Source organism: Strigops habroptila, chromosome 3, assembly GCF_004027225.2.
Source record: "Strigops habroptila isolate Jane chromosome 3, bStrHab1.2.pri, whole genome shotgun sequence".
NCBI classification, from domain to species: domain Eukaryota; kingdom Metazoa; phylum Chordata; class Aves; order Psittaciformes; family Psittacidae; genus Strigops; species Strigops habroptila.
Window position 1 is genome coordinate 35,465,077 of NC_044279.2, and position 268,508 is coordinate 35,733,584.

The following is a 268,508-nucleotide window of genomic DNA, read 5'->3' on the forward strand; positions in this document are numbered from 1 at the left end:
GTGCTGTGTTTAATAATGTATATGTTCATATTCATTGTAAGTTTTGCACATCTCATACATTTTATAAACTTAGGTGAGGACTCCATACACATAGAAGAGGAAAAAAAAGAAAATGCACAATATGAAATTAGTTCAAAATTCTGAGTAAGAAGCAACAGTGCCTGAGAAAGTTTGGCCTTTGCTCTCATTTCACCATACCACAAGAAAGTTGAGTATGATATGAGGGGGTACTATTAATGCCATCCTCTCTTAGATGATCTCCCAGGGCTATTTTCTTAGAAGGAGCAATCTAGCACTCAGTTATTTCTTAAATGTTCCTTAATAGGCAAACACCAAAAGAGCACAATCTCAATGGGGACTTTGGCCCATATATAAAAATAAATAAATAAAAAAGAAGAAATGGACTACAATTTTGATAAAATACTGAAATAAGTTAGAACTGAATACCTGTGTCTCAGAATTCAATTCAAAAAGAACTCTGCAGCAGTTGGTTAATAGTGCTGGAGGCATCTTACCTCACTAGAAACTTGCCCATGCAACTTGAAAATTCTTGTTTGGTATAGTTCATTTTCCACATGTGTCTGGGATTTCTTACCTATGAGCAACAATGCATCTCCTTAAGTCTTTTCAAAGGTCCAATCCAAAAGGCTGTCTCAAAGTTTATTTAAGACTTTCAAATATGCAGGAGTCCACAAAACAGAGATGTGAAATCATGACACCCTTTCTATTACCCACCTTCTGGTTAGAGTATTTACCCTAAAACAGGAGATCTACTCCTAATTCACACCATCAAAGTGGGCTTGAATAGAGGGTTGACTGCCACACTGCAGCGTGTCCCAGACAATGTGCTTCAGGGAAATGTTGACAACTTTCCTGCTGACACTGGCTCTGCAAAGATTCATGAGATTTACAATTTCTTCTCTACGTAAGTTCTTCACAGAGGCTAGTGCACTGAAGGCTATGGATTAGACTGTGCATCAGAGCTGTGATTTTTAAAAGCGGTTTACTAATGTGTTTCGCTCTCAGTCTTTTTAAGATACAGTGCAGTAGTTACAGTTTACAGAAACCCAGGAATATAGTATACATTGGATCTAATTTGTCAGGTGTACTTAGCTTACCTAAATGTAGATGAAGTATGTTGTAAACTGCTGATATGTGCCAAGATGGTCCACATATTATTGGCTTTCCTTACACAAGGTAGAGGTCCAAGCCATAAGAGTGAAAAATAACACCAGTTTCTTGTGGGTGTGAGTACAGAGGTGTAAGCACAAACTGACAGAGAAAAAAGAAGGAGCAGCATCCCCTGACTACATGAAGGATGCTTTAGAAATCCTAGAAATCCTGAAATATTCAAGGAAAAGAGAAAAGCTTCTGCATAATTATCCTGGAACTGCAGTACTGTAACGTGTGCTTAGGAACAACACCAGAAGCACAGTCTGCTTGGTTAAGGCAAGGCATATTGATGATTGGGAAAAGGAGCTTTATTTTGTTTTAAATGTCATTTTTAAAGCGAACAGGCAGAGTCAATGTTCTTAATTCTATGGTCATGCAGTATTACAGGGACATAATTTAAGACACTTTCTTGCCAAGCTGGGAGACATGCAGTTGCCAGGCAACATCTTAGGTACCTTGAGAACAGATAACAGTGCACATGGTTTGTGTAGTGCTGCTGCTGTGTCTCCAGATGCTGATACCATTGAATCTAACGCAGATTCTCATAGGCTGAGCCACCACCTAGCTATAACCATCACGATGAGTCTGTTCCTTAGTTTGCCAGCACCATCCATCAGCCACAAGCCCATTTTTAAACCTACGGTTTCAATCACTACTTAATATAGACAGTAACATAAGCAGAAGCTGGTTGGAAAGGTGCAGCAATGAACTGCATTAAACCCCATTAATTACTTTTCTTCTCATATCAAATTATCAATCTAGTAATATTACATTATTCATCTAAAATTATTAATATAGGTGGTGGTTTAAGTTGTATTTGGGAAAATTAAGATATTTATAAAATGCATATATCACACGGCATCGTCTCCCCAGAAGCTATGATGATTTCTGGGATAAGGAAGTCATACAAAAAATGACACCCAATATTAGAATATTGGAGGTCTTCAAAAATAATTGTTCTGTGTTTTCAAGTTCTTGGAAAGAAAGAACCTATTCCCACTCTGGATCTGTTACTTAGCCTGGCTTTGTCATTCACATGGACATGGCTTCATTCATTGTCATACTTGAAAATCCATAAAAGGAGGAATCAGCTCCTGTCGAGGTTCAAAAATACCAGTAATCTGTGTTATGAAAGCAAACCTACACCAACTCACATATGTTCAAATTAATTGACATGCATTTTGTGTTGCATTTGTTTCAGTTATTTGATATTGGAGAATGATATTTACAGGATGTTAATATAGGAAACCTTCCTTCTAGTGTATTGCAGATGCTGTGGTTTCATAAGCCATGCCACCCTACCCAACACAAACAACTATATTTACATGGTAGTCAACAGGAAATACCTGGATGGAGTCTGTATGAAAATGTAGGTTCATTTTCTCAGATTTTATACAAATCTTTGGTTCAAATATTATTATGTTTTGTGGAGAGAAGGAAGAACCAGCTGCTGCATTCGGGGGGAGGGGGAGGAAGGGGGTTTTAATACTCTCTTTTTGAGATTTGGAATCTTTGGGGTGGTGCCTTGCAGAAACCTCCTCCTGGCACTAGTCCACTGCCTGCATCTTCCCACTGGAGGGAGCTGTGACATCTGAAATATATTCCAGCCTCGCTGGAAACCACCCTGGTGGCCCCAGGAAGATTTTCTACACATCTTTTTGTCCTCTGCACTTTTGAAAACTATGGATCGTATTAAACACATATTGTCAGTTACATTAAGACTTTGGTCAAAACAAATTTTTGAAGCAATTGGTGTTAACAGAAAGCTTTTGGTTATATGTGTGTATGTGAGAAACAGATGACTATCAAGAACATTATTCACTTGGAGACAAGTATTTATATGTAGTTTGCAATATTTGCAAACCCAATTATTGTGACATTGGGCTGATGAACAAAAATAATAAAGAGAATATAACAGCAAGAAAAGTGCAAACAAATGTCAAATGAACAAATTAAACGAAAAGTTGCTCTTGAGCTCCTTACTGATTTTATTCCATGTGGGACATGTCTTCTTGGATACTAGAACAAAAGCTTAAAAGATTTACTTTGAAGCCACAGTTGTGAGAGTAAGACCATTATATTTCACCCTTGAACTACCGTGTCTCTCCTGTTGATGAGAGCCAGCAGCCCAAGCGTGCAGAGAGGGTCAGCTGCCACCTGAGGATAGGAGAGAAGCCTGGTCCAATAAAGGACGCGGGCACCCAGAGCATCTCCTGCCTCCAGCCGCCACTGAGTCCACACCTCTGCAGCAGGCACTTGGCATCGCCTGAGGAATCACAGGCACCTCAAAATTCACCCCAAACCCTGCAGGCTACATGAAGAGGCTCTCACAACCAGACAATAAGAAAAGCCAAGGACAGGAAAATGCCTGAAGTCTCTCCCTCCTGCCCAGGGATAGGTGTTTAGCGCAGAGTTTTGAGAGGGAGACTGCAGCAAGGAGTTTCCCTTTAGAAAGTCCCACCTTCCATTTAGAGAGTCACACAAGTATCAAATCTTTAAAAGAACAGCGCTGGGGTTAATCCTTGTCTTTTAAAACCCGATGGCAGGAGAAGGAAATTGTGATGCCTTTTAATACAGGGGAGCATCAGCCTGAGAAGCAGAAGGTCTGGATTCTGGTGGCAGCCTGAAATCGTTCCAGCTGCCACCACCCAGCTCACTCTGGAGTGCTCTTGGGTCATTCTAGCTGCTGGGAGTTTGAGTGATGTTAAACTGGTGTTAAGCAAAATATAGAAATACTAGGTCTCCCCAGGCACAGCTTGGTGTCTGTATCCCTTCCTACCTTCATTTGCCCAGATATCACCACCTTCAGCCATCTGACTGCTGTAAATCAGCATCTAAATGCTCCATTCCTGGCATAAATGCTCAAGGCCTGGTAGGACAGAGCCTTGGGTGACATGGTCTAGGGTGAGGTGTCCCTGCCCATGGCAGGAGGGTTGGAAGTAGATGATATTAAGGTCCTTTCCAACTCAAACCATTCTACGATTCTATGACACCCCTCCTGCATGATTCTGGTTTGTCTTTTTGCAACAGTGAAGGCAAAAGTAGCTGAGGGATAAAAGAAATGGGGGAAGCAGCACATTGCTGCTATCAATAATCAAAAGAGAAAATACTACAGAAAGAGCTTTTCTTTTTCCACTCGTTTCTCTCCACGTATGCCTTTCTCTTGGGCAAGGGTTCAGCCAGAGGGTGGGCTGAGGGGCTGAATCAGAGAAATGGCAGCGTGCTGGGTAGACCATTAATAGCAAGGCACTTTTTGAGCCTGATAGGCTGCAGCTGTTCCCACCCCTCTAGCCCACACTAATGAATAAGCAGCCTAGCTAGATGTTTCTGTGAAAATGAACAAGGCTGACATTTGAAATGTCATTGCTGGGCTTCAAAATTAATGCCCTTTTGAGATAAATGAGGGTGATTCACAACCTTTAAACTACTGGCTTAGACTGAAGCAGCAAGATGAGATTCTGTAAAATCTGGATGGCCTATGAAGGCCATATAAGGATAGCAAGACCAGGAGTTGCGTTCCCCCATTTAAGTTCTGTGGGTACAATCCAGCGGCCTTATTCATATAAGCATTCTAGTTAAAGTCAGCTAACAGCAGCATGATGAAGTACATAGGACTGATTTTTAAAAATAGAATGTTCTTAATTCTCTGCTGCTGCTTCAAGAAGTTTCTTCTCCTTTTCAACTTAACCCAATTTCTAATGTTCTCCACTCAAAACCATTAGTGTGAGAAGGTCAGGAGCAATGAAATAGCAAGCGTATTTCACTTTTAGCTGGGAACCGACAGAACAAACATAAACCATGCAAACAGAAAATTTAAAACCAAAAGCTCATTATCAGAGTTACAATTATCTGCTGATCAAAGACTTGAATTACCACTAACATAACCCCTTAAGCTCACTTGGAAGAGTTCTCTCAAATACACCAGTGTTCCCTCACCAGACTTGGAAAGAAAAGCTAAACCAAAAACCATCTTAGTGCTTCTCTGGATAAAATAGCTGTTAAATTTCAGAAGTAAGATAAACATCCAGAATAATGCTAGTGCGCGTTAGCTGGCAGGTGTAAGGAAGGCACATACTATTGTCTAAATTTAGGTGTGTGAAGCTTACAAATTGGACATTCAGCTCATTATGTTGAGAAGTGGAAAACCAGAGCCTCAAAGGCTACCAAGAGGACAAAAGTAGCCCCAGAGAGAATACAAACCCTGCAGTGAGGATGCAATTACTTCTATATTTCTTCGAAGTGGCAAGACTGCCTCAGTCTCTTCTCATTAAGTGAGAAAGTTACTACTAGGAATTCATTCCTCCTTGTACTTACTAATTGGGACGTGAATAGTAACACCATATTGAAAAAGGATAATATTCTTAGCAACAGTAAGAGGCATAAAGTAGCCTCATCGCTTTATATTAGTTATGTCATTAGACCTATTAGCACTGCTCAAAATGAACAAGTTAACAAGGAAACATTAACATGCACTTCATGACTGTAAAGCCAAAGGACTAAATATTGACATACCAATTACTGCTTTAAGTTTCATTAATTTCTTCAAACAAAATAACAATGAAACTAACCTAGGGAGGTTTGGGTTTGTGCTTTTCTTCTAGCTTCAGAAGAAATACAATGCTTGTTCATGTCCCAGACTGCATCAATCCTCCAGGGCTGGAATCTTACCATATTGAGACAGAAGGATCTCTTTCATTTTAAATCAGTGATTTCACCAGGAAGATTTTTTTTTCCTGTGATGTGAACAATTCTCCACTGGATTCATATGTATTTCATGCTGTGAGCGCTATCGCATGCATTTGAACATGGTAGATTGGCTGTATACACACACAAATTTATGTAGAAGGTACCTAATACCTAATGGTCATTTTCCCTGAATCCTCCTTCAGATGACACGCCAACATGATTACTTCCCAATGTGACCGCAAATAGCAAATGAACAAATGCAGTCTGCATATGCTTAGCCGTGCATTTTATTCAGGAGCAAGGGACTATAAATAATAACCATATTCCTAATAGACTGGTGTTAACATTCAGCATATTACACTTGGGTTTTATGAAGAGGATGTCGCTCCTGTCTTATATGACCCCTGGTTATGATAGCAATGAAAAACAGAACAAAATCCATATTAAATGAAATGTCTAAAATAGTAGTGATCACTACCAAGGACGTGCTCACCTCTCTTGCTGACTTTTGAGGGAGGTTAAATGACTTGGTTACATGACTTGTTTAGATTAGGCATACGACTTTAGTTGCCTAAATTTAGGTGTGTGAAGCTCACAAAACGGACACTCAGGTCATTATATCCAAAAGAAACCCAAAAATTGCTCAACAGACAAGAACAGTAATATGAAGTACATAGTAAACTCTTAGGGCTTGAAAATTGTTATGGGCCCATGTATGGCATGAATTTAAAGCACATTACCAATTCTACATACTCCACCTTGTAGATACTCTTATGGTGAAATAAGAATTCCTTTTCTTCCTTTACCCTATTTCTGGAAGAGATCGTGTCCACAGACCCTTACAATCAATACACCCATATCAGTGGCCAGAGTACTGTTCCTGGAAATGAAGGGTTAGTGACTGCTTAGGCTCACAGAGAATCTCAGGTGAGGGAAACATCTTTTCTGAGCTACTGAAGTTTGGGCAGCTCGTGATCCTTATTTCATTGCTGTGAAGGTCCAGCTGAATGCTTCAGAGCAACTCACTTTCCCATCAGCCAGGGCAAAGCTCCGGCTCTTCTGAAGCCTGTGACAAACCCATAAGCCCAGATTTTGTCTCCATGTCTCCAGAGTTTATAAGCACAGGGCAGCATTAAGTGCTGCACTGGTTGGGGACAGGGGAGAGAAAAAAAGCCTTGCTGGTTTTATATCTTAGGTAAGCAACTGTATTTACTAAAATAATCTCATTCCCAAGCAAATAGATTTGATTGTATAGAAATGTGCATCTTATCAGTGGCAAACATTTGATCAAGCTCTTTGAATGGTGCCTCTTACAGATTTTTCAATAACAATCAAATGTTTCATTGTTTCAATTAAAGCTCGGTCTTTCATTTAGAGACTTACTGTCCAACTGTAAAATGACTGATTGCCTGCAATTATAAAGCAAGATTAATGATTTCCGTCTTCTTTTCAGCCTAAAGAAAATTAGTGTAGGGTTTTGTTATTTAAGGGGCTCGATGTGTTTCATTATGTGCTCACAGAGAACAGCTCAGTGATATTCCAGCGATCAGTTATATAGTCTATTTTTATTATCAGCACAAGAAAGCAAATTCTGCACAGCTCATCAGGCTGCGTAAATGAAATGCAATAATGAAGTTCTCAAGCAAGCAGAATCCAGCATGCCCAGGTTATTCCCTTTTTGCACTGAGTGCATGAAGTATTGCAGGAACTGCTCTCTGCATAAACACATCTCTGTTTTATCATACATAATTCAAGACTTCCAATTCCCTGATGGAGTAGATTATCTAACCCCATACACTGAGGTACAGTCCACAACCCTGCACCAGTATTGTACCACTGTATTACCCTGCTACACTGCATTATTGACACAACTCTGCCTCTTGCAATAACGTATGTGCTCTCAATAAGCTTTTTCCTAATACTTTTTAGATGTCTATAACATCCTCCCTGCCAAGACCTGGATATATTCTACATGCAATAATTCGGAGTTCACAGAACAACACTGTGGATAAACAAGTTTTCAAGCATCATTCGCAGGTGCACAGGGCTTCACATAACAAGCCCGTTTCACAGCTCCAGCCTTGCTGCTCTTGAAATCATTGGGAAGTCTGTGGGGACCTCTTTGGGAACAGGTTTCAAAAGACAGGCATTTCTGCAATAATCTTCTGTGTCCTGTAAGTCACCTCAAAACTGGCATTGCAGAGCCCAGCCATGGTCTGTTCGTATGCAATCACCATCCTCACGATGGGATTGCAGGCTGTATAAATCAGTGCAGAATTGAGTCCGGAGGCTTGAGCTGCCAGGAACATCTTAAAAGAAGATTACGCCCATGTAATAATGCACAATCCTTTGCCAATCCCTATAGAAGAGCTGGGGGGAGGGGGGGGGGGAGGTTAAGGGAAATCAGATTTCTCAGCCAGCTCAATTGTGGTTTTCCTGGAGGCCAACCCTAACTCAGGGATCCAGAATCTGTGCAGCTCTGAGCCTGGCATGCTCAAGCCTGCTGGGACACAGGTCCGCCCTCGGTTGGTGGTCCTGCCACAGACACACAGCCCTGAGATGCAGGGAGATCAATGTCCCGAGCCAGAAGATGGCTTCTGCATCTTCACAGGCAATTACCTTTGCAGAGGAACAGAATGCTCTATCTGCAGCCTTTGGTTCGGCTCTGAGGACCCAGGCCTATCCTTTGGCTGCAGCATCTTAACACAGAGGGAAGGGAAGGTGTAGGCATGGGCATTCAGCCCTACTCTGCACCCTTCTCCAGGGGAGAAAGATCTGGAGAGTATTTCCCAGCATAGGCTCAGTGGCAAGAGGGCTGTGTTCTTCAGTCCCCAGGAGAGGAGATAGGTAACTTCAGGTCTACAGCTCCAACCACACCTTGTGCATGGTTCACATGCCCAGCTCCTGGGCAAGGGAGACAGGGACTGGCCTGGCTGGAGATGCCAGCCTGCATAGCCTCATGCAAGGCATGAGGTGACTTCACCACCCTTCTTTGTCCTCACTGTTTGCAAAAGCACTGCTGTGCAAGACCAGGCAAGACCCAGCTAATCTCCAGCTAGCGCCCCATGTCCCCTGGGAACACAGTCCAATGTCTTGTAAATCAGCCTGTCCCCAGTTTAACAGATGGACTGGAACAGCCAGGAGGCAAGACAGTGAGCATCAAAGACAGAGATGAAAATCAGAGTTGGGTGGGATTACAGAGGTGACTGCTCTTTTGAGGCTGGCTTCTTATTCAAGGGATGTAATTTGACCATCCAGCTTGGAGTTGAATTGTCTTCAGACAATAACCTCCTGTACTAAGATTGCTTTAGGTGATCTGAATTGGGATCAGCACTGGAAAGAGATTGTGCTGGGAGGGCAAAAGGAAGAAACATAATAAAACCACAGGGAACAATACATGTAGAGGAAAAGGGGAGCAGGAATCCTCTTACCATGATCCTGTAGCAGGGGAGAACACGGTATCTAAAGAAACTGAAGGATGAACTGCAAGGCACAGATGTACACTTACTGCTGAAATGCAGAGGTGTGGAAGTGAGGGACTGCAACACTAAGGCAGAGTGTTTATAAGAATCAAATATAAATACAGGCATGAATGTCTGCATAAGTACAGTTAACTGTGCCACTACTCTCCAGGGGCAAGGTCCCCATAGCACAAAAGCTCAAATCCAGTCAAATTACTGGGTAGCCTGCTTGAACTTTCCCAGCAGCAGATGGTCCCACTGTTCACTCCTGTTTGTGCTGAAGGCTCAGGTCCTGGAAGTGTCAGGACTCCATGACAGGATCTCTGGGCACTTTCACCAGAGGAATCATACAGCAGCCAGCTTTAGAAACTCCTTGTGAATAGTTTGCAACTTTGCCTAATCACTCCTGGATATATGTGACACCAGCAAAGCCCTCTCTGCCTCTACAAAGTCCCCTGCTTGCCTTTAACCTCAGCAGAGCTGACATCCTTGCAGCCCAAAGTTTGTAACTGTGGCCTTGAGGTTCGGCTTTTGGCTTTGACCCATGAATGATGGCCACATTCTTTGCCCATCGCAAGGCAGCAGCGTCCACTGCTCTTTGCTCTTTCCGTGTTTGGGCTTTTTTTAATACGCTTTTCCCGGGTAAAGGCTGAGTTTCAGGGCAGTCAGAGAAAATGGGTTGTGCAACCTGAATCACACCTGGCTCCTTTTGAATGTGATTCCCAAACTTACAGCCCAGGACCTACAAGTGTGGCTACTGGATCTGTGAAAAACTGTGCTCAACTCCTGGCACACACACAGAGCCTCATCTCTGCCTGCAGAGCTGGCACCAAGCTCATCCTGTGCAGCCCCGAAGGGCTGAGCCAGGTGCCAGCTCTGCAGGCAGAGAAGGAGGCTGTGTCCATCGCTGCTGGAGTCACCCAGGAGCAAGGGCTCGCCTGGGCTACCTCTCCCCTTTGGTGACTTGCCAACTCCAGCTCTTCCTGTCCCTCTGGACCATTTTCGTCCTTCTCACAGCCCCAATTTCACAGGGAGGGCTGTGCACCATCGCTCGCAGGCTGGGGTCCGTCCTTCTAACGCTGACACTGAACATGACCATCTGACAGGGTCAGCCCCATGCACGCCACACACAGCAATTCAAGCGAGCAGCGTTTTGGATGGCCTCCCACCCCGTTTTGTTTGTTTCTCCCATGAGGCCCGGGGAGCACCCTGCACAAGGGTGCTGGCAGTCCTGCCCTCGAGAACAAGCCGCGGCCGAAGGGGAGTACAGTGCAGGCGAAGACAGAAGCAAGACCCGCTGTCCTGAGGACCGCAGCTCTCCTCTTCGTACTGCCCTACCCTGGCCCCTCAAGGACCTGGTCCCTAGGCACGCCGGTGCAGCCGTGGTCCCGCTCAGCACAGCCGTGCCCTGTGAAAACAGGTAAAGAAACAGGTAAGGAAAACGGGGTCCCCCGAGAGCACATCTCCCCTCCAGCCTGCATCCTCCCCGTGCGGCTCGGCGGTGGCGGCACACGGGACTTTAACTTTCCTCGCAGACCGAGGGCTTGCTGTCACCGTATCGCCGCCTCGCACCGCCGTCCCGAGGGCACCCGGCCACCATATACTCGCTGCGGGCAGCGGGCGGCGGCCCCTTCCCTCCCCGCCGGGCCTCCTGGGCCTCCCGCCGCGGGGCAGCCGGGGAAGGCGGGCGTCGAGGCCTGCGGGCCCGGCGGTGGGCGGCTGCCGGCAGGGGGGAGGCGGAGCGGGCGCCACCGGGGACAAGGCGGGCGAGAAGGCAGGAAGGGAGGAGAGAGCGGCGGGAGGGCGGGGAGAAGTTTATTCCCGGAGACACCTCTCTAGGGTGCGGCGGGGGCGTCGCCCCGAGCCGGCCGCTGCTCGGGTGCGGGGCTGGGACATGCGCCTCCGCGCAGCTGCCGCCCGGGGTTAGTCACGGCGGGGCGCCGGCCGCGAGTCCCCACCCAGCCGAGCGCGGCGACAGGAGTAACTAGTGCCTCCGGCGTGCGGACCGAGCGCGGTCGCTTGCCTGCCTGCCTCCCTCCTTCCCTTCCCCTCTCCCGGGTGCGTGAGGAGCGATAACAATGGTGGGGCGCAGCCGCCGGGCCCCCGCCCTCGCCTAGTGGAAGCGGGTGCCCCGCGGCAGCCCCGCCACCGCCCCGCCCTGTGGCGGCCCTGGGCCGCGGATCGCGTTGCTGCTGGCGGCGGTGCCTGGAGGCGATGGTGCCCGCGCCGGGGTTAGCCTGATCGCCGCCTCCACGCCTCGCCGCCTCCGGTGCCGGCGGCGCTCCCCGGGGCCAGCCGCCCGCCGCCGCCCCGGCCGCCGCGCTCGCTCGGGCTTGTGGCCATCTCATACAACTTGAGAGCCCTTCCAGAACAATAATAGTAATTCGTAATAATAATTTAAAACAAGGAGAAGAAGGGGGAGAAGCGGAAGAAGCAAGTGGATAATGTCAACCCCGAGCAGATTCAAAAAGGACAAAGAGATTATAGCGGAGTATGAAAGTCAAGTGAAAGGTAAGCGCGGGGCGCGGGGACCCCTCCCGGGTGCGGGTCGGCAGCGGGGAGGGCCCCAGCGGAGGGACGGCACCCGCTGGCCCTTTCCCCCGGGCTGCGGGCCGCGGCCGGCCCCTCCGCCATCGCCGGCCGGGTGGTCGGTCCCTGTTGCCTGAACTTCGGGGCGGCGCCGGTTTGTGCGAGGGGCCGGCGGGGGCCGGGGCCGGGCGGCAGCTCGGCGGTGTCCCGGCGGAGCGCCTTCCCTTCCTCCGCCCGCTCCGGAGACTCGAGGGAGGGGGATGAAAAATGGACTTGAAAAGGGCTTGGCAGTTCAGCTGAGTCGGGAGACAATAGTGAGCCATGCTCCCTTCTTAAAGCACATGGCTGTGTCCCCCACCCTCCCCTCAGGGTTGTAGTTTCTGTGTTGGGCTGTAGAAGATGGCTAATAAAGAATTACCCTTGACTATTGAATGAGCCCTTTCAGCCATCCCAGGAAGTATTTCAGCCTCGCATCGCCCCGTTGTATCGCATCCAACTATTGTGCCAAGGGCAGCGGTGGCAGACCCTGGACTGAGCCACCAGCGCTTCCAGACCCTTGAGTTTCCTCCCGTTGCCTAGCGTTTTGCTCTCTGCCAGCGTCTTGGGTGGAACAGAGGATGGGAAAGTAGCGGCATGGGCGGTGGGGTGCGGGTCTCTTGGTGCACACCCTTTTCTTCTGGGTGCTGTCGGGGAATATATTGCATAATACACAGATTGCAATAAACTCAGGCTTTGAGGATGGATGCGAACCTGAAATGCAGCATTTAAAAAGCTATGCGATGTCTGAACACTATTAAAATGACGTGGGTGTGCACACACATTTGTCTTTATATGCATGGGGTGGACCCTCTTTGATGCTGCCCGCGGTCTGCGATGTGCAGGAGTGTGTCCCCACACAGGTCCAAGGGGTCCAGGAGCCCTCCTGTCCTATGTAGGCAAGGGCTGGGGACCTTCAGACTGAGGTGTCTGAAACAGGGTGGGAGGAATGTTTGTTGTCTTTCTGTAATTGCACAGTAATTTGCCTCTTGATCCTGCAAGATCAAATTTTCAAGACAATTCTTGGAGTTTCATTGCTTTTTTTTAATTTCCTCTTAAAAGGAAAGAGGTAGTTTTTGAGTTTTCTTCTTTCTCAGCTTAACTTTTTGTGAAAAATACATCTCACCAATGAAAGTGTTTCTGGGTCCAGGAAGGGACTTATGCTTAAAATAAGAGACCTGCCGGGTAGGTGGGCAGTGAGGGATCTTTTCTAAGCTGGCAGGTAGGCCATGTTTCAAGTGTCTGTTTGACATGGGCAGGGCTGAGACAGCTCTCATGTAGCTGGTGGATTCACTGCCATCGAGCCCTCGGAGGATTGGTGCTTCTGCCTCTTTGTGGAGATGGTGCAGATTTGTCTTGATCACTGAGCAGAAAAACTGTTCAAGATCTTAAGCTCTCTGCAGAGTGTGCAGACTGTTCTTTGCCTCCTCCTAACATAATTGTTACAGGCTCAGCCTTTATTAGCTGCAGCCAGTTGCTCTATAAGCTGTTCTTTTGAGTAATGAAGGAAAAATGCCATACCCTTCAGCTACGTGTATTGGATCATTTCACAAACAACGAAGATTAAGGTAGAAAGCACCTCTGATAACTCGGCTCTCCTTTGGTGCCATGGTCCCCCATCATAATTGCAGAGGGAAGTAGCATTTGTAAACATAGCTTAGTAGGAATTTTGACTTGCTTTGCTCCTTTGTGGTGGTCTGGGGTGTGTACAGTCTGGTCTCAACTGTCTTGCCTGAATTGTTGATCAGCAGCTGTTTGAAAAAGTATGCTGGGCTGGAAATTGTAGCCAGAGATTGCCTTTGCTTTAACCAGCATCACTACAATTGTATTTCAGGTGGCAAGAGCTGTCTGTACTAAGATGTAATTCTGCTTGGTGATAGCTCAGTGGTATTAAAACAGTACCGATACCACTGTGCGATACCTTGAAAATCCTTTTGATATTGGGGGCGGTTCAAGGGCTAAGAAAGCAGTCCTGATTAGCCAGCAGGGTAACTTCAAGGCAATGCAGGAAAGGCAGGTCCCTGTATAGTACTTGGAATTTCATATATTAGGATAGGAGAAAGGGTGTGGCCAAAAAGCTTTTGCTGCTTATGATTTCTGGTGTTTGCAATGGCTAGCTGATTTCTCACTCCTGAGAGTTTAGTAGCCTGAAGAATGTGGGCAATTTGGCACCAAACTGGCCATTTGAGGTGCTTTGGACAGGCGTGTGCAAATGCGTGTTAATACCACATATATCCTTTACCTTATTATGAAACTGCGTTGAGACCAGCATTCTGAATATCAGCATTAGCAATTCAGAAACCGTACCACTGATGTTTGCGTTTGTAAATCCTATTGTAAGATGTCTGAATATTGATACTGGAGAAAGAGGGGCCTCTAATGTACATGTCCTGTGGGGTATGTATATGGTGCTGTATTTGGAAATGAGGATTTAACAGTGCCATTCTTCACATAGCTTTTCTGCTCTTAACTCCTCAAATAGGAAGCAGTAACAGATGTTAATTGTTCTGCCTGGTTCCTGGGTAGTGTAGACTGACATCTTCTCCTTGGGCTTTTTGCAGTATCAGTAGGTTGGCTGTTCTGTTAGTGGAGCTCATACAGAAACAGTAGAAAGGCTGCAAATGTCACCTGTTTGTCAAGCTGAAGTGGACAAGGTACTTCTGGCTTTGCTGGCCAGAACATCTTATTGCACATGTTTTTTGCAACATCCCTGTTATTCAGACTAACTTCTGTAAAGAACTGTCCCAGTTGTAGAGGAAGGGAACAAACAGCATATGGAAAGCAGAAGGATATTTCTTAAGGATGTCTAAATGCTGAAGTTAGATCTGACTGGAGAGTTACCTATACCCCTTGTTTTGGGTGATGTAAGGATATTATGATGACATAGGTACCTTAGTTTATAGACATGAAGGCACATTGGAAATACTGCCTGGTTCTGTAACTCTTACTCATTGGAAATGAGCTATCTTGGTACACTTCAGTTCCAGTATGAACTTGTTACTTGATAATTTTGCTGAAGCACCTACTTCTCAGCAGTGTTTCACTTTGTAAATCAAAAGCTTTAGGGAAGGCATCATGAGGTTTTTTTATTCAAGAACATTTTGACAATTCTGAGGAACACCTTATATTATTGTTAAAATGGCTTGGGCAATGTGTCTTGTAGACTTTTGGCAGACGGTACTGAATTACTGGGTAAAATGGCTTCTTAAAATATCCTGGTTCATCCAGATGATCAGTTGTATGTGGGTTTTTTTTAAAGACTGTGATAATTTTATAGGCCCTCTGAAGTCATTAGAGAAGTAGGTTTCCTACCAAACTTGAAACTGGGGTGGAGGATACAACTAGAGCTAGGAAGTAAGGGAATCCTGTTTAAATGAGCAGCAGACTGGTGGTATAGTTGGGAGCTGAGTATTAGCTTTCTGATACATGACCCTACTTGGATTTATTTGCAGCATTCCTTAACTCAAAGCGCAATTGACTATAATAGCCTATTATCTTACCTTTTGTATGCTGATGACCAGCTGCTCCTTGGTGCTGCTGCTAACATCAACTAGTGTTTGTTGATAAAGTTACTGAGCAATCCACAGCAGTGAACAAATACTGGAGCATCCTCTGATGGCCATGTGGGTGTCTCAGGTATGGTGAAAGGTGAGCTAGTGAGATCTTGAATACCGTCTCTCTCTGGAGAAGAAGCGTGTGGTAGTAGCAGAGGATGGCGGATGTTGCTCAATAGCTTTCATCATTCAAGTGTTAAACTGGCATGTTTACCTTCTTAAGACTTGTAATTGGCCTTCTGTGCACAAGGGAAATGTGCTTTGGATAGGTAAGCATTGTGCTGACTGATTATCTGGGTGTGACTATTCAGTGAGTTCCTCTGTATGGTTTAAAGTGTTGAGGATCCTTGAAGCTCAACAGTGTGTTGGCCTTCCTAGCAACTGCATCTCCAACTGAAAAGGACTGAGGGAAGAGCTATTTAAATGCTTCCTTTTTCCACCTTCATTTTCCAATTGGAAGTGACTGAGTGGAAATATAAGCCCAAAAGCAGCTTTGTGAAGGGAGGTGCTTCCCTAAGATCACTATTTGCATGGTCTTCAGAACGAAATACTTGTATTTTCCACCAGAAAAACTTGTTAACACTCTGTATTACACTGCTGAATTAATTTTTATGGAAAATGAAAACTCTAATTTGTGAAACTGAATTTCAACTTCAGATTAAAACGACCTAGAATTAAACCACCACCACTAACAGAAACCTCTCTAAGGAAAGGCCAAGTTCTGAAATACAAATTGGGTTGATGTTATAGTAAATTTACAACTATTTTGGAAAAAATCTTCACAGTGAGAACTTTGGTGCCTTGTATGATGCCAGAATTGTGGAGGTTTATTTCAAAAAATCCTGATGGAACAAATGCCAGTATCCAAAGTTCAAGTTTATCAAGTGTGGTTCAGTAGAAATTTTTCTGATCAAAGAGCTTGACCACAATGAGTTTTGTCTTAAACAGAAAGGGTATTGTTTTCTGTGCTGCTTTTCAGCTGGAGTTACATGTTGTTTGAGAGACAGGCTAATGAAGGATGGTTCCTTACCTTTTTCCCCTGCTACTTTATTCCTGCTCTCTGATCCTTCCCTGCAGAGCACAAACTTCAATTGTGTGGGTAAATGTTAATGAGTTTGTGGTTGGCTATGCAGCGGGAAGGGGTATCTGCAGTTTCAGATAGTTTAGTCATAAACCGAACAATGTTCTTTCTTATCATCATTATTATTTATTTATTTATTTATTTTTGTAATTACATATTCAGTACTCTTGCTCTTATCACAGCTTTCTTGGAACAAAAACCGAGGAACTTGTTTTAGTTCAGTACTGTGTGCACCAAATTATTTGGGGGGTGAGGGGTGCTCTACAAAAAGCCTGCTTCCCAAAGGTTGGCATTGAGGAACTAAAGAGCTTTTGGCCTCTGTATTGCTGTACAGTTAAAGAAAAAAAAATGCCTTTTCTTGGTACCATTTTGAAAATGGGGCCAACAGTCAGGAAAGTAGACTTTTTGTCTTGGTTCGGCCACATACTGCAGCTGGTGTCTCCCAGCACTGCAGTAAAAAATACATTTTATTATTTTACTTGAATTTAAAGGCGAATAAAGGCATAATTGGTATAGCACACATGAAAAGGTGAGCAATGAATGGATTATCTGACCAGGGTTTCTTTCTGGCAGTATGTCATTCATAAAGCTTACTCAGTGTGTAAGTATTGTGCATACCTGGACTTTTTTTGTTAGTTTCTAAGAAAGCTTTAACTCTCTGAAGCAGTTTGGATCCTTTTATGATCAGTTCTTTGGGGCTTTTTTTCTTTTCCAAGCATACTTTCTGTGCAGTTTTGCTATTGCAGAGCAAAGCCCTAAATCATGCTAAGGTTCATTTAATTTCCTGCCATTATCTTTTATTGGTCACATTTTTATGAACTGAAGTCCTTGTTGCTAATAAAATTAAACTTATAGCTTTGAAATGGCTTCGGTAAGACAGAGTGGCATCTGAATTTCATCTAATTCTCTGCCTCAAACTTTTGCTTATTGTGAAAACTGGTCTCCTTGTCAGTCAGAGGTGATGGATGGTAGCAGTGGAAAAAAGTGGGTCAGTGCTGTTGAGACTGGATAAGAAATCCCCTGCTGACCGTTACACAGCCTATTAGAAATCACTGACCATAACTTGACAGTGCAGCAAATCTAATCTCTTTTGGACAGGGCTGGACATAGGGGAGATCATAAATGGAGCTAGGCAGGTGTCAATGGAAGCTCCTGTGGTATTTGTTCTTCCCTTAACCTTTTTTCCAAGCCCCTGCTGCATCCAGCTGTCACGCTATCCCATGCCAAAGCTTTCTGGTCTCCCTAGTGGAAAGCAGTGCTATCTTAACTTGTATTAATCCCTATTAGAGTCTAATCTACTCTTACTGCTCGGCTTTCACAGAGCAAAATAGGCTTTGGAGTGTGGGGGTTTGTTTCTGTGTGTGAGCGATTAGTCTAAATGTGTACCAGGGCTCCTTGCGCCACACATGCTGCTCCCTCTGCTTCCTGCAGGTTTTAGTCTCATGGCAGCATTTCCTCTGTGACTGGCTTCTTCCACCTTGCCAGTTACCGACCCAACCTCCCTGGGACCCCCCTGTGCTGTCTGCTCTGAGCTGTTTGCGCTGATGCCATTAAGTGCTGGCCATCTCCAAGGCAAGGCTGGCTGACCTTGCTCTCTGCTGGCAGTCTGGGAACTGTGAGTCATGAATAGCCTGTTCTGCTTGAAGTCACTCTGTGTCTTTTCCTTTCCCGCTTCTTGTCTCTCGGGCACTGTGCCTAACACCCTGAGTTCAAGAGATGGTGGGGGTATGTGTGCATGTATACGTGTTTGCATGCCTGCGTGCAGAGAACGAGCAACAGCTGAAAACTGCAGGCAGTGGTTGAAGGTGCAACGGCTGGCATCGCTGCTCATATAACCACTAACAGGCATGAGCCTGGTAGGCTCTGCAGCAGCAGATACTTGGGCTGAAGCACAGAGAGCCATTTCTGAGAGCATGGGATCATCTCCTGGGTAAGAGGCAGAGCTGTCTGCACAGGAAGACTGCTTGCTGTGTGCGTTTTACATTACCAAGACTATATCTGGCACCAAAACCAAAGGAGTTGGTTGTCGCTGCTCTTTTTCCTTTGTTTCCAAGCCTTAAGCACTGCAGGCTGTTAGGGTAGTTTGTGTGGTGGCTTGGTCCTGTGAGAGTGCTCTAAGACAAACAATTCACTTTGATCTGTTTTAATGGGAGCAGTAATCCTGAGGCACCACTTCCTGAGAAACCTACTGTTTTCTGCAGCTTGTGGAAGTTGTCTTCTGGTAGACACAAAAGTGTGTCACGAGTCGCTTATAGCCACCTGGTAGGCTAAAGGTGGTGTATTATGTTTTACTTCTGCTCTGCCTACTAATCTGTCTTGTCCAGGCAAAACTACAGCTTAGTAACTGAACAAGCAAAATGTCTTCAATATGCCCTCCGTTCTCCTCTGTTCATGTCACTGTTTATCAGGCACATACACATATGAATTTCAAGATGCAGTATTCAATCTTGCATTATACAACCCACTGGAAACCTGGGTTTTACCTGGAGGTGACCGTTTGCTAAATCCTGAGATTGAGGTGAAATCCCTTTATGGAAAATGAAGAATGTTTTGGAAATAACCCCAAGCAAATCTAATGTTCTGTTTCCAAGAACTGGATTGTATATGGGCATGGCCATGGCCATGCCTTTCTGTTGCTCTTGGCTAGTCAGTGAGTGCAAACATTATAATGAACAGTTTGTCTTCTCTAGAAGGAGAAAACAGTTTATGGTTGGCACAATAAAATAATCATCATGCATCAATTTAGGTGCATGTTAATGTGGTAGATGTTGCAGGTAGGAAGAGAAGGTGCTCTTCATAGTCTTCCACTTGAAACATTCGGTCAAGAAAAGGGGCGAGCCTCCTATATCAGAAAAATGTATAGGAAACAAGCATCAGCAAAACCACCAAATGCCCTTAGAAAATGCCGTGGAGGAAGCTTATGATTTATGATGTGGTTCTGTAATAATCATGCCTCTGAAATGAGTTAAGGATGACCTATGTCATTAACTTCTAACTCTGTCCAGTGCAGGGCAGTGCAGTTGATCTGATTTTAATGAAGTCCTTCCAAAGGTATGTTGGTACTTGATCTGCATTTACCTTGATCATAGCATCTGGGGGGTTGCTTTTAATTACAGAGTGGCAAGAAGGGAAAAAAGTGTGAGGCATCTCTGCCAATGGCAGAGGGGTTGAAACTGGATGATCTTAAGGTCATTTCCAACTCAAACTATTCTATGATACTATGAACTTGCTTAGAAGTGTGATTGTGGATTCATCAGTTAGAATACCCTCGTTAACTTTGTTATGTATTATTGACCAATAAAACCTGTTCGCGTTTCAGTTGCAACCTCCTGAGACTTCCCATAACATATGTAGAAGTGCTGACAAGCAGGCAAGAGAGCTGTGTTAGCATATTAACCAAAACATTCTCAATACAGTAGACATAAAATCATTTTTTATTGTGAAACAGAAGTTACAAAAAATATAATTAAAGCACTTATGGTATAGTATTTCTTGTTAATTTTACCGGGAATAAAAAGCAAATGCAGCTGGCTTACTGGATGATGACTTCCAGGAAGTAATGATTGTAACCCTTTACATAATTAGCTGTTGTGGGAAAGATAACTGACTACTTCAGATTCATGTGAATGGATTGTCCAGACTCCTTAACTGAGTCAGTGCTTACTCATCTGAATTACTTCACGTGTAGGATCTGCTAGCAGTGTGTTGGTGCTGTCTTGTGTTGGGAGTCTTCAAGATGCTGCTTTGACTTATTTCTTCCAAGGTATCAGAAGTGGAGTGGTGCACACTTTTGGCTTTGTTCTGGCTGTGTGTTAAACTAAATAAGGAGATGTGCTGATGATCCCCTTTCACTTTCCAGTGTACATTCTTTCATAAGGAAGAAGAAACCAGTCTTTACTGTTCTAGCCAGTTCTAGAGTATCTGCTTCCTGAAAATCGGAGGAATCTGCTCATGTTTACAAAGTAGAGAGTACAGCAGAAGTCTAATAAGATTCAGTGATAGTTCTTGTACAGCTCTGTTCTTTCAACAGCCTGTCGTCTTTCAAGACTTGCTGTTCTCTACTTTTCCCCTCTGACTCTTTTTTTTAACAGGACAGGATAAACAATCTGAAGTGCTAGGTCAGAAGCAAGATAAAGTAAGTATTCATTCAGTACCAATGCGAGTATGCATCTGAAGCGAAACTTTCGAACTCAACAGTTAAGTTACTGTTTTAGAAAGTAATAGAGAAATTGAAAGGATTATAAGCCACTGATTTTTTTTTTTAATCTATTATAGAACAAGATCTACTATTATTCTGGGGTTTTTTGTTTTTGTTTTTGTTTTGTTATAAGATGCCAACTGTCCAGTATAGGAAGGATTATAAGGTAGGATTTCCTGTGGTAACATGAGACTGGACTTGATGATCCACACAGTCCTTTTCCTTAAAAGTTTTATATTCATGGTAGTTCAAGGCACTGCGTCAGACAGCTGTCTAGTGCCTCTAGTCATTGTTCTCGCTTCCTAGATACGCTGCAATACAAGCCTCTGTACCAAAACACGCTGTGACTGAGGTGATAGGCATAAAGTTACTCTTACTCCGTTGGCAGTATTTATGCAGGTGTTCAAAAGATATACTAAAAAGAAAAAAAGTTCTCACCCTTCTTATAGAATACTTAGCACACCAAAGTTGTTAGAAGTGTTTAGATGGCACAGCATGCTCTTCCTCTTGCAAAGCACTAATTTGATGATTATTAGAAACAAAAGTATATAGACTTTTGTTCATAGGTGCCTTGTGCAAATTGGCATCTCTGCATTCTTGGCATAAATAATATCAGCTCCATGAAGAACCACCCATGTAATGGAAAGGCAGCTTGTTTGTTTTGTGTTGCAAAGGGATAACTGGTGTGTTTAAGAACTTGATTTAGGTGAAGAACCTTATTTAAGTTTAAGAGCTTGATGATTATGCTGCCTTTGCTGCCCAACAGGCTACCTGAGGTTAAGACCCAATGTAATAGGGTTGTGTGCAATATGTACCTTTCTTTAAGGCTGCCTTCATGTATTTGTGCCTTCATGTAATTTCCAGGTAACTGCATAAAGTTAGTGAGATTCTTAATGTTATGTTAGAAAATAAAACAAAACATTATCTCCTCAGATACTGTTGCATTGAAGTCACAACCATGTGCAGAGCGGAAGGTCCTCTGTGCAGAAGAGGTGAGGGAGCCCAGCACAGGTAGCATGTCCCCACCTACTAGGAGCTCCTCTCCTCCAAGGTGCTGTGGAGGAGCCTGGCAGCACTGAGTGCCATCGTGCACGCCCAGCTTCATGTCTTCCCCAGCAGCCTGCTGTGAGCCGTCTGTGTGCATCTGCAGCTGAGCTCATCAGATTATCATCGACTGTATTGTAATCCTTTAATTGACAGCCACTTCTGATGCCATGATATTGTAGTTGTGGGTCAAATCCCAGCTGCTTAAGCAGTACACCCACTGCTGTCTTTAGCTTTACCTGTGGGTTGGTGGAATACACTATCTTTCACAAACTTGACCATATGGTCTTATTGAGAAACAAGCAGCCAGAAGCACCTCTAACCATCCTGTTCTTCTTAGCTAACTGAAGTTACTGACCTTCACTGGAGTCTAGACAGACAGTTCTCTATCAACAAACATGTTTAAGCCAGAACCTATAAAATGGAACTATGGCATAAAATGCTCATTTTTAACATTTCTGCTAGGCCTGAGAGGTTATGGGGTGTGAGAGTTGGGGGTTTATTGTTTTTCCTCCAACCCTCCTTTGAGACTTCTTCCTGCTTCAGGTGTCTTCTGTCAAGGTTTTAATGCATTATTGTGGTAACTATTCTGAATAAAGTCATCTTAGGGAGGCATGGTATCTGGTCTTGTGGAGATGTCTCTGGTACTTCAAGTAAAGAAAAATATTAAAATGTTAATGGCAAAACTGTGGACAAGAAGAATAGTCTGTATTTGAGCAGGGCTGTAGCGCTGCTTCTGCCTGCTAACATGGCAGAGCAAGGGGAAGCGCATACGTAATTGTGTGGCTTTGGCTGACTGTACCTACATACGGAAAACTGGATCACCTTTTCCTTATGAGACTGCTTTTATGTTTGTAAAAACATCTGGTGAAGTATATGTATGTTGCACTAGACTGCAGTGAGGCATGCAGTACTGAGAGGCTGGTGAAAGAGCAAGGATAACTCTGACTACCAAAAACCAAGTAGCTAATGGGCGTAAAATTTGCTTAGCAGCTTTTGCCTGATTATCAGAACATCTGTCAGAAACCTTTCTGGACAATCCCTGACAACTGGTTTGATAATGCAAGAAAACCTTCTTTTTCATATCAAAAAGGCAAGATAAATGAAAATAAGAGCCAATGTGTAATTCCTCCAGTATGTACCACCCTGACTAGCAAAGTAGTGGGTTACTGGAGAGAGTGGTGGGTTTGCAGAGGGACTGTTGAAGAAGATACCAAGCACATGTCTTGCTGGTGGCCCTCCAGCTGGTTCAGTGTAGCTCTGTCTTTCTGTGGTGGTTGCTGGATGGCCTCTGTGTAATGGGGAGGTCTCTGCTCAGGTCTCACTAGCTTTCAGGCTACACCAGCAGTTTTCACACTCTTTCGTATGGGCTCAAAGAGGCTTAGGGTGAAAAATATCCCATGCGATTAAATCCATAAAAGAACTCTTAACTCCTGTGTTTGCCTTTCAGATGCCATGTTTAGCTCTTTGGCTGCTGCCTCACTTCAGAGGTGTCTGTGAGTATGTTCATGTGACTGCATATACTGGCCTACATGTTTATTCTGCAGACTGTTTGCAGGAGTTATAATTTGAAACACAGCATCTCATTAACATAGTTCCCTTATTTATAGACCAGAATCTGCCTTGCCTTCAGCTGGCAGAGGCAAGAGAGAAGTGTTGGCCCCATCCGTGCTGATGTCATCTGAGTTGCCGCCAGAGAAGACCTGAAAATGTTAGCTTCTTTTGCTGAGCCATGTAGAAATATGTACGAAATTGCAGCGTTAGGAATCTGATCAGTGCATCCTTCCAAGTGATCAGAGCATTTGCAGGAGGAGTCTGGTTTCACACCTAGCTACCTTTATCTTACTAAAAACAGAGTCTTGAATCCAGCTCTCCCACCTTGCAAGTGATTGCTCTGAGAACTAGGGATTAGAGTATTCTAGGATGAGACTCCCTATTTTCTTGTTTGTTGAAGCTCTCCTGCTTTTTCCCAGACTTCATGAATATTTAATTATTTACAGAGTGATTATGAATCCATTGCCTGGTAGGTAAAGCAGTCACCTGAGAGATACGGTTCTCACTATGTATTCCAGCAAGCATGTGTTCCTGCTCTACTTCTTTTTGAAAGAAATGGAGAAGGGGGAGGGCTGTAGGATTGAGATATTTGTGTGACCATTCCAAATTAATACTTACTGTATTGATCTGGAGGGGGAAGTAGTTGGAGGATACCTTATTTATTCATTGTATGTGGTCATACAGTATACAGAAAAAACCCTCAACGCTTTACTTTGTATTGATTTTTAATCTTAACACTCTGCCAGTGTTTAAGGCAATTTTTGGCAGATTGTCTCTGGTTTTGCAGAAAAATCTATGAAAAAAGAAAAAAGTCTGCTCAGAGTTATTTGAAAGGCTCACCACTGAATGTTTGTTTGCACGAACCTTTGCTCTGGCGACTCTTCCTGCAGCAGCACTCCCTTCATAGAGCATATTCAGTCCTCTGTCCCATGGCAGTTCTGCTCCCCAGTTACCAGATTGCAGATTCCCAAACAGCTTTCATTGCAGCCACCAGAATCTTAGTCTGCAAATATTCCTGACTTATTTCGTATCTGTGGAGAGCAGGATTGGGGTTTTTTTTGAAGATGGAAAAATTATCTCAGCTAATGTTTAAGGAGGAAGGGAGAGTGGGTCTGCAAATATTACTGAGGCAAGCCTGTAGTTGTTAGTTAAATAACAGTGAATGTTTGGGGGTTTAGTGGCTAGAGGGGAATGATTACAGTGTATTAATATAGCTGTAAGAAAAAGGAAACCTGAAGAACATGGCAGTTGGTCAGGTTATTTCCTTGCAGAACTGTTTTAGAGTGCAGCAGACAGTACTTCAAGAAGCCAAGGTACTTACAGATATTGGGCTTACTTGGGTGTATTAACATGCATATTTACTTGTACTACTTCAGCTGCGTGTGGTGAAGTCAGGTTGTTTGAACAGCTGTATGCAAAGTACTGTAGCTCAGAATCAGGCAAGAAGATGGAAATGATGGAAATGTCCAAATCCTTTTCAATTTAATTTAAAAAGGGGATTTAAGACGACCCTTCAGGTATGTTTCTGAATTTGTGCGCTGGCATATTTTGTGTTTACAAGAACAATTTGTTCTTAGTTCTGTTCTTTGCTCCACTCAGTTACCCAGTAATTTATCTGGCTATTCATTTGATGACCTTTTTTTTTTTTTTTTTTTTTTTTTTTTAAATTATAGTGACTGTTGTATTAAATGAATAGCTATTACATCCTGAATCAGTAGCAGTTCCTACTGGATAAGAGGATGTTTATAAGCTTATTAAAAATACTGTAAATAAGGAGATAGAATATATGTGAAGGCTTACTAGAAACTTCATTTCCCTAACTAAGTATTTACATGTAATCTGTTCTCTTCACAGTTGTAAAATCTGACTTGCAGAGCACATGCTGTTTACATTATGTGGCTTTGTTTTTCCTTAGCATTGCTCATGTTAGGATATTTGAAAGTAAAAATTTAACTGCAAATACTTTTTTGTTGTTATTTTAGAAAACATCACTACAATTACTTTTTTCCTCAGTTCATAAGATATCAGTAGTATGGGAGATCATGGGATTCACTATGACTACCTCTAGTTAGGGAACCTCTGCCTTGCTTGTAGGTCTATTTGCAAGATGCTATGAAAGAGATTTTTAGGTTACAACTCGCATATTGCATAGTGCAGTGGAGGTTCACACCTGTTATTAGGATCATGTGGGTCACTGTTTCTACTGCGGTGTGTTTATAACCTTGGACTTACCCCTTTGAATCTCATCTCAAGAGTCTGTGATTTTGGGAAGGCATACCTATGCTGTAGTTCTTGTGCAAATAGACCAAACTTACTGAGAAAAACACTTGGTCTCTCCTCCAAGTCTGGTACAAAACTCTGCTCTAACTTCGGCAACAGCACTTAATTTAAAGTGAAGTGAGATCTTAATTTCAGGTGACTGAATGCACTGACAAGAGTCTCCGGAAGTTGACTGAAGATAGGCTTTTCAAATCAAAAACCAGGTACCAAGTTCCTTGTAACTTGATGCAGACTGGTGTTTCTCTGTGTGAATTTCATTTTTCCTGTAATGGCTAAGATTTTTGCCAACATCTGGTAATTAGTCAGGTCTCCTTTCCTTTAGTTTGTGGTTTTGCAAGCGGTGAGGTGGGCCTTGCTGAAGCAGTGCCCCATAGGGATGGGGTGCTGTCAGAGCTGGTAAGTGCTGCTGAAACTTCTCAGTTGTCTATAGGCATGTCAGTTCTCTCAAGTGAGCCTTGGCTACAGGAAAAGCTTGAGACCCACTGCTGTAAAATTTCAGTCAGTTAAAGCATTAGCCTTTGTTATGTAGTCAGTGCTCTGAATAGTTGCTAATGAATGCAGAGCTTGAGGCATGAATGAAGTGGTATTGCTTTTATAAGCAGTATAGTAGCTGCTGTGTGTCCTGTTATGCACAGCCTTGTTTACTTTACACACATGAATTTGTTGACCTCACCAGAGCTCTTAAACTTCCTAGGGCTACTAATCTCCATAAGCGTCTGCAGGATTGGGCTTAATTTTGGCATGGAAATATGCAAAATGAATGAATCAAACTGTTAGTCATCGGTTTTTACAGTAAAACATTATGACCTGGTCCCACAGTCCACGTGCCTCGCCGATGCTTGCCTGAGAGCTTGTATGATCTGACCCATGCTTTGGGAATTGTGATTTCTTAAGTGTAGCAGAGACTGTTCTGAAACAAGGGAAATGTAATGCAGAATATACTGGAGCAAAACAAGAACTGTTACTTGATTCAGGTGCAAGTCTTGAGATAAAATTAATGTTGGTTGTGGAAAGGATTATGCACACATTACAGAATGTTTCAGTAGTACTCAAGATGCCTTGTGAAAACTGTAGTGGAGATGTTTTGAATTTACTGAGCATTTTCCTTTTTTGCATATAGCTTAACTAAAGTATGGTACAATAAAGTAAACTCACTTTTAAGTTTTATTTAAGGCACTAAGTTGGGTAGCTAATGGAGAGAAATGATGTGAATGTCACTTTCACGTCTGCACTATAAAATGCAAAAGCACAAACACAGTAACCACAAGGCTCTGTTGATATTTTAATCTTTTAAACCTTTGGAATGTTGGTGCGCTTGAAAGGGTTTCTAAATCCATTGGTTAGTCTGGGCTGTCTCATATTGTGCTCAAAATCATAGCAGATAAAGGAAGAGTGATCAGAAAGCTTAATGCAGTCAGAGCGTCACGACCTGTTATGTAAAGCAACATTTGGCAGGGCCTTCCCAGCTGCTGTAAATGAATGTTAACAGCACTTTATCGTCTGCTTTCACTGTCTTTATTACATAATCTGAATATTTATGACCCTATTAATATGTTTAGCTGTGAAATTGCAATAGTGATGGAATGAAGGTTCCATAGAAGATTGAACAAGGAGAATGACTTTTACCTCATGAACAGAAGTTGTGTTAATATTAAATAGCTTTGAGTTCATATTTCAAAGAAGTTTCCTGAATTGCTTCACAGATGTGGCATGCTATTTCCCTAAACATTGTAATAGAAAAAGTATTTTGGTGACAGGATAGTGTTGCTAAGCATCACGTGTGTATAAAATACAGAGCATTAACCGGAAAGTGATGTTTTGTTTTGTTTTGTTTTTTAATGCAAGTCTCTGAATCCATACTGATGATACTCTATAGCCTTGAACAAAGATAGCCAGCCTGTGGACCATAGACCAGACATTGGGGAGGGGGAATACCAACATCTTGCTTTCTGCCCCCCCAGCTTCCAAACACTCTCCTTCTGTTGTGACTAGATATACTGTTGTCTTGTGTGTCTTGAAATGCATGTCACATAAATAGGGTATGTGTGCACCACATTATATGGCTGGAGGCTAGTTGCAGATGCTGTCCCGTTACTGATGCACACTTGCCTGTATTGTGATTGTACTTGGAATGTGTGGGAAGGTAATATAAGTGGTCAAGAGATGAATGAGGAGCTGTAAGGTATTTCCCTTGGGAGCCTCTTAGATTATATTCTGTCCCCAAACACAACTGAATACTAGCATTTCAACAGACATCTGCAAAATTCTAACAAGATGTTCAGAGGTTTGACACTGTTGTGTTCAGTCGCTCCCACCTATGGAATTTACAAGTGATGTTGGTATCATGCTTCGTTATCATTCTGCAGGATAAACAGCTCAGTTAGCTACAGGCATGTGTCTGCAGGTTGCCTACAAAAAGCTGAGCTGGAAAAGTTAGTTTTGCATTTGTTTTGAGTGGGGTGAGGTTGTTGGTCACTCAAGTGCAAAATCTATAGCTTGTCTGAAAGCTGCTGTCCTGTGTGTCTTGCCATTGATTACAACTGTCTGAGAAATGCAGGTGTTTGTGGAGAACCCTTTTGTTTGCAAAAGTCTCATGGGAGGTAGTGCCAAGTCCTGTGGTGTGTTCTGACACAATACCTAATTCTGAGTAACAATGTTTGTCTCTTAATGGTCCCTACTTCCACCCTCTCCACAGTTCAGACCTCATGAGCTGGTATAGGAGGCAGCTGCACATGACTGTAAGTGTACAAAATGTTAGAAATGTAAATATAAGTGGGTACGGGATGTAGAGTGTTGGAGTCAGGAGGAAAGTTTAGATTTATACTTATTTTTTTATAGTATTTTGTCCCCAAGCCAGTTTGTTATAGTGACTGCAGAGCTCCAAAGGACTCTCTTCCCTTGTGGGGATTAGAGATTTAAATATGTATTGTTTTTGTGGGCAATAGAATTGAACAGTCAAGTAAAGTCCTTAACAGAACAAGGAAACCTTTAATTAGGACGTGAGTTGCAATTGCATTCTTTTTTGCTTTGTGTAAGAGAAACTTGCATTAAATCAGATAAATAAATAAAACAATGGATGGGGTGGAGGAAGTTTGGAAGAAACACATCTGTTTACAAAGTTAAGTGCTGAGTTTACAATAAACCAGTAATTTTTACTTGGGAAGCTCATAAAATAAGATTCCCCTTCTCCACATCCCTGAGCATCTGAGTCAAGATATTTTAAGGACATATTTTTCAACTTATTCAGTGGTTTGGTTTTGGGTTTTCTTGCTCACTTTAATTTTTCATACAGGAAATACCTTTATTGGAATGTAAAATTAATAGCAATGCTTACACTGTTGTATTTTGGGTTTAGGTCTGTACATGCATTGTAATGGCATTCTTTCCTTACTCATCTTTGTACTTAAATTTGTGTGATCTAAATAAAATGTGGTATTTCCTTTAAACATGAAGAATGACAAAGATATTTTCTGGTCTGTTCTGGGGTGTACATTGCTCTGTGTTGCCAAGCTCTTGAAGTCAGTAACCTCCTGCGCAGCCTCAGCAAATTGCAAGTGTGCAATAAATTATACAGCTGGGACCTTTAAGAAATAATATGTACTACCTTCAAGGGTTTCTTAATTTATCTTTGGCAGAATCATAAAATATAGTCTTCTCTTCCCAACAGACATTGGTAAGAGGAAGCCTGGCAGATTTGAAGCTGGTTTTCTTTTGCACTGGCTTATTACGTGTGATGAGACAGTGGAATAATCTCCTGTCTTAAATGATTTTTTCTTAAAGGAACACCTTAAAAAGATGGTCGTGATGAAGTTTTGGCCATCTGTCCTACACCTGTCTTCTGCAGTTTAAATGCCAAATCCAACAATGATAAAAGGCTGCTGTTGTCTGGGAAACGATTGATTCTACTCCTTGTTTGGGTTGAAGAGCTCTAGGGCATGACTCACGATAGCCCATTTCCCTAGTTACCTATCTCTTTGGGTATTTTACATCCTCCTCCTCTTGTCTTATCGAGAGAGTGCTTTCCAGAGCAAAATCCATAATGTCTCTTTAAAGGACCTAATCAAAACTCACTAAATTCAGAAGAAAGCTACTATTGACTTAGTGGGCTTTTGGTCAGGCTTTTGGAGCTGAAATGCACAGCCCTTTGCATGAAGTAACTGATGTGATTTTCATTGGTCAGAATCTCATTTTGTGGACAGTTCTATAAACATAATACTCCAGTTTTATTGGGTGAACATTAAACTCCATGTAAGTGCAGAACACTGCATCTTTCTTGTGGAGGTGCAAAGGATACTTCACGGTAACAATATTCTTGGAACTTGTTTGAATCTCTTGTCCTGACCCACATCTTGCATCCCCTTTGCTGCATCCCATATGAGTAACTAATTTGCAGAATAAAGCTATTGTCCTCTATCTCCCTGGAACAGCCTCAACTGGCATGTGGGATTCTTTACCAGGAAGGAGAGGCAGGGACGTTGTGTTGCATTTATAGAATGTGCTACTAAGTGACTCTTCCCGTTGCCTGACTTGATCATGACTGGTTCTTGTTTGTCACAAAGATCAGTATGGTAACCTCACATAAGGGGGATACTAATAACTTGACAGTGGATATTTAAAAAGGTCTTTTTTTACCCCTATATATCAATTAGGGCCCACTGCCTCTTGTCCTTTTGCTGGCCATCACTGAGAAGAGTTTGTTTCCCATCTTCCCTCTTCCTCTCCCCTCTCACCCATAAGATATTTTTAAACATTGTTAAGATCCTCTTTGAGTCTTCTTCAGGATGAACAATCTCAACACTCTTGGCTTTTTGTTGTATTTCAGATGCTCCAGTGCTTTAGTGATCTCTGTGGCCCTTTGCTGGACTCGCTCTAGTATGCCCATTGTACTGGGTAGCCCAGAACTGGGCACAGGACTGCCCGGGAGGAGATCTCAGCAGTGTTGAGTAGAGACAAAAAAATTGCCTCCTTTGACCTGCTGGCAACATCTTCCTGGTGCAACCCAAGAGGCTGTTGGGCCTTCTTCGCCACAAGGGCACACCGTTCTTGAGCTTGAAGGAGGTGATCCCTGAAAACCAAGTAGCTGTCCTAGACCCTCTTCTGTCCAGGACAGTATCCCATGGGCTGGTATTAGTCCCTGAGCAGACTAAAGTCTGTTCTTCTAAGGTCCAGGGCTGTGATCCTGCTATTTGTTTTGTTCCCTTATACAATCCTGAAATGAAATGCAAATATGTTTCCATGATCCCAACCAGTTATAGATTGCCTGAATTATAGATTGTCTTGAAGCTTGCCTTCAGCCTGGAAGAGGTTTCTGTGCAAAATTGCACCACTCACTCTATTTACAGGAGAAAGAGGAAGACCCAGGAAGCTTTTCTGTTGTCATTTTTGTATCTCCTGATTTAAGGTCTGCCAACTTTTCCCCTGATCGCTCCCAAGAAACACAAGGTGGTACAGAGAAAGGGGGTGGCCTACAAATTCAGAGTATCTTAGGAATTGATTGCTGTCATGTCTTGATGGCTTTTTGTGTTGCTCTTCTGGAGACATTTTGTTATACTAGGACAGCTCTAACATGAGCTGGCCCTGCTCCCATTGAGTAATTCCTGAAACTGCTCTGTCCAGGAAGAACAGAGAAGAATGTGTTACTTGTAAAACTCCCCATGACTACTCTTCAGGTCATCTGTGTGGATTAGGAGATTTTGTTTGTTTGTTTGTTTTTCCCTAGCTCCAATTTCGAATTGGTTCTTCACCTTAATCCAAATAGGATGGAACACACAGTAAGGATGTACTGGCAGTGAATGTGTGTTTATGATGGATGGATTTATTGAGCTAATTAACTAAGTTTAATACAACTTAGATTTCATAATAAAAACAGTAAGGAAAATACTGGTATATAGCTATTAAAGTCTGGATTGATACTAAAGATTTTGTGAATTAATGCCTCTGGTTAAAGAGTAATATCCCTCTATAATAATTTTAAACCAGTCTTATACTGAATTATTCTAGAATAACTTCTGCGGGGTAGATTTAGGACAAGAATGTCCCTAGGTCAGTGATATAGGCTGACTCTAGTCTTTGCAAGAATTTTCTCTGTGAACAATAACAATAACAAAAAAAAGTGTATCTGCCATCTTAATTGAACTCTTGAAATTTGTGCCTACAAACCAAATGAAAATGGAAACTTTATACGTTTTGTCAGCAAACTGCAAGCCATCAGTCACAGCTACAGATGAAAGCTAGCACGACCTACATCTGTTGTGTTGCTACAATGGTGCAGGCATTACAGTTCCATTGTTTAGGCTTAGGGTCAAGCCTGTTGAGACCTCTTTTTATTCAGCTTTGAATGTATCCATTTTCATTAAGTTTTTCAAAGCCATATGAAAGACTCAGCAGGGCAAGGTGTAGCAATGTCGGACCCAAGTTAGTTTTGCAGCTAACTGTCTCGTAGTCACAGATGGTCACTGCGATTGTCCACACCAGTCTACCACCGGAGCGGCTATTGAAAGGGCACAAAACTGGTGGTACAAAGGGACGCCTTTTTTCCCACCAATAAATGAGGCTACCGTTGCTCCGAGCTGGCATTGTCAGAGGTTTTGTGAAGGAGAAGAATGCCTGTTGACAAACCAGTTTCCATGCTGAAAAATGCTACTCTTATTCCTAAACTTAGAGATCTTTTCTTGGGTGAATAACTCTGTCTGACTAATACCAGAGTGGCATTTTGCAAACTATTTTCATTGATTATGTGGATGATGGCTGTACTGGGAGGTCTAATGCTGACAGCAGTAAATGCAAGCCTGTTAACGTGCTAAACAAGGCATGCTTCTGTTTCGTAATTCCATTAGAGGAAAATCTCTTCGGCTGTACACTGTTAAAAACATCGGGGGCATTAATTGCTGTGTTTCGGTGTTTAGTCCTCAAATGTTAAAGTGTCCTTACATGGATTGAAGGAGCTCGATGAGTTGCCTCTCCAAGTTATGTAACTTGGCTAACTAAGTACCAAATGTCTTACTTTTCACGCTATGAAATGTAAGGTGTTAGAGCTAGTAAGTAAATCTTCCACATCTTCTTTATTGTCAATGTGAATGTGCTTTTTGTTTTGTCTTTAAACAGAACTGTTTTTTCCAAGTGTTAACTACTGTTTTCCTCCTTTTTTGGTATGGTGGGGTGAAAGCCTCTGCACAAATGACCTGCCTGTTTGTTAGCAGCCTGGCAAAGGTTCTGGTAAGATTAAAATAGTTCTTGCCTGAAAGAACAATAAAAAGCAATAAAGCTGATTCCTGTTGTATGGGATCCTTTGTGGCCTCTGACAGATCAGTTTACCACTGGCAAGCCTTAAAATTCAAGTGACTGCAGTGATGAAACGGATGCTTGTTGCTGAATGGGATATATCAATCCTCTATAGAGACCAGTTGAATTATTCACCCCATAAGGTTTAGAATTCATACTTTAATAATTAGGGTGTGCATTTTTTTTGTTGGTTTTTTTTTTTTTTGCTACCCTTATGCTACTGAAGCTGTCCATTGGTTAGCCTGCTATGCTGTAGTGGAATTTTTCAGCTCCCCAAGGCCCTCCATAATTTCCACGTGGCCCCTTGCCTCAGGAATTTCATAGCTCTCTGACTACATGAGTGTCAGTTTGTTGTGTCCCTTCCTCTGGCCTGGGAGTCTGTTGCTACATGAAATGTCTTGGCTAGACAGGTGTAAGTTACAGAAAAGTATATTTCTACATGTGAAAGGTAATGAACCTGCTAAGGTACTTTGGCTTGCAGTCACTAGAATTAAATATTTCTGTGCCAAAGATGGAACTGAAAAAGAGTAATATTTTTCCCATAAGATGAAAATAATTTGCAGAGGGATTGGTCTCACTGTTCCAGAGAGAAATTTCCAACTTTCTTCTGCCTGGATTATTCTGTTAACAAGAGAATCTAAAGAATGAGACTTCTTGCTGGGAAAGACATGAATATTGATGATTTTTATGATTCTGAAAGGAATTTGACACTGACCTAAAGCTGAGTCGCTTCTGCAACTAGTCCTCCTTAACAACTTCAGTCAATGCCCCCTTGCTTCTATGGTCATGCTTTCTGCTGCCTTGCATGGGCTCAGCTCTGGTATTATTTTCCCATTTCTGCCTTACTACATGCAAATAATCCCTAAACAAACATGATGTAAATTATTAGAATTTGTCAGTAGTGACTTCCTGGAAGCTGTGTCCTGTTTGGGGGTGGTTTCTGGGCTTGCGGTTTCCTTTCTCATAGCTAGCCTGTGTTTATCATGATGTCAGCATAGCTTACACTGTATATTTCAGGCAGAAGCCTTTCCCCATTGTTTCTGATGTAACAGGTGCTGGTAGACTCAGTAATAAACGCAGTTGAGCCGAGCAGTACAGATTTCACAAATTGGAAGCCTTATGCAAACCCGGTCAGCCTCTGCAGGCCATGGGCCGCAGAGCTCCAAGGCCTGGGGGTGACACTCCGGATGTGACCAGAGCCTGGTCCCTCCACTGCCAGGTGTAACTGGCCTGGGCAAGCGCTGGGGACAGCCATAGCTGCTTTCAGCAGCGTCTGTGCCAGGATCCTCCTGCACCTACCTGGTATGTGGAAGGCTCTTCTGACTCCATTGTTTGTGTTCTGGGAGCCTACCACCAACAGATAAACAACCCATCAGTGAACTGGTCAGGCACTGGTTTAATTTCTAGTTTGAGTAATACTGAGAAAGAACTGCTTTGGGTTTTCCATAATCACTGTCAGAACGGAAATACCATTTCAGCCCCACATTTCAGCTTCAGTTCAACTTCACGTCCAGAAAGAAATCAGGGTCTTGTCCTGTCAAATGCACTAAGTCAAGCAGAAGATCTTATTGACACATCAATGGGTTGTACCAACAGAACAAGTACTTGCTGAGTTTCATTTTAAGATGTTGCTTTCTGGCTTTGCACATGGACTGAAATTTCTAAGGATCAATAAATCTAACGCGAAAACTTTTGAGTCTACTATGCTCTGCCTAGGGAGTAGTTCCTGATCTGTTTAGACCAATTGTACCTTCTTTGTCTGGTTTCAGATATGGCTGTAAGTCAGATGGAACAGCAAATTCAAAAACAGTTAAAAGAGCTAAGGGGTAGTTTGTGTGGTGTTGGTTTCGATTTGTTTTTTTGTGGGTGTTTTTTTTGTTTGGTTTTTTTTTGTTTGTTTGTTTTTAGATTTACTTTATAATTAAAGGAAAATCTATGCTATTATTTATCGCACAGGAGTTATTAAATAAAATGTGCTGGCTGCATAAATTATATTGAGGTTTGAGCTTGCAGATAACAGCAGCATCCTTAAAAAAATGGACAGGCGTAAGGTTTGGATGCCTGAAGAGAAACCTTCCTTCTTTGTGAGGAGTTACTACTCTGCACACTGCACTTGCTGTTGACATTGCAAAATTAACATCGACATCCCAGTGTCATAAGAATATTCTGCCAATTACATACTTAAATGTCCCAAGTGATTCTGTATGCATTTCCTTACTATTCTAGTGGTTTAAAATGATATTTTTTTATCCTATGCCACTTCTTTAGAAGATACTTGTAAAAGCAAGTTTGCAATTAAACACACAGCAGGCTATTGTAACTTCTTTGCAGGTTGTAAAATGGCTTCTGGATGTTCACGAAACCCAGAACAGTATAGGATTTTTTTACCTTACCTGGCGATATAGCTGAAAGCATCTTCATCACCTTTAGAGAGGTACCATGTTCTATGACAGAATTAAAATGTCTGGCAAGTGTTCTGTATTCTGATTATTACCATTGTCGTTTCCCTCATGACACCTATTTCCAATGACCTAGCCTGCATTATGGCTTTTCTTCAGAAGAAAAGGAGAGGTTCTGCCTAGGCTTATTACATTCACCCAGACCCTTTTTCATACTGTCTGGGAGCCTGAGGGATGTTTTAGCATTCCAGCCTGGCAGGAGGATACAGGATCCTAGAATCTGTCAGCTTGGGGCTGTTGCTACGTTGGAGCTTTCAGTGTGAAAACACTTGGGAGTTAATGAACTACTTCTAACGAGCTCTGCAGCCAGAAAACTAGGAAGACAGACCTGTTAATAATAGGCTTACACTGGCTGTGTATGTACCTCTTCTGCAAAATACTTGTGCTGTTACTCAACTCAAATGGGATTGAAATGCAGTGCAGTCCGGTACTGCATTGCTGTATGCCTCAGCCTACAGTGTGATTTAATTGTTAGGACCATTTTTCAGTGCTCTGGGATGCTTGCTTTCTTTTATGTTCACTTATTTTGCATCCCATTTCTCAAAGGTAATACCCCTTTTGCCTGAGGAGTGCTGGCATAGTCACCTCAGAGCTCTTCCACCTAAATTCTTGATCAGCCTACACTGTGCTGCCTCTGCCCTCTAGCCTACCAAAAGCACTAAGTTGATGTGTTAGTCTTTCTGAGGTGGCTGGACCTTGCCCACTCTGTGCCTGTGGTGGGGATCAAGCATCTTAATTTTAAAAGCCTTCCTGTGTTTTCAGGGCATTTGCTATTGGTTATCAGTTAGATAGTTCTGTGTGACAAACTGCTGGTACTTTTAGAGCTCCTTTCCCTCCATCCCTTGAATTCCTTTCAAAAGTGTGCAAAAAAATAAATGCAGATATTTCAGGTACTGCTGTTATTATCAGTGTAAACCTTTCATGGCATTCTCCCAAGGGAAATTAACAACACCTTATTCATCAGCGTACTTGACAGTAGTCTCACTGGATTGGGTTGCTGTTGTCATTTAGTTACTTTGTGTTCTGGTACAAGGTATAGGGAAAACTGCATGATTTATGAGTGGTTTATATCAGGAAGAACTGGAATTTACTTTCAGTCTTAAGTGTATAATTCCTTCATAAGTTGCTTATTAAGTTAAAGACTAATTACAGCTAGAGCTTTCCATAAAACTGAGGAGTGGCAGAGAGCAAGAGACTTCCAGTAATACCTTGAAAGTTGTACATTGCAACAGGGGCTGGAATTGGGCCCCATACTTCCCGAAAAGGTGGCCAGACCTCCATGCTTTAAGTTCGTCATTCATCACCTTGACTCAAGAAGGAACTAATTTCTTTCTCCACCTTGCTGTGTGGTGCTGCCTGTTTAAAACTAGCCGAAGTTTGATTTTTTTATTTTTATTTTTTTAGGTAGAGTTTAACCTTAAAGCTACTCAATAGCTACTCAGTACATTTTTAAAAGAAATATTTTTGTGTGATATAAAGTGTGTGATATAAAAATCTCAAAATGAAAAAGCACAAAGGAACTTCTAACTGCTTGAGCTGCATATGCTTAAAGTTTATGAAAAGAGGTATTCAGGGACAGGGTGCAGTGTTGTGTCTTGCATCCTCAACGCAGCTGCTTAGCAGCGATAAGGAAGCAATGCTCTATTCATGCTGACCTTGCTTCCAAAGAAGCCTTGTCCTATGAACTACTGAAAATAAGGAAGAATTTCCTGTGACATGCTGCTCGTGTTGGCTTTTAAAGGGGAGTAGAATGAAATCTCTGAGCACGACACATACTGTATCTAACCACACAGGATTTCCTGTGCTGGAATGGAAGCTTAGTGGAAGCCACGTTTTTTTCTCTTAATTCATTCAGAAAAATAGAGGTCAGCATCATGAATTGATATGGCTGTAGTCACTGTTAAAAGCTAAAATCAGCAATTGCTAATGGATACATTGTGATGCCAAGAGGACTGCAAGGCAGAATGGCTTCCCTTCAGCACAATGAAGCCTACACGTGCCCCTGATTACACTTTTAAACTATCATGAAAAGATCTGTGCAATTAAAAATTCCATCTCACTGAAGGTGAGAAAAATAATGCGTATGTTACATTAGATTTCAGTGTCTTTTGATGTATGCTTTTACCTCTCATCAGAATGAATTAAGCTATTGATAAAGTGCATGTATTTTTAATCCTGTTTTAAAAAATAATCACCCTGTTTGCAGTAGATCTTCAGAGAGTGAGCTAACAGCCTGTGCCTTTTCCTTATATCCTACCTGTGCTTAATGGCAAGTCATCTGGACACACACTGTGTAGTGGGACTATGCAAGCTCACTTTGCTCCAGAGCCAAGCCGACCAAACAGCCTCTTGACTATGCTATCTTGATGGGAAATCCAGAGCCTCCTTGGTACTTCTTGACTTGGGTTCAGTGCTTTTAAGTTGCTAATACATTTTTATTCTTCCTTAGTTCAAACTGTGGTCTGATGTCTTCCTGGAATATGCATAAAAGCGTATTTACTGACTCAAGTTGCTGTGTGTACACTGTGCAAGTCTACTTCCCACCTGCAGCATTCACAGTGGAGAGTGATTAGTTTATCTACAGTTTTCACTTTTACTCAAGTGACATGATTTATTAATTTAATGTCATCTATATTTGCTTGAGCTCATGCCCAAGCACGTGGGGTTTTTTTTGTCCAAGTAGTAAGTTTTCTTACACCTGGAATGGTTCTGCTTCTCTAGCAATTCTGAGACATCTGTCTTAAAGAGCTCTTTCTCAAAGGGGAAAAGTCATCTGGTGGCACACCTACAGTGCTTCTGCTTGGTAGAGTTTCTTCGTTTTCTCTCACAGTATTCATAGCCTGGTCCTGCAGTCTCTCAAGCGTTGTGAGAGCCAATGAACGGTATATGCAGAAAGCCTATTTGGACAGACTCGACCTGCTTTCTAGCACAGTCCCACTTGACATGTTTTCATGTTACACATACCAACACAGCACATAAGCTGTTTCTATACGATGTCTTTGCAGTTCAATTTTTACTTAAGTCAGGATTTCCATTTTTGTGTTACTGAGGGGATACTTGGATCTTGTATGTCCCATTTGATTGATTAAATATTTTAATCTCAAAACAAAATCATAGGAGGCAAACTATTAAGGAATTTTTGTGTATGTTTTACATGAGGACTTCCTTCTGTGCCACTTTACATATATTTTGATTGTGTATTTATCTTGAAAGAACAGAACAGTACCCTGGAGCCACTACAGACAGATGGGTATGTAAACAGTTTGCAGAAGCAAATAGAACTTGTAGATCAGAACATTTCCACTCAATTGGATGATCTGTTAAATAAAGCAGAATTTAAAGGCACTTCTAAACAAAATGCGGTGGGTTTTTTCTTCTCTTTCTCTTCCCGCACCCCCCAGCTCCTCCATGGATAATTGTCTGAACAAGCATTCTACTTATTACTGGAATTGGACAGTTAAAGAGGGAATTCAATTTTCTTTTTTATTTTGATTTCGCTATAAAACATTTTGAGTTGCACAGAGAAGAAGTAGTGTAGCTTTTAAAAGTGTGTTTTACTCGGACCGCAAAGTATCGCAGGTTTTAAAAGTGACAGCAATTTAAAAATACTGTATATCTTGTAGCATATTTGACAGCTGAGGTAATAATGTCTTTTATCTTTTTACCCCAAAGGAAGTATTGTTCATCTTTGGTTTATGTATCGTATTGCATGTTGTACTCTGTGTGAGAATAGTAGTAGATGCTGTTCAGTCTGAGCAAGGCTGTAGTTGTATTGGCCCAGTAGGAATAGTTTGGCAACTCAAGGTAAGTTCTAGAAGTACTTCACTGAGAGGAATAAAGTTTTCTCAACTCCTCCGAGGGTCTTACTAGTTTTGACACCATTTTCATGCTTCCTATTTGTTTGGTCCCCAAAGGAACCACACTTCCTCAGGTGAATTTCCTCTTCTGAACAATATTTATGGATTTGCACAGCACAACCAAAACTAAAATCCAATATACATGAGTCTGCTGCTCACTGCTTATCTCGGCCTACAGTTTCTTTTACTTGCGAATCACCTATAATGATGCAGCTGAATTCCAGTAACAGATTTTACCTGGTCTCTAGGAAAGCACCGAGTGCATTTATGCTGTATTTTCTGAACCTTCCTGTTTGACTAAAACTTAGCTGTGCTAAGAGGACACAAGCAGCCTGCATTTCAATTTATGGCTCTGAGGCTTCTGCCTGGCAATTCTTTTGAAATTCTGCAAGCAATGGCTGGCACAGCTTGGCACATACCCTTATCTGAATTATAGCTTGACTTTAGTGCAAAGTTTTGCAGCTACGTACTAAGATAGTGTGATAATTATGCTCTGTGCCTGCCTTTAAGGAAGTAAAAGTAGTTTTAAGGTGACAATTTGCTGTTAGCAACAACCAGATAAGGTCCCAAAGTTGATAAAACGAAAAGGGAGATACCTAAAACTGCATATGTAAAAGCCTGTGTGTCCCCTACTGGCTTAGAGGGAAATTCTGCTATATATTGCTTACCACACGTGCTAAATTTACAGAAGACAGACATCAGTGCTCATTACTCTGGTTGTTGGCCTTTTTTTCAATGCTGCTTAATGAATGAGTTGGAAAGAACAGCTTTGCATCTGTAGGCTGGGAATGAAACACTGAATTGCATATTAACGTGATGGGCTCCCTGTGTGGCATTTTGGTTGCTCAGAGACACTAACCACACTTCCTTTTGATACCTAATTTAAATACACACATACTCGTGTATGTATGTATAAATATGAGATATATAGTATGAGGATGGCATTTTAAACATATGGTCTTCTCTTACTATGTGGTAACCCAGAAAACCAGTTAAAAAGAAAATAATCTAGTGTACTTGAGAATCATATTGTAAGCTTGCTGTATCAGCACTTTCCTAACATTATTTATGTGGGTGCCTGCTGAAGGCTGCATGTCCAAAGGCTGTCAAGGGGAAGGTGGGACACGTGTTGACCTTTCTGGGTATCAGACAGACATTACTGGGCAATAATGTTTAATGCTTAATGTGAAGATGCTGAAGGGCAGGTACTGAAGATTATTCCTGCTCACCTTTCTTTGTATTTTTTCCCCCTCTTTTGCCCAAAGACAAAAGAAATTTTGGTGGAAGCCCAAGAAGCCAGTCTGACAGTGACTTGTCTGCATGCCCATCTGGGAAAAGTACGCTAGCACAGTTACCTGCAAAGGAAAGAAACACTTATCAATAGAAGAGGCAGAGTGGAAGAAGAAGTAAATATTTTAAATTTCATTTTTAGGCCTTTTCAGTTTGAAAGTACAAAATCATTGCTTTTACTTAATATGGCAATGATTGTTTCATGCTGCCTGTAAACAGAAAGATTCATCAATAATCATGTAGGTCTACTAGCAACTGCATTTGTGTTTTGTGCAGGTACTTACATATGATAAATGGAAGACAAGAAAATATCCCTGAATAGGCGTATAGGGATTAGTAAGGACATATTGCCAGAATTAAAAGAGGGGAGTATTTTGGTGAATAATAGATGAAGCGAGGAAAGAGGAATCTTTTTGTGTATCCACTATAATGTCGGTGTTGTGCACATGCACAATAGGAAAAGCTGTACTACTGAATAAGAAGTCTTTGATGTGGAAGCAGCTGATAAGAATTCCAGGACTTTGCATTAATACTTTCTGTTTCCATTTCTACTGAGTCTTTATTGCTACTGCCAATGAAAGCACACACACGCTCTGATAAATAGCAAACAGCAGGTGCAGCTGGTCACAGATGTTACCAGATTTGGCTGTCTGGTCAGATTGATGTTATTTTGAAGCCGTGACATGAAGTGGTCCCTGTGCCTCTTCAGAAGGCTGATGTCTCTCAGGTGCCAGAGCATCTTTGGCAAGCTGGAGTCACAAAGTAAACATGGGCTCCCTGGAGAAGAGAAAATCATAATTACATTGAGGGAGGACTGCAGCTTCTGGTGGATTGCTTATTTAAAAGAGATGCAAAACCTTCTTCTACAAGTGCTCTGGTTTAGGAGTAGTCATTTTACCAAAGTAATTCTCAGAGTCAACAGCCTGCATCTTTCACCTTCTGTTTTGGACTGGGAGGGAGCTGTTTCTGAGTCTCAAGATAGAGCCTGTGAAGTCCCTTCTGTGTCACAGTAAAAGGCAGAAATCTTCATCCTGGGATCTGGGAGCAGCAGAACTCCATTTGCATGAACCTGTGTTGGGAGCGAGTAACTCTTGCTTCTCTACCCAGTCGTCTCCCAGCCTAAAGACTTGGAAAATGAATGAATGCAAACAAATGTGCATTTGGGATGATGTCTCTTCTACAGTAGAAAATATAAAAATACTCTGTGGAGAACAGGTTGAAGCATTATCAGGTTATATCAAGAAATAAACTGCAAAGATCCCTTCTACCTGACAGTCTCATTTAACCAGAGCACACAAAACCAGGTAATAAAAGCAAGACCCAGTCTGCAAGTGCTTCTGTACAAATATCAAAACCCTTACGAGCAAATACAGGTGGATTGGAGTGTCTTGAGTTCAGTTAAGGTACTTTCACGGTGAATGTCCCAGAAGTTGTGATACTGGGTTATAAGCCAGAATAAGAGTTGGTTACAGTTAGGATCATGGCTTTGTGCTTTAAGGAAAGTGAAACTGGATAGCATTAATGAGCCAAATGTATCAATGAGTGACTCAGTGCATGTGGATATATATAGAAATGATCCTGGAAATATACCGGCAGTTATAACACAGAGTGGAGTTAATGATGCAGAATACAGAGGAGGATGAGGATTGCTGTGATGTTAGAAAACAATAATGACCAGAGGCTCAGTTACCTCTACATACACAAGGGAGAAGTCACAAAAGGTATGATGTGGAAATAATGGCCAAGTATAAATGACTTCGTTGGAGGACCCACAAGAAAAATTCTCATTTTGTCCTGGGACTTCATTCACAATTTATATGCTGAAGACTTGTAACAGACAACGTAATCTGTTTTAATTCAGTTTTCTCGTTAAAAATGAAAAGGCCTCCAAGAAAAACCCTGCTTCCCACTCTAACGTTCCAGAAAGGAAGTAGATAAAAATGAGGAAACAATCAAAGGCATATTAAAAGGGCGAGAGCTGAAAGGGTGAAATACATAATAGACTATGGATTAAGCCATGGATGAAGCTCTTAAACCATGGCTGTGGTTTAATGTTTTGTCTGTCAGTCTTCCAGGTTAATATATGCTACCTATCAGAAAGTCTGATATATAAATCCATGGTGCAGAACTTCTTGAACGCTGAATATGATTGTAGTCACTCCATCTCAGAAAGAAGGTAGCCTAACTAAAATGTATAGAAGACAATCAGAAGCATGGAACCACTGTGGTGCAAAGGTGATTACAGATGGCCTGGGAAGAAATGGCTGGGAAGTAAAGGGGAAGTTGTGTGTAGCTGAAGTCAGCAAAATAATGGCCTTGGAGAAGACAACTAGGAATGACTGAAGTGGTGAGGAACACATTATTCCTGGAGATGGTGAGTACAGAGCATGCATAGGATTGAGAAGGAATTATACAATTATTAGCCCTCATTAGATGTGTCTGGTGTGAAAGGTGGTCTCTAACCTGGGAAGCAGCTGCCAACTTGCAAGTTCTTCAGCCACCAGCAGTCACAGATTGGAATAATATAGGACCAGTCTGCACTTAATGTTTCTTTGCTTACCCTGGCTTTGTTAGCAATAATGTACAGGGCTGCATGGACTTTCAGACGGAATTGTTAATGGCTGTTCTTCTATTCTTCTGTAGTGTTTATAACACTAAGTTTCATGTAGACAACCCTGGTTCCTGCAGCCTGTGGACATGAAGCATTCATGGGTAAAAATGACTGGCTGATGGAATTTTCTTTCTCAAAAACCTTTTAATTAGGTCTGATGTAGGTGAGAAGATCTGCTGACTGACAATTGGAAAAATGCTTCAGTGCCCTACAATAGGATATAGTTCTGGCTTACTGTGTTTAATTCTTTACCAAGAAGGGACTGTTCAGTTCAACAATGTAAACAAGTATTTGGGATCCTGGAAAGTCTTGTACTACGAAAAATGTTACCAATGCAAAGGAGAGCAGGTTTTCTCAGTCTTTCAGTACTTTGGGAAGGTCATTTGCTTGATGCATTGCTTAGAATGACGTTTCTTTGGTAGTTGTTAGCATTTCATCAAATTGTCTGAAAATGTTGCTTTATAATAGAAACGTGAAGGATCTGGTTCTGGACCTCTGAAGATAGATCTTCAGGGAGCTGTTGGGCTTTCTTTTTAACTGTTCTTTTAAAAAATTGGCCTCCATTAAGCAATTTTGCTGGTATTTCCAGTATGTTGATTATATATTGGAATAGTACAACTTAGAATATATGTCACTTAAACATGAATACATTGACATTTTTATTCCTGAAGAATTTTTCTTCCTGTATCCTGAAACTGTCCTACATTTCTGCGCAGACATTAAATTAGATGAAAGGAGGCAGAGATTTTTTTCCCGGAGTGTTGTTAGGTTGATAGGATCATGCTTATATATTTGGATGACACTTCTTCTAAAAGGTAATGCACATAGCATTACCAGTGCTATTGGCGTTGTCATAATAAAAATGTTTGAAAGAGCTTTTAATCTACCCTGGTGCATGTCAGGTAAGTGTAGTTAACAGTCACTGTCTTTACAGAACTCTTTGTATTCTCTCAAGGAACTCTAGATGTCTTCCTGGTCCAGGCAAATTGTGTGCACAGCAATAGTGAGTATTTTTATTTTGAGAATTATTTTTCTTGTTTCCAAATGAGTTTAGCATATGACTTTGTTCATTTGAACAAAAAGCCTTACTTGTCTAGGGCACTGTCTACAATGCAAGGAAGAGTTCAGTCCAGTTAAGTTTTCTTTAACCGTAACTGTGTAGCAAAGTTTCTTGTTGAGAGGTAGATGTACATGAAGAAGAATATATACATTCACTTTGCTGGTGAACATGCAAATAATCTTTTCAGTGCCTGTGTAGAATTGAGCTATAATTTAGGTTGAAGGCACATCTGGAGGCCATCTTATCCAGCCTGCTTCAAGCAGCCCTTTCGATGAGGTTGCCCAGGGCCATTTCCACTTGAGCTTTGGAGATGTCCAAGGATGAAGATTTCAGTACTTCTCTAGGCAACCCATTCCCTTGTTTGACCACCATCACAGAGAAGACTTCTTCCTTACAGCTAATCAGGATTTCCTGTCATGCAGTTTGTGTCTACTGGCTCTCCTCCTGTCACTCCGCACCTCTGAGAATAGCATAGTCTGTCTTCTGTATGACTTCCCTTTAGGTAGTTGAGGATGGCGCTAATATCTTCCCTTGTATTTTAGTCAATGATTAAAAGTGGAAAAACATCCAAGCTGCCGTTTTGTTTTCCTGTGGGAATTGTAAAATTGAAGTATTTTGCCTCAAAAGTTCCCTATCAGCTGATTTTTCTAATTATAAGAATTTTTTCCCTCCCTTTTTAAAGGTCCGGAGTCCACTTGAAGTTGTCCATTAGATGGTAGTGGAAGGTATAAAGCACTCGAATTGCATCTCTCTGAGAATTACAATTCCATTTTTGACTGTAGATATTTTCGGCTCGAAGTGTTTTGTTCTTTCAGGCTCTCTTCCAGCAAAATATCAAAATCTTGTGTAAAGCAATCTTTTATAGGAAAAACTTGAGATTCTCTATTCAATATAAAATTCGCTTTTGACTTAGTTTTGCCAGAAAGCTTTTAACCAGATGTTTAATACATCTAATACATCTGGATCTCTTTCTGCTGCTGCCAGAGGAATTGTACCCTAGTGTTTTCTGAAAATGATGGCCTTAATCGTGTTTTCCGAGGCCTCTGAAAGTTCATCTTTGGTGTGTTCTAAGTTGTGGTGGTTTCTGATGTTCCAACCAATTTTGTTGTGTTTGGAATTATTGACTCTTTTTGATAACCAACTAATTTTTCTTTATTACTACACTAAGAAGCATAAAATAAGTGTAGTTCTTGTGTGCTTCTCAAATATTCAATTTGAACTTGCTTTGGAGTGTTACGAAAACAAAAAGGCAAGAGGAGTGGCTATATTGAACCGTGGTAATAGTTCTATCATATCTATTCAAACAGGTTGAACTGCTCAAAACATACCATGCATAGGCAGGCACACCACAGTACTTTGACATCAGGACCTTACTGCCTCAGTGTTATGGAACAAACATCAAATCATAGAATCATAGAATCATAGAATCGTTAGGGTTGGAAAGGACCTTAAGATCATCTAGTTCCAACCCCCCTGCCATGGGCAGGGACACCTCACAGTAAACCATGTCCAACCTGGCCTTGAACACCACCAGGGATGGAGCATTCATAACTTCCTTGGGCAACCCATTCCAGTGCCTCACCACCCTCACAGTAAAGAACTTCTTCCTTATATCCAACCTGAACTTCCCCTGTTTAAGTTTGAAGCCATTACCCCTTGTCCTACCACTACAGTCCCTAAGAAAGAGTCCCTCCCCAACATCCTTACAGGCCCCCTTCAGATGCCGGAAGGCTGCTATGAGGTCTCCACGCAGCCTTCTCTTCTCCAGTCTGAACAGCCCCAACTCTCTCAGCCTGTCTTCATACGGGAGATGCTCCAGCCCCCTTATCGTCCTCGTGGCCCTCCTCTGGACTCACTCCAACAGCTCCATGTCCTTTTTATGTTGAGGACATCAGAACTGCACACAGTACTCCAAGTGAGGTCTCACAAGAGCAGAGTAGAGGGGCAAGATCACCTCCTTTGACCTGCTGGTCACACTTCTTTTGATGCAGCCCAGGATACGGTTGGCTTTCTGGGCTGCAAGCGCACACTGCCGGCTCATGTTAAGCTTCTCATCAACCAACACCCCCAAGTCCTTCTCCTCAGGCTGCTCTGAATCTCTTCTCTGCCCAACCTGTAGCTGTGCCTGGGATTGTCCCGACCCAGGTGTAGGACCTTGCACTTGGCTTGGTTAAACTTCATGAGGTTGGCATTGGCCCACCTCTCAAGCGTGTCAAGGTCCCTCTGGATGGCAATGAGATGATTTTATTTTCTAAGGTTTATAAAGAAGCATTTTGTTGGTTAGAGGCTTATATGATTTAAAATATGCAAAATGCTGGTATTTTCAAATTAGTAAAAAGAAAAGAGAATCTAATCTGATTTATTGTGGCCTCTCAAACTGTAACTCATTTTGTTCAGATGCATAAAATTCAGTGAGATTCTTAAAGCCCAATGTTTGAAGCTGATGAACATAGCTCCATGGCTTTAATTTAGTTTGCATCACATCTCAATGTGTTTGACAAGGACAAGACACCTTCACCTTATCAAGTTCATTCCTTGGAGGGCAAGTTTTGAAAGTCTTTTCATCTTTGAAGGTTTTAAATGGCTCATTGTGGCAGGCAGAGGCAAACCCCATCCAATGCTCAGCCTTGGGTTCCCAAGGGAGTTAGAAGAAAAATGAGAAGAATTTTTACAACTGATTTTTTAGGGGTAACAACATTGGTGAAAGTTAATACAGCTGAGATTAAAAGGACTGTGTGAAAGTACTGACGATTTCTTTTCAAGTATTTCTCATGACACACATTGAAAGTGCTCGTAGCAACTATCACCAGGGAGACCAGCGAAATCCCGAAAAATCGTAAGGTCAGATGTGAGCACCAGGAGACATTCCATCTCTGTTAACTGGGCTTTGGACTGAGCAATCCCTTTTCCCCCCATTTAAACGTTTTTCAGGTGGCTGAAGAACACCATGCTTTAGAATAAAGTTAATTCTTCATTTCTGAAAAAAGTTACATGGGCACAGACAGTATTACATAAGGCTAGCATGGGGCTGGCATCGTAATGATCTCAAACCTCAGAGTAAGCTGTCAGAATACCAAATGGCTGTGAAAAGTAGTTGTGATGGACACGCTTAATGCATGTTAGGCATGAGTCCACAGTCCAACTGTTTGTAGCTTCTTTACTTTTGTGAATATAAATGTATAAATGGCCACCTCCTGCAGACACTGCCTTTTTTTTTTTTTTTCTTTTTACAACTTGATGGAAAATTCTAGGTAACATTGACCGATTTCTGGTTTGGGTACCATGACACAGAGTATGCAAAGCTTGGAGATATACCGAAGGATGTGTTGTTTGGATTTGTTTTATTCTCAGCTCATAGATTAGAAGGATGTATTTCACAATTCTTTTATAAATGTTAAAAAAGGATTTTGGAAATTCACATGGTGTGATCGGCAAGTCCTTGGACATTTTTTCCATGATTTTTGAAAGGGTGACTGCTGGATCCAAATGTCCCATTTCTCTAGAAGAGCTTAAATAGTGGGTATGACATCCTTGGTGGCACTATCAGAGGTTTTCCAATTGCTTTTATTTTCTTACAGTGCTTTCTTGAAAGGGAGTATCTTTGCATCTTCATACATCTTAGTTGCCTCCTTTTTTTTCAAGTTTATTTTGCTGTGTCCAGGGCTCCACTCTATTGCACTGTAATAAGTATATTTCTGGCTTGAGGTTTATCTGTAACTTGCCAATTTTATACTTGGGTTCTGGGAATTGCTCACAGACAGACGTCACACCCTGGTTCACTCTCCACTGTCCACCACTCATCTGACACATTTTCTGTTTTGTGGCCTTTTTACTGCTGCTTTCTAAATGAGACCGATAAATAGGCCAACCAGCATAAGAAGTGGGTATAGCTGTTCTCTGCTATTGATTGCCTTCTGCATGAGCACACTTCTTAATTTGTGTGGATAAACAAAAGCAAAGCAGCCAGGCCAGCAGCTGATTTCTTACGTAACATTTCCAAATGAGTCTCTTTGGGCCGCAGACTGGATCGGTTGGTCTGGCCCATATTGGTAAACTTAGTGGTAGTGGAAAGGTGCAGCAGCTATTGGCATTGTAACTGGCTTCACTGGCCTGTGGCCTGATAAGCTCTGTGTAGAACAAATGGGTAGAAAAGTCATTAGGGTTTGGTTTGGGGTGGGTGCATCCTTTACATTCTGGAACAAATCAGATCTCACTGATGTGAGTGCTATTATTTAAATTTTTTGTTAAGAGGGTCTTCAAGGTGACCTGTGCTGCTGTTTGCAAGCAGGGTGTGAGGTTGCAGACCACACTATTTGAATGCTGATGCATTTCTGCTGCCTTCCTGAGCCTCCCATACATGCCCGAGTGAGCTGACAAGGTTTTGCAGATGCCAAGGAGCAGTTGCTGAGTGGTTCTGATGACTGCAGCCCAGCCAAACCCATGGAAGTCACGTGGAGAGCATGGGTTCAGTGGAAACATGGTGCTTTCTGCAGGGTGACCTGGCCAGCCCACGCTGGAGCAGTGGCAAGGTTGCAAAGAAGATGTCAGAGGGGGTGAATATCTGTGGCTGCCCCTGCTGTATTCCTAGAGGGCGGGAATAGGTCTGCTTTCCTTGGGATGCTGATTGTAAGAAGAAGAAAACAAAGGAAAGCAGAATGCATGCTTATAGAATGGATCAGATCAGATGTCTTAGTGTTGTATCAGTTGCCCACTGCCAGGATAAGGTGTAACACTAGAGAGAAAGAAGTACCTGTTTTAGGAACTATGCATGGTGATGCCTATGGTTGCAGGGAAAACACCAAAGGATTTGTGGCACTTTCCACTGGATTTCATGCTTATACTTCTAAATTAATCTTTGGTATACAAAAAAGTCTAATTCAGAGCAATCAATATTTACAAGGGATGTCTTAATTTTAAATTAGCAAACTATCCCTAATAATTTAAGTTCTGCCTTAAAACTCATAATTCTGTAGCTTTCAGATGCTGCTGGCACCATCCTAGTTTTGTTATATATCTCCAGCTGCCTTTGTGCTGATCTTAGTTTCAGTTTAGACGAGGCTGAAATTAATGATGCTGTTACATATACACCACGCATTAAATCAAGCTTAATAAAGGGTTGGAAAGTTCTCAGGGGAAGAATTGATTTTGTTCTGGAAATTAGAATGTTTTTAATACTGAACTTTCATACTATATGAAAGAACAAATTGATTTGACCTTCAATTTTGATGTATATAAAACAGAAAAAAAAAATTAATTTCCAATAACTTTTATGTAATTTGCAGAGCTTTGGGGCTTGGATGAGGGGGGTGGATTTTTTGGTTCGCCTTGGGTATTCATAGTAGAATTGCAAAACACAAGCGTAGGAAATAACTTTTTATGAGACTTCTATAAATGCCCATAATATGCCTTTAATAATGGTATCCCTGCCCATTCTGAGCAAATAAATATCACTGCATTCACAGAGAAACACATCCTGTACCATTTAATATTTTAGCTTCATAACAAAACACTCATGAAAAGAATGCAGAATTGCATAAGAATATGCTGTTTGCCCTCAATAATAGGAGGAAATGCTTGTGACTTCAGAGATATTTTTATTTTTACTGATGTTGATGGCGGAAGTATGTTCTGTGAGATGGCAGTCTTCTCATAGAATGTAGAAAAACAAATCTTTCATTTCACTAATTTGCCATCAGTTTGTTTGCCAGGGTTATAAGTTTCAGGGAATCTCAAGATGGAAAGAATTGGGTTGGTTTGTTAACTTCGCCTTATAAGTATTGGATTCTTTACTGCCTCTATTCTTAATGGTTAGAACATGGTAATTCTGCCTTTAAGAAGGACTGGGCTGGTGGTGTCACCTTATTGGATCATTTATAAATTACTTAACTGTATTAATTACATAGGTGATTTATATGTTCCCACTTCTGATGACAGCAGGGATGGTTTTGACTTTGGAAGATTGCTTTCATTTGGACTTCCAAGCTGTATCTCAAGCGCTTTTCTTCATGTGGGCTTGCACTGAGATCTCGTTAGGCAGTTCAACTCCACACGTATTTATAGAAGGCTTCATTCAGTTCGTATGCTCATTTTGCTTGCTTCAGATGGTGGTGTACAGTGCAGTGGCTGCCACAGAATGCACATCCCAAAAAACTTTGCTGCAGCCAGTGTGTTGATTGCTGGGTGGGCAGCAGCCAGCCCATGCCTTCCTGGCATCTCCAGTTCTGTCCTGTCTGAGTGGGAGACCTTGAACCCTCCTATGTGGTGGAGGAAGCCTGCAACTCTCCCACTCTTAGGCGGTACCCGGAGTTTCATTCCTCCAGTTACAGGCTGTGGTTTCCTCACCAAGCCTATTTTATTCCCTAGACTGTGTAATTTTGTTCTTTTTGGAGCAAGGACACACTGGATTTAGAACAAAACTGGTACAAAATAAGCTTTAGCTTTGAAAACATTAAAATGGTTTAAATGCAGTGCATGTTTACTAAATGTTAGTAGCCAGCACTGAATGAGCTCAGATCTGTCTTTGGAGCTTCCCTCTTTGCTCCCTTGTTGCGGGGAGCACTGATGCTTTGGGGAACCCCTGGCAACTCATCCAGCCTTTGCAGCAAAGGTGCTGTTTATCCTGTCCAGTAAGTCTTTGGTCTGGTTTTGCCAGCTTTTGCAAAGCAAGATTCTCACCTAATTGGAGACAGAGGAAATCAATTCATTGGAGCTAACAGCTTGGCCCATTGTATTTCAGGAGTGCGCTTAAATGTTCTTATCTGAGAACCTATTGTGTTGCTTCCATGTTTGCTCTTCCCACAGCCCTATTGAATTTCAGCATTAAGACATACAATAACTGCTGTATTAGACAATGCTGAGTTATGGAGTCTCAATAACTGGCTTATGCTACAATGCCTTAACTATTTTTTTCTTTTTTTGCATAGCAGCTTTCTTAGTATTCATAGTTCTATTGTGTATTATTTCTATTTCGCAGCGTATATCATCCGTCTTTTGAATCATGGCTGACATATTTATATGTTTGCTATTCCAGGGGCAGAATATGGTCTTATCATGGCATTTCTGATAAGTGTGCTGGACTCAGACCACACAGTGTGGGTTTTTTCATAGCTTCTTTGCAAAATGTGATACTTCTGTCTTTGAAAAATCAGAGAGTGGTCTCTGTACATCTACTGGAATTTTTTTAAGACCCACCTCCACAGGTAAACTGCTTCCATCATCTCCAAATAAGCCACTCAGAACAAAAGCTTAAACACTTGCAGCTAGAACAGAACATGACAAAGTCACAGTGAAATGTATGATATGTTAATGGTAAGTAGGGAAGAATTTAATGAGGCTCTTCGCCACTTTGAGTTCAACTGCTGGTGACTCCAAAATGGCAAATGACTCATTAGTGGGCTACAATTTTAAAAAAGGAGCAGGGGAAAGGTGGCCTGGCAATAGAAGGGGAAAAGGGATGAAGGAGAGTTGCATCTTGTGAACCTTGTGAGTCCGTTGTATCAAGTCTCTGCAGATTTGTAATCCTTTCTCAGCTTTCCACATGGCTCGAACAATGTAAAGCAGGGATGGTACTTGCTTTGCCATCCTGCTGATAGTAAACTTTGGGAGAAAGTTGTGTATTATTCTGTATTTGCACATCATTTAGCACAGTGGGGTTCCTTCACAGCTGGGGGTTCTGGGAGTTTTTATGCTTAAGGAATAAAATAATTTTATCTACTTCAGTTATTAAACCACGCACATCTTCAAAAAATTGAAGATGACAGCTAACTTTTTTTGTGCCAGGGAAATAAACTTAATACGCTTAATACACTTAGCTTTCTTATTTAAATATACACTTGATACTGAAGAACACTAACCTTGGACAGAAATATCCCACCAAATCTTCTACACTCAAAACCTGCTTTGAAAGAAAAAGAGTTTGTAGTCCTCCAATGTTGAAAGAGCTGGTCTGTTAAATAATATCACAACCCTCATTGAAAAAATAAACTTGAGATTCTGTCAGTATCAGCGCACTCCCCAAGTGCTCCCATTGAAGATGTTCTTAGCAGGGAGCAATGGCAATTCAGTCATTTTTTCTAATTGACAGAACTAGGCAAAAACTTCTATCACAGCATATTTTGAGTCGGAAGGGACCCTTTTTCTGAACTTAAAATTTTCATCTAATAATAATTCATAGAGCACTTAAAAAGACATCAAAAAACAGCAAGCACTGTAACCATCCTTGAAATATTGAAGAAATTGTGCTTTGGATTTGTAGTGAACTGTTGGTGGTGCCTTTTGCAAGACTGTTGTGTCTCTGATTTGCTTGTTTTGGATCTTACAAGTGTTTCTGCTTACATGAAAACTGAGAGGCTTAGGTGATCTACCGAGATTAACTAAATCCCAGCGCATGGAAAAGTTTCCTATTCCTGAAGGTAAACTTTCAACAAAAGAAACCATTACTCTTTTAATTATTCTTGTTTTATTTACTTAATTTTTTGTATAAGAAAATGTAAACGTAGTGCTGCCTTGGGCACTTGGCTGTCTAGCTGTTTTTGCTCTCATTGCATCATATTGACACATGGTTCTGTTAAAACCCAAATTTTCCTGTTTGCAGCCTAGAGCACCCTCCTGCATTGGACTTGGGGAGCATTGTCTTCTCAGTTTTATGGGGCTCAGGCTTTTCTGAGTCATTGACTGTCTGAAGAGTGAGCTTACATTTCACTGTACAGCCTGTGCCCTGCTCGTGCCAATGTGATTGCTTGTGTTATTCATGCCGGAAATGTATGACTCTTCACAGGGTCATGGCTGTGTAAAAGATGTTTATATTATGCATGGAATTTTTTGTTCTGGTAACTGCCAGTGGGTTTTGGTGACATTAGTGGTATGAACATCAGAAATAAATTATAGTTTACGAAATGTATATCACTTCAGAGATTAAGTTCATGCTTGCTTTTCTGACTTCCTCAGTATATTGGGATTTCACTAACACAGTTATGCTGGCATTTTGAGAAGCTGTCTTGAGTTCTAAAATACTCAAAGCTACTCATCATCATTCCAGTTTGCCTGTCTTTTCTGGCCAATTACGATTTCCTTCTTAAAAGCCTCAGAAGATAATTTGTTTTCTATCAGTATAAGAAGAACGTGCTTGTTTGTATTGCTTTATCCTTCAGATTTTTAACCTGTTTTCCCAGGGAAACGTACTACGAGATCCTGCTGTGTCTGTCCGCTCGGCTGCCTGCCCTCCTCTCTCCAGCGCCTTTTGAACTGGTGGACAGACCTCAGCCACACGGGTCAGAGGGTCAGCAGTCTGAAAGACAGGATACTCCTGCGAGCTTTTACAATATGCATAGCTGTCTGTAGGAGGGAGGTTTAATTCCTGTTCCAGCTGAGGGATGTGCTAATTAGCTCATCTTTCATTAGCTATCAGGAGACAGAAGCAAACAGGTTTCATCGCTTCCGCTTTTATTTTTTCCTTTCCTCTGCCCTTGCCTATGCTTTTTGCCGTTTGCTTCCCCTCTCCAAACAATGCCACTCTCTTGGGAGATCCTGTTGTTTGTCATCCTGTTATTTTGACCAATACTCTTGTCTTTGCTCCACAGCTGCTTATCTTTTGAACTTTGCTTGCCTAAAAACTATTGGAGGTGCTGCAGGGAGGCCAGCTGCGAGTCAGAAAAGCCACCGGAGCTCCGAGGTCTGTCAGGAAACAGGAAACCCGAGTTGTATGGCGGCGGGGGGGGGGTGTCTCTGCTGCAAGGGTGCAACCAGCAGAAAGTCTAATCCTGCCATCCTTTGCTCAAGTGACTAGTCCTAGTTTGTGTGCTCAGGCTCTGGGACGTCAGCAGAGGTTATCTGTGTGTGTAAGGAGTTGCTGGACCAAGTCCTTATTTTGAGTGCCACGTAAATTGTTTCTTGCCTTTGAAATCGGTGCCAGCAGGAGCAGCCTGCATGCACTGAAAAACGATGTGCTTCGGTAAGCTAATCACTTGAATGTTCAACAAATGGCTGAGTGGTAAACTTTAAGCAGATTATGTTACACTGAATTGTTTTCCCTGTTTGTTTTTTTAAATGTCATACATATCATAATGTAATTTATGAAGACATGCCTTCAAGTAGAACCACAAACACTTATAGGGACACTTACTTCAGACAACATATGGCACATCCTATGAATTATTCACAGCCGACATACAGAGAATGGAGACAGCCTAAGGAAATGATTAGACCTGTTATCATAGCAGTGACTGTACATTATTTTCACTTGGCTGGAAAAAATGGAATTTTACTCTAGATTGGGGCTGAGATTGTTGCTTCCAGGTGCAATGTATTAACAGTGCACATGAATATTTAATGATTGCTAGGAAATGTGGTGGTTTAGTTTTGGCTACGCCGTTAGTTCATTGAAAAGCTCGTTCTCTCCTGGGCTGAACCCTGTGTTTCTGGTGTAGCTGTTACAGTCCCGTTGCAAGAGTAGCAGCATAAAAATAGATCTCAATTTTTGTAAGTGTATTATTGTAAAACATGAGTTACACACCAGCAAATATCACACTCCAGATGGGCAGCTTTCAGCAAGTTTGCTCTTACCGGTTCCTGCTTTTCTTGATCTGAAATGTAGATTTTATGTTTTTACACTCAGGTTAATTGCATTGTTCAGACAACAGGATTTGCTCATCCTCCAGTGGAAATGCTATTAGTAGAATGCTGATAATGCAGAGTTTGGACTCTTCTGGGGTGAAAGGTGCAAAGGTTTTTAATTTAAATCCTGGCTTTGCTTCTGATGGTTGTCAGATGACTTCAGTAGCATTTACTTCCTAGAAAAATGCCTAAAACTGGCTTGTTCCAATGCAGCCTAGCCCACAGCACTTCTGTGCAGCTGCACAAGTGCCCACGGGTGACGGGGCATCCAGGACATTTGGGCTGCTGGCTGTAGCAGTCAGTATTGGGTGGCCTTGCTGCTCCCATAATTTCTACTGCAGTTAAAAAGGAAATCTGGAGGTAGCATTTCAGTTTAGATGGTTCCAGTTTGTGTTGCAGAACTGAAAAGCTTCTGGAACTTCATTTATGTGATTTGAGTATTGCAAAACTAAGGAAACAGAAGTCATGGAAAAGAATGAGCTGCTTTTGCACCTAAGGATTTCCAGCCAGACCTGCTCTACACTGGGAACCTGACAGAAGCTTAAGCACCAGACCACCACTCTCAAGCCTATCTGAAAAGCACTTGTACCACCCATTCTCTCCTCTTTTGTGATAGCACTAGCCATTTAATTCTTCCCAGCTGACTGATAGTTAAATAGGTGTTCTTCAGCCTCTTAATTAGGTATGTTTCCTGTCACACCTAAGAGCCAGCCTCCTAGGAAGTGCTATGTGCTGATAATGAGTTAAATCAGAATCCTTACTCCATGTTAACAGTCTTACTTCTGCCACTGTCACTTTCAGCACCCTGTATATTACGTATGTGAAAGCGTGTTGGCTAAAGATATTAAAGCATCTAGGTAGTACACACTGTAAATCCATAAAACTGAACTGTCAATGATGTTTTCTGGCTCTACCTTTCCTGAAGGCATCTGTCAGAGCACTATATAATAGCTTTCACCATAGAGAATTCACAGATGCTTCGCAACATTTGTATGTGGAGGGAGAAGAGAGAGCAGGAGTGTCTTGAATGATGAACAACATTATTAGTTTCGGAAGGGAAAATTTATAGGTAAATCTTCATGTCCTTTTGTCTAGGCTATATGGTAAAAGGTATTTATCTGATTGATTATCTTTCTGGAAATCCAGGGCACCTTCCTTTAAGAAAAGCTGGAGGGAACGTGACTCTTCTCCTTTGGAAATTATCAAGACTTAGAGCAGTGCTGCCTTGCTCTGCATAAGTGCAGGTTAAGGCAAGTGTGCCTATAATGATGTGCAAGACTGATAGATTTGGATGTCACATACGCAGCTGGAGATGATGTAACTCTTAAAAGACATTGAATTTATTCAGCTTGATGCCTCTAAAAATTTTGGTCAGGGCTTGATCCTAGTTTTACTACAAAGGAGTCCAGAGTCCCCCATGTTTTCTCTTTCTTATTCATCACATCAGCATCTGTAGAAATGAATATCCACACTGCAGGAAGATCAGGCAATTATGCCTTGTAGTATATTGAACAAGATCCTTGTGCAGTTGGTCAAAATTCAGCATAAAATTTGAAAGATGTAAAATCTGAACAGAATATTTTGGTAATGTCTTTTAAAAAGCTCTGACTGAATCAGCCTTCTCCTATGTTTAGTGAGGTCAAGATTTTCTAAGAGAAAATGTATTCATGTCTTTTCGTCCACCTTGGCTTTTGTCTGTTGCTCTGACACTCCTGCTAAGCTTTGACTAGCCTGAAGTTGTGGATCTCATGAAGTTCCCTGATCTCTGAAAAAATAGAGATGAGTTTTAGTATGTAAAGATGCAATGGACTTGGAAGTAAGTGAACAGGAAGCTTATTTGTCCAACGGCAATCTCATTAAGAGGCACAGTGACCTAGGAGCTAACTCTGCAGCTCTGCTGCCTGCTATAGCACAGGTCATCAGGCAAGCTTGTAATCAGAAAATGTCCTTTTACTTTTGAAGCAAATACGGTTTTCCCTTTTGGGAGGCAGTGAGAGTGTTGCCCTAGATTTTAGAGACACTTTTTACTCAAGATTCACAAAAGGCTTGATTTCTTTGAGTCTGAGGATTTGAACTTTAACGTAGGGATTTCCTCCAATCCTTTCTCCACTCTGTAAAATGCAGTCACTGTGCTGAATTTCTTCAAACAAGGGAAGAATTTCAGGAGGACAGTTTAATAATAAATTTTAATTTTAAACCAGAGTTGGCTTTAACTGCTGCTTTTCATCTCACTAATGTGTGCATCACTACTTTCCTGACCAGATAGCTTTTTTCAGACAGGAAGCAGAAAATGATAAAGCAACTTCTTCTTATTCAAAAGTACCATTTAAATTCTAGAGTTAGAATTTTAGACTTTCAGCCAAGATAATACACAATAGCTAGAACTTCACTTTGGAGCCTTTGGATTTGAGTAGTTATGAATTATGAGCAAATAAATTTGAAGTTATAAATTATGAGCAAATACTGTAAATGTAGATTGGTTGAAATGTTGCCAGGTAATTTACAGCAGCTTTTTGTACTTCAGGTATTTTTACATGACTATGGTCTAGTTGTGTATTTCCTTTTTTCTTTTTTTTTTCTTCTTTCTTTCCTGTTTTTAGGCATTTTGTCTTCTGTAATGGAACCTCCTTGCACTCTCCTCAACGGTAGTACTTATTTCCTCTTGTAGCCCCAGCTGCTGGAAGTAGATTTAGACAGCTGTAGGGCTCTCCTGCTTTTGAACTTGAACAATAAACTGCTTGTGACTACACAGATGTTTGTTTTGCACACTGAAGGCAGCATTGCACACAATTTCCTCTCTTCATCCTACAGATGTCTGTATATTTGAATTGTTGAAACAGGCTTCTTGATACCTAGAACAAAATGTTTTCCTTAGGAAGCAGGAGGAAGTTATTAGTATGCAAACCTGCAGCAGAGCTTTCAAATGAGTATTTGAAAGCCACTAGTATTTGGGTGAATGTGTCTCATATTGTCTCTATACTCAAATTGCTTGCTCCTCCTGGATTTCCTTTACCATCAATGCCAGGTGTTGCATCTGGCAGTGTGCTATGGGGTAAAGCATATAGCTGGTAGGAGCAGGTGGTTTTGGTGTCAGAAATCTGCTCTCACGCACAGCTCCTTGTCCTGCTACTCAGCCGTTTCGTGCTGTGCCCTTGTTTCCTCCAGTGGGACCTCGCATAAGTCCTTCTGCCTGTGCCTGTCGTAGCTCCCCAGGCACCACACTGGCATACTGATAGCTGCCTCACTTTATACAGGGCTTTGGTAAAGACACTGTAGAAGTTCGCTACAGCATTAATTGTATATTTGTTTAATATTTTAAGAAGGGCTGCCTCTGTGAGTCATGGGAGATGATCACCTGTATCTTGGAGGCTTATGTTAACCACAGGAGACTAGAATAGAGTCATGATGGGAGGGAGCAGCTGAGGAAGAATTGATTGTGAACTCTGACTATGAGATGTACGATAATCTCTGGAGCTCTTGGTTCTGACCATCTCAACACCTTTCCTCCCCTAATGCAGAGTGTATGGAGTAGCAAAAACACTTTCCTCCTCAGCATATGATAGTAGCAAGAGGAGAAAAACCCTATAATTTCTTTTTTTACTCACTGGCAGCAGGTAGGCAGGGAGAGATGAAATGTGTGAGCATTCTCCCACACTCTCTCCATCCCCAGTAACCCAGAAAGCTGACTAGGAAAAACGAGGGGAAAGGAGCCATAAGGGACTGAAAACGAGTTTTCAAGAAGGAGACAACCATGTCTCTGGAGCACAAAAAGGAGAGGACATAAAGAATAGGAAGAATAACACTGAGATGGGAACAGCGGTGTAACATCCCCTAGCACTTGGCTGTGTGGAGTAGGGCTGTTGTGAGGTGGGGGTCCATCACACACTCTGCTTTTATAGCCAGTAGTCAGTGGGAGGTCATGGCAGACACCCAGAAACAGCAGCAGTGCATCTTTGAGGGAAACACTTAGCTCAGTAGGTTAGAGGGGGAAACGCTTTTCATTCTCTTGGCTTTCGATCCCTGTGTATTCCGTACCTAGTTAGTTTTTGTCCTTTCTTCTATAGCATGTATTCCCCGAGAGCTTTTTCATTTTATGTTGGGGGGGATGTTTTTAACATGTCAGCAAAAAAAATCCCAAACCATAAATTTAAAATCACAGATCTTAGCCTGGGTGACTCCTGGTGGCTTGGAGATTAGCTGAGATGAAGTTGGTGGTATGCCTTTAAGATTGGAAGTGATAAGGGAAATCAAGCCAGGCCAGCTGAGCTCTGCAGAGAGGCAATTCTGGGAAGATTATCGCCCCATTAGAGCTTCTCATTCTGCCATAGTTAAGGGCTCATCATTACTGTGGTTTTCTAGCTATCATCTTACACCTGGAAAGCATTAATGCAGGATTCAGTTCCTTGTAGAATTCCCTCAAATGCATTTGTTTGTGGAAGTAAGTTATCTGCTGCATTTGATGTGATATTCATGATAATTATAATTCCTTCCTTCTGAGACAAATCCTTGTTTTGTTGTTGTAAATGTTTGCTGGTTTTGTTTGGTTTGGTTTTTTTTGGCATAGCATTTCCTTTCTGATATATCTGCTTTATACTTTTAAGTCCCTTTGAACAAAGAGATGTTTGGTGTTGTGATTTAATTGTTGTAACTACTCTCTTTCCTGACTAGTGTATTTGTAGGCATTCATAACTTCTTTTGTGTTAGCATTCCCACATCTGGACTTAGAGGTCCTTACTGAGTGCCTTTGATCTATAATGTGTGCTGGCTATCATCTTCTGTGGAGCTCTTACTTAAGCAGTTGCCCTGAGACATCAAATGTATTGCATCCTATCTTCCTAGCAGAGAAAAAAAACCGACTTGGAAAGACCAGTAGCAATAAGGGAAGTGTTGCTGTAGTTACAAAAGGCAACCCACTGGTGTAGGAGATGTTGTCTCAAGTTAGTCTGCTGTGGCGCACAGTAAGGGGGCATGTTCCTACTCCTTCAGGGAAGAGCAGTGTGTGTTCCTGTCTAGCATGTGTGTATTAGCCAGCTGGTGACCTGACCAAGCTCCTGCTTGGCAAATCTGTCTGTTTCGTGCATTGATGCATAGGCTAATGTTGCATCAAGCCCTTCACAAAAGGGAGAAGTCCTGAGCAATGCCATAGATTGATGTCCTACCGCTCTGGGACTGGCCGTTTCAGAGAGCCAGCTCCTGCCATAGGAGTCTTTTCTCCCTCACCAATAAAAATAACCAGACCTACAGGATAAGGTATTTCCTTTTCCTCACAACTGAATAACATCCTGGCACCTTCATGCCTCAGGCTTAATGTACACATGAAGAAGCAATTATATGACAGTTTCCTCCCCAGCTTCCTCCATGATTGGATTGCTTCATATTCCCATGTACTCTCAGCACTTGTTGACCTGTCCCTCGTCACAGGTGTCCAGGACCCTTGGGACCCGCAACCTGCACAAAGGTGGTAGAGGAGGTATTCACTCTGGGCGTTGTACCTGCTCTGAATTCCCCACAGGAGGACTCTTTTCACAGTTGACTAAATGAGGAATAATAAGGTTCCTACACACAGGTACCACTATATCTATCTTAGATACCCGATACGGGTGCTTGCCCTCCTGAGGCATAGCATCCTGTGGATTGCTGCTATGTACCACTGGAAACCCAGTAGTGTTAAATGATGGTCTGATCCGCAAAACCAAAAGGCAGTTCTTCCACAGGAAACGGAGTGAAATATGTGGTTGTGTCTGCTGCAGGCTTTAGGCAAGAGAGTAATTTATCAAGGAGAAAGCTTTATCATCCTTCTTGTTAATGCTTTACACATGCATTTTTACTCAAGTGCTTGACAATATCCATTGTATTTTATGGCAGACAGTAATAGAAATTGCCCCTGTGCTGTAAGATGTGGACTCGAAGACAGTGACGCCCTTGGCGTTAGTGCCGTTACTCTTGCCAGGGCATCGGACCATCATTTTTAGGGAAATGTATGGTTGCAAGTGCTTTACGGGGTGCCTAATGCACAACTGACAGATAAAACAGCCCTGTGCCAGGCACTGTGAGAAACGTCAGAGCATGCAATCAGATGGCAGTGTATCATGCAGGGCAAAGAGGGCTTTTCTCAACCCATTTTTTTCCCCCCGACGTGTGACCACACATCTGAACAATTTAAGTGAGTTTTTGTCCGTGTGCCAGTGCAACTGTGTGCACTTGTTCTTCCTGCCCCTCCCGACTCACTGGCATGGGGAGCTGCCGATTGCCACTTCAGGTGCTACAGATCTGTTTGCCGATGCAAAAAATGGCTTACACAGCCGTTTATAGTCGTCAAACCCTTTGGGGAAGGGGCTGATTTCTATGGGTTCCTTCTGTCCGCAATGGAGAGAGGAGCAGCTCTCCCAGGGAGCCGACCAGAGCATGTGGTACTTGGCTGCTGCTCTGAATTGGTGGCTGAAAGAGAAGCGGGGTGGAAGATGAGCTGTCGTAGGCCAGAGTGATAGTGCAACCCGTGATAATGGTGTGGATGGAAAACAAACCTGACCCTCAGCTCCCTCACGCACTTTTCTTTATCTAGTTGGATTCAGGCCTTGGTCTGACAGATCATGCAGCAACATGCATCTTACCTCAGGGCTAGAGGGGCTAGAAGGAAAGAGGAGGGGTGAGCAACCAGGGAGAGAAGGGAAGGGGGGATCACATATTTCCTTAGCAGCCCACAGCTAATCAGCTAACAGAGATCAACCAGGGTGTCAATCCATCTGCACTTCAGGTCCCATTAGCCTTCTTAGTCACTGTCATATGTTCTTGCCTCTCCTTCCTCTCATGCTGGCAGTGCTGTGGTTGCAGGGAGAGCTGATACGAAGGATAATCTTTTTTTTTCTCATTAATTTTTAGTGAGATCAACACTCTGAGCAGGCATAACACATGCTAGTGCAGATGTGCTGCTCTAGATCCAGCTTAGCTCAGCTGAAGTTGCACCTTTGCAGTGAGCAAAGGGCAGAGGCAGAGAGAGACTGCCGTTTAACAGCAAGTGCGAAGATAGGCAATAAGGCTTCCCTTCTCTCATAACACCAAATTTGATACAATATCACTAACAGTTCTGCTTTTGATAGTACCTGCGGTAGATAGAATGGCTGTTGGGTTTTTGGTCTGCCAGATTTCCTTTTTTCCTCAAAGAATCACTTAGGTCTTGCTTTCAGAACACAAAGGTGGACTTGTCCTCCCCCTCCATTGCTTTGTCTGAATGACAGAGCCTGGGTTTGCCTCCCCGCTGTTGTTGTGTGAGGTCAGTTGGATTTTAGGCAGTGATAAGTGGTCTATGGTAGAGAAAGCATGGCCAAGTACAGTCCTGTCAAACTGAAGGTTTTTGCTTTTATTCACAATGTCCACTCCCAGACAGCTTCCTCTTGAGATAATACTCCTTCATTTAAAAGTGCTTTTTAATTCTTAAAAGAAAAAGGCATGAAAGTACATGATTGCCTGCTTTAGGTTCTTTTTAACAATCCAACTTTGTACTGAAACGCCCTTCCACTTATTAAAAAACACCAAACAACTCACTTTTTTCCTCTTCTCGTTCTATTTTTCCTTTTTCTCTTTTTGGGTTTTTTGGTTTGTTTTTTTTTTTTTTCCGGTAGTTTTAAATCTTTTCTATCTTTTATCTTTTTTCCTCCTTTTTTTTTTTTAAATTGAGGGTACAATAACTATTGGAAAAGATGAATAAATTGCAAGGTTACTGCAAATTCTGTCACAGGAAAAGGTAAAACACCTTCTCCTTAGATCACGATAGAATTTTAGTGAAAGCTGAGAGTAAAATCCCTGTTTCCCAGGTGTTGTGTTTGTACTGTCTTCACCCTCAGCCAGGCAGCTCCTGTCTTGCCTGCGTAGATTCTGGCAGGGGATACTTAATGCCGCATGAAAAACACATGGTTCCTGTATGTGCAGCATTTGTCAAACAGTGGTTTGAGATTTAGATGGACATGGTGGATAGAAAGGTCACCATTATGTACTGCACAAGAATGAGCACGACTGCATATCCATTCATTTGATCAATACAGCTGCTGTTGTGAGCTGTAAATGTCTTCCTTGACCAGATCCTAACAAAAGATGTCTCGTATTGAAGAGAGTGCAATATTTTGTCTTTTTGTACAGGAAAGGTACAGCTTTCTGAGCTGCCCTGACCTTTACTGTATTTTTTCTTAAGTGGCACACCCGTGTTCAGATGTTTATGTCTATAGGCTTTAATAAGGAATGTCTATAACATTGCAAAAACTGGTTCTGTATTTGTACAGAGGAGCTTTTGAACTGAAAGATTACGAGTCTCATGTATTCATCAGGTAGATTCTTCTGTTCTCTTCTGCTTTTCCAAATGTTTCTCATATAAGCTGCCTGCAATGGAGCAAATGATTCCACTCTTCCAAACTGAAAAAAAAGCAACAACCAAACCCAAAACATATGGGGAATACAGAGAGAGCATATGCCTGCGAAGTAAAACATCTTGGTAAATAGAGAGGAGCATCCTGCAAACCAGTGTGTTTTACATGTCTGTCTAGTTCCTGTGTGAAAAGAGAATGAAAGGATTTCCTTTTGCCCCCAAGTACTTAAGGTTCTTGCTATCCCTCCCATTCAAAAAATCAAGGAGGCTCTTGAGCAGTGCCAGAAGGTGTTGGGGTGTCCATCTGAGGCAGGGGGAATACAGGGAAGGCATCCAAAACCCAAGTTAGTTTGGGATTCATTTGCTTGGGAGCACCGTTCTGAAGTCATCCATGCACAGAGGCATTCAGAGGAAGGACGGAGGTGGTAGTGCATCCATCCCACAGCATAGGCAGATACATTTGGCATTCTACAAGCAGCAGCCAGCCAATGTTTTCTCTTGCATAGCTGAGATGTGAATGAGTGCAAGTTTCTAATAAGACCAAGAGTCTGAGGCATGCCACAGAGCCAAGCTGGTGGAGTATGTGCTGAGTAACAGCACAGGGAACAAGGATGGTGCTTTTTCTTATTATATTTCAGTGAATGAATACATATATCTAAAGGTAAAATTGGAAAAAGACGTTTGTCAGGTATCCTCCTGCCACGTGCAGCCTCTGCAAGGTTGCTGTTTCTCCTGGATCTGCTGCTGTTATGCCACTGGGAGGGTTTTTTCATCCCTTAAATTTCCTTTAGCAGCTGTTGTTTAGGTCTTTTTACTTGGAGATTTAAATTATAAAATTTCTGACTAAATCTTACTGACTAATGATGTATTAAAAGAAAAGAATCAGAATTTCCCTCCTGCAGGAAATGGGAATGTTTTTAACTGTTGTTTCCATCTTAGTTACAAGCTTTTAATAAGTCAAAAGACTGAAACTTTGCAGAGGAGGGAAAGTTTTAATTAAAATCATTAGGTGCTTTAGAGCTGGAATGTATTTGTTCTCCTTTGTTGAATAGGAATGCTTAAGGGCCTTCCTGATTTGTTTAGATTTATTTGTTTTAAATCACCTCTGCCTACACTCTCCATGCATCCTCATGGGTTGAGATACACTTTGAAAGTGTCTTTCCTTTTCTTCTACAAACCTGGCAGCGGGAGTGAGCCTGATGCAGGCAGCACCCGGAAGGAGGCAGGCTGTCCGGCTCTGCATTCCCAGTACAACACCTGAGGGATGGAGGCAGGCTGAGGTGAGCAGCACCCTTAATAGGATGGCAGTGAGAAGTTTTTTCGAGAGGAAGGGTCCTTTGTCAGAGTTGTAAGTGTCCTACCCTGGAATCAAAATCTGTATGTTTCTACCAAAATGCAGTTCTTGCATCTAGCCTTAATAATGATTCAAGAAGCAAATAGTTATTCAGAAGACTTAAACTGTTGCAGATGTGCTTCCCGCTCAAAGGACGTGAGATAGGTCTCCAGTTGTCATCTCCTCATGTTGCTTCAATCAGAGACAATCTTAACTCTGGGTGGCTTTTCCACTCCCACTGATGAGCTCAAGCAGCTTGTTTGGCTCAAGTGTGAACTGCTTGTAGGTCTGCTGGAAAACTTTTTCCTACCAAGCTGGCTTACAACCAGGTTTTTTTATTGGAGCTACTGGCTTTTCTGATCTGAATCTCTTCAAGAGTGCTGTATACCTGCGTGGTTAGAGGACTCTTTCTATGAAAATGGGAAAAGCTTGCTCGGCTGGGTGGGAGGAGGAGGCTGAGCTCAGCAGCCTGGCTGGATGCCATGTGCAGTGATCTCCCAGACCAAGGGAGGCTTTTGCCAGCTCCTGTCCCTCAAGCAATTTTGTAAATCTGGCTCTAGGGGGAACAAAATGAATGTCTAGTTGTAACTTATCAGTAGATTTCAGTTGTATTTGCAAGCAGTTTCACTGTGATTGACACGGTTGTGGGCAGGGTTGGTTGTTATCCAAGCAAATTTATTGTTGCGTGGACGTAGGGAGAGGAGGTTCCTGGTGAGGTTATCAGGGCTCGTCTGCAGCAGGATCTGGGTGTTTTAGTGCTGTTGAGCTTTCTGACCAGCCTTTCTTCATGCATGAAGTTCATTTTTCTCATGGGTCAAAACCAATGCTGATTTGGGATGAAACTGGGTTTTAGAGACAAGGAAAGAACCGTTACCTGGAACAGCATGTCAGAAAGACTTGACTGGCAGGATGCTTAAATACCTGAGCACTTACTGTCATTGCTTTCCATTCTAGGTAGTGTTCATTCTTTTACTTCCTATCAGCAGTTTGTTCCTTCAAAGTAGATAAAGGCAAATTATATTCAAAAACCTTATCAGCATCTCCTGGCTATCTGACTTGTTCCTTATAAGCTGAAAGTCTGTCTGAACAAGTAAAAATGTATCATCTCCAAAGTTTTGATGAGACTACTTGGTTTAGAATTTGTAAGTTGCCTTTGGACTTCAGATGTTTGGACCTTGCTATTTGTAGTAAGGTAGTGTTTAGAAGTGCAGTGTGGAACACCAGGATCGTACAGTTTCCAGCCCAGTGTAAAGGTGGAACAAAATTTACAGTAATAGTCTTGTATCTTTCAGAATGGTATTTGGGCACATGCTCATAAACAGGTCATGCCACCTGTATAGCAGTGAGTCATCTACAGATCACCATGGCTTCACCATTAGCATTTGATGTGTGTTGCGTTACTGCCTACAGTTGCATCCTGCCTTGGCACTTTGTTCTGCACTGCGCAGGCATACAGTAAATTGGAAGTAGAAGCTGGGTTTTAGACACCAGTCCTGAGGAGGGTGCAGCTAGTTGTGAAGTGATGGTTGTTGGCTAGAGAAGCTGCAGAGGGTGTCTTTCAGATAATATCCAGTTTGGACATGAGTAATCTACAGTTTTAGACTTGTCTGTGATGCACATATGGAGTCAACTAGGATGACTTGAACGTCATGCGGATGTAGTCTTCACTTTGTGATTTTTATGTGGCTGGATTATGACACATGACCACCAAAGTGGTAAAGCAGTAGATTAACGCTGAGGTGAAATTGCATATCCAGGTGGAGAGGACAGGACTGATCCTTCAGTAAACACTCTCTCTGTACTTTGACAGACTAGGTGCAGGAAGGAAGCTATGGCCAAAACGCAGGTTTTGCAGCAACTGGAAATATTAGGTTCTTTTCAACTGGGTTATCTGTGGTTTTGGTGCCCTTCAAGGTTTGTTGATAGATTTTAAATGCAATGGGAATAGAATAATTTGAGGCTAAGAACTGCAGGTAACTTGAAACTGAAGGTCAGCTGGGTTTAAGTTATCCACTATCTCTTGATAAGCTCAAGTAACTCTAATAGCTTTCCACTGTACAGTTTTCTTTTCCAGGAACTGTCTTGGTTTCTCCTTATCTCTCTACCCACTTTTGTTTTATAAGAGTATTTCTGATGAGAGCTTCGGTAACTTATTTGATGCAGAAGTAGTGATTCACTTGCTTAGAACATGTTGGCATCTCTCGCTGCTCCCTCTGCCTTTTTCCAGGAGATGCTCTCCAGCCTTTTGGTCACAGCAACTGCTTTCAGAGAGGAGGGACACGTTCTTGTCAGCAGTTTCGCCAGTGCACCCCTGGGCTTGTCTAGGCTGAGTTGATGTGTACTGCCCACACCTCATAACATTTTGGTCCTTAGTTAATACTTTTGTTTCAACTCTTTTCCCGATACACTCCTGACTGATTCTAGCTCATCTTTGTGTTTTGGTTTTTGGGTTGTTTTGGTTTTTTGGATTTGGGGTTTTTTTTCTTTTTTTTGGGGGGGGAGGGTTGGACTGGGGTTTTTTTTGTTTGGGGTTGGCTTTTTGTGGTTTTTTGGGGTGTTTTTCTTTTTTGGTAGGTTTTTTTTTTTGTTGCTTGTTTTCTTTAAACAGAACAGGTCTAAGGTAAACATTTGGAAATTTAGTACTTTGTAAATCCAGTATCAGGAGTATTTAGAGTATGCCTGTCCTCCTTAACTGAGAATAAAGCTTCCTTTGGCAAATTGTCAGAAGCCTGAGACTTGTATCACTTGCTGGCATGTCTGGTTTGCCCTTCTGAGTACCCTTGCTTTTTTCATCAATCTGTATCCATGTGTACTGCATTTATTCTTTACAAAAATTCCCCTAATTTTTTGTTCCTGGTCAGAGGATGGGTTTCTTACAGGATGAAGATTTCTCCATCATAGGTGTCACATCTTTGATTTCTTCACTAAATTGAGAATTAATAAACTATGTTTCTTTTCCCAAAGTAATGAATAATTATTTCTGCAGGTTAGCACTTTGCCATCCAGCTGCTATCGCTGCTGATGTGCTTTGCAGAGCTGGCACTTTACACATATGAAAATTAAGTGGCTCAGGTTCAATTTCAGTTTAGCCCTGGAAACTGAGGCGCTGCTGCTCCTGCCCTGCCCATTGCAACCCTTCTTTACTCACTCCAGCAGGGCTTTTGCTACCAGAATGTCTGCTTCCAAGTGGAGCTAGGCTAAAAACGTAGGCAGTAATAGGGGGGTTTACAGCCTTTTTTTTTTTAAAATAAAGGGATCCTGAACTAAGTAGCACATGAAGGATTCATCCCTTAGCTTTTCACTGAAAGTGCCCTAAGTGGCACATCTGTTTCCTACAGCTGTTCTTGGTGTCTTTACTTCTATAGCGCAGTCGTGGGAGTCCTGCTGGAAATCCTAACCACCCATATGTCTCTCACAGAGAGACATTTGCAGAATAGACAAACCACTGAATTAATGCAGGAAAATGATGCAGATCGTAGGTTCTATAAATCATCAACTTTAAATTCTGCTGCTCTGATATTTCATCTCATAAAAATAAAAAAGTGAGTGATTTTTTTTTTTTTTTATTTTTTTTTTTAAACTTCTAACAGAATGAAGATTGTTTCCAGGGGAGCTGGAAGTATGCAAATGATTTTAGCCCAAGGTTTGCTCACAAGCAGATGCTATTCTTCATCTGACCGTTGAGTGGGCGAACGACAGTTACCTACAAACAGTCTCACAGTGGACATTTTTTTTCTATTCCCATTAGCAGGAAACTCAGAGGGGGCTTTCTTCTCCTCCTACTGTAACAACTGAAGATAAATCTAATTAAATGTGATCCACAACCCAATTTATACTTCCCTATAGCAGGAAGATGGAACAAAGAATCTGCTCTGAGATGCTGAAGGATTTGTTTTTTTTCCCAGCTGCTCTTAGTGCAATTTGGGGCTCTGATAATTGGGTTCAAATTTTTCAGAAAACCATCCTTTGAGGTAGGTGTTTTATTTTCTCACTTAGAAATTACGTCTTTTACCAAATCAGAGCAGCACAAAGACAAATGTATTTAAAGCTTGGCAGAATTTATATCACCTTATTAATTTGATGACATATAAAAATACCTGGCTGCTACTGCTATTTGTGTGATAGTTATAATCAACCAACATGATGATTATCATTTTACTTTTTTTAGGATTCCCTGAGACAGAAGTTTTGCATCATGATGGGGGTTATTGTTTTGCTTAATTAGTAAAAATGCAATTTTTACAAAACTTTCTTTTTCATTACCAGAATGTGATGTTGTCATGTTTGTTAAATCATCCTTTGAGTCAAATTCAGTATTATTTGCTGTGAGAAATTGAGACAAGACTCTGAAATATATATATGAATATCATAGTCCTGCTCAGAGGACCAGTAATCACAAACTGGGACTTCCCTTTTGCAGACTTAGGCCACATCTCTACTAAAAAATGGTGCATCTTGAGGTCCGTCTGGCCTGACAGACATATTCCTCAGCAAGGCTTGCATTTGTACAAGTAAATCTGTACAAGGAGTACGAAGCATGGTGATATCATTTATTTCAGAGATTTAATGGGTGGTACATACACACCATCCTTTGCTCAGCACTGAGTGGGTGAGGGAGGACCTCCAGTCCCCCGCTGCCATGGGGACACCTCACTGATCAGAGTGGGGACAGTCCCCAGACCGTGCTGTTGCTTGAGCCCTGCATAGCCAATGCTGGTGAGGAGGGTCCTCATGGGCAGGGACGAACGCTGTGCTCAGAAGTGTGCCAGCAACTAAACCAGGCTGTGCAGCTCTGGTGTGCTGCCCAAGATAGATAGTGTCTTTGCCCCACTTGGTTGACTGGAGTAGACAGGACTTGATGCAACTACAAGGATGTCCTCGGGTGAGTCATTAGCATGTGATGTGGACATAAAGTTTTGAAACTAGTGTTGAAGGCATCACAGTGGCATAGCTTTGTGTCTGAGAGGAAGAGGAGCATCATGGATCTGTCAGCAAAAGAAATGCAAAGTTGTTTTAGCAGAAAAACACCAAAGTGCTCAATATGTTAAACCTGCATTTTTTAGGAGTTAAATGTATCAAAGATAAACGAGCAATAGTGAAAGTATTTTGCTGCATGTTAGGCAGGTTGGGCTAAAAAGGGATGTGGGTAAAATCCTGGCAGACAGAGCACAAATTGCGGTTTCCTTTTTGTCCTTAACTGGACTGTGGCTTCACCTTGGGACTTAAAAAGCTGTCACTGAAAGCCATGGCTGGCTCAAACCCATGCTCTTATTTATGGCATGCATTGGGATGCATGTCATACTAAAAATGTTTTACTGACCTCCTAAAGATGTGCCATGCATGGAGAATTGTTTTCACTGGATGTAAGGAGGGCATTTTATCTAGTTATTAATTCCTGAGTCTTATCACAGTGATAGTCATCAACATACGGGAGAGGCCATATCTGATTGATGTGCAGATTTCATGGCTTTCCCTTGTGTCCCACTGCTCAGGGGTTCCTGCCCTGTGCTGCCGACAGCATAACTCATTTTAACAGCTACGTCACCTGCTGGAGGTTCAGAATAATTCAGTTTTTGTCCAGAAAAAACACATCTCTCAACATTTAATTTCTAGAAAAAGCCTTCAGACATTTTCAGCTGTCCACCCGAGATATTAAGAAGGAAGGGTTTTATTGTGGCAGTGCTTAACAAAATGAAATGGTGCTCACGTCTATGTGGTAGGGAGGTTTCAGCTTCTCCAGAGGTAAAAGATGTGTGTCAGTGCTGAGCCTGGGGTCATATCAGAGTGGATGGTTGGTGCAGTGTCTGTCACAGAGCAGACACTGCTGCACTGCTCAGAGCCAGCTCCAGCCTCAGCCTTGCAGCAGCGACTTAACCTGGCTTCACCCATTTACAAGTAAAGAAGCTGATTAAGATTGTTAGGTTTTAGTTACTGTTTGGATCATGACAAGCTATTTTCCTGATACATACTTGCCTTTATACTGTGTTCTGCACTTTGAAGAAACTTTAAAAGAACCTTTGGAAAACAGGTGCTGCACTACTTCGTGCTTAGTGCACAGACTTAACAGCAAGGACATACATACGCTGCTTGTTGAAGTACTGGTACAGCACCTAGTAGTTGATTATTTGTTTCTGCTTAATCTGGGCTAGGGCAGAATGATGGGAAATGTTCTTTGAATCGTCACATTACATCTTTCAAGAAAATAAACTCCTGGAGATTGGGCAAGCAGGGAGCAGAAAAGACATCCACAATTAGGGTGCTAAAGGAGTGGAGTTGCCTTGAATTGTTTCCAGGGTAACTGGGGACTTGCATTCACTACAGATCTTCCAGCACTTGGATATTATTCTGAAAAATCAGAGCACCTACGGAGGTCTGAAATCGGATTTACATGGTTTTTACCACCTAAATTTAATTAGAGAAGTCATGAGTTAATAAAAACACTACAATAATTTCTGAATCCTTGAGAGGAGTGAAAAAAGTGGACCTAAATCTGCCACATTGAGATAATTAAGCAGTGTCAGGCAGGACTCAAGGTTCCCCAGTGCTTCAGCAGCTCCGGCGTGCTCAGAACACCATCTCCAGTGCAAATTAAAATGGGAAAGGAAAGGACTGCCGCGTCTTCCATCTGCCTTATAATTTCTTCCTTTTTGCTGCTGCTTACAGAGGAAATTGCAAAAACCAATATAGCTGTGACCAAATATAGTTTCACGTGGGAAACAAAAGATTATCCAGAATTCCTCCATAGCAAGAATGGTTTGTTTAACAACCTTGCCAGCATTTTAGTACTAACGATGGTGATTCCAGGGTCTGTAAACCTGTGTACATCCAGCATTGCTTTTACATTTTACCATCAGCTTTAAGACTACCAGCTACTGTGCATTTTCTTGTCCGTTTCTTGCTGTTTGTTGCTGCAGTCTGATGCATACATCACTCACCTCATAGGAGCCCTTTGGAGGGCTGCAGTCCACACCATCTCGTTAAGGACACTCTGTGGCCAGTTAGCCACAGAGTGTCTGAGAACTCTGTAGCTGAGTAGCTTAGGGCTGTGGGCCCAGAAATACCCCCAGAGGTGGGGCACTGGCCCTGGAAGTTGAGTTGAAATTAGGCTGGTTTGGGAATGCTACATTGACTGCAAATGAAAGATACATTTCTTGGCTTCTTTGCTCCCATGGTCATTTTCCATTGGCAGAGTCTGGGTGATAGCTCATGTTGTGGTGCTTATTTCCTTGTACAGCTCTATAAACAGTGGCCTGAGTGGTATCAAACTTTGTAACTATGTCCTCAAGTCTGTTCTGACTTACTTAAAAAAAAAAAACAAACAACAACAACAACAAAAAAAAAAACAAACAAAAAAAACCCCACAAAACACAAACCAAGGAGATATTATTATACTAATTTTTAAAAAGCAAATGTTAATGAGTTCTTCGTTAAAATAGTGAATGCATAGGTTGAGAATTGCTACAAAAATAAGGGGATTTTTTTTTTTTTTCTTTTTTTTGGAAGTTCCAGGTGGCCCAAAATAAAAGCACAACAGATAATGTTACACATACAGAAAGATAAAACCTGCTAGCAGTTTATCTCTGAAGAGCAAGGGAATTGACTGTCACTCAGAAAAATGATACCTTGTAGTGTGATTTCTTTTGCAGAACAGATACAGCATTTCAGGAGCAGTAAAACAACTCCACCTGTCGAGCAGTGACATGTTCACTTCAGAACAGCTTCTCGGCTGGTCCTCAAAGATCATCCCGTTTATAAGGCTGAGTTTCTCTCGCAGTCCCAGTCTTGTGGCAATGGCACGTGTGTGCCAAGCTCTGCTTCCACCCTGCCCACCTGCACGCTGCTGTCAATGCAAACTGGGCCCCCTCTCCAAAGAGTTCACGCATGCTCCTGCCAAGCCTGCTGAGAACATAGTATTTCATTTACCAGTGTAAGCTGCTGCTGGGAAATGATCTTGGCTATAGCTTTATAAACCTTTTGGGAAGGTTTGGAAAGAGACTGAGGCTTATCTGCAGCGGCACTGACATGAGTGGTCTGAGCTACATCTGCTGTTCTCTTCCCTATTCTGACGATACTCGTGGAGCATAACTGTCAGGAAACACTTCTTTTCCCTGTATGGGTTAGTCCTCCTGCCTGTAGAAGTTTTGGTACTGAGACGCAGTGACCTGGGAGAGTTGTGTAGCCTGGATGTAAGAGAGGAAAAAGGCTGCCTGCTTTGATAGCAGTATGTCAGTTGGATGAGCGTAAGCTTCTTGTAAGTTTAAGTAAAGACAGTAATCCCAGCATGAGTAAAATTAATGACAGATCTATTTCAGGGAGGTCAGAATTTAGCTTACAAGCTTTGATCTTTTGCTGACCTGAATTTTGTGGGAGATGCAAGTTTGACCATTGGTTGATGGTCAGCTAAAACTGCTTTTATTGCTGTAGAAATGAGGGGGTTCTTTTGTTCCTCTTTATGAAGTGATGTAGCTGAAATTTCCTTAGGTGCTAGTTCAAATGTAGAATTTACAATCTAAACACAGAAGAGCAAGTATGTAACAAGAATATGGCATAGAGCATGTACTGGGTGAATTCTGTTGAATAGTTAAGAAATGGTTCTATAAAGAAATAATTTTCTATAGAGAGAAAATAATCAGAAGAAAGGATACATTTCAGCTACCAATTAGAGCAATCACAGCACTCTGTAATAACCAAATTAAATAATAGATTTCTAGTAATCTGTGGCCAGGAAGGGAAATGGTTTGGGGTTTTTTTTCTTGTAGAATGCTCATGTCAATCCAGCAAAGAATTATTCAGAGGGGAGCCATGAGTCATTTTTCTGTTCTATAGGTGAGGAGAAAGATTTGGAAATACTGAGTCTCCTTTTAATTTTCTTTTTGTCCCAAAATTTAAGTCTGCAAGGAAAGGATCATGGTATCTTTAACAAGCATGAAAAACCCCAGACAGTCAAAGCCCTTCAGAAGCTTCAGAATAAGTTGTCACACAGATCTTGACAGTTCAGATGACCTAAATGGGTTTTTAGACACCTACTGCATGATCGCCTGTCTGCTTGGCAGACAAAGATGTACACAGTCTCCTTGTCTGTCTGTCTCTTTTCTCTCTCAGGCTACGGACCTTTGCCATGAATGCCACAGTTGGGGTAGTTTCTGCTTTGATTTGTTCTTCTTAAGTGTGTTTTGGGGCTTATTTGATGTGGATTCTTTGCTCTTCTTTTGTATGCTGGTGGTTTGCAGAACTGATCTGCTTATCCGCACGTGGGACAGTTGGATTGAAAGACAGCATCTGCTCCCACAGCAGGGGGTGAGGACTGGGTCACACTGGTAAAAGACCTTGCATCAGATCATTGAGGCAGAGGAGGCATCTTGCACTTTACTGTCTTCTGTTTGGCAGTGTTTTGGGATGAGCTGGGATTTTACTGTTGGCCAAAACAGTCTCCTCTCCTCTGAGGGATGAAAGGTTTTGTCCTCAGAGTCCCAGCTCCTGTGACCAGAAGAAGAACAAAGTATGTCATGCTCAAGGGTTGGTAGGACATAGTGCCAGCACTTAGTTATGGGTGCAAAGGAACAGTTGCCGCAGAAGCAGCGGCACTCAAAATGTGGTGCAGGCAGACTGCTTACTCAAACCCACAGTTGCTTGGCAGGAGTGCTGTGGCAAGAAGTGTCCTGCCAAGCCATGAGCTGGCATGCTGCCCTCCATTCAGGCTCGGACTGTAGGCAGCCAAGTGACCAGCAGCTGTGGCTATGAATAGCGGGAGGGCGTTAGTCCAAGAACAACAAGAAGAAAAGCTTCTTCAGCTACATATAGAGGTTTTCTTAGCTTTTCCAGACATGTCTTCCCATTTCAAGGGGAACTGGAAGGTGGAAGGTGCCGTAATGCAGCCACCCCTTTTGGATCCTGTCCACTGGGATCCCCCAGTTACACGGTTCTGGTTGGGGACATGTTGATCAGTCTATAGCTGCAGTAGGTAGCAATGTGTTTGCTTGAATGTGTAGAACAAAGTTTGCTGCTGCAACGAGGGGGTCGTTCTTTCTCTGCTCTCTTTGTTTCAACAAGACAACTGAAGCGACCTGTAAACAATTGTCTTCATCCTGCAAATGGCTTCTCCATCAGCTTGCCTTGCTAATGGCTGCATAAGGACTGTTTTTATCTTTAAGCATGCCAAAGTGCTTGAATGAACAAGGTTTACAATTTTCAGAGGGGTTGACAGATGTCAACAGGGGCTTCAGATTCCTGGCCCTTTGTGCAGCTCTGTAGATACCTGGCGAGATTCTGATTCCCCATCCATTTCCACAGACTACTACAGCCTGGAGATGTATTCCGTCGAAGGTAAACTCAACCACATCCCCAAAAAAACCCCAAACAAACAAAAAGTCTGAAATTAATTATCTGGGAAATGGCACAAAGCCACACAGTAAATTTAGAGCTGGGGTGTGCTTTGCAGAGGTTTCACTTTGAGTGGGAACATGCATAAAGCTGTATGCTCAACATCCTAAGTGAAATCAGCTGGGAGGCAGAACAATGTCCACAAAGTCCTGCCTTAAAAAGCTCAAGGGCATCATCAGTGTTCGTGCAGCCACACTTCTTACTTGGATGTTGAACACTGGGAAGTGATTTTCACTAGTCTGTCATAGAAAGTTAATGTTTTGGGACAGGCTCATGATCTGTCTAATGGCTTTTCTGCAGTAGCCTGCAAGATCCTCACCCCAGCATCTCTCATCAGCTGTCAGGCTGGTGGAATTTCCTGGCTTTTGAAGTGGAATTTTGTGCTTGAGGTCCAGGGAAATGGCAGCAAGGACCTGGAAGAGAGCATGAGCCAGGCTCCCTGCCAGCCACAGAGCTTCCCTTGCCATTTGTCGTAGAAATACTAGCTTTCTAGCCTGAGAAATGGCTCTGGGAAATAAACACTTGTTCAACACTAGTACCTTCAGGCTGGGTATCTCAGAGAGGAGTATCAGCAGCTGGGGCAAAGCACCCACCACAGGGCTGATACTTCTCATCGTCTTTATCTTGTCTGTTGAGAGGCAGGATACCATCCCTGGGAGATGTGGGAGCACTGATCCTAGGGGTGACATGGCATTAAGGACTACTATCTGTGCACAGGGGCACCCCAGGCCCTGTCAGTGATTCGTGCTGTGGTTTCTCTGCTGGCAGCATCCTTGGTGGGCTGCAGCTAAGCACCTTCCTGAAACAAAACCTAAACTCCAGATGTTGACCAGCTGCATTCAGCTGGACCAAAGTTCTGCCCATCTCGACGGAGAAGCCAGACACAAGTCCTTACAAAGGCAGAAAGCTGGGATGAAACTGGAAAGATCAGTCCCGCAACGTAGCACCCCAGCTTCTAGCATCAGGCTCAGACATGAGCCTTTCTTACACTAAATAACTGAGACACAGTGAGAGTCACGTAAGAGTCAAGTGTCTTCATGGAGGAACTGCAAGATGATTAATGCTCCAATATCTGCTTAATTACAAGTGCATGTCGGTCACCAGATGACATCTAGGCTGAATTTAAAGTCTGAATCTTTTCCTGTGAAATATGATCCAGATACCATAAATGTGATAATGAGGGATATGTGTGTTGATAGCTCACAGGGATAAAAAAAATTACTAAGAGGTAGTGGTTTAGAAATAAGAAGTCTAAAATACCAGGTGTTGTCCTTAGTGTATTTCTAAGTGGTTTAAAACTAATCTAAAATTGTAATTTTTCTGTGAAGGAGGTATATAAAGAAAGATAGGAGGTGATACAGCTTTGTCTGAAGTTACCCGAGCAGATAAAACGTGCAGACATAACTGTGCTTTGTGAGAGCCATTCTGTACTTTCAAATAGTTCTGATGAGCTACTTGCTTTTATAATCTTTTGCAGGGTGAGGCCCTGAGGCTGTATTATTATCCAGTAATACTACTGCATTAATGTGTAGTTCATGTATTGTAATCCTGACTTAAATATAGCTCCTTGCCAGGCAGGGTGAGGCAGCAGGTGGGAGGCTTCTAGAGGGGGTAAACAGAGGTGTCTGGCTCATGACACCTTCGGTATCTTTCAGCAAACACCAAAAACCTTGGCAGGGCTGCTCTGCAAGCGCAAGAGTTAATTCCATTTAAATGTGAATTGAGGGTGGCAGGCTGCAACAGCGTTTGGGGTGGCTTGGGCAGGCGTGTAACAGCACCATGGAAGTGTTCATTGGCGTTGCTTTGGTCAAGAGTTGGTAGTGGGGGCTCGTGGTGGTCTGGAAGGTCTTGAGGGCTGAGAAGACTAGGCACAGCCTAGTGCAGGGTGTCGGGCTCCGGAGCATCACAGGGCAGGGATGCGGGCGTTGCAGTGGGGAGTACTGCGGTGGGGTGGCAGTCTGCATGCAGAGTGTTGGTCTGGGGTTAATTTGGTTAATATTGTGTATTTACAAGGTGTCTGGCTTCTGTGGGAGTTTCCCGTGGCTTTTTGGGATGTGATGGAGCCTGGTGCTTTGGGGTGTGTGGAAGTGAAGGTGACGAGTCTTGTTCCTTGCTGGTGTATGGCCAGCATCATTATTTTGTGTCACATTGCAGTATATCTCACCATGGGTACCTTCAGGAGGGTCACTGGCCTATAACTGGTTACGCCTATCTTCTCCAGGGTAATACGGTGTATTACTGCAGTGCTATATAAGTAATTATTTGTAATACTATACTGTGTGCAAAGAGGTAACCTTCATGAGTTTATTTCTGATTATGATTTGGGTGATGTCAGTAGTTCAGCTTCATCCACTCTATGCTTAACTCTCAGAACAGCTATAATCTTGTCTCCTTTTGCTTTTCATAGTGCACTGATTTAACCTCTTGTCAGAAGAAATAAAGATTTGTTGAAAGGCTAGAGTTATATCTTGAAGGCTGCCACAAATAAAACCAAATTTTATACTTTATGCAGTAATTGTAGAGGATGTTGTCAAGGAGGGCGTAGTTGAAATAATTTTTAACATGAACATCTTTAGAAATAAAACTTTACTCAGAGATTATCGATTTAATTATGGTCACATTAGCTGCTTCCTTGCTTTGGTTGTGTGTGCAAATCTTGGACAAAGGGTGGGGAGTTTTTTCCTATTTGATGTGAATTCACTGCAGTTCAAGCTGCAGCGAAAATGGATGAGATTCCGTTTGAACCAGCCCCTGGCCAGAAAACCAGTGAGCATGACTCAAAGCTGCTATACAGAGAAGGAGAAGGTGTTAATTCATCCAGGCTTTAAACTGGCTGTTCCTGACACAAAGTAGCCTGGCAATCATTTGACATCAGCTACCCTGCAGAGCAGAATAGGACAATGTCATTGTCTATTACAGCTGGTATCAGTTCGACTTTGAATTTAAATGTGCCAGCAAAATAAGAGAGGCACCCTTCTGCTGCCTGCCGCACCTGTCTCAGTATCTATGGAGTTTGGGCTCTTACTAGTTTTTAACTTGGCACATTCATGGCATATTGGGTATTTATGTCTTTGAATACTGTGCAACAAATTTCCATGCCATTCTTTGTAGCCCTGGGGAACTCACACATGTGGATTGGTTGAAGAAGATAGCGTTGCCGTGGTGCATTTTTCCATAGCAGTAGGTAAAGGGTTAGTTACTAGTACTTGGACAGTTGTGATTTTGGGATGCACAGCCACTCAGGCTGGCTGGTGGTTATGCCAGTATTTGTGAGGAACTTACTGCGGCAGGGCGGGGGGTGTTGTTTTCTTGATTGGTTGGTGTTTGGGGTTTTCTTAAATCCATAGCTTGCTTTTATCAGAAAATGAAAATCACAACATTTGCTCATTTGATGTCTTACTCATTGCCATCTCCTTAGCCTGCCAGTGTGGTATTACACAAGTTACTAGTAAAAGAAGAATTAAAAAGTACAGGAGCAGAAAGACATGAAAGACTGGAAGGAGAACTGCATGCTGAAGTCTCTTCTGGACACTCTGGTCAGCTGGCATGAGTGGGATATACATCTCCCCTTTTTCTCCTCCAGCAGGAGGCCATGAGGCTCATCCTTTTGGAGCCAGGATGTTCTTTCTCCTTGTCGAGATTCAAATAGCCAGCAATTGTGGAAGTTCCTTCATAAAGCTGCAGTCCCCCTGTACCTCTAACTTACCACCTTACTCAGAGCTTTGACACCTTCAGCCACCATCAGCTTTCAGAGATTATGCTCCAGTTTTGTTTTCTAATATACAAGTTTGCAGGAAGCCACAAATGTCCACTGGAAGTCCAGACAGCATCAGAAAGCTGATGCAATTTCTCATATTGTATCTGTCATCCCTTGCTCATTGTATCTCTATTCATATATTCCTGTTTCTAAAATCTCATTCTTGTTGCTATGGTAAAAGCCTGCCTAAAAAGGAAGAATTATAGCAGCAAGATCCACTGACCTACAAAATAATCAGAACATAGTTGCTCTGTACAGAGCTCTGCTTTTAAAGTAACTGGTAGAAAGTCTGTAGTGGGAAAGGGAGATGGCCAAACTACATAGATTTGCATTTAGTCAGAACTCCAGCTTATGGGCAGAATTGCTGCTTCTGGTCAGTGAATCTCTACAACTTGTTTCCTATATGCAGGATTTTCCCATGATTTCAGTATTAAAAGTAGTAGACACCCAAAAAGGCAGTCTTGGGATTTTGGTCCTGTTACTGACCTTCCAGCTCCAATGTGATTTTCTCCTCTATGTACATGAATGTCATTGATACAGTGTTGTATTACAGTGGCTTATCCTTGCTGGAGGCATGGTCCTTTTCCAACAAACTGATTTGAAATGAAAACCAAACCATGATTTTTTTGGTTCACCTCCCAGACTATAAAAATGGATGGTCTCATTAATGATTAATACAGCAGCTGGTAGCTTAAAGGAGATCTGGAAGAAAATATTGCAGTGTCTCCCTCCTCCAGTAAATGCATTGGCTCACACTAAATGTATTTTGTGCTCACACTACCTTATTTCAGTATACACATTTGAATTTCAGCAGCGTGGATCTCTGCCTTCATACCTGCTTTAAAATCAGTAAGGATGCATTAGCTCCTCGTCGCATCAGATAGATAGATACATTTTTGTAGTGTTACTACTACTACTAACTGGTTTGCAGTTAGCAGTGTTTTTTAGCATGCTTTTCTTTTTCAAGCCAGTGAGGCATCTAAGATTTCCAATATCATCTTGCCTGCAGCATGGTTACATCATTAGGAATCAAGTAAAAGTTCACAACAATTTTGCATTTACATCGACATCACTTCTGGCATGTTGTTTTTGTATCAATAAGTCCCTGTTATAGCATGAAACTGTTTAAAAATACATATGTGTATTATGGTCACAAAATGTTTACTCCTGTGTTTACTCCACAATGTTGGATTACGCTGTGCCTGGGCAGCTGACAAAACTCTAATGAACAGGTCTTTCAAAAGAACCAGAGGGATGTTTTTAGACTCAGTGTTCCCAGAAGGTGATTAACTGCTTAGCACTCGAGAAATAAAAGTGCTAAAAAAAAAGGGAAAAAAAGGAAAAAACCTACCACATAGCAATTGTGCACATAGCAAATGGTGGTAAGAAATCTGGAGGCTTTTCCCCGTTGCTCTAGATGATAACTGTGAGCATATATTCTCTTCTAAATTGATTTTTTTTTTAATGTTAATGAGTGTAGCACAGTCTCTGGAACGTTGTGCAGATCTTCAAACAGCTGTTTCTATATATATGTAAACTTTTCCCTCTGTATTCACTGTAAAATATTGATGAATCCATTCATAGTACACCAGTTCCCTCCCTGGCAAAGATGGGGCAGATACAGAAGCTCATTTGTTCACAGATATGGTGGATAATGCTTCCAGAGTTTATCACAAGGTTGTTTCCATGGTGTACATGATGATACCAACCAGCATGGTCCACCTGGCAGTCAGTAGGCTGATGGTGGTCCAAAGGCTTCTTGTTTATCCTGCCATTTTTCAGGGCAGCAGAAGGAGCTGCTGCTCAAACGGTTGCATGCCACCTCCTGTAAGGAAGTGACTCCAAGTCAGATGCTGTGCTAATGCCAGAGGTCAGGAAGAGGATGGGAAAGGAAAGAGAAGGCAGGTGTTTTGCTCACATGAGCCCAGGAGAGTCCTACTCCCTTGCCATAGCTGCTTGTGAGACAGGCAGCAGGTGGGAGGATGCTGCGGCATAAGTCAATGGTGGCAGAAGTGAGAGCTGCCACTGCTGTCTCCCACCACAGGATCTGAATCCAGGTCCAGCTGGTGCAGCTGTGATGCTGAAGTATGCTGGAGTGTTGATAATTTGGGTTGGTAACACTTAATTCTCATCTGCTTTCACTGACCTGAGTGGATATGTGTTTCTTTCATTAGAGATCCGAGCTCAACTCATCGAGCAGCAGAAATGCCTGGAGCAGCAGACTGAAATGAGAGTGCAGCTTCTTCAGGATCTGCAGGATTTCTTCCGCAAGAAGTCGGAAATAGAGATGGAGTATTCACGAAACCTGGAAAAATTGGCAGAGAGGTTCATGGCAAAAACAAGAAGTACAAAGGATCATCAGCAGTACAAGTGAGAGAGGGTTCCTTCCTCTTCACCCCCATGTTAGCCATTGCTAGAGTGCTATGCCACTCTCTGCTTCTGCTGTTTTTGAGAACTGCTAGGCTGAGCCAGGTTGAAAGGCATATTTAAAATTCCCGCTCCTGTTTAGCAGCACAGCAGTTCTCATTGCAGCTAAAGGTAGATGGGTGCCTAAATACTGTTTTGTTGATATGGCTCTCTGCAATTATTCATGTAAGCTTTTGGCAAGTGGTTTCAGTTTCTTAAAAGGTAAGCTGCACAAATATTACCCCTAACCTACCATATGGAATTTAAACTGCTCAAAATATAGACAAGCATCTAAAAGAGATGCAGAGTCCCAAAAGGGCTTGAAAGCTGTGTGCTGATCTGTTAACAGTGGAGTTGATAGGATCTGAAAGTGTCTAAATAAAGGTTAATCACCATTACAAAAAAAAAAAAAAAAAAAAAAATTTGGCAAAAAGTCATTAAGAAAGAAATCTACTTTGATTTCTTGTTACATGTGAACTTGAGCTTCCTCTTGACCCCTCTTATTCCAAGAAATGAAGATGATGTGAATGTTATGCCTTGCTTATGATTTAATGTATCCCTTTCATGGCATAGTAACTTGTGTGTGAAACAAAATTGGTCAAGTAGTATCTGGCAAAACATGTGTACAGCATGCTTTCTAAAGTGTTTCAAATGCATTACTTGCTGGCGTAGCCTCATCTGGTTATTTTCCAGACTTGAGCTGATTAATGAATGCATTCACCTGGCCCTGTTATGCTTAGGGGTATAGAACAATAGTCTATATTTGTAAAACCAAAAAATAAACTACTTTTTCCACTGTCCAGTCAGTGATGTGCTGGAGATACACAGATAGAGCTTTTGTTTCAGGACAAAGGTCTTTTCTAAATGCATCTGGCAATGGAAAAGTTAATCCAAATACAGCTTGCACAGTTCAAAAGAGCAGTAGTATATATTTCTTCAAATGCAGTTAAGTGGCATGATGATTCTCTGAAATAACCAGAGTGTGCTTATGTCACCGCTTCAGAGAGAACTCTGGGTTTTATTCAGCTTGTGGAAAAATCTTTTTGCCTTGTGCATATAAACATCTGTCCTCGTTCTTAAACATGGACTGGCAGATGTGCGCAGGGGTTATTGATGGGGTCCTGCCTTTGGCTTTGTTCTGCACCTCTCTGCTTTGAGAAGAAGTTGCAGCAAAAGTTACTTTAACTGGTGGTGCCCTGTGCTGTTCCCACCATTCCCCTTAGAACAGGCAGGAAGGTCTGAGGGATTGGTTCTGGGACATGCAGAAGCAGTGAGGACCTGGTAATATCAGCATGGCTCTTTAGGGGTGCTCCTGGTGGCTGACCTGGCTGATAAAACCCAGAAGTTCCTTGCTGTAACACTTAAGATGTCCATCCCCAACAAAATGGGGAAGTTTCCTTAACTCACTCCTGATTCATAGCAAAGCAAAACACTGATAATTGAGAAAAGGCTTTTGTCTGTTAATCATTTGTCACTGCTTTGGTTCTGAGAGTAAAAGCTACAGGTAGACAATTAGATGAGGAATTACAGGGTATGTTTCTAACAGTGAGAAGAGTTAATTATTAGAACAACTTACCAAGAGTTGAAGGATTTTCTCCCTCAGTTCATCACTGCCTCTGCCTGTTTTTATCTTCACGGGCTTGATCCTTTTGACTAGAGGAATATCCCTGCACAAGAGGGGAAAAAAAAGAAGAAAAAAAAAAGAACAGCAAGTTTCTCAAGCACCTAGTTGCAAGGCAAACTTGAAATTAAAATTTCAGTAAAGTCAAAAGGCAGATTTTATAAACAGGTTATTGTTGGCTGTGAAACTGTTGTTGAACTACATATATTTTTATTTTGCTTTGTTTAAAAGAAATAAGAAGTCATCTGTGATTTTGCTTTTTGCAGTATTATAAGCTTGGAGTGGGCCTACAATACCAAAAGCCTGACAAGGAAATTCTGAACTGGACTGCTGTGAAAAAGTCTGGTCCTGCTGTTTGTCTTGTAATTGAACCATCTGGGATTGGCAGTAGCACTGTATTTATGGATGCTGATCACAGAATATGTATGCTTGTGACATAAACTACTTTTAAGTAGTTATACAAATCCATTGCAGTGAAACAGCTACACCTGTGATATTAGTCATGAAGGATTTGGGATGCGCTTGCAGTGCTTGTTTATTTCTAATGTCAAAGATTAATTACTGTTACTCTTTCAACAGTGATCTTTATGGATTTTCGAAAAAACATGTGCTCCATCCATAAGCAATTGTGAGCTTTGTGGAAAGATTTTTTTTTTGTACTTTCAGGTGGCTTGCAGTGTTCAGAATTCTTACACTTTTTCTATACCTTTGTGTCCATGCCTCATGGATTTGTAAAATGTATCTTAAAAGTGATCTGAAGCTTGCCTAACCTGAGTTATTCCAAGCATGGATTGACCGACTGTTCCGAAGCAACCATTTTTACAGAACAAGTTAGGACTGTAAATGTCAGGGACATGTTTGTATTAATAATGCAACTTTTATATATCTATACATAATACATATGTGTATCTTCTCCTTAGGAAAGATCAGAACCTCTTGTCACCAGTGAATTGCTGGTACTTACTCCTGAACCAAGTGAGAAGAGAAAGCAAAGACCATGCAACATTGAGCGATATCTACCTGAACAACGTGATCATGCGGTTCATGCAGATAAGTGAAGACTCCACCAGAATGTTCAAGAAGGTAATGCCTCTCCTGCAGTTCTCCAAATGGGCTTGCAAGATGCGTGAGGGAGGCAGAAGTGTCCTAATAGGTAGCATTTGAGGAGAAGATTCAGCACACATAGCATAAAATCTGTTTTAGCACATGTATAAATTCTTCATGACTGTTCTCACAGAGCAAATCCTTAGTGCTGAAATGCCTGGGAACCTGCCGTGTATGCTGGTGACCTGAAGAGCTGAATTGCTAATATCCAAAAAGCAGGGAAAAAAGCCTGTTCTCTCAAAAGCACGCTTGTCTACCCATGCAGAAAGGAAACAGTTTTCACTTAGGACTCCCAAAATAGTAATGCGGTATTAATGAATTATTTGTAAAAACAGTATTTCATTGTAACTCTCTTACGCGAGAAACAGATTCAAGCCAAAGTAAGGGTGTGCCTCGTGGCATAAAGATGGTAGTGTATGCTGCAGTGCTCCTAAAAGTGTTTCCATCCCTTCTCAATATTAAATACAAACATACACTTTTGATAACATTTCTATTAGATCATTTAAGCATTGTCTCTCTACATGTTTGTCCTTGTTATGTGCCCATTATTTGTTTTCATAACACATACAATGTGTAAATCCCTCATGTGCTAAGCAAGCGCTCTGGGCAGTCTTAGTTTGAGATCTGTGTAATGAGTTTGTAGTCATTGTTGTTACAATGTTCTGAAATAAAAATAGATTATAAATGCGTATCTGTTGGTCACAGTGGGATGCTGGTAGGCAAGCGTCATACTGAAAAGAGTTCAAAACCAATAAAGGTTAAAGGAGGTAAAGTGTGTGACTAAATGATGGCAAGGGTGCCCGAATAATATTTTCAAAACAGGGAACTGATTTCACATATACCTGACCACAGTCCTATATAGGTAGCAATGAGATGGGAAGAAGAATCATTTAGGGAGCACATAGGTTGCACTTGGAGGAAAAACATAAAAACGTGAATCAAATTTATTAGTGTACATTAAAACCTGTAACGGTAATAGAGTTGAAATTTATAATTTCTTAATCAGTAATGGTCTGTTCATATAATATATCTGATGCATAAAACTAGTTCACAAACCACTAAACTTACTAATTTGAACAATTATTACAGCAATTAAAAAGACAATGGGAAAAGCAATTTGATCATGCTGCAGTACTATGTGGAGATATCTCAGACTTGCATGGACAAGTAGAAATTTTTTTATATCGAATCTGGAATAGTTTTGCAGTTGTTTATTTCATATCACAGAAATTTCTTCTTCACTAGGTGTACATTATTAGACTGGCCTGCTTGCTTTCAGCATAGTTCAGTTCTTTAGCACTGGAAATCTTGTTTTTCCTTCCCTTCTCTCCAGGTGGATTGTACAAAAAAATCTAGATAAAGTTTTCTGTGGAGAAGTGTGTGTCCTCCTTTATTTACTCATAACTTATTAATGGAGATTGCTTCAGCTTATCTCTCAGAAGGAGGAAAATACTTGGACATTTTTAGTGCATTAACAGGAAGCATATTGTCCCATCTTCCTGACAGACTTGTCTTTCCTCCATGTTGTGCCCAGGAATGTGCAACATTTCAATTTTTCCCTTTCTAGCAAAGCTTCTTGAAGAAGCACAGGCAGCTGCTCATGCTTTTTTATTCATAAGTTGGATCTTCTACAGAGGAATTAAGAGAAGGGAAATTGAGGGAGTCCTGCTGTGCATAACCTGGAGCTCACATTAGTGGAGCCCAGATCCTCAACAGCCCTATCCTGACTTTCAGCAGGGTTTGCCAGCTGACTCTCAGCATGAAAGTGTCACATCAGTCAGCTCTTAGCTGAGGTGGAGCATGGGCAGAGTGAGCTCACCAAAGGCTGTGTGAAGGGATCTGAGCCAGCCTGGTAATGTGAGGGGCAGGGTGACAGGAAGACATGTGGCACCTCACCGTGCTGTAAGTGAGCTTCATGGGCATGTGGCCTGAATGTGGCAGTGGTTGTTCACCAGTATCAGTTCTGAGCACACATTTTTAGGACAGTCTGTCAGGAGCCAATACTTCTTTAAGAAAGTTGGTATTTCCAGTAATTCCCTATGTGCACGGTTCTTGCTGTGGTGTTTGTGGCAGAGTAGTGGTGATTTATATGTTGTTATGCAGAACTGATTATACCTTGAATAATGAAACTCCAGTTTCTCTTCTGTGAAAAGGGAAGGGAGTTATGAAATGAGGTGAACAACATTGGACAGAGAGAAAACCAAGACCTGTGCAGAAGGTGAAGCTGTAGCAAATGACTTGCCTTACTGGTGGAGAACATAAGCTGTCTATATCTATGTTTAGTCCAAATGGGCAGCGTCAACCGTAACAGTCTTTAAAGGTCCCTTCCAATCCAAACCATTCTGTGATTCTGTGATAATTTCTGTCAGATGTGAACGAGCAGTCTGACTTAAGATATGTCACAGACTGCCTCAGAACTCCTTAATGGACGTCCACCAGGCAACAGGAAGAGATTAGGTGCAAAACACATGTGTCCTGTACTGCAGTCCCCCTTGCGGGAGGGAGGTCACAGGAGCAAAGAGAAGTGCACTTAGAATGAGAAAGGTGACATCCAACACTCTCCTCCATCAGAATTGTATTCTCCCTGAAGAAAACAGCATGGAATTTGTTGGAGATCTGTAAGCATCAAATAGAACATTTAATCAATTTCTGTCACTTTCTGTAGGCTACTTTTGAAAAAGACTGGATTTGGAATAAAATTCTGTCAGAGAAAACCATAATCAGTCTCAATGGGTGTCATCCCTATGAAAGCATATGGGATTTGTTCACTGTTCACAGATTTCTGATTAAAGACAAGCTATATCCTGCAGATACTTCTACACTTGTGTCTGATCATACTATTCTGTGAAACATGTATTCTTTCTAAGTAATAAATGTAAATAATAAGAACAGTAGTAACGTGAAGAATTCAAAATGAAGACTTAAGTCCATGCTTTATATCTTACTGCAGTCCGTGGTCAAGAGCAGGAAATACACCCATCTAACATATCTGTACTTCATTGGCTCTCACAGCATTGCACATAGGAGCATTTAATGTCTTTCTAAGTAATTTCCAAATACCAGCTAATCAAACTTCTCTATAGTCAATAATTAGATCATTTAATTATATATCTTGCAGTTACACCTAATAGTGTTATGCATCACTATTATCATCTTGTTTTAGTTCTCCCTCAGTTTTGCAGCAGCAGCTTCTGCATCTTTAGAGCTGCTTTAGCTCCACTTCCATGTCTGGAGAAAGGGAAAGTGTCTCAGTAGGTTGCCCCATTGCTCACAAGCAAGATGAGGAGACAATAGCAAAGTCACTCTGAGCTTTTTGGCTCTTTCTGCTGCCTTTTTTTTCTCTCCCTCTCTCCTCCTGAGAGGATGAGCCTCCCCATTTGTCTTCTCAGTGGTAACCCTTACTGGCTTCTTCCACCTCACTGGTGGGCAATTAGGTGCTCAAATGAAACTTTTCCATGAAATGAGACCTATATTTTCGAGAAGGATACTGTTTTGCATATTGTCCTAAGATTGGCCCCAGCTTGAATTGTAGTAATGAATAGATCAAATAGATTTCCTAATTTTGTGGCCATGCTTACCAGTATTGTTTTGTTCCCTCTCCTGCTGATGTCTCCTCTGTGGGATACAGCACAAAGTCATGAGTATGTAGCAACCCCTTTCTCTAGTCTTCCTGTAAAAGGTGTATGTAGTACCCAATGTTGGTCTATATGAAATGCAGTGATGAGGGCTGTCTGTGCTTCTTGATCTTTGTACCTTGCCCTTGTCTCTCTGTCCGTTCTTTATTCTGGTTCTTCCTTTTGTGTACATCTATATACATCTGTCTCAACATTTGGATTGCTTTGGTGAAATGATCCCTACTGGTTCTACCTTACATTTTCTAATGGGCCGGGATATATCGTATTCAGGTACCTGATTGTACATGGCTTTCCTGTCTGGGTTGTCCCACTTAACATGTAGATATTCATGATTTTTGTTCTCTCAGGAGCTCTTTGTCACTCTTTTTTTCCAGGAGTCAGGAACCAGCATCTGTTTAAATGTACTAAATGCAGGACAGAGATAGGATCTAGTTCAGAGATTTTGTGGCATTTATCTGATTATATTATGTCAGGCCTCATACTTCCAGATAGGCACTTAAGCTCTTCTTTTTAGTTGCTGGCATATAAAAGCAGTACAGATTACTGTTCATGCCTGGCCTTCATGCTGCACATAAAATTACAAGCATAAAGTAGCAGAGTTCAAACCTTGCATACTTGCATGTTTCTTCAGGCAGATGGGGTAGATGGCCTCATGGGGACAATTAAAGAATAAAGTAATAAGGAAAAATGTCAAGCAGAAGGGAAAAATATTATGCAGAACATTTCATGCAGTGATTTTGGTTACCCCAGCATTAATAATCAACTGTATAAACACATACCCACAAAATCCTTAAGCAGATTTGTATATTTATAATTTATAAACATGTATTTTCTTTGGACAGAAACCGTAATGAGCCAAGATGAACATATCTTCGAGTGTTTACAGTACAAGATGCTGGAGAAGCCAAGCACAATAAATATTTTAGTCCCATAATCTGGCTATTAACAAGGAATATGACTACCTGCCAAATCTGTCTGGTGTTACAAAGATTGTGGCATATATTGAGATTTTTTTGCATGATTTCCTTAAACATTTACAGGTTTAGAAGGATAGCAAAACTATTTGTTGCTATATACTGGCATTTTAGTGTGTGTTGGTTATATCACTGTCACTGCAGCTCATCAAAGCTCCTTAAAAGAAAGGTTTGCACATCACTTCCCCCAGGGACCAGCAGCAGATTCATTTAAAAGCGATAGTCACAGAATATTTTCCCTAAATGATGTAACTTAGAGTAGCATTGTGTGTGCTAAATACAGACACTAAAGAGTTCCAGGAAGAACTGAACTGACTCTAAAATTTCAGTTTAAAAAAAAAAAGAAGAGAGAGAGTAAAGTTTGGCTACCCAGTTATGCTCTAACTGAAATGGAAAATTCTTACAGACTTCAATGAAAGGGTATTAATGTGGAATAATTCTTTCAGCTTCTCAGGCATTAATCCATAAATATAAATCTTGATAACATCCGTAGGAGCACTGATGTGTTGGAAGTTGTGCACATACTGAAAGGGAGGCTTAGGTACACTTATTTGTCTGGTGCATGGGCATGATCTATCCTACTATCAGGTGGAAAAAATATACTACTTTCTCTTAATGCTTTGCACCAGATTAGTATTTTTAGGAAGAGTTTTCATGTGCTCTAACATTTTTGTAATGTTCTTTGTTCTTTTGGTTAATAGATGCTAATACGTTTCTCTAGGACATAGTGAATAAAGATGCACCTCAGTGATCGTTTGTCAGGTTTTAATGGCCCGATTAGAGCTATCAACTCAGCTCCAGGAAAATGTGTGCTGCATCTTACGTACTGTTGTTTGGCTACCCTGAGGAGAGGCTCCTAGAGGAGCACACAGTTCAGACATGCTGAGCTGCTGCAGGGGATAGGTAGCATAAAATAGAAATAGGAGAACCATTAACCACTGAAAATAAATGCACCTTTTATCTGGTGCTCCAACATATATTACACACTAAAAGCCCTATTGCTTGCCACTCAAGTCAGTATTTCTTGATCTTAAATGCTAATATGAAATGTGTTGGTTCTTGAAAATAAATTCCTTTTACACTGCTAAAGTAACCAAATTTCCTGATTTTTATTTGTCGGTTCCTGCAAAATCTTTCATTAGAAAGAAGCAGCAACTGACATGTCATCCATCACTAGAGGCACTCTCCCCAGGTTAGAGTCCCCACGTGAACTGGTGGAAGGATGACTCATCTGTGATCCTGTGGCATTGTTAGGCTGTCTTTTCCTAATTTTTACTCCTTTCACTGATCACCTCCCTCCCTCTCTTTTCACTTCCCATTTTAAAGCCTTTTCCAAAAATATATCCCTCTTTCCTCTACTGTGATCTCTTCCATTCACTTTCAAATTTACCATTGATCAGTGTGTTGCCTGAAAGAGATCATGTATGCATGGTGGCCAGTAAATCCTGAGGGCTGGACCGCTTGTGCTTCGGTGCTGGACGAAGCTCTACAGGAGCAAAGAGAAGAAATGGGTAAACAGCGATCATTCCCTGAATCCTCAACTCTGCTGTATGTTTGCAGTAAGGTGCAACCAAAGAGCAGAAGAGGAGGGTACATCCTTCAGTGAACGTCTGTTTGCTTTGCTTACGACAAAATCTGCTAAGAGTAAAGAGAAAATTGGCTTGAGGTTTTCTGTCTCACCTTCTCAAACAAACTTTTGCACTGCCAGGTTAAGGCATGCTGCCTTGGAATCAGTGTTGCTGTATTCAGTGCTTGAGTTGTCGTGAGCTTTGAGATATTTCATCTTCTAGTCTTGATGTCAACCATCTTATTTGTCCTTCTTACTGCTAAAGTGATTGAAAAATCAGACCACTCATATTCAGCACTATAGAAACAGCTATCCAAGAGAAAACAGGTGGCCTCCACTTCTTGGAGCTTGGAGGAGATGTGTAAGCTGTTTCAGAGCTGTGCTGCTGACTTTTAAAGGCAGGGTGCCAATGTAAAGCAATGAAAAGCAATTCAGAATTTTTGCTAAAGCTTTTACTGTGTTTCCCTACAGCAGCTTGCAAATCTGCAGTCCTTTTCCAATTCTTCACAAGCACGCCGGGCACTGTTATGCATACGAATTTTTGTCCTTAAAGGAAAATCATCTGATCATTGCAAAGAAATAAGTAGTAAGCCTTATGTTCTAGATAGTTCAGTAGTAGAGCATACCTCATGAAAAATACCAGACTTTGAAAAGTATAAGCACTAAGGAAAGTTTGCTAGTAGTTCTGTGTAACTCAAATTCAAAGCCTCCGTCTCACTGTGCCTTACCTACTACAGCTAATGCCCTTGGGAATACAAGAATTTCACTGTAGTGTGCTTTAATTTATATTTCTAGCTTCTTGTTGGTTAAAAATCATCTTGCATGTAAGAATTGGAGTGAATACTCATAACTGATATGGCAGGTTCTTTAAAATACTGTCCAGAGTTCAGAGTACAACAGTAGGAATAGGAGAAATAATTGAAAACGCTGTGTTCCAGCTACTGTATGTGTCTGTTTCAGCTCCTGGAAGACACAGTGGGTGGGATGTGTGGAGTGGTTCCTCCTCGTTCATGGGCGTTGCACTGGAAATTCTCATTCAGAAAACCATTATTCCTGCAGGTGTTTTAGCAATGGCCAAGTATGTGTTAGCAGCTTTGGAGATGAGTTGTCCCTGAGGATTTTCCTTTGGCTTCTATACAAATACAAAGTACTTCTCATAGCTAAGGCCATTATGTATTATGAAGTTGGAGTTTTTAGAAGCTGAGCTAATTATCAATTTGTTCACAGAAAATAATGCTGACATTTCCAGCATGGATGTTACAATGCTGAGCATTGCAGAAGAAATGTAGCCAGGCTGTTTGCCAAGTCCCGTAGTTCTATTCTATAGCTGTTTTCCAAAGGCAATGGTACAAATGCTTTCAATTCTTGCACAGTTGCCACAATTTTCATCTGATTGAACTAGTAGGGACAACAAACAAAGGAATATATCTGAATGAGACTCAAATTAAATACTTTTATTTTGACATACTTGCTTTTGTTAATAATTACCACTAAGTATTTCTTTTTTTTCTGGGTCAGAATGAAAGTAAAGACACAGTCCAGAAAAGCTAAACAAAGCTGTTTCAGCAGCCTGCTTTGTGCAATATTATGCAGTATCTGTTTCAAAGAGGATCCACAATTATTTCTTGCATAAATATTTAGATAGTTGCATGTGCTGAGAAACAAAGACTATTATAGATGTAAAATGGGGAAGGATGTCCCTCTAGAATATCACATTCTACATGGTTTAGTTTTTGTATATATCATAGCAGTTATAAAACAGTACACAGTCTGTTCCATTAAAAATGCTTATAACATTAATCCTGAATTTCACCCTTTCTGTTGGCACCTAATTTCCTGATGCTTCATAGAAAAATATCTCAAATTTCTTCTGGGTTGCCTTTTAGAAGTCTTGTGTGCAGATGTTACCTGTCTACCTCTGCATCCCAGAATCAGTATTTTTAGTGCTCTGTAAATCTGTCAGAACAGTGTCTTTGTGAGCAACATTGCATTCACTATCTTGGATGAACAATGAGTACGAATATCAGAAGCAAATGTATGCTGCAGTTTTTGCATGCCTTTTTCTAATGATTTCTTTCTAATTACAGAGCAAAGAGATTGCGTTTCAGCTTCATGAAGACTTAATGAAAGTACTTAACGAGCTTTACACAGTAAGTACAGTTACTTACTTAGCTTATCTTATACAAATTCCATATCAGGCTTCTTCTTAAGTCTTAAGTGGTCTTTCATCTAGTAAGTTACCCCCAGTGGAGATGGTTATTTTTGTCTTTTTACACAAGTCTGAACTATCTCTTTTGGAAAGACTACTCACTTGTTTAGAATACATATGCTAATGCTTTCAACCCTTTTCCCCCCCAGACTATGCTAAGCTAGTTTATTTTAAGTTTTGTTGGTTATTAATGAGACATGTCTACTTGGAGCTTACCAGAGCAAAGCTCCTTCCTTTTCTGCCTTGTTTTGTCCGTGCTGTCATCTGCTTGGTTTGATTAATGGACTACACTTCAGTAAAAATCATAGGTGCTTGCAAATCCAGTGCTGTGCTATCTAAATGTTAGTTATGTGCCCTCCTCTCCTCCTCACTGAGATAAGCAAATAATGAAAAGAAAAATGGATGGTTGTGGAGGCTTTTCATACCATTTAGGGAGGCAAAAAAAACCCCCAGTATGAGCATTCTGGCAAGCTGCTGCTTACCCCTTGGGAAATCTCTAGGCTGCTCTTTTCCCTGTCCTCAAGATTTGGGGGACCATAAAAAGAAGCCACAATATTTACATCAAGAAACAATTTTTGATCTTAGTTCAGGAAGATAGGAGAGACCAGTTGTTGGTTTTTCTTTTGACCTAGGGAAAATTGTGCACCTATCAGTGGATGGGCTGAAGAACATTTGAACTCAAGAACAACTTAGGTGGCAAAAAGGAGATCCAAAGAAAATCAGACCTGTCTCACTGCCCTGGGTTCTTTTGGATTGTAGTTATGGACACAGATTCCTAAAACCTACCTAAACCTTTTTTTTTTTTTCCTTCCGAATTCACCACTGATTTTGTAGGGTACAATACCGCAAAACCTTGTTGGCTCAGGCCTGTAGTCAGTGAAGTATGCTTGGGATCAGCTTCTGCAAAGTAATGATAGCTGCAGACAATCCACACAGCTGCAGGAGATCAGGGGCGGTAGGAGCCATTGCACAAGTGGGGTTTCAGTGGTGAGTAAGCCCTGAAGATGGTCTTGTTTCAGTTAAACAGTGGCATAGCTCCAGTGCCTGGTGAGGCACAGGAATAGTGCCTGTGCTCCCAGGATAGGAACACAGTGAAGCATGTGCTGAAATACTTTGCTGAATCACCAGTGAAAAATCTGCAGGACTGGACTTCAGTATTTTCACTCTTTTTCTTCACACTAGTGCTATATGTTCCCAGTGATGGCTACAGATTCATTCAGATATTAACTTCCATGTTATGGCTTCCAGTGAATGCTAATTCCTTTCTCAGAATTTAAGATTTTTGTAAAATAGGAAGTTTTTTGAAGTTAATAAAATGCAGAGCATGTGCGCAGTTTGGATTAGGTTACTGCTGCAGGATGCTTTCTTGGAATGGAATTTACTTCACCTAATTCTCAGGCATCTGCAGTGTAGGTGTAAATATCTTAGCTTGTCATCTGGGTTCCAGTTTTAGTCACTGGAAATTTAATATGGGGAAATCAAACCCTTTTGTCTGATCACATGCAAGCATCTGCTTCCAATAAAAGGATCTACACCATTAACTCCATTGTCCAGCTTTCCACTGATTGCAAAGGACTTGCTGGTCAGTTGTAGATGCCCACATTTAGCCATATACAACCCATGCTTAGTAAAGTGATGTATGGTGCAAAGTAGCATCTATTGCACTACTTGTATGTTTAGAATGATCATATAGCAGATCTGTGTATTACATCTGCTTGTGTACATAAAGGTAGAATAATATCTAGACAGATGGAAACCTCATGCACCGGTTTTTAATTCTGTGTGACATTTGCTGTTTATGGAATAAGATCATAGTGGCATTACCAAAACAAGTATCTACAATTTTAATCTCTGGGAGGTATGTTTCTCAGTCACTTACAGAAAGGAGAAGTCATATTCCTGTATGCCTCATGATTTACTGGGGGGAGGGATAAAAAAAATATCAATTTTACTATTGTAAGATAAATTTTTTTGTCCAAAAGGAAGCAAATTGATTTCAGATCTGTGAATAATATACTAATATCAAAGTCCCTCCCTGCTACTTGGTTCTGGTTTCTTTTTAAAGGAATGGTACCTTCATGAAGAATAACTGTTAAAATGTGAAGCCTTGTTGGACTTTAAGTACTTCTAAAGCCTTTAAATGAGGGGAAAGTATCAAGGCCTTTAATGTGTATGAAAAAGGGTTTAATAAATCTGTTTACTTATTATCGGCATTCCTTATCATACAAGAAAGGTCTGCAAATTAAGGTCACCTTCCAAAATTAAAAGCTGAACAAACATGGTTTGTGGTGCACTGAAGAGAATGAGAGACTGGAATTAAAATCACTAACAGCTAAGGTAGTAAGAGGTTCTTGTTTGAAGGCACAGGACTATAGTCAATGCAAAGAAATTGTGTATTTTATTTGTTATTTCTTGAACTTTTCAGATAAAGAGTGGGTCCCTTAGGCACACGTAAGACATTACATGCCTGGATTTCGCTAATGCTGTGGGATCAAGGGCTGAATTAAATGCTTGTTTCAAACCCAAACGACAAGAAGCTCTACCACCTATCTCTAGCATGCCAGCCAGACCTCAGGCCTCACCACACCTACTTTCAGGCTTCTCAAGCACCAAGTGTGTTGAAACCAGTTCATCTAGAATGATCTAGAAAAAGTGGCATGTTTAAAAGAACTGCTACTGATTATTAATAGTAATTAAATAGCTAAGCTTCATTCTGTATCTTGCAAGTTCAGTAATTTATGAGTGGTGAGTACTTTTAATTGTGCATGGCTTCTCCCTGGCTGTGCCAGCCACTCAGTATTTTCAGGTCTGCAGCATCCCAGCTGCTGCATTTCCTCTCTTACTCATCTCCCTCCTACCCTATCAACCAGTGTATACTAGTAATTAGTCCCATGTTTTACATAAGAATATAAGCTGTTGAAACTAGAGCGAGGTGTATCTTTTGAGTGAGTAGGGATGGGGAAAGAGGAGCCCAGTTAGTTGTGTGGGGTCACAAAGCAGAGGTTATTTCCTGGCAATTACAGGGAAAAGAGTTGGTCAAACTGAAAGCTGTAGGAGGTTTGCATTGATAGTTTTTGTGAACTTAGATATTGAGAAATCCTCTTGCATGTTGATGTAAGGAGGCAACAGATTATCGATTTTATAACAGATCCTCTTTGCAACAGAGAGAGTTCCCCAGTCAAACTCTTCTTCCATTTCTCTGGAAAGCTAAAATATCTTGTATCATTGGATTAAGTACTGGAATATGGCAGTAATGTCTCAGTGATTTGGAATGGCAGGAAACAGAAGGCAGGCAAACATTTTTCTTGCAAAAGAGGGAGATCTCCACAGGATTTATTTAGGGGTCAGGGCAGATTCATAAATGACCTCTAAAGGAGTCACGGAGGGATCAAAGAGGTAACAAGTTTGCTAAAATGCAGAGCTGTTCCGGTAATAAGGATGAGAACAAATGGTAGAGAAAAGTGATGCACATCATAAAAATCCATCTTCATGTCTCCCACTTGGCTTTCCAGATTACTCCTACTGGCATCACACTTTTCACGAGCAATACAAATGTAAGGCTTTCAGAAAAATGAAAAAGTAAGGAGAGTCCAAAGCAAACAATTTAATATTAAATAAGACAGGCCTGCTGTGCTGCTTGCATTTTCCATTGCTTTATCTTACTCCTTAAAAATCTTGGCTGTTTAATTTCTCAAGGTAGTTGCTGCCAGATTTTCTTTTTTCTTTGCTGAAATAACACAGAATCTAGATTCTCTGTAGAAAAGTTAAGTTCAACTTACTGTAGCACACCAGAGATCTCAGAAGGTGAAATCAGTACTTCTATATTGGTAGTAATATATCAGTGACAATTCCTAGAAATACATCAGCGGTTGGTTTGGAAGTGAACATGATGCTGAAAAGAGCTATTACTGAGCCTTCTTAACTGCTAGAGGCCACTGATGTAGTAAAATTGGCATAAGATTTTACTTATTTCTAGGGGAAAGTGTTGGCTAACCTGATTTAATTAATCCCTTGCAACTCCACCTTTTGATAAGAACTCATGACAGAGACAATTCTGAAGCAATTCAAACACAGTAATTGCAACAGGGATGAACCATTGTTCTGGTAAATGCCAATTTCCTGAGAAACACTATGAAAAAGCTCTTAATTATGCAGTTTTATTATAAAAATAAAGCACCAGTAATTCCAATATGTTACAGCTTTGTAGCATTCAGTCTTTGTTATGCTGGGTTAAGAAGTTTTCTAGAAAAGAAATATGTATGTAGAAAAGGAAAGCCAGCGCCTTGCTATGGGAACGTTCCCCTCTTGTAGCCCACAGAAGTACAGCACCAGTTACTGTCTTGTTGATGGATTTGCCCAGATAACAATTGTGGGTTTGAACAAAATAATTATCTAAGGGTTTACTCTAATGTGCCCTTCCCCCTGCTAAGTGCTATCCTCTGCCCTAAGCCTACTTGCTGAGCTCTTATGAATGATGCTGAAAATTTGGCACACAAAACAAGACGTTTATATCACTAAGTGAACACTCTGTCACCTGCAAGTGGGCGAGTACATAGTTTGGGTAGCATAATCTTTTTCATCTGCTTGTAGTCTTAGTTATCTGACAGAAATCTGTATTCTACATCACTGGATCTGCAGAATAAACCTGCTAAATTAATAGGAGATAAACTTGGCATTTAATTTCAGAAGGGTACTAGTATACTGCTCGTTCACTGCAGCAGGGAAGTGCAGCATATGTCATGATGACAGTTCAGCATCTGCAAAATTACAACCTTGCTCTCTCTTTTCAGCGTATACTTGATGACTGATCAATAAGCACTTTGGGGACTAATTTAAGTCAGTTCAGTGATGGATACTCTGGCAGGATAGTCTATCAGTTCAACAGTTTGGACATTTAAGAAGCATTGCTTATTTCGTCAGATTGTTTGTTTCTCGAATGTATGGATATGTTACATATTCACAGATCAGAGATCTGTGGATCTCAGAACTCTTCATACAGTAAGTCTATTTACAAGAATTAGGCAAGCCTGTTACTGTCTTTTACAGTATCTAACAGTCTTTTAAAAGCTCCAGGGAGAAAAATTGGTATAATATTAAGGGAAAGAGTCATATATGCAATTTGACATGCAAATTCTAAGCTAATTTGTTGAGGAAGCGTGCACTGAAATGCTTGGAAACCAAATCCCTAGCTTGTTCCCATTTATTTTCCATACATGTCTGTCTAATGCTTTCTCAAGTTAACTTTAGCTGCTGCAATATCAGCTCTTAAAAACATTGACAAATGAAAAAGGCTGGAGCTGTCAGCTTTCCCCAGAGGCTTGCAAAATAATGATGTCACTAGTGCATGAGATAGGCAGTGCTATCAACATAACAAACTGGACAGGAGTCAAATGCATAGGCTGATCACTGCTCTGTACGTAGTCTGTATTGATTTTTAAGCCTGTGTGGCTCTGGTAGGACAAACTCTGACTGTTATCCAGCTCTGAATACTGCCAAACACAGAGCTGCTTTTTCAATTCTAGTTATCTTGGGAATCATTTGTACCAAGAACTTGTGCAGAATTTGTTATGAGAATATAGATTTCAAGTAGATGTCTGGGTTCCCCATAGAGACTATGAGCTCCATGTAGTTTTCACATAAAACTTGACTTTCAGTCAGTGTAGAGTGAGACTGACTGGTTTTGTGGTGTAAGCAGGCAGTGCAAGGAAGAAATAGTCTTCAGTGATGTGAGGTTAAGCGGAGTCAACATGGAGACATCTGAGCCTCTTGGTGGGAGCTGGTAGTGATACATAGAATCATAGAATCATAGAATCGTAAGGGTTGGAAAGGACCTTAAGATCATCTAGTTCCAACCCCCCTGCCATGGGCAGGGACACCTTGCCCTAAACCACGTGGTTCAAGGCTCTGTCCAAGCTGGCCTTGAACACCGCCAGGGATGGAGCATCCACAACCTCCCTGGGCAACCCATTCCAGTGCTTCACCACCCTTACTGTAAAGAACTTCTTCCTTATATCTAATCTAAACTTCCCCTGTTTAAGTTTGAACCCATTACCCCTTGTCCTACCACTACAGTCCCTAAGGAAGAGTCCCTCTCTGGCATCCTTGTAGGCCCCCTTCAGATACTGGAAGGCTGCTATGAGGTCACCACGCAGCCTTCTCTTCTCCAGGCTGAACAGCCCCAACTCTCTCAGCCTGTCTTCATACGGGACGTGCTCCAGCCCTCTTATCATCCTCGTGGCCCTCCTCTGGACTCGCTCCAACAGCTCCATGTCCTTTTTATGTTGAGGACACCAGAACTGTACACAATACTCCAAGTGAGGTCTCACAAGAGCAGAGTAGAGGGGCAGGATCACCTCCTTCGACCTGCTGGTCACGCTTCTTTTGATGCAGCCCAGGATACGGTTGGCTTTCTGGGCTGCAAGCGCACACTGCCGGCTCATGTTAAGCCCCTGCGCAGTTTGGGCCTGGAGCAAGCAGCCCAGCTTCCTCTCAGCTTCCCTGGCATCTTTTACCTCACCAACAGCCTCCCGCAGCTCAGCCACCTGCTGCAGGAGAACCTCCACCAGGGCGCACCGAGTGCAGCCCTGCCCATTGTGCACCCTCGCCTCAAGAGACCAGTCGAGGCACTTTCTACACTCCGAGGTCTGCGCCGCAGCCTCCCCTCTCATCGGCTCTGAGTGCCTACGCTGGCCACCGCCGGGGCAGAGCTCCCAGAGCGGGCCCTGGTCCTGAGGCGAGTGCTCACCACCCCGCTCGCTGCCTGCGCGAACTGCCGCGCCACGCCCTGACCGACGTGCCACGCCCTGGTCGCTCGCGCAACCTGGGATGGGTTTTTCCCCACTGAGGGCTGGTGCCGTCACTCCTGGCGCCGCCCCCTGTGAGTCAGCTGCTCGCGTGAGCTGAGCTGCCGGCTCCTGGGCAAGTCCTGTTGAGGACTTGAGGCTCCCTCGGTCGCTCTTGCCGCTCCGAACTGAGGCTCCTGGACGCTGCGCTTCCCCCCGCTCCGGTGTTAAAGGCGTCCTCTCTGGAGATACTCACCTCGGCAATTCAATACAGTTGTACTCCTTCACTCAACAAGGAGGCAAGCTGAAATGTCACAGCCACTGCAGAAGGACATTTGTGCCTAGGCTACATGGCACTCAGAAAATTTATTTAAAAAACGTCAGTGCTTTACTGCTTTTGTGAAGCAGTAAAAATGCTTCACCACTTAAACGAGTTGGTTTGAGATGTGCTATTAGGAAATTCTAAGATATTATTATTGTTCCTTCTGCAGGCAGCAAAAATGAGAAGGTACAAAAGAAAATAACTTTTCTAAGTGGTAAGACACATGGGTTAGCCTTGTCCCACCAACTAAAAAGTCTCTGGAGCTGACACAGAACGAAAGATAAAAATAAAAGCAAACACCTGTAGCCTTCTTTACAAAGAAGAGCTTAAAAATTGCATAAAGAGGCCAAAAGAGAGTAAAAAGAGTAAATCTTTGTTTTTAATTTCCTTTTTCCATCATTTTTAGTAGAGCCATATCACTTTCTTTGCTTCTCAGCTTTATTTTCTGAATCATTTCTTCAAGAAGTGCATTTCTCCTCTTTGCAGTAGTAGTTCTATTTCCATGTGGCTGTGCGAGTCAGACTCCCTGGGCAGAGATTATTGACAACTTTAGGAACCTTTGTAACAGTGCAGGATACACCGCCGCACAGTTAAGCTGGGAACTGTGCAGATCTCAGCTCTGTGGGTTGCCTTCTCTTTCCAAGTTCATCTTGGAGTTTTTGCCTCATCCATGTAGACTGTGAACTGCTGGGCAGCGGCTGTTCCCAGTGGGTGTAGGCAATGCTTGGGTACAGACCTCTGCACTCTGGTTAGGCCTTGGAGTGCAACTGCACTATAAAATAGCAGCAGCAGCAATAACAGTAAGCCCTGCTCCAGGCAGTTCGGGTTTTTTCAGCAGAGAGCTGTAAACATATGTTTCTGAAAATAAAAACAAGGCCACTCTTTTTGATGGGCATCTCCAACTGTTTTACCTTACTACAGGAAGTTAGTGAAGAGTTGCCTGTTTCATGTTTAATCTCAGTACTATTTCAGTGGTGTCACTGAATCATAGGTCATAGAATCATAGAATAGTTTGGGTTGGAAGGGACCTTCAAAGGTCATCTAGTCCAACCCCCCTGCAAGGAGCAGGGACATCTTAAGTTAGATCAGGTTGCTCAGAACCACATCCAGCTTGGTCTTGAATGTCTCTGGGGTGGCGCATTCACCACCTCTCTGAGCAACCTGTGCCAGTGTTTTACCACCCTCATCACAAAAAAAAGAATTTTTTCCTCACGTCCAGCCTGAATCTCCCCTCTTTTAGTTTATAACCGTTGCACCTCATCCTATTTCATCAAGCCCTGCTAAAAAGCCTCTCCCCATCTTTCTCATAGGCCCCTCTTAAGTACTAAAAGGCCACAGTAAGGTGTCCCTGGGGTCTTCTCTTCTCCAGGCTGAACAACCCCAACTCTTTCAGCCAACTCTTGTCTATCAACGGCATGGCCCAACTCCCTCTATCAACAGCATGACGTCGGTATTAAATAGTGGCATACATAGTTACGGTGTATAACATACATGGTTTTGCAAAATTGCAGCTCTCTAAAAGCTTCTTTTTCTGCTGCACAAGACTTTAAATAAGCATCAGTTCAGCCATCGCCTGACATGGCATGTGGTTGCTTTGTGTTGATCCACACTAAGCCATGCTGCAGCAAGGTTGTACTGTCTACCTTTAGAGTCCTCAGCGTTACCACTATGGATGCTCCTTAGACTGACTTAACTACTCAGTTACAAAAGTATTCCCCTCCCTAGGGAATATTTCAAGGCAGCTCCCCAAACTAGTCTGTCTTTTCTGTGTGTCACACAAAGCTCTTCTGAGGGAGGAACAGCCCATTTGATTCCTCCCTGGCTGTGTCCTTCAGAGGAGATGTGAATGGCTTGCATGTCCTCGACCCAAAGATAACACCCAAAGATAGCAGGCAAGAGCTCTGCTACCGCATGAAGAAGAGAGGAGGCCGCTGGCTGCCTGCGGATGCCTTCCTGCTTTGTTCTTTGCTTGAAACTGAAGACAACACCACAAAAAAAATGGGGGGGGGAGCAAGTGGAGAGGGAGGCACATGGATGACTGGAATGACTGGAGAAGTTGGAAAGAGATTTTCTTTGCTGGAAGTGGGCAGAGATAGCCCTCCCCAACAGAGGTGGGTGGTTTGTGGTTGATTGCTGCTCACTATGCAGCATTCAAGCTGCGGCTTTTCTTACTCGAAGACGAAAGGGAGGACTGGGCTGAACCAGTCGCTCTTACTCTTTGTGGTCTGCGTGAGCATGTATTTGCAGCCTAGCAGCCCAAGCTTTCTTGGCTGCAGAACCAGCATGTGTGTAGAGGGAAGATAACGGTATTAACTGGGGGGCTATGGGGAAAGCCTTCTCAGAACTTATTTATCAGGCAGCTTTCTCCAGCTCTTGTCTGGTTTTATGTCATGCCCAATCTGTCGGCTATGCAGTTGGGAGCCACTTCTTTCCAGGCTGTGGACAGCCGTCCAGATGGCTGGGGATGTGCTCCCAGACCAAAGCTTCCCATTGCCAAAGCTTCCTTCCTCTTTCCTCAGTGCTGAAGTGCTGCTTTCAAACGTTCAATGTCCACAGCTGAGTTGTTAACTGAGCCCTGAAGAAGTCAGAAATATACGGCACTGATATAGATTTAGTTTTATTGCTCATTATTTCATTATTGCTTATTGCAAGATAGGAATCCTAAAGTTTAATAGGAAGGATTTTGCTCTTTCTTATCAGAACAATGGGAGAAAAAAAAAAAAGTCCTTACTGGGTTACTGTCAAATAAATTAGGGGGAAAAAAAATGCTACCAGAAGTCCTCAATCACTGTTGGCAAAGAATCTTATCCAAGGTCCATGTATAAACCAGAACATTTTACTGAAAAATACCCTATGATTTTTCTGTAGATACCTTTATATTTTCATTTTCTCCTAACTCTCCTTTGACTCTGTCTTTTGCAGGTCATGAAAACATACCACATGTATCATGCAGAGAGCATCAGTGCAGAAAGCAAACTGAAGGAGGCAGAGAAGCAAGAAGAAAAACAGATTGGGAGGTCAGGAGACCCTGTTTTTCATATTCGACTAGAAGAAAGGCACCAGAGACGGAGCTCTGTGAAAAAGATTGAAAAAATGAAGGAAAAAGTAAATAATCCTTTTATTTAGCTTCATTTGAAGTATATTCAGTGCATTTCTGACATTCTTTAGCATGATATTAGGCAGAGGAATCTAGCTGGGAAATAAAATTAAGCAAGGTACACATAATAAACTAGCATTGGATATAGATAACTTGACAATTGCCTTCAGAGAGGGGAATACTGTATTCCCAGTATAATTCTTACTATATGATTTGTCATGTTGAAACAAAATACTAAGTTATAATTTTGTATTACATTTGTTATATGAATAACAGGCTGGCAATTAAGATTCTTGTTAATAGGAATGTGTGCTTGACTTGTTACCATTTTTTTTACATATCAAAGAATGAAGTAATTAAAATACATTAATATACAATCTCTTCCCTAGCGTCAAGCAAAATACTCTGAAAACAAGCTGAAATCTATTAAGGCCCGCAATGAATACCTGCTCACCCTTGAAGCAACCAATGCTTCTGTTTTCAAGTATTATATTCATGACCTTTCGGATTTAATTGACGTAAGTAATGGCACATTTGGTTTTATGTTTATTCTGTTCAGGAATAATGCTTTTTTCTTTCTCATTTTCAAAGGGAATTCATTAGTCATATGGGTTGCCTACAATACGCTTATCGTTTATAGTGTTGTATGGTATTGCACAAAATAAAGTGCCAGTAAGATACTGAACCCACTCCTTTAAAGTTAGAACATTATGTTTTCTCCTCATCTGGCAAGAGGAAAATGACAGGAATAACACCAAAAAGGTAGGCATTTCCATTTTTTATTGTAAACGGATTTCTGGGGTGCACATGTTTTTTACAAGATAAGCTTCTAGAATGGGCATCCAGTAATAGTATTTAACTCAAAAGAAGGCATTTCCTCCCTGTCTTCAAAATCATTTAGTTACATTCATTTAGTCATTGAATCAGGTTTATAGTGCTTTTTATTCTTATTTCATGTAGTTTGCGGAACAGACACAATCAGTCCTGTACTCTATACTGTCAACAGAATTCTTACTGATTTTCAGTAGGTTATTACTATGAGAACATCCTAGGAGAGTAAGGTTATACACTGGTGCTGACTTGTACCAGCATTTGGCCTCGAGAACCTGTATTACTGACATTTTTCCATGATAAAGAGACGTGTCCCACCCTCTTTGTAAGCTGAATATGTATTTGATAGGGAAGATTTGGAGTCAGCAAACACAATTATAATATTAATTCACTAGCAATGCAGTGTTAAATAAGTTGGTAGGTACGTCTCTGTGGCCTGTCTGAAATCCTAGCTATGTGAATATGCTTTCTACTGCAACAGTATCATTTATAATTTACAATAGTAAACAACATTCTCATACAGTCATTTCTGGTGTGATGTTTATCTAAAAAATAAGCCAGCTAAGCTCTGCTTTATAAAATAGCATAAATTAATACAGCATTTGACAAGAGGTTTCTCATTTCTACTGTCCGGAGAAGCAAGGCTTGATAGAGAAAGGGAAAAACGCCTTCTTGAGATGAATGGACTAAAATAGCTGCATACGTGTGTTTTATTGTATGTTTTCTAAATACTGAGAGTCAGTTGTCTTGGTCATTTCCATTGGAGTTTTTTGTAACTTAGAAAATCTTGCCTGATTCTGTTACAACTTTTTTCTTTTCCCTTTCAGCTTCTTTCCCTGTTTTTTCTTAATTTCGTTCTTGTTTTGTTCTGAGATGGCAATGTATCTTTTTTGTGTTTTCAGTATTTCTCAGTGTCTCTATCTCAACATCTCTTCTAGTCCCCTTTCCTATTTCCTGTTGCACGTTTTCTCTCTTGTTTGTTCTCTCTAGTTTATTCTGCTGTATACTGTCCCTGTCTAATCTACACGCATGCACCTGCACATCCTGCTTCACCCACCTGGCCTGCCCAGGCAATGAAGTCATTTACCAGGATCCTGGTAGGCAGGTGATCAGGGCAGAAAACTAAGGACAAGCAGCATACCTGCTAGGATGCCACCAAGTGAGAAGTTGTCCCTATCTAATGAATAATTTTCCTGATACTGCTTAAAGGATGATGGATTTTTAGCCTGCAGTCGGGGCATGTCTGGAAAGGGTAAACTTTGAGTTCTTCTTGGCTACTGGAAGGAAGGAAGGGTCCCTTTCCCACTCTTCCCAGCAACCCCACCCCTTCAGAAACTGGAAAGATGCTCATTTTGTCTTCTCTTCTGCCTTCCCTTTCGGAGCTCAACTTTCCCAGTGAATAGAAACTGCCCGTTTCTACTTGGTCAAAATTTTCTAGGTTGGAAAGTGCACCTGATTCTTACACATTTCATCGATGTCCACAGAGGTTGCCATAGCAGTGAAAGCCGAGGGGAGGAACTACAGGCCTGCAGCTTCACAAAGAATTGCAAGGGGAGGAGAAGTGAAGCTCTTTGTACATACATACACAAAGACAACACTCTTTGGAGTCAGTGTATGTAAAGTTATTTACACAACCATGAAGACTAGAGCTTTCTAACTGCTAGTTTTTAACAGAAATATACATTCTACAATACTTAGTAATGCAGGAAAATGATACCTACTTTGCGTGGCTTTTCCCAAGCCGTGGATCAATGTAGACAATAAGATTCTTTTGGCAAAATGGCTTTAGAAATTACTTCTCCTCAAGGAATTTAAATGGAAAGTCTAGCTGCCTTTTGCATCACTGTTTTGTAAGAGTAGGCTGAAAACACATGCAACCAGAACTTGCTTCAGAGCCAATCTAATCCAATTGTGAGCTTGTTTAAATGAAGTGATTTTGAGACATTTGTATTTAACCAGAATATTCTGTGAAAGCATTGGTATCTAGACAGAGTGTTTGCCGCTTGACAAAGGAAATGCTTTTTGTAAATGCAAAAGTCTTGGCAAGATTTTGGGGTTATATCATTGGAATGTGAGATATGCTTCCCACTGGTCATATGTTGCAACAGTGCATACTATCTCATTCTGTAGATCTATTAATGCCATCGTATGATTTGGGGTTTTCAGAGCAGTGATAGTGATTTCATTCTTTGCCCTCTCTATTTTGTCCCCATTTGCCTGCCTGCCTTTCTGTGCTTCTCTGAACTCTTGATCTCTTTGCCTGTACAGAAGGGGATTACCTTTCCTCTGCGTCTGCATTCCAGTTAACATGAAGGGATTTAGATCTCCCCGAGCTGTTGGTATTGCCCATAAATGAAACCGAATGTTTTCCTACGTTACTGAAAAACATGTCAGATAAAAATAAGATGAATATATGAAGGAATGCAGTGCACTGCTCAATATTTTTTTGGTAACAAGATTGGGGAAGGTTGTGCAACTATTTTTTTTTAATTTTATTTTTTTAAACAAAACAAACCCACACTTTTTCATTTGGATTCCACTGCATTTTCCATTTGTGAGACTCATATGGAAAATCCTAAATTGCAGTTCCTCAGCTGAACTCATTCTGAACTGTTCAACTCCTTCATTTTATTAACAAAGCTCAGGGCTTCTGACTTAGAATGGTGATGTGTTGTTCATCGTAAGCTCTTGTGATAAAAGCAAGTTAAAAGTATTTCTTGAGTCTTAGCTGGATGTTTTAATGCATCTGGTGAGTTGAGGGGTGGGACTGGCATTTGCAAAGAAGTAGGGAGAGGAACAGGATTTGATAGACACAGTGTATTTCTATGCTCTGCATTTTGTACTAGAGGAATTTGAATATTCTGTTGAATATTTCTTCTCTGCAGAATTTATAGTAGGATCTAGTTCAAGTGAAGGGCAGGGTTAGGTTTTTCTTTATTTGTATCATAAAAAGTAGTAAAGATTACTTTTCAGCTAAATTAAATAAGCTTTACCTAGGATGTATAACATTTTTTTTAAGATTGTGGGTTTCAGAGAAGCAACAGAGTACACACCCCTGCTAATTTGTCTTTTAGTACCAACATCTGAAATTATGGCACATACTATTACTTATTTACATTATGATTTCCATGTAACTGAGTTTATTAGATTTATCTGGGTATAAGAGGAAGGTAGAAACCTTTTTTCAGCCTCACTGTGCACTCATATGTTCTGAAGATAAATGCTAGGAAATAGTGATCAAAACAATTTGATTGTAGTTCTGATGCTGGAATAAATAAAATATTCATGTGTTGGTCTTTCTTGGAGTGGAGTTTCTGAATCTCTAATTGCAGTCTGCATGCTTTGGATGGTTCAGAAGTTAGGGAACATTCAGCTATTATGAACTTAATGTATTCTGTAAAGGTTCTTTGTTAATCATTCGTAGAACCAAGTTTAAAACTAGGGTAGAGCGTGTGCAGCTCACAATCTTCATTACATAAGTCGTCATAAATATGACATGTACAGCCAGATCCCTTTGATTTGAATATTGATGTCTGTGTAACAGGATGATTAGAAAGTTACTTATTCAGAGGTTAAGGCTTTTTTATTAATTTATCTCTCTATTGGCATTAGAATTTTATTATTATTCGTGAAATAAAATGAAGAGCAGCTTGGTTATTGGTTGAAGCTCTGTGCTAAGCACCGCAGTTTATTTTATTCAAGCATAAATATGCTCTGGGGTACAATAAAGACAGTAAATGCTCTTGAGATCGCTTCAGATTTAATTCCAAATAAGAATAAAATGCAAATTATGAAATTAATTTTTCACACATATCCCAAATGCATCACTCATCTCCTTACACTATGCCCAACAGAAAGTCTTTATGAATCCAGAAATGCAATATAACTCATAGTCTATGACTTCATTCTCTCATTTCTCATCTTCATTTCTTGCTGCACCAACATCTCTTCTCTCCGACCCATAGATTGATAGCAGGTCTCATTAGCCAGCCAGGCTGTAGCCTTGGCGTGCTGATTAGTGAACCTCAAAGATTCATATTTATTTTGGCTAACAATGTGGTTGCTTGCTTGAACGTCACAAATCTTTCTACAAAACTACAGATTTTTCCTGAAAATTGTGTGTACATTCATGCACACATGTGTGTGTATCTGCATACATATGTACTTTGTCACAACACCAGACAGGTCGGTGGTTTTTTTTCCAAGCACGATCAGACAGGATGTGGTGAGGGCAGCAGTTCAGTCGCAGTAATTTTATTCATACAAAATCTATTTTTACATAAATCATTGAAGCAAAATTTCTAATTTGGGCTTTTTAAATTCCATTCAAAGAACCACTGGTAATAAAGCATTAGTTCAGGTTCTGGATTTAGTTCTTGTTTGTTCAGCTAGCAATGGCATTGCAAGAAAATGCCTTAGTCTGGCAGGATATTCTGCTTCACTTGAATTCTTTTTCTTGGCTGAGAGGCCATATTTGTTACCCTGTTCAGCTGTTACCACCTGCAAAAGATGACCATGGTTACTGAGTAGATTAAGGGTTAAACAGTGAAGTTTTCGGTACTGTCACAGCATAAAGGCTGCAGTCTTATGTTCCAACCTGCAAAAAAGCTGCATCAGAAACCCACACAACTCACTGTAAATCAATAAGATTTCTACTAATACTCAGATTAATCTTCTAGAGCCAAAATTCAGGCTTTAGATGCCTGTAGCTTTATAATACGTGGGTAGTTGGCTATGCTAAACCTCTATTTCCCTCTATTTCTAATTTCCTCTCAGTTTAATCTTCCATGAAGTCTCTCTGAAACTAATGCACATGAAATAAAACAGCTGTCCTGATCTGCTTCCTTATCAGCACTTTTAGCCTGTCTTTTTCATCCAAGATGGTGAATTAAATATGAGATCTGACTTGACATAGAACAAGAGAAAAATACCAAGAGACTTTTCCTTTTAGAAACAATATTTTTGGGGCTGGAGATCTTTGAAATATGGATGTGCTTTAGTATAAAAGTTGAGTAGCTGTTTTAGTAAGTGTAACACAAATTCCCATTCTACAAATGCAAGAGAGAGAAATTAACCTGTGTGCATTTGATTGAACGCAACATCTATTTTCCATTTTCTTTAAATGGTTCAGCAACTGTTTTTTTGAGAGCCACTGTCCCATCCACAATAACTACTTGGCGTTCTCACTAGGACTGAAAGCTTAGTCTTTCTGAAAGTTTTGTTGTGAATAAAACAGCCCTCAGTTGTCAGATTTCAGAAAGCAGCTTGATCGCTAGTCATTATTGCACCAGTGCAAGGTGTGGGGGTTTTCTTTCTCTTCTACACACAGGTTTAGGTATGGTAAATAGGTTGAAAACTCTTTCCCATGCAGTGTGTGCATCTGTCTGTCTGTCTTCCTCTCTCTCCAAAGAGAGGGGAATATGATCCCCTGAGTCCTAAGAGTTTGTGAGGGAGGTATGCATATGAACAGTGCATGTATATATATAGCCTTCAGTGGACTGAATTCAAATTGCTTCTTTACTCAATTGCGTCACTTAACTTGTGAGTCCTGCAGGGAAATATGATTTTAAATTGCAGGTGGGCACCCAGGATGGGTGGCTGGAGGCTGAGAGATGCTCTAAAGCAGCGTGTTCTCTGGCTGTCCTAGGCAGGCACTAGCCTCCGACTGGGACAGATCTCTCTTGTTTGAGTAAAGAACGTTGCTTTGTATGCAGGTGTTAGCAGACTGAGTGCCACTGTTGAGGTGACAGAGATGTTTGTGATACGTTACCTGGAAGCTCACTGAGCAGAAGCTGAGGGTGTAATTTACTGTGTAATGTGGGGAAAAAGTTAAGGAAAATATCACTTGATATATTACTGCCATGACATTCAAAAAATGTATTCAGATGTTCCTCTAAAATATTAAGCAATCATGAATAATGCAAGCTGAGGATGTTTAAAATTCAAGAACAAACACAAATTTATGTTCTACCAATTAGGTTTCAATTACATTCCAATGTTATTCTCACCCCTGCAAAAAAAGGCATAAATTATGGCTTTCTTCATTTAGTAACATTATGCGCATTGCTGTCTCTGTCAGAGCATGGGAAATAAGGTGTTTACAGTAAATACATTTTCACTGTTGAGGAGAGAATGTGAAACCATTCTTACTACATCAAAAAGCATCCTAGATGGGACACTAATGCTAGAGGCAGTTGTGGGGGGGTTTGTTTGGACACAGGCATGGTGAGCCAAAATTGCTTCATTTTCAGTTTGCTGCTGGCATTGACTTAGATGGCAGAGTTATGTCAGGGTGGGTTTAAAGAGATGATCCGAAGCTTACATTTGACAATAATACTGAAAAGCCCACTTGTGTGTGGAGACCCAGACCTTTTCTGTGTAAATACAGTGACTACACATCTGTATCTGATAAATGCAGACATATTGCCATACATGTACACTTGTTCTCTTTCTAAAACTGTCTTTTCATCTTTACAACAGAATGAGGATACTAAATACTTACTGTCTTGACCCCCGTATTGTATTACAATTTAGAAGATATTTTGTAAAATACTTCAAAGACAATAATTTCAGGACAGAAAATTTTAGTAATAATTAGATATTAGGATGGTGTTCCTTTTTTAATTTGTTTTCTTTTCCTTTTATTGTGTTTTTAGTGTTGTGACCTTGGATACCATGCTAGTCTTAACAGAGCCCTAAGAACATACCTTTCTGCAGAGTATAACCTTGAAACTTCCAGGCATGAGGGCTTAGACATCATTGAAAATGCAGTTGACAGCTTGGAGCCACGAAGTGACAAGCAGAGATTCATGGAAATGTACCCCACCGCTTTTTGTCCACCAATGAAATTTGAGTTCCAGTCTCATATGGGTGATGAGGTTTGTATACTGACAAGGACCCCCACGATGACTGTTTCTGTTTCTATATAGCAAGTAGAGAATTTATCCCCTTTTACAGAGTTCAGTAAGAGCTGTTATTGCTACCCAAAAGCAAGTGGATCAGCAATAATATTTTGCAAAATTGGCAGCGCTGTTCTGAGTTTCTTTGGAGTTCTCAAGTAAAAACTGTTATATGTTATTATGTCTGTATTGCTCATAATGACATTGCAGTGAATTTGCTGGCTAACCTGTGTTCAGCCCAACGCCGGTGTAAATACTGGTTTTATGTCTTCACTACTTACCTCACCCATAATAGAGCTTGTGGGTGTTACTTGGGAGCAGCTGCTCCAAACTATGTTCTCTGAAATGCAGCCTTTTCCCCTTCTTCTTCCCTATTTTATCATCTGGAGATTTCAAGCATACATGGCACCCCAGCTGTGCCCCGTTCTGCTACACCAAAGGCCAGTAGCAAAGCAGAATGCAGTATCACCTGTACAGATCTTTTATCTGAAGGTAACTCCAGGGTTTGCGTTTCTGTGTGATAAGAGAAGCAATGCAAAGCAGCCATAGAACAAGGCTGTGCTCTGTAGTCATAAGATGCGGTACGTAGTTCCATACCTTGTAACACATAAATACTTTAAATTTAGATGGATACATTTTATTGTATGCTTTACTAAGTTTTAATAGATATAGTAGGAATTCACCTAGTTTTAAGGAGAGCGACCAAAGGCTATTGACTGTTTTTTTAAATTCCTTGCATCTCACAGCTATTCTTGGTTCTTTGTTAGGTTTGTCAGGTCACTGCCCAGCAACCTGTGCAAGCAGAGCTTATGCTTAGGTATCAGCAACTACAGTCACGATTGGCCACACTGAAAATCGAAAATGAGGAGGTAAGATCTGTGTCTACAAGGGAAATGCATTGTACACCATTTTCAGGAAGGTGCAGTGTTCTCTACCCTGTCAAAAGCATCCACATATCTTGAAATGGCTTCAATCCGTGTGAGCTATTTTAATTTTTAAAATCAAATACTGGCAAATATGCTAAGGTAGATCCTTGTCTGCTTTATAGAGGTTTGGGAACTTCATCCTTTACCTGTCCATACATTCACATGATGTTTCAGTGTAAATGTATTTTTAAAGTTTTGTGGCAGAAAACCACCATGTAACAGTTACTGTCTTTTGTTACCACCCTTTGTACAGTCCTCAAATTGCTACTACCGTAGTACAAAGGAATTTGACTGTCTTTTGTGGTAGCTGTGTCAAAATCTCTTGTGCTCTCAGCTACAGCTATTTCTAAACAGGAGTACTGAATGGCTGTGACAGGAATAGCTCACCTAGTAAAATAAAATGCCTCTTTTTTTTTTTTTGTAAAATACAGAAAAGCTGTGCTGTTCTCTTTCCCCTGCTCTGGCAGCAGAGAGAGAGAGGCCTCCCAGTGGTTTTAAATTACACTTTCTTAGAGGCCCTTAGTTTAAATGAGAATATGTTCCTAAATTAAAACATAGGGATAATTTAATTTCTTGGTGTGCTTTACTGATAAGTTTTCAAGATTCCGGTTTTTCTCATTCTATGTTGTATGCTGAATGCCTAGAACAAAGTATTAATGTCCATGAGACATGTCTTAAAAAAAACCCACTTGAATTCAGAAAGTATCTCAAGGTAACAAAGACAAAAGGTAGGAGAAAGATTGTTTCTTTCAGTAAAGTGAAGTGCCAGGGACACAGGGAGAGAAGTCATGTAGGCAGGCATGGAAAGGATATTTGCCTACACTGAAGATGCGTGCAGAAGCGAGCATGATTTGGTTAAGATGACTCTGCTAGAGACTCTTTTGAAGCAGAACTGGGAGGTAAATCACATCCTAGTTAATCTTGCCTGTTACTTTATTGCATTGTGCTGCATTCCCTGTTCCATGGCCTCCATGCCCTGGTTCTCACTATGAGTGATGATGCTCCATAGCTTATAGGAAGTGCTGTAAGGCTGGTGTAAATTGTTCTTTCTCCAGGCCCCCTCCTCCAGCTGTGTATTCCACTTCTGCAGTTTAAACATCACTGTGCTCTTTACCATAGGAGTCATGTCACAGATTTTTATCTTGGAAGAACACATTTTTCGGGGGGCCAGATCCTTGGATGTACATATTCTAACACAATCTAACATATTGACCACACTTAGGAGAGTTGACCCTTCAGAACATTGTATCATCTCTATTGCCTCCCAGATTAGGGACCATAATAAAATCATGTCACATTTCAATTCTAATTGCAGGAATAAAATGCTTGAAAGTGCTCTATAGTCAACACAAGAGTACATCCATGTTTATGGATTGGACCATGGCAAAGCAGAGAACTAGATAGGAAACCTAATCATGTAATTCTTCTATTACATGCTATCTGTTACAGTGTGTAAAATCTAGCTTTTCATGTTCACACACCAGTTTGTTTGGGGGAGCGTGCCAGAGAATTATTTTGAGTAATCAGCTTCCCTACTAAGCTGTTCTGATATATATTTATCTTGCATTTGGTAAACTGTGCTTTTTAATGCCAGGTTAAGAAAACAACAGAGGCTACCCTGCAGACGATACAAGATATGGTCACCATTGAAGACTATGATGTGTCAGAGTGTTTCCAGCACAGTCGCTCAACGGAGTCTGTGAAGTCAACAGTCTCTGAGACATACCTGAGTAAGCCTAGCATTGCAAAAAGAAGAGCTAACCAGCAGGAAACAGAGCAATTCTATTTCATGGTATGTTGATTGCTTCGCCATTCATATAATACCGACCAAATACATGAAGTAAACATTATGCAGAAGTTCCTGGAATTTATGTGCCATACATAGTAATAGATTGATCTGCATCTCTACAGAAATTCAGAGAATATCTGGAAGGTAGCAATCTCATCACTAAACTTCAAGCAAAACATGACTTGCTGCAGAGGACACTCGGAGAAGGTAAATATCACACAATAAACTGAAAAGTGATTCCAGAATATACAATGAACCACTGAAATGCCAAAGGTATGCAGGAAAAAAATTGCAGAACTTAAAGCTTAATTGTCCAGTAAGCATAGGTTTGATTTTTACCAGTCATAGTTTTGGTGTAGTGCTAAAAGTAGACACTATAAATTGATTTTGTTTCTTCAACAGATATTTATTTCCTCTGCATAGATGTTTAGACAAGTAACTATATTTGGAAATGGAACTGTGAATGAAAAATCTCGTGTCTGAAAGGGGAGCTGACACAGTCAGTGCAGCATGATTTGAGAGCTGTGACAAATGTGCTAATTCTACTTCCCAGTGGTTTCTGTTGACTTGAGGGTTTTTTAAGAGTTGGGCAAGAGTGATATCTTTTTAAGCATAGAAAATTATCCATGGTGCATCTCTTACAGTGGACTCACTTGTGCAACATTTCTGACACATGGACGTGAATGTCCTTTGTGCAGCCTAACAGCTCAATGGTACATTTATGAAAGATACATGGTGAAATCCTGACCTCACTGATGTTAGTAGGGAGATTCTTATGGACTTAATTTAATGTTGGGTTTCTAGAAAGTATTTGTGTGTTGTGTGTTGTCCTGAACACTCTCCACAATTTTTGAAAATACATCTTAATATATAAACCAAGTGAGCAGATGTCCGTGATCAAATGAAGTAAAGCTTAGTTAGGGCAGTAGTCAATCAGGCACTGTGCTCAGCTCCAGCCCTCCCAACGGGAACTTCCTCGTGGAGTAAAGGGAAAAGGAGAATCACACTGCAAGCCTTGAGGACTAGCCACACAGAGCATTACAGACTTGAGAGGAAGTGAATTACACTGCAAAGAGTAAAATTCCTCTCCTGAAGGTCAAAGACTATAATGCAAAGATCAGACTCCAGAAAGGAAACTTGTTCTCTAAAGAGTGTCTCTAAAGGATGTGTCCATCTATTTTCATTAGACTACCAAGTGTCTGTTGTTAATCAGATCTCTTGTTGCTTTTAATATAAAAGCAGATCCACAAATCCAGTTGTGGAGGTGCCTAAAGAACTACTAACAGTTCAGTGGGTGTGACCCAAGGCCCTTGTCCAGGGAGTGACTGAGATTGGGGCTAGGAAATAAACAACATTTTCTTGCAAGGCTGGACTGTAGAGGGTGGTAGCTGGTTTTAAACAACTAACTACGTTGTGTTCTTTCTCATGGAATTTTTAGTTTAATAGGATTTTCATTTAATGTGTGCATTGAACAGTTTATCACACAAAACAATGTGCAGCTGATCTTAGTTAGAAGGGGACGATTTTCCTCCAAAGTCTCACAGAAAATGTATTTGGAAAAGTAAAGTGTATATTTGTTATTTGGAAGCCTGGCAAAATGCATGATCATCTACTGAAGGGAGAAAGGTGCATGTTAGAAAGAAATAAGGAAAGAACAGTATGAAAGAAAATCCAAGGAAAAGCTTCTCAACAGGATGACCTAAGTGATAAACTGCTGTCAGGCTCTGGGCTGTTCTCCCTTGCTCAGGCATGCTTGAACCATTCTGTTTGAGGAGTTCCTTTTGACCTACCAGTTGTAACCCCAAGTAGTTAATCTGTGTTGCCCACAGTGGTTTTGCACATGGTTGTTGTCACATCATCATAGCATAGCACATACAAATAGTACCCAAAATGTACATTCAAAGATGATATTTTGAGCAAAAGCCATCATTCTTACAGGTTAAAAAGTCCACGTACCCCCTTCTGTTGAGTTACGTCCTGCATTAAATGCACATGCCTGGGAAGGACGAGCTGGATTCTGTACATTCCATGAATGGGGGTGATTGAAAGGATATAATTACAGTGGAATTATGAACATTATTGCTGTAGGTAGTATAGAAATTAATTTGTAGGAAGTGAGCTGCTCTTCTGCTCCACTCTGCCTTTTCTGGAAACTTTCGTGTCAGCAAAACAGCAGACTAATAGCACAGGGCGCTATGCTAAGTAATGTAGGGGAGAATGGGGGAGAGGGAGAGGATTGTCTGAAGTGCAAGTTTTCCTTTGGCACCCTCTCTTGCTTTTATTTAAACATGTACAATGTAAGGTTGTAGGCTGAATAAATCCAGATTTCCATCTGGTGTCCACAACATTGACAGCGTCTGGCTTCTGTTCCAGTTCATCACCAGCCTACTACAGTCTGTTGCTGTTTATGGACACAGCAGATACATATTCATGATTTGCACAAGGGAGATAGATGAAGTGCTCTGTGCTGAGTCTGCGTCTACAAATTTGGAAAAGTAAATGAGAAATACTCAAATGAAATTGATACTAAACATAGGAAGCTCACTGATACTAATTCTGACCCAAGGCTCATCTATTGAATGAACAAATGAACAAAGCAAAGGGAAATGCAGGAAAGAGAACAAGCAGTTGTAAAAGAAATTGCCCGTGTCCCAGATAGTTTTTCGTCCTAATCTGTTAAATATCAGAGATGTGTTTAAAATCCCACAGATGTGGGATTTGTAACATCTTTTGGTTTACTAGCTTATATTCTGGAGATTCTTAGACTCAATGAACTTCCCTCAGTTACATGAGTAGGGAGAAATTCCTAGGTTACCCTTTTTCTGTCATAGGTTATTTTACATACTCTTATTTCATCCCTCTTTTCCACCTCTCCAAAATAGATGCCAGCAATCTTTACATGTCTTACTAATGCCAGAGGTTTTCCCCAGAGCTTATTCTTTGTGCCACCTTCTATGGATCTCCACTTTTCTGGTTCTGCAAACTGTATATTCAGATTAGGGTTTTCAGTACTGTGCAGTATTTCAGGTGCACCTGGACACTGACATGTGATGTTATGTTTTGCATATCACTGTTTTTCATTCTTTCTGCAGTGTGACAAGCTTTCAAATTGAGTGGTGTACTTAGACCTAGCCCAAGTGATGCTCAGGGTGGTTTTCAGAGTCACTATAATTATCTGTAGTTTTGTTAGCTGCATAAGTGTTTAATTCTTTCTTCCCTAATATCTTACTTGAACCTGTTACACTGAATTTCATTTGCCGTTTTGTTCCTTAACATGGTTAAACCCTTCTGAAGGTCTTCACGGTTTTGTCAGGATTGATACAAAAGTATTTCAGTCATCTGCACCATATTCTGCCTCCTTAGCCGTTGTGATCTCCCCCGGACATCAGTAAATGTATTGTGTATTACATAAATGGTCCTAATGGGAAGGCTTGAGTAAATGACTGTTACACTCTTGTCATGATGAAAAAAAAAAGACCATTTAATTCCACTCGGTTTCCCTTTTCTTCACTATTTTTTGATCAATGAGAATATTTTGCCACTTAATCCATGGCTGTTTAGTTGCTTCAGTTGCCTCTTGTGAAGAAGCTTATCAGGCGCCTTTAAAAGTCTAAGTAAATTAATTCAACTGATTTTCCTTTATCCAACTGACATGTTCAAAGAGTTCAATTAAATTAATAGGGCACAATCCCCTTTGGGAAAACTGGGCTGGTTGGAACTTACCATACCATGACCTTCATACTGTTTCGTTATTTTGCTTTTCATTGTCATGAGCTGACGTGGTGCACATGCCTGACTTACTGGTCTGTTGCTCTGCAAAGGCTACCCAGGAACCTTCCTGGCATACGGTGTTTGTTTCTTTACAATTCTCTGCAGTTCTCTATGGTGTTTCCCAGTGATAGTGTCGTATTTTTTTCCTGCAATACACAGACAAAAGAGAGGAAGGAGTCTTTCAATTGCAAGCCATTGGTGTCTAGAGCTCAGTGTTTCCAGCACTGAACAGGTTTAGGCACAAGGGGAGATGTAATCCAGTCTTGGCACAGCTCTCTTTCCATACTGATTTAGCCACTAAAACACTTGAGCACAAACAATAGACATTGTTTGGATTTTTACTTCAAATTATTTACAATATCAAGTGACTCTTTAATATATGGTCAGGCTTCTTAAAAGTTGTTCCATAAACATGGGTTGTGTTTGTATTTTAGACATAACTGTGGAGATGGTAGATAACTGCACTGCCCTGTTTGTTGTATAATTGTGTATCTTTTTCTGGTAAAATGAAAGTTAGAGTTAAAAGTAACTTGCCAAGAATAATTTAGATTTAAAGACATCCACCTGAAACCTACAAATGATTACTTCATGTTTATTGAACTTTTCTAGGTCACAGGGCAGAATTCATGACAACAAGGTAAGATGTCTTGATTTGATTTGATTTAGAGTTACAATTGTAATAAAATCTTAGAAATTACAAATTTTAGAACAAGTTCGTAAGGGTATTTAACATCCGTTTTGTTGCTGCTGTTACATAAATTGTGTACAGGCCCTGTGTGTTTTAACATTCAGCATTTCTGTTTCAGCATGCTGTTCATGAAGACTGTTCATCTTCCTCATTTTTGTGAGCTGCTTAGGCCAGTGTCAAGGTGGCAAAAGCTGGGAGATCCTTAAAAATATTTGTGACTCACACATCAAATTTAGAAGTTGCAGGGGGCTTTCTGGTGCTAGAAAAGAAGTATTTTTCAGTTGCTAGAGATGCCTTGCCTCTCATGGTTTGTAATTCACTTGGTCAGGATACGCAGTTCAGAAGAACCTAATACAGAGATGAATTTAGGGGATACACTGCGTCTTTGGTAACATAGCTCCGGACAGGAATACCTGCCCTCCCCAGCATCCATGTGTTCAATACTTAAATGGGTCTATATATTCACAGAAGACAAAGGGACACAGCGTTAGATCTCCCTGTTTTATATAGCACATACTTTTTCAGTTGCGTAATGCCAAACCTGTGACTTGCCTCCAGACACAAACACAGAGGAGCACTGCAGCCCCCAGGGTATCGGACTGTGGGGGGCAATGGCAACTGTTTGAATTTGCAGCTGCCACTTGCGTGTATGTCCTGGGTTCAGCTGTAGCAGTCATTTTTTCTCCTTCTTAATAGCTGGTGCAGTGCTGTGTTTTTGACTTTCAGCCTGGGAACCATGCCGTTATAGAATCACAGAATGGTCAGGGTTGGAAAGGTCTTTAAGATCATTTAGTTCCAACCTCCCTGCCATGGGCAGGGACACCTCGCACTAGACCATGTCACCCAAGGCTCTGTCCAACCTGGCCTTGAACACTGCCAGGAATGGAGCATTTACCACTTCTTTGGGCAACCCATTCCACCACCCTCACAGTAAAGAACTTCTTCCTTATATCTAACTTGAATTTCCCCTGTTTTTTAAACCCATTACTCCTTGTCCTATCACTGCAGTCCCTGATGAAGAGTCTTTCTCCGACATCCTTATAGGCCCCCTTCAGATACTGGAAGGCTGCTACACAGTTAAGAAGTTACGCAGCTTCTCTTCTCCAGGCTGAACAGCCCCAACTCTCTCAGCCTGCCTTCATACAGGAGGTGCTCCAGCCCCCTTATCATCCTCGAGGCCCTGCTCTGGACTTGCTTCAACAGCTCCATGTCCTTCTTATGTTGAGGACACCAAAACTGCACACAGTACTCCAAGTGGGGTCTCACGAGAGCAGAGTAGAGGGGCAGGATCACCTCCTTCGACCTGCTGGTCATGCTCCTTTTGATGCAGCCCTGTCACTGCTATGGGCACCATGCTTCTGGTCCTGGTGACAGCAGGAACATCCAGACCAGCTTTCCTGGTCTTACTCTTCCCTTTCCATGCTATACGTCCTTGCTCAATGCCTTCTCTTCCTCCTTGTTGGTTCCTGGATGGAATGGCCTTGCCGCCACCCCTCATCTTTGGATTAAATAAATAATAAATAGAAAAAGTCTTGCCCTCCAGATAAGAAGTTTGGGTCTAGCTCTGGCTCTGCCTGTGCTGGATCACTTGGTTTTGTATAATTTCCTCTGCCTGGTCCCCATATTCCTGGGGATATCTCTACAGACTTCAGATTAGCCTTTCTCCCACTACTCCATGGTCCATTTTAGCTCTGTAAAGTTGGACTTACTTCTTTTCCTTACACGACCCCAGTTAAAAAGCAGTAACAAATCAGAGCATCCTTCCAAATTGCTGACATTAATTCTGAGACCTGTGCCTTTAACTCTGCCCCCAGATGCTACCAGGAATGCTTGGAAGCCAGTAAGCTTAAGTTTATGTCTAATGTAGAAAATGTTCTTTCTTGACTCCAAAGCAGGTGACTCCTCAGGCTCACATCATCCTAAATTCCTTGCTGTGTAAGCAACTAAAAGAAGATGATGGATTTAGGCAACGATTTTATCTTAGTAAAGTGGGGGAGCAGCTTGAAGCCATCTTACCTCCTATCTTCTCACAGCTGGTCGCTATGAGAAAGAAACACTCAGGGAATAGGGCTTGCCCATCTGTTCCTCAGGACCAGTTCCCCCACTTCAGCTGGAACCTGCCTGTTGCCCCAAGGTTCAGTTAAGTTTCCAGACTGTAAAGCATGCAAACGGAAGTGTTCTTTGAGGTCAAATTTAGATTGTAGAAGGGAAGAGGGTATCTTTAAAGATTATTGTAAAATAGCAGGTAGTACCCAAACAGACCGAAGTCCCACTGTTTAATCTTCTGTGCATTATTGTTCCTCACTGTTTCCACTGAAACATTCAAATTTTTGCTAATTCCTGAAAAACATGTAGAAACATTGAACTGCTGGTGCAGGGAACTGGGGAAGCTGTTGGCATGTAGCTGTTAGCATGACATTCACAAAATAAGTTGTGACCTAGAAGACAACGTTTATTTCCTGTAATCTCAGTTGTAGTCATCACATGTGTAACACTGGGTAAACATTTGCAGCCCAAAGTTTTGTGTGTTCTTCCTTTTCTTTTTTTGCTTTATGCTGCTTTTGTTTATTTGTTTCAAGTTGATTATATTCTTTTCATTCCTTTAGCTAATTTGCAAGGTGTTTCTTTTCTTGTGTGAAGATGTTGATGGTTGGATGTGGAAGGCTAAAGCTGTTTAACCTTCCTGGCTCCAGTTGAAAATGCAGATGGTTTGGTTTTGAAGCATCTTAGGAGTGTGCTGAGAAGTGTTAATTTGCATTTGAAGCTTCTCCAGCATGAAGCAACTTCTCTGCTTGATAAGAGGTGCTTTGAGTGGCCTGTGTTCTGCTGCAGCTGGAAGGATGAATTCCAGTGGTTGCTGCACATTTCATGCGTGACCACAACAAAAAAAGGTCATTCCGATCGTGTAGTGTTTAGAATAAATGTATGGTAAAACTGCAAAGCAGGGATTCATAAAGAATGTCATTATTTATCCATAAGTAATGTGTTTTTAATGGAGGAGTTCTCCACTCTTTAATCACTGTTAGACTTAAATTTGATGGAAAGTATTTGATAAGTTCTCTGTTTATTTTTCCCTTTACAGTGTTCTGTTATTTTGCCATGAGCTTACAGACATTTCATTTTATTGCGTGATTTTAATTCTACCTTTCTCAGTAATCATATTCCCTTCCCTTAGGCCTCCAAATCTTCCCCCTAAGCCCCAGAAACACAGGAAGCCCAGACCCCGATCACAGTATAGTGCTAAGTTGTTTAATGGTGATTTGGAGTCATTCATCAAGGTACTGGCACCAGCCACCACAGTGGCTAATCTCAACACTTCTTACTATAATGGTCACCACCTCACGTGAGCTGAGGCAGATCATTATGTATAAGTCTGTTCTGGGGCTCTTTTCCTTCCCGGTTGATCAATATAATACTTCCTGAAGTCAGAGGGAAAGAGGGGGATCTATTTCTCATGTTAGCCTCCCTACAATTTTGTTAATCAAGTAGGGATAGTATTGGCAGCCTGGTTTTATTAGGAAACTTAGGATCATGTAGAAGATAGGATGTAGTGGTGCACCCCATGACTTAGCACAATTTCCTGCTTGCCATTTTCATTACATTCATTATTCAAAGTCTGTAGAGAAGCAGTATTACCTGGGTTTGAAATCCAGCTTTTGATTTCCTATGACTTTAGGAATTTATTATATTGTGTAAAATTGTGATCACCACTATTCTGGATCTTGTATCTTTGCTGTATTTACTATCTTCTTCTTTTTCATACTTTTATTTCTAATAATGCTTCTAGCCGCGGCCGAAGGAACTCTCACACAAGACATCAGGTATAGTTCTGGTGACAAGAGAACCATCTCCGCCTCACTCTCGGGTTGCATTCACACCTGGCTCAAAATTAGTTCTTTCAAAGACCTGGAGGGAGAAGTTTGCAGTAAGAAATGCGTGTACACGTACAGCAGGCAAAACTGAAGCAGAGCTCAACTCTGGAGTCGTCATAGTCTTAAATGATGGCTATTTCCTTATTCATTACAAGACTTGCCCATCACAGTCAGTTAGTGCCTCTGGACACTAGCTGGCAGAGCTAGGGGAAAGAAATCTTAACAAAACCTATCTTTAAAGCAATACATTTATAAATGCAGTGAATTAAATTCCTGACTGCAAGCTCTGTGAACTGGGTTTGAATGTTACGGGGTTTTTTTTTTCCTCCTGTGCAGTATAACTAGCAGCAGATATTTTGCAGAACAAATTCTGTGCTCAGTGGCACCATACCAGTTTATCTGTGTTTGAATTGAGCTTTCAGCCATCCTTAGTACAACTACAGGGAAAGCCATTATTATTATGCAGGCAGTGCTGTGAGGTGCAAAGAAAGACTTTTCAGGAAATCATCCCATGATGCAAAAGATTAATACCATGAACAGTTTCTCACTCAGGGATGAGAGTAAGCAAAGAAACAGAAACTCCCACAACAAAAAGCCCCTGGATTAAAGAAGCACAGAGCAAATCTGAAGAAATGGTACTCTGTCATTTTCCCTCACAGAGAAAAGGGTTATGCTACATGGCAGTGTGGGTGACAGGGCTTACTTGAGAGTTGGAAAGTCCTACGTAATTAGATGTTCAAAAGGAAAGAGGATAAAGAAAGCTGGTAGCCTTATGACAGCTTTGCCAGTGTGGGAGCTAACTAGGAAAGCGTCCCCGCCCAAAGACCATGTCATCCCTGATAGGGATGAGTTATTTTGACAGACACAAAAAGATAACAGCTAGTGAAATACAGTATTGCACAAAATTGCTTTTTGGTACATTTTTGCATCATAATGAATGATAATTAGTCCCAAACATACATTCACTAACTACACACATCAGATTTAATTCACAGCAGCGATAGGGTCACTGTTCTTGACATTTCACCAACACAGATTGTTACTTCAAATTATTTTCCTGTCATTAGATCCAAAATCCAATTAGTTTAGATTATTTCAGGGAATTACTTAATCACAAAGTTGTGCATGGTTGTGAACAGATTCTCCCAAACCAGGTATGAAAATAATTTATTTTGTTGTAATTTCTTACTGCAAACACTGTCTTTTCCAAGGCTTTGCATTCTTTGCATGAACCAATGTACTAACAGGAGATATGGGTGCATGTTGTGCATGTTTTATAATACTCTTTCTTTGAAGAGCCAGGCTGCTCAGTGTTGGTGAAGATGGCAGTATTCCTGGTTTTAGTAGCTGACCTGTTCCATGGTGGGGGGGGGGGCGGAGGATTTATTCAGCTGTTACACAACTAAAAAAAAACCAGTGTTCATCCAGACATTACTGGTTCTTGACTAGCCAGTCTTTGCTAGGTTTTAAGTTAAAAGACAAACAAGCCACAATTTAAATAGCATAATTAGCAGTACAGCCTTTTGTAAGCCCCGCTAAAACAACATGGAGTACACAGACAATCAGGGGTTAGGTTAGCTCAGGAAGTGCATTGTTTCATTGCTTCGCTGTGTGTTATTTTTCAAACTTTTTTTAGTAGTTGGCTTTTCTTCTACTTGGGCTTAATTCATAAACTTCCCATTAGTGTAATTGAGCATGAAAACGAAGGACTAGTTTGTAAGAGGAAATGTGTACTCTGAGTTACAGGGTGCTTTTGAATTCACAGCTTTGTAATACAGACTGGTTTCATATTAAACTTTCAAATGGATTAGTCAGTTCTCTGAGTGCTTACGTATTTGAAATTCATTTGGAAAGAAAAATTACAGCTTCCAAGACAAGAATTTCAAAGGTACCTATTATTTATGAAACAGTAATTTTTCCAGTGTGAGCACCAACTTCTCTAAATAATTTTTAATCATATGATTTGTGTCTTTAATAGATATTTGATGACTTGTAGTCATTAATGTGCTTGGGTTAAAACATCCATTTTTTTAAAGTGCCAAAACACACAGACAAAGGACTGTGATGGTTCTTTTGAAAAAATCAGCAGTTTTAAAGAAAAAGACAAATATCTCAGTGAAAATTAGTGTATCGTCATCTTCTCCCCCTCCCACCACAAGCATTTTTTCTCCTTTATTAAAATGCCTCTTCTTAATTGGAGATGTAGCTATAGACCTGCTGTTGTAACATGGTGGAGACTAGGAGCTTTGATTACTGAGCTCTGCCAGTTGCAGGCAGGGAGGTGTAGGCTGGAACAGCACTTTTGCAGTACCTTTGTGCCTATGGAAGAGACAGCGGAACCACCTGCTCAGCTAAGAGTGGCTACAATTCACCACCCAGTGTATTACCACCTAGTTAGAGCAGTCTGAAATAACATACCAGGCAATCATCTGCACTATGTTAGGACAAAGGAATCAGAAGAGCATGTCGGAGTGCTCTAAGGTCAGGAGGGGGACACTTGGACCTCCGTGCAATGTCCTTTGATGTCTCTTCTACAGGAACATTTCTGATAGTCCAGCAGGTCCAGAAAAGGCCTTGTCAATTGTTTGGGATCAATATTTTTTACAAAAAAAAAAAAAGGCACCTAGAGGAATTAGGTCCATTCTCCACCAGGAATCATAGAACCACAGAATGGTTTGGGTTGGGAGGGACCTTAAAGATCATCTAGTTCCAGCCCCTGACACAGGCAGAGACATCTTTCATTAGACCAGGTTGTTCAAAGCCCCATCCAGCCTGGCCTTGTTGAGCACTGCTAGGGATGGGGCAGCCAGAGCTTCTTTGGGCAAAGGAAGAAAAGAAAGGTAAGTTAAATGGATGCAGAGGGATCATCTTCATTATTATTCTTAATAATAAACTTTTTAAAAGGCAAATTCACTGCTTTAACTCATTTTGCTTCAAAAATCTAAAACAAATGCATGAGCTTAGATGTCACATACAGTGTTAGCCAGATATAGTGGCAGAGGTAGAGAATAAAGTCTGAATTTCCCAATTCAGTGATTTTAACGAACAACCATAATCCTTTCTCTTCGCCCATTCCTTTCCCTCTGTCCCTAAATGGGAAGAGAACTCTGTTAGAAATTTTTTTTTTCTTATGTATTTCTTTGCCAGCACTGTATGTCCATCTGGATTGACCAGGAAAATGCATATTCACATTCAGTCCAGAGTATGGAGGTTTCCTCTTTCCGATCTGCAGTTTACTCTTTCTGCTCTTATTTTTACAGGATTCAGGACAAGTCATTCCTCTCATCGTGGAAAGCTGTATCAGATTTATCAATTTATATGGTAAGCTCTGAAACATACTACGTCATTTCATTATCGCCCAGACTTTGTGTATCTATCTTTTGCATAATGCATTTACCACCACAGCTTTGTTTTTAAAATAGACATCAAAAGTAGTTTGAAAACTAGATTTATTTCTCACCACTGTCTCCCATCTTTGCTGTAGGTCTTCAGCATCAGGGAATTTTTAGAGTGTCTGGTTCCCAGGTGGAAGTCAATGATATTAAGAATTCATTTGAGAGAGGTAATTGCATTTTCATTTATTCGAGCACCTTAATATCTGACATTCAAAAATCTTTTAAATTCTAATTACTTTCTTGGCCGGTTAAGCAGTTTGTATGCACTTTGTATACTGCACCTAAAACTTTGCACTGTCATATGCTAAAAGATGAAGTATAATAATGACATGTACATGTTTTTCCCATTATGTTCTAGGAGCATGAGGTTGTTTTTCATTTTGTTTAGATGAGGCATATGACTCATGAATCAACTGTAAACTTTAGTCTTTTGCTAATGATAAACTGCAAACAATAGTTTGTATTTTATTTTCAAGATACTCAGACATGAAAGGTTATGGTTTTTAATTAGATTTGAGAGACCACTTAACATGGTTTGAGAACCCTGTTACTTGTTCTTCTGGAATAGGAGTTCTCAACCTTCTGGTCCCTCTGCCAAAGTGGCATCACGATCAATGAGAATACAGGCTGTGAAAGGGTCATTCCATTTTCAACCACTGTTTTCATTCCTGAAAGAAACTCCAGCCTCAGAGGAGGAATTATGGGAAAGATACTGGGAAGTCAAAACAGATTTAAAACATGAGTGGCTTGCAGCGCCCAGCCTAGGATTGCTCTGCAAGGGGAGCCAGGATCCAGCAATCCCCTAATTGGGTTAAAACAATACTAGTTACTTTTTTTTTCTTTTTTAATTTTACATTCTTTTTCATTGGCTCATAGAAGATGGGATTTTAATTTCCAGAAAAAACTTTTGCAGATCATCTGCTAATGAGAAAACCCTTGGAGCAATAAGTCTTCTGACTAAAAGCATGAAAAAAATATGCACAGTGTTTTTTGTCCCCAGGATTAGTTACATATCGTGTTAAACCTGATCTCGTCTTTGACAAGATACTTGAAGCAGCTGTTTTTACATGCTAAGTGAAGCCACATCCTCCTATTCTCCAGCTTTTAAGTCTACCTTACTGTTAACTGCTTCTTCTAGGTAGCGTTATTCTGGAAGATACATACATTTTAAAGTGTTTCAGAACAAAGATTAAGTCTTTAAAATGACAAGTAGTTCAGTCATGGCTGATGTGTCAGTTAGGGTTCCAGTTCCTAAACAGTGTTTTCACAAAATGGTTGCACATATTCCTGAATGTTTTAATTTTTCAGGATGAAGACGGATTTCCAATTCAGAGAGTTATCTAACTCAGTTTGCTTTATGTAAGCTCCCAAAGAATAGTCTGCAAAAGAACCCTATTCAATTAAGAACATTTAGCTTTTTTATTTGGCGAACTGTAAATCACAATGTGTCTGTAGATACCTAGTTGGAAGTTCAGGACCTAAGAGATCACTTGGTTATGTAATTTAAAGGAAGCTTTATTTAGGCTGCCGGTTTTAGTTTAATCATAGCCTGGGATTTCTAAATCAGTGTTTATTATCTTACTTGAATGCTTGCATTGCCACCTCCCACACACTAAAAACAAAAAACCCCCAAAGTGTCACTCACTTATAAAAATGATGCATGCAAGAATGCTCCTGCATGTGTGTTTCATTCACTTTATTTACTTTTTAAGGTGAAAATCCTTTGGCAGATGACCAAAGTAACCATGACATTAACTCAGTTGCTGGAGTACTGAAGCTCTATTTCCGAGGGCTGGAGAATCCTGTCTTTCCTAAGGAAAGATTTAATGATCTTATTTCTTGTATCAGTAAGTACAAATCTCTGTTTCTTTCTCAATAGAATTTTACTTTCCTATATACAGTAGCGGCCTGAAAGAAGACTAACTTCACAGATTTTTCTGACACAATTTCTTTGCTATCTGTAACAGTCTGGGTCAGTCATTAGTCATACTCGCAGCTGTGGTTGTTCCCTTTTTCCAGTGGGATTAATGTACAGTACAACTCTTTGTTTAATAGGACAGGAAGAGTATCTTTTGGTATACAGGAGACAGTTAAATTTAAGCACATTATTATTTTCCTCTGTGCACTGAGGCAGACAGAAGGGGATGAAGTCATGACCGTGCAACAGAGTACATTACTTTCCACAAAGGTTTTCATGCCCCGCAGCTTGGAGACCGCACTGGTGAGTAAGTACCTAACTGCTCAACATTGTGTGGTTCTGGACCTTTATTGTGCTCAGCTTAAAACCCACAATCCAACTAGCAGGAAAGCCTTTCAGTCCAGGAATGGAGGGGAGCAGCTGAGTGCTGCCAGTGCAAGAGCCCAGTATGTCTTCCAACACACAAGTTGTAAGGGGATGCCTTAGAGGATCATTGCATGGGTCTGTGCAATGCTGGTGTTCATAGCTGGGCACAGAGAGGTTGTAGTAGTTTAGGAAGTTCTCAGTGGATGAGTGAATTGCTCTGGCATGCACAAACCTCTTCCAGTTCACAGATCCCTCCAGATGTTGAGGAGGGGTGAGGCCAAGCCAACCATCAGTAGGGTTATTGTTCTCTGTGAGTCCATTAGAAGTGGTCAGAGGTACTCACTTTGTGGAAGAATTTCCTCCTTGCAACCCTTCCGTTATAACTTGCCTGCTTCAGCCAAATGAAGAAAGAGGCAGTTTCATAGGTAACGAGGGACAGACCTTTGGGATATTAATTTGGGCAGGCTCTCTCCAAACTGTGTTATTTTGGCAAAGGGACCACAGATTGGTGTGCGCAATGTCTTCGGTTGGCCATCAGATGGGCTTTTCTAGTCCCTGCTGGGGGAACCTAGCATCTGTGGTTTCCTTCCCACACAGGGAAGATTGCAGTAATTCAGCCTGGAGGTTACAAATACATGGATCCCTGTGACCAGGGCTATGTGCTATATTTTGTGTGTCCTTTTTTGGGGGCTTTTCCACAGATGTTGTTATTTACAGACTTGATGGTACTGAGGAGTCCTAAAGGACCTCAAAACCACAGTGAACACTCTGATCCCAGATGCTGAGGGAGATACTGTCACTTTAGGAAGCATAATCTTGGTTCTGCCTGAGTTCAGCTTTAGTTAGCTGTGGTGCCACAGCCCAGAAAATGTCTGCGAGTCAGAGAAATTGAAATCTAAAAAGGGATCATTTTGACTGAGTGATTTTCTGCATGACAGGGATGATAGAACTTCACCTAATAATCCTGCGCTGATTTCCATAACTTCTGGATGAATTAAAGCATGTCTTCTGGAAAAATTTATCGATTTAATGGCTTCAGCTGACAGAAAATATTCCACATTCTTGGATAAGCTGTTCAAATGATAAATCACTTTCATTGTTAAACAATTGTACCAGATTTCCTTTTCAAAATTTCTGCTGTCAGATCCTGGCCATTGGATCTCTTTATGACTTTATTATTTTGACTAAGCATTGAGAAAAATATAAATGCTGTTTCTGATGTGTGGAGATGGTATTGCGCTCCGCTGTGTTGTAGAGCTTTAAAGAGAATTGTAAAATACCAAGCCTGAGTATTCAGCTTACAGAAATTATACAAGTGAGTGCTTAGGAGATACAAAAATACTTGCCCAAAACAACCTTTTAAACGTTTTCCAAGAAGAGGAACGTGAATAATTTCAGAGAGTTTCCATTCACCATTGAAGTTTCTGAAGACAAGAGTGGGGTATTTGGAAGGAGGGGTAGAAGTTCAGTGGACTATGTGTACATGGCACCTGTGCAGGTGGGAGAGATTCACCAGCTTCTCAGAGCATCACTGTCTGAGAAGGATCCAGTTCAGTTATCCCGAAATGGTCTTTTGTTATTGAGAACTTTAAGAAAAAAGGCAATGGATACTGGATCCCTAGCATTAAGTCTTAGTTTCCTTAGAGAATGTCAAACTATTGCATGTCTAAGGGAGACAACAGATGATTTTCTTTCAAAAGAGCTGAAGTCAGTAACAACCAATAGCCTGGAACAAAGTCACTGCTTTTCACAGCAGCATTTTAAAATGGGACAGTTATTTGGAAAGAGGTGTTGCCATCTGATCCTGGTTTAGACTGGCTGTTCTGTGAGATTGTCATAAATCTGGATTATCATCCTACGGCAGCCTGTCAAAACAAGGTGTAATGACTGAGTAGTTCTGCTAAGTTTGACTTCTGTTATTGCTGTTACAGGAGAAAGCAGAAAATTTTCTTCCTGCTAAGGTGTTTTAAGAGTCCCAGATCTGCTTCTGGCAGGTTTTGGAGGAAGCCAGGGAAGGATCGCTTTATTGTTTGGTTTGGTTTCCACAAGATTATCATTAGGGGCACAGTGAAATAGCGTGTCAATGCCTTCCTTTAGCAGAGGGAGGAGAGGTTAGTTTGGAAGATGGCAGGAGAAAAGCAGTTTTCTCTTTGAGCACACTGGGGTGAGTTTGCTTTGTGTTGTCACAGTGAGGGGATTGAATGCGATGTGAGTAGAGAAAGAAACAGCTCTTATGTCTTGCACCCACAAGCAGCCCCAGAACCGCATGTGGGGAACAGTTGGCTGTGTGTCTGCATCTTCTGATTATCTGCAAAGCCTGAGGTGGAGTGTTTTTACAGCTGTGTACCTAGTCTCTGTGCTTTGCTAAGTGATCCAGCACTTCCAGGGAATAATACAAAAAAAAAAAAAAAACATATACCAAAAAACCAACAAGCATTTCAGAACAGACTGTCTGTCACAGTTAGCACCTATGTGGCACGTACTATCAAAAACTGTCGATCTCAAAGATCCTTTCCATTGCTATCTTTTAACTTTAAAGCTTCCTATATCTTGCAAAAAGAAAGGCAGTCTGGGCAAGATTCTTCTCCCACTTCAGACACTGAACCTGTCATAGTCGCATCAGTTTATTTTTCTGTACTCATTTGGCCTCACATAGTAAGTATGTTGGTCTTCATGATAATGGGAGCAGGGCCAGGCTCCCTTTCCCCTGTGAGAACATGCATTACTGTAACTTGTATAGATCACAGTTGATATGTAAAGTCTAGAAAGCTTTCGCATTTTTAATTAAGAGGGTTTAAATGTGTTAATTCATATTGCACTCACTGACTGGTAGACAGTGAGGGAAAGAATAAACACTAAGTTGTGTTAAAATAGTTTTTCAAGATAAATGTCAGTGTGGGTTTTTTAATCGTTGGCAGAAACTGTTATAGAACAGGAGAGGCAGAAAGCAAATTCATAAAGTTAATGTTCACATAAAACTGTAAAAGGGCAGAATGTCACACATTTTATATGGAAATGTAACATTGCCAGTGAAAAAACCCTTGAAACTGAAGTATTTAGTTATGGATGTCAAGCATAATTGAGGCTACAGCTGCAGAATAAACCTTTCCTCAGTGTAGCCACTGAGGAATTCCTTTGCATTTATGCATGTATTTCCAAATTAAATATAGCATTGTGAGTTAATGCTTTCCCTTTTGTAAATACAGTGGAAACAGTGCAACATGACTGTGACTTCTAGAGCAATTTGTATTAATTAGACTCATGAGAACAGTGTTGTTCTGTTTGGGTTTAGGATCTGTTTTAGATAAAATTTGGGGTAAATTATGACTTCTCCAGAGCAAGCATTGAAAGGTAGGACAGAATGTGAAGAATCCATCTGATTATGGGTCATAATTGTGTGCTGTCAGCAAAAGGAGTGGCTACTATTGCTCCTAGCAGCACTTGACAATCCAGGGGGTAAAAGAAAGTTGGGGTAAGAGAGGAGAGTTGTACTGCGCTTCTTTTCTGTCCCTTTGTAGAAACAGATTGGGCCCAACACAAGCGAAATACTTATAACAGGAGTTACATCAAGGTGGGGGGTACTGAAGCTGTGTTCAGGGCTGGCCATAATTCACATTTACCGCTGGGCCACTGCAGTTCCTCTCATGATGTCAAGTTCTTATACACATGAATTACAGTTCACTTTTACATACATAGCTGTGCACTACAGCAGCAGACACATCTCAGCTACCCAGACTGCTTAGCCTTCTGCTCAGGTCATTATAATTCTTCATGGGTTCATCTCCCTTGCCTTAAATTTGATATACTGAGATGCCAGGATGGGTGAAAGCTTACATCTTTTTTCTTCTGATTTTCATCATTTCAGTCCTTTGCTGACAGCAGTAGCTGCTTACCTAAAGGCATAAATGTTATGAAAGGAAACTATTTTATTGCTTTTCCAGACTATTGCCCATTATTTAAAAAGTAAAAAACTGTATTCTGAACTGTCAACTCTTCCTGAAAAAGTTTCAACAAAACGACAACTATTTCCTTCCCTAAGTGACAGTGGAGTTGTGTTTGTCCTCCTGTAATGCTTTCTTAAATAGATCTCTAGAGCATTAAGTGGCATTGCTGAGTTAATATATACATATCTTTGAGTTGGATTGGACTCATCTACCAAAGTAGAAAGAGGCACAAATTGTTAACTTCAGCAATAATAGATATACATGTAGATTACTCGTCAGTGGTGAATTGACCATAAAAACGACATCTGCAAGTAACTCAGTCCCATTTGATGTTCAGCAGCTGTGTAAAATACACATTAGGCATTCACTCTGTTACTCGTAGGCACCACACCAAGTGCAAGTAGTGGGTGACCCCCACACAAAGATACTGCATTGGATTTTATCCTTCAAAACTGTGGTCCTACAGGAGAGAGATATCTTACATTATACCATAGAATGCTTTCTTGTTCTTCCTTTGTGCTACCTCTGCCTGTGAAATATGCTTGGCTTGCACAGCACTGGCTGTTAGTGTAGCACAATTCATTCACTGCTGACACCAGGCTTCTCCTTCCACATGTTCTGGTCAGTAATATCTTTATCTTCCTTTTGCGAAGTGTTTGCAATTCTTTTGTTACTACTGAGCTTGGCCATGGAGGGAGGCTGTTAACAGAGAGTGGCAGAACACACACTCATGTTTCTGAGCTCAGACTGCTCCCAGCCTGAATCTTCTCCTCATTGGATAACCCTGTCTCACCACCAGTGCAGGAGAGGCCATGTGTAGAACCAAGACGAGGGAAAATACAGTGCTTTTGTAGAATTTTCGACTAAAGCAGAGAGGTAATGGCATGTAGTTGTCCAGTTGCCCAAAATATTTCAGAATCACCAGTGATTGCTCTCTTGCAAAAGTCTTTTGTTCTCCATCACCAAAAAGTGCTGCATTTATGTATTTGAATATTTATTTTCTTTTACATGCTCTCCTGCTTCAGGATTATTGCTTAATTAAAGTTTAAATTTATGTTTTATTAATGTTATTTAGGATGAATGTATCCTAAATGGTTCATTTATATTTGGGGGCTTCAGTTAGTTGTGTTTTCTCCCCTCAGTTTTCCTTTCCTGTTCTGAGGCAGATTGTTCATTTCTGATCTGTTTCACTTTAGAGTCTGCCTTTGCAAAAGCCTCATTGTGAAGTGGTTAAAATGTGTTACGTCTTATGGAAGAGAAAAGTGGACATTCATTGATTCTGTGTGTCTCTACAGTAAGCAAAGGTGACACCACTTCTCCAGAACAGGTTCCAGTGTTCTTGGAGGCTGAAGATTACACCTTTTAAGCCTTGAGCAGCTAGGATTTATGCCTGTCTCATGCTATTGAGAACTGGTCCTTAGCCCATGGCTGGCAAAGAGGCAGCTAGCTGATGAGTAATTCTTCCATTTATGCAATGACATTAGTCTCATCTGGATTCACTCATCCAGTTCAAGGACAAGATGTGTTTGCAAAGGAAGTCCATGGGAGATCAATAAATAAATTTTTTCCAGGAGCAATGCAGAATTGCACCGCAACAGATTTTCTTGTGGAGGTTGTGATTTCCTTGCTCAGAGGATTTTATGAACAGGTTGCACAGATGTCTCTCAGAGGTGATTAAGGTGAAGTCAAAGGGTAAGATTGTAGTCTTAAATGACCTCTGAAGAGTCCTCTGAGCTCTCTGCTTTTCATTCTTTGTAGTAGCAGGTGGAGGCTCCTTAGATCCCAGACACCTTGTATGCTTAGATGCCTAGATAATGTTATGGATACAGAGAAAACCAAGCTCCTTTTATTATTAGTGCTTTGCTCCATTGTTGTCTGATAAAAATACATGAATAGTTCTGGGCACATGTGTCCCTCTTTTCCACAAAGCACTATAGTCATGAATCTCAGAAGCTGGCCTCTTCCCCTTCTCTCGTTTAACCCCACAAATGTCTCGTGTGCTCTGAGTTGCCCTGTAGTTCCACTTTGACAGGAGCACAGTGTTCCCATATCAAACACCTTCTTGTCTGGCTGGTAGGAAACTCTCCTGCTTGTGGGTTTGACCCCTGTGACTGAGATGGGTCTGGAAGGCAGGTGTGTCAGAGCAGAGCTCCAGAAGTTCTGCTCTGCTGTGAGAACTGGGAACTAGAAAACAATAACCATTTCTGTTTGTGATATTTACCTGACAGTAGCCTTGATTTGTGGTTGATATTCATGTGTCCTTCACACAGTTTTCCCTTTCCTCCTTCATTCCACAATGAGAAAACACTCATTGTGTTTGTTCTCACTGTGCTTGGCCTTGCCAGAGGCTTGTCCTGTTGCTTCTGTCTGAGAATGTAAGTCTCATCATTAGAGTAATGAACCAGTTTTCAAATCCCCTGATTTCTGTTTCTGCTTGGTAGCTAATTGCACTATTAGAAAAAGTCATGTAATATAAGCACATCAGTTTTCTTAGATGAGAAATGGGTAATACCTGACCGGGTGCTGAGGTAGGGCTAATTGCAATTCTTGAAAATCAGAGTATTGAAAAGAAGGCCTCCAACAGAAGTGGATGTGAGAGGGGGGGATGCAGCCAGCTTTCTGCAATGTTGGGATTGCCAGTGGTTCCTTGCAGCAACCAGCTTGTAGCTTGGATGGCTGTTCTGCCCTGAGGTTCTCTTCAGCAAAGCTGGTGGAGGCAAAATAATGCTTTCTCTTTCCTCTGCATGGGAAGCAGCAGAGCTGCTTTTTCTTTCTGCCTGGATGCAGAAAGATTGCTCTATATTCATTCCTTCTTTCCCACATGTCCAAACACACACTGAATACACACAAGCAACTATGACATTTGGCTCCTAATTTAAAAGCAGCATGCAAATACAGAACATTAATACATAACATTATTACCTGTCTCCTTTAAACCAAATCAGTGCCGAGAAAGAAAAACAAGGAAATCATGGAAAGCACACAAATTTTCCACTTGGCTTTAGTTTGGATTTTCAATAAAGAGGCTTTCATGCAGACTGGGACTGGGTTACCAGGAAGGCATTGGAAATACATACACCTTATTCCAGCATGTAGAGCTTGTAAGTGCTTCAGTACAGAGGTGACCTGCTAGTACTTAGTACTGATTGTGCACCTAGTAGGGCAGCTGGGATAGCTCAACACATGGTCGTACAGCCAAACTCTCTGGACTTACTGTGCATGTCCGTGCTGCCTGCTGGAACCAGTTCCTGGCTCATGCATCCTGTGAACCATGTCTAGGAACTGCTTGAAAGAGTTGTAGTTGGCACAGACCACAACCTCACTGGAGAGTGTAACAAGTACTGTATGGTAGCTGCCTGCTGGTGTTCAAGACTGTGGCCCATCCTGGTTTAGCTTGGTAGTTTAGACAGAGCTATTGCGTCCAGACAGGCAGCACACTGCTGGAAGGAGCCGCTGGACACACCTGGAGCCCAGCCAGTGCGTTTCTCACATCTGATTTGAGTTCAGCAATGACTGAACCTGGTCCAGGGCCTGTCTCCAGAACTGGCTGGAAGGGGCACAAGGCGTTAGCCAGCAAAGTCTGTAATGCAGAAGGCGGGTCCTGGTGCTGTGTCACAACTTCCCCGCCCCTTCCCACATCCAGCACACAGAGTGGAAAGGCTGGAGAGGAGCTGTGCCACGGCACCACACACCACAGCAGTGCTGCTGAGGCAGGACTGTTGAAAAACATAACCAAAGTGCCTTTGGACCTTCCTCCTTCAGCCTCGCTCCATAGAAAATCTACCTGTGCACATGCATGTAGGCTCAAATGCACCCAGACCTATAACTCTGTCTGCAGAGATTTGCAGACAGGCTTGTCAGGGCGAAGGTCAGCTGAGCCGGAGACTCAGAAGGCACCCTAACTGTTACTGCAGCTGCTTTCGTTGGAAGAACGGGAACTGAAGATACAGGCAGGCTTCTTCCATTGAGTGTGGCTTAGTTTAGGCAGCTGGAGAAAGACTTTGCACTAAAACTGGTGTCTGTGGGCTGTGCTGAACAGCAGTGAGGGTACGTAGCATTGGTGTCTCCAAGATGAGTATGCACTGGAAAGGGAAAGGAAAATTGTGGTTGCTCTGTGAATCCTCTGCCTTGCTCACTGTGCAAGCAGCTCCCAGGCATAGCACATGCTGCCATGGACTCCAGTTTTAACCAGTAACCGAAATACTTCTTCTTGATTCATGCAGTCCAGATTTAACAGAAACATAAAAGTAAATTTCAAGCCCCATACTCCACTTGAGAAAAGTGTAATGGCTTGAACTGATTTTCAGCTAGAGTTTGGGTTCAGTGTGACTCATTAGGTTATAAATTACACAACTTGTCAGCAGTCCTCTTCCTTACCAGCTCTGCGGCTCACCAGGGCCACTGTTCCAGCCTTCAGCCACTCTGCCAGGGAATGGCTTTTTACCTCCTGCAGCAGTTCTGCTCTGCGGCTCCTGCAGTAGATACCGCAATCCAAATTTCCTCCCCCAGTTTACTACACTGGCACTTCTTAACGAACTCCAGCACTTATGCATGGTAAAACTGAAGACTTGCTGCCAGTCAGGCTCTGCTTAGTCTTTGGTACCGAAGTACTAATTACTAGACACCAGTTATTCTAAGAACCATAAGTCAACACATACTTTGCTTCTACAAGTAAATGCTCGTTGGTAGAAATAGCCATACCAAGGAGCACAAATAAACACCAGGAACTCTGTTTACAGTAGCATGTTTATATGTAAGTAATTCTTTTTAAATATGTACCCTTAAATACCACTTTTTGTGGTACAGTTGGCTTTTCAGCTATTGGAATTGGCTCCTGTTTCCCATTTCCAAATTCTTGAATGTCCATTTGAGTGCCACTGGACAGTATTTCTCATGTAGTTTGCTGAGATTTCCCCTAGATGTTGTTAATGGCAACATTCTTTCTTGGCTGACATAAAAAGCGTTGCTGAAACTTTAGGTTGTTTCTAACAGTGTCATTTACACAGAAAACACATTGAGTAAAACACTGATGTATTACATATTTTGAAAAACAACTTACGCTTTTATCCCATCACTACCCCACTTGCAGCTACATAATCTTTCTGACCAACATAGAAGGTAATGCATCCTTATTATAAGACATTAGGAACCGATGCTTTTATTAAGCTGACCTTGTTTTGCTGGATTCAGAAGAATTTTGGTGGACTGCTATAAAATCATTTGGGAAAATACATGTAATCTTTGTGTTTATTGCTTACACACTGTAAAACCATAAACCAAACACTGTTTTATGAAAATAGTCATTCATTTGAAACATGAGTTGATGCCCCACATCATTACTTACACATGTAATTTGCCATTCTGAGAGTTACAGCTGGACATTTGATTAAGAAAACTCATTAGAGAGGCTCTAATGATTGGATTGGAATATTATATCTGATATGAACATTCAAGTAAAGAGAATGAATCTGTATTTGAAACTGATGGCAAACATCTTTCCTTCGTTCTCTGAGGTATTGTGGGTTTGTGAGCTGTGTAGCTCAGCAAGTGGCCAGGGTTTGACATAGACAGTTTTGTAACTTCTTGTATTTAAAAATGTTATTTTTTAAACTGTGTGGGTTTAATGAGACGGAGGACTTTTAGCTCCTTTTTTTCTAATAGGCCAAAATGAGAAGATATTGGCTAGGGACATGTGGTGATAGAGTCAAAGTAAATTGAGTAACCTGACTGAATGATATGTTAGACTATCATATGAAAGGGGACTTAAAATACTTTCTTCTGTTTGCAGGAATAGACAATCTCTATGAGAGGGCTCTTCACATCCGCAAACTCCTTCTTACTTTGCCCAGGTCTGTCCTTATAGTGATGAGATACCTCTTTGCCTTCCTCAACCAGTAAGTGCTTTATAATTCCCCAAGGTACAGTATCTTTATCTGCCTTCCTCTGCTGGTATTGAAGTTCTTTGGGTTTATTCATACTTTATGTAGAATTTACATTTAAGCTCCATTTAGCACAAAATATGATCTTCTAATTGGCAATGAAAATAGAAGGAAAACACCAGGTTTCATTCAAATTAAAATTCCATTTGTCCAAAACTGAGTAGTAGTAGTAGTAGTAAGAAGACAGATTACAGTATTGTCTGACATGGGGAGTGCAGGCTGCACTATGTTACAGCATTAAAGCTGGTAACAACATAAGCTCATAAGAAAAATAATAAACAAACTGTAACTGCATTAAAAATAGTTTGTGTAATTTAAAAGCAGAATATTTTTTTTGTCCTTATCTCAAGCTGATTTCAGTCTCCTGATGGTAAAAATAAACAGTATATTCAAGCAGCACAGGCACTACAAGCTCCCTGTTTGATGCTAGGCACTGCCGGGCTGACATTTTGTGTTGCTGCTTCTATATTCTGCTAAAAGGGCAAGCAATATAGAGGACATATATCCAGTGTGTATGCTTTGACATAAAGTAGCTTGGTGCTCACATTGCAAAACACAGGCACCTGCTGGAAAAAGGGTTGTGTGAGAAAGGGAAAGTGGTGTTTGTGTCTTCATCATCTCAGAAAAACTTCTTCATTTTCTTCATTCAGAAAATAAAAGACAGGTTGAGCAATTGCACTGTGTTTCATCCTCCAGTCTTTCACAGCCCTCTCTGGTTTTGCTGACCCCAGTATTTTCACTGAAAATTTTGCTTCTTGTGCACTTTGCCCTGATTCTAGCTGCCATATTGTCTGTTTCCAATTGTATCTGTTTTCATATTGCCTTTTTTCTCTTTTTTTTTCTCCTATATTTGCCCTCTGCTGATTCATTCTGTCTTTGTGACCTTCCCCATTTCATCCATCCTGTCTGTTCCAGGAGTCTTTGCAGCCAGGTTATGTGTGCGTGCCTGTATTCACAGCTGTTCCTGTTTCCTTTCTTCTAGTAATTTCTGAACCACTTTCAAGCAGTATTTTAAAAAGGGGCAGAGATCTAAAGTTTTATGAAAATAACCATTCCTTTGAAGCATGAATTCATCCCCCAGAAATGACACTGTGTAAATGTCTTAAAGGGTTATATCACAGCTTGTCCTCTACTTAGACATACAGATTGACCAAAGCTCTGCGGCTGTACTTGTTACACAGTCATGTTAACTACATCTGTGCTCTCCACAGGAATGCAATTCAGAAAGCAGGCTAACTCCCTTACTACCTCCAAATTGCTCTTGTTGCATCCACATGAAAAAACGTTCCCATAGTGTGACTTTCTGCAAATCCAGTTCTGCTTTTTGCATATGCAATTATGCTTGCTTGGCCACATGAAGTCATCAGACCTCATGGCAGACCTCCCCCTGGTCTAGCCTCCTGCTCAAAGCTTCTAATGTTAGATCAAGCTGTTCTAGGCTTTGTCTAGTCCAGAACCACAAAGGGCAGAGAATCCACAGCCTCCCTGTGTTGCTTCTAGAAGGACAATTCAGTCTTCCTAAGTTATATAGCCAGTTGGTGGAAGAGATGTGTCAAGGTCTGATGAAACATGATAGGCATGTATATCCTCTTAGCATCCAGTCCACCTGTGCCTCCAATGATAAGCACAATGAGACAGAAGCAGCAGCAGCTAATGCATTTTACATTAGCCCTTTAGGCTGGCATACACTAAACACAATAGTGTGGGAACACATACATATACATACATATAAATGCTATAAATTCACTTTATAATGTATATAGCCTCTTGAAGAAATCCCCTTTTTTGTTTTGTTACTTTATGTGGGATTAAGTGTCAAGGAGAACAGGAAATCTCTAAATTGTAATGGAAAATGAAGTTTCTCCAGAATAAGGTTAGTCACACCGGAAAAGACAATTTTTCTTGATTTTTCTATTACAACAGCCTTTCGCAGTACAGTGATGAAAACATGATGGATCCATACAACCTGGCCATTTGTTTTGGGCCAACCCTGATGCCTGTTCCAGACATACAAGACCAGGTGTCTTGTCAGGCACACGTGAATGAGATAATCAAAACTATCATCATCCATCATGAGGCTATTTTTCCAGATGCTAAAGAACTTGATGGGCCAGTGTACGAAAAATGTATGGCTGGAGATGACTACTGGTAAGTCAGAATATTACCCTTCTATCTCTTTAACAAAATCATTAGGCTGGTTGTCTGGAAAATTCCTGTGACACAGAATTAGTTTTGCACAAAATAGAAGTATGAAGATAAATGTGAATAACATTCAGGTTCACATAGAAAAGTGTTAGCTATAAAAATAGATGAAGCAAAGGCAATTGTGATGAGGTTCGCTACATTTTGTAGAGGAAGCTACCCTTGTGTTCAGCTAGGAATTCCAGGTATACTGTGCAGAGCACACAGCCAGGTAGGAAACTGCCCATGAACCACCTTAATGAATTTCAGCTTGTAATGGCTTCCCTCTGCTCCCTTCTCCTCTGCCATAGTTTAACCGAGCAGGTTGTTAAGCACCACACAGCCGCTCACTCCCCCTGTCCCGCTGGGATGGGGAAGAGAATAGGGAAAAAAAGTAAAATTCATGTGTTGGTATAAGGACAGTTTAATAGTACAGAAACGGAAGGGGAAGTAACAAGAACATTAATAGCAATAATAATTATAGAAGAATTAGAATATATGTAACAAGTGATGTACAGTTGCTCACTACCCCCAGACCAATGCCCAACCAGTTCCCAAGCAGCAGCCTCCAGCCAGCTTTCCCCCCAGTTTATATGCTGAGCATGACACCATATAGCGTGGAATATCCCTTTGGTCAGTTGGGGTCACCTGTCCCAACTATGTCGCCTCCCAGGTTCTTGTGCACCCACAGCCGGCTCGCTGGTGAGGTAGGGTGAGAGGCAGAAAATGCCATGACAGTGTGTAAGCACTGCTCTGCAACAGCTAAAACATCGGTATGTTGTCAACATTATTCTCACGCTAAAGCCAAAACACAGCACTGTACCAGCTACTGGGAAGAAAATTAACTCTATCCCAGCCAAAACCAGGACACTCTCCTAGCAACACACACATTCTTTTTATATAAGACTCAAAGGTTCTGGAAACTTCTTGATAACTGAAGATGTTGTTTGAAAGAGAGTGTGTAGGCTTCTTCAGTAACCGTGCATTCATAGAAAGTCATGAGAATTATATTCCACATAATTTTATAACATTACAAGAATTATTTTAAATAATCCTCTGCGGGTGGCATATTTTTGACGTGTTTCTCTGCTCAACCTTTTGTTTTCCCTTCAGTGACAGCCCATATAGCGAACATGGTACATTAGAGGAAGTGGACCAGGATGCTAGTACAGAGCCCCATACCAGTGAAGACGGTATGTCTGTCACATTATTGTGCCTTTGATGGGACTAAGTTTTACAGGTGTTTCATGCAGGAGACCTTCCTCCTTTCCTCATTGTGCCTTATTTGAAAGAAAGGGATTTCAATCCTGGTGTTCTGTAGCAAAGCCATAATCTTTAATCTCTGTTTGTGTGCTTTTTCACTCTGATTCATCTGTGTTTGACCAGCTATTTCCTTGTTCTCTCTTGATTTGCACAGTCACAGGAAGGGCAAGAGAGAAACTATTTCAGTCAGCACATACTATTTTCTGATATAATGTTACATTTTTAGAGACTCTTTACCTTTTGTCTGCAAAAACTAAACTAAACTGTGTCTTTAAGTATTTCAGCTAAGGGATATTTGCCATTCAGTGGGCTCTGTTTTGATATGAATTTAAAAGCTGTTCCATCAAAAGGATTTATAACTACTGAAAAACACGTGCGTACTCCCTACAGTGAAACTTCTGAACAATAGTCACATGCACTCTGACAGTTCTGAGTGTGGTAGATATCTATGGAAAAAAATGATGCCTCTCTGTTATGTCATTTCTTCTTAGCCAGATTTCCTAAAGGGGTATTTGACTGTGATATATTTCAGTGGGACCATCCCTCAGGTGTCCCTTCCAGAAACTTCTGCCCAGTTTCACGCAAGTGTTACAGATGGAAAGAGGTGTCAAAATTATTAAATAACTACCATTTTCCTGACAATTAGTAGCCATTTAGAGGTGGAGGCTTTAGAATAACACTCCTGTAGAGAAGAGCTGCAGTGTGAGCTCACTGCATATCTCGCCAGCAGGCAACTCAGACAGAGCAACCAGCACACGTGCACTTAGCGCCCTTGCTAAGCTTCCCCTTGTCCATCTCAGAGGATGTGTGGAGGGAGGAGAAGGAAGAGACAGATGGGCGAGGGGGAGGAAAAGAGCTACAGCAGAGAGGGGATTTATGTTTTTTTTAAAGGATGTCATAAGAGATACTGGTTAGGAGCTGGGACGATTGCCATAGGGAAGGGGAACAGGAAGGTATATCTATAGGAAACCTGGCTACACTGGTCCCGTTGCACACAGAACAATGTAAACAATAGTTCCACTCTAGCTGTACCCGTCTGCTTTGTCACGTAGACAAGCTGTCAATGACAGATTGCTTGTCTCTTCCCCTTTGCCACAGTGAGGAGGGGCAGGCACAGTCTATCACTGCAGGTGTTTGGAGAGGAGGGACAGTTGGGTGGGCAGGCATCACAGAAGGGAGGAAAAATTGAGGATAGGAGAGAAGTCAGTGCTAATCTTCTGTTAATCTCATGGGTATACACCCCACTCTTCTGTGTGGGGTGAATACCCATGCCTGCACCCACAGTAGGGAATACCAGCAGTTTTAGAAGATAGCGTGTACATGGTTCCTCTTGATCAGCTCTGTAGAGCTAAACCACCCATTTTTCTACAGCAGAGCTCCGCTAAATGATGTGAACAAACTCATAATTGCACTTTATTTTCTCTAGATAGTATAGCTACACTTTATAAGACCTCCTTCTTCCATTGGAGGAAGCAAGAGTGGAAGCTGAAGAAGTGTCTTCGTCAAGGACTGTAATGACAGGACAAAGGGTAATGGGTTCAAACTTAAACAGGGAAAGTTCAGGTTAGATGTAAGGAAGAAATTGTTTACCATGAGGGTGGTGAGGCACTGGAACAGGTTGCCCAAAGAACCCAATTTTTAACATGGATACGGCTTTCTGTTATAATAGTATATTTTTCTAATGTAGGTTACAGGCTTTAAATTAAATGCATTCACCATCTCTTTGCACATATATTCATGTGTTTGTCCTTTGGACAATTCCTTTTAAAAAATGTTCTTGACACCAGCTATGAGAATAGGTGAGAATTTTTCAGTTTCCATATTGAACTCCATGAGAGTCACTGACTGACCTGTGGTGGACAAAAAAAAAAGCTTCTACCAAAGGGTCTGGAATATTTTGGGAGTTTAATGTGGTTGATTCATTGATTATAAGCTGGATGCATCACTGACAGCTGTATGTGGAGAGAGAGAAGGGGAAGCGCAGCACTGATGCTGTATTGATCAGACACACAGAATCATGACATAGACACATGGTACTAACATGTTTCCCTCTGTTAGGAGACAGAAGTAGATTTTATAAAGGGGGGGTATGTTGAAAATCTGTTAGTTTTATGCTAAAATGTTGTATACATACACAAGACCAAGCAGCTAACCCATAAGAGTTACAGGGTTATTGAAGCATAATCCAGAAGCTATGATCAAAAGCGAAAAGATTTATTTTTCTACTTCAGTTATTGTTGTTACAAGAATTACTTGCTTTATAAAGTTAAACTACAAATGAATCTCTCTGTGCCTACTAGAATAAACCCATTGTTTACTTACAATTTAGAAAACAACAAGACTTTTTAAAAATTAAAAATTAAATTATGTCTGCAGAGGTAAAATCTGGTAGTTTGGGGTAAAGAAGGCTGGAGCTTATAATTGAGCATGTAAGTACTTCGTAATTGCTCAACTGTAAGCATATAAGTTGCCCTTTTCTCCCCCTAAGCTCACTGGTGTTTGTATAATTCTATTGATCACTAGAAAGGGAAAAGGGAAGGAGAAGGAGACAGATTTTATGTAGTGTTTTCAGTCTTCTTTAAATGTGCAGAAAGTATCCCTATTAAGGAAAATACACAAGTTTCTTCTTTCTCCTAAATCTGGAAATTAAATTTAATATGTGATGTTCAGAACATTCGTCCTGAAGCTGAGGAACAAAAAAATGTGTTATTTTACTGCAGAAGAACCTTTAGGTGAAAGTGCCTTTACAGTAAAGATTCAGAGGATGTTGTTCATGTTTTGTTGAAGCAGTTTTTAGCATATTTCCTTTAACTTCAATTTGCTGGCGGTTTTTTATTCTTGTTGGAGGCATATGGAAAAGGGTGGCTAGGTTTGTTTTCAAAGGAAGTAAGAGGGAATTTCCTGAGGAAGTTAAACAGATGGGTTTCTTCTGGGAAAACATACATACAATTAATATCACACTGTTCATAGATATCTCATAAACATAGGGTAAAAATTGAGACGGTAGTTCTGCTGGAAACAAAAATTACGGGACACATAACATGGTAAGCTGTTGCTTTGTCCTTAACACACAGTAATTTTCCCACTTTTCAGTAGTGCATGCTGTGATCAGTATTTTGCCAAATTCTGTTGTGTCAAGACCTCGCAACATTGCTTTGCTTTTGCTGTTCTCCAGTCAGAGAACTGCTGTCCTGAAGACAGGACTTTGAAATTGCAAAGTCACTGTTCCCTGATGGGGTGCAGAAGGGGGATAAAGACATTGGGAGATAGTGTCTTCCCAGGACGTACTCTATTCCCAGCAGTTGGGGTACATACGGGAGAAGTGAGCAAGAGCAGAGCAACCCACCCCCCTCACCCCCACCCAAAAAAGAAGTGCAGGGGATGGTCTCCCCTCTTTTACTTAGCTCCTTGTGCCTTGAGGCAGGGAGGGCAGTGCAGCGCCACTTCAGTGCCACCGCCCCTGTAGTGAGGTTAGTGCTACAGCTGGTGCTCCAATCCCAAAATTAAAATTAGCACTTTTGTTTCTTCTGCCCTTTCTGCTCTTCCAAGCAGCAGAAGCTTTTCCCACAGGTCTTCAGTTTGTCCTAATTTTTCACTTCCATAGCATTGCCTGAGTCACTAGAGGTGATAGCTGGTGAGATACTGTATGTCATCAAATGCTTTTTGCTGTCATAGGCGAATGCCTCCAGATATGGACAGAGCAGTGCAATTACATTGCCCTCAGAGCTGTCGATTTTACTGTTAGACATTCAGTACTGCACAGATTTTGAGTTACAGATCCCAAATTTAGCTTTCGTCACCTTTTTTGTTAAATGCTTGTTTGTCATTCAGTAAACCTTGGTTATTAAATGGCTTAACTTTTCAAAATGCATTTATTTCTAGAGGTAACTGTCACGGTACTTTGGTTTTAACTGTTAAGGCTTGACCTGTAGCAAGGTGAATTACTGTTTAAGTACAGTCTCAGTACTGTTAGCTGTAGGAAAGCTCTCTCCATGTAAAAGCAACATTCAAGCAAACAAAATGTCCCTTTCAAAATAGTAAAGCCTGCCTGAACTTACTTTTGCCTCTATTAAGAAACTGTGTGAGATCTACTGGGCACTTCTCCCTGAGGAGCTGGGATTTCTTACCCAGGCAATCTAACAAGCATGTCTCAGAAGTCACATTTCCATTATGGGTACATTACCAATTCATACAGCTGATTCCAGTGGGGCAGACCTCCGAGAAAGTGTGTGAGTCTTGCAGGCGCTGGAAGGATACAAAAACCAGATTCCCATCATGCACCAGACTTAGATTAGTGTAATTCCACTGAGGGAGATAAAAATATTTCTAGTTCAGTCCATTAATTTGTAAATAGAAAGACCTGTATACTCAAACGTGGAATACTAGATGGTCTGTTGAAATTAGCAGAAAAATGGGAAATCCCATAGATAATCAGTGTAGGGATTTATCAATCAATCCAGTGCCCTTGACCATTATCAGTTAACTTCAGAGAATGTCAAAGGAAAATAAGTACAGGAAATCTGGGATTTTCCTACTTGCTGTAAAGGTTTTTTGTTCAGCTGGGGTTTCTTTCATTTTAGAGTATTACCAGTTAGTGACTGACTGGCTCTCTGAAAGCTGGGAGCTTTTGCTTCTGAATTCTTGACCCACTCTTCCGTAACCCATAACTTACCTCCAATCTGAGAAGAGCTTGTTCATACAAACGTCCGCTCCTTTTCAATCCTACCTGATCTCAGTAATGCCTTCTTATAATGAATTCCACAAGCAACATGCGTGATATGTATAGAAACAGTGTTCTTTTGTCAGTGTTACGTTATTGCCATTCAACATAATACTGCCCTCTTAAACACAATGCAAAATAAACAGGCATGTTTAGTTTCCTTTCTTTTCATTTGGCAGTAGGGTCTTTCCATGCCTATAGCCACTTTGTCCCATCTGTACTTTCTGTTGGAGATTGACCGTAGCAGAGTATCTAGAAATGAAAACAAGATTATGTATTAGAATATATGCACAAGCATTAAACGTTTCCCAGTTTTTCAGAATGTTTCTTTCTATGCCATCTTTACATTTTCTTTGCTAAAAAACATCAAACCAAGAAGCCTATCATCTCCCACTCACCCACCAGGGAATGCTGCCAGCAAGCAATCCTGTAGGGATGCATTTTCAGGAATTGATACTGCTATTGCTAGGTTCTTACTGGCATTTATATAATCAAAGTCATTTCTGCTAGCATACATTACTTTTGCATTTGTAACAGTGAATTCCCCATACCACTGTCTGCCACCTCTGGAAAGTTTCTGAGTTTGTAACACCCTGCAGATCATCACTGACAAGGAGCTCTTAGCTTGGCTGCAGGAGTAGCACACCACAAGGCAGCCTTCTGCAGGCTGGGAGGTTATTAAAGAAACAAGCTGTAAACTGTAACCTCAATAAAGGTGCTATCATTATGTTTTCATGCTGCAGGATGAAGTTAATTTTAAAAAGATATTTCTGTGCAAAGCATTGTCATAAGGGGACAGTGGCTTTCATTACCAGCCCAGTTCTTTGGGGAATTACAACCTCAGCGATTTTAATTTGCACCAAACAGAAAGTTGCTATGCTAGTCATTAGCCCAGATGTTAATTTCCATCTAAATATTGCTCTAATTATGCAAAGAAATTTGTCATTTTGGGGACTCTTGAGTTACTGCATTCAGCAAAGTGTGTGATTTTCAAACCTATATTTTCCAGGTTTTTCTTTTTGTTTTGAGACTGTGATGACAGTTTGAGCTCAGGTACTTTTGGTTTTGTGCAGAAGAAATTAGAGATACTAGAATCACAGCTGTTTTTCACCGGGGTGCAGGCACAGCTTTGAAGATACCTGCAGGCAGACCCTCAGCAGGGGCCCTTCACTGACATCAGTAGGTTTCCAACCTGAGCACAGGTTACAGGATGGACTCCCTCACCAGTGTGAGGCTGGATTTACCAGCATACTGACAGAAGATTAGCCAGGACTGCTGTAACCGATGTTTGACTTCAGAAAATACCAGTCTCCAGTGCAGAAACCAGAGAAACTTGGGATGCTGGAGCAGGGCAGAGCTGCCTCAGGCAGCTTCAGGCCACACAGGGACTGCCCCTGCAGAGGACTTGTCCTTAGGTGTCTGCCTCACTCAGAAAGGGTGTTAAGGAAGCAGATTAAAGCACTGGGCTTCAGTGTTGTCTAAAACACTAGGGTTTCACTACATCTGCATCCTTGTCATGTAAAACACAGAAATGTCATAGCCCAATTAAGCAAAGTATCCCTACTCAGGCACAGATAAATCCCATCTTCCTTCCTTTGCCACTGCAGATGTTAAAGATACTCCCATTTACTTTATCGGACTGGTTCCTCAGGTCTCTGATTATTCAGCTGAGTTTGTTCATCTTAGTTTTGGCCTCCATCCCACTCCCCAGCCATGAAGGAGCCCTTGCAGCAGGAGGCAGAGGCCTCTGTCCCAGCAGCAGCTATTGTAATGTTTGAGTATGCTGTTATGTTTTCTGCAGCTTGCAAAGCAACCCAGATGCTTCACACTTGGGCACAGATTGATTATGTTTCTTTGTAAAGGACATATTATAACTACTGCCTGAAGTCTGCCTTAGCTCAGCTGATCTCTGTCAGCTCTGATCAATAAGAGTGAGCACTGAGAAAATGCAATAAATGCAGTTTATGAAACCAAAAGGAGCAGATAAGCCAGTGTGGAATCTGATACCTGTTCTTCTTCCCTCCCTACCCAGAGTGTGAGCCCATAGAAGCTATAGCAAAGTTTGACTACGTTGGAAGATCTGCACGAGAACTCTCTTTCAAGAAAGGAGCTTCCCTTCTGCTCTATCACCGAGCATCTGAAGACTGGTGGGAAGGAAGGCACAATGGAATTGATGGCCTTGTTCCTCACCAGTACATAGTGGTGCAGGATATGTAAGCGGTGTCTGTGTGACTAGGTTCTTAGTGGTCTGTAAAAACAAACTGAAGCAATTAACAAAGTGGTTTCCCAATGGGACAGTGGCTTGAAGGCTCAGATAGATTAAACATTTGCCTTCTGTGCAGGATGCCTCTGTCTTTATTGCCCTGAATTGACAGCTTTTAATCAAAAGGTACTGCTAGGCTAAGCTACCTTGTTTATGGGTGTATTCCCGGTGCATTAAGGGGCAGATATTACTGCACCTATTTTAATTTTACTATCTCTTTGCAGCAATTGCTGACATTTAACTTCAGAATAGGAAGGGCTGGAGAAATGGAGCCCTGAGCTCTTGTTTTACAGTATTAAGCATGTACTTTGCCAAGGATGATAAAGTTCTTCCTTACAGGAAGATTACGCATGAAATGTAAAGAACTCAATAAGCAGAAGGATTATAAGGGATTTTTGGAGACATGAAGGGGCTGCAGTGCATTAGAACGTGTCTGCTTTTCCTAAGGGGGTAAATATCTGGGAGTGCCAAGGTGCTCTCTGTCACACTTAACTCACTGACTTCTCATCTCACTATGTGTGTTCTGTTCAGGGATGATACTTTCTCAGATACACTGAGTCAGAAAGCAGACAGTGAGGCCAGCAGCGGACCCATAACTGAGGATAAGTCGTCATCGAAGGACATGAACTCTCCCACTGACCGTCACTCCGACGTGTATTTAGGAAGGTAAGCTTGAGCATAACGTGTTTTCAGTAGTGGTGCTCACAGCTCAGGTAACACAGCAATCGCTTCTCCACATGTTGGTGGTGGGTCACTGTGGCTTGTCCTATAACCACTTCTTCATTGGTGCAGGCAACGAAAGAGATCAGAACCTCCACCTCCTCTGAGACGCCCCGGCAGGAGCAGTGACGGTCACTGCCCGGTACACCCACCTCACCCTCTCTCCAACTCGTCCGTGGATCTAGGTTCCCCCAACCTGGCAACTCACTGCAGTCCTAGAGCCCTCCTTCAAAATCGCAACCTCAATGCTGACAGCCCTGAGAGGCGGCGTAGGCCTGGACATGGCAGTCTCACCAACATCAGTAGGCACGATTCTCTAAAGAAGATCGATAGCCCTCCGATTAGAAGATCTACATCATCCGGTCAGTACACAGGTTTCAATGACCATAAACCACTGGACCCAGAGTCAATAGCTCAGGTTTGTGTTTCCTTTATTTCATGTCACTCTCTGATTTTCCTGAAGAGTGAGTCTCAGTGAATAGCATAGCACAGAGCATATATGCTGGTAGGGGTGGTTGTGCAGGAGAATATCCTACTTAGCTTTCTAAACAGAGTGTGTGTGAAAGAAGGTGCATTAAGGGATCCTGGATAGAAGCAGCACAAGGGGGAGCAGACATTGCAGAAGCAATAAAAAGAAATTATTTCCCGTTATACTGTAATGAAATTGCCTCTGCCACATGGAACAGTAGGATAGTGTATGATTACAACAGCTGTGTAAGTCACTGTGCTCTGATGAAGGCTGGCCTATTCTAACTCGCATGTAATTAGTGTTCAATTATTTCGCAATATTACAGTATGTAGAAAAGTGCTTTGGCGGACTAGCAGCAACCATTGCCATTCAGAGCACAGATTTACACTCCAGGGTGTTGTGAATTTGAGGTAGTTTTCATATAGTTCATATATAGCTCATACTGTATGTTGATTTGATGCTTGTAGTTGTGCCTAAGAACATAATGTGCAAGACATTGCACCTGCATAAATTGTGGGCCATCTTATCCCCATGTGGACACTCCCCAGTCTGATTCCTGGCAGCGAAGAGGTGAGAAGAATGGAATAGGAGCACCCCAAACATCAAATTCTTCTGTTGTACTGAGCTGGTAACAGCTCTTGAGCAAATAGATACTGCTGTCTGCAGAACTCTCATTTTGCCTAGGTAGGATAATATGATTACTAGGGGCACCCTGAGGGTACAATATGATTGCAGAAGTATTTTACAATAACGCTGGCACTCATGTTTTAAAATTTAATGTACTGGTAACGCTTGCTTTCAAACTCTGCTTCCAGCGAGGGATAGAAGGGACTGTCATGCTTGGGTCAGAAAGATGAACCATGTATTAGAGTAAGAAAGTGTAAATGTTGTTACTGTTTTATTTTACTCAGAGTTATTTATTCACTTTCCTGGAACCACATACAGTGCTGTTTGGCTTAAATTATTTACTTTTTTTATGCCTAGACTTGTGATCATTCAGCAGTGAAAAAACTGTGAAAGTCAGTGTGAGCAAGCAGGAAACACCAGATATTTTAAGCTTAGGTGTATCTCAGTACCACTGAAAAGTAGTAAATCAGTGTCTTGATGCATTGTTTTAACATTTGTGCCAGAAATCCTGATGAAAAAAGTATTTCTTATATAAGCTCGCTGAACAATATCTTGCAGGTTTTTCTGCTTAAGATTTAACCCAAAAACAAAAGAGGAGAGAAGAGCTGATAGACACACAAGCTTTGTTTCCTTACAAAAACAGGTTTTATAATCCATTTGAGGGAGTACAGGTCCTGAGCACCTGAGGCACTAGACAAGGGGAGCAGTTAGTGAAGAGTTAGCAAATGGACTAAAATCTCCACAGCTGTCAGTTCACAAGAGATGACAGAAATCTTCACAGTTAAAAACACTACTAAGCAAATATCCATTGTTCTGAGAGTCAGTTCATAAAATGGCCTGCAAGTTTTGGTTTAATTGATTTTTTGATTCTCTCCTGTAAACAGATTAAATGTTTGTAATGTCCAACCAAAGCTGCCAACTTGTCAATCATAGTGTCTTTCAAATAAATGTGGTGGAAATTGGTTTTAGTGCTATAATATTCCTTAACGAGAGGATGGTTGGCAATTTAATTCATGCATTTTTCACCCCCTCCCTTTGCTCCTCTGGTGCTTTGCATTCAGTATCAGTTTCAATGACCTGCTGCTCTCTGTGCTCTGACACAGGACATCGAGGAGACGATGAACACGGCACTGAACGAGCTCCGTGAGCTGGAGCGGCAGAGCTCGGCCAAGCACGCCCCTGATGTTGTGTTGGACACCTTGGAACAAATGAAGAATAGCCCTACCCCTGCCACATCCACAGAGTCGCTCAGCCCTCTCCACAGTGTCGTTCTAAGGAGCTCCGAGCCTCAGATCCGCCGTAGCACTAGTTCTTCCAGTGACACCATGAGTACTTTCAAGCCCATGGTGGCTCCTAGAATGGGAGTACAGCTGAAACCTCCTGCTCTTAGGCCGAAACCTATTGTTCTTCCAAAAACAAATCCTAGCATAGGGCCTTCTCCTTCTTCCCAGGGTCCAGCCGACAAATCTTGCACAATGTAGACAGCTCAGCCACCCACAGTGCCTGGCTGGGGTATGCTAGGGAAAGGGATGGAGTAACAATAGAAGTCAGGGCTCCATAACATCGTTTGTTCATGTTTGTAACTGGAGAGGTTTTGTTTTTCAGTGTTTTTGAATGTATTGTCTGAAACTAGCTACATTAACATGGGCATTTGTATTTTGTATGGTTTCGATTAAAAGAAAAACTGGACAATTGTGCATCGTTTTAAAAAACAAACATAGACTTACTTGAAAACTTGATGCTGCACCATTTGTAATAAAATCAACACGGATCACAAACAGCTTGCCACGTTGTACCATACTTCACAGTCTTACTGTAGCTATATAATAACAGATCCTGCACAAAACTAAGGGGCGGGGGGGTCAGGGGAGGTGGGACCTCTCACTTCTGAGTCACCAAACCAAATCTCAAGCAGGTTAGTAAGAGCTGACATCTAGCATGTGAGGAGTAAGTGTCTGTGTGGAATGTTTAAGTCACCTCAGGCCACATTTCTTATTTAAGACACAGCAAAAAAAAAATGAAAGCCACCACCAAACCCTCACAACTCTTATAATTGGCACCAAGTTTAGCTTTCTTGTTGGTGGTCTCGCCAGAGACAAGTGCTAGGTGATGTGGAGATCACATTGCTCTCACCGGTAAAAAGCAGCATTCCAGGTCACAGCTAAAGCACATCTCCAGGATAGCATCTAGAAACTCCTTTTGCTGCCCTCTGTAGTAGTGTACCTTTTCCCATGAAGCTAGACCTTCATTCCCTGATACCGCATTTTTCATGAGAGCTGAATTCATTTAAAGACCATAGTTGAGCAAGCCAGGCTCTGGGAAGTGCATGAAACTGGTGGTCCATTATGCAGGCTGATAGGCGATTGGAATAATCAACTGCACGGTTGTTTGGCAGAGTCTCCTGTTGACTTTATTGCTCGGTGTCCAGTTAAAGGTAGTATTTGAGTGGTAATAGTCAGAATTTGGAGCTGACCCAGCTCCACTGGCTGCCTTGCCCAGTGCAAACACTGCGCGTGTCCCCATTATGCTGACAGCAGCAAGACGGGGACTCTCTGAAGAGAAGCCTCCTCCTGCAGCGATGCAGGGTCACTCACAGGACAGGCAGCTGAGTTCTTACCGTCTCGATTCAAACTGACTAAAGTTTTCCATAACCACTTCCCCCTTCCCCTTTCTTTTTGAGGGACAGAAACCAGTACCTTCCTTCTGTCTGTGTGAGTGACGGCTGTGAACTTTGCTTAGCGCTCTGTTGTTAGACTTTGTTAGGCGTGAACTAAATGTACAGCTGTTTTGCACATTGCGACAGTAAGCCATAATATATTTTCCAACATCCAATTCATAAAGTTTCAGTGAAGAAGATGATAGGAAAGAAAAAGTTCCATTGTGGTCCACCTGTAGGAGTACAACTAGCTTTAAGTAAGACCTGTCTTTCCACGTGTTCTTTAAGACCTTGCTGTTGGAAAGCTTAAAGTTGTACCACTCACTATACATAACAGTTGAGTTTGGGAGAAGAGTAGTGACAAAATTTGATGGGCATAATCAATTACTGAGGTGACAGGAGTAATTTCTTCTTGTTACTTAGGAGCAACTTATTCATGCTCTAGTTTACAACCTGTAGATAGGTAATAAAAAGCCCCAAGTGTGAAAAGTCCCCATGAACCGCCTCAGAGACCCAAACTGCTCCTAGTATTTGCAAACCCTTCTCAAACCAGCCACAGACTTCATGCACGTGTAGGTTAGAGGCAAAGTCTTAGTCCATTACAGCGACTGTGCAGCAGTGCTCAGTGAACCTCTGGTCCTCTCGCCTTGACTGCCTGGTCCTAACACTAGGGCAAGAGCCTAAGCCAGGCCAGTGCTGGACTATAGGGTCTGTTCACTCGGTCGGGACCAGAGCTATTTTCGAGTAGTTCCCCAATGTACTAGACTCAGTGGAACAAACTGGAATTTCAGCTTTCATTGACATGCAGTTTTAGTCTCATGCATTTTTCAATTGACACACCTGCCATAATTGAGATGGATACCTGTATCTTTAAATGGCATAGGGAATTTTGTATGTTTAAATAACTGTACTGGACTCCATAATGCTTATATTAGAAATTGTTTAGCAAAAGAAAATATTAGAAACAGTGCATTTAGTGAATGCATCCACTTAGTGCATTCACACAGTTAAATGTGTAGTTTGATGGTTATTATAGATACTTAAAAGTATAGTAAGTGGATATGTAACAGGAAAGACTGCTACAACTACAGACGTACTAAAGGGTAACTCCTGCACATCTAATCCAATCAGTATTGTCCTTTACTGTCAAGTTTGATAAATTGCAGTACTGGTAGCTTCCTGCTTGTTGACTGTTACCTAATTGTGTCAATGTACATCTGTAGTATGTACATGTGAAAGTGCCTTTAAATTTTAGAGGAGCTTTAGCCTTGCTCTTGTACTGTTGCATTTCCATTGCATCCTTCCCTGTTCGTGTATGGCTGCATTCCCATTGCATTCCTTCCACTCTTGAAGAACAAATAAAAACATGGAATTTTCACGGTTCTGGAAGAGAAATGTACTGTTAATCTGTTGTGACAATGCACTTTTATGTATACTACTGTACATTTTTGGCATGTACCATTACAAGCTTCAGTATACATTCAGGTTTGTTCCTCATAGTGTATCTTTATAATAAAGAAGATAGTTCTGTCTGTGCGTGTAGTTTTGCTGAGTAAACCATCGTGTATTCCAACATGGATTGCCGATCTACCTTCCACATAAAGGGAACACTATTGGCAGTTCCCAGCCACCTACACCCCACCCTGCATCGGGCCCCATCACTGTCTCAGCCTGAAGAATGCTAGTTCCTGGACAGACTCCTACCTAACTTAAAGAGCACCGTTCCCATAAGCTCACTCAGTCCCCTCTGTACCTGAAGACCACCCCAAAAGAGCCACCAACCTCATGCAGTTCTGCCTGAGCACCCATCAAGGGCAGCCAACCCCACTGCCGCTGGCTGTGGGATTCCTCAGCCACCCAGTCAGGCACCACCACCCTCCTGCTCCCCGCAGGAGTAACAGGGTGAAAACAACACTCCAGCTTCCATGTTTTATAAACACAGTCCCAGAGTGAAAAGCATAAGGAAGTCTATGTGGGGGCATTTCCTACAGCAGAAGGGGTGCCACAGTGCTGGGAAGGGAGGGAGGGAGTGCCACAGGTAGTGTTCAGTGGCAATATGTCCCAGAGCTGCTGGCAATGCACACACCTCCACAGCTGGCTGTGAGTGTCGGGCTGATGGCTGCACCAGAGACATCCAGCTGTGGATCAGATGCTGTCAAGGATGACTCCTGGGCTTGGACTGTGGCTGCCCGGACAAGCCTGCCATGCTGCCCAACTTACTTAGGGGGAGAAGGGTTACTTGGAGACACGTTTCTAGTCCTTGCTTAGGGGCCAGATTTTAGGTCATCTGGTTGTGGTTGAGGACCACCATCTGCCCCGAAGTAAGAAGGGGATGGGTGTCAGGCAGGTCAGGGTGGGACGGGCACAGAAGCCACCCAGCTCAGAGCAGGGCTTTTGTTCTTTACCCTGGAGAGGCTGCTGTAACACAACTGTCCATCAGCAGGCTCATCGATCAGCCTGTGGTGGCAGCCTTTGTGCGGCAGTGTCCAGTGATCTACTTCGGGTATTTCTTCTTGTCCCGTACTGCATAAAAGCTGGCTAAGACCCGCAGGAAAGGACAGCAGAGGTCACTCCTCATTCAAGGTCCTGCGCAGCCTGGAGGACACATAACCCAGTTTCCACAGTCAGCTCATACGCTGGTGAGGAGAGAGGCTTCTGTAACGGCTTTTAATCTAAGATAAATAAGAAAACACAATAAGAGGGGTCTCCTCCTGTCGTGTAACATGAAGTTTCAGTGTTGTGCTGTGCTGACTTCTTAGCTTGCTGCCAGGCTTTGTAGTGGAGAAAAGCCCAGTTCTCATGGAGACAGCCAAAGGCTTTGGCAGGTGACGAGGGAATGGGTGACTTCACTGGCACTTGGAAGAGCAAAGAGGTGATGACTTGTTTTGCTGAGAAAAATGCATTAACTGAACAGAAAATGAGCAGCAGTGGCACGGGGTGTTTAGCTCTCAGGCCACCACTGAAAATCACTGTTTCAATCCACATGCGGCTCCAGGACGTGGCACAGCCCAGCCTGCTCTAACGTCCCCTCAGCCAGTGGAAGGAAACCACAGAGGCTCAGCCCAGGTTTTAAGTTCTTCTTGGTAGAGGTGCATGGTTTGATACTTACTCTGTGGCTCACAAGGACTTACGCTGCCCAGAAGGGTCTGCAGTCACTCTGGTCAAACATCGATGCTCCCTGGGACAAGCCTTGGCATTAGTCTGGATGGTGCTGGTACATGGGCCACAACTGAGACTGGCCTAAGTATTAACTAGTGATGGTACAGGATGAAAGTACCATTCTTGTAGGTAGGAATATTGCTTTTTTAATGAATTTGGCTCTTCGGGGGGGGGGGGGGGGAAGGAAAATATATATTTATTATATGAAAACCCAAATAGATCGACAGTTCAGCATCTTAAAATCCAATTGGCTAAACCAGTTCAATTACTGTTAAAAACAACCCAAACTGGGGTTGTTCAGCCTGGAGAAGAGAAGGCTTACGGGAAACCTTTAGAGCAGCCTTCCAGTACCTAAAGAGGTCCACAAGAAATCTGGAAAGAGACTATTTGCAAGGGCATGAAGTGACAGGACAAGGCAGAATGGCTTTAAACTGACAAAGGGGAGATTTAGATTAGACATTAAGAAGGAATTCTTCATTATGAGGCTGGGGAGGCACTGGCACAGGTTGCCCAGAGAAGCTGTGGCTGCCCCATCCCTGGCAGTGTTCAAGGCCAGGCTGGACAGAGCCTTGGGCAACATGGTCTAGTGTGAGGTGTCCCTGTCCGTGGCAGGGGGGTTGGAACTGGATGATCTTTAAGGCCCCTTCCAACCCAAACCATTGTACGATTCACTAGCTCAGACATGCCACTGTAATTGCAGCTACTCCCTTGCTTTCTGTTTTACTCAAGGGTATTTGTAGATCACGCAGCTGACAGGACCGGTCTCTGGTGGCACTATGGCTCCAGCAGACCCAGTGTGAGCAAGTTTTCTTGCTGGGGGGCCATGACACTAGGATCCTTACGATGTGGAGGAGCCGCTCACTCTCTCTGCCGCAGTGCCGCAGACTGGAAAACAGAACTGATGCACCACCCCAGCCAGATGGGAGAACAGAACTTCAGTGGTGGCACTAAGCCGTACTGAAGGGAGAAAAGAGCAGTGTATTTCCTTACCTCCTCTCTCAGGTGACAGACACGGTGAGAGCCAGCAGGCCCAAGGGCTTAGAAGGCGACATGCAGAATTTGATGCTGACTGAGGGATTAAACAGCATTAAATAAACCAGGTCCAGATGAACTGGACAAGTCAGGAGGTTTCCTCTCACCTTTCTCAATACATACGTGCAAATAAAAACATGCAGAAATACAGTGTTTATGCCCAACTTCGCAGTAGCTGAGCCTGTGCTCTGGGGCTGCACGGGGATGCTGCATCCCCTGTTGTGTGGCTGCCATCTCCCAGTGGGGTCAAGCCACGCTGGTCACCGTGCATGCCCTAGAGCAGCTTTGGGCTGGAGGTTTGGGGTTTCCTTTTTGTAATTAACAAAATGCATTGGTTTGGTTGAGGGTTTTTTCCCAAGTAGCACAGTAATGGAATAGGAGCACAAAGTACACGGTGCAACAAATTCAGCTGCAATACACAGGCAAGTTGTGCTGCACAAAGGAGGTCAGACACTTGCGGGATTGAAATCAATACTAGCTGCACTCAGCACAGCGGCGTGGATAAACCAAAACCAAACCTTGTCTGTTCTTATTTCCGTGAAGCACATTGATTCCTCCCTTCATAACTGCCATGTGTGTTTTCAGCAGTATATACTGGCATCTATAAACACTGACCAAACAACATAAAACAGTGATTTATGTCTAACTGAATGAATTACCCTCCAGGAGGGACCAATTGCTGAGCCCAGCGCTGCTCTGGAGGGGAAGAAGACAGTCATTGAAATGGTCGGGTTTTTGGCAGAGACTTTTTGATTGCAACGAAGTAGCATTAATGTGAATATTGTTACCTGAGTCGTGAATAGTGAATTTAAGCTGAAGGTGGAAAATATGTAAAATCCTTCACAACTCTAAGCAAGAACTGCTGAGCCCTGTAAAACGACTGTAAAACAGTGCAACGCATTTGAATTGTTTTTTCCCTGCCTACAATGTTTTCAGTGATCGCCATTACAGTAGTATACCAGCAGCCCTGGTAACCAGCACCAAGGTGAACAGGGTCATCTGCCACTACTCACAGGTTTAAGCTCTATTTCACTTGGATAGTTTTCTCAGATCTTCATTTTTCCCTGAACTCTCCTGCAAGAATACATCAAAACTCAATTTCAGGCTCAGTGTCAAGACTTTTAATTTGTCATACATATCACAAAGCTTATTTTATCATAGAATCACAGAATGGTTTGGGTTGGAAGGGACCTTAAAGATCATCCAGTTCCAACCCCCCTGCCACGGACAGGGACACCTCACACTAGACCATGTTGCCCAAGGCTCTGTCCAGCCTGGCCTTGAACACTGCCAGGGATGGAGCATTTACCACTTCATTGGGCAACCTACAGCACTGAGTAAAACATGAATCTGCCTGCAGCTGCCTGCCCTGCTATTTTTAGCAGGCTTTGCTTCTCCCCAGACAAAATGTTAGAGAGAGAGGGCGAGATCAATATAAGCTGTACCTCACAGGATAACGTCCACTTATCCACACAAACAAAAATAAAGTGCTTCATTGAGTACAAATATCAATTCAAAAATGGAAAGAACCAAAGAGTATCGCAAGATGCACTGAAACCAAGAAACATTCCTTTCAGCTGATAAAGCCAAAGACTGAGAAAGCCACCTCTTTGTATATACTGGTTTATTCCTCTGAGCTTTAGGATTTTACCTGCTTAATCTCCACACCTCCTCTCAAGGAAAAACAAAAGACAGCAAGGGGCTGGGCAATGCAGGAGAGAAGCTGCTTTCTAATGTGGTAGCCCAAAACACTAATCTTGCAGCCAAAATCGTTCACTTTCCATGAGACACAGGCACTCGGGACAGCAACATGAGAAAGCCACTATATGTTGAATGGTGCCTAGGCAGGGTCACAGCTGGATGCCCATCCCTGCCCTCCCTCCTGCCTGCCCCCAGCCTCACCCATCACCTGGGGCTAAAATGAAAGGCAAAACTGTCCAAATCCACAACACTGGGCAATGCCTGGTCCAGCTTTCTGCAGCAGCAAACGTTTCCAGCAGGCAGTTCTTGTGCAAGCCCCAGGCTCCCACTTGCTGTTTCTGCCGTGGAGCCCTGACAAGTTTTGTGACCACGTTCCTGGTTTAATGCTGATCTCTCAGCATTTCCTTCCAAGGAGACTATTCTAGTTCCTATGAAAGGTGAAACAAAATCTCTGATGAAAGCCCCTGGGTTTGTCTGGGGCAATACACTCATTTAGACAGAGGGATCTTTTTTAGCAAAAGATTCAACCAAAGAGGCAATGAACCAGGTCCAACTCATTCTTTTGCACCTGACATGCCAGGAAGTATTTTGCAGCAGAGTCTTGTCTCTGCCAAGACTGGGGGAAGGAAGCAGCACAAGCTGGGGAAGTTGCAAGACACTTCTAAGCCCTCTTTCCTCTGATGTCTCAACACCCAGAAGACCAGTAAGGGAAAGAAAAAGTTAAATTACTATAATTCAGGTGGAAAGCAATGCTTCAATTCCTATCAGTCTTCCTATCCACAAGTGTTTTTATGTCCATTACCTTGTTGTTGAAGGCAGGAGCGACAGCTCACTCTGCAGCCATGCAAGAGGTCTTGACCAGGCAGGAGGCGAGACACCAGACACAGACCCGCAATGAAAGGCATCATGGCATTATTTCACCATGCAGAGATCTGGTACAAACCTGTCTCCAGGATGATTATTTGTAAACCTGTCCTGTTCAACCCAAAGCAGAGAGCCCTTTGGAAACTGCAGAAACCTCCCTGTATCATTACAAGCACTACTTGGAGTATGAAATACAAAGCAATTTATTGTAAGCTCTAGTTTGTACCTCAAAGTACACGAATATTAAAAATTCGTGACTCAATTCATAACAGTCGCTCACAATTTGTATGGGTTTTCTGTAAGATTTACCTCTTAAGGAGAGCTGAATGCACTTTTCATGTGGCAGCACTGGCGTTCAGCCTGGAGCCCTCGAGAAAGAACCCAGCCACCAGCAAGTTAACCTATATAAAAACGTAGGATGTACTCTATTGGTTTGGGTTCCAAAATACACCATTTGGACTTTTACAAAGGAAAAACCCTCCAAAAGGCCTAAACCAAACTCTCCAACAGCCCCTGTGTAAAACTTCTGTTTAAATTTGACTAATTATTTCTCAAGTGGCACCCCCTTTTTCAGACTTACATACCAAGTCAGTCAGTTCCACAGTCCTTTAAGAGACTCAAGAATCAGTCAGCTGCATCTCTCATTCTATATATTAGATATTAACTCTACATTACATCTTTATGAAGTATATCTAAGTTATAAATTACAGAAGGCTGGACTGTAAAGGTATCATACAGGAAATAAGTTTAAGCAATCGAAAGGTCAACCACAAATTGAGAAAGTATTATTTCTTGCACAGCTGAACAACATCTCGTTAATACAAGGCATAAAACAAAATGAAGCAGCACAGAGACAGAAAACAAAGCTGGCTTGTAACAGGATTTTCCCTTTCACAGCAAATTCTACAAGCTTAAATACATTTTCCATAATAAAAATGGACAAAAGAATCTCTGTAATTTGTTCCTAAGTGAAATTTTTGAAGTATTTTTATTGAAATGCTTTGCTGCATAGTTTTCATCCTTATAGAATAAATGCATTTCATTGTAACATCTTATCTAAAACCATTCTTCTATAACATAAGCAAAATACATGATTTTTTTTTTTCTCTAGAATGAAATATTGCTAAAAAGTAAGTCCTCAGGAAATACCCTGGGTTTCACAAAGCAGCATCCTGATGGGACAACAACTTACAGGAAAATTACAGGTCACTTCTGGCAAACAGCTTTGGGGTGTCTCAGCTCCCTCATGCAGAGAAAGCCCCTGGTGCACATAGGGAAACTCCAAACTCCAAACCACGGTGCTAGTGGGCAAACACTGCTATTAAAATAGTAACATTTAAGAGTGCAGAGGAAAAGCCATCAGACTGAGAGCTTCTCTTTGAGAGAGACATGAAAAAATTAGCAGCCGCATGTTTTATTTAGGGAGTTCAGCTCAGTGATCTGAGGACACTGAAACACAACTCATCTCCCTTCCTCCGGCAGCACATGCTGCCCTCTGCTCAGCAGGACTCCAAGGAGAATTCATCCAGTGAAATAGAAATATAAATTGAGGTTTTCATAACAATCTTACTAGTGGCAAGTCTTATCCCAAACCCTAGAGTCTCAGCTCTTACCTACCCTAAAGCTCCTTCCTACCTGGTTACTTCAGTTTGCAAACACCATGAGAAAGGATGGAAACTTGTGGTCTTTTAAACTCCAGCTCTGAATCATTCATGGTTTGTAAATGTCCTGCAGCCACTGATTTTTCACAACATTACTTTTTTTGACATGTATCTGTCAAAATGTATCTGTTAACATTAAGTGTCCCTTGGTGAGGTCTTGGAGTTCTTCTTAGAGAGAAATAATTTCCATATATATATATTTTAGCAGCTACTTGATTAAATTGCTGCAACATCATATTTCACTTCTCCCATTTATTGTGGAAGCAATTACTTTCAGATCCCTGCAAGATAAGACTGATAGCTCTCAGTTTCTCCATTACACACGCATATGAACACACACACAAACCGGTCTCACAGCCCTACCCCAAACCTGGACAGGACTCCCAAGGCTTTGCCAAAGTTTCCTAACATCTTTCCTCAGGCAGAAGACCCATCAAATAGGGATAACATTCCTTGGGTGGTTTATGGATATACATTTATTTAATATTTAGGAAGATTGAAAGCGTCCATGTCACAAGCTGAACTCCTCTTTGATGTTTCCTACCATCAAAACTAGTTCATGAGCAGCCTTGTTACTTTCACATGGATGCCAGCTTCTCCTGGATTTTCTTTACATTTTAGCAAGCAGCATTGTGCAGTACGTTCATGGCAGAGCATCAAGAACCTGTCATCTGTTGCTTGACTTTGTTCACAGGAGAAGTTTGGGCCACACCATCAGTTTCTTTTGGTAGTCCTTTTTAGCATGCTGCAATACCTCATTAACACTCCTCGCCACATAAAGCAGTGATGTACATATCAGAGGAGGTTGAGAGGCTGTTTAAAATTGCCTTCACTCCTCTACAACTGTAACAGTTTGTTGAACATCTTAGAAAAATTTCTAGGGCAAACATTCACTCATCGGAGCTTCCTATTAAAGTATTTGCAGCAATTTCATAAACCTTCCTTCTAGCAAGAGAACAACTTTCTGGACCAATGCTGTCCCTGTAAATAAACACTTTCTCAGAAGATGAAGGTTTTGACTGTGTCTGAGTTAGTTCAACGTTACTGAAAAGTTTCCTCAGTTCTCATAAACCCCAAATTTACTCATTAGCAGGCTTGCACATCCTCTAATCCTGTGAGCAGCCTCCACTGTGAGAAGTTACTAGCATGACTTCAAAGAGTATCCTTCATCTTGGTGAGCTTTAAAGCTTTTCAGCAGCTGAACAGAGTTAAATCCACCTTCCTCAAAATACAGTGGCAGATGCTGTGTCTCTCATTTGGGAAGGAGCACTCAAGGAGTCTGACATAAATTTTGTAATTTATAAGAGTGCAACACCAGAGTTATTCACAATTTCAAAAGGCAGTTTTCTTTTATCATCAGAAGGACTGATAAGGCAAAAAAAGCAATCACTGTGGTACAAGATTTCTTGAGGTCACTTGCTAAAAATCATGCACAATAATATACCTGCAGAACAATAATGCAGTTTACAAATCTTCATTCACTGGCGTCATTCGATTGGGGACCCAGCTGGATTCACATCACAGTTTATGCCTGAATAAATATCCAAATAAAGATCCTATGAAGTCTTTCATACTTCATTTATTTGTAATCACCCTGTGACCGCAAACTTGCATTAACCCAAACAAAAGTGGACTGAGGAGATCCTAGTGAAGAGCAGGGACTATCTGGGGAGGTTTTGAATGGCTTCCAGGGCTGATGCAACACCTGGAGAATAAGATGAGCACTGCACAGGCCTCCTGCCTTGCAATTATGTTTTTGTGTCGAGGGGACAACCAAAGGAGACTCTGGATTTAAGCGTAGCACTTGAAAGATTCAAGCAAGTAAAAGCAGAGAGTATTTCGTGTGAAAAGCAACAAGCAGTAGGAAGATGAGATGATACAGTGCAGTCACATTTTTAATGAGATGGAGGAACATTTTCCCAATATTTTACACAGCTTCTTGTAAAACTAATGGCTCTGGGAAGCCTGTGTTAAGAAGCCAGCCAAGAAAGGCTGCACCAGGTTTGACTGCAGGTCTATGTAGCTCTGTACCTCATCTCTAACAGGGAACCCTGGATACATCCAACAAAGCTTGGAAAAACAGGACCAGCACACAGGGGGTACCTCGCTGCTTCCCAACAACTTGCAGCTGAGAGTTTACCTCACCCAGAGGCTGCATTTTTTGCTTGAATTAGTAGATGGGAAGCACATAGCACGGTGAATTTCTGAAAACTTAGTTTCTTATGTCAGTGAGTTTAATATCATTTATGGGAGTAATCATAAAGCTGTGAGCAAGGAAAAAAGTAAAAGAAACTATCTTTTGTAGATGTCAATAGTGATGCTGTAAGAACTGGACTTCACTTAGAGGAACTAGAGCAAGCACTGCAGCACGTGTAGCTGACAGGAGCTCCTCACATTAGTCATGCTGAAGCACACAGCAATCAGAGCTTTTTAAAGCAAAGAGGACTTAAAAACATATCACTGTGATTACTTTACTAAATCCAAAGCTACACAGCCTCCAGCATAACCCACATTCCAATGCAGCACTGTGAGGTCCAAATCCAAAGATACTTCTGAGCAAATATTGCTCCTGTGCTCCCTGGCAATAAATACAGTTCTGCTGGCACATCCCAAATTTACCTGTGTAAAAAGCACAGGACAAAATCAAACATTCAAGACATGTTTGTCTTCAATGAAATATCAGTGCTATGAAGTTGTGCTCCCCAGATTCAGATTTTCCATTTGCTGGACTCCCTGGTGCCTGCAAATGGCAGTTTATGAAGGCAGCGTGTACACCTTGTTATGAAACACCACTAATGCTATTTTTCAGGCTTTGTTTTGAGGTGTATGATTTAGCACAGAAACTTACATGTAATGAAGGGTTTGGGGACTTTAACAAGTAGATTATGAGCAGACAGTTTTGGTTTTTAAAAACATCCATTATCTTGAGTTAAGCTGAATATGAGATTTTTATCCTTAGAAAACTGACTTGTTTAATATCTCTGCACTCTAGGAGTTTAGTTTCTTGTATAATGGAAAAAACCAAAACAAGGTGGTAAGTATGCTTTTGGCTTCAACAGGGGTAAAATAGGAGTTACACCAGTTCTTCTAAGGAAAGAACCACTAAAAGCAATATAATTTACACACAGTGTGTTTGTCCTGTTGATGACCTATGTGAAAAAACCCTGACAAAGAGGAACTGACTCATAGCTCATGAGTAAGGGAAAAAGACCGTTGCTCTGAAAGCTCGAGAAGGAAAAGAAACCAAAGGCAATTTAAATAAAATGCAACAAAGAGATGCACTTCCAAGAGCATACATTATTCTGCACTAAAAGGGACTCTTTGAAGCAAATTTACTTCAGATCAGCTTAAAATTATTTTTTCACATGGGCACCTAATGGCCTATTGGATCATATTATGGGCAGATAAGAGGTGAAGAGCATGCACAAGATTGAAGAAGTGTCTGGAAACAGCCTCACTAGCAGAAGCATGTTTTATTAACACACCTTGTATAACAGTGCGCATAATTAGGTTAGGCTTAGCAACTGATGGCTTACCAGAGCTGTTCTTAACTTTCTAAATGTGAAAGCAAATTTTAGCATCAGGATGCAGAAGAACAGGTAACGGTACTGGAAGGTGAGGGGTGTTCACTGACTGCAGCGGGTGCAAGCGTTTCTACCAAGCGAAAAGATACCAGGTGAATGGTCAAGTCCAGAGTCACCCAAAATGGCATCCATCACCCTCCTGCAGGAACATGACGAAAATTTCCGCTCCATCACCATGACAACTCGTGCTACATCATTGCCATAGTAACCAGCTGAACATCATTAGTTTTGAACCACATGCACAGTGGCCTACATGCCAACAAGGAGGAGCCACCACCACGGCCGGGGGCTCTGCTCTGCCCTGCAGCTGGTCCTACCCCAACACACCTTTGCGATTTAACCCAACCTTCTTCCATGTTTCCTAGCCCCACACTGCCAACCAAGCTCACCACCACCACTGGGTCTCCAAACTCAAGTCCATCTCATCACCTGAGCAGTAATTTTGTGTATTTTACTGTTGCTTCCCCCCTCCAAAGTGATTTATCATGCTAAGATTAAATACAAGTAGAAAAATTTCATCTTCCCAATGAGTCACTGAAAATCTGTTTTATTAAACCAGCGCACCATAGGGTGGCTTTAGACGCTGCATTTGCATCCCACGCACGCAGTTGCAATATCAGTTCAAAGGCACTGTCCTGTCCCCTGAAGAGCCACGATTTCAACATCGTCATGTCAAAAGAATGTGTTTACTGTGCACCACCAAAACCCATGCGATCGTCATTTTAATACTCCAGCTCAGGCCAGGCAGAGCTGTCATTGTGTGCGCAGAGTTGTCATTGTGTGCAGTGATGTAAAACAGCAGCAGGGGAAGCTCTGATGTTTTTCAGATCACACCAAAGCCCAGAAGTTCACAGCTAGATAATGTCTTTTGTCTATCTATCTACCAACATGGAAGAAGGAAAAATAAATACAATAATTAGTGGGTTTTGACTCTGCCTATGGGCAGAGGGTGAAGCATGGGTGATGCACAAGCTGGGCCATCAGCACAGAAGGATGCAGCAGGTTTGGAGCAGTTTGTGGTGGGGATTATTCAGGGGTTTGGGGCACTCCCATGGCCCAGGGGCACCATACCCACTCAGCTCCTGGATAAAGCAAGCCCACATCCCTACTGAGTGCTTCAGGTCCATGCTGTGTGCACCAATCATGCTGAAAGTGCCATGAAACCAGCTTGCTCTCCTCTTGGAGGACAGGTGGGAAAGGCTGAGGTCCCTGCTGCTGCTTTGGCTCGTGTCCCCTCCACTTTCCCTCTGTTTCTCTCACCACTTCTCTGCCTCCTACGGATTCTCCTTGGGGTTGATGCAGGCTGCAGCACTGACAGAACTCTCCAAACTCAACACGTAAAGGGAGCCTCCCACCATGAGGACACCCAGCAGCATCTCATGGGACTTGTGATGACCCAAAGCAGCACAGCAACATCAGCCCTGGTGCCTGAGCCACCCAGCAGCTGCACTGCCCCATCCCTGCACCTCAGCCTCCACTGTTCAGGGTTGCTATGGTATAACCATACTTTAGCTAGTACAGTTTAACTGGTTATACCATAACATATATGGTTACACAATACATACATATATATATATGCATATACACACAGTTATACCATATACCACAGTAGCTCTGCCCACATTAGACTACCAAAAACCTCTTACTTTCCTTTAGGCTTAAGCCCTAGCCTGATGCTCCCTAAATGGACTTTAACAGTCATTCAATCATACTGCACTGCCTTGGTAAAAAGTGATTTAGTTCTTCCACTGTTTAGGAAGGAGAAAAAAAAAGGAAGGAGGAAGGAAAAAACCCCACCCCATCTTTTCTAAAATGGAATGCAATTTTAAGTGAATGGGTGGTTTTCAACAGAAAAATCATAAAAGCTTTTTTACAGGTTTGTTTTGGAGGTTTTTTTTTTTCAATTCACTAAAAAGTTCCTTGCAAAGAAGATGAAACAACATCATTTTAGTATTCATATATACATTAAGGTATGAAACTAGATACCTGCTATTGCTGTTTACAGCTGAAACGGAACTATGTAAATTTCTCGATGGGGAAAAAAGCCAACAAGACTCAAACAAACCCAACTAGAGCAGTAAAATCTATTCAATGTTTATAAATGTGTAGGAGAGTATATATTATTTTATCCTGGAGAGGGACCGATTCCAAAATTACTTTTTTCTCTTTGTAGTAATACCACCCTCTAGTGGCAGTTTTTCTGCTTTACTGAAGCAATAATGTAGTCGACATACTGATCTTATGCATTAGGAAATGGAACAAGAATTGCAAATAGCAATGTGCCTACCTGTGCTGAATTTAACACCCACACTCTGCAGCCTCTGAATCTCTGCAGCTTTGGAAAAATCCATACCTGGCTTGTTTCAAACTTAACTTATAAAAATAAGTGCCTAAGAAAATGCTACTATGAAAAGCATAAAATTGTAATATCCCTATAATGCACAGTTGCAGAATAACCTTCCAGATGGGTAAGTTCTTCAGTGCCTGGTGAGCAAATTACACTCTGAAGCATGAGCCTTATGCTTTTAATATGTTACTATCTTATCAGCCCCCTGAAGATGTTTTATTTGACAGCTTTAAGACAGATATGGCAAGAACTTGTGACTGTTCGGTGTCTGGACTTGCACCTCCTTCTTGAACGTACTACAAACTCGTCAATAAGGTGGTGGTGGGATTTTTTATAATTTGGGTCAGAAACATCAGAATGAGCCATTCCTAACCTAGCAGCCATTGTTCTAACAGATCATTCCCAAGCACCCATGGCATATTTAGATATTGAGAGCCCTACATGTTCAGGGGTGAGTGGATCTGGGGTATCATTTCAGTCTACAGGGATACCAAGAAAAATTAGACAGCACCACAAATCCCACTAGGCTGGTCCAAGATGTAGAGCCATCTGTTTTTATACCTAATAGACAGCCAGTAACACACAACTTCAGAAATTCACCTCCTCCTGCTTTTCTCTCCGTAAGGCACAGTCTGCAGGCCAGCTGGCTTGAGGCAACCACTGTGCTGGGAAAACTCAGTGCATGAAGTTTTGTAGTTCTCCAAGCAAAGCCAGCCTGCAAGCAGCGGATAACTTCAGCATGGAAACGGCTGATCAACTACATCTAAGTGTATTGAAATTGCAGGCAAAATGGTGTAGGTGAATTGCTCAGAAGGTGGGGTGGGGACTTGATTCATCACACTAAGTCCCCATTTCCATAACAATAAATGAAGAACAAGCTTTTCCCAAAAACCTATTACCCAATCACAGTTGAAGGCATTTTCTCTCTCTCTCTCTTGACAGGGATGCAAGAAGAGAAGGGGAAGATAGCTTTACTTGGCTTACACTTCTTGCCCTCAGCAGAGCTCCAGGCACCTTACTCAGAGGTGAGCTCTACAAAAACAAATCATCCACACCTAGAATAGGACTTGCGTTCAGGCAGATTTACAGGGTCAGAATAAAAGCAGAAGGCTAAACCTGTTAGTGTCCCCAACACCTCCGGCAAGTGCTGGCATCTCCCAGGGTGGGCACATGATCCGGTCATACTGCTGGGGGCAAAAGCAGCCTCAAGTCTCCCACTGCAAGACTGATGTAGAGCCCTAAGATGAAACGCATGGTTTCATAACCCAGTTTTCACTCCTGAAGTCTTGTATGCTCTTACATTTTGTATTCCAAGTGATATAGAGTTCCACACAGTCCCAGGCAGCCCTTGAAGAAGCATCACACCCCGTTCTCAAAGAACCAGACCCAGCAAGTGCACTGGGAGGGTACACAACTGCAGGCTGCAGCAGCCACCCATGGTCCTGTTGAAAGCTGCGTAATCCTTTTGCTACTGTTGCTGTTCACACAGTAGCCCAGTGATGGCTGCACCCACCCAGAAAACAGGTAAGTTTCTCTTCTGCAGGCAGTTTAATCTCTCATCCCTGATTTGCCAAGAGAATGACTCAGCGCTAAGGAGAGGAAACCTGCTCCTCACCTGATAGAGCAGGGCAATACCTAGACGCTCTGCTGAACATTGCATAAACATGCAGAGAATGAAGATGTTGACTTGAATTCCCCTGGTCAAGGACAGTGTTGAACCTGGGTATGACACTTTAGTAAGTAAATGCTTAAGAGACCATCAGGCTATTCCGTACTGTGGGGGACAATGTTCCCTCTGCTTGTGTTCCCAGAGAGGACTAACTCCAAGACAAAATCAAAGACTGGGAATTCAATTCAACACAGATACCCCCAGCCTCCCTTAGCATCTCTCACTGACCCTCATTTTACCTCTGACCACTATGAATGAGGACCACATCATCCTCCCCACAGGAAACTTCAAGGTCTTGGTTCAAGGTTGTGCACCGCAGTACACAATGATGGCGATGGTGGCTCTTTATGGCTCTAACCTGAGGAATTCCACTTGCACACACTAAAAAACCTCTCAGTACTTTTGTAGCAAATGATGCATACACCACAGTCAAAAATTCAGTGCCACTAAATATTTTATCTGATCAGCAGTAAGCTGCACAAATAAAGCACAACACTGCACTACTCTGAAGTTTCAAATGTTATGTCATAGTATCACATCCCAGCTAACAATGGGGTACAGCAAAGCCCATCTTAATAATCTGCCCAAAACAGCTACTTCACCAAGATTGTTGGTACCTAAAGACTGAACACCACCATCCTGGGAATGGCACCGCTATTTTAAAGTAGTCACATAAAACCAGCAGCCACAACTACAGGCAAGGTCTAGCGCAGCTTTTGCAGGATATAAATTTTAGATGGATTCCTGTGAAATTAGGCCAGCAATACAGAGGGACCAACTAAAACCTTCTGCTCATGGTCCATCTGCCTTGCAGTCCTTTTGCGTCTGCTTTCTCCCTGCCTGTCTTTCCCAGAGCTGCCATCCGCCCCAGCCCATCCTGCGCTGACTTGCCTCTTCTTGTCCTGCACTTCGCTGTTCCTGCCACTGCCATGTACAGCTGGGACATGGTCAGGTCCCAGCTGCAAAGTGGAGAGCTCTGTTGTTCTACCACAAACCCAGAAGCTGCAACACCAGGTTGAAGTTAGAAGTGGACTCAAACAGGCAAACTCTCCCAGAAAAGAGTTGGTTATAATTGCTCCACAGCAATTGCAAAAATAAGTCAGGCAATGTGTTGAGAACATGCATGCACAACAGGCAGTTCCTGGAAGAAAATGATCAAGTACTTAAACAATTTCATGGCAAAAGAATCTGTTACTTTTCTCTTTCAGGGAAGACTTTATCTTTTATCAGTCCTTCACTAACAGGAAAAGGAAATCAAAGTCTAATTCCATCATGCATTTGACCTCTTTATTTTGTATGCCTGCTCTGCAAAGCATTACGTTATTGCTGTCCTTTGTCAGCATTCTGATTTCCCGACCCTTCCCTGCTTTTCCCCATTAACAGCTCCTGCTTTTGCACGATTGCAGCCCAAAGGCCAGTCCTGCTGAGCAGCACAACAGTTGTCCCCAACGGGCAGGACACTGACCTTCTGCTCTTAAGGTTCAGGCAGAGCCTGAGCCAACAAGCAGTATCTGGCCTCAGCTGCATCCACCCAGGCAGGGCTGGCTTACATCTCTGCAAGTCTGAAAACAGGACTTCCAGAGAAAATGGGGCAGAAACACCAAAGTTCCAGTCAAGAGAGTTAGCGTAGTGCCAGCACTTCTGGAAGCAATCACAGAGCTAACTGCCACGCTGTGCAACACTCTTTTTACTGCAAGATGAGAGGTTGTAGCTATTGGGACAAAAAAACAGGACTTAGGAAATGAAGTATAGCATGTTGCTGATTCTCTTAAGCAAAGTTTGCTTAGGAGAAGATTGGAATCCAGTGCAGTAAAAAGCAGCAGGCATCACAGACACGTATGCACATAAGGAAGCCTCAGACAACTGATATCAAAGAACAACCACTAGAATGATCACAAGTGTCGCAAAAGGCTCATCTATCATAGAATCATAGAATGGTTTTGGTTGGAAAGGACCTTAACATCTTCTAGTTCCAACCTACCTGCCATGGGCAGGGACACCTCACACTAAACCATGTCACCCAAGACTCCATCCAACCTGGCCTTGAACACTGCCAGGGATGGAGCATTCGCAGCTTCCTTGGGCAACTCATTCCAGTGCCTCACCACCCTCACAGTAAAGAACTTCTTCATTTTATCTAACCTGAACTTCCCCTGTTTTGAAGTTTGAACGCATTACCCCTTGTCCTATCACTACAGTCCTTAATGAAGAGCCCCTCTCCAGCACCCTTGTAGGCCCCTTTCAGATACTGGAAGGCTGCTATGAGGTCTCCACACAGCCTTCTCTTCTCCAGGCTGAACAGCCCCAATTTTCTCAGCCTATCTTCGTATGGGAGGTGCTCCAGCCCCCAAATATGAAGAAGAGTGGACCAGAGCAATAATTAGCTGGGAGAGTGCCATAAAATTACTTCCACTTACAGCACAGTCTTCTTCTTTTTAAACAATTAGATAAACACTGAGTATTAGAATTCAAATATATACCAGGAATTTGTTATAGATCATTAAAACCTGAATATTATGTGTATTATGCATATATTGCAGACCTTTGCAGCACAATATTAATAGTTTCCATTCCCTGCATTGTCTTCATGCAAAGGGGGGAGAAAAGGAAATGTGTTTTATTCAAGAAAAAAAACTGAACACCACATGTAAAGGAAAACAGCTTACAAGACATAAATATAAAATATGTAAGAGATCTGAGGATACATTTGCTGTCAAATTCACACTCCAGGCAAAGGATACTGAATTAAATGTTCTGCCAAGATCCTCATGGACTCAAGTTAAGTGATGAGGTACATGAAATCTGCTACAAGATAAGCTTCCACATTGCTATGCTAAGCAATCTGAGTGGCACCAAGAATATCAAATCTCAGTACTTGTTTTGAAAACTTCGAAATATGTCTTGGCTTTCCTTATGTCATCATAAACATCTTTACATCTTGCATTTAAAGCAGCCATTTATGCAAGACTTTTTAAGGACATTAGTATATTCAATCTTGCTTAGCTAAACTGGTGGAGAGGAAAAGCTGGCAGATGGGCTGTCACCCAGCTCAGCAAAAGTGCATTTGTTCTCCAGTTCTTATAGTAAAGAGACTGATCAATCTTTCCAGGACTGAAGTTAGTAATTGCATATTTTTTTCTAAGTTACTGAGTTTCTGGTCAGTACTTTCTGGTTTCTGGTAAGTACCTTTACTTACTCCACTGATATGTTCCCCCCCTTAATTATGCAGATTTTCATTACTGGCCTAGCCAGTTCCCCTGTTACCTCATTTGCCATTTGAAACATAAATTCCTCAAAGCATCAAATAAGAAATCATGGAGCTAAGGATTTGTTAGCCCCATGCCATAAGTTTGCATGGGGCTAAAAAATCTACAAATATTTGATCATCGCATGTATTCACATCACACACACACTTAGGTTTTGGTCATAGTACACCTCAACTCTGCAAAACTATTTGATACCGATTCTAGTGTAATCCCTCTTCACCTTTACCCTGCAGTTCCCATCCAAGCCACTTCTTACAGCCTGGATTTTCTGCTCCCCACCTTGTATTAAGCTGAGACCTTACAAGGAGAGCCTTATGGACAGGACTCTGAAACCCAGCAACAGCTCTACAAAAGCTTTTCTCTCTTAGCACCCAATTTTCTCCCACCATTTCTCTGTACCCCTCCCTTCTCAGAACATGAGAGCAATGGTTATGGTTCCCTTTGGTTCCTTATGTACTTAAATATTCAGAAATTCTTACCCATGAGTCACATGGCTCCTTTGGCCGCTTCCCCAAGATCCTCTGAAGAAAACTGCAGCAAACCACCCCAGCACTGAGAAGGAGCAACGCAAGCCTCACCTCCTCCTGCACAGAAACATCACCTATATCCCATTCCCAGAGACATCACTTGCCAAAACCAGTGAACCACCAGGTCTACCAAACAGTCACCACCTCCTCCTCTCCTCCCCCTAAAAACCACTGGGAACAGCCTCCGGCCACTCCAGCAACTGATGAAAGCTGCTGGTTTGCTCCAGAGGGCAGCAGATTTCTCTTTCACCTTCTCCAAGATGCCCCCTGCAACTCAGAAACGCGCAAGAAGGTGCCTGCAACCACACGCAGTCTCTTCCCCTCATCTCCTCTCCCCTTTCCCACAGACAGTATGACAGGGAAATACTGTAGAGGCAGGCAGGATTTGTACAACACTTTATTACACTGCTGAAGACTGGGAATCAGTTCTGGCAACAGCCTCTTTTCTGTTACTCAGGCTGAGGAAGTCAATAGTACAATGTTATCACGAGGTCACAGTCTGGAAGCACACAAACTCTTTCAATACCATCATTTGCAACTTTGTCCTGTTAAAAGAGCAATTCAAGCTGCGAAGTGTAACGCTGTTACAACCTGATGCCCTCCACTGGCTGGGTGTATTTGCAACTCCTATAGTTATCCAACACCAAAGAGCAGACCAAACTTCTGAGTGAGTGATACTGCAGTCAGAGTAAGACTTCAGGTTAAAGGCAGTAGCACAGGTCTTCACAACAGACTAACATATAACTATAGCAAAGCACAGAAGGCTCTATTTGGCACAAAGCGTAAAGTCAGAATTTACATTTTAAGAACAGAACATGCTTATGTGACTGTAAAGAAATCAGTACTTGCAGCAAGAGGCAAGATAAGTTACCATAACCTTTTCTGGGAGGAAAAGGGAATTGGTAAAAGCCATGTCTGCAGCGTTGTCTTTTATATTTCAGTCTTAACAGAAACCAATATTTGACTTAAACTCCTTTTTAAAACTAACATGATGATGTTATACCTTACACAGTGTCAACTGAGGATCTGACTTTACCACATGTATCAGTCCTCCTGAATTCCCATGAAAGTGCTTGCACAACTGCATAGCTAACAGTCAGAAGAATCATGCAATATAAGGTTACAGGTATAGCCAAATGGACCCTTTATTGTACTTAGAAATACTGATTTCCAAAATAAAGCACTTTCAGGATAACTAGAAAACATGCTTTTCCCAAACCTGCAGCCTACAAGTAAGTAGTGAAAGAGACATTTTAGAATGAGGTAATAATACTGCATAGGCTATATATTTAAATCCAAATTCCAGAAGTGATTTGGCTTAACTGTGAAATTATTTAAAACTGACCAGAAAGTAAAAGCTATATCCTTATAGAAATCTAAAACCAAATCCAAGTTGACCCTAACAGCAAATTAGAAAATAAATAATTCATAAAGGACATTTCCTATTGCCTTATTTTTTTTTAAACTTAGCATGACAAAAGCACAATTTGAAAAGAGCTTTGCCGCTTTTTCCATGGAGCTGCTCCTTCTAGAATACCTGCTCAACTTCGGCTTGTCTCCTTCAGTTAATCTGAGCCAAGACTGGTACTGAACACAGTGTCACAACACTCCAGTGAACATCAGCCTTCTAGCCTATACTGCAGCTTTTCTTGCCCCAGCCTGTGTTCTGAAGCAGTGACAAAGCTTTATGACACAGGGTGTTCAGAATAGAGACTGGTGCTTAACAGAGAGTGTTAGAGACCTCAAATATCATTTTAAACCATTTGAAAACTAAGTTATAATGAGCAATAGTGCCTTTTGTGATCCTTGGTTTTTATTTAAAATGTGTTCTTGCAAGTTTGCTTTAATATTCCCTTGTATCAGTGCTTAGTTCCCAGAAATCATTCCTGTCAGGCAATGCAGTTTTCTGAAAAGATAGTATCTTCCATCCTCACCCCATTTTCAATAAACTCTGTAGCAGACAGTCAATGAGCAGACTAAGATAAAGTGCATATATTCCTTTCTGATACAGGCAACAAAGTTGTGGACTGAAAAAATAAACTGAAAATTGAAAACCACACCAAAAAAGAAAACCTACTGTGGCCATTTAGCACCTCACAATTAAGCTATCCCACTGAGAACTGCCCAAAAATACTTCTCTTCAAGTGTCTGTTAGCTTAAAAAAAAAAAAAAAAAAAAAAAAAAATTAATTTAATTCCTTTTTAATTAGACTGAGAATCACAAATTCCTATACACCTTGAAAGCTACAGCTCCCCCAAGGCTAGCATACTGCCTTGGCAACTTGTAAGTAGTTTGCATTTTACCCTTTGGATCCAGGCTTCAAGCTCGCAAAAGCTTTGGAGTTCTTGAGGGAATGTGAAATTTCGTTGAGAAAAGAAATAAAATGATAGTCCCTTTCTGACTTCTTAGACTCAAAAATAACTACAATGGTAAAGTGAGGCTCAGGGCGTGTCAGAAAGTACGTGCTTTGGACTTTGTCATCATAGAAGTGGACAACCTTCTCCAAACTGTTGAGGTCAGAGGTTCTGTCAGTCATAATCATGATTACATTGGGCCAGTGCATAACAGGCCTGTCGCTGGGCAGAGACACCACTGCAGGGTACTGATCCACTCCTTTGGGGGCTTCCCTGTAAGAATGGGGATGATGATAACCATGTCCCTGAAAACTCTCTGATCCACGATTGTCAAAAATTAAGGAAACATTGATGGCATCATACTTCCGGATGAAGCTGGAAATTTTCCCAAAGTAATCAGGATTTGTTTTAGCAGTCAAAGTTTTCATTTCAGATGCTGTTGTTTGTCGACTAAGGGCCTCGTGAAAGTAAAAGCTAAACTTGGCAAGGAGAATGTTTTTGAGCTTCATGAGCCAGAGGAAGAGGTGTGGAGGTTGTACAGCCTTCTGAGACTGCCCTCCAAACAGATGTTTCTTGGTCTCTCGCTGTTTCTCAAAAATTTGGCCCCAAGTCTGCAGTTTTGTGTGAGCACTGTGCAAGTTAACCAGGGATGGAAGGAACTTCCACTCTGAGATCTGAGCTTGGGCCTTTAAGAGATGTGCAAGCACATCTACTTCCAGCTGGAAACTGCTTTCAAGAGGACTGAGGATTGGATGATGAAACCTAGAAAACATAACGTTAGTCAAGACATGAGAACTGCTGTACACAACAGTGAAATAATCAGATAGCATGTGTCAGTTAACAGACAGAAGACCAAACATCAGAGTGAAGTGTAAACCAAAAAAACTAACATTAATTTTAAAAAATTGTTCTTTTAACGTAATAGAACACTTCGCATTTGATGAAAACATCTGTCAGACATTTTTCTATCAAAGCAAGGGAGTTATATTTGATCAGTTCAAGAACAATCACTGTTTATCTTGATCCATGAACTACTATGACACCATTTCTCTTTAAATTCAGGTGGTTTTGTTCCAATTTAAAATCCCTTCTGGTGGTAAAATATGTCTGGATAGTTCTGGAATACCAGTAAGACATTAAGTTAAATCAAAGTTATGATGTTATACATTTGCTGTTTGTATAGGGAAACTATGTGAAAGTCGGGCCAAGCTGTTCTTTTGCTTTTTAAAATCACAATAAAATTGTGATGGAAAAGAAGTCAATAGAACCATGATTAACTGTATTTACCAATGAACCAAGTCTTCAAAATCTTGGTGTACTAACTTCAAATCTTGGTGTACTGACAGCAATGAAGGGCTAAAACATTTGCCAAGATTTCATCATATCATGATGAAGGTGCTGTAACAACCAAATTCTTTCACTAAAAATCCAGGTCAAGCTCAGCTCTCAACAGATGTTTACAAAAGAAAACAAACCCACACTCACACAGCACCTCATCTACCAGGTAGAAGTGCCACTGCACATCTTACTCATGAAAGTAATCCTACTATTACAACAAATCTTGATTAAATGGAATTTTATGGATCCATTCTATAGATTTCTCACTTTATTTTTTCTAAACTTCAGGAAAAATAGACAGTGTAGCCCCCCTCCCATTTCCTGATACTCAAATTATTTGTAAATTTGGGAAAAATTACTTCGCAAGCTATATCATCAATAAATACATACTTAATTAAAACTGTGCAAAACCATTCCAGTTACAGAAGCTAAATATTTAGCTTTAGAAAGATTGATTCTTCAGCAAAGGCAGAAGTGGCCTTTTTAGTAAACATGTTCCATAACAGGCCTTTAAGACTCTTAAAGGGTCTCCAACAAAGAACGAGCAATAGTTCAAAGACAAGATTTTATGAGGTTTCCATTTAAGTAAAGATAGATTCATCCACTCACTTCAGACAAATATCCTGGGTCTTTTTATTGCTTTAAAACAAAGAAGTCTGTACTGGAGTCTTCCCACCTTTAACAGCTTATCTTCAGACAAAGTGGAAACTTCAACTCCATTACTCCCCTCAGCTTCCAGGGCACAATACATATAACCCATTTTGGAAATACTTGGTTCAAAACCAAAATACTTAACCTTATTGTGGACCAGAAGTGAGAATGAGAATTTTAGGTGTTTCATCCCTCTCTTTTTCCATCCCCTCCCCTTTTTGACTTCCCATGAAGCTTTTGCCAAAACATTAATTCTTAAGCTTGTGAAAATTGTTTGACAATTTTATCACTATTTTTAAGCACCTCTTTTTTTGACAGCCACAATACACACCTTGAAAGGATTTGCTTTAAGATGCAAGTCCATATTTATTTGTAGAAAATGATATCAGGAATCAGTTGATGCCCCATGTTCTGCAAATTGGCTAGGCTGGGTGACCAGCCACCCTTGTACACAGTACATGTCAGCAACCGCCACATCTACCCACTATAGCAGAGATGGCCATTACTGGCTACTTTGGTAGGCTCAGAAGTCCAGAGCATATTTACATGGCTTTGAACAAACGAGTCAATTTAAAACAATACTCTGCTAACAGTCAAATGATATAATTGCAATAATTTTGGTACTCAGCAGAAAAACAGTTTCACTGCCATGTATTCAAAGGGGAGGAAAACAGCATTATACATTATTTGTTCCAGATAGTCCCTTCAAGTGCACACTCAGCACAGTGGTTTCAACACACCTACAGTCAGACCAAGAAGGTTATTCTTCATTCTTGAAAGCAATTAAAAAATTCATACCATGCAGCACTGCCAAGTCTCCTGGATTAACATTATGATGTATGGCTTCCCACTTCTACTTTGCTTTGTGGCTCATAGCTGTTTTCATGTTTCACTGCACAGCAGGATTTGCCAAACTGTTTTAATCCAAAAATACACACCTCAGCCACAGCTGAGAAGCTTGGTACAGTTGCAAAGTAAACTAACAGATTATGTACTCTGTATATCTGATGTAATTGAGTTTCATAACACAGAAGCACCTGACTGAGCTCAGTATCACATAAAGCAGACAGATTTTTACAATATTTCAATAAGCCAGAGTGTTAAGAACTTAAAAACACAGTGGAAAATGGATTTTCCCCCCCAATCATTCTCAGAAGCAGAGGGATGCTAGAGTTTTGTTTTGCAGACATGAAGCAGCCTCATTTTTCTACATTTTATTTCCTTCCATAGATCACACACACCTTTTTTTACACTTAAAAATAATTACATCAAAATAGGTTTACTAGTTATTTATTCATTTTATACTGAGCTTTTAAAGGATCCTGCTTCCGATGCCATTTTAATTATTTCAGTTAAGACCCTACCCAAACCAACAGTTAAATCAGGAAAAGTTGCTTCTCTAGCTGTATTCTACAGAAAAACAGAGTCTAGTATTGGCTGCGTACAAGTCAGCAATAAGTAGTAAGAAAACAACTATAAAATGTTCAAGAGTTAATGATTTTTCAGATCCAGACAATATGACTCTATTGTTGATAGTCAATTAATCCTGTCATTCCTTTACTATTATCTGAACAGCTATCTTTAGATGTAAATGAAAGAAACAAAGGCCAGAATCTATCTACAGATCAGATGCCTGCTTTACTCTTAGAACAGCTGGCTGAAATAATGACACACAACCTCAACTACAAGTGAGGGATATACTGACAGAGGGAAGGGACTGGGTAAGGATGAGTTTATTCAACCTTTCACCTGAGAGGGTCAACAGACTGTAAAACAGAAATGCCTTCCAGCCAGCACACGCCAGCATAACAGCCCCCAGAAACTAAGCAGAGACACAAAGAAACTAAAGGAGGGCTGAAGGAAGATGATAACATTTATACCCAGTTTTTTCCAGAGATACTCTGTGACTGGGGAGAAGCACACACTGGCTACTGAATCAGCTCTAAAGCATCTTAGAATGCATCCATCTTAGAGGTTGCTCATTAACCCAAAGCAAGATCATCAGTATTCTTCCCAGGGAGACATTGCTTGTTTTTCTAGAGAGGTTATAACGGTGCCTTAGAAGTACAGAACTGTCACTGAAATTCATTTAAATAGCACAGTAAAACATTTCATATGTAACAGTCACCAGTCACTTTGTCAAAGTATCAGGTTTGGTTTTCAGATTTTTAACAGTGCTGTTTGACTCAGCACATGGTCAGAACAGATGGTGATGGTCAGTGTACAACATAAATCAAGTTTTCAAAAAACTTACCTCCCTCTGCTCTTTAATGTTTATCTCACCAAGGAAAAAAAATGTAAGCTTCATTTTTTATTGGACCAACTAACCGATATTGTAAGGGTTCACAAACTAAGAATTGCAAAAAGAAAAAAAAAAAAAAGTCTAGTAAGATCATATAGACTAGGTTTGATTTTCACACAGCAAAATTCTGTAGCAATTTGCCTAAGTTATTCCTAAAAAAAAAAAAATTAAATAAGGGAGTCAACTGCAGTGCTTTGATTTGGAATATTCAAAAGCAGCACTGAATTATTTTGATTTTTCCTAGGTGTACACTTTAAAAATCATAACTGAAAAAAGACCTCAGAATATTCTCCCCAAATGTCTTCTCAGACACTGTTTCACTAACCAAGACTAAAAAAAAAAAAAAAAAAAAAAGAAAACAAACCCAAACAACTACATTTTCAAGTTAACTTCCCACAATGGCTACTTTGTTTTGCTTTAAAATAGAACACTAGAATTTCAGTCTGTTGAAAAGCACTCAAAAATTCTCTCTGTTCTAAACTGCCATCACGCTCAAGGCTCACGTGTCTTAGATGTGAAATACCCACCCCACAGTCATTTAGAAACATCCTGGAATTCTTATAAGAGGAACTACTGGATCTTAACTTCAAGAAACCATAATGGCAGTGACCAAAGACTCAGAGGTGCTCCTTCTGCTGGTTCAAATACCTCTCAAGAGAAGTGATAACAGAGCACCGTAAAACCCTGCTAGGTAGACCTGCTACAGGTATAAAAGCTACACCCTGCTAGGTGTAGCTTTTGGAATTAATAAGCAGATACATATTCTAGTCTAAAAAGCAAAATTGTCACACAAATACCTGTTTTATTTATATACATCAATTTTACTGAAGTCCATATGGAATTAAGTCTTGTTTCCTCTCCACCTTTAATGAAAAAGTGCAAGTCTTAGATCTTTTATAAGGAAAATGACTCTTCCTCTCTGCTGAATGTGAACATGCTGAGTATTAATTAAGGAATAGGGAAGACGGCTCCTAGAACATGATGAGCAGAAACACACTCCCTTTTTTATTTTTCTTCTTCAGAGGAGTCATATTTTGAGACTTCATGCATCTGCTGCTGCTGACCAACATTCACTTCATGCGTGAACTCATGCAAGGGGCTCTACTGCTCAGCAGTCAAAGGACAGCAAAGCCTTTAGGCTTGCTTTGAACCTCAACATCTTTTACTTCAGATCATACGTCTGAGTACTTACTGCCAGCAAATAAGCACTGACCTTGAGCTGTATTTCTTTAAGATGGATTCCAAAATGTTTACCAGTTCCTCAGAGTTAATGAACTTTTGGGTGCTGAGCGTGTACATTTTTTCGTAGAAGTCAGCAATTTCCATCCGAGCCTGAACAAAAAAACAGAGCTGTTCAGACAGGTGAGAAAGCAGCTCTTCCAAGTGAGGAGCTGTTCCTCCTAGTGCATTGTGACCCGTCGCCACCACCTTCTTCAGCTCATTATGCAGAGATGTGTAGATGGTTCGGATGGAGTCCTTTCGGCTGAAGAATGACTGACCACCTGTTCAGATAAATATGGAGGTATTACCAAAATCCAGGGACAGCAAAGATAGACAGCAATACTGGAAAATCGTATAGAACCATGCTTGTTTTCCCCTAGGTGTCCTTAACTGTTGCTTGATCACATTATTTGTTTCTTTTTAATCCAGGAACAGGTTTCAGTGTATTATTCTGTAACCGAATTACACATAGCATACACTCAGAAGCACTTTATATAATTTCATGCAAGTTATACTTCTCCCAATTCATATTTCAGCAGCCAGTGACTGCTGCAAAACTTAACTCCCTCACATCTGCCTCAGTTAGGGCATGACCTTTCAGAAAACAATGCTTCAGTTAAATTTGCCACTATGATACATGACCTGGAAATACTGTTATCTGTAGAAGTCAGAAGAATCGAGTCATCACGAAATAGCCTCCACTCCTATAAATAACTGTATGTCTCTTCAAGAGAATTCCCCTACCAATACCTCCTCAATCATGAAGCACCCAAATTTGCAAAGCAACCTTTAAACGGGACACATTTAACATTTGTGTACAAACCAAATGTTTCCAGTCCCTACAATAATCTTAATGTAAACTAGAATTCAAAAGGAAACCAATCACAGTTTCTCTCAGCAAGACCACAGTGCAGGTTAATCCATAACTAAAACTGGGGGCGAGGGAGAAGGAGGGAAAAAGTCTGTGCTTCTCTCTGGCTGCTCTCTTCTCTCTCAACACTATGAGGAATTTAAAAATAAATAAATGACAAAAGTCGAGGGTTAAACTTTGACACTACCAGAAGACTGTACGAAAGTACTAACCCTATTTCATAACCTCTGTTTACGGATGCCCTTATGTGCTGTTGTGGCACTCAACAGCTGCAGCAGAGCAAGGATCACAGGGACTGGATCTGTGGAACTTTCAAAGAGATTCCAAATTTAAGTTCCACTTTGAAACTGCTTATTGATTTTGTAATGGTGGATAGGCCTTTTCACATCCATTTTACACACAGAATGGTCAAAAGTGACCTTAGCAATGTAAGGCAGAAAGGCAGAGAATTGACTATCAGGAAACAGCTACCTCCCTAAGGCAAGAGTAGTCCCCAGGTCATGAGCAGGATGAAGAATCATCTAGTGCTGTTGTTTATGAAGTATATAAACGAACAAAACTTTGTCCCTTCTCTTGCCAATTTTATCCTTTCTGCGAGCACCAAAATTGCTTTTTAAAGTCAGCCTTACAAATAGACTTTTGCCTGTAAAGATCTTCTCATAAAATAGTTCCAAGTCACCACTTAAACACCAAAGCAGAATTTTCTTGAAGCTTCACCGCATTACACATCAGACTCATATCCCTTGATCCATTTTCCATGCCAGTCTGCAGTTCAAAGGGAAAATAAGCAGCTTTGCTCAGAGAGCAACATGATGACAGCTCATCCTATGCCAGCTGGGGATTTTTCTATTCACATACTGAGAGAGTGAGAAGCAGCCAAGACTGTGGCCAAAACTTCCTGAGATCCTGCAACGTCTACATGAATAACAATTTTTATGAGGCTATCTCCAGCTTCAAGTGCTTACACATACGCAGCTCTAACATTAGGCCCTGGAACAGTGACATGAAAAAGCTTTAAACCTCTGCTCACCCCACTGAGCTCACCTTTGCCAGAATCTCAGACAGAGCATCCCAGCACTGAAACACCCCTGGTTAAATCTCGGAAGCGGCAGGTAGGCGGCCTGCCAGCCAAGAAGGAGATGCAGCGATCCGCACAGCCTCCGTGCCACCTGCACTGCACTCTCGTTTACTCGTTAGGGGCAGCCCAAATGGCATAGCCGATTTCTCACTGGGCCCACGGACACCTGCACTTGTGTTTCAGACGCAGACACGCATCTCGCCGATGGCACCTAGCCCTCAGCAGCTGCCGGCGGGCAGATCACCTCACCGGGCTACGGCACCCGCGGAGCTAAACCCGGGGCAGGCGCGGGCGCTGCAACCCCCAGCAGCGACCTGAGGCGTGAGCGAGGGGCGGCCCGGGGACCCGAGGGGCAGGGAAGGCGGGACGGGGTGCGGCGAAGGGTCCCTCCCCCCGGGGTGCGCGGGCCCGGCGGTACCTAGCTTCTGGCCCAGGAAGGTCATGCTGTGGTAGGCCTTCTCGGCGGCGGCCAGGTGCGCCAGCCCGGCCAGCAGCGACAGCCAGCTGGCCCCCGAGCTCTTGTTGGCCTCCCGCTCCTTCTCCACATTGTCTTTGGCCTTGTCGTAGGAGAAGATGCCCAGGTGTGAGAAGAACGTCTCCAGCACGGCCTGCTCCACCGGCACCGGCGCGCCCAGCGGGATCGCCTCCCCCATCCCGCCAGGCGCCGCCGCCACGACCGACACCACTTCCGGGTCCGGCGCCGCGGCCGCGGGAGGGAAGAGGCTCGCGCCGCCCCGCCCCGCGCGCCAGCCCTTGACACGTGACAGAGCGAAGCGGGTGGGGAGTGGGTCACGTGATGGTGCCCCACGGGCGCCCCTCGGACCGAGCCCAGGAGCCGGGGGTCGGCGGGAGGAAGCGCGGGTGCGCTGGGTGAGCCGCTGGTGGGCTCCATGCGCCCGTGGGGGTTTTCAGGTTGGGCACGCTGGCTCTGCTTCCCGTAAGCAGCTCTCCTCCTCCCTGCCGCACTGGTTTTTGTTAAACTTAAATCCGAAGCAACTTCTGTGCTGTGCAGAAGCCATGCAGGGTGAAGACTGCATGGAGATAGCACAGGTAAGATATGTTTCTATAGAGATATGCATGGATATGAGAGTTCTCTTCCCAGTGCCATTTCAGATTGTGGCACCTTTTGCATTTGACTAAGTTTCATGAAGCATTGGAGTTGTTGTCTCGTGGTGATTTGAGTGGTAGTTTGGATGCCGAGGGAGTACCTGATGATCTGCATTGAATTGGGACCTTACGACTCATCGCTGCTTGTTGCAGAGTGGTTGGACTAGATGACCTTTGAAGATCCTTTCCAACCCAAATTATTCTATGATTCTAAATTGTTCTTTCCATTAAAAAGTTCCAAAACATAAGGTCCTACCAGTGACTTTATTCCCACCCTTTGGTGTTATCCTGGTGTTAACAAAGTACCCCCACCTACTTTGCATTTATAGTTTTTCATCCCTTGGGTCTGGGAGATCCCTGATTGCCCAAATCAATTCCCTTTTTTTGGGTCATGCTTTGGACAGATGAGCTCCCTGAACTGCTCCACCATGGAGACAATGAGGAGAAGCACAAAGCCGAGTGGCAGGGCCATGAGACTATGGAAGGGGGGCTGTTGTGGCAGCACAGGCTGGTCCAACCCTTGCAGAACAGCCAACCCCTTACACTGAGCAAGGCTCTCACTTGCAATCAACAGGAATTTCTTGTCCCAGTTAAGCTGCAGCAGCTTTCCAGCTACCCCGTAACTAAAACATTGTTTCCTCTCTTGACAGTGTTTCCCTGCACTCTACTCCCACCTACATTTCTTTTTAAGATGACATTAGACAAAACACAGCATCAATTCTCCAACTCTGGGCAAGACCCCTGTACTAATTAAACTAGCTGCTACCTCTTCTCTAGGCAACACTCAAAATCACACTGTATTTTAAAAGAGGCACCAGATGCAAAGAACGGCTTTTGGTGTGAAACAGCCTTTTTACTTAACTACACATTGTTTTTTTACTGTGGCATTATATTGTAAAGGTAGTGTCCTGGTTTAATGCCATCTGGCAAATAAGTACCACGCAGCTGTTCACTCAGAAAATGGTAAAACATACTCAGAGAGGGAGAAGCAGCCAAAACTGTAGCCAAAAATTCCTGAGATCCCACAGTTCTGAGTTCTGCTTGCACAAAAAGCTGCCTTCTTCCCAAATTCAACTCTATTTACTTAGTGTGCCAAAGGGACTAAATGGATGTAGGATTTTACAGCTGCTCAACAATAGACATATTCTGACCTGGAAAGCTGGTTATTAACATTTTGGTTTATTGATAGGATATTTTGATGATTCAAACATTCCCCTGTTTCAAGGGAATTGTAGCTGTAAATAGCAGGCTGCCAACAGCTTACAAAAAATAAAGAGTAGGAAGGGGGACTCCTAAGTATCCAGGACACTGTTTCCAAAAGACAACTGTGAGTCAAAGGTTCAAATAAGACCTTTACTACAACACAGAGTTGATAGCACGTTTCCATATTTAGAAGAAAGTGTTTGGTCTCTTGGTGGTGAAACGTGGTTTGTGCTGGCGACGCAGAACTCTGTGTGGCAGAGGGAACTTGATTTTAGAATCCTGCAAGAAAAGTATTTCTGCATTAATTGAGATACTAGATGAACAACAGAAAATAGTTTGTAATAAACAGCTAAGCTATATTCAACTGCTAAGTTATGTACAGAGAACTAATGCACCCACAGATTAGATCTAGTTCTTGCATCTTAAGAGATGCCTTGGTTTTGCAAATTTTGGAAAGAAGCACCTGCTAAAGGCACATTTTCTGCACTGTAAAAGGTATTTGGGTTAGTTTTACTTTCATTCAAACAGTTCTAGAAAGCTTTATCAATAATATAGCACAACTGAAAATCTATGCACACAGGTGTGGTTCCTTCACTATTTGAGCCAGCAAAGGAAACCTGTACCAGAGAAGAAAGCTCCCCCTCCCAGCCCAATGTTAGACCAGGACCCACCAGCCTCTGTGACGTTACTTCACTTACATGGAACTGCTTCACTGCTGGTCTACGGCACTTGCTAGCAGCAATTTCCTCAACTTTCATGATCTGAATAGAGTGAGCACGGGCACGGTGACGGGCTCCCATATCACGGTCTGTAACAAGAGAACTCATTGAAAATAAAACTTAAAAGACATTTTCAGTTCAAAAATCTTACTACCATCTTTTCAGGAAATGTTTACAGTATCATCTACAACTTTTATTAAAGTTTCTGATCAACTCTACTTAATCACACTGGTTTTAGTATTTAAAGCAATGGCAGAAATATCACAGAACCAACACGCAGCAGCCAACTGGAACTCATAACCAAACTCCTCCAAGAAAGTGCCACCTTATTCCTCTTGCCCGATTTCAAGATGGTACACATGTACAGAAGTAATCTACTATTTCATTTTTTGCACAGAAAAATGACTTGAATCAACACTGAAATATAATTACTGGAAAGTCAGGTGAACTTAAAAATTCCCCTTCCAAAGGCAGGTGCAAGTAAAGGTAGAATGTGAGGTTATCTTTACTTTTCTTAAAACTGACAAGTGATAGAAATGTGAATTGATATTTAGGCCACATAATTAAGCTTTCAGAACAAGAGGAAGCCATCTGTACATGGGCTACCTGAAAATTCCTCCCTGTAGCAGTGCAAATCACTGTCTTTAAGTCATGACATCCACAGCTCATTCCACAAGATATGCCTATTGAAGTACTATTGCACTTACAATGCTTCCAATGAAGATCTAACATACTTACTAAAAACTTACCTGTCAAAAGTGTTCTTGAACATAGAAGTATCAAACTCAATGTACAGTGACAAATTAAGTTCTCGGGACTCTGAAGCAGTCCTTCAGTATGTTAATTAACAGGAATTATTGTAAGTTAATGTAGAACCTTAAATTTCACTTTCAACAGCACTTCAGCTTTTGAAAGGCGACAAGATACATTTAATATTTGCACACATGACAAGAATATCATTATGAGTAACAATATTCTTTGGGTTTTTATGTGCATTCTATCATGTTCATAGCACTTCTGGATTCAAATATCAACAGCATCATCTATACAAATGGTCTGCCTCTCAATCACACCACATAACAGACTGAAATCATGACAACTTTTAATTCTCCCTGAACCGAGGCAGTAAGATCTTGAAGCAACACAGATCTTTTTTTTTTTTTACTTGCTCTCCAAAGGAAAGATGGTAGTATGTTCCACATGATATCCAAAATATTCTCTCTGCAAGGCTTGGGAAGATATACAGCACTTAAAAGGTCATAAAACTCTCAGTCTGTACAGCAAAACTCATTACTAGAATTGCAGAAAGTCACAACAAGATGATGTGGGAATATTTTCAGCTAAACTGTATCAAGAATGGTAACAAGTAAAATACCACATACATCGTACATGGGCACCCATGCACTTCTCCAGGAACTCCCCACTTTATTTTACCAGTGTTTCAGTTCTCATGGATCAACTCAGCACACTTTACGTCCAGTTTAAGATTTACTCTTATGCTTATATACTGGTCCTACTATTTTATACCTTGAACGGTTAGATGTACTTACAGCACTGAGTGACAGCACCAGCAGTGGTCAGATCCCGGTACTCCCTGTACATGTTGTGAGTTCCGCTACGAGAATCATAGCGCAACCAAATACCAAAATTCTTTACCCGCAGAGGGGACTTCTCATAAACCTGGAATTAAACACGAGCACAAAAGCAGTTAGACACAATACATCACCAACATTTTACAAGATTGAATTATTTTAGAGCTCTAATGAAACCACTGTGCTAAGTTTTATTGTCAAAACCAACTATTCGCCCTCTTTCTCCACAGTCACATAGCTACCTTAAAGTCTTGGTAATTCAGAGTGAAGAGTTTTAGTAATTCAGTACAGAAAGAAAAATACACACAAGATTTCAGTTCTATAGCTCTGAAGGATGTCTTTTAAGCATCAAGGTGGAGGAGTGCAAGAATACAAATATCTCCTTTCTAAGGATTATGAATGTCCAGGTGACTCTTATATTCCACAATGAAGCAAGCATAAGAACCAGACAGCAGCACTGACTAGAAACATAGTTCATAACTCTGAAGTGTCAGGAAGTTTGGTTTTAGTTTACTGGCCATACACTGTTACTTTCAAAAAACTAATTTGTCACTCAGCTTCACAGCAACCAAAAGATAAATTAATTTCAACCTCACTCCCAATAACAGCACTTCATATAAATTCTTTCCACATATACCAGCTGGAATTCCTCATGCATCTCCCACTTTTTTGTGTCGTTAATCGCGCACCTGGCCGCAGTACACGATCTCTCCAGAAGACTTCTTCATCTTCTTCAGCTGAGAAACGAAGTACCAGAACCGGGACTTGGCGACAACATGGTTGGGAGCAAAGATCCGCATGCGGTAGAGAGGAGGGGTCGTGCACTTCGGCGTGGGCAGGCATCGCCCGACCACCTTGTACTCCCGCAGCTGGACGAACACGAAAGACACAGCGTGAGCCCCTCTGCGCCGCCGGCCCCCGCCCCGCCACGGGTCGGCACCGCGGCCAACCCAGTGGAAGGGACAGACTGCCGGCCCAAGCAGATCGCCCCGCGGGCCCAGCCGTGCCCTCCGCCGATCACGGCCCCCGCCCCGGCGAGGCGCGGCCTCCCCACGCGTCCGGCGGGAGCGGCGCCTCCGCCGCCATGTTGGCCGCTCGCCTCCCTCAAGGGCCTGGCAGGGCCGCTTAGGCGCGCATAGGCCGCCCTCGAGCGCCGCAAGCCCGCGCCGCCGCCTCCCCAGCGGCCGCTTCGGCCTTGGTGTCAGCCCCGGTACCGGCCGTGCCCCCCGCGCCCCGGCGCTCGCTCACGGTGCCCGACGCCTTCATGGTGCTGCCTCCTCCGCGGTCCGCAGGAAAGGAAGGGCCGCGTGCGCCACCGCCTCCCGTCACCCGCCCGCCGGCAGCCCCGCCCCCGGCCGTCCTGTCCGCCCATTGGCTGGACGGGAGCGCCATTGGCGGAGGCAGCTGTCAGTCGCCGCGCGGGTTCCGGGCCGGCGGGGGCCGCGTGGCCCGGCAGCGCCCCTGTGGCCCGGAGGCAGCAGCGCTGCGGCCCCGGCCCCGGTCCACGTTGGAAGAGGCTCAGCTGTGCGTGACTCTGTCTCCCGCCGTCCCTGGCCACGGTACTGCGGAGGACGTGGCAGAGAGGCGCCCGTCGGACACAGCAGCCAGCACCGCCCTCACCTCGGGGCGATAGCCGGGCATGCGGGCTGCCGGGGAACCTTTCTCATCCGCCTAAGACCGGTGTCGGTGGTACCGCCAGGCTGCCCCTGTGAGCGTGTGTGTCCCTCTCGCTCCGTTTGACGGGATCGTCCTTCATCGCTGGACCGACCGCTGCCGCCCCTGCGCACCGCGGCTGGGGACGCTTCCGCCGCTGAGCAGATGTGGGACTGCTAAGGCTGACTCCGTTCTCAGAGCTGAAACCCGCGCTGCAACAGTGGGGAGACACGAATGGGTTCTCCCTTGAAACATGCTTTGACAGCGACTCTGCTGTGACGATTTGGTAAACGGCTGTGTCTTCTAGTTGCAGCTACAACCGATGGGGTTGGAAAAGACCTTTAAGATCACCAAGTGCAACCATTACCCCAGAACTACCAAGACCACCACTAAACCATGTCACTGAGGGCCTCATCTACATGGGTTTTGAACACTTCCAGGGACAGTAATTGCACCCCTGCCCTGGGCAGCCTGTTCCAATACCTGATCAGCCTCTCTGTGAGGAAGTTTTCCTAATATCCAATCTAAACCTCCCCTGGCACAGCTTGAGGCCATTTCCTCTTGTCCTATCGCTTGTTACTTGGGAAATCGACCCCCACCTCACTACAAACCTCCTTTCAGGTAGTCGTAGAGAGGCGATAAGGTCCCCTCTGAGCCTTCTCCAGACTAAACAACACCAGTTCCCTCAGCCATTCATCATATGACTTGTTCTCCAGACCCTTCACCAGGTTTGTTGCCCTTCTCTGGACCCGCTCCAGCACCTCAATGTCGCTCTTGTAGTGAGAGGCCCAGAACTGAACACAGTATTTGAGGTGCTGCCTCACCAGTGCCGAGTACATCACTCGGCACTGGTGATCACTTCCTTGGCCCTGCTGGCTACGCTATTTCTGTACACACCAGGATGCCGTTGGCCTTCTTGGCCACCTGGGCATAAGCTGGTCCATGTTCAGCGCCCCGAACTCCTCACAGACTCCTTCCCCGTGCGAGCCGCCGGGCAGCCTGCTCCGCGACTGCCTGGCTCACACCGACGGTAACCGAGCGTGCCAGAGCACAGCCCGCCACGCCGCAGCTGCTAGCGCACGACTTCCGGGTCCCGGGGGCAGAGCTTGGTCGCGGAACGGGCCAGTCTCGGTGTATGAAACCGGAGCGGTTGGTTTCAGAGCGCGGCGGGGTGCTGACAGTTGCACCTGCGGGCGGCCGGCGGTTCAGGGTGCTGAAAGCCACGCCCACGCGCCGCAGGGGGCGGGACTACGGCTCCCGGCGTGCCGCGGGGCCGGCGCATCCCGGCGTGCTCCGCACTGCCCGTCCCGTCCGCGAGGGGAGGTGAGTGCGGCACGCCGGGAGCCGTAGTCCTGCGGCGCGGCGGGCGGGCTGAGGGGCGGGGGCCGCTTCCCTTCCTTCCCCAGAGGTGCGGAGGCCGCTCCGCACGCGCGAGGGCCGCGGCGCCTCCTCTGGGCGTTCTCTTCTCCTCCGCTCGCCGCCAGCTGAGGCGGCGCGGCCTGGCCTGGCCCGATCCCCATGCTCGTGGCGGCCGCAGAGCGGTGGGAGCCGGCAGCGCCGCCGCGATGGAGGAGTGACCGGGAAGGTAACGGCGGGGGAACGGGGAAGGGGCACGGCACGCGGCGTGCGGTGGCTCAGCCCGGGGAGGACCGCGCCTCCCCGGCCGCTGGCGGGGGCCGCGGCGCCTCTGCAGCGGGGAAGGGGCGATGCGAGCGCCTGCGGGCGTCGCCGCTGAGGTGGTGGGGTCCCTCCGGTGACCCGGTTCCAGTCAGGCCGACGCCGCCTCCTCCGCAGATGTGAGGCTGAGGAAGGGGGTTCCCCGCAGCCTCCGCGCCCGCCCTCACCCCTGTGCTGGGGGTGCCGCAGTCGGCCGGCCCCCGCCGGGCGTCACGTCTGTGAGGGAGACGGTAGGAGCCCCGAAAAATGTGGAGCTTTCTGATGTGCTCTGTAGCTTGCGGCGCGGTTGTATTCGTGTGCTGCCGGGGCTGCCTCGGTGACCGTCCTCCGGTATGGCTCGGGTGGGGGAAGGAAGTAACCGCAAGCTCTTGGACTGCAGCAACGTGAGGGGAGGAACCTCCCCGCACCTCCATATTCCGCTGCTTTCGGCGTGCTTCGGCACGGAGGTCCCCGGTGTCCCACCGGAGGAGGAGGAGGAGGAGGAGGAGTGCTTTGTCACTCCGCAGCGGCCCCGGGAAGGCGCTGAGGGGGGTAAGTTGCAGCCCCGGTGTGTGGCTGCAGTGGGGTGTGGGTGCCCGCCTCGGCTGAGCCCCGCAGCGGTGTGGGCTCTGCAGGGAGAGCAGGCTGCGCTGTTTGACCAAGCCTTGGCGGTGGGGGAGGGCAACAAGGGCCATGCTCCTCGCAGGGAATTCCCGAACAGTAAGAATGTGCCTGACATGAAGACCTGTTGTGTCACTTCCAGAAAGAAAAACTTCCTAGTCCAGTTGAGAAGTTCTCAAAGTAGCTATAATTACACAGCTGTTCGTTTTGGCCACATTAGGTCAGTGTAAAGGTCTAGAGCCTAAGAGTCTGGAGGTATGCTCAAGATTTGCAGCAAACAAAACCGTTTGAAAAAGAATGTGAAAGTTAAATTTTTGCTGTCTGTGTTTCATTACAGAGAAAACTTGAGGGAATTAAAATGAAGCATGTTGCTGGCTCCCATTGTGCTATCACAGTCTTGTAAATGCCTAGAATGAGTGCTGTAAATGAAGTATTCTTTAATTACTAATTGTTCCTGTGATTAGCATCTGTGGTTAAAATGCTCTGAATGCTTTCATTATTAGGGGGTATCCGGGCCCAAATAACACACCTTTGACCATGTTAGCATTGTTAAACTGGGCTGTCTTCCCTACCTGAAGTGTGGCTATATTTTTGTGCTATATTTTTGTGCTTTCCTGTATGAAAGCAGCCTCTACTGTTAAATGCATTTATACGTATTTAATATATGAAAGGGAATAAACTATTCTGATGAAAGATACGTGTACCTGTATGACTTCACTGTTAAGGAACTGCACCCTCCTAATTATAGTCAGATCACTTTACCACCCAGCACAGTGTACTGCTTGACAAAAAAGTATCTCTAGGTAAATAAGACAATACTTTCTACACAGTTGCATATTAGCTTACTTTTTTATAAATAAAACTTGCTTTCACAACATACTTGATGTTACAGCTGAGTATATGTTGGAATGAATTTTGCAAACTGTAAGTGCTTTTAAAATTGCAGTTCAGTTTTGCTTTTAAAGGGTAGCTGGCTGGTAAAATAGATTTGTGGTACAAAATCTACCCGCTTAACTGAAAACACACAGCATGAGAAGCTGTTTTGTTAGCTTTCTCCAAAGGCTTATTCAAATAGTCCATCTTGTTAATTGTCTTCCAGAGTTGGCTACTCAAGCTGAAACTCTTAGAAAAGGATATATGGTAGAAAATGGAATTTTAAATATGCTCATGTAGCATATACAAATTAGTAGAAGTGGTTGGTATTGCTATTAGCTGAGCAAGTGAAGAGAATACATATCTGAGCCAGGTTATTTTTAATAGTTAAACTTGTCACCCAGCTGTAGAAGATTGCTACCTTTTGGGCAGATAATGTAGTGATATCAGCAGGGAAATATGCCAGAAATATGCTTCTGTGTATTAGTTTGATTTGCATAACTCTGGACCAGAGCCTAATCAAAAGATGCTGTTAAAAAAAAAAAAAAAAAAAAAAATCTTAATTTTCCCTGCAGCGTTTTACCCGTGTTTTAGTCTGGTTTGGATGTTGGTTACGGGGAAAACAAGCTGGGGACGCACAGGGAGACGACTCAGCAGAGCAATTTTAATCCCTAAAGGTTCTGACCCTGAGCGGGATTGCTCTGTGTCGTAAGGCAGTGCGTGAAGCTTGTTTTGCCACGAGTCATTGCTTTGTTCCAGACTTTCTGGTTTCTATATTGCTGCAACCTGCAATTTTTTTTTTTTTTGGTACAAACTCAATTTTACTTACTGAATTGCTTTTCATGATATGTTTTGTTATAGTGTGTTCTGTAACGAGATTTCTAGAAATGCCTTTGTGTTACTATGTTAAGTTTTGGGCTCCCTTTTCAGGCCTGTTTGCTTTTCAGATGTCGCTGTGCCACCTTTCTTCCAGTGGGGGAGGGTGAACAGTGGAACGTGCACAAGACACGCAATACTAAGAAATCAGAAGTTCTACCTATAGGCATGTAGGCAGCTTCAAACCACAGCTCCTTTGTATTTCATCTCTTCCTCTTGTCTATTTTCCTTTCCCCTGCCTCCTACATGCTTATGTAACAGGGCCTTATTTCAGGCCTAATTGCTATGTTATCATGAGGGGGGAGGGCTTTGAAAGATAGATGAAGTTTTGTCCCTTCTTGCTGTTTAACAGCATCCTAATGTTTGACAATGATGCTTGTAGATCTGTCTAGCTTGCTGGTTAACTTTACACTGGATTTTCTAAATAAAAATCATTGCTAGTAAATCAGCACCCATTAGTAGGAACAGAGACCTTTGTTAACAACTCAGTGTGATGTATTTTGTGGTTAATTTCTAAGACACTTCTCTTGAGTGCGCTTGCTGTGGAAGAAAGACCTCCTAATGGCTTTGCTCCTCTAGGGGAAATATTTCATAAGTGGGTTTATGAAGCAACTTAACAATATTAGAGATGAGTACAGTTTTGGGTTTGGTTTTTTTTGCAGTTGAAAAGTTTGTGGTGGGGAAAAAAATACAGTGGTTCTGTCATTTAAGTAGCAAATTTATGCTTATGTCATATCTTGCTGAAATCTTCTCTGCATACTTGAAATTGGAGTTCAAGCCTTTCAGTTGAATAGTACACATTGTGCCATTTCATTGTTAATGAAGATATTGGCTCTTTTCGAAATAACTGAAATATATGGACACTTCAAATTTTCCTTATTCAGTAAGTAGGATAGTACTGTTAGAAGTTGATTACAGGACTTAGAATTCTGATGTCTGTATCAGAAGTATGCACATTTATGTTTTGGTGTAGTACGTACTATGTGTTTGAGGTTTGTTGGCAAACTTCTGTGTTGTTGCTGTCCTGCTTTTAAATTTTGTTGTTCTGCTGAACAAATAAATTTTCTCTTTCTCTATTTGCAGATGATGGTAGTTTCTCCTTTAGAAGAAGTGGGCAAACCAATTAGGAGTAGGAAAGAAAGAGTATAGCAGTAGAGATGGATGAGCAAGCCCTTTTAGGGCTAAACCCAAATGCTGATGCGGACTTCAGACAAAGAGTATGTAATTAACTTGCGTATTTCTCTAATATTGGGGGTGCTGTTTCAGTGCAAAAGCCTTGGGAGGGTGTGTGGGAGTTTGGGTTGGGGTTTTTTTTTTTGTTAACCTGTACATAGGGTTCGTGGTGGCAAGTACAAAACAAAGTCATGTCACAAACATGTAAACTGAAGGTTGTGTATGTCACTAATTCTCCAAAATTACACTTGACATGCATAGAATTTATTTTTCTAGGCTCTGAGTTTTTAAATCTTTTCAATTTTTTGTACTTGTTGCTCAGCTCCTTACCCAGATTCCTACGGAATGAAAAGCAGCCACTGAAAACAATGAGTTGTTTGCAATTGTTCTCTTAGTTCTTAGATTAATTTTTTTTTTATTTTCATGGAGTACCTATCTTTACTGTCTTTCATAGAAATGTATATTTTTAATTGTAGTGAAGCTTGTATTAATAGCATAGAGTAGGTTAAGAAAGTAATCAGGGTATGTGGGTAACAGTTATTTCATAAGAGATGCTCCTATGAAAAGGCATTACAACTTATATAACTATTCGGTGAGTAAGTATTTCTGCTTGCTGATTGATTATCAAGTTGATTCAACTGCCTACAAGATAACCTCCAGTAAATCCTTTCAGAAATGAAGGTGTTAATACCTTGGGTTTGTGTTCATAAAGCAAATCCTGGAATGTGTAAGAAAGCTAAAACTGTAGTTTGATGTAGCATAGTATTGCTAAGTAGCCTGTTAAATATGTTGGTTCTGGGTATTTGTCCTTTATGAAAACATGCATATAGCTAAGATCTTTACTGTTCTGTTACTAGAATATCACTATAAAATTTGAAGCTTACAAATTTAATGACCTTTAATGATGCGGTCTGCCTAATTTTGAAATATTTTATAGTAAAAGGTTACTTTTCTTTTCACGAATCTTGTAAGATGTAACGTATAAAGGAAGTACAAAACAATTTCTAGTAAAGCTATTCAGTATAAGGAAGATACCAGTGCTATCCACAGGAAGTGAATTCTTGTTTTAAGAACTTATTTCAACTCACTGAGTAATTACTTTGGGAAATTACTTTGGAGAAGGGAAACAATTATGAATTAATGTAAAAAAATAATCAAAACAAAATGGAAAACGAACAAACCCCAAAAAACCAACCAAACAGAAAACCTCTCACAGCCAAAAATAACCCTTGAATACAATGCATTCGTAGAATTGAAATAATGTTGTTAATCTAATCTCCGTTTCGAGTTACTTTACTGTTTTGTGTAACAGGCCACACTAAATCTCAAAGCAACTAGATCAAGTGAACCATTTCTAAAGCTATTTAGAAGTTCTGATAAGCAACTCAATTATATCAATTTGGTAGAAGTTTTTTACAGTGTCTGTAATAGATTCAAAAACTGACAGTTGCCAGGTGATCAGTGTTTGAATGTTTCTTGAGCTTGAGGTGTCAAATGCAGCCAAAGTGGTGCAACAAAAATAGTGAATTGTTTTCAGTGAAAAATCGAGATCACTTTCTTTTAGAATTTGTGGAACAAATTTTAGCATGGAGTTGAACTTACAGCTCTTCCTCTCTTACGCTCTTGTGTTATGGTAATTATGGAGGCATATATATAGTTGGATGTATATATATGTTGGGGGATTTTTGAAGGAAAGTTGTTTAAATGTGAGTCTAAGTGTGAATGAGATGTCTTGCTGTGTTTGGTTTGTTCTCTTTCTAAATGAAACTTACTTGGATGTTTGCAGGCACTAGCCTACTTCGAGCAGCTGAAGGTATCTCAGGATGCTTGGCAGGTCTGTGCGGAAGCGTTGGCTCAGAATGTGTACAGGTAATTTAGATAAGAATCACTGGGGTTTTTTCATTACTAATATGTTTGGGTCTGGTTTTAGCTCTGTAGCATAATAGACAAACTAAATTGCTGAAAGTTAATTAATGAAAGTCTTCATACTATTTTTAGTGTCCTGGTTGGTCTGTGGCCTCTGTATAATGCGTTTCACAGAAAAGCAATGTATAAATGAAACTCTCCATTTAGTAACGACTGTTGCTTTGTGAAATCCAGGGAAAAAGAAGAAGATCTAGGGGAAAAGAGTGCTGAGAAATTCCCATTGTGAGACTATAGACTTTGTATGCAGTAATCTCAGTAGTTCCTTGCCCCTGTTCTATGCCTGTATTTTAGGCCATCTAATTTTTCAAGATGCGGAGTATATAGTCACCACTATTTCTGCACAAAGTTGTGTATTTACATCTTAAATATTAGGTTGTTGCTGTATCACAGAGTAATTCAGGTTGGAAGATGACTGAAGGAAGTATATCCCTGCATAACAACAGTGATTTATAGTGAATACTTTTTTTTGTAAATGATTTATCAAACCTGACTCCAACAGAATATGCAGTAATTAACAAAACCACACAAGATTTGAAAACGGCATTTTATAGTCTTTATCAATATACATTATGATTGTTTTAACTTTTAGGTAAGATAAAAAGTTTGTGTAGGTTTTATAGCATGTGGAATGACCCTTCCTAATCTATGTCTCAGTCTTTAGCTTTGCTCTTTAAGCCACAATGTACATCTTTGTGTACTAATGTGTACTTAGTGTACTAATTGACCCAGAATCTATTATTGAAGCCTGACAGAATTTTATAAAGGCGGGATACAATAGATATTGTTGTTTTGTGCATTCACTACTGAAAACAAAGCATGATAAATTGGTGGCTATATAAAAAATATTATGAAATCAAACAAATATTAGTTTAACAGTTGTTCATTTTTACCAAATGAATTGCTTGAGTAGTTGTCACTTTTCCTTTGAAGTACTAGCAGTAGCATTTTTCTCTGCTGCACAGTAATTCTTCGTTTGCCAAAGGGTGACCTGGATGTAATGTTTGAGGAATATTTTTTTCTTCCCAGAGAAATGTACTGTATTGCCCTCAGTAACAGAATTTTCTTTTCTAGTGATGATCACATCAAGTTCTTTTGTTTTCAAGTTCTGGAACATCAAGTTAAGTTCAAGTGAGTGATCTTTCTTGACATCAGCCATATCCATCCATTTAATTTTCCCTTTTTATTCGGCTTGCAATGAAACTTAAAATAATGTGTGTTGTCTCTGTGTGGTTGATGAGGTGGCTTTAATCCCGTCCAGAGGACTTTCTTGAACTTTTTTTCCTGGGAGAAGAATAGTTGCATTTTGAGCAACATGCTCTAGTCTAACACCTGCGTGTGCCCCAACACAGACCTAATTACCAAGGATTGCTTGAAACTTGCTTAGCTGTTCCTTTCTGGAGATTCAAGCCTTACTCTGTACTCTCACTGATTTTTGCAGAAAAGAGTCCTGCAAGCAGCAGCCTTGCTCAGTAGAGAGTCCTGGACTTCAAACAAAGCCCTATTCATTCAGTAACCATGGCAGAGATGTTGAGAAAGTAGTCTTTTTACTGAGTGGTGTTTTCACAGAGTCATAATTTTAAGAAAAAACACTTTGAAAGTTTAATTGCACATAAATGTATTTTTCCACACTTTGGGCTCCTTTGGTTTGGACTTGAATATCATGGCAGAAGTGTCTGCCTCTTGGAATAGCATCATGACTGGTTGCAGTACACTGAACGCTGGGGTCGGGCTTTAGATCGGAATAAGATTTCTTTTGCAACTGATTTTCACCATTATGTATGAGAGCAAAAATGAAAGACTTAACTTTCTGTGATTTTTGTTTACCTGATTTTACCTCACTGTCTATCTTCCTGTGCTTGTTCCACTCATGTCACCTGCTTCCTACAGTATGCTTTTCTCCTGCTGCCCAGGAAGCTCAGCGTTTTCAGTGGGGTTGCTTTTTTCTTCTTAATGAATAGTTACTTGTGACAGGTACAGCGGAGTCGCATTCAGCAGTCATTCCTGTTAAAGACTGTAGCAAACCTGTAGCTGGCGCTGTTGCAGGGAGAGTGTTCTCAGCTTACCTAGTCCTGGGAAGGAACATGTTCTGTAGGTGGTATTTTAGGTGGGCTCAGTATAATGTCAAATTTTGCCAAGGCTTTATGTGTGATGTAAAGCAGAATTACTTTTTTGCTTTTTTATTTTGACATATGTCTGATAAGTGTACTGTAGGTCAGCTCAGTGAAGGACTTCCTTGTGCTCACCATCAACAGCCTTAAACATGTAGTAAACAAGTTTGAGCTTATACAGATGTGTCTTCCTTTTCCCCATTGGCTTTTTGTCAAATTTGTGCTTTTATCGTGGTCGTAAGTCCTGTCCCTGATAGAACAGCCTTCCTACAAAATTTCAAGCCTCAAAACATAATCCATTAATACGGGCAAAATGTTGGGGTTTTTTCCTTATTTTTGTCTGTTACTCAAAATCTTAACATAAAAATATCTGTGTAAATTCCTTTTGTAGGAACCTTTCACTTACGTTAATGTGCAGTATTATGTGCAATATTAAGAGGTTTTGCCTTACTGAATGTTGCACTTGTCATGAAGCAGTTGTATTTTGATCTCATTATGCTTTGTTTCAGATACTCTGAACTTACTGAAGTCCAGCAACAGCTAATTAGGGAAACACTCATAACATGGCTGCAAGCACAGGTAAATATGGCGCTTCACAGCAGTCTTGAACAGTAGGCTTATTAGTAGGCTAACATAAAGTGTTGAGTGTGGGCTAAATGTTTAATCTGTCATTTGAGTTTAAAGATGGCTTCCTGAAGATATATGGTATCTGGTGGTTAAAAGCTTTTAACATGCCAATCTTTGTTAGAAATTGTTTAAATTGTTTTGTCTGTGCTTGAACTTATTACTAAATATATAACTTTTATGCCAGATGATTGTGGTTTAATCAGTTATGTGAAATAAGGATTATTAAAAGTTTCCCTTTAGAGAGAGGTACACCTGATACTCCTGAGTGTTTGGAGGAGGAGCAGTAATTCTGTTTTTAAGACCCTCCTAGCCTAACTCCTGTCTACTTAGAATACTAGCAGATATTTATGAATAAACAGCATCACTCCTCTGTTAATACTATGGCAGAGTATTGGCTACTTTTGTTTAATTAGTTACTGTAGCCAAACATGTAATATCAGTGGGACCCAGCAGTTTGTAATCAGCAGAACTATCAAGTGGGTTTATCCAAGCTTTTGCTTGTACTTGCCATTATCTAGTTATCGTTCTGCACTGGAAATTAACAGTTGCTTTATTTGTAGAAAATTTATCTATAGGAAGTGGAATATAATACAACTTGAAAAAGAAGAGGTCATTGTGAAGTGGATTAAGTTGCTGTTCATTTATCTTTGTTCCGTTTAGGAGGAGTTCATAGAAAAGGGAAAGGAAAGAGAGGGGGAGATTTAATGACATTTTTATTATTCCCAGCCCTGTCTCAACCTCCCAGTGAGCTTAGATTTAGAAACTTCCTTTACTATTCTTAAAGCTAACATCTAACATAGACACAAGCTAGCTACGAGAGGGTTGTACCTTGTTTTCTGTAAGTTCCTGCTTACTTCTTTCACCAAACTGTCAAATCAGCTTTTAGGCTTTCAATAGTACACTTAATGTCTTGGTACTGAATGAAGGGCTTAGGACTCTATCACCCAGAGAGAATGTCTTCCATTTCGTTACAGTTTAGGTAAATTTTCTTCAAAATCCCTGGAAAGGTAAGGCTTTTTATTAATATTAGCCAGGAAGAGAGGTAATGCATTAATCACTACAGAGGACAACAGCATATATGATTCTTCTCTAATGTAGTAAGAATATACGAATAAAATATCTTGTTTCTACCAGATGCTGAATCCCCAGCCTGAGAAGACTTTTATTCGCAACAAAGCAGCACAAGTCTTTGCATTGCTTTTTGTTACTGAATATCTCACAAAATGGCCCAAGTTTTTCTTTGATATTCTATCAGTAGTTGACCTTAATCCACGAGGTGTGGACATGTACCTCAGAATCCTGATGGCTGTTGATGCTGAGCTGGTAGACCGGGATGTTGTTCATACATCAGAGGCAAGTCATTATTTTGCATGAACTTTTTTTAAATTTCAAAAAACGTTCTCTTACTTTAATTAGAGCTGAAGGCTTGCAGAGATGTTATTTGTTTCCTATGGCAACTCTGCCTTAGAAATATTAGGTGGTTTAGATCCAAAAGCCATATGTTGTTTAATGCTTTTTATTATTTCATACTTTTCAATTAATGTATTTTTTGCTTGGAAAGCTAGCAGGCTACCTAATGGACCTAATTAGTTAGCCGATTTAATGTTAGACTTTCTCATTTTTAAATGTTAATTCCTTCTAATGCCTGTTTTAAGGAGTCCTAATATCGAAAATCCATTTATTGACTGAGAGGACTTTTCCCCTTTGTCTGCCTTTCTTCAGTATTTGGGCATTATGGTATTAAAAAAGAGTGAAAATTAGGGTATTTTGGTTTTATTTCTTGCAGGGAAAATAAAGTGCTCTCTTTGGGTTTCTGATTTATTTATCTTGCTAGGACAAGTAGTGTCTGGTAGTGGATACAAAAATGCTACTAATTTGACAAGATACTAATCAATGACAAGACTGATTTATCCTTTTTCTGTATTGATAGGAGGCTCGTAGGAATACCTTATTAAAAGATACTATGAGGGAACAGTGCATTCCAAGTTTGGTGGAATCATGGTACCAAATCTTACAAAACTATCAATATAATAACTCAGAGTTGACGTGCCAGTGCCTTGAAGTAGTTGGAGCTTATGTATCCTGGATAGATTTGAGCCTGATAGCCAATGAAAGGTAAGGGGGTTTTGACAGAATGTGTTTGCAAGAATAAGCTCAATAGCATGCTGACTGTATTTCTGAAACAGAATTCATACTCATCTTTGAAAAAGAAGGTCAATTATATATAAATCTTTGGAGTTGGGGGGTTTTTAGTAGAGTGATTTACTTTGCAAGCCAAGCTGATAAAATGGCCAAAATGGACACTACACAGTTTGCTCCTTAAAATGTGGAAAATGCTGAGTTTAGTCAGTGCAATAGACTTTAGAACTGTCTTACAAAAAGAAACTATTGTATATAGACACGCAAATAATACAAAGCTTCTGTACAATGCTACTGTATACATATAAAAATAAACTTTTGTTTTTCCTCTGAAGGTTTATAAATATGCTGCTAGGTCACATGTCTGTGGAAGTTCTACGGGAAGAAGCTTGTGATTGTTTGTTTGAAATTGTAAATAAGGGAATGGACCCAATTGATAAAACAAAATTGGTTGAATCTTTATGTCAAGTATTGCAGTCTGCTGGCCTCTTCAGTATTGATCAGGTTTGTATATCGATTTTTACAGTAGGAACGAGTCATAGGTTTCCAATAGTTCTTAAATAAGCAAATGAAAAATAAACGAAGTCCACAGATTAGGGGGAATTAGTTGTGCTTCTGCATCAAAGCTAAATACTCCTTAGAGTTTTCTCATACTTAACAGCTTGTTCTTAATATTCCTTATTCATTAAAACACACTGCATTTCTTTTGTCCTCAGCATGAGTGTTTTATTTTAGCAGCGAGGTATTGTAGAACTCCTCTGTTCCTCTTCCAAAGCATGTTGTGCTTACTGTTAATACCGCTCCTGTGTTTCATTACCTTGAATCTTCTCTTTTGAATTATTCTGTAGTAGGTATTGGAGCCAAAGTAAAGTTGTTAGGTTTTTCTTTTTTTAGGGTAAGACATTAGGTCAGCTGTGCATAATTAGGTAGGGGAGAGATCTTTCTTAAGGGCACGTATGCTGTTCCGCATGTCTGCACCATCAGATGTGAGGGTTGAAATTCTTATCTGTAAGCTGGAAAAGTACACCTAACTAACCAAACACACATTCGCTGGCTGTTGCAGTGTTTAAGGAACAGCTGTTTGCTACCTGCCGTCGAGAAAGAGGAACCAGTCCTTATGAAGCTCTAGTCCTTAGACTGCAATACAATTATCTCTTCATTTTGAAGCCTTTGTCAAATCTGTATTCCTACTAAAACTCAGAAAATGTGCATTTATCAGTTCAGGAGGTGTTCCTCTCAAAATCTTACCTCAGTCTTCCTGAAGAAGACTTGTTATTCTTCTGCTTTTGTACAGTTATGGCAGGAAGCAAAGCATCTGTTTGGGATGAGTGGTCTAGGGGTATTTATCAATTATGATCAATACATTTCTGCAAAAGCAAGCCATAGATATTTAATATTAACCCACTCTTACAGGCAGTACTAAATGTTACTCATTATCAGTATTTCTAAAGTGAGCTACAGCTGTTAATTCTTTGAAGTTTTCCTGTAGAATGTTTTTCCTCTTATACAGCCTAAAACTTATGATAGGTATGTGCTGCTGCTTTTATTTTGAACCTGCTTCTTGCTGTAAAGTACAAAGAGAAACAAACTAATCTGAAGAGATGAAGCAAGCTACTGTTGTATAATGGACAGCCAAACCTGGCATTGCTTTAATTTTTCTCTGTTCCCTGGGAAAATGAATCAGGCAATTGCACTTTCCATCTAGGAGACAAATGTTGGTTTTGCTTCTACGTACCGTACGTGGGTAGTAGAGCCTTGAAATCTCATGCCATTTAAACATGAGCTCTGTTAAGTACTTTAATCAGATGTCTTTTCTTGCAGGAAGATGATGTGGATTTTCTGGCCAGATTTTCTAAGCTGGTCAATGGAATGGGGCAAGCATTAATAGCTAGTTGGACTAAACTGATAAAAAATGGTGATATGAAAAGTGCTCAAGACACTCTGCAAGCTATTGAAGCGAAAGTGGCCCTAATGTTGCAACTGCTAATTCACGAAGATGATGACATCTCATCAAATATCATTGGCTTTTGTTATGACTACCTTCATATCTTGAAACAAGTAAATAAGTCTGGTTTCAATTTAACATCACTTGACATATGATTTAGTTTGATTTTTGTGGGAATATATGAATCTCATACGATGTGCAAGCTGACTTGCAAAATGGGGGGGCACTAATTAGTAAATCAGTATCTGTGCTCATGCTGTTTTTGTAGTTTTTAGAAATCTGAAGATTAAATCTTGTGTAAAGTGGCTTAAAAAGTGGCTAAGAAAGAAGGCTGTTAGCAGCAAACTGTCTTTTCCTGTCAGACAGTAATAGAGGAGTTACTATGCAAAAAATAACACTTGAAATTTATTTTACAGCTTTCTGCACTTTCAGACCAACAAAAAGCTAACGTAGAAGTAAGTATTTTCTTTTTACTACAAATTCTTCTTTTTGGGAACACATTGGGTCAGAATACTTATTTTGCTGAAACAAATTATGTTTTATTTATATGTTTTAAAATGTGCATGTGACAATAATTAAAAGGGAAGACTTAAAAGTAAGGACAGTATGTTCCATCTTTTGCTAACTAACTACAGCTGTTTCCTTAAATAGTAAACCTATATCGAATTGTGTATGAAGATGAAAGCTATTTTAGAGCTGGTCTTTCCAAGCAACCTTTAAGCGTATGTTGGTAAACTCCTGTGCTGTTGATAGAATGTTCTTTAGAATGTTCTTAAATTGAGATAGAAGAGAGAAGAGGTTTGTGTTTTGGGATGGGGGGTTTGGGGGGATTTTTTTTGTTTGTTTTTTTTTTTTTTTTTTTTTTTTTGTTGGTTTTTTTTTTTTTGTTTCTTTTTCTATCTCTCCCTGAAGCTTTGTATTTTTATTAAAACCTGCCCTAGACTGAAAGGATTGGAAGTAGTATGGGAAGGGTTTTCATAAAATTCAACCCTTGATAGTATAAGTTAAGCTTCCTAAAGAAGCTTACAACAGTTGTACTCATTATGAGCAGTTATATGTTAAGCATTACATTAAACTGTACATTAAGCTTAAGTTTATATGCTTGAGTTTATACATAAGCTTAAGTTAATAGATAAAGCTTTAAGCTTAATAAATAAGGTTTATGTCCAGTTTCAGAGGTAGTAAACTTGTTTTTTTCAGCACAGTCTTTTTTTGATTTCTTTTCTCTGTGAGCCTTCTGCACCGATATGGATGTACTAATTTAGATGTTGAACTGGTTAGATTGGTGCAGGTATTTTGTAACTTCATACAGCTGACAGCTGTGATTCCTTTTCTGTGCAAAGAAAGCTGAATTCTATACCTGTTCTAACATGAAAAGTTGAATTTGGATAACTGGTCTAGATTATTTTGATTTGGTTTTGTCTAATGTCTCTTTAAATTGGATGAGGTAACACAGTAAGAGAGGTTTTATAACATCACTAAATCTTTTTACTTTTGTTACCAAGTCTCCCTTATTCTTATAACTGGATCAAATCCAATTCCTACTGCAGTGCACTTAGGCCACTTAAAATTTGAATGTATCACTGCCCTGAAATCCGTTGTTCTGTTAAACTTGCTTTCATACCGAAGAACTTTGAGCTGTAATTATTTCTTAATTTTACTGAGCACTTCTTGAGGTTTTGTGTTAAACTGAGAAGCAATCATACCAATCTTTCTTCTTTTATCCAACTCATAATAAGAAAGTGTTTGGAAATAGTCTAAATCTAATTGTTTGCCTCAAGCTTTAAATTGTGTGCTTAGCATGCCTTTACAGTTTTGCACCTAACAAGTCCTCACTTTCAACTATTCATTATTTGAGCAAGAAAAAAGGGATCCTGTTTATCGTGCCTTTGAAGTCCCAAAGTTTTTTCTCATCAGCAAGATCACATTTTAATTCTTAGCGATAGGTGTTTAAGCATTTCTGGCTACAAGCATATCACATTAATGTTTTGCAGTTATTTTAATTCTTTACTGTCACTTACAGACTTCTTACAGACGATGCTGATACGTTGTGTCAATAGAAAGCCTGATCACATTCTTGCTATTTGACCATGTTCTTCTTCAAAGTATTACAAGTGTCTGTTTCTGCAAGATTACCAAGAATTTCACCTTAGTAACATAAGTTTAACTCATTGGTCCATTTTTGGTGTTAAAGAACTTCAGGTCTTGCACTTGAAATGAAAAATTTGTAATCATGACTTATTAGTCAAAAGTTTTGGGGTTATTTTTTGGTTGGGTTTTTTTTTTTGGTGGGGGGTGTTTTTGTTTTTAATTTCTCTTTTTTTATTATTGGTCTGAAATTTATGGCTCTGCCTTCAGAACCTCCGATACTGGAGGAGAATAGCAAAATGCTAGTCAAGTTCTTGCTTATGTGATCAGTATTTTCATTTGCTGTAGTTATAATAAAAGCTGTTATTAGAATTTAGCCAACATTTAAAAACAAACCCAAAACTAAAACCCCTCAAGTTTGTTTTTTCACGTGGTAGTAGATGTAGGGATGAGGTGCTCTGTGATGCTCATCAAATACCTGTTACAATTCTACCGAATCTTCTCTGATATTCAGTGAACCTCTTCCTTGTAATAGGTATACGGCTATGTCCTGCTCCATTACTTGTTGCTACTTAATACTCTTTTGGACTTCTGCCACTTTATTGTTGTTATAGATATAAAAATGTCCTGCCTCTGATGCAGTTTTAGTTATTCAGAATAGCTTTTTGTCTGTTTGGAATATTTTAGATTTAATACGCATTTTTGTAAGTTCCCCAGAACAACTTCAACTAAAGTGAAAATTAAAATATAATGTATTTTTAAACACTTGTTTTAGCTAACTGTGTTTCAGTCCAATTTCTATCCATTCTGGAAAGCATGAATGGAATTGATTGCTCCATGTGTTTTAAACATTAAATCAGTGCTATAAAAGACTGAACTACTAAATGCTTAGTAAGATCAAGATGATGTATTCAGAGTTTGAGACTTCAGTAGAGGTGAGATCAAGTCTACTTCTGTTTTAGGAACTACAACAGTCTCTACTAAGGTGAAATTGCACATCAGTACTTTTAACTTATCTAACAACATGCTACTGCTGAAAAGGGAAGGTTTGATTTTATTACTCTTGTTTGCTGCTCCTGGCTCTTACCCTTGGACTCTTTGCTAAACCAAATCAGCTTGTTAACCTGTCCCCAGAAAAGAACTTTCAAAGATATTGAGCTATTAGAGAAGTTTAATGTTATGGCTAAGCTCTCCTGCCCCTTCAAATTAGAATCTTGGACAACCTGTTTAGCTTCCTCTGCCTACTTCAGTGATCTTAATTACTGTTTCCAGTGTGAACCACTGGATAGTAGTTTCAGAGACTGAGAGCTCCAAATCATTCATGCTGTTTATCCGGAATGGCATCTGTGTATTGTTTGGATGTAATCCATCTGTTTTAATTTGGACTGTTAATTCTGCTACCTCTCTGAAAATAATAATTCAAATGGGATTTAAAATATTTGTAAATATTTAACACTTGGTTTAAGTTTTTTTTTACTGTAGGATTTTAACTGTTGCTTCTTACCACTTTCTGTTCCATGCTTACAGTTCTGTTTTTGTCTTAGGCAATCATGTTGGCTGTTATGAAGAAGTTGACATATGATGAAGAGTATAACTTTGAAAATGAGGTATTGTGTTATATGAATAAACAGACAATTGCAACTTAAATTATATGTAGTAAAACTTGCTCATGCTTTTAAAGTCCATATTTTTCATAGACTGATTTGAAGGTAGGAAGCAAAGGTCTGTAGGCTGAATCTTTTTCCGATGTGGAAAGCTTTTTTTTAAAAAAAAGCTTTATCCATAAACAGCTTATCCATAGTAAAGGCATATCCAAGCCAGTTCAGTTAACACAATATTTCTGGTTGCATTTGTGCAGAACTATTCGTAGGCAAATATGGCTGTGCTGTTAGCTAAACATAGCTGTTGAGCTGGCTTGTTCAGTGTGAGTTTGTGAGTTTCTTCTGCGCATCACTTCTGTCTTGCAGAAAGATTTGAGAATCATTATGTAATGAAACTCATAAAGAGGTGCTGCTTGACCTACTTCAGATGGTTAGACCTCTGCAAAAATAAGCTAAAGGAGGCGGAAGGTCTTTGATTTCACTTTCCTCCCATGCTTTTATATCTGTCAGCCGGCAATAAGGATTGAACATGTTAGACTTACTTTTGCTGCAGGCTGTTTGGAGAGCTATAGTCTTCAGAAGGTTAACTTAAACTTTATGCAGTCCATCATAAATGTCTGTCAGTTTAATTTTAAAACTAAGCGAGGTGCTGAGAAAGAACGTCTTTGAGGAGTGAGTCAATTTTCAAGAATTGGGTCAATAAGGCTTTGCCAAGAGCATTTTCTTTCTTTTACTTTTGGCTAGTCTTCAGCTTGGAAAGCCTTTTTAATATGTTTCTGGACTGAGTGCAGTGAATCTTAACATATTACAATCAGCCAAAAAAGGAGCCTGCTGTTATGTTGCAAGAGCATAGTGAGCATTATTGAATTCTCTGAGCATGGTATACTGTTCTTGTATGTACATGTTTTTGGTTTAGGTGAACTTGTCTAAAACGGTTGTGGATGAATTTAAACACGAAATGTGGACTTCACTGATGTGAATATTTTGTAGGGTGAAGATGAAGCGATGTTTGTGGAGTACAGAAAACAGCTGAAATTGTTGCTGGACAGACTTGCTCAGGTCTCACCGGAATTACTGTTGGCATCTGTCCGCAGAGTTTTTAACACTACACTTCAGTAAGTTGGGGTTTTTAACTTGTTTACACAATGCCCTCAGCTTTTTTGCCTTTGTAACTGTCAGAGTTTGTAATGAATGTAAGCGTGATGTAGTAAGGTGAAGCTAATTGATGTAAGGAGCTTGTTACAACTTCATGATAAATATAAGTTTGTGTAATCTTTTACTCAGCTGCTTAGAAAAAGCTTTGTTTTTATAACCATAAATGGCAACCTTTTTTCTAGAAGTGTTTGTTGATCTTTGTCGCTTACCTACAGAGCAACAGCTATTTGCACAGGTGTTCACTTTACACCTCAAGGAAATGCTTACGAGATGTGGCAAATAATTTTATGTATTACTACTATCAGAAAACCAAGCTACTACAGACTGATACGATCTTCATATTCTCACTCTAGGAATTGGCAGACTACACGATTTATGGAAGTAGAAGTAGCAATAAGGCTGCTGTATATGTTGGGTGAGGCTCTCCCTGTATCTCATGGTGCTCACTTCTCTGGTGATGTTACAAAAGCTACGGCTTTACAAGACATGATGAGAACGGTAAGCATGTGTGTTGTGGGAGCTGTTTAAAAATGCTAATAAAGACTGGAACATTCCAGTTCAAATGGCTCATCTTAATTACTAGCACATTGCTTACATTGTAGTTTGGTGTTACAAATGGCTAACGTACTAACTTGTTAGTGCTTTTACTTGTAGCTGGTGACTTCTGGTGTTAGTGCCTATCAACATACATCAGTGACCCTGGAATTCTTTGAAACAGTGGTTAGATATGAAAAATTCTTTGCTGTTGAACCTCAACACATTCCAACTGTTCTAGTAAGTTTTATCTAATTTACCTTTTCAACTAGATAAGAATAGATAAGTTCTTTAGACTTAGGAAATGTTCTTATTTTCTGAGAAATTTTTCTCGCTAAGGAGAAATTGTTCCTGAAATTGTTGGATTATCAGCTTTCCCCTCCATTGTTTAGAGATTCTAAGACTGAGATGCTTTTTTGATTGCAGATGGCGTTTTTGGATCACCGTGGTCTTCGCCATACCAGTCCCAAAGTACGAAGTCGAACAGCTTACCTCTTTTCCAGATTTGTGAAGTCTCTTAAGTAAGTAAAGCTGTTAGAAATGTGTCCAAATGGCACTGAATTTACCATACACAGCCCCTCTGTACATCACAGTCGTCACTGAAACAGGTTGGGCTTCACTTGAACTGCAATGAAGTAATACATCAAAACAGTGCTCTAGCAGGGTTGTCCTGTTGTGTGATACTAAGGTAGCAGTGGAAAAATTTGTCACAGAACAACAAAGAACTGGAATACATATGCTTATCTTATTTTGATTAGATGTTAAAACTGATCAACAATGTAAATGTCTGTCCTGCTTTTCCTCAGTGAGTAGAGCTGAGAGTGCATCTGGAGACTCCCAAGAATAACTCTTCCCTGACAGTTTCTGAATATTTACAGAATTTATACTGGTGAAGTTTACTCAGTGTATTAGAGCCCTTCAAACAGTCCTGTCCTGTTGGTGTTATTTCACATGACCGTGAAATAATTTTTATTTAATGTTGAGGCAGGAGACGCTCCAAGATGGTTCAGATTTCAGAAGGATCCTATTTTTCAACTTCTAATGAAAATATTTCACTCAGATGAGTGAGGTTAGTTACGTATGTTAAAAAAAAGGGGGAAAGAAAGAAATGTTTGTTTCCCCACTATGCCATGGCTCTATCTGGCCTACCACGAGCAGCACATCCATCAACCAGATTTTTCTACAACAGTGCTTGTTGACATTTAAAGGGAGTTCTGTGTCGAGAAGGTAGTTTAGTCTCCAGCTTTACAGCTTAAATAAAATACCAGGAAACCTGTAAAAATGCACACGCTTCTGAATAGTGTTATGTACTTGTGTTTTACTTCAGTAAGCAAATGAATCCCTTTATTGAAGATGTTCTGAATAGAATACAAGACCTGCTGGAACTTTCTCCTCCTGTGAGTATTTAGAGCAGGTTTTTGTAATAAATAAGGCTTACACTTACTCATTGCTGTGCCTGAATACTTACTGAATTGCAAGCTTAGTATACAAACATTTAAGCACAAATAACTGTCCTGCTTTTCTGGTGTGAGATCACTGCGTGCTTACATTTGTACCTAATTTTAATAATCTTACGTGGGTTTCTGGGAGCATAGGCTAGAGGTGGGTATATATAGAAGTCTGTCTGAACTGTATAAAAATAGTTGTTCCTTCAGCTATGTTTTTACCTGTACTTGGTGCTTCTACTTAAGGAGGAAGAGAATAAAGCTATTGTAAATGTGCTATAGAGGTTACTTAGGCATGATGAAAGAAATAGTATCTTTAAACTTTGAGAAGACAGCTTTGATAAAGTTCATTTAGTGAATTACACCTGTTATCTTCCATTTTAGGAAAATGGTTACCAGGCTCTGTTAAGCAGTGATGATCAACTTTTTATTTATGAAACAGCTGGAGTATTAATAGTTAACAGCGAATACTCTGCAGAAAGAAAACAGGTTCTAATGAGGAATTTGTTGACTCCACTGATGGAGAAGTTCAAAGTATTGTTAGAAAAACTGATGATGGCACAAGATGAGGACAGACAGATGGCACTGGCTGACTGCCTCAATCATGCTGTTGGGTTTGCTAGGTAGGTACAGCACAGTGACTGTGTGTTTCTGGTTTGGGTAAAAGGGAAATACGAAGCATTGATTGGGAGGAGGGGCCGAGTTTCTACCTGGACTTTCTTGATCTAGAAAAAAATCAGTAGTTTTAAGAATTTGTTATGGTAGCCCAGAAAATGAGTTAAGTCCCCTTGAAAAAAGGCTGCGATGGATGTAGATATGGAGAATACTGAGCAAATTTATAATGAACCAGCATCTGTTCCCTTCCTCAATAAATTGTATGGAGCTATTCTAATCATATGTTGTTCGTAAATTGTTAGAATTTAATTGTCCAAAAACTGCCACAAGTGTGGTGACTTCATATCAAATAACTTGTGTTTATTATTCCATTTTTTTACTCCCATTTCATGAACTGTAATATTCTAGCTTAGAGCATGGGTTTTAAAGCATATGTTGTTTTCTGTGTTACTGCTTTTTCATTGTATTGGAGCATGTGCTTATATAATACTTGGTATATTGCTTTTTCAGCCGAACCAGCAAGGCTTTTAGCAATAAGCAAACTGTAAAACAATGTGGCTGCTCAGAGGTTTATCTGGACTGCTTACAAACATTTTTGCCAGCTCTCAGTTGTCCATTACAAAAGGAAGTTCTGAGAAGTGGTGTCCGCACTTTCCTTCACCGCATGATTATTTGCCTAGAGGAAGAAGTTCTTCCATTCATTCCTTCTGCCTCTGAACACATGCTGAAAGATTGTGAAGCAAAAGATCTTCAAGAATTCATTCCTCTTATAAACCAAATAACAGCTAAGTTTAAGGTATGATACTGCATAAGCTTTTCAGGGTCAAAGTGTTGCTGATCTCTCCTCTTTTTTCTGGTTCCAGTGAAAATAGCTATGTGTTAGAAATTTATCTGACAGTTACTAAGTTATTTCTAAGGCTGCAGGTAAAGAGGTAGATATTTAAAAATAGTCTGTGTAAGGTGAGGAAGGTTAAAAAAAAAAAGTCACAGGAGAAAGGACAAATACCATGTTTAAGTGTAATGTTTAACATTGATACTGTACCATTCTTATTACAACATCTTAATATAAAGATCTTGGCTTCAGTAGTCTCACCTTGAATACTTTCACGGCACAGTAAAGAGAAGATTAAGGATAAAACCTTGCTTAAGCATTAAGAAATGACATGAGATGCCTCTTTCTGGGACTCGGGTGTGGTTGAGTAACACGCTCAGTTTTTCAGTTCATAAGTGTTCAACTAATTTAGTGACTTTACATATATCTCACTGCAAGTAGAACATAAATGACAAGTTTATTCTATAATGCCAGTAATATTTCAGCTCAGGTTTTGGTTTTTTTTTTTTCCGTAAAGCAGTCTTTAAAGACAAGTGCTACAAAATGTGGCCTGCTGCCAGTTGTAACATCTTGGAGATGCATTTTCTGTAACTAAAGTGTATTGTAAAGTGACTTTACAATAGCCTGCCTTGAGATTTCGCGGAATTTGAAAGAGTATCTGAACAGAAGGATGAGAGAGATGCTGAAAAAGCTGCTGTTCCAACTCAGAATGAAACTAGATAGGACTAGATATTTTTGTGCAAAAGACTTGAAATAAGTGCATGTAAGTCAAGATGCTGTAATGTTCATGGTGACCCAACGTGCTGGTTATGAGTAGTTGGTATGTGAAAGTATTAACTAACTTGAAAGGTGAATCAAAGCTGAGAATTGTAACAAGCTCTTAATATTTAATTTTGAAATGTTAGATTTCTGTAACTGTTGGAGTTTATACCCTCTTCTTATCTCCACAGACACAGGTTTCACCTTTTTTGCAACAGATGTTTATGCCATTGCTTCATGCTATTTTTGAGGTGTTGCTTCTTCCAGCAGAAGAAAATGACCAGTCTGCAGCTTTAGAAAAACAAATGTTACGGAGGAGTTACTTTGCTTTTCTGCAGACAGTAACTGGCAGTGGAATGAGTGAAGTTATAGCTAATCAAGGTAAGCAGTTCAGTTTCTTGAAGCATAGAATAGATAGGATAAGCATTAGATGGTTATTCTCATCTAAGTTTTGTCTGCTAAAATCATTAGCCTAATTCCTGTTAAGTACTGTTAACTATGTTAGGGTAGAATGGACTAACGTAAATACAGTATTTGACTCACCTATTGTGCAGGAATTTGGGTTTGTGAAATCCAGCTGTAATAGGCATATTCTTCTGATAGATATTTTTTCTCAGCTTGTGTGATCACTGTATCTATAAGGACAAGAATAGTGTATCCACACTCATGCATCATTGTATTTGAATCAGAGATCATGCAATACGTAAGAGTGTATAGCAATGTTCAGATTTTTGGGCAAGACCGCTCACAGCTGCCAGTATTCATTGTGTTCATTTTCTGAAGGACTATCAGTAACTTCTGTAACTTTTGTCAACAATTTTTTTGTTACTGATCTTGTTATCTGTGGTAGATGACATTATGTAACTTCTTACATATGTAGTTACCAGGCTTTCCTTGCCCTTTGTGGCCAAGTGCAAATTAGCGCTTTTCGTAGCGGGAACTTGAAGTCGAATGTCCAGTTGCTTGATTCTTTAAATAATTCTCTCAGTTTGTATCCCATCAAAATGGCTAGAGACTTGAAAAGCTTTAAAGTGACTATGGTAGGTGGAGCTCAGAATTCCTTCCCCCATCTTAAAGCAATGGTAATACCTGAGGGAAAGGATTTAGACATTCTTGAAAGAGGTACTTGGTAGTTGTGATGGGCAATTCTTTAAAGGAATCAAACAGAAATAAGCATAGATGCAGCACAGAAATTATAAATGATAAAAATATCTTTCCATATATTGGAAGATAAATGAACTATTTCAGTGCTGCTGAGTTTTAATTAACTCTGCCAGGTTTGGGTAGAGAAGAAAAAATTTGCGTTTGTAACCAGGTCAAAGTACCCCCCCTCATGTTGTATGTATTAAAGGCCAGAAGAGCAATTCCAATCTCCAGACTTAAAAAGAAACAAATAAACAAACAAAAATATAACCTAAATAAGAGTTGTCTTGCATCGTAGGGGAAACTTCCCAAAAATATTTGAGATATGTGCAAAAAAGAATATTTTGAAGTTGAAGCATGTCTTCCAGGTCAGTATTTATACAAAATAGTGTAAGAGTACAGAAACTTTTTAGGCTGCAAGTTGAAATGACAAGCCCGTTTTAATGTGTTTAAGGTGCAGAGAATGTGGAGCGTGTGTTGTTTACTGTGATTCAAGGAGCAGTGGATTACCCAGATCCTATTGCACAGAAGACTTGTTTTATTATTCTTTCCAAGTTGGTGGAGCTTTGGGGTAAGGCTGTCTTTCTGTAACTCCTTTGCAGCTGCCACTAACCATGAAGCAGTAATAAAACATGGAATGTTATTTTTCTTTTCAGGAGGTAAAGATGGACCAGTAGGTTTTGCAGACTTTGTCTACAAGCATATTGTTCCTGCATGTTTCTTAGCACCTTTGAAGCAAACGTTTGACTTGGCAGATGCCCAGACAGTACTGGTGTGTATTATGGGCGGTTTTTTGCTTTTGTTCTTGTGGGGCAGATTCAAGCAAAGAAACCTATAATGGCCATGCAGTATTGAAGATCGTTGTCTCTCAAAGTTCCTCATGTTTTTTATTGAGGTACCTGGATGATTAATTATTGAGTATTGTGGTACTTCTTTCAGTACTTCACCTACTCACCAAAATCAAGGTAGAGAATCGTACATCTGAGTACTTAACATGGACCTGTATTACTTACTAGTGCTCAGTGAAAATGAAGACACATAGGCGGCTGTTCTTCAGCTCATTTTGGGTTCAGCTGTGAGAAATCTTTCTGGTTAGAGCGGAACAAAAATTGGAAGGTTGAGGCTCAGTTAGTATTGTGTGAGGGGAAAGTGAAGAAATAATAGCATGAACTAGCCCTTGTGTTGGGCCTTATTAGGTTCTTTGGCTTTAAATACTTTATCAATAGACTAATTGAACAGTCTAATGTTATGTATTACATTGCAGGCTTTATCAGAATGTGCAGTGACGTTAAAAACAATTCATCTCAAAAGGGTAAGCTTCATAATACTTTGCAGGGATTAACTCTTGCAGGTTTCTTTCTAGTGCTTTTATCAATTTCTCAAGCTAAGATACCTAATAGGGTGAATTACTATTCTACTCTTACATAAATTAATAGGATGACCACTACCATCCTGTGTAGGGATATAGTAGTTCTACCTCTTGCTAAATTACTAAAAATATTGACACTTCATTAAGGAGAAGAATCTGCTTGCTTGCTTGTTACTGTGTTTAATTGGTCAAGTGGCATCTTTCAGTTTTCAGTGTAGCTCTTTGACATGAAAGAGCAATTAGAGATGTACTATAGAGTACTTCTGTGAAAGCTAAAGGTATCTTTTGATGTGTAGAAGACTAGATTAAGAAACATGGAAGAAAATGGATTTTTGCATTGTCTAGGGACTAAAACGTTATAGTATATTTCCATGTTTAATGGGAAATTAAACAGTTTCTACGTTTGTGTTACTGTTTCCTGCCACACCTTTAACCTGCTGGCTAACTTCTCTGTCAAATGCAAGTAAAAGTCACAACTACACAACAAATGTAAGAAGTTATAAGCTGACAGAGAAGAGATTGTGTTTTAATTGAGGAGAGCTTCTGAGTTTGTTCCTTTCTCCCTAAAAGCAATGAAGAGTTAAATCTGTAGGAAATCAAGCTTTGGTAAATAACTTCCTATTACAAATACTGTTTCTTTTAGCAGTGCAAATACAAATATAAGAAAATGATCTTTTCCCCTCATGTGAACTGTATACCATGTTCTAGTTCTAGGGTAACTTGTATGAATTAATAAAGTCGATTCTCTTTCCCCTGGTATTGGGGTATGTATTGGCTCATGTTAGCATACTACTAGTGTACAGTAATCCTTGTGATGAGAGGTATCTGGTGAATGCAGATAAAGAAAACAAAAACTAATGTGCTGACCAGAACAGACCTGCTTCTCTTAAAGGTTTGGAAGTTCCATTTTATTACTGTTTAGTCCACTGTAGATTACACAGTTGTTACAAGAAGAGAAACATGGTGTTCAGGGGTACTTGGCTACTAAATTTTGCAGTGGGAGTAGTATGGTAAAGCAGTTGGCAGATACTAATTCCCAATTTTTTTTTCCTTTCCTGTGTCAAATAGTGAAATTAGGGCTGCCTTCTTAGTTAACTGACTTTTACAGTTGACATGTCACAAATGCACTGGCTGTATTATATTGTAATTCTTATTTCAGTGCGATTTTCAGTACGTTTTCTGCTATGTAACAAAAAATAGCAAATTGCAGTAGAATCTTTAATGTCAAGGTTGAGAAAGCTTTTTCTTTGCTAACAGCTGAGAATAACATGAGCATTTGGTATTTGGTATGCGTAACTTCTCTGTAAAATAGTCATGTAGACAGCCTGTTTTCAAACTCTTCTTCTGTACCATACAGTACAGGGCTCTGATTTTCCACTTTTGTACAAAAATATACCTGAGAAAATTGTGTACTGCTTTTCTTTAGGGCCCTGAGTGCATTCAGTATCTTCAGCAAGAATATTTGCCTTCTTTGCAAGTAGCTCCTGAGATAATTCAGGTAGGAATTCCTAAAAGAACATTTGGAAAACTTTTTAAGAATCATAAAAGTTAAATGGGAAGAAAACAAATACTGCCAAAGTTAACCTCCTGCCGTCCCTCAGTAAAACTTACTCTGATATTGCATATCAGAATAGGATTAATTTAGCATAAAGAGTAAAGTGACTGCAAGAGTACCTTGGGGGAGGTGAGAAGGGGGGAAATAGTCCAGTGCATGTGACTTTCTACGTCATTTTCCTGCTTTAATTCAAATTTTAACTTGAGGAAAAAGTATCAGAATACTTAAGGGTAATAACTCAAAAGTAAAATGAAGAACACTGAATGTATAGACAGTGTGGTGATAAAGGCTGTATTCAACACTACAAAAATTGAAGCCACAGCACTGGTTCTACTGTCAAAAATGATGTACAACATGAAGTGTAAGGGTTTTATGTGCTTGTTTTGGAGCAGTGTAAGAGGGTTATCAAAGGTGAAACTTTATACCTGACTACTGTTTCAACATGAAGCATTGCTAGCCATATGGTAAGCATCACCATGAAGGAATCGTTAGATGAACACTGACAATTTTAATTGCAGCTAGTTTGGATACTGTGGGCATTGGGTTTGCTGCATCAAGGGACAATTATACTCATTATAAGACATAAACTGTAGAACTTTCAAGTGGCATTAAATATCTGTAAGGATCAAGTATTATCTCTTGCTGGTGCCCCAATGTTTTCTGATTTCAAATTAGAATTTTTTTGAGTGACAGATGTTCTGCTGTAATCTAGAGTCACTTAGTGTGTACATAATACTTCTTAAGCTTAAATATTCATCTGAAGTATTCATTTCAAAGCCACTGAAAGTTACTAGAAAAGTTAAAGGTTTAGAATCTCCTTGATTGCAGTCCTTGTAGGTAGTCCTGTTTCTGTCTACTCAGCTAAAAGCTAATATGACATCCTGTATTTGAAAATAGTTTTTTCACCCCAGAAAGCACTTGGCCTGTGACAGCCTTTTACAGTTTTCTATCTATAATATGCTTTAGTTGCACATTAGGGAAAATACAAACTAATACCAACTGCTTTGTGTACAAGGTATTCTACATGCTCCTAACATATTTCAGGTTCTCTTGTTGCTTCATTTAGTTATTTAGTATTTCTTTATTTTCTCTTACAGGAGTTTTGTCAAGCACTTCAGCAGCCTGATGCTAAAGTTTTTAAAAATTACTTAAAGGTAAAGATTTTTATTTTCCTTTAAATAGCTTTTAATTCCATTTGGATTTCATCATACAATTCAGTCATGGGAGTGACCTGAAGTAAAACTGAAATATTGAAATACTGCATTTATTAAATAGCTTTAACTATAGGGAATCTCCAAGTATAAAAAGCAGTTACTTGGAAAGAAGGAGCAAACACCACCACCACCAAACCTACATCTGTAGAGAATTGTCAGCTCCTAAATAGCTTGATATTCTTGTGGCTTATGTTTAATAGTTGAAATAATTAAAAAGTGATGCTGTAATGGTAAGAATGTGTCAGAATGCTTCGTTTTGAGGGCGTAAGTGTAATCGAGTAGCACAAGTCACATCCTTGAACCCAGTGTGTTAACCAGGATGTTAATCAAAAAAATGAGCTCTGTAAAGCTAATTTATCTTACACCTCAACCATTGCATGTTTTATTTCCTTTGTCTTTAAAATGTTGGGTTTTAATTAACTTTTAACAGGTATTCTTCCAGAGAGCGAAGCCGTAAGGAAAGTACTGGAATCTCATGCACCTGTTTCCATAATCCAGAACTCTGGTTGTTAATTTATAAAAACGCTAACTCTTGTGCCATTCAGACTGGTTTTGGTTTTAAGGAAAGTTGCTTTGTGCTCACATCAGTACATACTTTAGCCTTTCGCAAAAGAGAGAAATGCAAATCCCCCACCTGTGTCTCAAACATGAAGGTATGTGACAACATGAAAAAGTATCTGTATACCTACACAAACTTTTATTATGTATAGGATGATTTAAGCTTATGCTGTAACACACACAGCAATGAAATGACACTTATTTTTGAAATTAAATGTAAAAAAACCCTTCAGACCATAGCAATGGTTATTAAAATGTGTACATTTTTGATACTGAGTAAAATGTTTTCATAAGACATAAAATTCATTTGTTCATGTATGGTGACATGAAAATAAAACAATCAAAGTCATTCTTGTAGATAGTCATTTCATTGAAGTTGTCTTAATGATAAAATATATATATACCTCCTATAAAACAGATTGGTTTAATAAATGATTTCATTTAAAAGTAGCATCTGGTTCTATCTTTTTTATTAAAAAATAAAATAAAATTTTATCCCATGAAACAGTAAGTCTCTTTGAATCATTTTGGTTGAATCTTTGGAAGCTACAGCATCCTTTAACCTTCTGGCTGTTACATTTGAGTAGAACCTCGCAAGTTTTTCTGATGCTTGGCTAATAAATTGTATTGCAGTCTTGCATGTGGAAGATGCTAACAGAAAGAAAGAATTGCATTCACTGCAATATTTCAGTAGGATCACTGGTCTGTACAGAGATTTTAGTACAGTGTTGCTACTTCTGTCCCAGAATTTATCAGTTGCTCAGTTTGTTTTAATTCCATGACATTTTTGTAGCTACTTCATAGGGGCAGGGAAAGCTAGGAGTCTTCCCATGCATGGGATTTAATCCTGAAGAACTGAGGTCCATAGTAAAAAGGTGACTGACCTCTAGCAAAATCAGATGAGCATTCCTCCAGATTGTGTGGTGCTAGCTTCTCCAACCAATTTAAATGGAAAATAAATGAGAAAGTGGGTCAGAAACAACAGCCAGGAGTGGGATATGGTGATGTTTTGAGGGTACTCACTGCCATCCCCTCCCTTTCAGTGAGGGAAGAAAGTAGAGAGCATTTACTTTTACTACTCTTCAATAGGACCGTATCACTTCTGTAAGATTTTTGTTCCTGAGTTTTGTGCGTTTAATCAAATGTTTCTTGTTACTTCATTTGTTTTATTGCAGATGAAGTGCTTATGGTGCTTTTTATACTTCCTAGTCTCACAATCCTCTTTCCCTCCCTTTGCTGCCATACCAATGCTAGAGGCCCTCGGGGTCTGATACCCGTTTCATTTTCTCCTGTAGCAATAGAAGCCTTCCATCTCTGCTGTGATGCTTTGCATATGCTGCTGTGTTCCTGCACCTCCCAGCTGCCCCTCCCCAGCTCAGGGGGCTGCACCCCTGGCCACTGCAGCTATCGCAGGGTGTTTGCTGTCAATCTTCTGTTTGGCTTGTTTTCCTTCCCCTGCTGTTGTAGCAGATTTACCACACGGAGGGAAGAGCTTTTTCACTAGGTAGATTATGAAGCAAAGGTCTTGTCTTCAGCAAACGTATTTTGGTTTTAAATTACAATGTCATTGTAATGGAGTCACTCTTAGCTTTCATACATGACTTAGACTTTTGCCTTTGGAAGTAAGGGTAGTACTGCTGCTTTCAGTACTGCATAAAAGCAGGAAAAAAGACTACACTTACTAATTATGTTAGTATAATTGATTGTGGTGTTTGTCTCAGAGAGCATGATTTAGCTATAATTAAATTACACCCTAATGAGAAACGTCTTTAAAATGGCCACTGCCAAAGTAGATGGCTCTCCCTCATTCCCACTGTCCCCCTGTAGCTTCCTCTGTGCCAAATCTGGTGCTCATCTAACTCCATAATTAGCTATTCGGGAAGCTGAAGTGGCAGAAACACTTCCCCCTCAAAACATGCTGTCTGCTACAGTGGTGTCAGGTGGGAATGGATGTACAAGAGTGCAGGAGCAAGCTGTGAGTGGCAGGCATCAGCCTGTCTGTATATAAACTTGTACCCTGCCCTTACATCCATAAATGTAAGAGTATCCTGCAGGATGAACGGTCAGGTAGTCTGGAGCTTCAGGAGAACAGATCTGTTTCAGCCTGAAGAATTCAAAAACAATTGTTTGCTCTTTCCTATGTTTTGACCCTGCTGAATCCCACTGTAATCCTATTTGGCAGGCACTATTTGCCATACTGGCTGTCACTGTTCACCTCCTTACTTTCAATGTGCCCTTGCATAGTTTCCAGGAGTATCTGCTCCATGATCCTGCAGGGCACCAGCGTGAGACTGACTGGCCTGTAGTTCCCCAGGTCTTCCTTTTTGTCCTTTATAAAATGGGGGTTATGTTTCCCTTTTCCAGGCAGTGGGAATTTCACCAGACTGCCATGACTTCTCAGGTATAATGGATAACGGCTTAGCCACTTCATCGACCAGTTCCTTCAGGACCTGCAGGTGCATCTCATCATGTCCCATAGACTTGTGTGCATTCAGATTCCTTAGGTGGTCTCCTGCAGCGGCTGGTTCTTCATTCTCCCGGTCCTTGCCTTTGTCTTCTGTGACTTTGGGCGGTGTGGCTGGAGCACTTGCCAGTGAAGATAGGCAAAAAAGCCATTGTGTACCTCAGCTTTATCCATATCCTGGATAACCAGGTCTCCCATTTCCTTCTGGAGAGGGCCCACATTGTCCCTAGTCTTCCTTTTGTCACCAATGTATCTGTCAAAACTTTTCTTGTTTCCCTTGTCATCCCTGGCCAGATCTAATTCTGTCAGGGCTTTAACTACAGACTGCTGAATTCATGAACATGAGCGAGAATCCAAATACAAGAGAGGTGAGGAATACCAGAAGTTTTACTAATTTTTTGCTAATGCATTGAAAAGAAGTGGAAAGAAGCAAAGTAAATATTTCTATAGTTAAACTAATGACATTTTCCTTTTTGGTGTCAGTTTTTCCTATTGCTATATTGAATGTACCATTTTCCTGTGATTCATGCGGTGAAATATTTAAAGGCTGGAGAAGATCCTCCTCGCATAAGGATCACTGATTATATTACAAATATACCCTAGAAAAATGGACAGTTTGAATCGTGAGAACTGTATGAATCATCTTCATTTATGTAAGACCTGGGGAAAGCACAGGGGCTGGTAACTGCAGTGGGAGCAGTGGCAGCCAGGGGCAGGGTGACATTGGAGCTGAGATACTCCAGGTCTTAAGTGAACAAAGTCCTGGGGAACCTGGTCTGAAGTCAGCACTGACCCTCTCTTTGGACTAGAGACTTCCAAAGTCCCATCCAGCCTGAATGAGACTGATTTAAAATGGCCAGTTCCAAAAAGCATCAACAAAGACTGAGCCAACAGCTTGGTTTTATTCAAAAGTGGGAGTAAGTACATGTCTAAGGTACAAAGGAAAGTTCACTGGCATTTTCCTGATTTTGAGAGGGCTTTTGTTAAAATCTGTATGAATGAGCTGATGAATATTTCTGGAGACAAAGCTGCCTCATGGGGATCCACCTCATGAGAAAAAAAGCAGCTTGAAAACCTGGGTACAGAGGAGAGGGTGGCAGAAATAAACCATGTAACTGCTGAGGAGCACTGCAGCGTTTTGAAAGATGCAAGGACAGAACACAGATATGGTGGGGAGCTATTCCTTCTATAGTGCAGAATCATTATGAAATAAAGCTCTAATGCCAAAAAATGGGGGATGTGAATTAAGCAATTACGGTAACAGCATAAAATGTATCAAAGTCAGTTTATCAGTTTCACTAAGCAGAATTTGGAACGAGCTTAGTGCCCTCTAACAAGTGAACCAGCGGAAGCTTGGACTTGTGATAAAGCCTAGGAAACATGGTAATAGCAATGAACAATGCCCATAAACAAAAGGTTGCTATCTTTTATGTGTCAGTTCCTCAGGAGAATAGGCTTCTAAGATTTGGGAAGATGATAATTCCAAACAGGAACTACAGAGGATCAAAAATAAAGAACGGATTCAGAGCAGCCCTGAGGAGAAGGACTTGTGGGTGTTGGTTAATGAGAAGATCAACATGACCCAGCAGTGTGCGCTCACAGCCCAGAAAACCAGCCGTATCCTGGGCTGCGTCAAAAGAAGTGTGACCAGCAGGTCAAGGGAGGTGATTCTCCCCCTCTGCTCTACATTCATGAGCCCCACACCTAAATACTGCATTGAGCTCAAGCAGGTCCAGAGGAGGCCATGAAGATTATCAGAGGGCTGGAGCACCTCTCCTATGAAGACAGGCTGAGCGAGCTGGGCTTATTCAACCTGGAGAAGAGGAAGCTCCAGGCAGATCTTCTAGCAGCCTTCCAGTGCCTAAAGGGAAGCCACAAGAAATCTGGAGAGGGACTTTTTACGAGGGCATGTAGTCACAGGACAAGGGGGAATGGCTTTAAACTGACAGAGGGGAGATTTAGATCAGATATAAGGAAGAGGTTCTTCCCTGTGAGGGTGGTGAGACACTGGCACAGGTTGCCCAGAGAAGCTGTGTCTGCCCCATCCCTGGCAGTGCTCAAGGCCAGGTTGGACGGGGCTTGGAGCAACCTGCTCCAGAGGAAGGTGTCCCTGCCCATGGCAGGGGGGTTGGAACTAGATGAGCTTTAAGGTCATCAAATCATTCTGTGATTCTAAAAGACAGTCTTGGGTGAAAAACATATATATTTTGACTATTTTCCCACTATAATTATGTTTAAATTACATTATGCGTAAATTATAAAGGGTTTTTTCCTTATACAAGCTATACAGACCATTTATTAGAATAGCAGCATTACTGAACAGCCGAAAATAAAAGGCAAGAGATAAATCAGCAAGTAACTTTGCTGTAAGACGTTCGAGTAAAGAAGAAGTGGGAGCACGAATGTTTGAAAAATACTAAGACTTGTGAGGTTTAAAAAGGGTGAAACTGAGTAAAATTACACGGGGCGGGGAAACATTTCTCCGGGATATCCCTTGGAAAAGCACCAGTGAGGTTCTCGCAGGTAAGCGTAACTTGTAATGGTCCCCGGGCAGCGGGGGGCGCGGCCGCCCCGCCTCAGGAGGGGGGCGAAGAAACGGAACCACCGCTCAAGGCGGTTACACAGCAAAAACCCACCCCGTAAATCCTCACCGGAACCGGGCTGAGCTCGGTTTGAACATCACGGGAGCCAAAAGCCCCGAAGCGACCATGTTTAAGGAACATCCTACTTCCACTTTTAGACGTTTCGCTGTTTCGTGGCCCTCTCGCCTCAGGGGCCGCCATTCTCTCTCCCCCTCGGAGCGGGTTAACCCGGTAACCAGCCCCCACCGCGCCGCCACCTCCCTGCGGGGAAGGGCTCGGCCCGGCCGGGAGCCGCGGGCCGCCGGGGCGGTGCTTCTGCCGCCCCGCCTCCTCAGCGCCGCTGCAGGAAGCCGGAAGCGGCCGGGGCGCTGGGCAGGCAGGGCGAGAGGCGGCTCGGTGCGTGGGGCCGGTGGGCAGGGCAGGGTGGGGGGCGGCCGCGTCGAGCTGAGGTGGACGGCGGCGGCGCGGGGGGAGCCCCGTCTCCTCACCGCCGCCGCGGGGCAGCGGCTCCTTCCGCGCTGCCGCCGGGGTGAGGTGGTTTCGTTTTCCCGGGGCGGCGGTGGGGCCTTCCCGGGCGCTGCCGGCTCCCGAGGAGGGTCGGGGGCGGCGGCGGAGCCCCCCGAGGCAGCGACGGTGCGGGCAGCCCCTGGAGTGGCCCCCGCCGGAGCGGGCCAGGCGGGGACCGGCCTGTGGCTCCGACGGCATGCCTGCGGCTCGTCCCTTGCCCTGGTCTCCATGGCTTTTAGCCCGGCGAATGTCGGCAGGTCGCGACCCGTCAAAATCAGTTTTGTAATTGGAAGGGAGGAGGGAGAGCCAAGCGAAGCGTATGTGTGCCGGTGGTTGGTTTGAAGCGTTCCTGAGATAGTGGTGTCGCCTTCGTGGTTGTAGAAATTGCTAAACTTTTACCTCAGGAAGGAGGCCCTGTTGTGGAGATGAGCTTCTGCGCCGTGCCCTTCGCACCCCTCGGAGTGTGGGGCTGGCGGCTCGCTGAGGCGAGCCTGTGGCCCCCCATAGCTTTGCAGGAGCTGCCGTCACTGACAGAGGCCGAGTCCTCTTCCCCCGTTACGGACTGGAAAGGCCAGGAGCAGTGGTGCTGACCAGCGCTGGAGCCAGGCTTGCCATTTGTTTTGGGGCCTTTGGGAGCATGTGCTGCTTCATGTGGCGTCAAGCAGCACCTTGTATAGCCCAGGGCAGGGTGTTTGGTAATTCAGATACTAGCAGTTGGACTGGAAACTCCTGGGAGGAGATTAGATGCAGGAAACAGGAACTTTGGCGAGAGGAAGCTTCTTTCCTAGGCGTTACGAGAGGGCACACAGGAAGTATAAAACTGTTGTGTTTACCAGACTCTGTGATGCTAACATAACATTTATTCAGAACCTCAGCACCTTGCCTGTCTGCTTTGGTGGCGTATGGGGTCTTGTTTGTAGGCAGAAAGAGCCTTCACTTCATCATCTGCCCCTACTTGCCTGGAGAACTTGCACGTTGCAGCTGTTAACAGGGAAAGTACCTGCTTTGTGTGCTTATCCCACGTGCCTGAGGTAACAGCAAACTTCTTCGTATTAAGTAGAAGCAGTCAGTACTCCTGCTTCAAAGCATAGGGAGTTTAAAATATCACAGTAGCAATGCAGTCTTTTTCTATTACAAGCGCCCCTGCTGATAAATAAAGAAGTGGTAGTATCAGCAGAGCAGGGAAAAAAAAAAACAAACCCAAAAAGCACCCCCCGAACCCTTGCAGTGCTCATGAGTCATGGGGGACAGTAACTCATTCTGGTGGTAGGAGAGAGAACTAGACAAATGTGAGGAGCTTCTGAATCATCTAGGATCAGACTTAAGACCATAAATGAGATTTTAGAAAATAGAAAGTTCAGCATTAAGTCTACTGACAGGACCAAACATACAGATATATATATATGTGTGTATTTTAATATGAAACTTAGTGAATTGATTTAGGAAGGTAATGGAAGACATGAAAAGAAATCTCAGCAAGCTGAGTCGAGTCAGAACCAGCAAAGAGCAGTTCTGAATTAGTCTAAGAAAGGAAATCAAAGGAGGTCTAACACGTTATGTAAGTTATTCAATCAAATTATTATAATTTGAAGACTAAAAGCTGAATGAGACTTTAAAAGTGAAGATTCTGCTAAAATAGTGTAGACTTTATTGTTATTATAAAAATACTAATTTGACCAAAAAAAACCCAAAAGTGTCATAGTGCAACACTGGCTCTGGTTTGGCGCTGGATATATACCCTGGGGTTAATATTGGCATAATTATATCTGTAGTTTTACTAGTGAAAAAAACCAGACCTTGAGAACCCATTAGTGACTTGCTGTTTTGGGTTTTTTTTAAATCCATTGGATACTATTCAAGCTCATCTGTTGCAGACTTGTTTTGGTATCGCCCACTGACCTTCATGCAAATTTAATTAGAAAGTAAGAAGGTAAAGGGAGAGAGCTGTTCTCATGCATCAGAGAGATCATCTCTCTGATCAGAGAGATGATCAGAATGCATCTCAAGCTACATCATCTTTATCACTTCAGGCAACGTAATAATTCAGTCTCTAATGGGCTGCTAAAATTTTTAGCATTTGAATAGACATCGGTGAAGAAACTCTGTGTTTATTTGATCCTTCTGCACGTTTTCTGTCTGCTTAGAAAGGATTCATTATATTTCTGCATCTTGGTATGAGTTTAATGAACGTTGCGCTGAAATACATGACAAAATATGTGTTTACTGGTAATGTGCCAGCTGGCTTGTTACAAGCAGAGTTTTAATCATGAGGAACTTTTTAATTTGGAGATTTTGCAAATGATTTACAGAGTGGTCTGTGCATTATTTCCTCACAGACCTCTTGTTTACCTCTGTGTCAGCATCATAGATAACTCTTTGGCATCTATGGTAATTGCCAGCTGGGAGAAGTTGAATTGTTCTACTATTGCAAATTGTCTTGTCACAGTTACCTGAGCATTGCAGGGGTTTGGGATGTGGTGTTGCAGGTTTATTTGATTCAGATTTGAGGTAGAACCTTTCTTCCCTTCTCTATATTAAGAACTTTATCTAGATTTTAAAAATGATGTTGCTGAATGATACCAAAGTAAGAGTAATGTGAGGTCTTTGCATTGTCATTGCATTCTGTATCCAACTTGTCACTACCTGGATGTTTTGGTACAGCTTTGCAAGAAACTGTACATCTTACATGAGCGAATAGCTGAATGACAGTATGAAATCTGCAGTCACTGTGCATAGAGAAATGTGTTCAAAGTCATGAGAAGATGCCTGTGTCTGTGTCGTGGCATGGGAGCAGCGCAAAGGCGGGTGCTTCAGTGGGTGGCTGGAGCGGGATGAGGGAACAGTGCTGCGGTGGCCGGCCTGCAGCCTCCTCCGCTCTCCTGTGGTGCACGCCATGAGGCTTCTGCTGGTGTCCTCTTGTGCACCAGAGAGCTCTCAGCAAGCGCCAGCCACCACCTTGTAACAACATGCACAGGAAACTGTCATTCTAGTAGTTAGAGGAAGGGCTTCTTCATTTCTTTTGAGTATCAGCTGTTTCTTGTTGGTTAACGCAGGCAGATGCAGGGTCCACTGCCAGGCTGTGAGGAAAGGCTGCTGCTGTAGGACCTTACCCTCGTCCAGTTGCCGTTTTGCTCTTAAGATTCTTTGCCATTTTGCTCTTAAGATCCAGGAAGCTACGTCTTTGGTCTTATAGCCTTTTGCTAGATTTAATGGCAAAATCAGTTTTTTAATTAAATCAAAAAGGAAGGGTATTCACCTGCAGCTCCTGCTGTTTTGACGGGGGGGAATTCTGGCAGTTCTAATGTTATTTTTAATAATTTTAATTTAATCAAACATTTTTTTCCCTCTCTTTTGAATCTGTGAAGTATTCTGAGTATCTGACAGGTTACATGTCAGGAAGGGTGGGCAATCCAGGCTGTCTCTCTAGAAAAGATGTGACATTCCAAATGTGAAAGTTTAGAAATGGGAGAAATGTCCGTTATTTCTTCCAGTAGTAATTGGTGGTCCTAATGAGTAGAAAATACTTGTGTTAACTTGTGACTTTTATCTAGCTCATGTAAAATAGCTTTTTGTAAGTAGCTAGTCCAGTTCCTTTACAGCTGTACTGAAGTGCAACTTCTGGACCCCAAGCAATCTAAGAGATCTGTATATATATCTGCCATCATCTCTGATGTCTGTTCTTTGGCATACATACCCAATAATGGAATTTGATTACAGGTCTTAGTGATTTTCAAAAGACCTTGTGCACGTGGTTTTGACTCTTTCCTATTCTGCTCTCGTGAGACCCCACTTGGAGTACTGTGTGCAGTTCTGGTGTCCTCAACATAAGAAAGACATGGAGCTGATGGAGCAAGTCCAGAGGAGGCCACAAGGACGATAAGAGGGCTGGAGCACCTCCCTTATGAAGACAGGCTGAGAAGGTTGGGGCTGTTCAGCCTGGAGAAGAGAAGGCTGAGTGGAGACCTCATAGCAGCCTTCCAGTATCTGAAGGGGGCCTACAAGGATGCCAGAGGGGGACTCTTCATCAAGGACTGTAGCAATAGGACAAGGGGTAATGGCTTCAAACTTAAACAGAGGAAGTTGAGGTTAGATATAAGGAAGAAGTTCTTTACTGTGAGGGTGGTGAGGCACTGGAATGGGTTACCCAAAGAAGTGGTAAATGCTCCATCCCTGGCGGTGTTCAGGGCCAGGTTGGACAGAGCCTTGGGTGACATGGTCTAGCGTGAGGTGTCCCTGCCCATGGCAGGGGAGTTGGAACTAGATGATCTTAAGGTCCTTTCCAACCCTAACTATTCTATGATTCTGTAGGTTTTGTTACTGTATCATTAAACACCTGTGTACCACAGAAAAGGGATTATAAAGCTTTCACTTTTCCAGTTGATTTTTCAAACAAAGTTTGTGGAGTAAATGCAGAGAGTTGTGTCTGTGGCATTAGTTTGATTGTTGAGCTTGTTTCTCTTTGTTTCATCTTTTATTCCTCTACTTGGTTGTTCTTAATTATTTTTGTATGTTTTTGGAGTTGCGATTGGGTTGGGGTTTTGTTCCTTCCAATTAAAATAAGTCCCTTTCTTGTATTTTATTAAATTATAATTCGATGTATTTAACCTTTTGTTTTTAAGGTGCAAAAGAAAACTGTCTAATCAAAGAGCAAAGATGCAGAGCACTTTGAATTACCTCTGGCTGTTGTCTGACATCCTAGGGCAGGGAGCTACTGCAAATGTTTTCCGGGGCCGACACAAGGTTGGTGAGGAATTGCTAATCTGAGTAACGTGTAAAACTGAATCTTTTTCATGTGTGAGTGGTGTCATGAAATCAACCAAAAAGTATTCAAGATTTAAGCCTAAAACAAATATATCTTTGCTAATATTAATTCTTAGCTTTTAATTGTTAATACTCATCCAATAAATTGAGTTCTATACAGTAACTTCTGAGGATTTGTTTCTAATATTGTACTGTTTGCCCTTGTAAAATATGAAATGTTATTAACTATTCATTCCTGTGTTCTTCGGTTTTATGGAAAAAGTACTCCTCGCTTAAGAATTTAAATAGCAATGAAAGTCTTAATCAGTTTTTATTACATTACATAATATGTTATTTTTTTTCTTTGTTAACTTCTTTTTTCAAAGTTTTTCCCTATTCTTTTAAAACCCTTTTTTTGCGTGATTTTTACGATTTTGGAATATTCTTGATATATTCTTAACATATTATGCTATTGGATGAAGTTGCTGTTAGTCTTTGGCTGTAAGTCAATGCTTCATACATGTCTAGGACACCATTGTCTTGGTGACATGCCATGTAATCAGTACAAAATAGGACATCTTTGAGGAGTTTTGCCATGCGAATGATATACTGATGTGTATGTTGTAACCTGAGAGAGGGGCTAAAATGACCTTACTTGTGTAGGTCATTCTGTTCCTATGAACTTCATGATATGTCTCACAAAATGAAGATAAGCCTAGTTGTGAAAGTAATGTTCTCTTATAGTATTGACAGTCTGTGTGAAATCAGAATAAAGTTATATATAAGCTACAGTGCTTTCTATGTTCCACATTTAACCATGAAGCAACACTAAGGAATAATTTAGTAGTTAATGTGCTTTTCTGGGCGAGTGGATTTCCACACAGAATTATTCCCCTGTAAAGCTTATGTTTTCATGGTTGCACCTCTCATCAGCCTCGCTAATCCGAGTGTGTGACCTGCAACTTGTCAGCGAGAGAAAACTTTTACCTGGGCGAGAGAAAACTTTTATAGTAGTGCATGCAAGTGTGTTGTATAACACACATGGCCTAAGCACAGGAAGGCTTTGTCCATAGCAAGAATCTGTCACCCACATGTCTGCTAATGTATGCTTATTCCTAGGGTGGTTGCAGGGAGGTACTTAGCCCTAAGAGGGACCAGAATTGCACCGTCAGCTGGTGCTGTGGGTGCCTGAGCATGCTGGGGCTTAGTCCCACTTGAGAACTGAAATCTCTGACTGAGCTCATGTCTGTGCTCCCGTCACTTATTATGTGGGTTTGAATTGCTTCAGGATTTTGCATGAGTGGTATGTAGTGCCCGACACTGCCTTCTTTGAGAAAATAAAATACTGCTTTATGAGCATAAAGAGAACAATATAGAAAAAGAGAGCAGTGTTCAACTTCTGAAAGTTGTCTCTTAAGCAAGCCAAGATTCTCAACTGTAGCATGTGTGTGTCTCTTACTGATTGGTGCAAGTGGCCTACCTCTTGCTGAAATTTTATTTTTCAGCTAAGTTTACGGGTCATTCTTACATGTGTCATTCTTAACCCTTCTTTATGCTAACTGTTCTTTGTTTTTAAAAGCACTTGGATTTTGTGGGCTAACATTGAGTTTCCATGCTTCTAATCTATGTTAAACTAAACCAGGATATACGTAATTTTTTTTAGTAGAATCTTAATTTCCACCTTACACAAAATACTATTTTGAACTATTTGTAATCTTGGTATGCTCATATGCACAACAGAGGATCTCAAAATGCTTGGATAATGGCATATGTACGTTTACAAGCTTATGCTTCTGTTTGATTAGTAATTTGTTTGTTTTTAACAGAAAACGGGGGATTTATATGCTGTCAAAGTTTTTAACAGTATAAGTTTCCTTCGTCCTGTGGATGTTCAGATGCGAGAGTTTGAAGTATTGAAGAAACTAAATCATAAGAACATCGTCAAACTGTTTGCCATTGAAGAAGAGGTAATGAATCATAGTTATGATCTGAGGTGCATGGTAGTAACCGCAGTAACTGTCTTTTTGCTTTATCCTTAACTATAGAGGATAAAGTTACATTTTTAAAGAATGGTAACATATATGATGATATAAGTACTCTGCCCCAACCACCACTGGTTTTTGTTTTTCTTTTTTTTTTCACCATTGTTGAAAGAATATGCTTGCACAGGTTATGGTTCTTCAGAGCCATCTTGAGAAGCCGTTATCCTAAGCTTATCTTGAATAAGGATTTTTAAGCTATCTACATGTATTAATATTTAATACATACTGATGGTGGGAGGTGTTTCAGTAATCCTGATAATTTGATGCTTTTGTTTTGCAACCAGCTGAAATAATGACATAGGACATGCAGAACTGTGTGTTAATATGGATTGCAGTAGTTGTGCTGAAATTGAGACTGGTCAGTTGAAATGACCCAGGTACTGAGGTTAGTAAAGAGGAAAGAAGGACAGTTGCTGCTCTCTGCTCTTCTGTGCTGTAGTTTTTCATTTGTCCACCTATCAATCCTGTTGTCAACCCTCTATGTGCCTAGAACTTGAGGCTTTCTTAGATTTTTCCCCCATCTCCAACTTAGAATATATGAAACAATATAAATAAATAACCTACACTCCTTTTGAAGATCTCCAGAATGGGATTTCCTGTCTAGTTATGGATTTTCTTTCATATTTTTTTAACTAAGATCCTATGGTTATATGTAACTTCTGACATTGTTTTCACAATAGTCACAGGCTTCTTTTTTTTTTTTCCCAGACAACGACTAGACACAAAGTACTAGTTATGGAATTTTGTCCATGTGGGAGTTTATACACAGTTTTAGAGGAGCCCTCTAATGCCTTTGGTTTGCCAGAGTCTGAGTTCTTGGTCGTTTTGAGAGATGTGGGTATGTAGACTTTGCTTTTTGCTCTTTGCTCTTTTTTCTAATTTGCTGACTGAAACAAACTCATACCTGTTTTGTTTATCTTGAAATGGCAGGAGATGAGGAATTTGAATGACTGTGAACTAACTAAATGAATTAATATGGTCATGTGGAGTCATGTCTTTTATTTATGTCTAGTTGGTGTAGACAGCTGCATTAAGATGCCATTTCTGTTTAAAGCATTGCTATAATTCTTTGTTTATTTCAAGATTATTTGTCACATGTTGGACTAATGCCCAGTGACAATTAATCTGGAAAAGTAAATTAAAAAATAATGAGGTTTACCTCTTGTCTGCCTCTCATAAAATTTTCCTTTGTTACTTTATGGGAAAGATGTTGCCAAGAGCAAGAGGTACTATAATTTAGCTACTTGAAAGAAAAGAAAGTAAAAATGTTTAGAATATTCTCTGGTCCTGGTCTTTTCATTAATTGAGTGTCCCTTCTCATGCCCATTTCCCAGTGAGAAAGTAAAAACATATGTCTTCATAGCCTCAGTTACAATTCAGTGCTTATGCAGTCTGTGTCAAGATGTATACATCAGTCTGTGTCAAGATGTATACATAAATTCTGTATTATCTGTTTTTTCTTTTTAATGGAAGTGGCTGGGATGAATCATCTCCGGGAGAATGGAATAGTGCACCGTGACATCAAACCAGGCAACATAATGCGTGTTATTGGTGAAGATGGTCAGTCTGTTTACAAACTGACAGACTTCGGTGCTGCAAGAGAACTTGAAGATGATGAACAATTTGTTTCTCTCTATGGCACAGAAGAATATTTAGTAAGCCCATATGATTTCACTTTCTCTTGAAGAACTGTTTGAAGCCCAGGGCGCTTTGTGATGAGAATTGAGTAGGTGAAGGTTGGACTGTTTGGAATTAGTGCTTAAACCTTTGTTTTGTAATTGTTTTTACAACTTTAAACCTTTTTCACCTTGGGTCATGCCAGTTCTTTTGCTGATCTGAGCACGGTAGCCTTTAAATAATTTCCAGGTCCAGCCTCCATTCTTGCCTTGTGTGAGAGGAAGAACAACAGCATTTTAGTTATGAATGTCTTTGCCTTTATCTCTGTAGATATTTTTCAGTTTGTGTTTGAGCTACTTGCATGATGTTAAGTGTTAAGATTCGCTTGACACCTTAGTTAACTGGAGAGAGGCAGGCAGAGAGGCATCAATATAGGCATCTTAGGCCTAATTTTCTTGCTGCCATGTTTTCCCACATGCAGTATTGTAACTGATATTCTCCTCTGCTATGGTTCTTTTTCTAGTTTGGTTTCTCTTGTTTCAAAGTCCTCTGGAGGACTACTGGCTTTCACCTTTTTTTTTTAGTGGTGTTTTATTCTAGTAGTCAGCATTTAACTAAAATTTAATATATTTTTGCAGACCTTTAATAAAAGTGGTTATCATACATGGGAACACTTTTGTGATATCCTGTCAGAATAACTTAAGCGAATTCTTTGATACAACATAACTTTGCTATTTGATTAAAGATCTGAAAGTTTAGAATGACAAATTATCTTGCTGTGAAATGATAATTTGGGGTTTTGTTCTTTATATTGTTCATAAAGCAATTCTAACTTCTTTGTGGTTTTCCTTCTTTTTTTTATCTTTAGCATCCTGATATGTACGAGCGAGCAGTTTTGAGGAAAGAGCATCAGAAAAAGTACGGAGCAACAGTTGATCTGTGGAGCATAGGGGTGACCTTTTACCACGCTGCAACGGGGAGCTTGCCTTTCCGACCCTTTGAAGGACCTCGTAGAAACAAGGAAGTGATGTAGGTAATTTAGAAGAAGAATTTTATCTGTTTGTAAATTAAGTCAGTCCATGAAGTGCTTTTTATCAAAAATCCTACGCACATGTAGTAAACATTAAAATAGTGAAAATATTTAGGGAAAAACATTCTTTAACTTTGTTGTGGTTTAACTTCAGTAGGTAGCTAAGTGTCACACAGCTGCTCGCCCACTCCCCTGCAGTGGGATGGGAGAGAGAACTGGAAGGGTAAAAGTGTGAAAACTCGTGGGTTGAGATAAAGACAGTTTAAGAAGAAAACAAAAGCCACCAAGCAAAAAAAACCCAAACCAACAAATCCAAAATCCCCCACCCCTAAACTGAAAGGAAAACACAACCCAGAAAAACAAATGATGCAAAAAATCCCCAGTTCCTCACCACCAGCCGACTGACGTCCATTCAGTCTCTGACCAACTGCCATCCTGGAAATTCCCCACCCTCAGCTTTTATTGCTGAGCATGATGTCATGTGGTATGAGATATGCCCTTCCTGTGTCTCCTTCCAACTTCTTACCTGCCCTCATCCTACTCACTGGCAGGCAGTGTGAGAAGTAGAAAAGGCCTTGATGCTCTGTAAGCATTGCTCAGCAATGGCTAAAACATCCCTGCCTTATCAACACTGTTTTGCTCAAATCCAAAACACAGCACCGTATGAGCTGCAATGAAGAAAATTAACTCTGTCCCAGCCAAAACCAGTACAAACATTCTGCTTCAACAAGGATTTTACTGTGTTGCACTTTAAAACCTGAATTAAGCATCAGAACTCCCCCAAAATACTGATGTTTTTCCACACATCTTTCTTTCGCCATGGTACTGGGCTGGTCTGTTGCACTGTGGTGTATATCACTTGGATATTCAGGCAAAATTATGGCATTTTGAAACAGATTTTCAGTGCTGCAAATTTTTGTTGTCTTTTAAGTGATTGTCTTCCCAGGCAGTCTTGAAATCATAGAATCATAGAATCATAAGGGTTGGAAAGGACCTTAAGATCATCTAGTTCCAACCCCCCTGCCATGGGCAGGGACACCTTGCCCTAAACCACGTGGTTCAAGGCTCTGTCCAACCTGGCCTTGAACACCGCCAGGGATGGAGCATCCACAACCTCCCTGGGCAACCCATTCCAGTGCTTCACCACCCTCACAGGAAAGAACTTCTTCCTTATATCTAGTCTAAACTTCCCCTGTTTAAGTTTGAACCCATTACCCCTTGTCCTACCACTACAGTCCCTAAGGAAGAGTCCCTCCCCAGCATCCTTGTAGACCCCCTTCAGATACTGGAAGGCTGCTATGAGGTCTCCACGCAGCCTTCTCTTCTCCAGGCTGAACAGCCCCAACTCTCTCAGCCTGTCTTCATCCGGGAGGTGCTCCAGCCCTCTTATCATCCTCGTGGCCCTCCTCTGGACTCGCTCCAACAGCTCCATGTCCTTTTTATGTTGAGGACACCAGAACTGTACACAGTACTCCAAGTGAGGTCTCACGAGAGCAGAGTAGAGGGGCAGGATCACCTCCTTCGACCTGCTGGTCACGCTTCTTTTGATGCAGCCCAGGATACAGTTGGCTTCTGGGCTGTGAGTGCACACTGCCGGCTCATGTTAAGCTTCTCATCAACCAACACCCCCAAGTCCTTTTCTGCAGGGCTGCTCTGAATCTCTTCTCTGCCCAGCCTGTAGCAGTGCCTGGGATTGCCCCAACCCAGGTGTAGGTCCCAGGCCAAGCCTTACACTTGCCTTGGTTAAACTTCATAAGGTTGGCATCGGCCCACGTCACAAGCGTGTCAAGGTCCCTCTGGATGGCATCCCTTCCCTCCAGCGTATCAACCGAAGCACACAGCTTGGTGTCGTCGGCAAACTTGCTGAGGGCGCACTCAATCCCACTGTCCATGTCGCCGACATGAGTGCACTACCCATGAGACTGGCTTCTTTTGAGTGGCATGGTTGTGGACTGTGGCTGAAGATAACAGGAATAGCTCCTGAATGGGAAACTGAAGTTGTGTCTATGATGTGCTGTTTGGAATTTTTTTCTGTTTTGCCTTAGTCTAGTTCTATTTTGTTGTTCTGTGTGTTGCATTTAAAAAATAAAGCAAGGTGGTACTTGGGAACTCTCATAGGCCAATAACATTTCCATCCTGGTACTCTTTGCAAAGCTGACTTCAGTTTTCTTAGTTTAAGGAACTGCCCATCCTGTGATTATCTCACAGGCATTGTTGTTGTATCTGCTTGAGAGATAAGGCAGGAACACGTAGTTTGTATGTGCCTTGTCCTGCAAAAAGAGAAAGCACAGCTGAAATTTTCTATTGCAAAAAGCCTATTGCTCCTGATTTGTTCATGAGAAATTTGAGAAATACTGGCCTGGTCAGTACAAAGTTAGACAATGCCAAATTGTATCCAAATTGCTAGATGTCTCCAAGCTAAAGTAATTTCTCAGAGTCCATCTCCTGTTCTTTCTTTATCCCCAAGTGACTTTGTGTGGCTAAATGTCATCTCTTCTCATGGAACATGTTAGAAGTTGGTAATGTAAATGCCTAATTTGAACAGCCTTGGAAATCTGACTCTAATTAAAACTTGTAAAAAAGAAAAAAATTCAGCTTCCTTCAGAGATTCCTGAAATCTTGCCTAAGTTTTTCCCAAACTTAGGTAGACAAAGCTGTTTCTCCACACAGCCCAAAGTCTTTAATTTTCATTGTTTACTGTTTTAGCACCACTCTCTGTCAGCTTGTAAGTGAAGCTTCCCAGTTATTGCACCACCTACAAATTTAGGCCAACCCATTATTTCTATTATTGATGACCCTTTGAGGATCAGTTACCAGACCTATGTATGTATAAGAGGTAGTAGTTGAAGTCTGTATTATTTTTATAATGTATCACAGGTATAAGATAATCACTGGAAAGCCTTCTGGTGCTATTTCTGGAATACAGAAAGCAGAAAATGGACCAATTGAGTGGAGCTGGGAGATGCCTGTTTCTTGTAGTCTTTCAAAGTAAGTTTGAACTTCTCACAGACTGTTTCAATGCTACTTGATTGGGCTTTTCCAGTTATTCTCTCAGGATTGCATCTTTGGAACAGAGATCTGCTGCAGTTGTTTTCTTTGAACTCTTCCGTAGGTCAGTACACTCTACTTTTAGGTTTTCAAGTGTTTTTTCTTCCTATCCATCCAAGTAGTTTTATCGCTGCTAATTTATGAGCACCTGAGAATCAGGAAAGAGTATGAAGATTCATGCTTCCAAGAATGTGACTTCAGACATTACAAAGATAAGGCAGTAGGAAGGAAATGATAAGAAAAGACAGTTCAGAGACTTGCATTTTTGCCAGGGATTAAAAAAAAAAATCACATCAGCACATTCTAACATCTTCTCATGGTATCTTTTACATTTATTTTTATCATCATATGTTTGCTTCATATGTCATAATCCTCAGTAGGAAGAGCCATGGAAGATCTAAGATCTCAGTAGATCTTAAAAACACCTCCCATAACCCATTTACCCATTTATCTTCCTGAGACTTCCTCAGTACTTTAAAGTTACTGCTCTTTCATGGTAAATGGAGAAAGAAATTGTTCTGTGAACAGACTCTAGAAACAAATGTTTCTGAAAGCCAAATATGGAGATCCATAAGGGGTGTAGGATGAAAGTCTGGTTTATATCAATTCATTAGTTTATAGTGTGCAGAACTTACAATTTATATATATTTTTCATGATAATGCTTATTTGTTTCCTTTTCTTATTCCATATAATTGAAGTACTTGGAATAATAAAGGAAGCAGACTTTTTTTGTTAAACATCTGTTCACAGTAATATTTTCAAGTAATATTTAGACAGTATTTACTGTTATAAGTTTAGTACTACAGTGAGTTTGAGTACAGCATCCACTGATCTCTAATGGGGCTGTCAGTCAAACCATTTTAAAGCAAGCTCCAGTGGCTTATAAGCTCACTGAGAGCCCCATTAGAAGTGTGCATAATGTTAAAACTTTGAAGAGGTCGTTCATGATAACACAGGAGTGGGATCCATAAAGTTTCTTGCAATTCAGATTTACATTCATGAGTCAAATGAAGTGTTGCAATTGGTTACAAGGTGAAAAGATCCAACTACATCCAAATAGTCTTATGTCTCCCTGATGTCCTCTAGGGGTCTGCAAGTACTGCTCACACCTGTCCTTGCAAACATTCTTGAAGCAGACCAGGAAAAATGCTGGGGGTTTGACCAGTTCTTTGCAGAGACGAGTGACATACTGCACCGAATAATAATCCACATCTTTTCACTACAGCAGATGACCTTGCACAAAGTTTATATTCACAGCTATAATACGTAAGTGTTCTTGTTCTCTATTTTCATTACTTCACTCTCATTCAGGCAAATGGTACTGTGAGCTCAAATCACCATTGTTACAAATCCGGTAGCCTTCCTTTGGCAGTTTATCTGAGGGAGCTTGTAATTCTGCTGTGCAATCACAGTGCATAGAAGCCTGTTGATCAAAAATAAAAGTAAAATCACTGAAAGTCAGATCAATTGATCTTAAACTTGGTCTCAATCAATGACACAACACAGACTTAATCCTTGATGTGTTACAATGTGTGTGTTCTTAATGGATGCCAACTCGTGCCACATTTGTATACGTTACTTACTGATAAAGTAGTTTTCCAGAGACTTGTGTTCAGCTCTCACTTTTCTTATCTTGTTCTCAGGAATACAAAATGTGCACATCAATTGTGTCTGACATAAAACTCTCAGAGGGGCTCTGAAGTTGTAGTTGGTACAATTTAGGATCCTAAGTTATATGGAGTTCACTTTATGGTCATTGAGTGCTGATGTTAAAAACTGTAAAGTCTGGTTTACAGTTTGGTACAAAAAACAGTGCCTTTTGTCTGCTGTACTTCAGATAATACAGAGGATGTGTCATTCTGTAATATGTGAACAGTTATTTCATAAAATGTGTAAATACAGTTCTGGCCTTTTTCAGTTTTTCTACTGTGCCATTTTTGTTTTGAAAGAGACCAAATACTATTTTTGCAGAGAAGTCTTGCCTGGAGCTCAAACTGCTATCTGTGCTTTATTTTTTAACATTTATTATTATTGACTTTCCTGATTATTTATATACTAGTTGTAGTATTAAGAAGTGACAGTGTGCTAGTGCTACACAGGAGGCAAATTTGTCCTTCCTGTTTGTGTGCTTAAGGTTTTTCTTTTGTGGGAGGTTTTATTGGTTGGTTGGTTGATTGGTTGGTATTGTGTTGGTTTTGGGAGGAAGAGGTTTGTTATAAATTCTTATGCCTAGTATCCATTGATTGCTGGTAATAAAACACCAGAGTGTCTTTGGTTTTCCTTCTCACTCCTGTTTCGGAGATAATCTGGCTGTCTGTTAGCTTACAGGCTGAATTTAAGGTGTGTGCTTTCTGACATGTAAAACCCCAGACTTTTCTCTTGGAGAAACCATTCATCTCCTTTGAAGAAATGCGTATGCCTGAGAAAACAAAAGTAAGCTTCCTTCCTCTCATCTGGTGCTGCCCAGTCCAGAGCAAGTTTGTTTACACAGACGTGCTATGGTGAAAAATCAGAGGTAGAAAGGGAAGCTTGATATTTTGCAGGAAATAGCATTCATTTTTGTAATAGAGCAAGCTTGGGCAGTTTGCTGCTTTTTTTTCCTGCTTCTAAGTCAAATGCTTTATGTGTCCAACCAGTTCTTAATCAGAAGTAAAAGAGACATTTATTAAAGTAATGCAAAATCTGAATTATTGAACTGTTGCAGTGAGTCTAACTACTCCTGAATATATTGTTTGTATTATAGAGCTGCTATATTTCATGAGTTGGTCTACAAACAGACAAAAATACCATCTCAGAATCAAGAACTGACATATGAAGGTCGGCGTTTAATACTGGAGCCTGGCAGATTGGCACAGCACTTCCCCAGAACAACTGAGGAGAATCCTATCTTTGTAGTAAGCAGGGAACCTGTGAACATTGTCGGATTAATCTATGAAGAAGGTATATGAAAGCCATTTCTCCTTTCTTATCTTCTGTACATAGATTGGGTTATTTAATTATTGTTTTATGGCTGTTACGTCTTAGAAATAGTGCTTGAAAGTTTTCTTTTTTGATACCTGGAGTTCTAAGAATGCAGTTGTGCCTCCTACACCCCCCCTTTTTTTTTCATTCCCCAAAAATGCTGAGTATCTGGCATGTTTGTTCCTAGTGCTGGGAACCTGAACATCTCTGTGTTAAGTGGGGCCTATGGAGTACTGAAATATTTTGAAGCGTGACACTTTTAATAAGTAGAAAGGAAGATTACAGAATGTAATTCAAAGCTGGTTCTTTTGTTCCATTACTCACTAAGTGGAAATTCAAGTTTTGCCCCCCCTCCTTTTTTTTTTTTTTTTTTTAATTTTTATTTTTATTTTTAAATGTCATGAATGTGGTTAGCCTTTCAGTTAATAGAGGAGGTCTTAACAACTTACCTTTCCTTGGAACATAAGGTAATGCCATAACAGAAAAAGAAGAAATTAAGTTTTCGCATTTATCATTGAGAGGCTTATAGAGGGCCCTGTGCCAGACCCCTTTTGTGTAAGAGATGAGCTGGGGGACATGCCTGCACTTGAGAGGTCAGTGTGCTTTTGTCAGTGTGTCCTACATACTGACTGCTCTGGCCAGCTGGCACTCACACAGAGGTGCTGAAGAGTATGGGTAGGTGAGCTGTTTGTGGGAGGATCAACAGGGCCTTTGTATTGTGTCAGAGCTTTCTGAAGGAGTCAGTGAGTGTGAGAACAAAGTCGATTCAGCTGATGGAGCCTACCCTAGATTTTAAAAAGCCATTTGCTGAAGTTCTGCCCTTAAAAGTCTCAATGAAGCTAAACAGCCTTAAGATAAGAGGGAACAGTCTCCCACGCGGGCAAACATAGGGCTGAAGAACAGAAATAAATGGTTGGTTTTCTCAATGGAGAGACATTGCTAGTAGAGACCTACATGAAATCCGTGCTGTGAAGCATGTTCAAAAATGACTCTGGAAAAGGAAGGGAAGGAGTCTGCTGAAGATACCAAGTTACTTAAAGTCTTAAAGGCTGGTTTTAAAGGTGTGCATAAGAACCACATTATATTGAAAGGCTTGGCAGTAACAGATTAGATGAAAATCCATGTAGATACACATAAAAAGAGTGTACAGCATGGGGAGGGGAAACAGTCTGAACTTCTGAAGTCTCTTATAGAAAATAAGAAAATACAGATGTTTCTTTTATGTTTCAGTTTTACTTCCTAAAGTACATCAACGTTATGATTTGGATGGGGATGCCAGTATGGCTAAAGTGAGTAACTATGATTTTAATTTATATATCTGTCTCGTATAATGATACTGAAATAAAAGCTACTTGATTTTCAGATGAATAATGTTAAAAATAGTTTTAATAGGCTAGTGAGGATTCTGATTGGCAAAAGTGTATTTGTTAACAAGGGCTCAAAAAGTATATTAAAGCTATACTTTGTATACAAAATATATATTAAAAAACAAAACAAAACTGAAAACCAGCCTTCTAAATTCGAAGCGCTGTGTTACTGCATAATTCAGTACTTGCAGGGAAAGGAGACAGCCACTTTGGAGTTCTGAAGTTAGCTAGAGGATTCATAACATCCTATTGTGGTGCAAAACTTAATGTAAGAAAGATAACTTTCTTCTTTCTCTCAGTAGAGAGGAGTCTCTAGGACTCTGCAGAAGAGTGGAATTTCTTTTGCCTCTTGCAAATTTTCAGAATCTGCGGGAGACAAGTAGAAGATGCTTCATTCTTTGGTCATTTTTCTAGAACTACTGGATGGATGCATTGCCATGCTTTGACTTTGTGACCACCATTTATGTTGTGTCTATAAAATCCTAGCTGCTGAGAAGCCTTGTGTTCAGGCATGGTAGTCGTGAAAGCATATGTCTCTTTGAATACCAGAAGTCTTTAAAATTAATAAGAAAGTCATCAGTTGACATTAATGAATTAAAGTATTGTAAATTATAATTTCTGAAACTTTTTTCACAATTCTGAATAAATCAGCAAATTTCTAAGTGGAATTAGGTGAATGAAGAGTCCCTAGCCTTAGAATTTAAAAATATGCCATTTTTACAAGTTTCTTTTAATGCATGTGTTTAATTCCTGAACTACTGAAGAAAAATGTAGTTGTGACTTTCCAGAAATGAAAGCAAATCCTAAGAGTAAGTGGTGTCATTTTTGTTTAGAGAGACTTATTTTTATCCCTAACATTGATTAATTGACTTGAAACAATTGTGAAGAGAATGCCAGATTAGTACTAATGTTTGCCTTTTCCACCAGGCAGTAACAGGTATCGTATGTTATGCCTGTAGAGTTGCCAGTTCCTTGCTGCTTTACCAGGAGCTGATGCGAAAAGGAATACGATGGCTAATGTAAGCAACTGATGGAATTTCATTGCACTTATTTCTTTTTTTAAGAAATTGAGATATGCGTTGATAATCAATCCATAATTCTGTGATCTCCCAGCATCTTGGGAAGTTTTCTTTACTCCTTGAATATCAATAGGCTTTCTGATTATTTATCTTTTTTTTTTTCCCTTCTTTCTGTCATTGAGGAAACAAAAGTAATTTTTTCTGACAATAAGTTTTAGGTATTTGCAATTTTGCTTTCTTTTGTGGATAATTTAAGTCTAACCTCTGGTAACATGGAGGTACAATTGGGCAGCTTGCACAGGATAGTTTTACAGGAGGATTATACTAATGCATCTCTAACTGATAGCAATTCTTACTAGCAGTTACTACTGCAGGTGTATTATTGTATTGCTGATTGCTGGCAAGATGGCAGTTGAATTCTTTTGCTACAGACTGTTGCTTCCCATTTTAGTGAAATAATCAAGGATGATTACAATGAAATGGTTCACAAAAAGACAGAGGTTGTCATCAGGCTGGATTTCTGCAACAGAAACATTGAGAAAGCTGAGAAAATGTGAGTAAAAGCACTAAACTGAATGCATTGATTTTCCATTATCATATTTAATGAAAGTGGCATTTTAAGTTATGTTTATTTACAGGGGTTTTGCATATAAAAATAAGTTTGAATAAGCATGGATTTGCTGATGGCATTGACTTAAGCAGATTCAGTATTATGCTTTACTCAGAGCGTTTATTTTGTGGCTTAACCTAATGGGAGCAAATAATTACTATTAAGTAGTAATTGTATGTGTTCTTTTTCTCATTTCTTCTCTGACTCAGCTCATCTGCTGTTGGTGACTTCAGAAGCTATAGTAAAGCCTGGAAAAAGAATTGAGTAGCTTTCCTTTAATTAGTGTTTTAGTGCCTTTGTCACGGAGTTTGCTTGTGTGTGTGTGTACTAAGGATGACTTTTAAATACTGCCCCTTTCACAGTTTTAAGACCTTAGCATTTTCTGCATGGAAGGAGTTATAATGTTGAAATATAACATAGAGCAGCTGAAAAAACCCCAAACCCAACAACAAAAAAACCCCAACCCAACAACCCAACAAAAATAAAAAACTAAAATCCACAAAACAACCCCCCCAAAACCCATCAAAAACCAAAGCTACATTAGGATATCACTAGATCACAGTGATATCAACATCACTGTGGGATACTGCACATAGGGATACCAAAGGTAAACTACACAGGAAACACTACTTCTGTCATTGTTTTAAGTGCCTGGTTATTATGTTACTTTTGTTTATTTTGGTGAATTCAGAGGGCAGAGGTCTGTATTACAGAATCTCACTGTTGTCCATATGGACCCATTTAATTCATTATAGTAAAAAGTTTTTTAGAGCACTTCCTTTAAAACTGGAAAAAAAAAATAGGGAGGAACTGAAGAATTGTTACCTTTTAGAACAGAGAACTTCGAGGTTTCAAAGGAAGCAAATGTTTTCCAGTGGTCAGACTCTTCTGCCCTACCTCTTTCACTCAAGAGCTGTCCGTAGAAGAGATTGCACCATCAAATTCTCCCTCCAAGTTTCAGTTATTCTCCCTCATGATCTTTGTTTCATCTCCAAGTCCCATGCAATGCCCAATTCTCAGTCAAATTCTTCTCCACTTTTAAAGTGTCTTTTCAGTGTCTTGTTCAGTCTTCCCACAAACTAGCATTGGCTCCATCTTTAAAGTGTGTTACTTTTACACAGTCTGATACAAACTCTACATGGGATTCTCCTATGGTATTTGTTTTCCTATTCAACCTACTGCCAGGATCCCCCAAATGCTATCTTGGTCATGGGATTCTCTAAACTTGCTTCCAGGCCGCTCTGAAAATGCGGATGTCCACAAGACGATTGATGCATACATGTTGGAACCATTGCATCTGCAGAGTAGACTTAAGAATAGTCTTAAGCCATGTTAGAGCTGCTGTGCATTGCAAATTGAACATCTTGTATGTAGTAATTGTGGATACCCAAGGATTTGCTGTACGCATGCCAAACGTACAAACTGACACACTTGGGCTCTAAGAGATTTGCTTAAAAACAAATACCCCAAAACAACCAACCAGTGAAATTAGCAAAGTTGATAACTAGCAAGATAACAGGACACCTCTGTAGCCTAGTTACAAATCATCAGGGCTGTAATCCCAACTCTTCTTGAAGCCCGTTTACATTAGATGACATGACTGGTTCTTGTTCACTCTCTATTTGGTTCAAATAGCTTCTTCATGCTTTCTGCCAGGTCCCCATAGAAAAAAAGCCACTGAGAGCTCAGAAGAAACTGCTCTAGGTTCTGATTTGTGACTTTAGTGCATTCAGCAGTATCTCAGAGCAGCAATTTGAAAAAAGCTCACTTGTGAACTGGAGTGGTTCTCATGTGAACAGAAATTTGCTGTGTGTTTGCACATGGTCTTTCAGCCTTTTACAAAGAGGCAGGGTGTTAAGTTTATTTGACTTCAGAAGACTTATATGGAGTTAGCAAAGGTCCTCTTGTTCTCACTTTTTTAAGGCTATGCTTCAAAGCATGACAATGCAAAGCTTTTATTTGAAAAGGTGAATGAAGTATTGAACTTGAGCAAAGTGTGTCTTTTCTGGAAGCAGCTGAGCTGGTTTTGATGGTGTTTTTAAAAACAAAATGTACCTGAGACTCAACAGGAAAAATATTGTCCTGAATGATTTATGTGGCACTTGAGCTATGGTCATACGGAAAGTATCAGTATAAGCAGATGGTGTTACTAACCCAGCCTCAAGGTTTAGGGAACACAACCAACCCAAGGTTTTGGTAACTCAGCCTTTCCAATAAGTTTCCACAGAAAAGCATTTTGGTGCACTGAAGTATTAGTTTGTTGTGTGTCAATGACTAGTTTAGTTTGGTAACCTTTCAAAAATTACTTGATGAGAGGAAATAGCTTTCCACTGCCCGTTGAGTAAAAGTTATGAGAATAGAATAAGGAAGTAAAGAATGAAAGCTTGAAACTTCTTTTTAGCAGTTTGAATGTAGGAAAAAAATCAAGGAATTTATTTTGTAACTAAAATATTTCCATTATCACTGGCCATTTAAGGTTGTCAATGTTTTATGGTTCCTACTTGACACTGTATTTCATATAAAAGGAAAGATAGTTATTGTTACACTAGATTCAAGGAATGTTTTGAGTGTATTCACTGCTTGTTTACTTTTTTTAACTGTGCACTTTTTGTGGTCAGATATGAGAATTTGATGCAGATCAACTTGGAAGCATCAGAAGTGGATGAAATTTCAGAGATACACACAAAACTGTTGCGTGTAAGTATCTTACAAAGCCTGTGTCATTCTCAAAATGATGTTTCTAAAGAAAAAGCCAAATACATGATAACACAGGTTTTTCTGTGAGTAACAACAGAAATGCCAATATCAGAGATGATTATTCTTACTTTAATAATACTATGCTTTAGCTGCTTTTAGCAAAGCCAGATAATGGGCATATTTCTCCAGTTAAGGTCAGTGAAATAAATGGGTCTATAGCATTAATGTGCTCAGTTTGTTTTCAGCCTCAAGGAATTTTTCACTTTACACGGAAACTTTATACGGAACTTTCTTGCTCTTACATAGCTCTCCAGCTCTCAGGGCACAATAGAAACTAGTCTTCAAGATATCAAAACCAAACTTTCTCCAGGTGGTTTACTGGCTGACACCTGGGCAAATCAGGAAGGCATGCATCCAAAAGACAGAAAGTGAGTAACTGTATTAATTGTTTTAATATGTGTTGAATTCTACATCGAGTTGTAGTTCTTAAAACTCATCAATAGGTACTTAAGTTTATATATAAAATATCTCATTTTCTTCCTTTCGTCATTCTAGTCCAGAAAGGCTGCAGGCGCTGCTGAGTTCCATCACAGATATTTATTATCAGTTCAAAAAAGACAAAGCAGAACGAAGTAAGTAACTTCTTTGATTCACTTTTAACACAAACTGTAACATAAAGGACAGGTCAGTCCTTGTTCCACTAGGATATTTTTAGTAGGAATAGAGGGTTAGTCAGCAACAGTGAGTATGTTTGTAGGTCTTTCTTATTAAGACACCATCTTAAAGTCCATATGAATGAATCACCACTATTAATCTCATAAATTTGCATTGCACTTAGTGGAGTTTTACGTAAGTACAACTAATAGAATTAAACTGGTAATGTCTGTCATCTGCTCTGATCCTAGGGCTTCCTTATAATGAAGAACAAATTCACAAGTTTGACAAGTAAGTTTTGAAGTTACCTTTGGTAAATACCATGATTGCTTTCAGGTCCTTCAGGTGCTCTTGCCAATAACCTGTTGTAAATTATAACCTCTTTAGGATTGCTTTGTAAAGAATTGCCTTTAAATATCTTAAATACATAGGACTGCCAGCATATGGTAATGAGGTGCTTTCTGACAGTGGAGTTTCTTCCCCGATAGACCTTCTAAATGTAGATGTGAAATACCTGTTCATTTTCTAGGCATAACTGTCTTCTAGGAGGTACATCTTTCCCCCATTTTTTAGGGAGGAGTAAGCCCTCAGTAAGCGTGAAGTGACTTCGTAACTGAAGTGAAGATAATTTTCTACAGATGAATGAAATATGGGCTAGCTGAATGAAATTCTAGACCAACTTAATCTTCCAAGAAGTATAGCAAGCAAAATAAATTTTAATGCAGTTCTCCATGCCTTTATAAAATTGTCACTTGAGAGGTGGCCACATAAAGTGTCTGTATGTAACCTGGGTGTCTGGACTCCCATTAAGCTCCACTGACTCTAACTCTTGAGCAACTGTCAACAGATGCTCTGCTCATGCTGTTGTACTTGTCTCATACACAGATGCCTCATACACAGTTCCTCATACACAGATGCCTAACACTAATTAAGTTATTCTCCGAGTGGCTGGTCAGTTGAGTGGTTCCCTAGACTTTGCTGGGTGCTGTAGGAATTCAGATACTGCTTCTGTAAAATTCTTCTAAAAGTTCTTGCTGTTGCTACCAGATTACAGATGGAAAGCTAACATGCACAAGGCACTGGTATTCCCAAAACCATGCTGCTTGATTTTTCCAAAGAGAAGGCTAAATGGGATAACTGCCAAGTAGAGGGGAGGTTACCTTAAGATAAAAGACAGTAGAGGCAGGAAAGACAAATCTTGATATGCTGAAATAGACTTAGATGTGTCATTGCCCTGCAACAGCAAGGGACTGACCTTGATGTGACAGATAATATGAACAATAATTTTGTAGTGTGTTCTTAAGGATATGGTTGGAAAAAAGGCAAACACTAGGATGCAGTCCATGGCTCTGTTTAAAACTGCACTCCCTTGGGCAGATTAAAGAAATTTTAGGGCTTTTTCTACTACTCAAACTGTGACAATTAATATGTGACACTTTCATGGGTTTGAACACTGGCGTATTTTCTACCACAAGAGTCTCCTTAGGACTGTTCAGGTATCTTTGAGATCCTAACTACATCTTATTTAACTTGATTCACCCCAGAGAGAAATGACAGTGGTTTTTGTTAAGAACTGTGTGCCTTTAGCAATCGAGGCTGGCCTTTGTAGTATTTACCCTCTACATAGAGAATGGAGCAGCACTCAACTAGGTTTGGGCTTTTTTCTGATTGAATATAGGTATGCATGCTTGATGACAGTCCAGCTAGACACTAGCGAGAATCTGATTAACCGATAGCTATCATGCAAGACTGAATGAAATACCAGAGGCAGGTGTTGGGCTGTAGTGTCTCATCCCTTAGTTTCACTTACTGGTGCAATGCCGAGCATGGTAAGGGAGTTAGTAGACTGGGATTACTGTCTGCAACACTAACCAGAATTGGGTTTTGTTTTGATTTCTTGTCCTTATCTGCTTGCTTTTTTCTTTTGTCATAAATTTAAACTGACAGAAAAATCCTGGTTTTTTTTCTTGCATGTGTATTACTCAGCACAAAAGATTATTCATATATTGCTGAAAGTTCCAAGTATCTGCAGAAGGCAAATAAGAAATAATAAGGATTTCTGTTGTTTCCATTTAGAATCCCTTTTCCTTAAATATACCTGCTCACATAAATACTGACTTGGAGAAGACATTTTACCGTTTATTTATATAAAAATAATAATTCTTTTCCTCCCTGATAAGGAATATTTTTTAAACATAAAACTGTTAGTTCATGCGTTGTGTTGAATTCTTATACCTTACAACAGCATGAATAAAGGTGGCTGAAGGGATTTTAAGTCCATATACCTCTTCTCCAAGTTTCAGTAAGTAAATCAGAGGAATGAGGTTTTGAAAGCAGTATAACACTGTTTGGTTGTTTCTGTGTTGCAGGCAGAAGCTGTATTTGCATGCTACAAAAGCCATAGCTCTATTCAAAGACGAATGTGTCAGCAAGTATGATACATTTTTGGACAAGGCTGAGGACTGGACAAGGCAAGCTATTGATCAATATTTGGTAATGTTCACTGCACCACTTTTATACAAGAAGCTCTTAAAAGAAACCTTTTTTTCTTTTAGGAAAATGCTTCACACACGGAAGCAGTTACTGGCTCTCACCAACCAGTGTTTTGATATCAAAGAAGAGGTATCCAAATACCAGGATTATATAAATGAGGTAGAATACTTCAAAATTCAGTTAAGCGTTTGCATAGATAAGACTGTTCCACATTGTTTAGTGTCATTAGTGTTGTTTACAGTGAGTCTTAAATGCAGTCATTAAAATACAGGGCTGCATGGATGTAGTATTCAGACTATAGTAGCTTAGAATCATAGAATCTCAGCATGGTTTGGGTTGGAAGGGACCTTAAAGATCATCTATTTCCATGATGTTGGAGTGGCCTAGAGATTGGTGTGATTTTTTTGAATCCTGAGGAATTGGGGTTTTTGGGGGTTTTAGTGGTTTTGGTTTGGTTTGTTGGGGTTTTTTTGTGGGGGTTTTTTTTTGGTAGTGTTAGCATTCCCCCCAAAAAAATCTGTGCAAATGGATGTGGGTTCATTGAGAAGTGTTCTGTGTAACTGTTATCATAATGGTATCTGAGCACCTAAAGGATTAACTGAATACTCTTATGAAACATAAAACCACTACTTCCATATGCAAGACGAGGGGATACATGCTCAAGGATATATGCTAATGCTGCTGGTACATGAAAGAAAAGGTTTTGTTAAAATTTGGACAATGACTCTGCAGGATGCAAACTTACCAGAATTGCCTCAGAGAGAATGAGAGCATTTTCAGTAATATTATTATTATTTATAAAAGAAATAAAAAATGAAAGAAGAGTACCTTATAGGTGTAAGGCAGGTAAGGAATGGTAGAGAGCAGCGTTTTACTTGTTACTGGTTTGTATTTTAGTAGCACCACCAAAGTCAGTTATTGATTAAGATCTTGTAGCCTTAGGATATCTACAAACATAACAAATAGCTATTTCTTCCTTTTGAGAGTTTATTATGAAAGTATAAGACAGTTAAGAAGATGGAACAAATCAGGGAACTACAGGTCATGTCAATACAAAACTTGTGTGATGATCTCAACTTGGGGAATATCAGCCACCTTACTACTGTAATGATTTTATGAGGCATCATAGCAGCGGAGAATTTGAAGAAGGATTTCAAGGTGGACATCAAGATGTATGCGACAACTTAAAACTTACATTTCTTTTTTATCTATTACAGTTACAAGATGCTCTGCCGCAGAAAATGTTTGCAGCTTCCAGTGGGATGAAACATACAATGAATACAGTCTATCCAAGCTCAAACACATTAGTGGAAATGACTCTTGGGTGAGAAGTTCTTAATTGGATTGATGCAATATTCTATACCTGTTACACAAATACAGTTGACTTAGTGATTGCTGTATTAAGATCAAGAATTTTATATTTCAGAAAAACTTTATATTGCTAAAGTGATGGTGGCACAGATTTGGAAGTGAGTAGGGACAATACTAATGTATCATTTTAGTAAATAACTAACTCTTTATCTATTCCTTCTTTTGTATGTAATGGTAAGCTGCTGGAAGCCGTGTGGTAGTGGTCAGTGATCACAGCAGACAACTGTCCCTATAAAAATTGTAACCTTTCTCTGGCTTCTTGTTACTACAGTATGAAGAAACTAAAGGAGGAAGTGGAAGGGGTTGCTAAAGAGCTGGCTGAGAACAATCACATTTTGGAAAGGCAAGCAATTGTTTTCCCTTTTGGGGCTGATATTAGGAACTGGCTTAATTTGATACATTTTTGTAGACCCAGAACGTATAACAAGGGATGATTCTGTAATCTCGTTAAATATATTGAACTGCTGATCTGAGGTATTCAAAACCTTGGAACATTACTGTAAAATCATTCTGACGCAGCAGTCGTGGCATTTTTATTTCATGTTACTTACGTTTGGCTAGAAAAAATATCTGTTGCACAGATAAATTCTGAATTTAAACACAGTGCTGTTGGAGATCCAGTGGTGTCTTTTACCTCCTCGCTTTTAAACACAATTTTTAACAACTGTGGAATTATACCAATCTGAATTGATTATTTTGTAATTTTTAGATTGCTTAAATAAAGTGAGGAGAAAGAGGCCAACATATTTCTTGGAATCCTGAGAGGGTATTGTTGTTATCACATACAGACTGACTTTGCTTTTTTTCTTATAATGATGCTAAAATATGTAAAAGTAATGATCTCCTGAAAGCCTCACAGTGAATTGCTGGTAGAGCTGAGTTTGGCTTCAGGATAAATTGGTTTTGGTTTGTTCCCTAGTCCCATAGTTGGAGCATAACATCCTCTCTTCCATCTTTTCACATATAAAAGTTGGATACAAATCTGTGTGTTGGCACATGGCAAGGAGAAGGAACCCCCATAAATAAATTATAATGAATTAAGGATTCATTCTATCATCTAGTCAATCACCTAAGAATATACCGGTGTGTTTTTCATTTTAGATTTGGTGCTTTGACTATGGATGGTGGCCTGCAGAACGTGGACTGTATCTAGTGTTCAAAGGACCTGAAGAGGACTTGTAAATTTTTTCAAAGGGAAAAAAATATTGTTGGGACATGTAAAGGCAGATATTAAATCTGTATCCAGGTTTTATTTCACTCTACAACTGTAGTATTAAAAAAAATGTAAATATGTATAATATGTAAATATAAAAGAAATATCTATCTTTTTTTGGTTAATGTTAGGATAGAATTACTCTTGGCAGGGAATTGAGCCCCTTGGAGGATCTCTGATGACATCCTAAAGGTAAAAGTGTTGTTGGTGAAAAAGGCATTTGTTTGCTTTGAATACTGCCCTTTTTATTCTCAGAATGCAACTTAGTCTTTATTGTAAGAGGACTTGCAGAACTCTGAACATTATGAATAGCCTTTAAAGGGTGTTTTGGATTTCCTTTAACCACTGCTATTATTTCAGAGTTCAGCTGAATGACTCTGATCATCCCAGAACATAACGGCTGTTTTAAATGAGATCTTTTTAAATAAATGTGAATAGGGACTAAAAGCACAGACAGGACAGAGTAGAAATGCATTTTTCTTCACATCCAAACTGTTAGTTCACCTCTACTTGAGAGAACAGTTTCACAATGTTTTTTGAAGTTCCTCTCCACATCTGGTGCCGCGCTGTCTGTAAACATTTGACTGCTCTGTATATGGAAGTTTTGCACTCCAAGTTGTCAGACTGAATGTAAAAATTCCTGGTTTAGAGTACAGCATTTTCAGAATTTCCCTGAAATCTTGTTGCTCACCACAGGAGAAGTGGGTTCTCAAAATAAAATAGCTTTTTCAGAGTCCTGTTTGCAGGCATAATATTTAAAAAAGGTTAAAAATTGGTATGAGGAGAATTTGTGGGCAGTCAGGAGACAGACAGCATCATGCCCTAGTGGAAATTGAAAACTGGAAAAATACTTTACCAGTCTAGATCATGAAAAAGGACCACACTCACTGCTGACTTGCAACTGAGATACCAAACTTAGGAGGAAAACTTGGTAAGACTATTTATTTATTTTCCAGTATCAGTAGTTCTACTTTCAGTACTACATGATTGAGTTGCAGAGATGCAGAACAAAACAGCCTGCTCCAAAACGTGTAGGAGAGGAGAAACAGAAGAGGAAAACAAACAGAAACTCGGAAAACATCCCTCACTCTGTTTGGATACTGCAGATGTACTTACTTGTTTCAGATGAAGAGCATGCAAATTATTGCAGGACTCATTCTTTCCTGGTGGAAACCTGACCAGGGGTGTTCCGTGGTGTCCAGCAGCACTTCTGATTGCTGTATTCCGTCTGTCAGAAGGGCTGGACCAACTATATTGAGAATTTTTCATACTTAACAGTGAAACATTTAGGTATAAACTAAACAGTGGTAACCTCTGATAGCATCTATTTTGTGATGCTTGATTCCCTGCTTATCTCTCCAGGCCAGAACACAAAACATTTCCATTGCTTTTTGAAAAAAATGTCTGACTAGAAACATATCAAATTTATAACTGATTCTTTCATTATTAAAGGAAGAGGAAATTCACTGCCCTGATGTCAGAGACCTGCTTTCCAGCGTTCATGATGAGAATCAAATATTAAAAGGGAATTCACATATTTTTATACCCATGTGAGAGGCTTCTTTCTTTGCAAGCTTTGTCCCCAAAAAATCTAGCTATGCAAAAGGAGTGCAACAGTTTGTTGTGTGTTTTTCCTTGGATAGCCATGGAATTGTGAACTGTTTGTTTTAAAATACCAGAATCGTGTCAAACTGGAATGTTTTAATGCCTGTTTGTACATTTGCTCATCCATGTCCACACTCTCACTGAGTGTCAGTAACATACGTGCACAAGTGTTAGAAGAATCATGCTCTCCAATTGGGCATAAATTGTGATTTTTTCCCAGTATTGCCTGTAACACTTTGCTCTTTCAAAGGCTCTTCATCTTGAAAGAAATCAAGTGTTAGTCGAAATATATCATTTTCAAAGCTCTTTACTGTGAGGGTGGCGAGGCACTGGAACAGGTTGCCCAAAGAAGTGGTAAATGCTCCATCCCTGGCAGTGTTCAAGGCCAGGTTGGACACAGCCTTGGCAACATGGTCTGGTGTGAGGTGTCCCTGCCCATGGCAGGGGGGTTGGAACTAAATGATCTTAAGGTCTTAAGATCCTTTCCAACCCAAACCATTCTGTGATTCTATACTGAAACAGTCGGGAAAAGGATGTTAATTGTAGGAACAGTATCGTCTGTATATTGACGTATGCGCAGCATTCTTTTACACAGTTGAAAATGTTTTGTTGTATTTTATGTTCATTTTAAACATTGCTTGGTTTAGCGTTGTTAAATACATCAGTAATCTTACACTTGTTAAAATTTCTTTTCCTAAAGCAATTTTAACTAAGCAGTAGCTAAGGAACTTGAAGTAATCGGTTCATCACCTACCGATTACATTCTTATGAAGCAAATACATTTTTTGAGTCAAAGTGGGGTGTGTAGTGCCATCAGTTTGGGGCTCAAACTAAGTGTCCTGATGCTATCAGTCATGCTGCTGATTTGCCAAATGAAGTAATAGAAAGTAATATATGGTTCTTCCTCCTGAAGCGGCTTTCCTGGTTTGGGGGGGTTAGCTTAGTATATTAATTATCTGTTACTTGAACAAACCTGTCTTCATATGAATTGTGAAAATGCATGAGTGAATGACTTAATGGCATAAATACATCACCAACCACTTACTGCACAGTGTGGACTTCCTTCTGTGTCTTTCCATAATTTCTGTTAATTTCAGTATTACCTTGTAATTTTTATTATTTTCTCCTAAGTACAGTACAAGGCCTGAAACCCGAAGTAGCAAACCATGGCTTAGCTTGCATTAGCTGTGCAGAGAACGTGTCCTGTGCAGCGGAATCACCAGCCCAGGCTATGCAATATAGCCACTACTCCTTTTTGGTTTTGACCACTCTGCTGACATGTATTCTGAACAACAGTAGTTCTCTGTAACAGAGGCAAAATTCCTGATCTCTGCTTGGTGTGAAACAGTCCATTGGTGGAGCTCCATCAGTTCAGATTTAGTTTATCACTGGAGAAGTGGCAATCACAGAGTAATTTTGGATACAGTACTATGGCAAGGATTAAAAAGGCTGAATGGAAAAGATTGCTTTTTGGTTTTTAAGGCTTGAAGCCTACAAGAGGGGAGATACGGAATGAACTGCATAAACTTGTTTGGGTAAAATTAAACATGGAACTACTACTAAGTAGTTGCACAGGCTGCTGTTCCTGTGACATCCCTTCCAAGCAGGGCATGGGATCACTCTGGGTAGCCATGGCTCGTCAGCTAAACCAGGGATAGGTTCCCCCTAGGGATGGGTGCCCAGGCCTGGCTGTGCGGAGGAAAATCTGGGTTACTTGTGACCAGCCCCATGATGAGCACTTCAAAACTGGCTTGTAAAAACTGACAAAATGCACTGGCCACCTGAAGATAATCTAAAGGAGAAAAAAATGATGGGGGTCTGGAAAACTGACCTGGGGAAAATGGGAGTGGGTTAGCTGGAAGAATGGGAGAAAGGAGGAGCAAAATTCTTCAGTCATCTGAAGGCTGTTACAGAAGGTGTCTGTGGTGAAAGGATTTGAGATTCTGATTATACATCGTAGTGCACAAAACAAAAAATATCTTTCCAAGACTTTTTTAATAGACTTTCCAAGTTTGGAAAAATCTTTCTAAGAGTAAAGAGAGTGAAGTGCCTGAACAGTGTTCTGGGAACTGAGCAGTATTGGTCAAAGAGGGGTTTTGGGAATGGGTTACCTGTTGGCAGCTCTTGTGACCAGTCCAGCTCTTGTGACTGGCAAGGCTGCATGACCTTTTAATTTTCTGTGCTCTAAACAGCTTCTTTTTTCTTCTTATTTGTTCCACTGACTACAAAAAAAAAAAATGTGGTAGGGGACATATCTCTGTGTAGTTTGCTGTTTTGACACTGGTATGAGCCTGGCCAGCAGTCAGTGCACTTGAAGATGCGTTTCTTTTGGAGACCTTTCAGCTCCTATTACAGGGCAGACTGCTAGCAACAGGTCGAGCTGAGGTGTGCTACAAGCAGGGGGGTACCACAGTTGTTCAAAGCTGTGTTCTGCTCCTGAAATCTCAGACAGGTGTTGGATGCCGTTGGTGACTGTGCAGGCTTCCACAGCCTTAACCACCACGGTGCAGGCGTGTCACCACTGCCTGGCCATGGGAAACGTTTCCTGCAGCAGCTGCTTGAAGTGACTCAGGCAGCTCATTTTAATGAGAACTTAACCAAAGCGCATCGCCGGCTCTTTGCCAGCTCCCTGGTGCCAGCATGAGGGTCCCTTCAGCATCCCTGAGTATGCTTATGCTGTCCAATGCGGGGTTTGTCAGTTCATTGCAGAGCTGGCTGTGAGCAAGTGCATCTGGCATGTAGCCTGCACTGTGCTGGGGACAGCCAAGCGCTGGCTTTGCTTGGCTGGCACATTTGCTAACTCACGGTGAAATAAGATGACGCTGGCACAACTGTACTGCCATGGGAGCCCTACAGCAGCTCCAGCTTTTAGCAGGCAGGAGCAGTTTATAGACTTTAACGAAATCAGGTCATGAGACTTCCTTCCCCCCCCCGTTTTTATTCATTGGAACCCTCTGCATAAACGTGCAGATGGAACTGTTCATAAACCCTGTATCTCCGCATCCTGAAAACACGTTACAGCCGAGCTACAGCCCACTTTATATCACTTAAAATCTGTGCAAGGCCGCATTAGACGATGTTTTAATGCCGGAGCTGTACCGGTAAGCTCACCGACAGTTCTCCCTGCAGCTGCAGGATTACTAGACCCGGGCTTTGCCTCGCTCACCGCGCTGTGACCTGCCCCCAGACGGGGCTGGGCTCGGAGGAGCGCTGCGGGGTCGGGGCCCGCCCTGCGCCCGCCTCTTCCCTCCCCTTCGCCTTCGCTGCGTGCCCTGCGGCAGCGGCGGAGGTGGGGGCTCGCACCTGCCAAGAGAGTTCCGAAAACCCTTCCCGTGGAGACCTCAGCTCGGGAAACAAAAACCCGAAGTCACCACATGCAGTGTATTATTGGGTCTTAACTGTTCTATCTACGGTAGTAAAACGTACCTCCTGGAAAGGCGTCACATCTTCTGTTTGCAATACCCATTCTTAGTGCACGCCTTGGAAAGGGCCGGTACCAGCCCAGGTTACAGCCGCTACTTCCCGCGGCGGCGGCGAGCCAGGGGAACGGGCCGGCGCACCGGGAGCGTCCCAGAGCCGCGGGCTGCGCTTGTTCCTCCCGGGACGTCTCATGGCGAGAGGGCTCGGCAGCGGCGCTGAGCCGAACCGAGCCCAGCGTGTGTCGTCCCCCCCCCGCCGCTCCGCTCCCCTGGCCCGCGGGTGTCGTGTGCGTGAGGCGCCAGCCGCCGCCGCTCCGCGGGGAGAGGCGGGCAGCGGCCGGCGCGCCCCGCTCCGCATGGCGGCCGCCCCGGGCGAGCGGCGGGGAAAGCGGCCAACGGCCATGTTCCCGCAGCCCGACGAGCCCGCCGGTGTCCCGGGCCCCGCGTACGGCGGCCGCCGCCGCCCGGCCCCGCCGCGGCCCCGCCACGTCCGCACCATCTTCGAGGCGCCGCCGCCGCCGGAGCCGCCGCACCGCTTCGGTCCGGCAGCGGCGGGAGCGTGGTGCGACCTCTGCTGCCGCCTCGTCCTCTCGCAGGGCCTGCGCTGCGCCGGTGAGCGGGAAACGGGCGTCGCGGGTGGGGAGCGGCGGGTCGGGGCGCTGCGGGATCCCGGGTGGCGCTGGAGCGAGGATAGCGCGGCCGGGTCGCGGCTGCCGTTCCGCGCCACTGGGGCTGGTAACGCGCTCCTCACCCGGCCCGGGCGGGTCTCCCCACAGGAGGCGTTGGGTGTGAGGGCGGCGGCCGGCGCTGCGGGCCGGGCCCCCTGCGCTGTGCGGCCGGGGCCATGGGGAGCGCGGGGGGAGCGCAGAGCGCGGGGCGATGGCGCGGGGTGGAGTGGCGGTGCGGTGGGTGCGGTGTGAGCCAGGTAAAAGCGCTCCATGTCTGCTCAGCGGGAGGGCAGCACCTTTTACAGGTAGGTGCTGCTCCAAAGGGTTCTTGTGGGCGCCCGGTCCCTGGCAGAAACCATGCAGTCTTCTGGTCCTTGAGGGAGGAGAGGAAGAACCACAGAATGTCGGAAGGGACCTTCAAAGGTCATCTAGTCCAACCCCCCTGCAATGAGCAGGGACGTGTTCAACCAGATCGGGTTGCTCAGAACCACATCCAGCCTGGCCTTGAATGTCTCCAGGGATGGGGCAGCCACCACCTCTCTGGTCAACCTGTGCCAGTATTTTACCACCCTCATTGGGAAAACTTTTTCCTCAAATGCAGCCTGAATCTCTCTTTCAGTTTAAAACCATCACCCCTCATCCTGTCGCAAAAGGCCCTGCTAAAAAGTCTCTCCCCATCTTCCTTATAGGCCCCTTTTAAGAACTGAAAGGCCACTAAAAGATCTCCTTGAGCCCAACTCTCAACCTCTCAGCCTTTCCTCACAGGAGGGGTACTCCATCCTTCTGATCATTTCTGTGGCCCTTCCATTTTTGTGGGAGGTTGTGTCTTGCTGTACCACACGTCCCCTGTGCTCACCTCATACATGTGCTTTCGCTCTCTTGGCTCTAATTCACAGTTGGCAAGGATGCATTTTCCTTTCCTTGTGTAGAAAACAACTTTTCTGCTTTTCAGCCCTGTCATCGCTGCTGCCGTACTCTAAACCACAGTGATTTCATTCCTCTGCTAGTTCCTGTCGTTTACGGCAGGAGAACACGCATAATCTGGTGCTGGTGACAAGTCCTCTTTTGCCATCCCTGGGTCTGAAAAGCCTTTGGCCACACTGCTGGGTTTCATGGTGGCTGCTTGTTTCTCTGGGTGGTCCTCACTCAGAGCTGCCGTACTCCTGCGCTTTTTAGGACAATCTAGTGCTGTCCCCAGTGGAGTGACGCTAAGGTGTGTGGTTTGGTTTCCATTCACATCACTGTGCCTTTGTTTAACAGGTGATACTTGAAACCCAAGCTGGGACAGAAAGGTCAGTCTTTTGCCATTGTTTTGTTCTGGTTTAAGAAGATGTAACAACCTCATGCTGTCCTCTGCTGAGATACAGTATTTCTGTTATGCCATAATGTTCTCACAGTTACAGTCACTTCCAGTAGCTCTATTTTTATGATTAATCTTGGAATGGAAGTACTTTGGCTGTGAAAATAAAATATTTTTTATTTATCATTTAAGTCAGTGCACTGTTTGTTCTGACAGGGTGTATAGTGCTCTGATGTGAAAATAGACCTTAAACCCAGTGTTTTTTCTTTTATGATCAAATGCTCCACGGCAAGAACTTCAAGTGTCATGTTGGATTGTATATTTCCCAGCAATGTTTTCTCGGGATCATTACAGCTTACAATGTTTTTCCTTCTCCTCCATGACAAGCTCAATTTTTATGAGGCACAGTTCTTCAAGCTGCTCTCTTGAATTGCTGTATAAGTACCAGAGGAAGCATTCAACATTTATGATCTAGCATGAATATAATATTTAAAAGCCGTAAAGTGCTACGGAGATGAAAGAGTAGCCAAAGGATTGCTGCAGGAGCCTCCGTCCTTTCCCAGTTTGCAGGCACACAGTGAGCCAGACCGAGGAAGAGATTTGGCTGAGGGCAACGAAAGCAGCGCTGTGTCAGGAGCTTGGAGGCAGGAAGGGACGTATGGCCAGCTGCCCTTGCAGCTCAGAGCTGCTACGTCTGCTCTGTGGCCAGACATAGATCTGCACCCAGGCACGGGCTTTTCTGTGAGTAAGCAAATACGGAAGAATAATGATGTCCCCAACGCTGGAAAGCCAGCAGATGCAGCTGTGCTCAGCATCCAAATTGTGTCTAAACTGGCCTTGAAAGCTGCAGCAGATACATCCAGGACTACAGCTGAATTTATGGCCATTGTGGTAGCCTCCCTGAAAATGCCATGGTACCCTCTGAGTATCCTGTGTGAAGCAGAGATCACAACTGAGGTTAAAATCACAAGTACCTCTGAAAGATTTTAATCTGCCTGGCAAGGCGTGGCAGTGCCGAGAGGTTCCTGAGTAACTCTGGGTTTCCAGAGGCCACATGCGGGAGAGATGTTCATTTTATGTCATCTAAACAGCTAAATGCAACAGCATCTTCCAGGTTGTGCAGTGCTGATAACAGGGGAGCTACGTATCAAATTGTTATGATTCTGAGTCACAAAGACATAGATATTATACTGATTTCAGTTATGCTATTTGAGTATTGGTTGAAGTCATGAGATCGTTGCCCTCAGGCAAGATCAGTCAGAGGTGCTGCATTTGGTGATAAGAATTAAAAGGCATGAGAAATCCCCTCTGGGATAGGCAGGAAGTCAAAGGGCAGATCAAAGGAGTAAATTTGGAGTATTGAAATGCAGATTTTTTTCTAAGAGAAAAGATCTGTGACAATCGTCTTTGTGGGAATGGGGTTTCCTTTGAGTGTTTCTGTCCTGCCATCCCCACAGGGACAGGGAAGATGCCTGAGCTGAGCTTCACTGGAGGCTACACTTTCCTTTTGGCATTTCACAGTGGGGCTGGGGTCATCTTTGGGTTTTTGTACACTCCTTGGTACACATGGTAAAGTGAGGTGGGATCCGCAGAATGAATAAAGAACTACCGAGGAAAAGGTCTTTCTGCCTTTTGTGAGATTTTTGTTCGCGATTCACAAGTTTGTTTTTGGGCTTCTGCTAAAAATTGGAAAAAGACTTTCATGTAAATCAGGGAAGAAAGATTAGAATAAAAAACCCTAAGGAGACAAATGATCATCTGTTTCAGTGCGGTGCACAAGGTGCACATTATTCAAGCAACTTATTTCTTGGAAAAATAAATAAGGCAGCACTGATATTTCTGGACCTCAGCCCAGGAAGAAAGCCAAGTGTAATGAAATACTTCTGAAAAGGATGCTTTGTAGTACCTGAGCTCTTGCTGTTGTTTTGGATTCCTTTTCAAGAGCAGTTTGATTGGTTTAGCAGTCCAGACTTGCTCTGCTATTCACCTTTTCACCTCTATTATTTGGGGTAAAAACCTGGTGATACAGCACGGATGCAGAATGACGTTGCCTGGCCTGAATTCTCTGCACAAAGTCATTTGAAGCAGAAGCCATCAGGATTCTTTCAGTTTATACCAGTGAAATGACATACAGTAAAGAGTGGGTTTTCTCTTCTAGCATTCAGTTTTTCTTTCAGTCTCAGAGCACTTTGGAGTGAAAATTCTCAGTTTCTTGTATCATATCCATGGTTCCATGGTGTGTAGCATTATGTACATAGGAGCCCTCGAGTTGTTGCATTGTTTCGCCCTATCATTTGGCATTTGAAAAATGAGGCATTTCTCATGGTTTTAGATAAAAGTCTATACTGCCAGGCTTTGGAATATGGTTTCTGAACCGTTTTACCTTGCCCATAGTCTGGTAAAGGGGGTGGGTGGCCATAGGTGGCGGAGGCATGAAAGGAATTACTAATTTCTGTAACTTTTCTTCTACCTTGCATTTTGACACTTTCATTTCTGGTGCACTTTTTCATCCAAATGGAAATGTTGCTAGGCCTTTTTGGAAGATTTACTCTTCATTTAAGAGAATATGGAGAAATTATAGGTCCTACATGACTTTCAGTTCAAACTTTCTGAAGATATTTAAGTAGATGGTAGTTAGAGGTACCATGAAAACCAAGTTGTTCCTTTCCAGTATTTAGTGATGGGACATGGTTGGGAATTCATGGATGCTTCTGTTAAAAGCATGACATCGATGAACTGATATTTAGTACTCTTACCAACTGTACATTGTGCATACAACAACACATGTATTTGGTTTGTGTGGCAAGGTTGGTGGGGCTGCAGGAGTGAGACCACCAGTACACTGTAATACTGCAAGGTCCTTGCGAAGCAAACAGAGACTCACAAGTATTTGTTAAGTTGCCTGTAAAAAGTTGCCTACTAAAGTTAAAAAAAAACAGGATATTTTTGTCAGATTTCTGGTTGGAGTCCTTTATAAAGGTGCAGTCGATGAGCATCGAGTCAATAGATATCTTTTAAATGCTAGTTGGAAGTGATCATATAATCATAGAACCATAGAACTATAGAATGGTTTGGTTTGGAATGGACCTGAAGATCATCCAGTTCCAACCCCCTGCCGTGGGCAGGGATGGCTCACACTGGACCAGGTCGCTCCAAGCCCCGTCCAGCCTGGCCTTGAACACTGCCAGGGATGGGGCAGCCACAGCTTCTCTGGGCAACCTGTGCCAGGGCCTCACCACCCGCGCAGGGAAGAACCTCTTCCTTATGTCTAATGTAAGTTTCCCCTCTGTCAGGTTAAAGCCATTGTCCCTCAGCCTGTTTCCTCTTTGCCTATAGTGTTACTTCCTATACCTGCGGCATTATGCCTGTAGCATTATCTGGGTGTAGTGGGATCTGTGCACTGGCAGAACCACCTGTCCCAGTGTAGAAGCCTCTCCATCTGCAAGGTGCTCTGCAGAGGTTCAGAAGCCCATGAGATCAGTAAGACTGCTCTTCCTCTCACACCTACCAGGCAGTCATTTCAGCTTTGTTCATTGAAAAGCATCTCTGTATCTTTTTTACCCATTTGTCAGATTTTGCTTTTTGAATGACCTTCCCTCATGAAGAATATAGCACAGTTTCAGGGTCTGTCAGGGCCTTCTGGGGTTTTTTTCTGCTGAAATGGGTATTTTGGTGGAACAAAAAAAACCCCAATCCCTTATCCCCTTAGAACAAATTAGGGTATATTATCTAAACGCCTGCTGTCAAGAAATGGAGGCAAAATGTGGAGGGAAGGAGCAAATGCAGGGATTAGTGAGTTTCTTTTCTTTCAGAAGGATTTTTTTTTGACCATCAAATTTGTGTAGCATACTTTTTCATGTTTTTAAAGAAGAGGATGAACTTTGTCCGCTACCTCTGCAGTAGGAGTACGTTCATATTTAATCACATGTAATGGGGAGGTTAAGTTGCTAAAGCTACTTCTAGAGTTACGACTGAATTACCAAAAGTGTTCAGGGTTGAAGGAGCCTCTGAAAGGTTTATCTGAAGAGTGAGAACTGGGGGGCAGATTAGAAATAATGTCAGTGGGAGCCTGCTTCCCTTTCCCATTCTTTCTCTAGAGAGTTGTTTGATGATGCACAGTTCCCAACATTTTCTTTATTTTATTTCAAATCCAAAATTACCAAATTTCAGAATCCGTAGGGGCTGGAGCAGCAGGAGGAGACAGCGTTTGGGTTGTGCTGGTGGAGCTCAGCTCATAGAAAGACTCGTTTTCCTCCCTCTTGGGTTCGAAGGAGTGTGGGCGATCTTTTGCCCTAACAGGGCAGGTGCTGGAGCTCGCAGGGCTGGTGGAGCTGGAGGATGCTGTGCCCAGTGCAGGGAGGAAGGAAGAGGTGTGGAAAAGGAGAGCAAGAAGCAGCTCTGATGGGAGTTGCTCTCCAAGAGTAATGCTTGCTGTCTTCTCTCCAGCTTCTGGGGCATGTCTGTGGTCTTCGCAGCCACAGTAGGGCTCCCGCTGCTGCAAAGCTGGGCCCTCTTCCCCCCGGTTTGCAGAGAACAGTAACTCCTCACAGAGTTCCTTAGTTAACGTGGGTCCTGTTTTCTTAGCCTCTTTCTTTGCGAGTCCCATTTTCCACCCCTAAGCCATACACTCTCATGTGGACACTCTCACCCATTCTCTGAGCATCTCTTTCTTTATTCTTATTTTCACCATTTCATCAACAGTTTATTAATTGTGGTGTCCTTCAGAGTTTGGGTGCCTCAGATACAACCCTAAAAGACTACAGAGAATGCAAGCAGTTGTTACTCAGGTTGCATAGCAGTGAAGAGAAAGATTTCTAAAAATCACTCCATAACATTCCAATAGCAGCACTGGCAGGATCTGAAAATGCTGCGTGGTTTTCCTGCTTGTCTCCCTCACGTGCTTTCGAGCTGCTCTGTAGGGAGCTCCTGCAGAGGCTTTTGTGAGAGGGCAGGAGCCCTCTCTGCTGCCCAGGGCATCTTGATGTGGAGATACCCTGTGTTTCATTTCACATGCAGGATGGAAGGAGGCCAGATGCCGTAAGGCTTGGTTTCGAACAAAGGAGTATTTGAGAGCTGACGGGGGAGCAGAAGGGAGTCTGCTAATGAAAAAGTGATAAAACAGGTGTTTCTGCAGGCAGTGTTCATAACCTAGGATGTCTTCAAGATGTGTAATAAAACATCAAAGCAATGATCTGTTTACAAAAGCAAAGATCTTAGTAATAAAAATGTTGCTGTTACTCACCAGCATGATACCTGCTGATGGTCTGCTTGCCAAGAAAGCCTTGGGGAACCAAGGAGAAACTTGGCTTTGTCACATGAGAGCTCTGGAGGGCTTGCTTGGTGCCTGTTTTATACAGTTCTACCATGCTCAAAGTTCAACAGATGGTTAGCACTGCTTGGCTGGGAGTTTGGGGCATTGTGGGGAGTAATGCTACAGGTGCCTTGTAAATTGCATTGCACCTGCATCCTACTTCTATATTGCTGGTATCTGTGCTTTTAACACACTGGAGAAAAAGGTAAATCTGAAGTTTTACTGGATAATGTATTTTTTGAAAAATTGCTAACATGGTTCATTGCTAAACATTTTTTCAGGTTTTGGGGTTTTTTTTGCATTTGCTGTCAGCCACACTGAATCCTTAGAAGACAGTATGCTTGCATAGGAAGAAGCCGCCCCTCCTCTGAAGTGCTATGAGCGAAAGAGGGAGAGATGAAAGCACCAAGAGCTGAAGTGACTTTGTCAATGTCACCTGGGAGGTCTCTGGCTAAGCCGGCATTAGAGCTCAGCTCTTGCCCAGGAACAGTAGTTATCTCTTCCTTCTGTTGCTAAGTAGTGTTGACCAGAAACCTCCAGCTTGCTTGGATGGATCTCTTTATCCAGACAGTTAAATGCCGGTCAGCACTGTGCACAACAGAAACCAAATAGTGATGCTTTTTTTGGCCGTGAGGCTTTATGAGCTGCTAGACATGTCTGTTTTCTCCACACTGTACTGAGTACTGACAAATGCCTTTTTGATTTGCTCTATAAAGGGAGAGCACATCATGTGTAGTAGCTTGGGTACAATAGCCTGACAGGGAGTGTAGGAGCTTGGAAGAAAGTATGAAGAGCTACAATGAAAGTTGAGCTCTGCTGTATCTCTTTTGTGCATTTTTCATTTATACTCCAGTTCTAAATATTCACCTATTATCTAATAGCTGCCATGGCTAAAGTAAGAAATCTCTACTGTTCTATGTGAGAGAGAAAAATCCTTGCTAATCTCAAGTGCACACAGCATGTAATCACTCATGCTACTTGCAGAAATCTAAATATGCTCAAAGCTTTCCTGTACCCTAAAAAATGATGAGGCTACTTTTGTTTTAAGAAGACCAGATTAGGATGAATAAATTTACTGGTTTAGCAGCGTTTAACACATAGTTTTGCATTTCTGCCGTGATCAGATCTCCCTTAGTGATAGTTCCATGCAAGCTCTCACTGAGAAGTCTACTAATTTTGGCACAAAGTGACCCAAAGCCCACAGGCAAGTTAGTATGTCATCCACTGAATCAAATCCTATGTGTCAAACCATATTACGAGTCAACTCAGTATCTTCTCTCCAGTTTCAGCCTTGAGTTTTATTTTCCCCATACTCTAAAGGGTAGCTGTGTATGTACAAAAGTGATTTTCCTAAAGACTGTTCATTCATTGTCCTGAGTATACTGCTATTAGCATAATATCTACTACAAAGCTTAAATTAATACAAAGCTGTTATTTTCACATTGCACTACTATTCTCTGCATTTAGCTTTTAAAATTATATTCAGCTTTAATTTTGATGCACAAGCCTACATACAGACATACTGTAGGCCTGTAACCAAACTACATTAAAAATGACAATGTGTATCACGTTGTACTGGCAGCAGTCTCCTGGAAGTAGTGCATCACCTTCCTGATGCTCAGCTGAACGGGCACAGGATTGCCTTTTCTCACACACACACTTCCATCACAGTACTGTGCTGGTCCTGTCTGCCTCTGCACATTTCCAGCACCTGGAAAAGAACATAAAACAAATTACAACCAATTTTACAGGGTGAAGTATTCAAAATGAAACAAGGAACAACTGTACAGTACAGCAGATGATACTGAAAAGAGTCAAGCAGAAATACTGCTGGAATACACAAAGATATATTCTTTTTCATGTAACAATGTGTGAGAATATTAAAGGATAGCGTCATATATTGTAGAGGGAAATAAGAACTAACCAGATGTGCTTTGGCACAATAATTTTCTTCCTCAAAATCAAGGATGTGTTTCATTGGAGCTATTGCTCAGAAGAAACCTTCCTTCTCTTTGCTTCTTAAGGGGGGAAATTCACTTATTCTGCAACAGATAGATAGTCTGTAGCAGAAGTAAACAATTCCTCTCAGAGGACACAGAGATGTGATTGATAGGCTGAATTTGTGTTATGTATTTTATTTTGAATAAACAGCACTTAAGGCCTGAAGAAAATGAATCAAAATCCCACTGTATTTGGAGAGTGCTTCTATGTGAGCTCTGAAATGAGACCTGCAGTTAGTTGTTGGTTGTCTGCTCTGGGTTCAGCCATTCTGGGTTCTCTCCTCTGTCCCTGACGGAGATGGGATACATAAAAAACCTCAGGGATTTCCACTTAAGATGTGCTCAGTGTGCCATAGAAGAGTCAGAACACCACTGCTTGTCCCTACTGCTGCTCAGAGCGAGTGCTGAGAAGGTCTAATACTCTCCCAGGCTCTGATCTGCTTTCTGCGGTGGCATCCTGTCTTCTCCAGAAACTTTGCAAGGTGCGGTTCCTCTCATGGATTTTACAACTTTACTGCAGGATGGAAATAAATATGCCAAGAGGCACTGGTCTTTCTCTACTGACTGTAAAGGGTGCCATGACAGCCAGCTCAGCTGCAGACATCTGTATTCACTTAGATGAAGCCTAGCTACCTGCTTGTACAAAGACTTCCATAGACCCATGAAAAAGGGTTGAAGCTGCTCATGCTCATTTAATGCTCGTTTGCTTCTTCTCCATTTTGGATCAGTTTCATCCAAATTTCATGCTGTTTTACTTAAAAAGTCATTCTAATCATAGGAATGTGTCTGGACTAGAAGCATTTTTTGCAGAAACCAAGGGGAATTTCTAGTGATATAGATCTGGTTCAGTTTGCTGCGCAGCAAGGTTTGAGTTGCTTCATCTATTTATGGTATTTTTGTCTCTTAGCATAATTGTCATCCGTTGTGCATTGTGTAAGGCTTTCAACATATTTCACCTTCTCTTTTGTCAGTTTTCTTTACTTTCATATCACATTTGTTACCAATCAGCATATAAATTATTGGGAGCCTTGATAACAGAGGATTGAACATGTGAAATACTTTTGATGTCTCAGCTAAAAAGGTGTCTATACAATTCTATTTTAACCTTATTTATCTGCATGTAATAGATCATTAAATCTGATAACAAACGTGTTTTACATCAGTTTGAGTACTACAGTTCTTCAATTTCCATCTTTCAAATGGAAGGAAGGTTTTGGAAGCTGCAGATTGCCAATCACTGGTTAATTTGTAATCCCTTCTTTTTGTGTATGTGCAGCTGCTGAGAATCAAAGGTTTTTTTAGAAACCTCACAAATATAGCTACTTATTTGGATTAGGGAGGGATGAACAGCTGAGCTGGAAATTGGAAGTATTATGTTAGTTTTGCTGAACTAAGCTCAAATGCAGCAGTTCTTGTTTCTTTACTTTTAGTAGTTGTATTGTGTTCTTGTTAAGCTCCCTAGCAACTGCATAGCTTTGTCACACATGATGATGTTACAAATTACGTTTACGTTTGGAATCTGTGACACTGTGTCTTGACATTGTCATGCAAATGTAGCGGTGCTGAAGCCCGGAGACTTCTTAGGCAGGACCCCTTTCTTGCTGCTTGGATAAAATTTACTCTGACACAGCTGAGCAGGGTTTAAGGAAGGTCACAGTTTTTGTTTATAGTTTCTAGATCAATATATTGCACACATTCAATTCTGTCCAGTGCATAGATATGGTGTTTCTCTGCATAAACCAGTTCTGGATTGCTAAGATCTTTCAGATCTCTGTCGGGCAGAAAGTGAAGGAAAGCAGTCCATGGAAGTCTGAAAGTCTCTTCCTCCTCTGGAAGCTCAAACTCCACCAATATGGAAAATATCCTTGTGAAGACTGGCTTATGGATACCTCTCCACACTGAACTCTGCCTGTTGGTGTGGCATACAGCATAGCATCACATACCCACACCATGACAGGTTGGAAAGACACCACCTCATTTTCCCAGTACATTATTGTTTGCAAAGAAAGCAAAAACTCAGTTTGAGTCCAGCTAATAGAGGCATTTGCTAATACAGGCAAGCAGATACTCCTTAATACATTTAGATTTTCCTACACACAAGTTTCCACTGTGAATTGGTGTGTGTGGATCTTTGTTCATGAAACCAGACTGAATGGAGAAGTTCCAGTTAAGTCAAAGCAAATGAAATCCTTTGCTCATCCCAGTCATCTGCTACCCAAGAGCTGTGAGGAGTGGAAATGGCCGTAATTCCTCACTGAAGAAAAATACTCTTCAGCCCCAGAGCAGAGAAAGTTCTGCATGTACACCCCATCTGGTACCACTGTCTGTGCTCCTCTTCACTGTTAGACTTCACTTTTATGGTGCCTCAGCAGTGCAGCATTGCTCTAACAAATGCTCAGCAGCAAAGAATTTACCTTAAAGCTATATAAACTCAGCACATCCAAGAGAATATTCCCAGTCAGACACTGCTGGTTGTTTATAGTTAATTGTGTAAGAGTATTTTATGTAAGAGTGAGGGGAGTTTTGGGTGTTTTTCATTTTCTCAGCTCCAGTGGTGTGCACAGGAGGGCTGCAATAATAGGCCATAGTGTAGCTCTGTTTAGAGCTGGTGGGCCGGGCTCTGTAGGTCGGCGTAGACATCGGTGTGTCTAAACCACTGGATGTTCCATGAGCACCCTTTGCTTTCCAACTGGTGTGCACAGGTTTCAGCGTGGGAAGCAGGGTGTGGGGCAGATGCTGAGAGCAATGCGGTGTGCCTGGCTCTCGTGCCAAGGTGGTGACTTGCCACACATCCTGGCCTGTCACTGGAGAGCATGTGGGATAGGTACCGTGTGCATGGAGCCTGCATGTGGCATTTCTGCCCTCCTGAGATCTGACCTCTGCACTGTTGCAGGGGGTCAGAGGCTGCTCTCATAGCAGAATGGGGGGACAGCTGCTCACCTCCCTTCCCAGGCAGGTGGGGCAGCGGCACGGACAGCAATCATTCCCTCCCCTCCTCCAGCACACTGCTTAGATGAGCAGAGTTGTGACCTGGGGGTTGAAATCTGCTGCAAGAAATACCCTTTCACGGCTTTTTTCCTTACAGGGAGGCAGGGATCAAGAGTGTGACTGTGCTCACATTTCAGGTCCTTCTGTCCTTCTTGGAAAGCATCTCAGTGCGCTGTCCCCTTGTCAGAGTAGATTGAAAGGTACACATGTAGCCCTGTCTAGTACCTTTTTAATACAGTGAATGCTTAACTTTAGTAATGCTTCAGTGTAATGTAAGCAGTCAGAGTTGTGTCATGACAGGCTGTGTGAACTTTCCTTAGCCCAGCTGATGCAGCTGATGCAGGCTGACAGCAGTTCATTGCTGTGCAGAGAGCACAGTGGCTTGTATTCTACAGCTCACAGTTCGGGTTGAGAGGAACCCCCATCATCATCACAGACCCTTCATCTGTGAGCTGAGGGGGACAGGCTGTCATCCATTAGCTCTACATTTGGCCTAACTAGGGCCTAGAAATGTGAGGTGATGGAAGAGTCATGAAATTATTCCAAGGCTACCACTGCTGTTCAGTTCAGCTTGAATTCAGGTCCATGTTCTCATCTGTATTAGCTGGTTTGTTCATAGCATAATTGTCAGATTCACCCAACTGACTTTTTTATTTATAGGATGAGTTCTGTTTGCCTTAAAGTAATATGCAACATTTTATGCTCTTGTCTATTTTGTGCTCTGGTAAGGCACTAAACTGTAAGATGTAAACCTCCACAGATTGGTTATTTCATCAGCAAATTCAGCTTACCCCGTTATATTATTATATTCTGATGTGTTTTACTGAATATTTTTTAAGCCTCATAAACCACCAGTATAACAAAAATACTGTGTTGGCGTTTTCTGTTACATGAAGAAAATACTCTTGTGCCTTTCATATCCTACATAAGATCATACATATCTATGTAGATTCTTTATCAAGTTAAGAAACTAGTCATCTTAACATATATTCACTCTGAAATAGTTTGGGGGGGGTTTATACCAGTTTGATTTTCATTAATTTTTTATATGTAGAAATCTCAGGGGAAAAAAAAGTCATTGTTTGATTCGGTATTTGGCAGATGCTCTTGAACATTCAAACCCATCTACTTCCTTAAAGAAGCAAGTAAGCTGTTGGGCCTTTAACCCTGCTCCTTGCCTGTTCTGAATTGAGTGGCAGACCTCCTACTTCTGCTAAAACTGTCACTTTGCTACTAAATTCCTGCTGGTATGATGGGGTGGAGCTCGAACAAGAGACAAGTCTGGCAGCCTGAGTACTGCCTTCTGCTCTTTCATTGACACTGGCTGAAGAATTGTGACAGATAGAGTATAAATGGAAATGTTTATTTGTATACAGAGACATACTGACCAGAGGAAATGCAATCTATCTCGCTGTGTCCTGAGAAGCAGCAGTATGTTAAAAATGTGAGATGTATAAAACGGGGTTAAATATTTCACATGTTTTAGTGTAGAAAAATACATTGTGAATTCTAGAAGAGTTATTAACTGCGTGCTGTGAACATAGCTGGTGTAACAAAGCCCTTACTTTCTGTAGTTTAAAAGTTGATATGAAAGGATCTTTGTTTTGTAATGACATTAGTCTAGATTTTCAGTGTTTTCTACTGATCTAGCAGAAGAAAAAAATCAAACATGAGAAGCTGAAAAGAAACTTGTGACATAGCTGAGGAAATCATAGTAAGCTTAGCAAATGGTTCAATAGAGTTGCTGTTAAGAAGTGTATGCTAGAATTTGTGATAAGTGTTGCAGAGGGCATATATTAATTCATAGCATCTCTGGATCTACAAATTAATATGTATTGTGCTTGAAGCATGTGTAGTCTTAAGTACTGAGATGCTCTTAATTTCTTTGGATAGTGATATTTTGATAGATGCTCAATTCTTAAGTAAACTGTGCCAGTGAATTTGACTTTTATGTTTGAAGAGTAAAGTTGCATTTTCAACACCCTGTGTATCTAAGGAAATCTCTATAAAATGTACTGCTAAGAACCTTCATATGAAGATACATTTAGCAATACACTTAGCAGTGCAATAGAAGGCTCATAAGTATCTTTGAAAACACTCTCTCTAGAGAAAAATCTTTAGACTTAAATCAAGGGCTTTTGAAAGGGAACTTGTCTGTATCAGTTTTGGGATTTATTTGGTTCCAGCCTAGAAGGGGTAGCTAGAGGTGAACAAACGAGCCTCTCAAAACCTTTCAGTGGAAAACATGTCTTGTTTTAACATCATTGGAAACACAGTACCAGGTTAAGAGTCTGAAGCGGTGGTCTTTCTTTAGCCAGAGCATCTATTAATATAGCTGCTTCTTGTAATAAAGAGGGAGGTCTGGAGGGCTCGAGCAGAGTGACGGAGAGGGAGGGGATTTAGGACTAACAGGTGGTCCCGAGACGTGCTGGCTGACGCTGAGCTCAGAGCGAGCGCGCTCTGTGTGGGTATTCATGGGCTTTCCTCCCTCAGTCTGGATACATGACTCTGTTATTCCTGGTGTAGCTGCGGAGCCCTTTCAGCT

General features: G+C 41.4%; 5 protein-coding genes and 1 non-coding gene across 15 annotated transcripts; 3 read left to right on the forward strand and 3 right to left on the reverse strand.

Moving 5' to 3' along the window:
• The first annotated feature begins 11,145 nt into the window (after positions 1 to 11,145).
• SRGAP1 (SLIT-ROBO Rho GTPase activating protein 1) lies at positions 11,146 to 153,077 on the forward strand. 2 transcript variants are annotated; one of them, XM_030479477.1, is made up of 22 exons: positions 11,146 to 11,831; positions 80,766 to 80,961; positions 83,539 to 83,701; positions 91,986 to 92,048; positions 102,134 to 102,316; positions 102,698 to 102,826; positions 109,796 to 110,017; positions 110,806 to 110,907; positions 112,559 to 112,756; positions 112,876 to 112,960; positions 117,134 to 117,161; positions 120,388 to 120,490; positions 124,345 to 124,405; positions 124,569 to 124,646; positions 126,192 to 126,326; positions 136,496 to 136,601; positions 138,570 to 138,794; positions 139,941 to 140,020; positions 146,843 to 147,023; positions 147,605 to 147,739; positions 147,866 to 148,211; positions 149,993 to 153,077. In XM_030479477.1, the coding sequence occupies exons 1-22, from the start codon at positions 11,765 to 11,767 to the stop codon at positions 150,368 to 150,370; spliced, it is 3,264 nt and encodes a 1,087-aa protein (XP_030335337.1). In that variant the 5' UTR covers positions 11,146 to 11,764; the 3' UTR covers positions 150,371 to 153,077. The 2 variants fall into 2 exon arrangements, with proteins under 2 accessions (XP_030335337.1, XP_030335336.1); XM_030479476.1 differs by lacking the exon at positions 120,388 to 120,490 and adding an exon at positions 121,000 to 121,033.
• Positions 153,078 to 171,736: 18,659 nt separating this feature from the next.
• Positions 171,737 to 181,870, reverse strand: C3H12orf66 (chromosome 3 C12orf66 homolog). Of its 2 annotated transcripts, XM_030480167.1 has the most exons (4): positions 181,589 to 181,870; positions 179,429 to 179,502; positions 179,214 to 179,350; positions 171,737 to 174,471 (listed from the first exon to the last, which is right to left on the reverse strand). In XM_030480167.1, the coding sequence occupies exons 1-4, from the start codon at positions 181,821 to 181,823 to the stop codon at positions 173,655 to 173,657; spliced, it is 1,263 nt and encodes a 420-aa protein (XP_030336027.1). In that variant the 5' UTR covers positions 181,824 to 181,870; the 3' UTR covers positions 171,737 to 173,654. The 2 variants fall into 2 exon arrangements, with proteins under 2 accessions (XP_030336027.1, XP_030336026.1); XM_030480166.1 differs by having other exon boundaries at positions 179,214 to 179,502.
• A 1,739-nt stretch (positions 181,871 to 183,609) lies between these two features.
• RPL18A (ribosomal protein L18a) lies at positions 183,610 to 187,169 on the reverse strand. Its single transcript, XM_030479295.1, has 5 exons — positions 187,040 to 187,169; positions 186,481 to 186,660; positions 185,750 to 185,879; positions 184,179 to 184,288; positions 183,610 to 183,759 (listed from the first exon to the last, which is right to left on the reverse strand). The coding sequence occupies exons 1-5, from the start codon at positions 187,055 to 187,057 to the stop codon at positions 183,667 to 183,669; spliced, it is 531 nt and encodes a 176-aa protein (XP_030335155.1). The 5' UTR covers positions 187,058 to 187,169; the 3' UTR covers positions 183,610 to 183,666.
• Positions 185,065 to 185,196, reverse strand: LOC115605978. Its single transcript, XR_003990778.1, has one exon. It is a non-coding gene; the product is annotated as a small nucleolar RNA SNORA68 (small nucleolar RNA).
• Positions 187,170 to 188,748: 1,579 nt separating the features above from the next.
• Positions 188,749 to 216,637, forward strand: XPOT (exportin for tRNA). 5 transcript variants are annotated; one of them, XM_030479298.1, is made up of 25 exons: positions 188,749 to 188,767; positions 192,554 to 192,687; positions 194,430 to 194,512; positions 195,641 to 195,697; positions 197,187 to 197,256; positions 198,439 to 198,657; positions 199,235 to 199,419; positions 199,779 to 199,947; positions 201,265 to 201,501; positions 201,805 to 201,843; positions 205,021 to 205,083; positions 206,068 to 206,192; positions 206,586 to 206,730; positions 206,887 to 207,006; positions 207,193 to 207,287; positions 208,094 to 208,163; positions 208,596 to 208,834; positions 209,337 to 209,622; positions 210,609 to 210,798; positions 212,015 to 212,131; positions 212,217 to 212,332; positions 212,825 to 212,872; positions 214,356 to 214,427; positions 215,582 to 215,638; positions 216,129 to 216,637. In XM_030479298.1, exons 2-25 carry the CDS (start codon positions 192,628 to 192,630, stop codon positions 216,153 to 216,155), a joined length of 2,889 nt encoding a protein of 962 aa, XP_030335158.1. In that variant the 5' UTR covers positions 188,749 to 188,767; positions 192,554 to 192,627; the 3' UTR covers positions 216,156 to 216,637. The 5 variants fall into 5 exon arrangements, with proteins under 5 accessions (XP_030335158.1, XP_030335156.1, XP_030335159.1 ...); XM_030479296.1 differs by lacking the exon at positions 188,749 to 188,767 and adding an exon at positions 188,779 to 189,029; XM_030479297.1 differs by lacking the exon at positions 188,749 to 188,767 and adding an exon at positions 189,055 to 189,351.
• Positions 216,638 to 221,654: 5,017 nt separating this feature from the next.
• Positions 221,655 to 251,335, forward strand: TBK1 (TANK binding kinase 1). 4 transcript variants are annotated; one of them, XM_030479308.1, is made up of 21 exons: positions 221,655 to 221,698; positions 226,429 to 226,549; positions 228,376 to 228,516; positions 229,300 to 229,429; positions 230,065 to 230,246; positions 231,077 to 231,237; positions 234,116 to 234,226; positions 235,374 to 235,553; positions 237,031 to 237,227; positions 238,479 to 238,537; positions 239,543 to 239,634; positions 240,086 to 240,187; positions 242,863 to 242,941; positions 243,248 to 243,369; positions 243,497 to 243,573; positions 243,847 to 243,886; positions 245,965 to 246,066; positions 246,151 to 246,247; positions 247,306 to 247,412; positions 247,731 to 247,802; positions 248,561 to 251,335. In XM_030479308.1, the coding sequence occupies exons 2-21, from the start codon at positions 226,463 to 226,465 to the stop codon at positions 248,610 to 248,612; spliced, it is 2,190 nt and encodes a 729-aa protein (XP_030335168.1). In that variant the 5' UTR covers positions 221,655 to 221,698; positions 226,429 to 226,462; the 3' UTR covers positions 248,613 to 251,335. The 4 variants fall into 4 exon arrangements, 3 of the variants coding, with proteins under 3 accessions (XP_030335168.1, XP_030335172.1, XP_030335169.1); XM_030479309.1 differs by lacking the exon at positions 221,655 to 221,698 and adding an exon at positions 225,821 to 225,860 and having other exon boundaries at positions 248,561 to 249,017; XR_003990536.1 differs by lacking the exon at positions 243,847 to 243,886.
• Positions 251,336 to 268,508: the final 17,173 nt, after the last annotated feature.

Coding starts and splice junctions, on each gene's coding strand:
- SRGAP1 (XM_030479477.1), top strand. CDS start 11,765: ATGTCAACCCCGAGCAGATTCAAAAAGGACAAAGAGATTATAGCGGAG. Junction 120,491..124,344: donor ATTTGGAGTCATTCATCAAG/GTACTGGCACCA, acceptor TTATTTTTACAG/GATTCAGGACAAGTCATTCC. Junction 140,021..146,842: donor GCCCCATACCAGTGAAGACG/GTATGTCTGTCA, acceptor CTCCCTACCCAG/AGTGTGAGCCCATAGAAGCT.
- C3H12orf66 (XM_030480166.1), bottom strand. CDS start 181,823: ATGGGGGAGGCGATCCCGCTGGGCGCGCCGGTGCCGGTGGAGCAGGCC. Junction 179,503..181,588: donor CTTCCTGGGCCAGAAGCTAG/GTACCGCCGGGC, acceptor TTATCTGAACAG/GTGGTCAGTCATTCTTCAGC. Junction 174,472..179,213: donor TTAAAGAAATACAGCTCAAG/GTCAGTGCTTAT, acceptor TATGTTTTCTAG/GTTTCATCATCCAATCCTCA.
- RPL18A (XM_030479295.1), bottom strand. Junction 185,880..186,480: donor AGATCGTGTACTGCGGCCAG/GTGCGCGATTAA, acceptor GTTTAATTCCAG/GTTTATGAGAAGTCCCCTCT. Junction 183,760..184,178: donor CAGCAGTGAAGCAGTTCCAT/GTAAGTGAAGTA, acceptor CTTTTCTTGCAG/GATTCTAAAATCAAGTTCCC.
- XPOT (XM_030479298.1), top strand. CDS start 192,628: ATGGATGAGCAAGCCCTTTTAGGGCTAAACCCAAATGCTGATGCGGAC. Junction 206,193..206,585: donor GTTTTTAACACTACACTTCA/GTAAGTTGGGGT, acceptor TTCTCACTCTAG/GAATTGGCAGACTACACGAT. Junction 208,835..209,336: donor CATGCTGTTGGGTTTGCTAG/GTAGGTACAGCA, acceptor TTGCTTTTTCAG/CCGAACCAGCAAGGCTTTTA.
- TBK1 (XM_030479308.1), top strand. CDS start 226,463: ATGCAGAGCACTTTGAATTACCTCTGGCTGTTGTCTGACATCCTAGGG. Junction 231,238..234,115: donor CGTAGAAACAAGGAAGTGAT/GTAGGTAATTTA, acceptor AATGTATCACAG/GTATAAGATAATCACTGGAA. Junction 243,574..243,846: donor AAAAGACAAAGCAGAACGAA/GTAAGTAACTTC, acceptor CTCTGATCCTAG/GGCTTCCTTATAATGAAGAA.